At 43.9% G+C, this 245,908-nt stretch overlaps 8 protein-coding genes, 1 long non-coding RNA gene, 1 other non-coding gene and 3 pseudogenes across 31 annotated transcripts; 10 read left to right on the forward strand and 3 right to left on the reverse strand.

Moving 5' to 3' along the window:
- Nucleotides 1-3,214: 3,214 nt before the first annotated feature.
- On the reverse strand, nt 3,215-18,210 carry LOC120603455 (uncharacterized). The gene is made up of 3 exons (XR_005653021.1): nt 17,693-18,210; nt 11,320-11,418; nt 3,215-9,692 (listed from the first exon to the last, which is right to left on the reverse strand). It is a non-coding gene; the product is annotated as an uncharacterized LOC120603455 (long non-coding RNA).
- Nucleotides 18,211-18,214: 4 nt separating this feature from the next.
- Nucleotides 18,215-131,369, forward strand: DNAAF9 (dynein axonemal assembly factor 9). 2 transcript variants are annotated; one of them, XM_039863852.1, is made up of 37 exons: nt 18,215-18,405; nt 32,422-32,501; nt 37,245-37,364; nt 40,403-40,527; nt 41,278-41,374; nt 42,864-42,970; nt 48,967-49,044; nt 56,828-56,926; nt 60,859-60,914; nt 63,584-63,719; nt 69,300-69,381; nt 70,340-70,376; nt 73,460-73,547; nt 74,744-74,820; nt 76,527-76,571; nt 76,950-76,995; nt 79,243-79,354; nt 80,118-80,188; nt 81,151-81,201; nt 81,776-81,863; nt 90,340-90,443; nt 93,485-93,631; nt 94,712-94,800; nt 95,210-95,311; nt 95,584-95,701; nt 97,389-97,477; nt 98,841-98,999; nt 103,942-104,067; nt 111,071-111,108; nt 119,467-119,602; nt 121,714-121,800; nt 124,285-124,391; nt 124,704-124,778; nt 126,553-126,755; nt 127,864-127,929; nt 128,936-129,029; nt 129,611-131,369. In XM_039863852.1, the coding sequence occupies exons 1-37, from the start codon at nt 18,323-18,325 to the stop codon at nt 129,721-129,723; spliced, it is 3,531 nt and encodes a 1,176-aa protein (XP_039719786.1). In that variant the 5' UTR covers nt 18,215-18,322; the 3' UTR covers nt 129,724-131,369. The 2 variants fall into 2 exon arrangements, with proteins under 2 accessions (XP_039719786.1, XP_039719787.1); XM_039863853.1 differs by lacking the exon at nt 32,422-32,501 and having other exon boundaries at nt 18,268-18,405; nt 127,816-127,929.
- Nucleotides 101,653-101,771, reverse strand: LOC120604010 (uncharacterized; annotated as a pseudogene).
- On the forward strand, nt 117,693-117,811 carry LOC120604236 (5S ribosomal RNA). Its single transcript, XR_005653272.1, has one exon. It is a non-coding gene; the product is annotated as a 5S ribosomal RNA (ribosomal RNA).
- An 8,869-nt stretch (nt 131,370-140,238) lies between the features above and the next one.
- On the forward strand, nt 140,239-151,378 carry SLC4A11 (solute carrier family 4 member 11). 9 transcript variants are annotated; one of them, XM_039863861.1, is made up of 20 exons: nt 140,241-140,473; nt 142,275-142,316; nt 144,652-144,804; nt 144,936-144,985; nt 145,252-145,483; nt 145,558-145,639; nt 145,867-145,990; nt 147,386-147,589; nt 147,664-147,757; nt 147,868-147,993; nt 148,084-148,197; nt 148,286-148,418; nt 148,664-148,737; nt 149,187-149,451; nt 149,530-149,636; nt 149,724-149,892; nt 149,986-150,159; nt 150,353-150,548; nt 150,634-150,803; nt 150,939-151,378. In XM_039863861.1, exons 2-20 carry the CDS (start codon nt 142,286-142,288, stop codon nt 151,000-151,002), a joined length of 2,562 nt encoding a protein of 853 aa, XP_039719795.1. In that variant the 5' UTR covers nt 140,241-140,473; nt 142,275-142,285; the 3' UTR covers nt 151,003-151,378. The 9 variants fall into 9 exon arrangements, with proteins under 9 accessions (XP_039719793.1, XP_039719796.1, XP_039719795.1 ...); XM_039863855.1 differs by lacking the exon at nt 140,241-140,473 and adding an exon at nt 140,484-140,742; XM_039863859.1 differs by having other exon boundaries at nt 140,239-140,473; nt 150,353-150,803.
- A 2,148-nt stretch (nt 151,379-153,526) lies between these two features.
- ITPA (inosine triphosphatase) lies at nt 153,527-162,880 on the reverse strand. 2 transcript variants are annotated; one of them, XM_039863881.1, is made up of 8 exons: nt 162,741-162,880; nt 160,418-160,475; nt 160,262-160,326; nt 159,589-159,662; nt 158,707-158,738; nt 157,977-158,092; nt 155,213-155,289; nt 153,527-154,006 (listed from the first exon to the last, which is right to left on the reverse strand). In XM_039863881.1, exons 1-8 carry the CDS (start codon nt 162,804-162,806, stop codon nt 153,865-153,867), a joined length of 630 nt encoding a protein of 209 aa, XP_039719815.1. In that variant the 5' UTR covers nt 162,807-162,880; the 3' UTR covers nt 153,527-153,864. The 2 variants fall into 2 exon arrangements, with proteins under 2 accessions (XP_039719815.1, XP_039719816.1); XM_039863882.1 differs by lacking the exon at nt 162,741-162,880 and adding an exon at nt 162,566-162,715.
- Nucleotides 156,610-156,728, forward strand: LOC120604031 (uncharacterized; annotated as a pseudogene).
- Nucleotides 162,881-166,155: 3,275 nt separating the features above from the next.
- DDRGK1 (DDRGK domain containing 1) lies at nt 166,156-176,700 on the forward strand. The gene is made up of 9 exons (XM_039863880.1): nt 166,156-166,326; nt 167,491-167,697; nt 168,950-169,062; nt 169,299-169,400; nt 172,093-172,215; nt 172,574-172,612; nt 175,179-175,235; nt 175,782-175,830; nt 176,162-176,700. The coding sequence occupies exons 1-9, from the start codon at nt 166,236-166,238 to the stop codon at nt 176,326-176,328; spliced, it is 948 nt and encodes a 315-aa protein (XP_039719814.1). The 5' UTR covers nt 166,156-166,235; the 3' UTR covers nt 176,329-176,700.
- Nucleotides 176,701-183,556: 6,856 nt separating this feature from the next.
- Nucleotides 183,557-183,675, forward strand: LOC120604266 (uncharacterized; annotated as a pseudogene).
- A 3,985-nt stretch (nt 183,676-187,660) lies between these two features.
- Nucleotides 187,661-197,152, forward strand: LZTS3 (leucine zipper tumor suppressor family member 3). 4 transcript variants are annotated; one of them, XM_039863869.1, is made up of 5 exons: nt 187,661-187,814; nt 191,838-192,108; nt 192,584-193,060; nt 193,377-194,249; nt 194,594-197,152. In XM_039863869.1, exons 3-5 carry the CDS (start codon nt 192,602-192,604, stop codon nt 195,290-195,292), a joined length of 2,031 nt encoding a protein of 676 aa, XP_039719803.1. In that variant the 5' UTR covers nt 187,661-187,814; nt 191,838-192,108; nt 192,584-192,601; the 3' UTR covers nt 195,293-197,152. The 4 variants fall into 4 exon arrangements, with proteins under 4 accessions (XP_039719803.1, XP_039719802.1, XP_039719804.1 ...); XM_039863868.1 differs by having other exon boundaries at nt 191,838-192,064; XM_039863870.1 differs by having other exon boundaries at nt 191,838-192,023.
- A 254-nt stretch (nt 197,153-197,406) lies between these two features.
- On the forward strand, nt 197,407-229,435 carry UBOX5 (U-box domain containing 5). 7 transcript variants are annotated; one of them, XM_039863877.1, is made up of 5 exons: nt 197,407-197,568; nt 221,575-221,669; nt 222,861-224,061; nt 226,124-226,285; nt 228,701-229,066. In XM_039863877.1, exons 2-5 carry the CDS (start codon nt 221,616-221,618, stop codon nt 228,907-228,909), a joined length of 1,626 nt encoding a protein of 541 aa, XP_039719811.1. In that variant the 5' UTR covers nt 197,407-197,568; nt 221,575-221,615; the 3' UTR covers nt 228,910-229,066. The 7 variants fall into 7 exon arrangements, with proteins under 7 accessions (XP_039719811.1, XP_039719809.1, XP_039719807.1 ...); XM_039863875.1 differs by lacking the exon at nt 197,407-197,568 and adding an exon at nt 198,876-199,009; XM_039863873.1 differs by lacking the exon at nt 197,407-197,568 and adding an exon at nt 201,092-201,196.
- FASTKD5 (FAST kinase domains 5) lies at nt 198,879-208,409 on the forward strand. Of its 3 annotated transcripts, none has more exons than XM_039863864.1 (3): nt 198,971-199,009; nt 201,092-201,196; nt 205,674-208,409. In XM_039863864.1, exon 3 carries the CDS (start codon nt 205,711-205,713, stop codon nt 208,159-208,161), a length of 2,451 nt encoding a protein of 816 aa, XP_039719798.1. In that variant the 5' UTR covers nt 198,971-199,009; nt 201,092-201,196; nt 205,674-205,710; the 3' UTR covers nt 208,162-208,409. The 3 variants fall into 3 exon arrangements, with proteins under 3 accessions (XP_039719801.1, XP_039719798.1, XP_039719799.1); XM_039863865.1 differs by lacking the exon at nt 198,971-199,009 and adding an exon at nt 201,622-201,717 and having other exon boundaries at nt 201,153-201,196; XM_039863867.1 differs by lacking the exon at nt 201,092-201,196 and having other exon boundaries at nt 198,879-199,009.
- Nucleotides 229,436-242,268: 12,833 nt separating the features above from the next.
- AVP (arginine vasopressin) lies at nt 242,269-244,210 on the forward strand. Its single transcript, XM_039863670.1, has 3 exons — nt 242,269-242,392; nt 243,625-243,826; nt 243,989-244,210. Exons 1-3 carry the CDS (start codon nt 242,273-242,275, stop codon nt 244,156-244,158), a joined length of 492 nt encoding a protein of 163 aa, XP_039719604.1. The 5' UTR covers nt 242,269-242,272; the 3' UTR covers nt 244,159-244,210.
- The last annotated feature ends 1,698 nt before the right edge of the window (nt 244,211-245,908 follow it).

Here is a 245,908-nt window from a genome sequence, read left to right on the forward strand (position 1 = left end):
CTAATCTTCATTACTAATAGCTTTATAATAAAATCTGCTATTCCCTCTCCTTTTCCAGAACCAAATTTGCTATTAATGACTGTAGAGATCGTTTTTTTAAGTTCCATTAAAATAGCCTGTTACAATTTTGTTGGAAATTGCATTGAATTCATAGAGTAATTTGGGAAGAATCAACACTTTAACTTTCATTTAAATAAACATGAGATATATTACCTCTTATTCTATCTATTTTACTTCGTAGTCCTCCCTTTCCCCGTGCTCAGGAGTAATCCCTGAGGTAAGAATTGGAGTGCAAAAACCTTATTTGGGAGGTAATCCCAGGAAAAACCAGCAGGGGAGTGGAGAAGAGATTCTGGCAATGGAAAGCAGCCCAAGAAGTGCAAACAAATTATTGCTATCGGCAATTGAAGCTTAATTCTACTGAAGTATCCTGAGAAATTCTGCAGAACGGGTGCCTCAGTCATCCCACCTGAGGAGTGAGAAGCTGGGGTATTTATACAGCTCTCTTTGGCCACGGATTGAGGGCTTCTGGCAATTATTAATTCCCCAGCTCCTCTAGCCCGCTATTAATGACTGTAGGGATCTACAGTCATTAGGTGGAAGGTGGGCCAGCATGCCTGGAAATGGTAAGTACCAAGGAGCACCAACAATTTATGCTAAACTACCAAAGGATCTTTTGAAAACTCGTATGTATGTAAGCATGTCTCTCTCCTGTCTAACGTCTTCTACTATAGAGAAATCCAAAATTGTTGGCATGGCCTACAGGTTTCTCCACATCAGTTACCAGCTCCTTTCTTGCCTCACCCTGCTGCTACCTCCTTTCCCAGGCAATTTAATCTCTGGCGATGTTGAACCACTGTCCATCTGTTCCCTCAGAAGCAGCTCGATTCTGTCAAACCCTAACCTCTTTGCATTTGTTGTTTTCTCTGCCATTATTGCCCTTCCCCTAGTCTTTTCCTAGAGAACCCCTTCTAAAAAAGAGTGGTTAGAAACATGGGCATTGGCAAAAGAGCTAGAATCAAAACTCAGTTCTAATGTAGCCAGCATTTGCTTTGCTTAGTAGGAAATGCAAGATGACAGGATATAGAGGTGAGTGTAAAGTTCAATAGCCCTGAGGGTCTTTGAGAGAAAATGATGGAACATTGGGGAAAAATAAAAGAGGTTTAAAGGGGGCTGAGGGAATTTGCTATCTAAGCTGTGGTGTTTTTCTTTATTGTTTCTCCATGGAAAAAATTAAATTATTTGTCAACAGAAAAACCCTCCTCCAATACTTATTTGGGCAAGTTACTTAACCTTTCTGAAATTCAGGTTCCTTATTTATATAATGTAAATATACTTACTCTTACCTTACAGAACTACTGTGAGGATATATTAGTTATCTACTGCTGCATAGCACATTATCTCCAAATGTGGTGAGTTGTAACAACAAAAAAATATTTATTATCTTAAGCAGTTTCTGTGATTTCAGGGGCAGCATTGCTGATTGATTCTAGCACAGGGTCTCTCCATGAGGCTGCAGTCAAGATGTCAGCTGGGGCTCTAGTCATCTGAAGGTTTGACTGGGGCTGAAAGATTGGCTTCCAAGATGACAGTCACATGACTGGCAAGTTGGTGCTGGTTTTAGACAGGAGACCTCAGTCTCACATCATCTAGGTCTTTTAATAGAACTACTTGAGTGTCTCCATAGAACAGCAGCTGCCTTTCTCTAGAGCAGGTGACCCAAGGAAGATGCTGCATGTGTCTTTTGTGACCAAGCTTTGGAAGTCACACATTGTGATTCTTCCGTACTCTATTGGTCACAGGCCAAAAATGATTGGAAGGAGACTATACAAAGGTATGAATACAGGAGGTGAGGATCACTGGGGGCCAATATGGAGTTTAGCTACCACAAAGACATGAAACGTGCTCGGAACACAGTGTGTTTTCAAATAATAGCCTTTTATTATCACTCATTTTCTGGACCCTCTGCACAAACATTATCCTTGAGAAGCCTTCCAGACCACCATAGTCAGTTATGAAATAGTTTGGCAAAAAAGTAAAAATTGAATCTGTTCAAACTTTTGTTATTCTTCAAGATAATGATTTGATATATGAAGAACTCATACAGCTCAACATCAAAAAAAACAATCTGATTAAAAAATGGGCAGAAGACATAGAGATGGCCAAGACATGAAAAGATGCTCAGTATCACTAACCAGCAGTGAAATGCAAATCAAAACCACAATATTACCTCGCACCTTTGGTTATTATCAAATAATCAACAAACAACAAGCATTGGTGAGGATGTAAAGAAAAAGGAACCGTCATGCATTGCTGGTGGGACTGCAAATAGGTACAGCCACTATGGAAAACAGTACAGAGGTTTCTCAAAAAATTAAAAATAGAACTACCATATGACCCAGTAATTCCACTTCTGTATTTATTCAAAGAATTCCTAAACATTAATTTGAAAAGATATATGCACCTCTACATTCATTGCAGCATTATTTTTCAATAGCCAAGATATGGAAGCAAACTAAGTGTCCATTAATTGACAAACGGATAAAGAAGATGTGGTACATATATGCAATGGAATGTTATGCGGCCACTTAAAAAAATGACATCTTGCCATTTACAACAATATGTATGTTGTAATCTTGCCATTTACAACAATATGGGTCCCCTAGAGGGCATTATGCTAAGTGAAATAAGTCGGAGAAGGACAAGTGTCATATAATTTCACTTATATGTGAAATCTAAAAAAGATAAAACAAAAAACTCATAGATACAGAGAAAAAATATTGAGGTTCACTAGATGGGAGGGGGTTTGCGGACCGGGTGAAAAAGGTAAAAAATATTAAGAAGTACAAATTGCCGGTTATAAAAATAGTCATGGGGATGTAAAGTACAGCATAGGGAATATAATCAGTAATATTGTAATAACTATGTATAATGCCAGGCAGGTACTAGTCAGGGGAGAATCGCTTCATAAGGTATATAAACGTCTAATCACTATGTTGTACACCCGAAACTAATATAATGTTGTATGTCAACTCTAATTGAAAAATAAATTTTTTAAAAAGATCATGATATAAATCATTGAGGGGAGGGCAATTGTTATCATTAGGTTCTCTTAGCTGGTCCAGGCCTTCCTACCTTGCCTGTTCCTGCTGTGGAAAAATCCCCAAAGCTTGAAAAATCAGACCGGCGAAAAACCAAGCAGCTCACTCAGAGAGAAGGAAAAGTCAAAATTTATTACATGCAGTTCACTCAGAGAGAAGGAGAATTCAAAATTTATTACATGCGGTCCCAGACAGCTAGTGCTCTGAAGATCTGGGCAGGTTCTCAGTGGAAACATCTCTTTATATAGGAAAAGCTTTACACAAGCTGATTGGTCAGCTTGAACATAAACTGTTACATACAGCAGGATTTGCCATGCAGATTTCAAGTAATAACAGACAGAAGGGCCAGAGTTGCTATGGGCAACCAATAAACACAGATTGTTACAGGGAGGGAGAGCTGCGGGAGTACACAGTTACATTTATAAGTCCAGCATAGTGCAAGGGAGCTCTTGCATGCAATAAGCAAGCATAATTACAAAAGCAGAAAGCCAACTAGTTTTTAATGAAATTCCTCGTATTTCTTCATCATTCCCCTCTTTTGATGCCCATTTAAATTCTTTTAGAGCATCGCCTTTCTGATTTCCTTCTTGATTTCCCTGGACTAGAGACTTATAATTAATTACATAAAGGTCTTTACTGCAGTTTTTCTTTTTCCTATGGCCTTAAACATTTGTATATAAAGGATCTTCTGACTCTTGCTGTCTTATATTTTACTCCTGATAAAGACAACCTGTTCCTTAAATTTATTTAACAGGCATGTTTTTCTCAAATTCTTCTAGGCTGTGATCTCTATTTTCTCCCTTTTTATCTTCTGTATATACCTTTCTGAGGGAGTTTTCCCCACCTTATTTACATGCTTTCCTATACCTAGGTTCCCATTCAGGTGCCACTTGCTGTATCCATCAAGTGGTAAATCCTGTCATGTCCAGTGCAGCTCTGTAAAATATACCCTTACTATCTCTAAGTTAGTGCATCGCCTCCGAAAGTAAAGAACCTTTAAAGAAGTTATCGGGGTCTTATTCGTGCTATACTTGTATGGGCATATGTGTCAGTTCTATTATCTGTTCAGCAAGGTCCCTATCTGCCTGGCCCTAGTCATCTACCTATATATGATAGTTAATGAGACTGACGTTCTTATATACGCCTCCCTCTGCTGCTAACAAATACTCTAGTGCCAATCTGTTCTGGTAGGTGACATTTCTCATCTGAGTCTGTTGATGTGCAAGGAGGGTCAAGGCTTTCCTGCTTTCATCCTAAAACTGCTTGCAATTGGATGCAAATGGGGGTATGGTTCTTTAATACCTATCCTCTGCCTAAGTGGCAGGCCCACAGTATTGGATTATTCGTTCTGGGGGCCACTTATTATCTCCTATCTGGTGGTATTTAACTTGCCTCACCACTTAAATTTCTATCTTGCCTTGTGGCACTATTTCCAGAGCACAAACTTCCTGGCTTAATTTGTTACCTTTCCATCTTTTACTTCTCTGAGCCTGTAATTACATTTGGCCTTTGACGCTTTTTCAGACTACTTCAATTTATTATATTTCCCCTATTTGAATTTCTCTTGTTGCCTATTGTAAGAGTTGTGGGACCAGGTGATTAAGCTGTTCCTCTGTTTTCAGAGTTAAGAGGATAAGGAAGATTTTATCATGCCATTTACATAATTTTCCTTTTTAATTCCTGGGGAGGCAGATATAGGCTATGCTCCTACAAATCTAGTAAAACCTATGTGGGGCTGTTCAGTCCTGGACCCTGCCTAGGTTCTGCCAGACACTAATTAGCTCTGAAAATCTAGCTAATGCATTTCTTACTTTTCTCTTTTACCTTTACCTTTTACATGCATGCTTCATGTAAGTTTTCGACCAACCTTGTGAGTTCTTTCTACCTCTAGCCCAGCAGTATTGTTCTGTATAATATGTCTTAAAATCTACTGATCACCACTATGTGGGACTGTTATTTCTGGCATTGCCTAGGTAGGAACCAGTTTTGTAGTTTCCCTAGGCTACCTGCTCCTTACTAGAGCTCTCCCATATACATAGCAGGAAGAGATGTTTAGGGAGTGAGCTATTCCTTTGACTATTCTAAGAAACAAGTTTTTGTTTGGTTGCAACCCTGGGAGCCGGGGCCTGGTTATTTCTTTGAAAAAGGACTTATAAACCTAGTAAACTTGAGTTGTACCCTCTAATAGTAGACCTCTCCTGAGAATACAAATTCGAATATAGAGATCTGGTCCTGTCCCATCGATACCAAGTGTTAACTCTTCCCCAAAACTCCAACGAGGATTATAGAGGTCAGTTATTCTTTACTGAGTTGCACATATGTTTGGTGCAATTTGATAAGGCTACTCCTTTTCCTAGATACTCCCCTTTCTTATTAGTGTTGCCCTTCTCCTAAGTAGCCCATAAAATACATGACCAATAGGCACTACTTGTTCCACAAGAAGTGCATGGGGACATATATACTTCTCTTTTGTCCTGTAGCTTTATTCCCAGATGAGGGATCCACATGATCTCCCTTCCTGTCCTTGGCTCTGGCTTATAGTAGCACAAGCATCAAATCTTAGGGTTATCTAAATCTGTTTACAAAATGAGGTGCTAGTAGATTTCAATAATATTATTGAAATCTATTTTAATATACTCATTCCTTTCCTATATCCCCCTCTTACACTCTCAAAACTTTATGAATGTGCCTTACAATCTGAAGTTTGGCCAACACTTCAAAAGATTGACTGTAAATTTTCATTTCTATTTACAGACTATTCAATACTTTATTCCTGTATCTCCTTAATTGTTTCTTCCTTATATTTGCCCTTTTCCTTTCCTACTTGGCAAGGTTTGGCTTTGTGTCTAAGGATCCTTTCATGGTCTATGTCCAGCTTTAGTCTAGTAATAACTACCTTGCTGGGGTGAATGCTCACATGAACAGTTATGTTATTAGCCTTCTCCCGCTGCACTCGTTCAATGTAGATGACATATTTCTTCCTATAAACCCTGACCGCCTTGCTAATTTGCTGCCCTGAACTTCATCACCTTTTCCAATGGGCAGGGATCGAACATTGTACTTCTATCTCAGCTCTTTGGAAAAAGGAAAAGACATCATTGAGCTGCACTGTGATTTAATTAAAACTCTAGAAGTTACATATTTTATCAAGCAGATGAATCAAGAAATGCCCTTACATTTTACCCTATTCTGGGGTAATATGGTCTTGCCTGTCTATCCTCCTGTGTTCCCTCAAGGCTTCCTTTATTTCAGAACTGTTTTAGTGAAGGAGGTTCATCTGAGTTGTAACATACATAAGGCTGATTACCCGTTGAGTCTAGTTATAGGTACAGGTCCCTTTTTGAGGTCTCTGACATTTATAGTAGCTATAGAAAATTCTGACCCCCTCCCCCTTTAGTGACATGGATTTACAACTTACAGTTTTTGCTCTAATTTCTCTCCTTCCCCAGTGTCTAATTGTAAGAAGTCCTACGATGAAATTCCTCAGGCTTCGGCCGTGCGTAGACCAGCCTGCTTCCGGCTTGTGGCTGGAGCAGGGCATGTTGTCTTTACAGAGCCCTTGAAATCCGTCTGCACTGTCTACAAAGGGTGTTTTCTGCAGGAGTCAACTGGGATGAATATCTGGACAGTTCAAATGGCTGATCCTTATGCTTAACCACACTGACAAACCAGGCAAGACTGAGAGAATCTAATTGAATTAGTAATATTTTAGTTGATTTTACAGACAAATGTACTTGAACTGGATACAGCAGTATATAATTCAATGACGACTACCTTATAAAATGTCTTATTAGGCTAAACCCTTTATAAAATTCGACAATCTTATATTCTAATAACATCTTCTATGTTGGACCAATGAACACTTTGGCTAAACCAAATTATAAAACACATTTTAGCAGATATTTCACACAGTATTTTCAATCCTGACCCAAGGTTGCTTTAATTTAGGGTGATACACTGGATTAAAATTTATAGTACTCCTTCTTGGTTCCAATCTTTTACAGCATAGGATTACCTGTATAGCTTGGTTGGAACAGCTTCTCTTTCTAATCTTTAATCTATATTTTTTCTTCTGGCTGACAGGGGTGTACCTAATTCCTCAAGAGGGTAGAGGCTCTTCCTAAAGTTTCTCTAGTGATGTGGCAGGGGATTATTTCTAAGACCTGAAGATGTTGGGGCATTTTCAAGGTTTACTATTAATCTAGGATGTTCTTTCTCCTAACTTCCTTACCATTGGAGGTTTTTGTGGGCCCCTTCAAATATAGAATGACCTTGGTATCTTTACAGGTAGACCTAGAAACCCCCTTTTCGCTAATTTTCCTGCCTAATTATTTTCTATAAGCCATGAACCCCTTGTTATTACTCATATGGATGTTGAGGGACTGGAGGTCTCTTCTTCTGTATCTGCTTCCTGCTGAGAATGGCTGTAGTTCCTGCCTACTGGGGTTTCATGGAGCTCTTTTCCTTTTTCTACCCTTAATTAGGGCAGGGTCTTAGGTCTCCTGATAAAGCTAGCTATGGTGGTTCCGTGGGTCCGGTACATGCATTTAATTTTCCCTAAACTTTGCAGCCTTTTAGCCATGTGGAGCTTCTTTTCCCTTAGCCATTTATAACTCCCCCATTTGGTGAAAGGCCCTAAGTATGTGCAAGGTAACAAAGGCATACCTTGAGCTTTGTTGATGTTGGCCCATCTCCCTTCAGCCTGTTGTAATACCTGGATGAGTGCCCATAGTTCAGTCCGTTGTGGTGACCAGCTCTGTAGCAGAGCCTTAACTCTGATTACCTCACCAGCAGTTGTTATTGCGTAGCCGGCTTCCTGCTGTCCTGTATGAATGAAGCTGCTCCCATGGAATATCTACTGTAAAAGTCAATGATTGGCCCCCTACTTCTATTGTAACCATAAATTAGTTGCTGAGGGTCTAGGAACAGGGAGCCCAATCATTCCTAGACTGACTATTCTTCGGCCTGGTCGATGAGCTTTTTGGATGACTGGCTAAGGCTGGTACTTTCCTTTACAAGCTTGGTTGAATTTTTCTTGTCTCTCATGGTGAGGGCACTCATTCTTCCAATGTCCAGTCTCCTTACAGTAGGCACATTGGTCACGGCGAGGTGGAGGTCTCCTTCTGGTCTCTCTTTTTCGGAGGGGAGCAATCGTCTGTTGTTCTGGACCTGAGTTTCCTGTTGCAGCTATTAACAAGAACACATTTATCCCTTTGGCTTTCTGGTCGCTGTTCTCAAATACTTTGTTTGTGACCTTCAGTAGCTGGGTGTTGATCTCAGCAAAGCACTCTAATTATCAAAGTTTGCGGCGGATGTCGGTGGAGGATTGGGCCACAAATGCTGCGTTAACCATATACTGGTTTTCTCATGCTTCAGGGTCAAAAGGGGTATATACCCAATATGCCTTGCATAATCTCTCATAGAACTTATGGGCGACTCCTCTGGTCTCTGGTGTACCTACGCCATTCTTGACATGTCTGTTGGCTTCCCAGCTCTAGCCTTTGCCTTTAATTTGGACTTTTCATGTATTCTATGTGATGGGGATTTTATAAGCTCTCTAACAAAAGGCTTTTCTATTATCACTAGGAACTCATCCTTCTGAAAGGGCAGGTCTTCACCATCATTCCCAGGAAAATAACAGAGAGTTTGTACATATTCTGATATGCTTAGATACTTAGCTGCAGGCTCCATCAGGGTGGTGGTGTTCAGGTAGTGAGTTTTATAAAACTCTAGCAGGGCTGGCAAGCTATCGAACTCCAGGTCCCTGATCTTAAATAAGTGTTTGGATAGCGAGTTGATAAGGTAGTGGGAAACTCGTGTATTTTCAGATATGGACAGCACATAGTCCCTACAGAAGGCAGAGGAATCATGGACTAGGAACATGCTGTGGAGCTGGCCCTGGAGCCAGGCCTGGACCTCCTCGCAAGACACTTGCCCATATACCAGGCGGAGTGATTTGAGGAGTCGAACTTAAATGAGATGGAGGGCATAGTGTCAGTCTGGGGCTCTGGGACGATAAGGGGTGGCAAAGGTGATGATGGTGGAAGCCTGTCCGGCAATTGATAGTAAAGTGGCCTCGCGGGGGTTGACAGAGCTACTGAGGTGTACGACTGTTGGAAGTTAGTTTCCTCTTTGAGGTCCCCTTGTTGGATTAATTTTGCTGACACCCTGTCCTTATGCCTAACCAATCGGGCCACAAATTCCTTATTCTGTCCCTGCCTATTTGCATTAAACCGAACCCAAGGGAGCACCAGCAGCTGTCTGCAACCACGTCTCTATGTATGGAACTTGGTCTAGATATCCTGGGGTCCCTGTCACTACCCAATATACTGCTCTCACTGTGGGGAGGTCTAGGGTCCTTTCCAGGGGCTAACCTACGCCTAAAGCGGGCCATTTGAGCTCACAAAGAATACGAAGGCTTCCTGAGGCCAGCGTGACCCTGTACCCCTCTTAGAAACTTTCCTTAAAGTTTTCCAACATACAGTCTAAGACAGTTGGCTTAGAGGAATTTTTCTCCATATTTGCAAGAAACTTCCTTTGAAAATTAGGCACAGAGGCTGATGTCAGTATACCCTCTGAAGTTCCAGAAACCTGGTTAAAGCAACACAAAACACCAAAATTAATTTGTCAACATACAGAATTCTAGTTTTCTATTCAGAAAACTTTTCATAGCAGACCAATAATCTTAGCACAATTCCAATTTTACATCAGCTTACTTTCGACACTTAAATTTCCAACCTTATTTAGCTTAATTACGTAAAATTTCTCAAGATTTCTTCCAATAGCCTTCTTTTACACTTTTCCTCAGAAAATCTCTCTCAGTTTCCCTTCACAAACCTTCCACTACTTCCACGAACCTTCTTTTCCATATTTTTTACTCCTTCAGTTTGCCTCTTTTAACTCCTTCAGCAACCACCTCTGAGACAAATATTTTTCTTTTACCTTCAATCTAAGTTTCCATTCTTTATACCTTTTGTTACTAAAAACACTTTCCTTTCTGCTTACTCAAGCCTTCTTCGACATGCCTCATTCCTTCATAAAGATCTGAGGTACCTCCCGCGCCTCCCATGACAGACAACTATCATGCCACAAGAAGGATGGGAAGGATCAGGAAATTGGACGGGACGCCACTCACTTGAATTTAAGGCACCTCTTAGCATTGGTGGGTTGGTGTAAACCCATGACCCACCTGGTGTAGACTCCTCATGGAAATCCAATGGGGCCACCGTAAGCCATATGAGGATCACCACGGAACTGTAGATCAGAGCTCAGCTCTTGCTTCTTAGTAAGCTACGTCTTAGTCAGTCAACATTCACTCTCTTTCGCACACCTCCCACCATTCCTTAATGTGTGTGTTAGTGAGCAAGGAGCCGCTTCTCCTTAATTCATGGAGGGTGACTGGTTGCCCTCTGGAGGGTAATAGAACTCCTTTTACTTAGTGTTGACCCACTTATTCCACCCTGCAATGGTGACGCAAAGACAAACAAGGGTGGGGAGCCCCTCCAAAGAGGAGACCATTCAGGTACTCATCTGGCTGTGTCCCCTCTCGGGGAGCTTAGATGATGCTTAGCTATAGCTTTGTGACTCAGACACTAGTCTGATGCCGCCATAGGCCATGTGCCATTCACCATGGACCCGCAGAATGAGCCCAAATGAACCCCATGGCTTTTAGGGAACCTTAAGGGTGCCCAGCCGTGGGGCTACAAACTCGTACCTTACCAGCAGGTCGGTCAAGACACTCATTCACTCACAATTACACATCGGGCTAAAGCATTGCTCCTCCCCCACCAGAATAACGCAGGTTTTACTCTTGGCTAGTGAGTCTGTGCCTTAACCTAACGCCTCCCCCAATGGGGAGACTCCTAGACTCTGTCCCCATAGAGACTCCTGATGAACCTATTATCCCTCAGGTTTCCTGAAAATAAGAAGGTGTTCCTACTCTTCCCTCTGACAGAGGGGCTGGTTTGGGGACTGTCCCGGGACCTCAGATTGACTTAGTGCTCTGACCTTACTTTACTTTCCTTACTTTTTGGTTCCTAATTCCCAATTATCTTACTCCTTAATTTACTTTTTCTTTACCTCCAATCTGGTGCCTATAATCATGTCAAAATCAATAATAATGAGCTCGAAAACATAAAGATATTAAAACCTGGTTCTTTAAAAATAAAATAGACTATCAACTAAATATAAAATAATTAATTATATACTTTGGTTGTACCTTTTCTGATATTCTTGAAGTTGCTTCTGGTGAATTTAGTCCTTCTCTGCCATAAGTCCAGTTGGTGGCTCAGCCATGCCAGGGAGTCGGGGCACCAATCTGAAAGAGAACGTGAAATATCCAGGTGACACATCTCCTCAGTCGTCTTGGTTCTCGTTCGCTTCAGCCAGGCCGTGCCACCAGTCCGGCAGCTCAAGGGACCGGCGTGGTTGGAATCTTGCTGGGGCCTCCAAAAATGTTGTGGAAAAATCCCCAAAGCTCCAAAAATCAGACCAGCAAAAAACCAAGCAGTCACTCAGAGAGAAGGAGAATTCAAAATTTATTACATGCCATGCCAGACGACCTAGTGCTCTGAAGATCTGGGCAGGTTCTCAGTGGAAACATCTCTTTATATAGGAAAAGCTTTACGTAAGCTGATTGGTCAGGTTGAACATAAACTGCTACATACAGCAGGAGTTGCTATGCTGATTTCAAGTAGTAACAGACAGAAGGGCCGAGTTGCTATGGGCAACCAGTAAACACAGATTGTTACAGGGAGGGAGAGCTGCTGGAGTACAAACAGTTACATTTATAAGTCGAGCAAAGTGCAAAGGAGCTCTTGCAGGAGCTCTTGCATGCAATAAGCCTATCTGCAGAAAGCAAGCATATTTACAAAAGCAGAAAGCTGATTAGTTTTTAATGAAATTCCCCAAATTTCCTCATCATTCCCACATCCCTAAACACCATAGCCAGCCACATTCACCTCTTAAATAATTGGAAAAAATTAGACTTCATGAAAATTAAAGCATTCTGCTCCATAAAAGACACCCTTAACAAAATGAAAATGCACCCCCCGCCCCGACTGGGAGTAAACATTCCCAATGCATATATCCAGGAAACAACTCATACCCAAAATACGTAAAGAATTCACTTAACTCAGTAATAAAATACAAATAAACCAAGATTTTAAAGTGGGCAAAATATTTCAAAGGCACTTCACAACAGAAGATATTCAGATGGTAAATAAGAACATGAAACGTACCCAACATAATCGGTAGGGAAATGGGAATTAAAAACAATGGGAAACCACTATGTACCCAGGAGAAAGGTTAAAGACTGACACTACCAAGTGTTGATGAGGATATGGAGCAACTGCATTCTCATATACCGCAGGCAGGTGTACAAAAAGGCACAGCCACTTTGGTAAAGTGTTTGATGTTTTCTTATAATGATAAAAATACATGTACTATATAACCAGGAAATTCCACTCTAAGTATTTACCCAAGAGAAATTAAAACATATGGCCACTCAAAGACTTATACATGAATGTTTATAGGAGTTTATACATAATAGCCCCCAAATGGAAACAACTCAAATGTCCATCAACTAGTAAATGGATAAACAAATTATGTCCAAACTGTGCAAAACTACTCATCAATAAAAGGAATAACCTACTGATATGTATAGGAAGGTAAATACATCTCAAATTCATTATGCTAATTCCATTTTTATAAATTTCAAGAGCAGACAGGACTAATCTATGGCCATCAGAATCAAATCAGTGGTTGTCTGCGACCAGGGGTGGAGATTTGACTGCAAAGTGGCCTCAGGGAACTTTCTGTGGTCATAGAAATGTTCAGTATCCTGATTAGGGGGCAATGATTCTATAACGTATACACCTGTCAAAACTCATTAAACTGTACATTTTATTATCTATTTTATTGTAAGGAAATTATACTTCCAAAAAAAAAAAAAGATTGGGGAAAAGCTTTTAAAGACCCTTGTTAAGTGGATAACACATAGTATCTCAGATCACCCAAGAGTAGGGTTGCCAGAATTAGCAATAAAAAATAGGGAGCCTAGTTAAATTTGAATTACATCTAATTGTTTATGCATATATACATAGATAGGAAAGAAAAGCACTGTGTGGGATATATACTAAAAATATTTGTTATTTAGAGGAAATAAATTTTAAGGGTCTAAATTACATTCTTCTTCATTTGATTATATCTTCCTGACCATTTGGTTTTCCTTAATAGTTCCTTATTTTATGGAATTTGCTTATAAAGTTCCTTGCACATACAATCTATTTTCATTTACTTTGTATCATAGTTTCTACAGTAGTCACATCTCACTTATTTAGTTATTTGTCAACAGGATTTTCATTAATGAGAAAACATGCTCAGCGTTAGTGTTATGAGCCAGTATACTGAACATGCACTAGAATAAAGTTAACAACCCTGAAAATTGCTCTTCGAATTTAGTTAATTGAAGCAAATACCATATTTCATGGCATGACTGGCTTTTCCATTTTCCAGTATTATGCTGCATCTCTTGGTTAATAACTTTTAAAAATATTGTCCATTGACAAAAAAGAACATTGCTATCGATTTTTATTCCTTTCTTTTTCAACACTACACATAATGATTCCACCTGTCTCCATGCTGGAAGAGTAGTTAGTAATAACCATATAAAAGAATCAAAATTCTTCATGAGATGAAATAAAAAATGTAGTCATGACAAGTGCTGTAATAATCACTCACTTCATGTCAGAATTTTTTTCCTGTCCCTATTTAGAATAGCTTTAATACTTAAAGGATAAATTTTTCTTCATCAATCATTTCTTTGATGCATTCAACAGTTCCCTTAAGCAATGAAGTGTTTCAATAACAGTTTTCTCTCCTTTCAATTGGCATAATCCTATTCTAAAGAGATGATTGTAAATTGTGAACAAGAAATAAATAGGTTCCCCTTAATGGATTATTTTAAAAGTCAGTAAGAATTTGGGGGGCCTTTTCCTTAGAATTCAAGTATGATTTCAGTGCTTCAAATAAACTGAGGATTCTCTAGACTCCATTTGTTAAAAGAGAGCTAATTGGTTTTTGAATGCAAGAGAAATGAACAATACTGAATGCCAACAAAATCACAAAAATCCCTTAATTGTTCAGTTTGAACAGTATAAATGCTGGTGGCATAAGAGAACAATTTCATGACAATTACTTCTCATAGTCAATAGGAAGGACATCAGATGCTGTTTGAGCAGCATTAATCAGAATACAAGCAGGACAGCCAATTGCTTCCATACAATTATTTATGCTTTACTTCAACTTTGAATAAACAATATCTGCACCTTTATGCAAACTTCTACCAACATTTATATTTGTATTATCTACACCACAAGCAGTACAATTTTCCTCATTAACTCATAACTCATTGAGAAAGTCTCTGCAAAAAAATTTGCTCGTTTCTGAAGTCTCATCTAGAAGGGATTTTATTCAAAATAGCATTACAAGTGAGCCTTTTCACAAGAAAAGTATTACACAAGCAAAAGGAACATTTTTCTGCATTGTAATTACTTGCATCCGTGATGATTCCATAAAAAGATGAGCCATTTAGAGCTTTGATAATCACTGCAACAGTAAATGGAGTTATTACATTTTAAATTATTGCAGTAATTTTGTCCTGGCATTTGGAATTTTGCTGGCAACTTTGGAATTAGAAAATATTTCTGGTAGCAGTACATTCAAAGAGTTATTTGAGCTGAAAGACTGATGACAATGCACAGTATGGGAGGCCATTATAATTTCTGCTGTGATTTTTTTTTATTTTCTTCATTTAAATTTCTCTTAATCAAAATTTTGTTATTTTATTGCTTTCTTGATACAAGTTGAAGAAATCACACATCTTTTATGCTTAGCTGTTAGTATATCCTGGATCATATCTGACTGTCCACCATTTTCAATATTGAATGAACACTTGCATACTGCACAAAGTGCTTCAAAAGAATTTTTCCTCATTTAATAAATGTTTACTGTTCAAAAAAATTTCATGAAATTCACACTTGCATTTTGGCATTTCGGGGTTCAAATATATACAAGTCAAAAGGAGATAATACAATTTATTTTCAACAAGGGTGCCAAGGCAACTCAAAGAGAAAAGAATAGTCTGTTCAAGAAATGATGCTGAGACAACTGGATAGCCACATGCGAAAGAATGAAGTGGGACCCTTACCTCACACCAAATGCAAAAATTAACTCAAAATGAATCAAATACCTTACCTAAGAGCCAAAACTATTAAACTCTTAGAAGAAAATGTAAAATGTAGTTGTAAATTCTCATGAACTTGTATTAGGCAATAGTTTCTTAAATATAACACTTAAAGTACAAACAACTAAAGAAAAAAATAGGTAGATGGAATACCATCGAAATTAAAAAATTTGCTTCAAAGGACACAAGAATCAGGAATATGAAAAGACAATCCACAGAATGGAGGAAAATTTTTGCAAATCATATATCTGATAAGGGACTTGTATCTATAATATGTAAAGAACACAACTTAATAATAAAAAGACAAGTAACCCAATAAAAATAAGCAAAAGATCTAAATAGACATTTCTCCAAACGACATACAAATGGCTAACAAGTACATGAAAATATCAACATCATTAGCTATCAGGGAAATACAAACCAAAACCATAGTGATGTTGGCAAGAACGTGTCAAATTATGCCAGTTGTACACCTGAAATTTACATAGTGTTATAAACCAATGTTACTACAATAAACAATGAAATGTAAATAACATAAAAACATAATAACAAAATAAACATAAATAACAAAATAAACATAAATAACAAAAAATACAGTAAATAACAAAAAAAACATAAAAAATACAATGAGATACCACTCACACCCATTGGGATGGATATGATAAAAAAGATGGATAATCAGTATTGGCAAGGATGTGGAGAAACTGGAACTTGTATATGTTGCTAGGGGGAATTTAAATTGTGCAGCCATTTTAGAAAACAGTTTGGAGGTTCTTCATAGGTTAAATACAGAAGATCTAGTAATGCCACTCCTAGGTTACATACCTAAGAGAATTGAAAACATGTCCCCACAAAAATCTTATACATGAATGTTCATGGCAGTCTTATAGTAAAAAAGTGGAAAGAACCCAAATGTTCATCAACTGATAAATAAGAAAAATGTGATATATCCACATATCCAATGGAGTATTATACAACCATAAAATTTTTGGTACATGCTACAACACTGATGAGATTTGCAAACACGCTAAATAAGTCAGTTACAAAGGACCACACATTGTATGATTCTGTCTATATGAAATGTTCAGAATAGGCAAATTCATGGAGAGAGAAAGATTTGTAGTTGCCCAAGGCTGTGATGGTTGTGAAGAAATGGAGGAATGCCTGCTAAAAGGCTCAGGGTTTCTTGTAGTGATGATGAAAATGGTCTAAAACTGGTTGTGGTGGTGATAGTACCACTTTGTGAATATACCCATAGAACCGTAAAAAAAAAAAAAAAGGTAATAACAACCATCACGAGAATTAAAAAGGTTGCATTTGATAAATCTCATGGCTGCGACATTGCGTTTGTCACAAGTCCAAACTCATAACTAACGGTAAATGAGAACTGAATTTTATGAGTTGCAAACTTCGAACTTGCACGGGGTGGAGTCGGGGATGTATTGAACTCAGACTCTGGGGCGGAAAAAAAGATGAATTTCTCCTCTGTCTGTAAAGGAGAGCTGTACTTTTAAGGCACGATCTCCCTAAACAAAGCCAGAACTGATCTTAAATGTTTTGAGAAGCTTAGCGTTCAGGGATTGGCAGTTTCCGAAGCTCGAGCGTCCAGCAATTGACAGACTCCCAGCTCTGTTAGAGGTCACTGTTGTAAGGTATCTGAAGACTCGCTTACTTTAAGAAGCCTGGTCCCTGGTGTGAGGCACTTGCTGATTGGCTGTTGTCTAAAGCGAGCAACTGGAGTGAGCCTGTCGCTGATTGGCTAATTTTCAGAGCCTGTGTACTGATGTGAACTTATCTCCAAATAATGGAGGTTGTTCGCGACTTTGAATTTGAGCCAAAAGTCTTTTCCTTTCTTAAATATGAGAAATAAGTACTTTTACTTTCTAGTCCTTTCTTTTGGTCTTCCCGCAGCTAAACCTGCTGGACAAACCGTAGGGATTGTCCAGATCTTTTATTCGTGTAAGTAGGTTTTCAGATAGTGTTGCCATTTAAGGGATTTAAAAGCTAATTACCTTGCCGGAAAAAATAGCTCTAACATTTCTGTAATTAATTGCAAAAAATATTAATACAGTACATTTAAGGCATCCTGACAAAGTCAATACAAGACGCAGGAGGAAATCATTAATATATCCTGTATATACAGGACGCCTGACAATCTATCTACGAAGTAGTATCCTGGTTTACACAAGAAAAGACCGAGGCTCGGTGGGATTTAGTTTCTTGTATATGGCCCTGCAGTCGAAAATGGGTCGAGCCAAGAAAGGAACGGAAAAGGGTAGGGTTTCTCTGGGACACTATGAACCCGTAAGATCCATGCCCTACACACGGCTGGGCTCGCACTGCTAACCTGAAGTTGGCTAGAAATTGGCTGGATGTTTGAAGAGAGGGTCGCAGTTGATTACCAGCGGGTGAGGACAGTAGCGAGATACCCTCTTGGGAGACCGCGGGAAGCAAGCAGGGAACTAGGGAGGTGCTCAGGTCCCGGCGCTGAACCGGGACCGCAGCAGAAGCTTTCGCTGGAGGCCGAAGCCGGCTCGACGGGGCGGGGCCTCGAGGCAGGGCAGATGAAGGCCCCGCCCCCGGGCGCGCTCGTGTGCGTGGCTGGGGGCGTCGCAGAAAGTCCCACACGATGATGCCGGGCCTGAGGACAGGACAGAGCGGTGGCGTAGTAGCTGTCGCCCTGGGGATCAGCGCTCCCAGCGTGTGGCTCCACCGCCTCGCAGTTTAAGGAGGGCGCGGCCCTGCGGCTGTGAGCCCAACGCCCCCAGCCCAGCTAATCGCGACGCCCCCATCCAAGCTCCTCGCACGCGTCCGACTCCGCCCCCACCCCGACGTGCCCCCGCGCGCCGCGCCCCCCGCCCACCCGGCACGCCCGGCCGCCCCGCCCGGCCGCAGTGGCCCTGGAGCCGCCCCGCAGGCCTGTGCAACCCTCGCAGCGGCACCGTTCGCTGCCGCCTGCCGCCCGCTGCCCGCCGCCATGGATATGAACCCCCCGTACCGGCTGGGGCTGCCCCGCGCTCGGTTCTCCGGCGGCCCTGGCCGCGGGTCACCCTCCGTCAGGTAACGCGGGGCGGAGGCTGAAGAGGGGCGGCCGGTCGGGGGGTTGCGGGCTCTTGGGGTCCGGGGACGCCTCCCGCCGCAGGGCGTGGCCCGACATGGCTTCCTTGCGGATGATTTTTTCCTAAACGGCTCCCTAATGAATGTTTTCCCAGGAACAGGGCCAACTGTAGAGACTCCGATAGCGGCTCCCCGTGAAGACTCCCTACTGTGACATCCCCACCCCCATAGAACGTTGTCCCCCAGGAAGAATTCCCCTGTAGAAAACCTCCATAGTGGTTTCTCTGTGGAGAGCTCACTTGCCTGCCCCATAGATTATTGTTCCCAGAAACAGCTATATAGAGAGACTCCCCTCACACACAATAGCACCCCTGTATAGAACCTCCGATGGGTTTCCCTAGAAACGGCTTACCTATAATGCCCTCCCATTGTAGGTCTCCTCTAGAGCCTTTCCCCTTGACAGAGGCTTCCCTAAAGAGTACCCCGCTCCTGCACTCTACATGCGCACAAATGCTGACAGCATCTTCCCGATTGCGCATTTCCTCACGTCCCCCTTCCCCAGCCTGCATCGCGACGCTCCTGCACTCCACAATGGGGAGCTCAGGTTTGGGGGAGCTGGAGGTCATTAGGGGCGCAGGACGGAAAACTAACTGGATGGATAGGAAAAGAGGTCCAGAATCTCCGAAGGCCGCGGACACCAGACCCCTGAGCCTAGAGACGGAGTCCTCCTGTGCCTCGGGTGTGGGGAGGGTCTCCGCCCCTTTTCAGTAAAGGAAGATCCGTTTTTGATTTCTGCTCCTTATGCCTTTGGGCTGACCTTGATAGTCGGTATTATTTGTGATGGAGCTGGTATGGGGCCGCCTGCGGGGGTGGAGGTTGGAATGATGGAAGGGTTTCGGCAGAAACCGTTGAAAGAGAGGAAGCAAGAGAGAAAGAAATGGGCTTTGGTACTGCTAAACTGCCATTAAACCAGAAGAGGGGTTTTTTGGTTTGCCTTTTTCTCTCTTCTAACGACTTAGCAAAGCAAATATGGTATTGTTGCCTTGAAATGAGATTGTCAACTTAAATATTAGAAGGGCTTTTCCTATATTTTTGTTATGGTGCGTAGTCATTGTATGGTTAATGTTTTGCTCGCCAATCTGTTTTTTGTTTTTGTTTTAACTAGACCAAATTTAATAGAGAGCAGGAACTAAATCTTAGAATCCTGTCCCTCTCTTATTTACTGCCATTCCTTACCCCACCCCAGAAATTAATGCACTTACGTTGGATGAATAAAAGATGGGGGTGGTGAGGATAGATACCCATGGTTGCCTTTGGGAGTCCTAATTTGCTTCTAATTTGGCGGGTGACATTGTTTGAACTCCTCTTCTGCCCTTTGTTGTAATTTCTTGGATTTAGCTGCTTTATGGTAACCTCTCCAAGCCATCCAAACGTCCTAACATTTCTGTTAGCCAGTTTCACTGTTAGAAAGTATTTGAACTTTGTGTAGAATAGAAATTGCACAGAATAATTTAGAATTTGGAGCAGCTATCTATTAAATCTAGGCTTTATGTAGCCTAGAGGTGGAGTTCATCCCAGATCATCTTGAGCTTAGGAATCTTGAGTCTTTGAAACTCTGGGGGAAAAAAGTTTCCCAGTAAAATCCATCTCTAAAATAACTGCTGCCTTCCCTGTTTCTAATAACATGGCAATGTGCAGCTTTTTTTTTTTCTTAAGTAATGTTTTTATGTTAAAAAAGATAAATGTTGGCTAACTTTGCTAATACTCAAACTGTGAAAGTGGCTTGAGTAAAACTTGTTAATCTTCAGATGTAGGTAGTGCAGGAAACCCCAAGTGCTGGCTGTTTTATACCTTTAGTAAGAAAAATTTAGTAAAAGTTCCTCTCCTTTCCCCACCTCTGCATAACTGAACATACTTTTCTTATTCATTCAAGCCTTTCCTCGACTTTTGACATTGAATATTTCTAGTAGGTTTGGGCTAAGCACTTTCCTGTCACCCATACTTGGCTTCTTTGCTGCACTCTGACTCCTCAGTGATGAAAGAGGCAGGCCTAACTGGTGAAGTTACATTCCTAAAGACCCATAGATAGTACTTGCCAGTATGTGGTTTAGCAGTGGTGTTCATTTTCACAGATGGGAAATAGAAATCATGAGTTAAAATCTTTTTACTTACAACTAGAACATTTTTTTAAGGATATGGTAGTCATTAGTGCTGTCCATCAAATATTTTTGGTTTCTGTCTTCTGGGCATGTTGTACAATTGTACTGGAAGTTAGGTATGGCCTTGTGAGTTGCTTTAGGTCAGTGAAATGTGCGGGAATGGTGTGTAATTTACCACTCTCTCTGTTATGGTGACTGTTGGTGCTTCAGATGGTGGCTTGTCTATCAGTCTAGGATCCAGAGCAAGCTTCCAGGTGACCTGTGTTTGGTGTAGAGAGTGAGCAAGAAGTAAACTTTTGTTGTTTCAAGCTACCAAGGTTTTGGAGTTACTGTGAAGGAATTATCTTGACTTGTACTAGGGAACCAGTGGAAATTGCTGAAATATGCTTTCCTACTTCAAAGTCCTTTTTTTTTGCAGAGGGATCTGATCCTGCCCAGGACTTGTTTAACAGTTTACATTTTACTGCCTGTTTATACAAATAATCCAACATACACTGTGCTAGGTGTTGTAAACTCAAACAAATAAAGCATGTCCCTGCCCTCAAAGAGCTTTGGAAGTGGAAAGAGACAAAAAAAGTAAAAATCATAATACAGAGTGGTGAGAAATAAGTACTGAAGAAGAAATAGGCCTGAAGGAACAGTAATGTAAGAGGGCATAGTTGATTTGGGGCTTAGCTGTTGGAAGAATGGAACTGCCATTTTCTGATTTGGGAACACTGGAATAAGAGCAGGTTTGTGAAGAAAATAGAGTTCAATTTTGGTCTTGTTCATTTTGAGTTACCTAATACATATCCAGGTGGAGATATCGGATAGGCAGTTCAATATATTAGCCTGGAGTTCAGGGGAGGGATTGGGACTGGAGATACCATACGCTGATGACTCCCAAGTTTTTATTTAAAGCTGTGAGACTAGATATAGAGAAGGGGACCAACATCCAAGCCCTAGGATGTCCCATGTAGAAAAAATAAGTGTAGCAATGTCTTCCAAATTCTAAGAGAAAATGGTTTCCTACCTCTGAGATAGGAGAAGAATCAAGGATAGTCATGGAAAGCCAAATGATAAATATCGTTGATGGACTGATGAGAACTAAGAATAGACTATTAGATTTGTTAATGTGGTGGTCATTGGTGACCTTGACAAGAAGAGTTTTGGTGCAATGGGTTCAAGAGAAAAGAGGAAGAGAGGAATTGAAGACAGGGTAGATAGTGATTTTGTTTCAAGGATTGTTACAAGGGAAAGCAGAGTAATAGGGCTATGGCTGAAAGGGCATGAAGTGTTAGAGTTCTTTTCGTTTTTAGGTAGGCAGACATTGTAGCATGCTTGTAAGTTGGGAATGATGGAGTACAGGGAGGCAAACTGATTATTACAGAGAGAGAAGGGACCATTGAAAGGGTGAAGTCCTTGAGTTGATGAGAGGGAATGGCATCAAGGACATAAATGGATATGTTGGCCACAGGCTAGATTGGTGCATGGACAATTCACCTGTGGCAATTATAGGATCCAAATGCTGGTACATTGGTAACTTGGTGGTAGGAGAAAGTGAAAGGTCTCTTCTGATTACTACTGTATTCTCAGCTAAAGAAGAAGAGAATTCATAAGCTAAAAATGAAGAGTGGAGGAGGTGTTGGCGAGTTTGAGGAGAAATATGTAACGTTCATCAAGAGAGTGGGGGAAAATGAGTTGAATAAGGAAATATTTTAGTATTGCCAGGCAGCACCAAGTACCCATTTGGTGTTTGCTATAAATTTAAGATGAGACTCCGTTGGCATGGTGATATATTTTTTTTTTCAGCTGTGTTGAGCTGCTTGGAGGTAAGCAGCTCAACTGCCTGGGAGAGAGTAGCTGAGGTAAGACAGAGGACATCATTGGAAGACAGGAGTGAAGGGACTGAGAGGTAAGGATAGTGGAAGGATTATCTCAGTATGCATACTGAGATTATCTTAAGGTGAGAGTGGTGATAGTAGAAGAGACAATCATCCAGAAGCTAAAATCTTTAGACAGTGTGGAGGACTGAATGACATAGAGGTTTATAGATGTTTGTAACAAGGATAGTGGGTGGTTATTATTTGATGGCATGAAGAAATCATCCAAAATAAAATTTCTCAAAACCAAAGGATGCTAGTTTCTAGATTAAAAAGATTCTCCAAGAATCCAGCACAATTAATTTTAAAATATCCATGCCAAGGCACAGCATCATAAAAATTTTTGCACTGTAAAGACTAAAGAATATCTACAAATTACATGGATAGGATGAGGAATTATAGGATTGTAGCCAGATTGGAAACTAGAAGATAATGGAGCAAGCAGTGCCTTCTGAAAGGCAATGGATTCTCACCCAGAATTCTGTATCTAGACAAACTCTCAAGGCAAGTGTGAGGGGAAGGATCAAGACATTTCACACATGCAAGATCTCAAAATTTGACTTTCTATATAGCCTTTATAGAGAAACCAAAGAAGGATGTACTCTAGCAGAACAACCTAATTAAGGGGTTCCTGTGCTGGGGCTCCTCTATATCATGTGCAGGTAAGATTTCTTCCTTGTTAAGGGACTCTTAAGGAAAGACCTTTGTTACCCCTGGAAACTACCAAAGGGCTGGGACCATTTTTTATTGCCATTTCCCACAGTGCTTGCCCTAGTGCTTAGATCAGTGTCTGGCATATAGTCAGCACTCACTAAATATGAACTGTTATTGTTAGCCATTATGAAACACTGCTTGCAGTAATTATTTATTGAGTGAATAGGGAATAATTACAGGTGAAGCTGTGGGCAATGTTACATTTCATGGATGTTCAGAGAATGAATAATCATAGTTGTGTGATAGCTGGTGAGAAGGTGGTTCACAATAGAGATGTTCCACAGAAATCACTTAAGCTTCACAGAGGTAGGTGATGTTTATTGACCAGTTGCCAATATCTGTGGTTCTCTTTTAAGTTTACAGATATACCAAAGTAATAATTGCAGCTGTAATATGGTTGATCCAGGCCCTGCCTTAAGAAAACTCAAAATGCAAAGCAAGACTCTGACTTTGTATGTCTGAAAATGTGAAGTTTCATCTCCAGTATACTTGTTTAGATGCTGGCCAGGGACGCTTTGTGTGATGCCTGTAGAAGGAAAAAGTAATTGCTTAGTAAAGTTTTAATGGCCTTATTTCTGGCCCAAGGATCTAAGTATCTACCTTTTCCCTTGTGTCAGGGATGACCATGTACTGAGAACTCTTATTTAGTGGCATTCATTAATCGTACACAATATCTTGACAATGTTTTGTAGCTCTTGGGTGCTTCTCTGATGTTCCAGTTTTTTGAGAGGGAGAGTGAGTGAGATGTAGATGCCCTCAAGAGTTACATATCTTAAATTATTGTGTTTTTCTTTTTTCTCTGAAATTAAAAGAAAGAAAAATCAAGAGTTTGAAACTTGGGTGTTTAAAACTTGTCTGTGATTTTGAGCCCATTTGAGGACGAAGTCAGCTCATTTGGCATGTTTTGTGTTTTCAACTTCTTATTTTAAACATAATTTTAGATTTATAGATGAATTGCAAATATGGTACAGAGCTCCCATGTAGGCTTCACTGAGCTTCCTTTAATGTTAACATCTTACATATAACTGGTGCATTTATCAAAACTAAGAAATTAATGTGGTTCAGTAGTTTACTTAGTAAACTTTTGTTTACTTGGAGTTTATTACTCTAGACTGTGGATTTCTCTGTTTTTTCCATTAATATCCTTTTTCTATTCCAAGATCCAATCTAGGATTCCATGTTGAGTTTAGGTTTGGCATGCTTGTAATAGTCAAAGAAGTGATGGAAAGTGAATGCTTTCTGAATGAAGGCTTCTGAAACTGACTTTACAAAGAGCAGATTGTGTGAGGAAATGCTCAGAGAAAGCTGAAGAAAAGGAAGAAAATGGAAAATAAAATGCTAACCGTAGAATAGCTCTAAAACAGGAAATCCCTGGAAAGGACTCCAGTAGGCCTGGCTTGCTCCTGGGTAAGTCATGACTGGATACTGTGGCTAAGAAGGGGCACAGTGTATGTTAATAGAGGACATAGAAATGGAAAGCATTTTGAATGAAGTCTATTCAGGCATACTCAGAGATATTGTGGATTCAGTTCCAGACCTCTACAATAAAACAAATATTACAATAAAATGAGTCATAATCATTTTTCTGGTGGAGGGTCTTGCCTTCAATTTGTAAAAAACACATCTGTGAAGCACAATAAAACAAGGTATGTCTGTACCTCAGAAAGCCCTACTGTTCATTATCTGAGGCTGACATAATCCTGGTATTTGACTAGGAGAGCACAGAGAACTACAAATGCAAAAATCCTAAGTAAAACAATAGTGTGTTGAATCTAGAAGTATGGTAAAAACAGCTTCATGCACAAGTAGAATTTGTCCCAGAAATGCAAGAATTGTTTATCATTAGGAAATCTATTAACAGGCTAGTAGGTGCCCCCCAAAAAGTACTTTAAAATGTGACATTTCTGATTTAAATTAACCAACATAATAAGGTTTCAGCTAATAAGATAAGCAAAAGAAATAATTATTTATTGCCTATATTATTACAGTAGACTCTTAATTGGTCTGCCAGGTTCAACTCTTGTCCCCCTTTGGTCTGTTTTCAGTACAGCAGATAGAGTGATCTTATTAAAATATAACTCATCTCACACAAGTCATCCCTGTTTTCAAAGTTGAAAACTCAAATCATCAGCTACAAAATTTAACTAATCTGGTCCTTACCTTGCCCCCTTTTTTCCTTCATCTTCTACTACTCTCTCCTTCACTTAATCTATTCCAGCCACACAGGTCTCAGGGACGCTCCTGCTTTAAGGCCTTTTCATTTGCTGTGTAGCTTACTTTCTTCCTTCAGGTCTTTCTGCAAATATCCTCTCTTGGTAAAGCCTTTCCTGATCTCTCTCTTTAAAACTGAAATCCACCCTCCTCTTAGGACTCACAGCCCTCCCCCCGCCCCGCCCCCCATCACACCACAGGACAAATGTATTTTACTTATTTATTTTGTTTCTCCTTTCTCCACCTTGGCCACCATCCTCCAATTAAAACGTGGGTTCTGGGATTTTTGTCCCAAGGATTTTTGCCCTTTTGTTCATTGTTAAATCCCCAGTGCTCTCAATAGGCAGTGCCTGGAACATAGTAGGTGCTCAGCTAAAACTTGATGAATTACAAGCTGCAAATATAGGAAAAGAAGAGATAAAAGTGCTATGATTCACTAGATGGAAACCTATGACAATAGGCAGAACTATTAGGACTAGTAAGTGTAGCAAGTTTGAAAAATGTAAGAGACTCAAGATGACATTCAAAATGGGAACAAAAACTATAAAATATGTAGGAATCAACCTAATAAATAATTTATAATATTTTTAATATTTTTATAAATAAAAATATAAAACTTGACAGAAGGGTATAAAACAATGAATAGAGAGACATGTTCCTGAGTGGGTAGCTCAGTACTGTCCACATTCAATATAATCACAAGTCTCACGAGAATTTTATGGAACTTGACAAGCCTATTTTATACTTTGTCTTAAAGATAAAATGTTCAATAAAAGCCCTGGGATCTTTGGAACAATGATAGAAGGATTTGCCCTATCAGAAATTAAAAATAATCCATATACTAGAAAGCCCAAGAGATAACATTAATACCTTTAAGCTCTAATTATATTTTTAAGTGTACTGTTTCTGTGAGAATAGATAAATGGACCAATTAAAGATCCAGAAAAATAGATCCAGCTATATATAGCAATTTAGCATCTGCTAAAAGTGTCATTCCATATCAGAGGTTTAAAAGGATCAGTATATGGTCTTGGGAACAATCAATTATGTTTTTGAGGAAAAAATACAGTTATATTCCTGCTTCACAAAGATAAAAAGCATATTCCAGAGGAGCAAAGTTAAATGTTTAACACACATATACATAATTAAAAGGAAATGATTGGCATTTTATTATTATTTTTAATAACACTGAGTGGAGAAGACACAAAAGGAGGACCTAAAACCTCTAAGCTTACAAGTAAAGATAGATTTAATTATATAAAACCTTTAACCTACTGCCTGAAAAAGATGGCATAAACAAAGTCTAGAAGTTTGAAGAAAATAATTTGCAACATATGGCCAAAACAACTTTTAAAATATGGTGGAATATATAAATTATTCAGGAAAAAATCCCAAATGACCAAATAGAAAATGGGCAAAGAACACGAATATGCATTCATAGATAAAGAAATGTAGGTGATTAATAAACATTTAACAACCTCCCTAGTGATTAGGGAGAATATAAATTATAACAATGAAAATTCTAATCATTAGACTAACATTAGTTGAAGAGTGATAACACATGGTTTAGAAAGTTGTGGGGGAACAGGTACTCTGGGAAACCGTAGGTGAATGTTTTAAGAAAAGAATTTGGCAAGATCTGTCAAAATTTAAAATGCAAATACCTATTAACCTGGCAGTGCTACTTTTAGGTCTCTACCTTCCAGAAACTTCTGTATTTGTGTCAAAGATGGATGTATAAGGTTGCCCATTGAAGTATTGTTTGCTATTGGAAAACAATAAAAATCCTGAATGTCCAATCATAGTGGCTGGTTAAATAAAAACAAATGAATACAGCGGTTTTTAAAATGAGGTTGAGTTCTAGTACTAATTTCAACAGATCTTAAAGTATAATGTTAAGTGAAAAGAACATGCTGTAGAGCTCTTACCTCATATCTCGTGAATATGATTTTATGTAAAAACAATCCCCTCCCCAAAAACTCACGCTAACTGTATATTACTGAGAGATTCACACTATTGTTCACAGCACTTTTTTACGATGAGGTGAATCAGATTGTTATGAGAATTCACTTGATAAAACATTCAAAACACAGAGCATACAGAATAGAAGAAGAATATATTTGTTTTAATTATTTAATTTTGAAAATCAAAAGGTTAGCATAAATTATGGAGGAAAAACAGGCAAAAATAAAATTTTCAACTTTTTCATCATTCCCAGGGAACCAGGATAATGAAATACAAATAAGAAAATGCCCCTGGTTGTGTATACAGTAATTGTAAAAGCAGTGAGTAGTGAACTGTTACATATAAATCAGAAGGTGTAAGAACAGAGATTATTGCTTAGAATTTAAACATATCTGTGGCTTACTTTATTGTCAGGAAATCGGTGAGGTGTATCAGAGAAAAAGTTCAGAGTCAGGGTACCTGGTTGCTCAGGTTCTGGTGCTGTTAATCTTTACTCAGCCTTGTGATCTTGGGCAAATTGCTTCTGTTTAGGTCTTGTTTTCTTCTTGTCATCTGTCTGGATTCCAAGTGAATCTAAGGAAAGTTAGAAATAAAGTATAGCATACAAGCAGCATATTTAACATAAACTGCATTATTGGTTCTTCTGAGTCTACAGGTATCTTAAAGGAGGAACTTTGTAAAGTCATGGGTGACGAGAGGCCTTCTGCCCAGGATGTGCTTGCTGTGCTTGCTGTGCTCAGGTAGACTTGGAAGCTAGAAGGCAGTACTACTGCTGTGCTTGGCGTATGTGTGAAAATTTCTATTTAAAAAAAATTCTGGATGAAAACATAAACTCATAATGGTGATCTTTGGAGTAAGGTACAACAAAGACTTTAGTTTTATAAGTAATATTCTATTTTTTCATCAACAAGGATAATAAATTAATATTTCATACACATAATTGAAAAAGGCACTAACATAGATTAAAGCAAGTGTGCCAAAATGTTAATAGTGGTTAATTCTGAGTGCCAGGAATATGGGTGATTGTGGTTTTCTTTATACATACTTACCAGGTCTTTTTTTTTAAAATAGGTAAATACTTCAGTAAGTGACAAGTTTAATGGTTCAGAAATAAATAATAGGCTATGTCTGGTTAAAAATTAAATTTGGGAAGCAAGAAAATGTACAAAGGAAAAGGAGAACTGAATTTAATTTTACCCATTTAACAAGAAAATAGTAGATACTAGTTAGGATGATGTTTTACTCTGGGAAAAAGGAGGTCTTTCTACACTTTATATGCTTCCACTTTATTTGGTCAGGATACTTGTGGAAAAGAAACTCTTTTTGCTTCTGTGTTCAGTATTGTCTTGGCTTTCCACAGCAGTGTTGGGGAAGCCGGTTGTCTCCTGGTCACATGACCTACTTATGCTTCAGTCACTGGCTTCTTACAAGTTTGAAAACCGAAGAGTCCTTGGTAACCTTGGCAGTCAGCATACTGCCCAGATGGGTTGGGAAATGGGCCAAAGGACCAACTTGATGAAATATTTCTAGAGTAGAGAATGACTGCAAAGTCAGTCATATTAAACATGAAAATGTGAGAAGGGCAGGCAACCATTTCCCAGAGAAAGAAGCTTTCTTACTCTAATCTTGATTGTCTTGCAGTTTCTTTTCTGCTGCTTCTAAAGCCCTAAGTTACTCCACATGTCCTGCTTAACTCAGGCCCCAAATTTTTATTATGAAAATGTTCACACAATAAAGATGCAAAGAATAGTACAATGAATACTAGTTCTACCACTTAGATTCACCAGTTTTTAACATTTTGCCACGCATGCATTATCTTTATCCTTTTTCTCATTCTTTTTTTCTGTTAAACCTTTTTCAAATAAGTTGCAGACATTGTGATACTTCATTCCTAAGCATCATGCATCTGCTAAGAAAAAGGACATTCTGCTATATAGCCACAGTAAGATTATCTTGCCTAAAAAAGTTAACATTCATTCCTTACTATCATCAAATACCCAGGCCACATTCAAAATTTCCCAGATGCCTCATGAATGTTTACCTGGTTTTTAAAAAATCATATTACATTTTGTACATTGCACTGTATTATTATTCTGTAATCTCTTTATGCTAGAAGATTTTCCCTTTGTTCTTTTTGTTTTTACATTACATTGAATTTTTTAACTTAATTTTTAAAAATTGTGATAAAGTACACATAAAATTTAAACATCTTAACCATTTTTAAGTGTATGATTTAGTGGCATTAAGTACATTCGCAATGTTATGCTGCAATCACTACTATCCATCAATAGAGCTCTTCATCTTGTGAGACTGAAATTCTACCTATTAAACAAGAACTCCTCATTTATTCCCCCCCAGCCCCTGGCATTCTACTTTCTGTCTCCATGAATTTAACTGTTCTAGGTATCTCAAAAAAATGGAGTCATACAATATTTGTCCTTTCATGACTGGCTTATTTCACTTTCTATAATGTCCTCAAGATTCATCCATGTTTTAGCATGTGTCAGAATTTCTGTCCTTTTTAAGATTGAATGATATGCCATTGTATGTATATCCCACAATTTATGTATTCCTCTGTTGATAGACAACTTACATTGCTTCTACCTTTTGACTATTGTGAATAATGCAGCCATGAACATGAGTGTACAAGTATCTCTTTGAGTCCTTGCTTTCAATTCTTTTGGGTATATACCCAGAAGTGGAATTGCTGGATCATACAGTAATCCTATTTTTAATTTTTTGAGGAACCTCCATACTGTTTTCTATAGTGCTACACTTTTTTCATTCCCATCAACAGTGCACAAAGTTTCCAGTTTCTCCTCATTGCTAAAACTTGTTCTTTTCTTTCTTTTCCTTTCTTTCTTTTTTTTTGACAGTCATCCTAATTTGTATGGGAGTAGGATCTCTTTTGAGTTTTTGATTTGCATTTCCCTAATGATTAGTGATGTTGAGCCTGTTTTTATATGCTTATTGGCCATTCGTTTATCTTTGGAGAATGTCTATTCCTGTCCTTTGCCCATTTTTAATTGTTTTTTTGTTGTTGTTGTTATTTTTGTTGAATTTTAGGTTTTTTTAATGTATTGTGGATATTAGCTGTTTATCAGATATATGATTTGCAGATATTTTCTCCCATTCTCTGGGTTTCCTTTTCACTCTGTTAAATGTGTCCTTTGATGAGCATAAGTTTTTAATTCTGACGAAGTTTAATTTATATATTTTTCTTTTGTTACCAAATCCAATATGATAGATTGCATTGATTGATTTATCTATATGAACCGGCCTTGCATCACTGGGATACACTTCTCTTGGTCATTGTGTATACAGTAAGTCCTCACTTAATGTTTATGATAGGTTCTCGGAAATTGAGGGTTTAAGGGAAACGCGTATAATGAAACTAATTTTTCCATAGGCTAATTGATAGAAACAAGAGTTAGGTTTCTATGGCTTACTTCTGGTCACAAAAATATCACCAAACTTCTGAATAAAGACCAAAAACACTTCTAATGGTAAACATTGAAATAAATGATTACATACATACATACATTTAAGAAAGATTAATAAAAACAAATAAGATAATTATTTTCTAACCTACTTACTCCAGTTCAGGGTTGCAGGTGGCCAGAGCCTCTCCCAGCAGCTCAGGGCACAAGGTGGGGACCAATCCTGGACATGGTGCCCTTCAGTTGTAGGACACATTCACACACACACCACACCCACACTTACTCAGATTGGGACAATGTAGACATGCCAGTTCACCTCATATGCACATCTTTAGGATGTGGGAGGAAACTGGAGTACCTGGAGAAAACCCACGCAGCCATGGAGAGAATTTGTAAACTCCACACAGACGTGTCCCGGCCAATAATTAATTTATTTATTTTTCATCAATGTGATAACTCAACGATGTTATTTGAGGACCTGTTCTAATTTTTTTTGTATGTTGTTGAGTTCTATTTGGTAATATTTTTTAAGGGTTTTTACCTATATATTCATGATGGATATTTATCTGTATGGTTTTTTTTCTTTCTACTGTCTTTGTCTGGTTTTGGTATTAAGTGGAAGATGTGAACATCTTGAAGGAAGGCAGTGATAATGACCACTAAGTCATGGAGTAGATGACTTGAGGTGTGGGAACATCAGAAAGAACCCCAGGAGGAAAAAGGAATCCAGGGAAGGGAAATAGTGTGATTTGGCTGGAAATACTACTGCTTGGCCAAGTGTAGGGCAGTGTACCAGAGCAGATTCAGTGAAGGGTGGGGGTGAAGTCTGATTGTCAAGGATGGGACAGTTAGTGTAGTCAGTTTGTGGAGGATCTTAGTTAATAATAATGTGGTAGGGCTGGGAATATTTTGACTATAGGGGAAAAAATTAAATATAGGAGTATTAGAATGAATAGTGGAGGCAGATCCAGTGGAAGGATCTTTCTTGAGGAGGGAATTGAGCACCTCTCTTGGGACTACTGGGAAGGAGGAAAGGCTAGTATAGAGAGCATAGGGTCCTTAAAAGTAATATTAATATCTGGGAGTGCATCTCCTTATGCTTTGTTTGAGAGGAAGAGGATATCCCTCAGACCAAAGGAATAATACATCTGTATAGAAATGAGAGCAAGTATGTACTCCTGTACACTTGGGGTAGTTGTGATGGACAATCGGAGCTTTATTTTAGTCGTTAGACCAGGTTTTCTTTTTTTTTTTTTTCTATTTTGTTTTTGTTTTTGATAGACAGGTGAGGACCACAGTTAGGGCAAGTTAGTGTGATGGAAAATGTTCTTTGATAATCCTCAAAAATGAGAAGTCATTGGAAGTCTTTCGGCTAAGCTGCTGAGTCCCAGTACTATCCAGCATTGATCATGAGAGGGCCTTTGGCTTCTTCCTCTCTTGAGCCAGAGAGCCACTGACCCATCCTGGTTTGTAATCAGCAGTTCAGACTTAGTCTTCAGACCAATTCTGCATAATCACTTCCAGAAAATAGAAGAGAAGGGAACAATTCTTAATTCATTTTGTGGTTCTGAATCCAAAACTAGACAAGAACCATCCCTAGCAGTCATTCCTCTTCCTCGTGCCTTCATGTGCTGGCACTCAGAGACCTGATTTCTCTTTTCGTTGCAGCTGCAGCCGCCTCCGCCAGGTTCAGAGCATTCTAACCCAGAGCAGCAAATCTCGACCCGATGGGATCCTCTGCATCTTAGGTCAGTGCTTTTAACAAGATGGGACTCAGGGCTGGGGCAACTTGGCTTGTGTTCACAGAAAGATATTGATAATAGTAATATTATAAGACAAGCTGTGAGTTATCGTCCCCTCTCTTGTTCCCCTCAAATAGGTGGCTGTTTTAATGAGGTTGAGTGAAGTATCAGTAAGACAGGGAGTCCTTATCACAGAGCAGGAGCTTTATCCACATTATCTCATTTCTCCTCACAGCAGTCTTATAAGGGAGCAGTGTTGTCCCTTTTTTACGGAGGAGGAAACAGATTCTGGGAGATAAACTTGCTCAGGGCCATAGAGTGGCAGAACTAGGCATTTATTTGTTCTTCGAAATTGTTTTATTGTAAAAATATATCAAAGAATTTAAAAATTAAGACAATACATGAATAACAATGAACATAGCTTCCTAAAACCATCTCATATACACAGTCCCACTTCCCAGAAATAATATGGTCAACTGTATCTTTTTTTTTTTAACATAAATGGGAATATTTTATGTATATCATTGTTAACCTAATTTAAAATTTTTCACTTGACCATATTACCTTGGAGATTTTTACATATCAGATTGATTACTTGAATATAAAATACTAAAGAATTGAGAAGGGGTCAACTTATGACAATATCGTGAGACCAAAATATGTATTTTTTAAATGAAAACAAGCATATGTTGCAGAAATTGATGTTTTTGAGGTTGAGTGTAAAGATAGAGGTAAGAAATTAATAAACCTTGATGAGAAAGTGAAGCGAGAAATCAGCGAAGGATATATTTTTTAATAGCTTCTGAGGTTTAGTGAATACTTTCCTGGGTAATTAGAATTGTCATAGCATCTCATTGTTTGTTGGTTGATTGGCTGAATCTAGCTTTCTAACCCCTGAAATACCCTTCTAAGCAACTCTGACTCAACTCACCTCCACTTTAGCATTTATCATTTAATCGTTATGGTTTAGGAAATGTTCTGATTTTCTGTTAACCTTTTTTTTAAAACAGCTTTATGGTGCTGTAATTGACATACAGTTAACTGTGCATATTTAAAATGTACAGTAAGTTTTGACATGTTTGTGAAACTAACCACCATGATCAAGGTAGAGCACATATCCATTATCTCCATGTTTCCTTGTGCTCCTTTGTAAGGTCTCTGTTCTGCCCCTTCCCCACTCCCAAACAGCTACTGATATGCTTTCTGTCACTATATATTAGTTTGAGTCATCTAGAGTTTTATATAAATGGAATCATATAATATGCATTCTTTTTGACTTCTTTCATTTAGCATAATTATTTTAAGATTCATATTGTAGCATGTGTCAGTGGTTCATTCCTTTTTATTGGTTATTAGTATTTTATTGTATGTATATATCCATTTATTCATTCAACTATTGATGGGTATTGGGTTTCTATTATTTGCCTTTACAAATGAAGCTGCTATAAACCTTTATATGCAAAGTGGTTGTACTAGTTGTACCAGTAGTTCATGAGAGTTCCATTTCTTGTACCCCCTCACCAACATTTGGCATGGTCAGTCTTTTTTTTTTTAATTTCTTTTTTAGAACAGTTTTAGAGTTACAGAAAAATTACAAAGATAGTGCAGAGTACCCATGTACCCCTTGCCCAGTTTCCTGTTATTAGCATCTTAAGTTAGTATAGTACATTTGTCACAATTAATTAATCAATACATTATTAACTAAAGTCCGTATTTTCTTCACATTCCCTTAGTTTTTGCTTAAAGTCCTCTTTCTATTCCAGGATCCCATCCAAGATACTATATTACATTTGTCATGTCTTAAATTCCTATTGACTGTCCTTGTTTTTGATGATTTTGACAGTTTTGAGAAGTGCTACTGAAGTTTTTTGTAGCATGTCCCTCTATTGAGATTTTTCTTATATTTTTCTCATGATTAGACTGGGGTTGTGGGTTTTTGGATGGAAGCCCAGTGAAGTAACATGCCATTTTCATCACATAATACCAAGGATACATACTATCAACATGACTTTTTACTGTTTATATTGACCTTGGTCACCTGGCTAAGATAGTGTTTTCAAGTTATGCTCTGTAAAGTAGTCTCCCACCTGTCCTTCCATACTGTCCTCTGCAGCCCACACTGACAGAATGGGGAGTTACACTCTGTCACCTTGAGGAGGAGAGTATCTACATAAATTATTTGAAATTCTACATGGGAGCTTTGTCTCTTCTCTCCTATTTCTTTGTTTATTCAAACATTTGTATCAGTATGGATTCATGGATATTTATTTTATACTTTGAGTTAAAATCCAGCTCTACTTCATTCATACTTTATGTTATAATTCACTACAACTTCAAATTGTTCCTGCTTTGGCCATTTAGAGCTCTTCAGTTGGCTCCTATGTTCCTCCCTTTGATATACCCCAGCAAAGTTTTGTTGCTTGTTTGTTTAGAACTTCTGGCACAAAAAGATGCCCTAGGCTTATTGTGCATATTTTCAGTTCCAGTCCTAAAATCAACCATTTCTCTAAGGAGCCTTGTTTTCTTTATTGGAGAATGGTTCTAGAAACCAAGATATGGGCACTGAGTATGCTTATTGCTACTGCGATGTCATTGCTTGTAGGCCCTCTCAGCTGACAGAGTAAGGGAATATATGTGTGTACATTAAATGGTGTGTATACACAAATCTGTAAATGTTAAGTAACAATCTGTATGTTAAGCTAAACATGAATTCATACAAATGTCTCCAGCTCTAACCCATTACCACATGGATCATTCTAGCCTCCTCCTCTTGCTTATCTATAAACTCCCACTCCACGGGTGAGAAACTTGGCACCTACCACATACCATCCATTTACTTAATTCTAGTATACATGTGTAATAGTATCAGATTTGTTAATCCATAATACCCCATGGGAAATAATTTTATCAACCAGAGCACAATATCTACATATAGTTTCTTTGCCTTTAATTTTATATGGTCAGTTTTTTAATGTTACCAATTTATGCAACAGTTTATACAGTTGGAACCCTTAGAAAGGGACATGCTAAGACTAGGCCTGCCTAGTCCACTGGTTATTTTAACTCCATAGCCCTTTCAATTTTTGGCCTTATGTAGATCAGGCCATTCCTGCTTTTGATTCTCTTCACCCCTTTTTTTACTGACGCGTTAGTTGGGAAAGAACAGGGCTGTGCTACTTTGATCTCAGCTGAGAAAGAGTCCTTCCATAGTAGAAGTCCTTTGACACAGGCAGTCCCTAGGCCCTTCTGATCTGAATGACCATTACTTTTTACTGGTCTGACCATTGACAGTCCTGTTTCCCAGGCTCCAGCCATATTTTCATTCTTGGAGCTCCTTCTGACCTAACTCCTTCCTCTTAGCCTCACATAGACAGCAGCCTCCTGCTCTTGACATGTCCCTCTTACCCAGAGCCATAGCTCTGGGCCTTCACAGATACCCAGGAATCAGATAGTATTTATGTTTATGGCATCGAAAGGTAGTAATGAAGGTAGTATTGTTTCATTTCCTTTTTACTTGTCTCTGATCTAGCTCCACTAGACTGTAAGCTGTGTGAGGGCCATTTGTAGGCATGTTTACCACACACTCCAGCATCCAGCACAATGATAGCCTTTGGACCTGATAAATATTTGTGAAATGATGCTTGTCTTCATGATGCAGAACAGGGCAAATTTCCTGGAGTTGGGAAGGAGACCAAGCCCTGCACTGAGAGAAGAAGAGGGTCCTTTGGTGGAGAGTGTAGAAAGAATTCACACGTGCCAAAGTTAGACTCAAAAGGAAAGTTTATTAGAAAAGTGGTAACACGCCACAAAGTGTGGTCTCCTTTCAGAGGCAGAGAGTGTGAGGGACCAAGAGAGACGTGGAAAAGCAGTGAGTAGGGGGCTGAGTGTTCATGGAATTCAGTTTACCTGTCATTCTTTAGTTCTCATTTCCTTTGATATGGACATACAGTTAGGAAGGGGAAGGAGAAGAGTATGCAGCACTAATAGCCCCGGGCAGACATTTCCCAGCCTTTGATCCATAGGTACCCCATGGTTTTATCCATCGGGAATGAATGATTTTATTTGTGTAGGGCAGCCAGCTAAGGACTCTTGTCCTGCTTTTCCCTTCCACTGGAGTGGGGAAATGGGTTGTTAGTAATCCTGGCAGAAATCTTCCTTTGTTTTGTAGGTATCCTCCCGGCCTGGTTACAGGGTTGATCCGCATATTGCAATCTCTGATTGTGGCTGTGGCTTGATTAACATTTTTAATTCTCTTGCCTCCTCCCTACATTATGTGGTTCTGGTCACTTGTCCTCGTCTTTACTTCTTTGACTTCGTTTCAAATCACCTTAATTCTCCTTCATTTGATCCCACATGTTTTGATAAAGGTCTCTTTGGGAAGTGAATATTTTTCTAACATCTATTCCTATTCCTACTGAAAATATTTCAAATCTTTAACTAGCCATGGCAGGACTTGGATTATATTTTCTGTATCTTTCTATCCTCAAGGATTACTCTTTGGCAGTTAATAGTTTCAGTAATCTGTGTTGTTCAACTATCTCAACTATATAGATCTTGAATCAGCTTAAGGGTACTTGATGCTGAGGCCTGCTGCTTTCACAGAGAGTTAATTGAGTTTGATTTCTGGTACAAAACTGCTCTGTTGCCTTTTACTTAACCATCAGGATTTTGGTAGCAGGAGTAAACTATTGTGGCTCATTTGTTCCCCATAGTTCAGTATAGCTAATCAGAGCCGCCTTTGCCTTTCAGGAATCGATAGCCGGTACAATGAAGGCTGCAGAGAGCTGGCAAATTATCTTCTGTTTGGTTTGTACAATCAGAATACCAGTGATTTTGAGAAAACGGGGTTTTCTGAAGAAGTTCTCGATGGTAAGTATACATTAGTAAAGTCTATGCGTCAGAGGACTAGGTGATTTGCTTCTTTGGATCCTTATTTCACAGTTGTTTTATGGGACAATGATCAAATGTAAAATATCCTCAAGTCTCAGTAAATTTTTACTTTTTTATTAATGAAAAACAACACTTTTCTTTACTGATATATTGAGTGATATGCTCCTACAGGTCAACTGCTGGATATTAAGAGACCAGTGACCTGTGGTTTTCAGAATGTTTACTAGCTAAATCACCTTTAGAGAAAAAAGTAAACATCAGTGTTTAGCTTTATATCTTCTTGATATATCTTCTAGTTTTCCTCTGAATTGCCCACTGCCTCTATGCTGGGAGGTTCAGATTATGTGCATTGTTCTGTGAAAGCACTTTCTTAACTGTGAGTCAAGGATCAGCCTGCAGGCTACTCCTACAAAGAAGACTTCGTGGATCTTCAGCTTAGGAACAAAGGCTCTTTGTTCTGTTCTGTCTTTGAGAATTGTTTCCTGTGTGACTTTAATTCAAGGCCATGCACATGACTACAATGCAGGCTTTCTGCTTATATTCCCCTTTCCTCAGCTCTGAGACACTCACCCTGTGTTGATGCTGCTGTGGGCTGATGCCAAGAGCTATCTCTCATATCACATACTTAGCATCATGACTTGTCTGCCAGATGGATCAGGAGACACAGGAATAGACAAATCAAATTGGACAAGAGACAGACAGCTCTTGTGAAGCAGCTGGGAGACACGTGAAAGCAAACATCTGATGAAATAATCTTGCTGTGGATCTAATGCAGTGGTTTTTAACTAGTTGGTTTTATCCTCCAGGCGACGTTTGCCAATATCTGAAGACATTTTTGATTGTCACAACTAGGCAGAGTCAGTAGAGGCCAGAGATGCCATTAAACATCTTATGGAGCGCGGAACAGCACCCCACAACAAAGAATGATCTGTTTTAAACAGTAGTGCCAAGTTTGAGAAACCCTGTTCTACTGTATGTGAAACTTCTGCTGTAGTAAAATCCTTAATAATATCTATCCTTATCGATTGGTTAAAGATTTCTTTCTGATTCAGAAGTATAGAAAGAGGCTGAAATTATTCCTTCGATTATATTTTTTTCAGTTCAAATTTAGTTTCAGATTTTGAGTTAAAAAATGTTTCCTGACACTGCACAGCATCTACTGGTTTGGAAAGAATTCATCCTGGCAGCTCATTTAGAGAGTTATAAAAAGACAGATGCTTGTACCAGCCATACATTTTACTGCAACCAAGGTTGCTGAGGACATTACAGTAGTGAAATTAAAGAAATAGTTTTAAATCTTCAAAGGTGTGCTTTTTTGACTTATCTTTGTTTTTATCCTCTCACCGGGCACAATGTATGCTTATGAAATGAGCATTTTCTTCCAAATTAATAAATTCGTCTTTAAAATTGAAGTAGTCGGAAAACTAAGATCACCAGATTTATGCTTCTGCATTTCAGTCTCTAACTATATACAAAGAAAAGAGGCCAAGACAAAGGATTTATTTTAAAAAGAAAATTTTAAATAGTTTACATGTTCATCCAGTTCTCTTATGCTTGCTTCTTTTACCTGGCTGTGTACTCTGTTAAACTTTGTTCATAGTGATGACATCAATCCTATGAGATCCCGAGAATACTTAATTAGGTTTAGCAGCTATTGTAATATTTCTTTTATTGGACTCTTTGTGGTATGTTAGACACTAGTGTAGAGTATAATCTACAGAGGAAGCCCTCAGGCTTTCCAAATGTCATCAAACTCTTCACTCCTGAGATACAGTCTATATATGATTCAGGGCAGGGCTCTTTTAGAGGGCCTGTGTGAGGAAGACCATCAGGTGAGAGGGAGCCCCTTTCTCACCCCCTGCCAACTTTTGACTCCAGAGCTTACCAGAGAACCAACAGTGAAGAGGCTGCTCCATGCTATGTTTCCTAGGACACCTAGGGTCTGACTGTGGAACTCAAAGTGGCTCAAAGGCCACTACCATCATGGAGCTGTATCAAGAGGCCACTCAGCTGTGTGTTCAGCTGCAGTCAGTATTCATTGGGCTTATGTTTTTGCAGATTGTGGTCTGTCACACTGTGTTACAGTGTTGGCATTGCCCTAAACCTGCCTCAGATGCTCCCTGCCCCCATGCTTCTCTCTCACCTCTAGCCAACTTAAGCAGCTTCTCTAGCATCATCTTGTTACAGAGAGGCCTAATGGCTCTGATTTCTGAGGAGCAATGGAATGGAGCCTCTGCTTTTCTTCTGGAAGTATGACTGCTTTCTTTCTCAGTATTCAAACCGCTTTCATAGTCTTGCTCCATTCCATGGCTCTTCTGTTAGTTTATCTGGGTGTATTTGCATTATTGGGATTACTTTATTTATTTGACCCATCAACACTGATGTTTATTCCTTAAATCTGTGAGCTGTGGATCTATTTATAGAAGCCTTGTCCACCTATCTCTATTTCCTTCCTCCCAGCCTTTCCTGTGTACAGAGTTCACCACCATACACAGTAATCCTTCCCGAAGCTGACAAAAGGCGATGTCCTCAGGCCCATGAATGCCTTGAACTAGATGAGCCAACAGCCAAAAGCTTTAGATACTGATGTCTGCAGGAAAACCAATCACTGGCCATATTTGGTGCTATTTTCCTGCCTCACTGGCTTTAGGCTGTGGAGTTTCTATTTGGAATTTATCTCTGCAGTGAAGTACATAGCTGAGTTTGGTACTGCAGATTCAACTGTGTTGCACTTTGCTAAACACCCAGAAGGCTGTTCCTTTGACTTATTCTGTGCCTGCATTGCCATCACCAGAGGGCCACGGTGGTGGGAGCATCTCATGGGGTGAGGAAATTCTTGCTGTCTACATTTGAGTGTTCCATAGTCACTTTGAAGCACGTTACTTAATTAAAGAATTTTTAGTTTAGAGTTTTGTTACATTGTCTCTGAAGTAGTTTTAATGGTTTTACTATGTGGGCAGAAAACGTGTAAAGAAAATGCCTTTGAAAATCTTGTTTTAATTTTGTTTTTCTTGCAGATGTAATTATATTGATTAAATCAGACAGTGTCCATCTGTACTGTAACCCTGTAAATTATCGCTATCTCTTACCCTATGTGGCACATTGGAGAAATCTGCATTTCCACTGCATGACCGAAAACGAGGTGAGGAAGAAAAGTAAAATAGGCATTTAGAGACTCCCTAAGAATACTGTTTCAGGCAAGTGTAGATCTGAAACAGAAAGCCCCTAAACAAATCAAATTGCAGAATGTGGTTACACCAAAAAAAAATTATTTGTTTTAGTGGAACTTTTCTAATTTCATTATGAGGCCACCTTATAGATAAGTTGTATCTCTCAAGGGGACAAAAGGGACTCCAGATTGGGACCTAGTAGCAGGTTTGAGAACCTGCCTTCCTGCCCTGCTTCATCATCACCCTGTGCACATTGTCTCAGGGGACTAATGCCTGCATACCGCCCCAGGAGAATTTGATAAGCTTTATAACTTATTTGTGTTAGAATTTCTTGGTACCTGTTGCTGTTTCCCTTTGGGCCCATTTCAAGGGTTTGGCTGGAAATCACACTGGGATTTGAGATTTAGGATTTCATGGAAATTGTGGCCTGGTTAAGTGTCAAGAAGAACCTTTCTTTCTATGTGAGCATTTGGGGATTTTTGAGGATAGGTTTTATCTCTTGCGTTTAGGCCTGATCCATTCAGGGTTGATTTGTGTATGGTGTAAGGTAAGGGAATGATAGTGTTTCTGACAAGCAAACATAAAATGTTGGTTTTGGAAATGCCTCTCGGGTGCAGTCTTTTATAAATGTCATTTGAGACTACTAATAAAATGCCGAAAATATATGGAACTTTGCATGACGTTTCATCGGAGCCTGCTTTCTTTCCACTTTCCCTCTTTAGTATGAAGATGAGGAAGCTGCAGAAGAATTTAAAATTGCCAGCTTTGTGGACATGGTTAGAGACTGTAGTAGAATTGGCATTCCTTACAGCTCCCAAGGTGAGTGTGTAGCAGTGAGCCAATCTGCATTTTAACCTTACTTGGATGGTGTGTGAATCACATGGCCCTACTTTCCTTTGAGCGGAAGCATTCACTGAAGGCATTCAGCCGAGAAACACATTGATCTATCTTCACTAAAGGCAGAGGCTCAAGCAGAAAGAAATTTGGGAACTTCTCTATGTAAGCTTGAGTTCATAACAAGTTTCAGAAGAACTGATAAGCAATTTACCACAGTTGCCATCAACTCTGTACCCGTTATTGGACATAGAGTGTAGATATAGGGTCTCTTGGTAATAAGAAATAACAATTGGGTAACTGTTAAAAATATGCTGACAGGTTCAAAAATGTGTATACACCTGAAACTAATATGAAACGATAATGAATGTCAACTGTAATTGAAAAATTAGCCCATTTCTCATTTAGAAAAAAAATTGCAGCTTGCTACCAGTGTTAATTTTACGTAAAAACACACTCTTTGAGGCTGAAGCAAATCTGACTAGTTTTCAATGTGAAAATAAAATATAAAAACTGTTCTTGGAGTTATTTCTAAACAGAACTTGTCTCTAATCTCAATGTAACAGAAAGGTATACATAAATTGGATTCATCAAATAAATTTTCAGCTAGCAACTGCTCGAGAACGATGTTAACATCACGCATAGGAATGCTTTGTTTTCTAGGATTTGACGCTTTCAGCAATCGAGAATTACTATATTTTGTAAATGGAAATACCACAACTAAAAACAGAATGCTATAAACAGAATGATGTCATTCGCTTCCAAAGACTCCATATACTAGAGCAATGCAAAAATAATGATAAAAGCGAGATACCTCTTGGCAACCTTTGGAGATAAGGTTAAGACTGTAATCCACAAGTTATCTTTGGGTAAATGCTGCAGCCGCAAGCACGGCCGGCAAATATTCTCAGGGCAAATGGAAAACGGGTTTAAAAATAAACAAAAATGTTGTTTAAATGTTTTCTGTAAAAAAGTACAAGAAAAAAAAATCAACAAATGCTTATATCTTAAAAAAAAAATTGTGCATTGAAGCTATTGTTATAAGAAAGGAGAATTTTTTATTTGGTAATTTTCCCTTGAGGAAGTAGGTTAGCCATGTTTCTTACAGAAGAGAAGCCAGGTTTGGGTCTGTTAATAATTATATCCACTAAGTGATGCAATTCAGATGCAATAAACCACAATTTATTTATTTATTTATTTATTTATTTATTTATTTATTAGTTTGCTTGCTTGCTTACAAAATCAGAATGTGAAAATATAGAGAAATCGGAATTTATGTAACTTGTTTATGGTTTGAATTTTTCTTGTATTTCTAGTGTTAATATCTAACCATTTATCTGTTTTAATTTTATTTTGCTAGATGAGACTATGGTAAACTTATGAGAAATAATGCCTGTCTAACCACATTAGATCAGGTTTAGACTGTTATGTCAAAGTGGTATTTGATACATGTTGTTGTATTTGATTCCTCTAGGTCACTTGCAGATATTTGATATGTTTGTAGTGGAGAAATGGCCAATTGTACAGGCCTTTGCTCTTGAGGGCATTGGAGGGGATGGATTTTTTACCATGAAATATGAGGTATGTATGCCTGGTTTTTATAAAGGGTCCACAGTGTAGGTGTGCATCATTATAACACTCTGAAAAGCTGGCAATGACCTCCCAAAGCCATTAAGCAAGTTAAAAGACTTGAAATGATAAATGGTTGCTGTTTGTGGCTAGTCCCCAAACTGAGCTCCTGTGTTCTTTCTTCTTGGAGTTCTTCTGTTCTCCTTTCTCGTGCAAGAGCAATGAATTTTGTATAAGTACTGTGTACCAGAGGAATAAAAGGGTTAGCTTTTATGGTAAGAACAGTATATTTTATTATAGTATTATTTGTACCTAGGAGATGACCAGTAGATATTTGTTAAGTAGATTAATGAATGCATTTTGGAGAGGGGATCATCCAGAGTACATATTAGGGAGGATGGCCTGGTAGGTTAGCAGCACCACCACAGGCATCTTGGTGCCTCCCCAGGATCTCCACTGCGATCATCTGCCCCCAGCACAGGAAACCAGAGAGAGGGAGCATTGACATGCTAGAAATGGAAACATATTATTAGGGATAGAGTAAGTGGGACCTTTGAAAACAAAGCCCAGGGCTAACTCCTACCCTCCTTCGGAGAAGTAGCAGCATCCTAGGAAATGAATGGAGGTTTGCCTGGCAGACTCTATAATGTGGAGAAACATGAGCTGTGGGGCTGAAGAGAAGCACACCACTCAGCTCCACTTTTCCTGCTCCAAAACCGCAGTATTCTCACATTGACTATAAGTAGCAGACCATCAACCAGGCTGTGGAATCAGCCTCTGATAAGAAGTAATGCTCTCTAATTTAGAAGAGTGGAGACTGGAAGGGAGGCAGGCCATAGGAGATGGGGAAAGAGAAAGCTAACATTTTTAGCAGTAATGGTAATATTTATTTTTAATTAATTGTATAAACTAGGCTTTCATGGTGTGCCTCCTATACTCCAGACACTGTTCTAGGTACTTTATATGAATCGATTTTAATTCTTACAGTAACTCTCTGAAGTGTAAGTACTGTTACCATCCCTAATTAACAGGTTAAATGAAATTTCCAAAGTCACAGAGCTAATAGCCAGTTAGTGGCAGGGCTGGAGCCCAGTCCAGAGAGTCTGGCTTCAGATTCTAACTGGGCTGCCGCTAGATTAGCATTGGAAAGCAGTGCACTAGGAGGCTGCATAATTGATGCAGCCCAAAAGAGGCAGGTCCCTGGCTCCTTCCTTAAGGTGTATCACACCATGAAGTCACAACCCAAAGTAATAAAATCTCCTTTGCAGAAACCTTTACAAGGCAGTATAGATCTTTATTGTAGGGTGGTGTTTTTAGGGGGTGGGATGTGCAGTGAGGAAGAAACAGCCCATATCATATAGTAAGAGCAGGTGAAGTAGAACAGGGGAGATGGGACAGGAAGGGTACAGTAGGTGGGACAGGAGGGGCAGGAGAGGTGGAATAGGATCTCAAGATCTCCTTCTACAGATCCTGCTCTCTTCAATAGTTGCTAATTTTTATTCTCTCAAATACTTCCCTTTGTCTCCATCTCATTCCTCACCACCATCCCTCACTCTCAGTTTTCTTCCTTACCCTGTCCTTCTGGATCCTTTAAGGTATGGAGCAGTTTGGCCTACTAATTGGCTCTGCCATTATATTCTCTATTCCACGCTGATTCACATATCAAGGGTCTTACAGAAAAGTTCTTGCCTCTTTTGAAAGTTCAGAGAAGGAGAACTATAGATACTTATAACTTAATTTTTTTAAACTTCTGTTTTATTGCATGGCCATACCCAGAAGAAAGTTCTAAATTTAGAGGCTGTTTTGTCCCTGATACAGTAGGTGCCAGCATGAGAAAGGAAGCCAGATCTGCATAGCATTTACTTGGTATTTAGGCTGAGCCAAACTGAGTTACGATAGAGAACTCTTTCCTTCTGGGAAGCAGTACAGGGAAGTTCCTCTGTTAGGACTTTCCTGCCTCCAGCTTCTTTCTTCTTCTTCTCTACCTGCTGGAACCGTGACCTAGAAATGTAAATTTACATCAACTAGCTCCCCACCAGGAGGTTTCTAATAGCAAACTTCTGAATAATGAAAGTAACCATAAAGCAAGCATTCATTCACCTTTTTTTTATGGGCAAACATAAGATCTTCGTATTGAAAGCTAGAATAAGACTTATGAAAAGATTAAAAAAAAAATACGAGACCATAGCATATTTGATGCCGAAATAGATCAACTTGCTTTTAAAAAAGATTTTCCAGGAAATAAAATAACAATTGAGAAAAATACCTCTTTTGTATTTTTCAGAACAGAGTTTGTAAAAATAGAAATGAGATATGGCAGGTAGAGCAAGCAGATTAAAAAGGGAGATGGGTGACATATAAGGAAAGATTGTAATAAGCCTCATTTAAAAAGAAATCAAATTTAGTACCTCTATAAAATCTAATCAGTTGACACTTGAAAAGCTGTCCCAGAATATAGAGGAAGGGGCCAAATAGATTAGATCAATGAGGAAAGAGAAGTTAAAATAGGGGCTAAAGAATGGAAATTGGTGATATTGAAAGTGAAAGAATTTATTGAAAGTTATTATGTAATAGTTAGTGCCTCCCTCCCGTCACCATCCCCTAAGTGACAGGCAACCAGACAATTACTAATTGCCACTTCTACCCTAGGAAAAAACAAGGAACCGGGTGTGTGGGTAGGAGTTCTCCAAAGAAAAAGTATGACAAAACAAAGAGAACTCATTGGCTAGTGTAGCCTTTGTTGCCTGAGAGTGGGGCTCTCTACATTTTGACATTTAGAATATAAGTGGGTAGAGATCCTGAAATAACAGCCTCCTGCCTGTCTGTTCTCCCTAAAAATGCTTCCTGGTAGTTGACAAGCTCTGCTGAGCCCATAAAGCTTCCAATGAGCCTTTCCATTTGAAAATATAAGCAGGCCACCAAAGATCACTGGGTGCTTGATTAAATACCTATAACTTAAAAATACAAAGATTAAAAGAAAAAAAGAACTGATTGAATACGACCTAAATATAATTTAATATATAGAGGAATACTTAAAATACAGAGGTCTCCTTAGGATGCCCAGAGAAATGTAAGATTTTTGGCAACCATAGAACAAGTGTTGTGATAAATAAAGATAAGGAAAATAATAGTTATGGAAAATTATAATTTATAAAATCAGTAGAGGAGTTGGAAAGTCAAGTTAGGAAAATCTCTAAAAATGTAGAATAATAAAATTAAAGAGATAGAAATTTTGAAAAAAAGTTATGGAGAACTGAGCCAAGAAGTCTGATATCCAATAAGTAAAAGTTCCAGAAAGATAGAGCGGAAATATCAGAAGAGAGGAAACTTTTTTTAAAAAAAAGAATAAAATATATCTAGTGATAAAAAGAAGTAAAAACACTTTTTTAAATAAAATCACTTAGCAGCTGTGAATGGGAAGAAAAAAACTTAAATCTGTCTGCCTTTTTTTGAACATGGAAGATTAAAGAATATCATAAAAAGCTTCCAGGAAGAAAAATATAAGTCACCTATAAGACAACAGGAACCGGATTTCTCTCCTCCAGACAAAATATGTGAAGCAGTAGTTTCAAGACACTAGACATCAGGCAATGAGGAATACTGATTCTTTGAAAGATAGAACAAACAAGATGAGTCCTATGAATGCCCTAGCTTACTACTTAAAGAATATTTGCAGGCCATGACTGGGGGAGGGGGCGTGCGGGGGAAGGTGGAGGTACCCAGTGGATCCCAGTGCACTTTCTGAGTTGAGGGAATGCAGCTGAGAGTCTTTTGAGACCAAGGAAGCTAGAGTAATAAAAAGGAGGGAACTGCCCAGAGACAGAACTCCCAAGATCTGCCAAGATTCCCCTGCCCCGCACCCATCCCAAGTATTTAGCAGAATATTGATCAGTGCATTCATGCATGAGGTAACTACCAAAAGTGGAGGGGAAAAAAATCTGAAAGTATTCAAGAACAGTGCTTGATGCATGCTAAGAGCTGTGAGTGCCTGGTTCTCACCAGTTAGACTGGAAAAACAAATAATTCACTTTGCATTGTTTAGAGTCCTCAGGAAGGTTTTGTCTCAGTAGTGGAGAATAATCAACCTTAGACTGAGCACTGCTCTAGACCTTCTGAACAAATCATAAAAACAAGACCCGAAAGGATCAAACTGCAAGTTACTTAACTGCATCCCGGAACAAAGCACAAAAATATTTATAGGAATACAAAGATACCCAGCACCCAACAAGGCAAAGCACAATGTGTGGGATCCAAAGATTATCGGGTTTAACAAAGAAGCAAGAAAACATGACTGACAACGTAATCAGTCAATCAAAATTGACCTAGAATTGACAGAAATATTAGAAGTAGCCAACAAGAATATTAAAAACTGTTATTCCAGCTGTATTCCACATGTTCAAGAAGCTAGAGGATGGGGGAGGGGTTAAAAAAAGCTGGAGGAAAGATTGAACATGCTAGACAAAATATAAATACCCAAATTGAACTTCTAGAGATTAAAATTGCCCTGTCTAAAATGAAAAATATGCTGCATGTTATTAATAGCAGAATAGGCATTGCAGAGGAAAAGAATAGTGAATTTGAAGTGATAGCAATAGAAACGATCCAAAAAGAAGCACAGAGAGAATGAAGAATCCAAAGGAATAAAGGAGCATCAGTGACCGATAAATCAGCTATGAAGACAGAATAAAGAGATTTTAATACTCAGAAAAATTTTGCTTCCCATTAATCCTTTCTTAGAAAGTTATTGGAGGCTGTGTTTCAGTAGTCAAGGGAGTTAACTAAGAAAGAGGAGATAAGTGAGCCATGGAACCAGATCCATCATCTGAGAGCTCCAGGATGACAGCAAAGAGAACTCTCAGAGTAAAAATAGTAGTTGGTCAGCAAGCTTACATAACAGCCAGAGCAGGCAAAGTAAGAAGAAAAAGAATTGATAGATTATCTGATATGTTTAAACCAGTGTTCATAATTGGGATGATTTTGCTGACCCCACCCCCAAGACATTTAGCAGCGTTTGGAAATACTTTTGGTTTGCCTGTGTGGGAGTGGGGATGCAGCTGCTGCTTAAGCCTCCCTACAATGCATGGATAGCCCCTCACAACAAAGAAGTATCTGGCCTAAAATTATAATAGAGTTGCTGTTGAGAAACCCTAGTGTAAGCATACTAGCAAATTGGGGCATTTATAAAAAACCTTAAGGATTGATATTTTTTTTAATTACACAAGTAAAAAAAGTGAAGCTGTTGGTGGCTCTAGGAAGAAGAAAATTTAAGAAAGCAAATAGTGTATTATGTACTTGGCCTGTAATAAATAATATATATATGGCTTTAATATTATAAATAGTAATTACTGGTGTAACCGAAAACTTCGTATTATGATATTAGATGATGTTAGGATGTGTGTGTATGTAGATAAAAAGTGTGGGAATGGGGATGGGCCTAAGAGCTACATCTTTGCTGTAAGTTGATATTTAATTCTAAATTCATAAATCAAGAAATAGTTAGAAATAGATGTATATTACAATAAAATATGGAGGTAATTACCAGAAGAAAATGTTAAAAGACTTCTAAGTGGTTGCCTCTGAGGAGTGAGACTAGTGAAGGTTCATGAAAGGTTAGGGGATTAAAATATTTTTATTACAAGCCTTTAGTACTGTTTGATTTTTTAAAACCATGGGCATGTATTATTTTAATTAAAATTGTATTTTATATAAAGGCAAAAAAGTTTTTTATATATGCATGTATGTATGTGTGTGTGTATGTATGTATAGAAATATATATATTTCCATCATTGAAGATATTCAAAATGTACCAGTGTTTCTGAAAAGATAATTTCTTTGAATGGGACAGCATTTATTAATTGTATAGGTTCTAATATAATTGATGAAAAATTGATTTTTTTATTGTAATCACTGAGTTTTCACCAAAATTGTCATTTCTGAATGTCAGTAAATTAGATTGCCCTGATGATATTGATTCTCAATTATTTCAATTTTTTGCCCTTGTGTTGCAGTTGCAGGATGTGAGTTTGAGTCTATGGAATGTCTACAGCAAGATGGATCCTATGTCTCTGGAGAATTTGCTTTCAGAAGTAAGGATCCAAACTCTTTAACTTACAAATATTACAGCCAGCTCAATTATCCACTAATGGTATTTAAGTTGAAGAAATGCTACTCCTCCCCCATGACTAGCCTGGATATATTTTAGTTTGCTTTGGTCAAAGAATTGGGCAGTTTCTTTTCTGATTGTTACCTTGAACTCCTTGTCGGTGGAAGGGGACCTGGAAAAGCAATGCTACTTCTTCCACTCTGAGGAAACCTCATCTGAGGACCAAGGCCACTTGCCTTGGGCTGGACTTCAGAAAAATAATACAGAGGGTCTTTTTGCACTCTCTCTGGCATGAAAAGATAAAAAGATGAGGTATGGCTCAAGGGAATCAAGGATTAGATCAAAGGTCTGCAAACTTTTTCTGTAAAAGGCTAGATAGTACTATTTTAGGCTTTGTGCTCCCTGCTACTTAATGATGCTGTTGCAGCCTGAAAGCAGAGCTGAAGACAATGAATTAAACAAATAGGTGTGTCTGTGTTCTAAGGAAACTGTTTATAAAAATATGTGGCCTGCTCAATAGGCTGTAATTTGCCAACTTCTGGATTAGAGGGTCAGGCATTAATTTTCATTTGAACTTTGAAGGAAAAAATCAGGATGGGCAGAGTGATTTGCAATGAGAAGCAACAAACAAAACTAAGGAATAGTACTTTGGTTAAATAGCTCAATAGTGTCTCTTAGTGGTCATGGGTAGATATACATTAAAAAAGAACAGCTTGTAGCTTTTGATTGAAATTAACTATCATATTAAGACCCAACAAAAATAACTTATAAAATGAAAATTATATACCAGTCTCACAAATATTAATACCTGTATTTTAAGTAAAATATTAACAAATAGAACCCAGAACCATTTTAAAAGAATGTATTATGATGAAGTAGGGTTTATTAAGTGTTCAGTATTTGCTTTAATATCAGGAAACCTATAATATAATCACCATACTAATCTTTCTTCTTGGAGCCATTTATGATGACTCTATAGATGCCAAAAAGGCATTTAATAAAATCAAACATTCATTCTGTTTAAATGTTTCTAATAAAATGGAAGTCTAAAAGAAAGAAAAAACCTGAACTTTTTGTTTTTCAAAAAGACATTGTTGTCATTTGCCTCCTCCTCCTCTTCCTCCTCCTCCCCCATGACTAGCCTAGTTATGTGAAAATGCAAAAATTTACATTGAATATAAAAAGAATGATAAAGAAAATTTAACTTAACCACAGATAAGGAAAAGATAAGTAGTTTAGGAATTTCTGCAAGTGTCTGTGACCTGTGTCCCACTTGCTTGCAGTGCCCTGAATGTGAAGGAAGCTGCAGGTCACACTGGAAGCTAGACATAGCATTGTAGCTTTGAGAACATTGCAAGCATCTCTGGAGGCAGTGGAGAGGGACCACTCAAGAGAACATCTTTAATTGCGCCTGGAGCAACAGTGACATTATGCAACTGAAGAAGCAAGGGTGATAATCACCCTGGGCTAGAGAATGTCCTGCTTTTCTGACTACTCATGAGCTTGGTATTCTTCGATGATACCATGAAGGAAGTGGAAGGAAGCCCTTTTAATGCCTGATACTGGATTTCTCATATATCTGGAAGAGTAAAGACTCAAAGCCGAATTTATTTTTATTTAGAAATAATAAAGTAAGATGAATTTCTCGTACCAAAATGTGGTTGAACACATTTATACTCACCACACTATGGAGAGTTCTTACAGATCAATAAGAAAAATACAGTAATGAGAACTGGGAGACAGCAGGAATTGGCTGTTCACAAATAAGAAATAAAAACAGCCATGGTTTTTCACTCCCAGTTAGAAAGTTGAAAGAAATTATTGCTGTCACCCTAACAACCAAAATAATCTGAATAAGGAACAAAATAATAGTTTTAAAATAAAACTGTTAGTGAGCTAAAGACGCAAAGCTAAAAGAACTCAGTTCCCAAAAATGTAGGGCTCCTCATAGGATGTTGTTCTCATTTTTGGTGGGGCAGCAGAAGGAAGAGGAATCCATTATAGACAGGGATAAGTAGAAATCACCTGACTCATTAGAGAGCTTTTAATGGTTGTGTGTGGGTGAGTCAGTGCCTACCCATCAACTCTATCCCATAACTCTTCACAAATGTTCAGAGTAGTGTACCAAAGGCCAGGGGCCAGGCAGGAGAGCTGAGACCCATCCACCCTAAGGTACTTGACACTCAACTATCACCTGGATTGGAGCAGGAGAGCTAAGAGCAACCCTTTGGAGGCATTCCATGTGTTTACAAAGTATAAGCAGCTGCCCACTTAAATGTGGAGTAAAGCAGCAAGACAGGGATCTTCCTATGTAGAACCAGGGGACTGGAGAGCAAAGAGAACTCCTTAGCAACTCAGCTGGTAACCAGCTTATAAAGCAGGGAGAGATAGTCCAGGATTCAAAGAGCTTGTGGCTCAGCTGGAAAACAGAGATTTCCAGAATCTTGCTAGTGCTCTGAGCAGTCTCAACTAAAGATCACACTGGCTCACCCTCAAAATATTTGAAGTGAATGGTGAACTAAATCAAACTACTAATGCAGTAAGACCTAGATCCAGATCAATTACATATCAAATTAATTTAGATCCCTACTCTATTGCCCTAACAAAAGATAAGGTGTATCCTTGCCTAGAGGTAAATATTTTTTACTTCAATTTTAACTGTTCTTTTATACAAATGTATGGCTTGGTTAAAAAAAAATTATAAAACATGGAGAAGCAAGGAAATTTGACCATGGTCAAGAAAGGAAACAGTTAATAGAAGTAGACCCAGATGTTGGAATTAAGCAATGGGGAATTTAAAATAACTAATAAAACTGCTAAAGGATATAGAAGAAAAGAGGATAGCATGCATGAAGAGATGAAGAATTTCATCAGAGACCTGAAAACTATAAAAAGAACCAAATGGGAAATCTAGAAATGGAAAATACTATATCAGAAATGAAGAATTTATCAGGTTGGCTTAAAATAAGCTGGACAGCAATGAAGAAAAGTTCAGTGAACTTGAAGATAGGTCAATAGAAAATTTCTAAACTGAAGGACAAAGAGAAAAAGAGCAAGAGGTTGGAACAGAGTGTCCAATATCTGTCAAACATTGTCAAATGATCTAACATAGTGTTATAATTGGAGTCCCAGAAGGAGAGTAGAGAGAAAATGGGAAGGAAATTTGAGTTGATGATGTCCAAGAACTTTCCAAATTGGAGAAACACACCAATCCATAGATTCAAGAGGCTCGGCAAACCCCAAGTACGATAAAATAAGGATTTATAAAAGTAACTATAAATTTGTGCAAGGATCTTTTGTGGTGAGTCTAGAAATGTTAATTAAATCCAAATCCAACAACCAAAAGAAACTAAAATTCAATTCCAGTGATTACTTGTGTCTCTAGAAAATTTTTATAAAGGGATCCAAACCATACCCATATTAGTTCTTAAAATCTTTTTTTCTTTTCCTTTCTCTTGCTCTGCGCCTTGATGATACCCTCCACACGTCTCTAAAACTCCGTTTTCTCTCCACCATCCAAATACTTTTTCTGTTCTTTGCCAAGACCCATAGTGTTACAGCCAGAATTGACATCTAGGCTTTAATTCCCATTGGCCTATCACTGCTGGCAGCTCTTTGATGGCCAGAGGGACCTACAGCTCCATGCTTCATGGTAGATACCACAGAGGAAAAATGCAGACTCTTGAGATTTGATTTAGAGATGGTCAAAGTATGTTTGTGAGAAAAGTAAAAAAGCAGAGTATATTTCCATCTTTGTAAAACAATTTGTGTTTTAGTGTCTTTGAAATTTCAAGTGGTAGTCTTACTGGTCATTTTTGTTATTTTACTTTCTCATTTTTATTATATTATGTAATTCTTAAAACTTTTAAATATTGAAATTGAGCTTCTTCCCTCACACTCCCCGCCTTTGAGCCATCTGAGAACAGCCACTGTCATTACCAGCCTAGAGCCCAGAGTTCCGTCTAAAGTTTAGCATTCTTCCCTACTGGCCAAAGGCCAAAGCACGTTTGTACGGTTCTTGAGGTTTTCAGATCTTTGCTGTTTATCTGACCTTGATATCTATTTGGGTTGGTCTTATGGATTTGACCTGAAAGAGTCCGAGCAGATAGATAAACTTTCCCTTCTTTATCTCAGATCCAGCTGACCAGTCCCACGTACATACACAGTATCCATTTCTACAAATGCACTGTTTGTGCTGGGGAAAAGTTGGAGAATAGTATGTCTAGTGGAAAGCACACAGGCTCTGGGTATCTCTTACCTAGGTATAGTTCTACTTTTGTTGCTCGTTAGTATTGCTTCCTCAGTCAGGTCATTTTATTGTTCAGTGCCTCATTTTCCTCATCTAAAAGTGGGCCTAGGGAAGTAAAGGAGGAAGTTAGAAAGATCTGTGTGTGTGTATACAAATACATACACATTTTATATATAATGCTAGTTATTTTTAGTATGAAAATTCATTATATCTTCCATTTTAGTGATAGCATGGAGGTGAAAGCAGTATCTAAGAGTTCATATAATTAGTACCGATACATCCACCTCCCTCAGGGAAGTTTTCTTGGAGCAAAGTGCCTATATTCTTTTATGTATCCTCCAAGCACAGTGTTTTTTCACCTAAAAGATAACCAGAGAATGGCAACCACTCAACTGTGTAACTTTGCTGCTTGTTATAGACACTAACCAAGGTGGGTGTCACCATGTAGGCCATTAAAATGGAAACATATCTTCTGAGCTTGTTTCTAAATTCAATTAGAAAACAAAATAAAATGTGTTCTTTACTAATAACTATATTGATTCTTTTTGTTTTTCTAAGCCCAAGGGATTGGACAGAGCCAAGCAGGCAAGGCACAGACCCACATTGGGGTGGACAGCCTCAGAAATGGCTTCCATGCCAGGGATGTGCATTGCAGGTATCTGAGAGAGCAGATAAATGTCAAAAAGTCAAGGGGGAGGCTCAGATGTTCTCAGCCAACTCAGGCTGGCTGACAGTAAAGGGAGAGAAATTGAGAAAGATTGTAGATATTGTAGTGTGCAAGGCCTGGTAATAAGCACTGCATACAAGTTATTTCATTTAATTCCTCTGATATCTCTGTACAGTAGATAGTTGTCACCCCATTACACACATATGGAATTTAAGGCTCAGAGAGAGCTTAATTTCCTTGCTCAGTTACATAGCCAGTAACAGACAGAGCAGAGGTTCCAGCACAGAGCTTTCTGAATCTAAACATACTTTCAGTGCTAAGTTGTGGTGACAGCCAGCTGGAAATGGAAAGCGGATCTGGGACCAAAAGAGTTGGACAGATATTGAAGGTCTGTGGTTAGAATGTTGGAAGAGCGGAGATATACTTCTCCCCAGAGTCTAGGAGGGCATGTGGGGGTCATCCAGTGCTAAAGTGGAAAGACTGTCCTGGACCTAGGATCAAGGTCACTGATTGGACGTGATAGCAGTGGGTCAGTATCTTAAACCAGGTCTGGTTTTCTGGACCAAGGCACAGAGGTGGTATGGCAAGGCAGTCTGACCAAGGCAATGGTAGATTCCCGGTTACAAGTATATATTTGTGTTTATAAAATACATATGTAAAAATAGATGAGAGAATATTTTCCAAACTGTGAACAATGACTTTTATTCTCTATTTCCTGAGATTTCTATAATGAATATATATTACTCATTTTTGTTTTTAAAGATTTTATTAAAAGACTCAGAAAACAACATAAAACTAATGTGTAACCTAGTAATTATTATAAAGCAAAGCAATAGAACCTTGCTAGCTACCCTAAATGCAATGTGAGTGCTTTTTGCAAAATCCATCACTGTTTTCCTCCTTCCCTAAAAATAACACTGTCATGAATTCTATGGTAAATTACTTTGTGGTTTTAGCAGCCAAATGTGCTTCCATAAACATATAGTTTAGCTTTGCCTACATGTTTGTGTATATGTGTGTTTTAGGTTTCTTTTAATCCATAGGTTCCTCCTCCATCTCTTTGTCCCCCCTCACCACTATATATTTGTTGAAGAAACCAGATTATTTGTCTTATAGTTGTCCTCATTGGGATTTTGTTGATTGTATTCCCATGATGTAATTTAACATTTCTCCCTGTCTTCCATATTTCCTGATTATTAAATATTGAGGTTTAATCAGTTTCAGACCTGAACTTGGTCATTTCTCTAGTAAGTTTTGGGTTTTTTGAGTGGAAAATGGTATTTTAGCACCACAATCTAGGTGCTAGGAATGCTCATTGTTACTGGTTTGGTCACTTTCTAGATTGCTTCAGTGGACAAAACTAGAAAATTCATTCTCTTTCTCTTTCTCTCTCTCTGTCTCCCTCCCCCTCTCCACATGTGCGTGCATGCCTGCATGTGTGTGTATATACACATATACCTGATTTTTTTATTCCACATTATATATAAAACATCTAGACAACAATACAAGCACTACTGTCCCCTACATAACTATTGACAATTTTAGATTTGTGTATGTGATTTGTATGTAATATACATATGTGTGTATACATATATACACATATATTTGTATATGTCCATATATGTAGAGAGAGAGATAGCTCATCTGTACAACAAGTAGTGAAGCCATGTGAGAATGTTGTTTACACTCAGTATTCCCAATAGAGGTCCCTTGTGCTTTGTGCCTAGGGCCAGAAGTAGAGTCAGTGCCTGCCTAATACAGAATCCATAGGTCTAAGTACTTGTGTATCCTTGCCTAGAAGAGAAGAATGGAAGAGGACATAGATCGGGCCAGCCAATTTTAGTGCAACAAACACGATGCCTGCTGTGAGCAAAGCACTAGGCTGGGTTCCCAATATACATACACCTACACAGTGTGAGATGGACAGTGAAGACAACTATCTAATTTAAGTACAAATTATCAGCAACTTCAAAAGAAGGACAGTTGTTACTTGAGAATCTTGAGCAAGTTGTAGCTAGTGTTTTTTGGCTAACCGATGATGCCTTAAAAACTAGGAGCACAAAGCATTGTGTGGTGATTGGGAACAGAAATGAGTTCAAAGAGGAGGCTGAAAAGCAGCTGGGATGGGAGAGGCGGGTAGGCTGCACATGGAGAAAAGTCTCTGGAACAGTGCAGGGTCCCTCCCACCCTCACAGCAACTAGGAGGCTGTGAAGGGGAGAGGGTTCTGGGCCAGCCCTGACCCCACCGAACTTCTAGCTGAAGTCAACTAATTTGTCCTTCAACAGAGGTTCACTGATATAACCCTTTTGGCAGTAGATATCATATTGTCCTGTAGGTGCCTCATAAATAACTACCTTTCTTCAACAAAGGTTGCTAAAGTAAGGCAGTAGGGGACCATTACTGTCCTTAAAAAAAGCTTTATTAGAATATAATTTATATACTGTAATATTTACCCATTTTAAGTGTACAATTCAATCATTTTTAGTAAATGTACAGAATTGTGCAACCAGCATCACGACCAAATTTTAGAACACTTATATCAGCCCAGAAAGTTTCGTTGTGCTCATTTGCAGTCAATCTCCATTCCCACTCCCAGCCCCATGCAAACTACTATTCTACTTTCTGTCCCTATAGATTTGTCTTTTCTGTTCATTTCATATAAATGGATCATATACCAGGTGGCCTTTTATAACTGGCCTCTATTACTTTGCATATTTTTAAGGTTCATCCACTTGATAGCATGTTACCACCTTATAAAACATTTAAATGGTCTGCTATTAGATGCATTTTCCTGATCCTGGTTTTCTGAAGTACTTCCTTTAAATGATCAAATGTATTATTTTTTTCAGGATTTGGTGGCTTTTGAACATCAGTGGAGTAGCTTCTTTGCTAATTTTGACACAGAAATTCCTTTCCTGCTGGAACTTTCTGAATCTCAGGCGGGTGAGGTATGTATGGGAAGGATCAAAAGGAAAGAAGAAATTGGTTTATTTATTGTTTTTATCTTTATTAAAAAAAAGCAAAAACTTTTTTTTTTTCCAGACTATACTACCAATCCTAATCTGTTTGGGTTATATTTCCTTAAGCTTTGTCTAACGCTGTAAAGAAGTTTTTAACCTGATGCCGACCCTTCTATAAAAAGTTTTTTTTTCTGTGCCAGCTTCTCTACAAGGAAACTCGTTTTTCAGTGTGGTGGTGCCTCTGTCAGCCAGGAATTCTACTGGCACTAGTTAATAAGCCTAAAAATAATTCTCCACATGTGAGTAGCACACTTTTGTCAGTTGAACCTCTAGGTAATGCTAGTCTGTCTTTCTAGGCTAAGACCCACTTCGTGAGTAAACTAAGGTATCTAAATCAAAACCAAGCCACAAGAGTGTCCCAAAAATTAGTCAACAGGAAGGATCAGAAGAGCAATCTTGAGCTTATACTTGAGCCTACCTTGGGCTTGCACTACCAGTCCTCAGTTCTGTTCTCCACTGTGGCCCAGAACAGGCTCTACTCCTGATCTTGAGAACTGGAATTGATTTTTGTTGTGCATTTTACTTTTACATCATGTTGTGAACCCCACAATATATTACTATTATTTTTGTTTAAAAATTTATCTTTTTAAATTATATTTTTAATTATTTAAAATATTATTTAAAATATTTAAATAATTTAAAAACCTTACCTACTTGCCTATGTAGTTACTCTTTCTGGTGCTCTTCATTCCTTTGTGTAGATCCAGATTTTCATTTGATATGATTTCCTTCTTGCTGAAGGATGTCCTTTAATATTTTTTGTGGCACAATCTGATAATTAATTCTTTTAGCTTTTCTATGTCTGAAAAAAATCTTTATCTCACCTTCATTTTTGAAAGATATTTTTGCCATGTATAGAAATTCTAGGTTGACAGTTTTTTCCTTTTAGTACCTGAAAGATGTTCACTGCCTTCCTAGCATTTTCTCTGATGAGCAATTGTTCCTATATGTTTTTTTTTGTATTTAACTGGCCTTTTTTTCCCTCTGGTAGCTTTAAAGATTTTCTCTTATTACTAGTTTTGAGTAATTTGATTATAATGTATCTCTGTAATATTACTCATGTCTTGTGCTTGGGTTTTGTTGAGCTTCTTGGATCTAAATTTACAGTTTTCATCAAGTTTGGAAAGTTTTCAGCCATTATCCAATTTCTTTTTCTGTCCTCTTTTCCTTCAGAGACTTCGGTTACCTTTATATTAGGCCACTTGAAGTTGTTTCATCTCTCACTGATGCCTCTTTCAATTTTTTGGATTCTTGTTTCTTTTCTCATTATGTGTCTAAGAGTGATAGATACTCAAAAGGTCTACTCAGTGGCCTGTTACTTCTTGCTTCTTACTACCCCATTCTCATTCATCCCTTTTTCCTCCCCTTTCCCCTCTACTCCACTACCAATCTGTAACAAATCTCCTTCACTTTCTGGTGTATCTCTTCTTTCTCATCTGCACAAATGATCAGATACATGCATATTTTCTTATATTCTCTGTCTTTCATTGAAGGGGGTAGCATACTCTGTGTAGTCATTGCCACTTTGCTTTTTTCACTTAACAACAGATCTTGGAACTCTCTCCAGGTCATTTCATTAAGGTCCTCCTCATTCTTTGTTACAATTCATAGTACTCCATTGTGTGGACTTATTTATTCAAGAACTTTCTTATATATGCATATTTAGGTGGTTTTTAGTATTTTGCTGTTGCAAACAGTACCATAGTAAATAACTCTTTGCTTATATATTTTCATATTATTGGAAGTTTGTATACCTAGTAATGGGATTACTGGGCCAACAGGTAAGTGTATATGTCATGTTAGATATTGTCAGATTTCCCTTCAGAAGGGTTATACTGATTTGCATGCTCACCAGCAATATATGAGAGTGCCTGTTCCACTGCAGCATTGCCAATAGAATGTGTTGTCATACTTTTTAATTTTTGACAATCTCATAGATGAGAAATGGTATCTTGATATTATTTTAATTTGTATTTTTTGAAGGTGATTTTATAGCTTATTTTCATGTCTTTTTCCCATTTTAATATTGGTACAGTATTGTTAATTGAATTATAAAGAATAGGTTTTAGGTCTCGTCTTTTGTTCCTTAGTTTTAAAGAATTCTTTGTATTTTTAGGCTATTAACTTTTTGTCTGTGGTATATATTCCAGATATTTCCTCGGTTGCTTTATTTATTTTTTTGTCATGCAAACTTTTTTATCTTTATATAAATTTATCAGTATTTTATTGCCTCTGGAATTTTAGTCATTGTTTAGGGAAAGGCTTCAAGGTTAAAGAGGAATTCACTCTTTTGGTATTTGTATGGTTTAATTTTAAAAATTAGATCCCTAATTCATTTGGGGTTTGTGTGTGTGTGTGTGTGTGTGTGTGTGATGTGAGATATGGATCTAATTTTATCTTCTTTTCCCAAATGACTACCCAATTAGAATCCCCGCTGTGCAGCTCAGTAGCTCTGTGACCTGGAACAAAGTTAATTAATTTTTGTGTCTTAGCCAGTGTATCTCTAGAGAGGAGATAAGGATAGAATGAACTGAATAGGTTGTTTTAGGATTACTTGAGATAATACATTTAAGTGCCTATCATAGTTCACATGGTAAATCTTCATTAAATTTTAGCCATTATTATTTTAATATATAGTTTTTATAAATTAGTAAGACAAACACCAAATCTCCAACTGATAAACATCCAGAGGATATAAATACACAGTTAATTACCAAAGGGAAATCCAACTATCCATTGAACATATCCGAAATATTCTACTACTTCATTAAAAAATCAAAGGAATGTAAAATAAAACAACAGTGAGGTACCATTTTTCATTTATCTACTTGGCAAATATATGTTTAAATGGATATTTAATAGGCAGTGTTTATGGTGATACCCTGAGATAGACACATTCATGTATTGTAAGTGGACCTGTACACACTTCTTTGAAAAATAATTTGAAAAATAATCTGCCTTTTTACCCTATAATTTTATATATTTCCAGATCTGCATTAAAGAAATAATCAGAGCTTCAGATAAAATTTATGTTCATTATAGTATTATTCATTATAAAAGAGTTAATAGCAATATAAATTTCCAAGAATAGAAGACTATTTAATAAACATTGGTATAATTGTATATATTTTATGGATGTACCATAGAAAAAGGATTTGAAGAAAATATACTAGAATGTTAACAGTTCTTAGAGATTGTCTGTGGTTTTTATTGTATTCTAAAATAAGCATATGTTAGTTATCTAATCAGGGAAGAAAACCACAGTTGATATTATTTAAGGAGATTAAAATTTTGAACTCTTTTGACACAGACCCTGCACATCAGTTTTTGGTTAGTGTTTAGCCTAGCACTATGCCCACCAAAGCTGAGAAGTGCTGCGTTTCCTGGGAAGTGTCTGTCAGTGTGCTTCTGAGTTCCTTGGATTCTTCCTTATTGCTAATTTTAAATTAGTTCATTAGAATTAATATATATTCCTCTATTAAACATGTAAGGAAAAAAATTTAGTAAAAGAAAAAATTCCCAGATGGTTAGTAACTTGAACCATAGATGGTAGTTGTTCCGGTTTCCTTTCAGTAGTTAAAAACTGTACAGTTTGACAAGAATTTCTTGTTTTCCTTTTACTTTCTTTTTCTTTTGCAGCCTTTTGTCTTTTTTTTCCTTTGCTTGTTTTTTGTTTTTTTGCTACCTGTCCCCAAATTTGTATTGCTATCCACATGTGTCCATCCATGTTCTTATAATAATCTACATGCATCTCTCTTTTTCTCACACTATATATATTTATACATACATACATGAGATGTTTTTGTGATCGTTTTATAAAATTGTGATCTTAATATATATAATGTTGGATTCTTTTTTAGCCGTTTAGAAGTTATTTTAGTCATGGAATGATCTCCAGTCATATAACTGAAAACAGGTAAGGTTCTTGAGGAGAAAGGTGAATGGTAATAGAGAAAATGGGATTGATGTGGGGGAGTGGGGAAAGCATCTAAGTTCAGAAGCTAGAGTCTGGAAAATACAGGTTAACTTTAGTCATCACAGGGTAAGAAATTCTGTAAAATTGTCTGTTTCAATGCTTTTCTATTTTTTTATTTTTTAGTATAGTTTTATAGTTAGGTAACTTTTAAAACATTGTAGCTTGCTGAAATTTAAAGAAAGAAAACTTTTTATTCTATCTCCAGTCTTGGAAAGCTAGAGGAATCAGCCACTGGGAAAGGATTAACAGTGTAGTTTGTGGGGAATAAAAGAGATTGGGCATAAAGGTTCAGCACTAAGGAAGTCTGAGAGCAGTGAGGGTTGCTGCATTTGTTTTCTTGTTGTGTTTCCTTCAGCACCTCTCTTGTCATGATAATCAGGAGGACCCAGCAGGGAATAATTAAGTAGATAATTCCTCTCTTTTCTCTCCCAATTCCAATTCAGTCTGATAGTGAGACAGACTACCCTGGCTGGGACTCAGAGTCATCTTTTTCTGCTCAAAGTGTCCTTTATGATGAATCAAGCTTCAGAAGAGAAATCAGTCATGTTTATTTTAAGAGCCCCTGTTTGACACTTAAGGAGGTATTTTTAAGAGTGATGAAAGGAAATACAAAGAATTTTCCACATAATATACACTAAGGGCAATTTAAGGAAAGGGTAGGCGATAAAGGAAACTGTCTTAGTCCATTTTGGCTGTTATAACAAAAATACCATAAGAAGGGTAGCTTATAAACAAAAAAACATTTATTTCTCACAGTTCTAGAGGCCAGGAAGTCCAAGATCATGGTGCTGGCAGATTCAGTGTCTGGCGAAGGCCCACTTCCACATTGACAGCTGTCATTTCACTATAACCTCACATCACAGAAAGTGCTAGAGATCTCTCTGGAGCTTCTTTTATAATCCCATTGATGAATGATCCACCGTTATGACCTAATCACCTCCCAAAGGCCCTCTCTCCTAATATATCACTTTAGGGGGTAGGATTTTAACATATGAGGTTTATAGGGACACAACCATTTGGTCCATAGCAGAAACTGTGTGTTTAAAATATCTTTTAGTCATTGAATATTTATTGAGAACGATATTTTTTGAGAACATACTAAGCAAGAGATACATGGTTAAAAAATAAACCAGATGTGATCTCTGCCATGGAGAGTATAGTGTAGTGGGGAAATAAAATGTTGATCAAGCAACCTCACAAAGAAATATACAATTACAAACTCTGATTGGTGCCATGAAGAAGAAAAGAACATGGTACTGTGAAGACGGTAACTGGAGAGCGCAACCTCCTCTCAGGGAAGATCTGAATGATGAATAAAGATAATTGAGAGAAGGGAGAAAAGCAGTGGTCTTGAGATGAGAACATAAGGAACATAAAAGATAAGTTTGGCTAGAGTATGGGAATTGGGAGAGAGTGGCCTTACGTGGACCTAAAGAAGTCAGCCAGGCCAAACCATGCTTTGTTGGTCATGTGAAAGACTTCTGCCCTTCTACTGAAAATAACATGAAGGCATTACAGACTTTACATGTTTAAAAGATCGTTCTTTCTGCAATGTGGAGACTAGATTATAGGGGGGCAAGAGTGGAAGCAGGAAAACTGCATGGAAGCTTTGCACTTATCCAGGAAAGAAACAATGGCAGCATGGACTAAGCTTGTGGCCCTGTAATTGGAGGGAAATGGACAAATGGAAATGAAATCTGGTTGGTTGTTTGTATTTAGAGGTAAGGGAGCAAGATAAGTCAAGGAGACTTCTCAGGTCTGGCTTAGTTCTTGATGCCAGTTTATTTACTGCAAGAAGTGGAAAGGGGTGGATCAGACGAGAGGAGAGGAGAGGAGAGAGCAATCAAGTGAAGGTAAACCTTAGGAATATTCAGAGGCCATTTAAAGGAGGAGGATGACTGATGAGGGAGACCGAGAAACAACAGCTTTTGTAGGGGGAGGGTGTGTACTTTCTGAGAGACCAAGGGAAGGGCAAGCTGAAGGCTCTCCATTGAGTTTGCTGTATGTTATATGAAAGGCATTTGGTGACTTTTGCCAGAGGAATTTGAGTGAATTGACTGTGAGAGGGTTGAGTGAAGTGGGCTGCGAAATGAGCGGGGGAAAAAAAAAAGACAAATCTAGCCAAGAGAGGAGAGAAAAAGGAAATGGGTAAATGGGTACAGGGGCAAGTACCTTTGGTGGCAAAACATTTATAACCCTACTCTCCTCCTCCCTGAAATTTACTGCAGGAATTGCTAATGGCTGTATTATCTGTCTATAGTCTGAATATCACAACTGCTATCATTCAATTAAAATGCTATTTTATAAAACTGGGATTTTGCCCATCACTGCAAACTTATGGAACTTTCTCATCAAGAAATAGAACAAGCTGAAAATAAAATCCTGGCTTAGGTTTAGTTACGTCCCTAAATGACTGATCTGTATGGTCCTATAGGAGTCAGAGACATCTGGCATCCCTTTCCAACCAGCAAGTAGCATTAGTTAGACTGTACTGACCACTTTGCTTAGACTACAGGTTGCCACTCAGAAAAGTCTGAGAACTCACTCACTGGGAAGTTGCCCTGGCCAGGAATCTCTTTTCTAATCATGTTTTTAATTTGCCACTCTAGCCCTAATAGGCAGCCATTCGTTCTCTTTGGTAATCACTCCACACGAGAAAACCTGAATGCTGGCAGCTTTAACTTCCCCTCTGAAGGGCATCTGGTACGCAACACTGGTCCCAGTGGGAGCTTTGCCAAACACATGGTGAGTGGTTTGACTACCTCGTGCTTAATTGGTTTTATTATCAACTAGGGAGTTGGGGAGCTGGAAAAAGGAATCTTTTCCAGTTAGTGTGTTGATTTAACCTTGAACGTAAAGTTGTTTTGCAGTGAAAAAAACTTATTGGAAATTGACCGTATTTTTATGATATGATTTGAAAGCATCATATTTTATTTTCAGATGTTTGAAGGAAAAAGGTTAAAAAGTACTTCACTTACAACTTAAACTCCTTTAAGTTCTAAGAGTAACATTGGTAGTAGAATAATAATTTTAAATTTTTTTGAAAATAGATAGTAATTTCAAGCCTAAGTTTGTTGTCTTGACTTACATTTCAGGACATAAACCTTGAGGATCATTGTCCTTTTATTAAGGGTGCCAGGGAACAGATTTTCGCATTTGATTGTATATTGTCTGCTACATTCTTCTAAGGGAAACATTAGACTGAAATATGAGACTCTAATGCTTATAAAAGTCTCTGCTATCATAATGGAAGTTTAAGCATTTTCAAAATGTTTTTGACAATCAGGAAAGCATTATTATTTTTTAATTTGTATTGGGAGAACATGAGACCCAGTTCTTTCTGGACTGAGGCTCCTGATATGTCTCCAAGCCAGCAGGGCTGCTTGGATGGATATGCCATCAGGATCTTGCTGCTCCATAAAGGGAGGGCTCAGGCTCCATTTTGACACCCCCAGAGCACTCCTGAAATACACAGAACATACCAAATGGCTTCTCTGTGTAAGCTTGTTGACTGTATACATTAAATCAAAACTAAAGGAGACAATTGATATCTGCTTTGGGAAAGATGGAGTAGACATACTTTTCCCTATTTCTGTAAGTACAACAAAAAGTCCTGGACATTATGTATTAAACAAACACAAGAAGACTGTAAAAGGTAGAGAGAGGAAGGTAGACTGGCTCAGGACCAAAGGAGCAAAATGACAATGTGTTTTCTGGAGTTTCTGTATATCCTAGACTGGATACTGGAGAAGCTGGCAACCTGGAAATGCCATTAGGCACAGACATAAAAAGTCCTAAGAGAAGTCTGTTCTCTTCAGCCAGAGGACCAGGAAAGGGGCAACCTAGCAAGAAAGAAAACTTTTAGACAACAGCTGCTTTACTCCAGCCAGACCCCTCAGGAAAAAACTATATCTCCATCCCCACACCTGCCAGCAAGGGCTCAGTGCAGAGCCTAGAAGGTTCACCCTTGCCAGGCTACATACAATGGGGTGCCATCTTCTCACTCCCACTTCTGTCAGGGTACCGTCAAAGACAGCTGAGTGGGGAGCCAGGACTTTCATCCCCACCAGGCAGGAATGAACCCTCCCCACCACACACACCTCAGAGTATCAGTGAAGACCTCAGGGGAACCTGGACTTTTACTGCCACCCAGCAGTACCAGGGTGTGCCCCTCCTTGGGGTAGTACCATTGGAAGCCAATAGAGGGTCAGCAGTAACAAAGCCACCTCCTTACCCATGGTGTCTGTCACCCTCCCAAGCCAGGATGCTATCAACAGAGGCATACAGGGGAACCCATACCTGACCAACAAAACGAGCACCACACACACACACACGCACACACACATGTGCACACACACTCTCAAACCAGGTGTCAATAGAGGCTGAATGGAGAACCTAGACTTCATGCCTGCCAAAACACAAGACTTAAATAAGATCCAGAGGAGAATTCTAGTTTCAGCTATAATGTGGAAAGAACTTGTAAATCATTCTTGCCCTCTTTCCAAGAAAAAAGCTGAACAAACTGAAAATCAGCAACTTTTCTGAGACTCATTAGAGAATTGATAATAAAAACAGTTAAGCACCAGGCAGTCAAGCCACTTGAAATCTGGAGAAACAAGCGAATTCAAAGAGTCACAGCCAATACATGCTTGCCTGGAGCAGAAGCCACACTTAAATGATAATTTTGATGAATTCCTAGAGGCCAAATGTGGACTAATGTGAGAGTGAGAGACTCCTGTGGGACAGTCAGTCATAAAGGGACCCCCTCACATCTGTGAGTTTAACTTCAAGGAATCCTATCAGATTCTCTTTAGAGTCAGACTTCACTACACATAAAGTGAAGAGCCAAGAAAAATCTCCTCATGATTCTGTCTGGGGAAGGACAACAGTAATCATTTTGAAATGTAACAGCGACCATAACAAAGTCCTCCATAACAAAGGCCTACTCTCCAGGATAAAAGGCTTTAGCAGAATCTCATCCCATCTCAGGGAAGGACATTTACCTGACTCTAGCACACTCTAGCTTTCCTATCTTACCTAATGGAGGAGAAAAAAGTTAAACACTTGTAAAGGTCATAGCCCAGGCACACTAAAAGACTTAAGATTTAATCATAAGATTATAGAATGCTTCCCCTTCCCCATTACCTTACCAGCACACTAACAGGTCTCCAATGTAGTAATTGGGGATTGCTGCTGAAGAGTTTAAACATACAGACTAAGGAGTTCTGTGGAAACCCGAAGACAGTAGGGGAAACAAATACAATAACACTAGAGGAATTTGAAGCACCTGCAGCTACAGAAAACATTAAGCACAAGCCAACTCCCTCTCAGATTAACATAAAACCTCACATACTAAAGCCTATTTACTTCAGTTCCTATTACCTGATACATCATGTCTGGCTTTCAATAAAAAATTACAAGGCATGTTAAAAGGCAAGAAAAAGCAGTCTGAAGAGATAACATAACCGTCAGAACCAGACTCAGATATGACTCATATTTTGAAATTTCCAGATGGATTTTAAAATAATTATGATTAATATGTTAAGGGCTCTAATGGAAAAAGTAGACAGCATATAAGAATAGATATATATTGTAAATAGAGAGATGGAAACTCTAAGAAAGGATCAAAAGGAAATGCTAGAAATCAAATACACTATAACAGAAATGGAGAATGCTTTTGGACATAGCCAAGGAAAGAATTGGTGAGCTTGAAGATAGATCAATAGAAACTTCCCAAACTGGAATGTAAATAGGAAAAACAATGAGGAAAAAAATGAAAAGAATACCTAAAAACTGTGAGACAATTGCAAAGAAAGTAATATACATGTAATGGGAATATCAGAAGGAAAAGAAAAAGAAAGGAACACAAGAAGTATCTGGACTAACAAGTAATGATGGCTGAGAATATTTCAAAATTAATGACATACAAAACCACAGATCCAGGAAGCTCAGAGACTACTAAGCAGAATAAATTCTAAAATATTTACACATACCCCTATCATATTCAAATTTAAGATCAAAGATAAAGAGAAAATCTTGAAAGAAGCCAGAAGAAAAAAAAAACCTTATCTATAGAGAAGCAAGGACAAAAATTACAGTGAACTTTTTATCAAAAACCATGCAAACAAGAAGAGAACAATAAAGTGTTAGGGGGAAAACCCACCAACCTGAATTCTATATCTGGCAAAATTGTCATTCAAAAGAAAAGGTGTGTGTAGAGTAAAGAAGAAATAAAGACTTGCTTAGACAAATGAAAAACAGAGAATTCATCACCAGCAGACCTGCTCTGCAAGAAATGTTAAAAGGAGTTAGGTGTTAAAAATTGTATAGATCAGACATGGGTCTACATAAAGAAAGGAAGAGTGTCAAAGAAGGAGTAAATCGAGGTAAGTAAAATCTTTTATTTTTCTTATTCTTAATCTAAAAGATAACTAATAATTATAACAATGTATTAGGTGAATATAGCATATAGATTAGTGAAATGAATGACAGCAATTTCATTAAGGATAGGAGGCAGAAAATAATACTACTCTGATACCATCTGTACCATAGTACAGATACTTTGGTACCTGTACTACATATAAAGTGATATTGTATAATTTGAAGGTGGACTCGATATTGTATAATTATCTTGTATAATTTGAAGGTGGACTTAGATTAGTTATAAACATATGTTATAAACTCTATGGAAACTACTAATGTCCAGGTTTCAATTGAAAAATCACTAGAGATCTCAAACTGAATGAGAAGAGACAAATATCGGATCCCAACACTAAGATAACACAAATGTGAGAGTTAACAGACAGGATTTAGAACAGCCATCATAAAATGCTTCAATAAGCAATTACAAATGCTTTCAAAATAAATTTTGAAATAGCAAGTTTCAGCAAAGAAGTGGAAGATATGAAGAAACACCAAATGAAAATTTTAGAACCAAAAAATAAAATCAAAATTTAAAACTCAATGAATGGACTTAACAGCAGAATGGAAAAGAGAGTAAAGAATTATTAACTTAGAGAGAGAACCATAGGAATTACCCAATTTGAATAGCAGATAGGAAATGGACTGAAAAAGTTGAAACTTGGAGATCTGTGGGAATATCACAAAAATTCTTAACATTCATGCCTTTGGAGTATCAGAAGGAGAGGAGAAAGAGGATGGGGCTGAAAATTTTTCAAAAACATATGGCTGAAAAGTCCCCAAATTTAGCAAACCAACAAACAAAAAACCACTGTGTAACCTGCAAATATAAGCTTAGTGAACTCAAAACAGGATTAAATCCTGAGATATCCACACCAGTACACATCAGGGTCAAACTTATGAAAAGTACAGGCCAAAAAAAAAAAATCTTGAATGCTTCCAGAGAGAAATGATACCCTACCTACAGGGGAAAATTCAAATGGAAATGAATTTCTCATCAGAAATCATAGAAGCCAGAGGGAAGTGGCACATTTTTCAAGTGCTCAAAGAGAACTGTCAACCTAGAAAACTATATCAGTGATCTCAGATGAAGGAAAAATAAGGATTTGTTGCCAGCAGACCTACTTAAAAGAATGACTAAAGGAAGTTTGGTCGAAATAGAGAGGAAGTGATAAAAGAAGGAATCTTGGAACATTAGGAGGGACAGAAGAACACAATGATAAAACTAGTGCACTACTGAATTGTATACTTCAAAATAGTGAGTTTAGTTCTTGTGGCATGTTTGAGTTTTGCACATGTGTCCTAGGAACCCTGATGAGATGTTGGATTTTCAAAAGAGAAAAGGACACCATTCCACCTCTGTATAAATGGACACTTAAACAAGAAAGAAGAAGAAGAAGAAGAATTTTCTAATCTAGAAAACTTACATTTTCTCTTCTGCAAGGCCTATATATGGAGATGAAATACAAAGGAAAGTGTGGACCCAGGTAGCACCCTCTTTTCCTGAATTTGTAGCTGCCCCACACATCTGCCTATCATGTCAGCCAAAGTTCCCATAGTGAAAGTTTTGGACAGAGTATTAATGGCAGTCAAAATCTAAGCACGTTTTCCCTTCTTTTTCTGCTAAATTCTGAATTCATTCTCATTCTGGGTTGACTAAGTGCCCAATAGCAACTTCATAATGTAACCATGGTTAAGAACACACATGCACTCACACAAGCATATAAGTTACCTTTGGAATAATAACGTTAAAGGTACTTATTTCCCCTATATCTTTAAAAAATAATAAATCAGGTGTTGGTAAGATAAAATTGATCTCCATTAACTAATACACTTTTTATTTCTTTAGCAGTACACACCTAACTCCCCACTCCTTTTTTGTTTTTATTTTTTTCTGACATCCAGGTAGTACAGTGCGTCTCACCAAAAGGACCCCTTGGTTGTTCAAGAACATACTTTTTTGGAGCTACTCACATTCCTTACTTGGGTAAGTTCCTGTAAGTTGTCATTAACTTAATGAATAATTTATCTCATGAACTAGAAGTGGACTCATGATTTACTACTTTGCTCAGAAGCTCCTGATGCTAAATTTATAGGCCTCCAGCTTCCTCTGATTGCATGTGGAAGGTTGACGTGCTTAATACATTTCTCACTGGATGTATTTCAGGAGGAAAAACTATTGGCTCAACATATATCAGGTCTAACCATGTGTTAGACCGTGTGCTCAGCATCAGAGGGAAGGCAAAGATGAATTAGTCCTAGTTGGAGATAACAGGAGGTGTGGGCTATAGTGGGAGTTCGGATGACTCAGCCAGGTGCCTGCACAATCCTTTTTGTGAGAAAAGTGAAGAAAGGCCATGGCAGGAAGTTACTTATGAACTGGGAACATTTACAGGAGTAAGGGGTACATGCTGCAGGGCCATCCAGAAAGGCCGATGGGGGCTGCCCATGGGGTAATCAGAAGCTGCAGAGATTCAAAGAAACATGAAGAAGACCTCTAGAAAGAATGAATATCTCAGCACTGCTCCACAGTATATTAGAAACCAGGTTTTCTCCTGGATATTGTGATGTGAGCCTGAAAGAAACATGACTTGGGTCAGATAACTAAGGAAATGAAGAAAGAGGCAGAACTGAGCCTGCTTATTTATACTCTTATTTTAAAAAAATTTAAACTAAAGCAAAAACATTCCAGATTCTGTATGTGTCTCTGGGATTTAGTGGTGTTTCCAAGTGGGTTGTCAAATTCAATGTCAGGGAAGGTCCAAGAGGATACTGAGAGAAGCTAGGTTTCATTGTCATTTGTGCTTATACAATATTTAACTTGAAAGAAAGAAAATGTAGTTCTTGACATCTCCTTTGAATTAAATTAAGAAATTATAGCTTCCTTATGAAGTATTTGCATCTCCTGTGATCTTGTCATATTCTTATTAGGTCTTCTTTCACAGGTGATGATAACAAGCTGCCCAAGAAAACTGAACAGATGTAAGTCTTCATTTCTGTTTTATTTCGTTTTCAAAGTTAAATTACTCAGAAGTTGTGGCTGTTCTGTGTACCTCCTGACATCAACAGTGGGTAGGATATCTAGTTTAGGTGAGCAGAACTCTAGTTTCCCAGGAAGTTCCCAGCCCCTGTCTATAAGCTGGGAGTCCAGGCTGGAGACCCTGCCAGCTCTACCATCTGCTGCTCTCTCCAGATCTCGAGACTTCCTGCCTGCACATCCATGCATTTAAATGGCATAACTCTTCTTAATATGTTTTCTGCGTAGTGCATTTTTTATTGGGGGCTTTCCAAAAAAAAAGCATCCTGAAACCCATTGGGAGAATCTTTGTGCAACCCCTTCTGATCTGAAGGGTATTTCCTCTGGATTTGACACTCAGGCTTATGGAACAGAACTAGGATCTGAACTCAGGCTGTGTACCCATAGGAAGGTCCTAGTGTTGACATCTCCTACACAGAGGAAACCAAAGACAGGAAATAAATTCACGAGTGCTTGTGTTGGTCAACTTCGGCTGCCACAACAAAATATCACAGATTGGGTGGCTTAAACAGCAGAACTTCCTTTTCTCACAATTTCGGAGGCTGGAAGTCCAAGATCAAGGTGCTAGCAGGGTTGGTTTCTTGTGAGACCTCTGTCCTTGAGGTGCAGATCACTTCACTGTGTCCTCAGGCAAGAGAGAGATCTCTGGTGTCTCTTCCTCTTATAAAGTAATATAATCACACTACAGAAAACTTGGAAAAGAGAGAAAAGAAAATAAGATCATCCATAATTCCTCCTCTTCGGCACTATGCAATAGTATCTGAATGCGTATCTTCCTGTTTTGTTTTTTAATAATACATTTACGTTCTGTGTAGTTGTAATTATAGTGTATATGCCGTTTTTTCTGTGGGTTTTCCTCACTTTATCAACAAGTCAACCACATTCTCAAATGTTGGTGTGTGTATATATATAGTCTTGTCTTGTACCTGCTTGTGCTTCTATGCCAGCTGTGCTTAGCCACTGTTCTGGGTCCTCATTCTGGACCCTTAAACATTTCACCTAAATGAAATCCACCGGTGCCCAGGCTTTAGGGACTGGTATTAAGGGGTGCTGGGACCCACATCAGGAGATTTTCTGAATCACAGAGCTGGTGGAACTTGGGCATTATGGTGTGTCCCAGTGAAGGCAACACAGTGCCATCCAGGCGCAGAATAGGCCCTTCCCTTGTCATGGATCTCAGACCTTCTGTCCAGGCCATGTTATGAGTCAGTAGCCAGGTGGCTTTGTATTGAGCTCTTGTCTGAAGGCCTGTAGAGGAGAAGGCTAAGCAGAGGTGAGGCCTGACCAGTGTTGCTACTGAGTGATGTTCGAATCAAGCTGGGTGGTAGAGGGAGGAAGGGCATCTTTATATCTTCGAGTTTGGCCTCTATAAAGCTTCATTCTTAGTGTCAGGATGTGGAGGATTCTGGTTTTACCTGGAATTGGCCAAGTTCATTGGCAGTGTCCCTGCCTGGCCCCTTCCTACCAGGGTGTACCCCTCTGCCATCGCCTGGCCAACAATCTTCAGGGTTTGTTGATCCTTGGAGCTATCATTTGGTTGTGTGTACTTTTTCTGTCCCTTTTTCTTCTGTGCAACTCAAAAATATCTTAACCTACATTGTGGAGGTATGGTGAGGGAGCCAAGGAGGAAGTTGAAGGCGTTAATGTGATGTGGCCCAGTAGAAAAGCACCAGGCTGAGAGCAACCCTGAGTTTTAGTCTGACTAATTTTCTGTGGCCTTGGACAACTTATTCTAAGGCTGGAAGTCCTACTTGCTTCTTCTGTAAGAGAGAAGTTTAGACCAGATAATTTCTGTGTTCCATCCTGCTTTCAAACTCCTGTCACCTTCTTTTACCTGTTATAAAACTCTCAGGCTTAAAAATACACATATTCTTAGATGAGGCTTTATTAGGTTCTTGCCAGGCACCTCCCTTGCCTTTCAGGGCCTTGTGGATGAGCCCCCTCTCCCTATAATTATTCTAAAGCAGTAGTTCTCAACCAAGGGCAATTTTACTGCACCATTCCTACCAGTTGTTCCCTCCTCGACCCCCAGGGATGTTTGGCAATGTGTGGAGACATTGGCTGTGACAACTGGGGTACTACTGGCATTCAATGGATAGAAGGCAGGGATGCTGCTAAACATTGTATGAACACATGGCACAGATCCCACAACAAAGAATTATCTGACCCAAAATGCTGAGATTGAGAAACCCTTCCCTAAAGGGAACCAGACTTGGATTTTCCAGGGACTTTGGTGGCAGTCCTATTCTGGTAAAGAAAAAAGAACATTCTCCCAGGTGGAAGCCCTGAAAAGGGTTCTGCGGTCAAACACTTCTTTCTTGTCTCTTGTTTTGGAGAGTCACCATGCATTAAAGTATGAGAAATCCTTCAATAAAGAACCTTTTAGAACTTAGTTAAGAAAAGAAAAAAGAAAACGAAAAAAAAAGAACATTCTTATATAGCATAACTTTGGGAAGCAAGAAGTCAGAAAGAGCAAGATTGGAGCGAGGGGCCCCTGCTTTAGGAGGGAAACCTCAGAGGCATTCTCTATTCTCTAAATCAGATAAGCTGCTTAGAAAGTGGAGCCTGTCTTATCCCCAGAGTAATCTCTTTTACCCCCTGAGGTATCCCACCCTGAGGATCTAGTATTAGCCAACCTTTAACAGACATGGGGAGGTTGGTCCTTGGAGAAGCAGGAAGTCTGTATCAAGACACTGAAGGGATTCTGGGTCCTCGAATAGCTGCTCCAGCACATGGAGGGGTCAGGGAGCCCACATAGTTTTCTTATGTTGGATCACAAATAGGAAGGATTGGTCTTTTGAGCAGAATTAAGAAGAGCTGACTTTTCTTATCATGGTTTAACAGAGAAAAGTATAAAGCAGATGGGGCACGTGGCTTTTAAAAGGTTTAGAAATCAATGAGTTCCATTTTTTGCACTTTTCTCATTCTGTTTAAAAAATCAGTTTCATAAGGAATGTCATTTTTGTGCATGCAGCTTTTGATGAAACCTTGTGATGTTGTAGTTAACCCTTATTTTCTGTTTTTAAAGTAGGCTCTTATCTCAGATATATGCTGCTGTTATTGAGGCTGTTTTGGCCGGTATTGCATGTTATGCTAAAACTTCTAATCTAACAAAGGTAATTTAATACCATGTTCCTTTTTTCTTAGAATGTGTTTTAATGTAAAACTTTCTATCTGTCTGGGTGGGGATTTTTTTTGGTTTTGTTTTTTTGGGGGTGGGCATACCTTGTAGCACTCAGTTTTGTGAGGCCGGGCATCAGTGGAGCTGGCACCAGACAAAGATACCTTTCGAGTGCTGAGCTTTTGCTGCCTGTGTTGCCTGGGACCGAGCTCCTCTTGTCTTATGAGTGACAACTAATCAACACTTCTTTGTAGATATCTGGTGGTGTTATAGAAAAATCATTCTGTAGCATACTATTTTACTTAATAGTTTAATTTTTAAAGGCTTTTAAAGGTTAAAAAAATAAAAATACAGATTATTCTACTGTGAATTTTAATAAAATTAGGTAAGGTTGTTTTGAGCTACATAGTTTGATTTCCGATAATTCAGTGTTTAGAAGGAGAAAAAAAACACAACTAAAGATTAGAAAATCTGACTTGCCTTTCCTAGACAAGCATGTGTGTTCTCGTCCTCTGACCTTTATCTTCCTTGCTGTTTTGCGGTTAACCTGCCCTGCTGAGTTGGATTCCTATATCTGACCCAGTAAGGAGATGAGAAGAGTCGGCTTGATGCCTCCCAATGCCAATAGGACCTTTCCTGAAGGAAGCCATTTGACATTGGAAAGGTTGTGTATGATGTAGATATCAGAGAGACTGTAGCCTAGTCACCAGCTCCTTGCCATCTCCCCTCCTCACTGAACTTGAATTCCTGGTACTGACTTGGGTTCGGTTCCGACCTCAGTTCTCACATCTTTGTTTTTTAACTGATCTTTTGTAACTCTAGGTAGTCAAATATTCTTAGCATTGGGCAGAAACTGAGGGCAATAATCCCCTCCCCCAGGGCCAGGGAAGAGGGGAGGAGAAAACACATTTCCAAACTTCACAGTGGTACCATCCCTGCTGCCTGCAGATCATGGGCAGATCACCTGCCTGAAGGAAGTGTTTCCTGTGAACCCAGCCTGAAGAAAACAGGCGCCTTTTCCCCTTAACACAATGTTTTCACTTTAATCTATTGATGTATACAAAGTAGTCATGTAGAGGGGAGGGGCACAGTGTTCTCCCGGCAGAATGTTAGACGGGCTCTTCCTATAGGTGATGTGCACACTTTCACATGTGAAAGCTAATTGTTGCTGGTTTGTTATTGGTTTTACAGGCCAAGGAGGTAGCTGAGCAGACCCTGGGCTCTGGGTTAGATTCCTTTGAGTTACTGCAGTTTAAGGCAGCCCTACGGTAAGCAATGGCTCATATTTTCTATCAGGTATTTTTTTAACGTTTGTTTTTTAAAGACCTTTTTTTCCCTTGTATATGATATTCCATGTTCCAGTGAAATAATGGGATGTATAAGAGAATCATTCATGATCAGGGCTTTGATAGGACAAGGAGCCAAAGATGGAGGAGCCGGATGAGAGTCAGACACATGTCCTGATACTGGAATGGGAGGCAGATCAATACGGGAACTGTTGGAGACTTGACAGACCCAGTGCAGAGGTTAGAAAGGTGAAGCTGAGAATATGAGTGGTGAGATTAATTAGGGTTAGGGGTCCTGGGCATGTGAAGACAGTCACTGCTTAGAAGAGACTTGCCCTGGGTTTTATCTGCCTCTCAGATGATAGAAACCCTGAGCCTAGCTGTGTCTCATGGTCTAGTCACTCTAGATATTTGGCTTCCTGGCAGTCTTTCCATCACACAACTCCTGGTACATCACAGTGATTCTCTATGTGGTCTTTTTTCACAGCTAAACCTTCATGAACCTCATTCATGTAACCCCCTGTCGCATATGGGGACCACTGTTAGCAAAGGAGACAAAAGACATCAGTATTGGGGAGTTTCTTTAAGAACACTTCTGGGATATGCTCTCTAGTGCCTCAACTCCATGCCTCACATTTTCTTATATCTACAGCCCTTGGTAATGAGAGGGAGTATTTAGAAAGATAAGTCAATCAATTGATCTAACAAGAATTCTATTTCTGCAGCCCTAGGTGTGGAGGAAAGAGCCAGATGTCTTTGGTGCAAGGTTTCAGGCTTACTTCAGGTCTCCTTTCCTCTGGGTCTTCTGGATCTTGTCTCCCTGGCCATGAGAGGGGAGGGTGGTTTTGCAGTGACTTGGGTTGTCTTTCTCTGGTGACCTAAGTTTGGGGAAGCTCCTTTACTTTCCAGCTGTGTGACCTTGGACAAGATAGGGAGCTCTCTGTGCATCTGTTTCCTCATCTTTCCACCTCATAGAGTGATTGGGCATGTAAATATTAGCCTCTATTTCATTGGGGTCTTCTCTGTTACCATCAAGCATGGCTTATGGCATAGTCATGCTGTTCCTCCTTTCCTCGGGGCCTTCCTTGCCTAGGTCACTCAGCCTTTCCAGGGCAGGCTACCAATCCTAGGTCTCCTAAGCCTGGGAGTACCACCCTAGCTGGAGGAAGGAACCAAGAGAGAACACCAAGCAATGGGAGAGAATCTCCTAGGGCCAGTCTTCCACCTAGAGTGCAACTCCCTTCTCTCCACAAGATCACTTCACTGAGTACCCATAAACTGTGTCAGGTTAACAAATCATTTCCCGAGAAGAACACAGGACCTGGCCTCCGCTTGGACCTCAAGGAGGGATGGCAACTTGACCGAAAGGTGATGCAAGAGGAGGAAGATCAGGACAGAATGTCAGGGCTCTGGGGTAGGAGGCCCCAGGCCAGTAGAGGGTCATTCCTAGTCAGTAGTGGGCAACACTCTTGTCACACTGTTCTCTCCTGCTCTGTCCAAGAATCAAGACAGCCCTGAGAATCTATACAGAGGCAGGGACATGACTGGAGTCAGACTGTGACCTCACACTCGGCAAGTGTTCTGTGAGGGCTCAGCACAGGTGCAGTGCAGCAGCAAGTGTCTGGGGAGGGCGCCAGCCCAGTGGTCAGCAAGAGCAAACTGACTTTAGTTTTGTTTTGTGTTTGCAGCTCCAAGATGACTTTTCATATACATGCTGTGAATAATCAGGGAAGGTAAGTATATGTTTGTGGTGCATCCTCATTTGGGCAAGTTTTAGAAGCAAAAAGAGAAGAAAGGCTACCTTGTAACTGCTAAGGCGGTGGTCTCACAGTTCCACACCTGGCAGTGGCATCACTCCAGGGCTGGGCATGGGGCTGGCTCTGCTCAGCTGAGATCCTGTTCCCTGAGTGCTTCCCAGTGAAAGACTGAGGGGTGGGGGCAGGGCATAGACCCAGTTCTCTCTAAGTAGCCTATGTGCTAATTCTGCATAACATACAACCCAATATTTTGAAAACCCCTGAGAGAAATTTGGGTCTGTGGGTTGCTGCCAAGTTGAAAAAAAGAACATTGTAAATGCAATGAATGTCTGTCTCATCTCTTTCCTTTTCTAGAATCGTGCCTTTGGACAGTGAAGATAGCTTATACTTTGTGAAGACGGTAAGCACAGCTCTTACAGGTCAGCTGGCAGGAGATGGCTTATCAAGGGACATCTGTAAGGGGTGAGGTGGGAGTGAGGTGGGAGCTTTGGGCAGCCCATTCCTTACCTGAGGAAACTGGTCTATTCTCAGAACTGTTCCACCAGCAGCAGTGGTGGGGCCCGTGCTTTCCAGAGGTGCCCAGGCAGCTGTGCCAGGCCCAATACACCCACACTCCCATGTCTAGGCCCTCGTGAGTCCAGAGTCTTACTAGGGGCTAGGGAGAGACCCCTCTTCCTAAAGTTAGGAAGGCTTCTTCCAAGTGGCTGAGATTTCTCTGACCTCTGGAAATGAGAGCTGAGGACAAGCCTTCTTTAACATAGACCAACCAACAAGTTTTAGTGGTTTCTAAGGGTTCTAAGGCCTGTGTTGATGCCCTTAACAGGAGCCTGTGAAAATAAACAAAAACAAAATACCAGGTGCCTGAGTCTCTAGGGAAGTGGGGTAGTCAGAGCAAAACTTTCTCAACCATGCACTGGGGACACGTTGATGGGCCAGAGGAATCATTTAGAGATACGTTGGTCCCTGGGTGGATTGGCATGGCTTGGGGGAGCTAGATTTTCTATACCAGTTGCTCCAGTACATCCTGACATGAAGAAGATTGGCAAGCAGGGCATGAGAGGATGTTGGACATCTAGCCACTGGTTGCAGTATGTATAGGTACAAGTTATATCTTGTACCTGTAGTCTGTTCTGTGGATACTGCCCGAGCTTTAATTCCATTGAGCTTTTGGTCACTGGGAACTAGGTGGGCAGCTGTGGATGACTCCATGCAAATGTACTCATATGTCATATAATGACTTTTGTATACGAAGGCCCTTTCTCTCCAACTATACGTTATAAGGTTTCCTAAAGATAGGGATCATAATTTATATATTTTCTCTCCCCATGCCACATGTTGGGAAATACATAGCAAGTGTCTAATAAATGCTACATGTATTCTTTTTAATGTTCTCTCTATCCTTCCTTATACCAAATGCCAAATATTAAACCCACAGGATTTGTCTTCCTGATTGACCTGGGAATCAAAGAAGTGGGATTTCCACTGTCACTTAAGAGGGACTATGTAGCCCAGGAAGGTTATGTGTCTTTAGATGTTCAAAATTCTTTAGAACAGATTTAGATAAACCTTCTAGCTATCAAGCCTAATTAGAAAATTAATTAAAATATAAAATCCCACCTGTCACTTTTGTATCTTTTATCATGACAACATGGAATATTAGGATTTTAGCTTTTACTGTGATTTCTTCTTTTCAATTACTCTGCTTTTTTTTTTTTTTTTTTTTTGAGAATTTAGCCATTCTTCCAGGAGCCCTAGGTCTTTTGTCTCTGTCTTGAGGGTAGAACTGGGGTCCCTGGGTAGCACAACAGTATGTGAAAATGGACTCTAGTTTCAGGAGCTCTGCACTGACCATTCAGCCATGTCAGGCCGGCAGGGGACAGGACTTGAGAGCACTCATCGTGCTCCCTATACCCAGATCATCATAGTCATCCCAGACCCTGGTTCTGGCTCATACCATTTTCTGCATTTCTGCTAGACGACTCCTGGAATTATTCCATTTTCACAAGTTTTGAATGATAAATGAGGGCTTTTTTTTTTACCAGCCATTCAGGAGCTCTGAGTTTCTCCAACTTTTTTTCTAGCCTACTGAAGCCTCTAGTTTTTGTCTTGCCCTTAAAGCTTAAATAGCTTTCTTTTAAATTTCTTAGTCCTGAATGTAGCACTTGAAAGTGTTGACATGTACCCCAAAATATCCATGAATACACGCATACCAAACAAATGACCACTTTTCCCAACTTGTTCAGAACTTGAGCCCACACCAAAGAGTAGGTCAGAGTATGGACATGCTGGGATGCAAAGAGTATATGAGTGTACAGAAACCTAGAAGAAAAACTTTGAACTCTAAGAGGCTTGAGACTAGTCATGGTTAAGAAGGAAGGCTGTTATGTTGCCTCTTAGGAATGATAAGCAGTTAGAGGGAATCACGTGTCTCTAATCAAGAACTAATTGCTGGGAAGCTTGTGTGATCCTGAAGTCATCTCTTAGCTCTGAGGTGTATTTCAGGATAACCTGAATTTTTCTTACAAACTCTCCAGTATTCTTTTGAAATGCACCTTAAAGCAGTATTTTGTAGTCTGTTTCTTATGGATCTCTCTCCGAAGATTTAAGACTGCCAACTAGTCTAATTCTGTTTTCTAATTTGATACAGGCGCGTATGACCGTCTATGACATTCCTGACTTGCTGGGAGGCAGGGGGTGCTTAGGATCCGTGGTCTTCTCAGAATCATTTTTAACATCTCAGATCTTGGTTAGAGAAAAGGGTAAGTATATATGTTCTTTAGAAAGCAAAGCTTGATTTTTTTTTTTTTTTTGGCAAAATAAACCGTAAACTAAGTCAAAAGATCAGCAGTGAACTTGTGAAAATATTAGAACACTTATGATACATAAAGGGTATATATTCTAATTTATGAAGAGCTCTTACAAATAGTAGGATAAAGACAAACTACCCAAAGGTAAATGGGTAAAAAATATAAATATAAACAGGTAGTTCACAGAAATGGAAAACAAAACAGCTTTATATATATATATATATTTATATATATATATATATATATATATATATATATATATCATATAATCTTCACATATACATATATACGAATATGTACAGCCATACTAGTAATCAAGAAGAAGCAATTTGAAACAATAATTAGATCCATTTTTTTACACAGCATGTTGGCAAAAAATTCTAGAAAATAATATCCAGTGCTGGTAGGAACAGCCTTATAATCTTTTGTTTGATTTTTAATGGTCACCTATACTACCTTGATAAAAATTAAAAGTACAGAATAAAAGGACTCATTCCCAGGACTCTTCATTTAAATGTGTGTTTCTGTTAGTGGTAAAAAAATAATAGATTCCCTGTCTCTAGATGAGGAAGTTTTCATTTTCTGAGGGCATCAAACTCTGTGGTAATAAGAGGAGCCTTGTCTTCTGAGAAGGGGAAGGGCTTTAGCCATCTGGTGCCTGCCAGGTGGGCTCAGGTGGTAGGCAGTAACCTCCATGTCTGTGGTCTTCCTACAGATGGCACTGTTACCACAGAAACCAGCTCCATAGTCCTGACAGCCGCCATACCCAGATTCTGCTCCTGGCTGGTTAGTGTCATTCATCACATGAAGTGAATGTAAACATGGGGAGATTGGGGAGGGCATTTGAGGAAGAACCTTTTCATTGGGTCCCTGGTGGGATGTCAGAACCTGAACTAGCTGCAGTTCAGGAATGGAAGTTTTTATCTCAGCTCTTTCTTTTTATACAAATGAATCTAGTTTCTTTAACTCTCTCATAATCTTGGAAAAGTTCTAAAAGAAAGGAACTGAGTTATTTGGGTCTCTGTTAAATTGTGAAAGGAAGAAATTAAGACCCTCATTTTACAGATGAGGAGACTGAGGCTTAGAAATCAGCCAACCTGTCCAAGGTCACACAGATAGAGAAAAATGGATCACGTGGCTCCCTTCCCTGGTCAAAATGGTTGCTACTGAGTTTGTATAGCAGTGTCTGTCTGTGTGTAGAAAGGTCCCTCTTCACTGGTGGGACTTGGTCGGAAACTCCGATGCCTTGGGACACAGAAATTATGACAGCAGTGAGTTGGGTAATGATCTAAGTACCCATTTTAGAAGTTGTTTATATTCTGTTTCTACAGTTCTGACATGGGTAGGGAAGAGCAAGAGTTATCCTCTAACATGAACATGTTTAAATGAGAACACACTCAAAATATTTTAATATGTTTTCTCTCCTTTGTCCCTAAAAATAGTTGTTTTCTCTGAAGTGAAATGTAAGTGGAGACTAACATATTCTCTCCACATATCACAGGCTCATTTAGTTGGACTTCAGGTCCCAATGAGAGAGCCCATCATAGCCTTGGACTCTGAGCCTTTATGACCAGCAGCTAACTCTGGTCATAAAGGAAAAGCTGTCAGGACCTGAGAGACTGGATTTGGCAGAGAGATTGCCCAGTCTCCTGGAAATATTTGAACGCAGAGGTGGTGGCAGGAGCGACACCTAGCCGAGTTTTGCCTTTAAAATAGTAACTGAAAATCTGTACTCCTTTTGGACACAGGTAGAAGATAGTGAAGTAAAATTGTCTGAGAAAACACAGCAAACAGTGAAGGTAAGCAACCTTCTTATTCTTAATGTTAATGTCATGTCAAAATGAAACAATTTATAAAGATAATTTAACATCTCATCTTATGGCTAATCTAAAGGATCTGTACCTCTTTGTCTCAATTCCTGTTTGCATTCTTCCCCTTCTCAGCAGAGCTCTAGAAATAACCATTTATGGGGTATACAATGAGAAGGATTCTTTCTGCCATTTAGACCTTTTGGGTGTGTGTGAGTGCACGCATGCATGCATGCGTGCATGATCTCCCAGTACTAGTAAAAGCAGGTCTCAGACTGGCGTAGACAGAGCTGAGAGGTCAAAGCTTTAGGCCATGGAGAGCTGCCTCCAGTGAATAACAGTCCACTGGAACATGAACAAACATTGCAGGCTTTGGTTATCAGGGAGAACCTTACATTCTTTTTCTCAGCACAAGTCAAGTGCCAAAGGCAGTAGAAGAAGTAGGGTATATCTGAGGCTGACTCAGCAGCTTTTGTACATACACAAACAGGGGCAGACTTTAGATTCTGTGAATATTTATGCTGTAAATCATCTGCTCTGTTTTTGTTTGTTTTTTTTTTTCAAGGAGGATGAGTGTTTCCTGGGCACTTTTCTAACAGGAGGAGAAGGTGCATATCTTTATTCCAGCAATCTACAGTCCTGGCCTGAGGAAGGTGAGCTATGTCTGGGTCCCTCTTTTGCTTGAGTGTTGTGATTAAAATAATACATCTGATATTTGAAAAGACTTGGTGTAGAATTGTTTTCTTATAATTTTTCTCCTTTGATCCACTCATTTTTCAGGCGAGGAAACCCGTGCAAGGAAGGGCTGGCCCCAGAACTGTACCTGGTCCTCTTGTTGCTGCCTGAGAATTGCTCTCAGAAAGGGCTAGAGTCCAGGCAGGACTTGATTGGATTCATCTTTAAATGTAGATCTCATAAGGCCAAAGTCAAGGCATCAGCCAGACCAGGCTCATCCAGATTATTGGCAGACTCCAGTTTTTTCAGGTTATAGGAGTGAGGTTCCTGCTTTGTTACTGGCTGTGATCCAGGAGCACTCTTAGCGCTGCCTCCCAGTGATCTGTGCCCTTTGACTCCCTCCATCTCAGCAACAGACAATCTCCCTTGCGTTGTTGAATCTCTTGCATACTTCTAATTTCTCCAGATTCCTCTTCTGCTACCAGCCAGAGAAAACTCTACTTACAAAAGCCTTCTGTGATTAGAGAAGGCCCACTCAGATAATTTTTCTCTTGCCCTATAAGGTTACACGAACACAGGAGTAACATCAGGGATGAAGATTATTGGGGCCATCTCAAATTTCTGCCAACCACAGTCTACCTACTGGCTCCCACAATTCATGTCTCTCCCATGTGCAAAATACTAGTCACCCCCTCTCAAGGGCCTCTTCCCATAAGGGTAACTGTTCAAAGTCCTAAATCTCATCAGATCAAAAATCAAAAATCTCATCATCAAGATCATCTCAATAAGGTGTTGATGAAGCTCTGGACTGTAATCTGCTGTACTGCTCCTGAACAAAATTCCTCTCCATGTGTGGACTTGTGAAACTAAAGAGACAAGTTACCTGCCCCAGCCCTCCCAACACACAAGATGAGACTAGCATAGGATAACAGTGACAGACATGCAGGTTCAAAAAGGGGGGGCATAGAAGATAAAAAGGAGTCATCGTTCCAAGGTCTCGCATGAATTCCATGGAGATTTGTGCTCCTTTTTGGTTTCCTCAAAATAATATTTTCTTATGAGTCCTATTGAATATAGAACTTTTATTTCCCTGTTGAATGTAGTCATTTTGTGAAGGAAGAATTGTGACTTAATGCACAAATTCCTCAACCTCCACTAAGCAAAGTGCACAGCCAGGAATTTCTGAAGCCTTCTTAGTCACACTCTTGAGAGCTTAGATTTTTCAGACTTTCTTAGTTCCTGAGAGAAATGTAGTTTGAATTAGGAGATGGTTTTATGAGGCAGGAAAATTCAGTAGGAGCAGAGAATTTAAACAGAAATCTCCTTTGGCTGTGTATTAAACAGTTTACCACTTTGAGACTCAGATAAATTTTATGGGACTTGAAGTTTATGCCACTTGGGGAAAAATAACACAAAATGATTAAGGAAAAATAACACAAAATGATTAAGGCTTTAGGGCCTTCAAAGAGGGCTTAGGCAGGTGGAGGTCCTGAAGCTTAAGTGTCATTAGTGTCTTGGTGAATCTGCCTCTTCTTGAGACTGATGAGTTTGAAATTTATCTGTTCCCATTCTCTGAAGGCATTTAAAAATGAGCTCTTCAACATGCATTATTTTGATCAGTCTTTATATCCTAGCCCCATAAAAGGTAAAAACTTGCCTGAGATCTATAGTGCAAGTTAATGGTAGCATCTGGAGGGTAGTCCAGGTCTTCTGATTTTCAGTTCAAGGATGGCCCAACAAACTACTTGTAGGTAAGGCAACTAGTAATTCCCTTCTCTCGAAATGCTTCCAGCTGTGGAACCTTTTTCCTTCCCAGTTAGTGACTTCTATCAATAAGACTTGTTGTATAGTTCCTGTTCATTCATGTCCTTCATGTGCCCTTCTCGTCCCTACCCTGCTGACCTTGGTCAGGAAGGCTGCCCAGTACCTAATCCTCAGGAGCCCACTTTAGAGTTTTACCATATACGCCTGCCTCCCTAAACAGTGTCTTGTTTTTTAGTGTAATCCAAATAGAGTCATACTCTGTGTTCTTCTGGGACTTGCTTTTTTCCCTCCTAAGATTTATCCAGATTGTTGTATGTAGCCCTATAGTTCATTCACTTTCATGGCTCCATAGGATTCCTTTATATGAAAATGTGCCGATTTATCCTTTTGACTCTTAATAGACATTTGGGTTGTTTACAGTTTTTTGCTCTTGGAGACAGCACTGTCATGAACATTCTTGTACATGTCTCCTGGTGTATGTAGCACCAGGAAGATGCCTTACAATGTATCTTTCTTGCTGTATTAAGTAACAAAATTCAACTGAGTAAATTTGAAGATCTAATTGACTTTATTAAGTGATTCATGAATTGGGCAGCATCCCATCTAGCAACTATGATGAGTTGTACAAAATGGAAGGTTGTTATAGGCAGAAAGAAGATGAGACTAAAAAGTTAAAAGAATGGATTATTTCAGGCAAAGACACCTTCCCTTAGCAGAAGGCAGATTACCTCACTAGTGTTGATCAGAAATTCCAGACTGGTTTAAAATTCTACTCCTGAAAGAGGCTGAAACTGCAATTAGATTATTAAGTTTTGGTATGGTGATGTGGTTTAGCAAAAGTGACTCCATTTTGGGTTTGTTGTTTCTTTTTCACAGCATGTAAAAAACACAATTGCCGTCTTTTATCTCGGTCAGATGATTTTCCTGTTACATTTCTGGCTAGTTGCACCAGTCAGCTTTGAAATCTCTGGCTAGTTGGTATGTTGGCCTTCCCTGAATGTTTGCCACTTTGATTGCTATCGTTTTTGACATCCCTAGGTATAGGATTTTCTGTGCTTTGCCCAAATAAAGTCAGCCCCTCCAGCAGGCCTGCCCTTCTCCCTCATAAGACCACAGAGCTCTGGGGGGTTATAGATCATGAGAATAGCCCCATGCTAAAACACCACAGATGTCCACTTTTCCTATCAAACGTTAGTAGAATTTCTCAAATTGCTTCTCAGTTTTGTTGTATAACCTTTGTCCATTTCCTAGCTTTTGAATAGTTATCTTTAACAATTAGTCCAGTTTTGTTGCTGTTTCCCTGGGAGATGATTTGCCAAAGTCCTCACAGCCATTTCAGAGGTCCCAACCCTCAGGACTTTGAAAGGTATTTTCACTTGGTAAGGAATTTTAGGTTGACAGCTTCTTTCTTTTGGTGCTTTAAAGATGTTGCTCCACTCTGCTGTATTCTAGCTTACATTGTTTCTAAGCAGAAATCTACTGCCATCTTTATCTTTGTTCCTTTCTGCACATAGTTTTTTTCTCCACTCCAGATTTTCTTTCTTTCTAGCACAGATTTTAAGCAATTTGATTTTTATGTGATGTGGTTTAAATGCTGTGGTTTTCTTCATGTTGCTTGTGCTTGGGATTCGGTTAGCTTTTCGATCAATGGATTTATAGTTTTCAAATTCGGAAAATTTTTGGCCATTATTTCCTTAGTCTGGACTCCAGGTCCTTCTATTTGGCTGCCTGAAATTGTCCCACAGCTTCCTGATGTTCTGTACAATTATTTTCAGTCGTTTTTCTCTTTGTGTTTTATTTTGCATAGTTTTTATTTTTATGTATTCTAATTTGCTAACTATCATTGTTGTTAAATTAACATTTGTTAAGTGGAACACAGGGTGCCAAGTTCAACAGAAGACCACGGAAAGAAATTGAAATAGAGAAATTTAATACTCACAGGTCCCGGAGGAAGTACACAGCATGCCTTGAGGGGCCACACAGGGAGGGCAAGGTAGGGTGCAGGCAGAGAGAGTGACAGGACCTGGGACACATGCCTATATTAAGGGTCCGTGAGTGGAGTGCTTTGGGATTCTTAGCCTAAGGTCAGAATGGTCAATTCAAAACAAAAGGAGTGGGATTTTGATGAGTTCCACAGGGATCTTCTCTAAGAGATTCACAGGGTACAGCACTAGGAGTCTGTGGAGACTTTTGATCACAAGGCTATTGGGGAAGTCATATCAGGAACTAAATTTGCTTATGTCTCTGTGGGCTATTATCTAGGACATGTGCTTGCCTAAAGGGGGCTACTGTCAGTTTAGGCCCCTGTAGGCCCTTGGCCAAACCGAATGGATGCTGAGGCAGCAGCACTATGGAGTAGCTTAGCTAAGCTCTCAACAGTTATCTAGTGTCATTTACCTCATCCAGTGTATTTTTATTTTTAGACATTACATTTTTTATCTCTAGAAGTTTGATTTAGATCTTTTTTACATCTTTCATGTCCCAAGTTAACATGGTTCTTCTAGCTTCTTGAAGATATGAATACAGTTATAATAATTGTTTTAATATGTTTTTCTTCTAATCCTATCATCTTGGCCTTGCTTTTAAGCTTTGTTAGGTAGAAAGCAGAGCAACATTTAATTTAGGGATAATTTTACCCGACTGCTGAGGCACATCCTTCTGAATACTCTACCTGACATCCCTGTGAAGTAGGAGGTTTTCCACTGTGGCTGGTGGGAATGGGTAGAAAGTCCAGTGCAAGATATGGGTTGATGTTCTTTGTTTTACATAGGATTATCTAGTTTTTCCAGCACCATTTGTTGAAAAGACTCCTTTCTTCTCTGAATTGCCTTTGCACCTTTGTTGACTATAAATTGACCATATATTTACTAGTTCCTACAGGCCTCAGGGGATGGTTTGCACTCAGGCAGCTTCTTCATTCTTCGTGTAGTGCTTCATAGATTCCAGAGTGTTTTCTTTCACTAGTCAGAGATTATTTAGCAGTAAGCAACAGGAGTGCTGGTCCCATTGACAACACAGGGCAGTCGATACATCCTGAGGACTCTGGTGGCCAAGCTGAGTTTCAGCTTCCTGTGATAGGAAAGCCCAGGCAGTGGTCACCTGCTATCTGCTGCCTTCATTCTGCACCCTGTCATGTGTTCCCTTGTGCCCACATGAAGCTGTTGAGGGACACTGTAAAAGGAAAGTTCTCTGCAGCACTGAACATAAATGAATAATAGAGCTGTGTATTACTGTACCTATAGGCTGGATGACAGGAACAGGATGTCGAGAAAAGTAAACAAATAACAGAAGGACAGGTGTCGAGGTTTGTTTTTTTTTTCTTTAAACCACTGTATATATTTCACATACTCTCTCATACACAGAATGAAAATTATCTAGCCATTACATCATAATTTTCCCGAGCAGTGATAAATGTTCCCTCTTCAAACAGATTGGAACATTAGCGGATTTTTATTTGTACAGCCTTGCTTCTGAAGGAGGAAAAGCCAAATTCTTCATTGATACTTGGTGTCTTTTTTGCCCTGAGGGCTTGTCCTCCTCCTGTTGGACTCCTGGGGATGTAGAGGTCATTCAAAGACAGACCCATGTTGCAGTTTCCTGCTGCTGCTTGGGTAGTGAAGGGGAATGTCTTCTCACCTTGGGTTTTTAGACTCACAGAATGGAGAGGGAATGACAGAGCTCATCCACTAAGAGCACCAAGGATGAGACAAGGAGCAAGGGAGATCTCATCAGAAGTTGGCTACCCAAGTCAGTAAGAAACCCCTGCAAAGACATGTCCCTTCAGACCATACTCGGACAGTCATGAATCCAGAGCAGATACCAGAAGTGTTATTACTAAAAGTGGATCAGGATCTAAGTGACTAATCAAGGCATTGACACTGGACCACCCAGTGAGGCACTTCACTTATCTCATGTGTGCTCTGAGAATAATGACAGAGTTATTGCTCCCAGAGCCAGACTGAGGGGTAGCTGCACCAGTACTAAACCAGTTCTTATTTACCGAGTCCCTCCCTGGGCCAGGCCCCACAGTGAGTGTTTTTCTAGCACTGCCTAGTGAATTTCTGTCTTCCTCTTTTCCATTTTGTTTTGAGGCTTCAGAGTCTAGAGGGAGAGAAAGTACTGGAGATGACCTTCCTGATCTACTTTTTTCCCTGTCTTCCCAGTGAGTACTTGGAATGTGCCAACTCTCAGATCAGTGCTCTTCCCTGGAAGCTTTGGGAGGATTTGAGGTTTGTCCAGGAGGCCTTTGAATGGTACTTGACTTGTTTCTGAGAAACTTCTTATTTAGAGGTACACAGGTGGAAGGTGAGCCCAGGACCTGGAAGGGTGCAAATATGTAGCAGTAGGTAGGGGAGCAGTTTCTGCCTCCTGACACCTATTGACTCTCTTTTCTCTGTAAACAGTAGATAAGAGTCATCTCGTGGCCAGAATTGATGTTTGTGGTGTTGGGAGAATGTTGAAGATCTTGGCTGGGCCCTGGTGGAGTAGGTGGAAAGGGTTGGGAGACAGCAGTGGCAGCACTGTGGGCAGCACTGTGGGCTTGTTAAGACTGAGGAAGCAGAGATGGCTCATTGTCAGATTAGCCACACCTGGGTTTTGGGGCGAGCAAAAGTGAAGGGAAGAGGGGTAAGAGAACCAGAGGGTCCCAGCGTGGTACAGTGCCTTGGCAAACCTGTGTTCTTTACCTGGCTCCACCATCAAGTAGTTCTGTGCCTTTAGGGGAAGTCTCTCTAAACTTGAGTTTTCCCATCAGCTCTATAAGAAGAAGAATATTTCCTCTTATAATTGTTGTGAAGATGGAAAACTATAATGTATATGACGTGCTTGGTGCTTAGTAAATACTGAGTAAAATCTGCTTCCATTTCTTCTCCTGACAAAACAGATTAAAAATAGATCCTGTCCCAGGGGTTCTGCCCTGGATGTACATGAGAGGAAAGTCAGAAATTTCTGAGCAATAGTGGGAAATGAGGCCTTGAAGGCTCAGTGACATCAGAGGATGTAGTTTTGGGAATGAGGTAGCTAAAAGGATGATGAGGTGCTGTAGTCAGAGAATAGATTCTGAAACTAAAGATTCCAGAAGTTAAGATGTTCTGGGTGCTGCTTTACTGCTGTGCATTTGGGATTGAGGAGCAGCAAGGCCAGAATGTGGCATGGACTTTGCCCTGATCCCTCAGAAGGAATGAGAATGTTGGCTTTGGAAGAGAAGACCGTGGGGACATTCAGAAGCTGTTTGGAATGTTGGGGTATGATTAGGAGGGCAGCAGACATGAGCAGTGAAGGAAAGGGGGGTGGGGGGCTGTGTCTCTTAAGGGAATTAAAGTATTGTGCCAGCAATGGAACAGGAGGGAGGAACCTTGGCATTGGTACAGGAGGAGGCTGGGGCATAAGTAGCCACTACTGAAGGCCAAATTTTACTTGTTAGAGTTGAGAGGCTCACAGGGCTTGAACCTGGATTCTTTGAGCTGTGCTGACTGGTCTCTGCCTGCTGCTGCCGCAGATGGTAAAGTTGGCATTATTTCTCTCTGGCTAATCATCTGTATCTTCATTTATAGGCTCCAAACCTTCCTCTTTTACCTAAAAGCTGCATCCATCTCCTCCACTTCTCCTCACCCCCATTAACACACATATACAAGCATACATACCAGGCCTCTCTCTGCCCCCTGAAACTCCACCTCCTCAAGATGCCTTCAGAACTTGCTCTTGTCATTATAACCTCCAGAGCTTTGAGGCTACCTTCCTAAAGTTACAGCTCAAGGAATCAGTCCCTCTTGTCAAAAATAAGATAAAAATGACAGTGTTCCCAAGCCTGTGCCTTGAGTCCAAGAAGTAATTTCGGTCTTCTCTATATATAAAAACAGGAAAAGGCTGTTACAGGAGCAGAAATGATCCAGCTTGGACCAACTCCAGAAAGCAGCTTCACCCAGGGGTATTATGGGTGTTCTGGGTGCTTCATCTGGGTCTTCAAAGCAAGCCTATATCCAGCCTTAACCCTTGTCATTTTAGCTGTCCATCTCTCTGTGGTCTGCCCCCAGGGCCCATACTGAGCTAATTTATATAGCAACTCTCCTTAGACCTGAATCTTTGTCCTGAGGAACCCATATCCAATGTCCATATCCACCCATCTTGCTTTTGTGAACTATAGAACCACAGGCCTCCAAGTGTCTATAGAACCCAGTTATTGCCCAACTCAAATGTTCCTTTGCTGGACAGAGAAACCCTTAAGCTTCCTTCACTGGCCCTTCAGCTGAGACCCTAATGCTCCTTCTTGGACTTTTAAGTGAGGAATATGATCTCTTTAGAGCTGAGCCAGCTTCTGTCAAAATAGAAGAAAGGGGCACCTATAAACTCAGTAATGGAGCAGACATACCCAGTCTTTTTTAGTGTGTTTTCCTGGAAGACACCCATATGTGAATGTGAATTTTGCCTCTCCCCATCAGCTGATAACTTACTCACTTGTTTTTTCTAATTCTTATGCAAAGACTGTATTTGATGCTCTTTTTCTCTCTGAGGCTCCAGGAGCATACATTGGTTTCCCCAGAGCACAGGGCTCAGCATAAACATCATGTAACTTAAGAGCTACTGGTCTCTAAGTCACCACACTGGCCTGCCCTGGTATATACAAGAAGGACATTGGAATCTGGCCTCCAGGATCTAGCCCTCTGTCTCTGACCAACTCTCTTTTCCTTCCAGGGAAAGTATATTTCTTCTGTAGAGGCCTCCTGTTTTCTCACCATCATCTCGGAAGTATCGTCATTTCCAAGGATCACATGAATTCCATTTTGTTCTATGATGGGGTAGGTATTTTACCAGTCCATGGCTTTAGTGTTCAGAAAAGTACTCATACTTCTGGGAAACCAAATAACTCCCTGTCCCCGCTCCACCACCATGGGGCAGGATGTAAGGAGTCAGTTCTGCCCTTTGGGGCAGGTAAGCAGGGAGGTCATGGAGAGAACTATCCACTCTCAGGGCTCTGAGCCTTGTCAACCTCACTGCTCTGTAAAGGGCTTAGCTAGAAAGGACTTCTGGGTTAGGATAGTTACCCTTGAACAATTAATTTATCCCAACGAGGATCAAAAAGTAGGCTGAAGAAGGCCTACAATGGCCCCTAACAGATGGTCTCCTGCCCAGGGACGCAAAGCTCACCCACTTAAGATCTGGAAAGAAGCTGCTTCCTATGATATTGATGGGGCTCCACTCATTAGCATGGAAAAGAATTATAAGTGAGCCAGAGAGGGAAAGAAATGGCTAACTTTCTCCATGAGGGCTTAACCCTTCCTTGTCATGCAGACTTAACCTCCAGCTGTATGAAAGTTTCATCCCCAGAACCATCCTTTAACTTCACCAGTCCGCAACAACACTTTTCTTTTGGGGGTAAGAGGGTAGTTATGAGTTTCCTCTAGCCTGTACCCTCTGGCCAGAGCACAGCTCATCTCTCAGTATGATGCTCAATCACAGCTTTAAAACCAGCTTGTTTGGGAGCTAGGACACAGACTCAGTAAGGTGGTTTCATTAGATGATCAGAACATGAATTCTGTGAATAATTCTTGAAAGAATTCTTTCTCTCACATAGAACTTACTGCCTTAAAGGTTGTTCAGAAATGTGGGCAGATCAGTAAAACAAAATGGATGTCCGTATAGATGAAAGTTTTAATATTAGATTAGAGTCTTCTGTCATCAGGGGAGAAAGGATGAATCATTTAAGTATTGGGACTATAAGTTAGCTAATTTGGGGGAGAAATGGAGTAGTCATATCAAAAATCACAACAGACTTCTGATAGATTAAAATTAAATATTTTTAAATTTCACACATAGAATGAAGAATATAAAGATGAATCTTTACTAAACCTCCAGAGTCAGGAAGACTTTCTAGCGTAGCTTAAAGGAAAAGTCTGTCAAATTTGACCACTTAAAGGATTTTTAAATTTTTTGCTGATAATTTATTGAAATATACTTTAAATATAATTAAGTCTATCCATTTAAAGTTTTAACAAATGTACACACTCATGAAACCACCATCACAGTCAAAATACAGAAGACTTTTATCACCTCAAAAAAACTTCCTAATGCCCTTTTGCTGCTCATCTTTCCCTCTTCTTCTGGCTTCAGGCAACCACTGTAGATAGTTTACATTTTCTAAAATGTTACATAAGTGGACATTATATATTCTGTACCCTTTTGAGTCTGGCATTTGTTTACAGATAGTGTGCAACAACATGGCAGATGCTAGCAGGAAATTTTAGAAGCAAGATATGGAACTGTAAAAATAAATGTGATTTTCCAGTGCCTAAAATAGACAAGTCAATGAATGAATAGGCAAAAAAGACCGGAAGAAAAAGTACTAAAATGTTTGCTGTAGTTAGGTTTAGATGGTGAGACTTTGGATAATTTTTTTAAACCTTCTCTATTCTATTTTTGTTTCTTTTCAAATTTTTAATTAATGAGCTTATTACCTTTATAATGAAAAATTGTTTTAAAAAATCTTTCCTTCTAAGATCAGGAACAAGACAAGGACGCTCGCTTTTGCCACTTCTATTCAACGTAGCATTGGACATTCTAGCCAGAGCAATTAGTCAAGAAAAAGAAATAAAAGGCATCTAAATTGAAAAGGAGGAAGTGAAATTATCTCTGTTCACAGATTATATGATCTTATATGTATAAAACCCTAAAGATTCCACAAAAAATAACTATTAGAATTAATAAAAGAATTCACAAATGTAATAACCAAAAAAAAATCAGTTGCATTTCAATACCCTAGCAATGAACAACTCAAAAAAGATATTGAGAAAACAATTTCATTTACATTAACATCAAAAAGAATAAAATACTTAGGAATAAATTTAACCAAAGAGGTGAAAGACTTATACACTGAAAACTACAAAACACTGCTGAAAGAAATTGAAGACCTAAGTAAATGGTAACATCCCATGTTCATGGATTAGAAGACTTACTATTGTTAAGATGACAATACCACCCAGAGCGATCTACAGATTCAATGGAATTCCTGTGATAATCCCAATAGCATTTTTTGCAGAAATAGAAAAAGCCATTCTGTTATTCATATGGAATGTCAGGGGTCCTCTGACTAAGCAAAATAATCTTGAAAAGAACAAAATTTCAGGACTTACACTTCCAGATTTCAAAACTTACTACAAAGCTACAGTAATCAAACAGCAGTGTGGTACTGGCATATGATCTGACATATTGACCAATGTAGCAGAATAGAGAGCACAGAAATAGAAAAAAAATGTATGGTTAAATGATTTTGTTAAGGGCACCAAGACCAGTGAGGAAAGTCTTTTAAACAGGTGGTGCTGGAACAACTGGATATCCACATACAAAAGAAGGAAGTTTAGACCCTTATGCCATATACTAAAAATTAACTCAAAAATGGAGCATAGGCCTAAATGTAAGAACCAAAAAAAACGCTTAGAAGAAAATATAGGAATAAATCTTTATAACTTTGGATTAGGCAATGATTTCTTGGATATGAGAACAAAAGAAAAAATATACAAATTGGACGTCATCAAAATTAAAAACTGTATCCAAGGGACACTATCAAGAAAGTGAAAACAGCCCACAGAATAGAAGAAAATATAAGTCATATATCTGATGATACCCTAGAAAGAATTTTGAGATGGTATTTTTAATTTAGAAGAAAAGACCCTGTGCTTCCTGTATCTTGCATAACAGGGTATTAGCAAGCACATTTATAATTGAACCCCAGTAAACCACATAATGTGAAAATAATTGCACTGAAATTCATCATGTGTCTGACAGATGGCTGGTATCATGCAAATGGCTTTTCTCACCAATGCTCCCTCTTTTCTTTCTTTAGGATTCCATCAGTATCGTTGCTGCCCTTCTGATAGACTTCAAAAGCTCATTACTTCCTCATCTCCCAGTTCATTTCCATGGATCAAGCAATTTTCTGATGATTGCCCTTTTCCCCAAATCAAAGATATACCAAGCATTTTACTCAGAGGTATCATCAGTCATTAGTCAGCAAAACTACTAGTTTTTTAAAAGCAGTTTAGATGGTAAGGCAGTGTCTCAGCATTAACAATGAGGTAATGAGAGGGAGTTGGGAGAGCTGGTGGAGAGTGGCTACTTCTAATCCCTTTAGGTCCTGCAATGGTGCTATTGTCATTGAGAGTTGAAAACCTAAAGGCACTGAACAGAAGCCTTTTCATCTTCTAAGAAAAATGTTCTTTGTCCCTTTAAATCCTAATTAAACTCATCTTCCTTTTAGCTACTTTGTTGAATTGTTGGGCCCTACCTACTGGATCATAGTTCTCTACCCCACCCCAAGATCTCCCTATGTTTCACAGGCCCTGCTCTTGTGAATGGTTCCACCTGGCAGGCTGCATATTATAGGCAACTTGGCACAGACTGCATGAGTGAAGGAGCTTACTGAGAATTATACAACCCAGTTAGAGACCACACAGTAGCCAAAGTCAAACAGATGGCTAGACTCGTGAAGAGTGGAAAAGCATGCTTGGAAAGGTGTGATTGCAGCAGCTTGTGAGGTGACAGTGTCCCTCCCTCAGGACAGCTTCTCAGAACATGGAGGAGACAAGAGCTGGCCTTGGCTGCGAATGGTGTCTCAGGCCAGTCTGTCTCCCTCTTACTGCCTGCTGGTCCTTCCTACCTCTTTGTGTTTGTCCTTTCAATCCAAGAACATGGAAGCAGCTTTTTAGTTTCTCTTCAGCCATCTCTCTGCTTTCAGACAAGAGTTGCTTGAACCACTCCCTATGTTTGGCCCTATGACCAGAGAAGAACGTGCACCTTCTGCCTGAACGTTGTTACCTGACACCTTCTTCTGTGCTTCCTGACCTCTGAAGGGGCAGAATCCCTGGGAGAGGAACCCAGAAAGAAATTCTAGTTTTGAAAAATACAGAACAAAATTGCTTTAGGCCTCTATTTTTGAAACAAACTTGTTTGTTATGATGGTTTGTCTCTGTACTGACAGTCCAGATTTTCAACAAGCATCAAATCCCCATGTGGGTTCCATATCCTGTTGTTGAGTTTAAAGTATTCTTTGCTCAAATTCTGTTTTGTTTAGGTCTTCTCCCTCTGGCAACAGCAGGCTAACTCAGGACTGTCTTTTAAAGTGATCCAGGAAGGTGGATTATCTGTGGAACAAAAGAGATTGTAAGTAGCTGCCTTCACTGTTTATGCTTGCTTCCCTAAGCTATGCATGTCTGCCCTCTCTGCAGGATGACTTGTTATGTAATACAGGGGTCTTGGCATCTAAAAGGACCAACACAGTCATTTCAGTGCTGCCAACTTGTAGGTAGCAAGTGCCTGTAGGGAAATAGAAGTCAAGAAAGATGAAATCCACCAAGATACAGAAACCCATAGTATTACCAATGGTTTCGGGCCAGTTTTCATATGTGGGCACGCCAGTCATCATGCGCTAATGCAGCATTTTGTTTAAGTTAGTGAGATGCTTATTTTTGGAAGTGTTGACTCTGTCATGGGACTCTAGCTTGAAAGCATCAAAACAAGTTATGTAAAGTATATGCGCTATGTTCTAATCTGTGAGCTTTTAATATTCCAGACACTCCAGTGCACAGAAGCTCTTCAATGTCTTGAGCCATTCTGCCGGGGAGAAACGGAGTTCTCTAAAGCTCCTCTCAGCCAGACTCCCAGAGCTAGACTGGTGAGCTCTGGTTTTCTGTTTATAGATGTTTAATGTTCCTGCTTATGAAATGTGAGAAACCTCAGTGTTAGTCCTTTCTAAGCTCCTTTTTCTTTATAGCTTCTTAGGGATCATTGTAAAAGGTAGCAGTGACATACCATATACAATTTTATTCTCTAGGGAGAATCTCTCTAAGGTTTCTTTTTCAGCAATTAAATAAGGAGTTTCTCATGTTAAAGGGCACATTCAGACAAGGCCGGTGATGGTAACATGATAGCAATGTCTTTGTCTAGGTTCCTCCAGCATTTTACCATCAGCAGCATTAGTCGGGAGCCTGTTATGAGGACTCATCTCCCTGTCCTGCTGCAGCAAGCTGAAGTCAGCCCCACTCACCAAGTGGAAAATGACAAGGTACAAGTAGCTCAACAAATCTGCTGGGAGTTCATGGGAAGCTAATCTTGCTAGCCTGTCCATGTGTCTCCCTGTCCAAGAGCTCCAGCAGAGTCCCTTTTATAAGACTCTCCACCTCCTTGAATACTGATATGATACCCATGAAACCCACTCTACATAGTGACTGTGGACAAGCCTCTAAATTAACCCCAGCCAAGCCCCAGGGCAGTGATGAAAAAACTCTGACACCTTGCTGTGCCCTCCCTTGCTTCTCTAGGCCTTTCAAACTCTTGTTTGGTGCTTTCATGCCATCAACTCTTTCTGGTCGTGACAAGGACTTACCTGGCAGTAGGTGACACATTGAGCTTAATTAGGGGATGGGCCTTGTTAGTTGGGCCTTGCTGGCATCATCAGGGTAAGATGATACTTTATAAACATCATCTTCCCGAGAGTGTATTTTAATCTGCTCCTGCCTCACACTCCCCTCCTCTGAACCCTTCACACCATTTCTTTGGACCCATATGTCTTTATATACTCAAAGAGGGCATTTATTTCTGTGCAAACGAAGAAGACACTCAGCTGCAAAAGAAAATAGAAGCATTGAGGAATCAGAAGCCTCAATTTTTCCTTAGACAAGAGTTTAAAAATGAAAATGTCTTCTTGTTATGTTTTGTTTAAATGGTACTATAGGACTGGCCTGAAAGTAAAATGTATGCTCTGATTTGAGAGGCTGAGGCCTGGGCACTAAGGAATAGGCACCAAGATAGGGAAATACGGATGAGAGGAGGATAAATAAAATGTCATTTACATGGAGTGCTGCTCACAGGGGCAGAAAGGGATACAGAGTAGAGGCCTAGTCAAAGGGGAGGAAGGAGAGTTTCTGATTCCCATTAAAGAAGAGGGATCCACTGTCACCTCTCTGCTTTTGTGACCACCTCAGGTGATGAGTGCCTCCAAGCTGAGCTTTAAGTTATCTGCAACCAGGCCTGTCCAGTGAGTCTTGGTTATTGTGATAAAACACATACTTAAAGAGGCTCTTGCCGTGCTGTATTATTTATATCTGTATCCTTCAGCAGTTGCAAAGTTCCTTTCCTCCCCTGCCTGACCCCTTTGTCAGTGAATTTTTTCAAGTTGCTTTGCAATATCTGCCTGCAGGGGGCCCTGTTTTCATATGGTTGTGGTACTAAGACAGTCCAGCCTGGCTCCTTTTCTCCCCATCAAGACTCAGTAGTACTTCCTACACCAGTTTGTTTCCTTAGTTCAGGATATGTGACTTGAAGGGCACAGCAGCCAGACAGAAACATCCCCAGTACCACACATCTCCTTCGCTGAGATTAATTACCACGCCAGTTGAACCTTTGGCATTTTTGTCCCAGACCTCCTTTCTGCCCAGTATTTTCCATTGTATTTTAATTGATTTAGTCACAACCCACTCCATGGAAATTATAAGAGTAATACAAAATTTAAAATGTGTTTGCTCTGTGCCAGATAATGTTCTAAGTACTCAACATATATTAACTCAGTTAATCATCATCACACCTACCTCGCAAGGTAGGTTCTGTTGTTAGCCCAAGGTCACATAACTAGTGAGTGCTGGTACTGAGGTTCATTCCTACAGAACTGGCTCTAGAAGTCTGATCTCTTAACCTCACATACAACTCTGCCTCCCAATTGAATTACAAACCCACATGGCTTTTCTTTCATGTAGGTCATTATCAGCATTGTAACGGGCCTCCCGGGCTGTCATGCTAGCGAGCTCTGTGCTTTTCTGGTCACTCTGCATAAGGAATATGGCAGGTTAGTATGGCTGCTGATGCCTTTGCTTTGGGGAAAGGGAGTCTGTGCCTGGACCTGCTGAGGCCCCGGGAAAACTTTGACATGTACTGACTGAGCTTTGGTATAATTGGTATCAACACAGTGGTCATCATCTATCCATTCATTTGACGCATTTGTACTGAATGTTTTGTGTATGCCAGGCACTGTTCAAAGTGTGGAGGACAAATAAACAAAACAGACTAGAAAATCTCTGCCCCCATGGAGCTAACATTCTAGTGTGGGGAGACAGACAATTAACCAGATAAGGAAAATAGTATATTAACTAGTAAAAAGTGCTATAGAGAAAATAAAGTGGAGATGGCTTATAGGGAGTGCAGGGCGGGTTGGGGGGGGCAGAATTCCAGCTATAAATTGGGTGCTCAGGGAAGACAAGACCTCACTGAGAAGGTGACATTCGAACAGAGGCCTAAGGAAATGAGGGAGTGAGCCCTTGGGTATCTGGGAAGAGCACTGTAGCAGCAGGACCAGCACAGGCAAAGGCCTGGAGGTGCGCCTGGTCAGCAGGGTGATTCGGGACCAGGGTAGTTAGCACTTGGAAGCTGGTAGATAACGATGATGTGATCCTTCCCTGACCACAAGTGGACTGTGTGAGTCCAGGTGCAGCTAGGACAAACTGGCTCAGATGAAATTAGGGAAATCATTCTTCCATCACTTCCACCTGGCTGGGAGGTTACTAAACAACCCTTGGTGACTGAGCTGGGCTTTTAATATCTAGTCAGTCTACCTCAAAGTAAGGCATCCTGCAGGAGGCCGTAGAAGAATTGAGAAGACTGCAATCGCCTGGAGGGTTAGGAGTTTCAGGTGGGAGGGAGGTCATGGGGGATGGAAAGGTGAATTTTGGAGAGATGCTAGGGGTATATTGGACCTTCTTTAAAAGCACTACATAGTTACATGGTTTCTCCCTCATTGCCATTGCTTTTTGTTCTATACACAGTTGAATTTTTCACCCTGTCCATTTCTTATTCTCAGCAAGAGTTTTACTGAGCACCAGACTGAAGCCATTGTATCAGATGGTCTTTCAGTACGTAACTGCCTAGTCGGGAGTCTTTCTCAACTCTGAAGTCTGTTGGTCAAGTCTGTTGATCTTTTTCCCTGTGGCAAGGCGTTTCCTGTCAAGAACTCCGAGGATTGTGGTTTCAAGATATGGGGTTTCTCACCCAGCCATTGCCCTTTGCCTGCTTTGGTGGTGCCAAGGTTGCTTTCTTCTGTATAGGTTCACTGGACAGAACGTGGGAGTACTGGTCACATTTGAATCCACTGTCTGAGCCTGTGGGGACAGGCCATCAGGTGGCCCCCATGCTGAAATTACACTTGCTGTTTCCAGGTGGATGGTGTACCGCCAAATCATGGACAGCTCCGAATGTTTTCATGCTGCCCATTTCCAGAGGTACCTTTCCAGCGCCCTGGAGGCCCACCGGAACCGCTCTGCTCGCCAGTCTGCATACATCCGCAAGAAGGCCAGGCTGCTGGTGGTATTACAAGGGTGAGCGCTGGAAGTCTTCTGGAAGACAGAGGGGTAGGGTGGTGACCTTGTCATACTGTTAATTCATATGTGGCCAGCCTGAGGCACAGAACAAACCACACACGCATGAGCAGTGTGCACTACTCAGAGAGGCCTTAGAGTGGCCAGTGTAGCTTGCACACAAATTTTAAGTTTGGCTTCAGTATCATAATCTCCCTAAAAGGTGGGGAATTAGGGAGGAAGTTTTCTAGGATTCTCTGATAATTCTCCCCAAGCCACTTCCTTCACCGTCTAGGCAAGGGAGCATCATCTGTTTTAGTCTTCGCTCCTGTGGAATTGCAGAGACAGTGCTCACACTCTCCAGCCTCGAGCCCCACCATCCCTGGGATGGCTGGTCCAGGAGGGTTTTCCTGGGACCCTCAGGAGCTTGAATAGTCCAGTTGAGCAAGGAGCTCCCTGGGAGGACAGGTGTGACAGTATGTACCACTGTTCCATGGACACTGGTTGCAAGGAGCTTCCCTTCGACCTGTTCTGATGCCTTCCAGGGAGGAGCTCCATGCAGGCCCATCACCCCCAGCCCAGAGGAGAACATGCCGGGTCAGGAAAACACAGGCTATACTCTTCACTGGTGTCATTATGGTTGGTGATAAAGACTCTTTTGACAGTTCTCACAAAGTGCTTTTGTACTATGCTGTGTTTTGTGGGTGTGTGTGCTTGTAATAAAAGTATTTACAATTGGCTAGTCGTTTCCAGTAAAGAATAGGCCCAGATCCAAAGCCCTGTTTGGTCTCCTGGATGTGATGGTGGGAATTGGAACAGAGCTGGGCCAGTGATGCTAAGGCAGGAGTGTGCTCTCCACCAGGCCGTTATTCCTCTTCTTCAGGCCTTATTCTCACTCCTGCCCTGGGCTTCCCTTCTGTCAGCCCGTTCATTCTACTTGTGGGCTGAGGTTGTAGAAGCCACAGAGCAAGAGTCCAAGTGTGAAATCACTCATTTTCTTCTGTTTTTCCATTGCTTCTACTGGTCAGATGCATTGGCCTCTATCAGATTTGAGAGTCATTGCGGGGGTGGGCCTGGAGTCAAATTTGGCAGCTTAATATTGTGCAGCTGTGATCATTTTCATCTTCCATCACTTCAGAGAGCATCATCGACTCCTCGTCTCTGACTGTCCAAGTCTGCAAAAGTGTCAGCTGTCCTGGCCTCTGTGGACTTCAGTGACAGCGTATGGCCACTCACTCACTCTCATACTCTCAGACATAGCTTTTGCCCAGTCACAGCATGCTAGGGACCTCAGATTTCCTGAGGGAACGATATCAAACCATGTTATCACCTAAATGCTATGACTCTCACTACGATACTGTCCTTACAGGCTGGGCCCATTCTTGTGAGGCTCAGCAGGGAACATATGGCCTCCTTTTTGCATGTTTGTCTGCTTGAGATTACTGATGAAGGGAGACCCAAGAGGCTTCTCAGTTGAGAATTTATACTTTCATCTTTATTTATAGGATTCTTTGGGGGACACCTGTGGTTAGGGCAGAGTTTTCTTTCGCCCCAGAATGGCCTGGTGCCGTTCGACTTATTGCAGCAGTGAGGCGAGGTAGGTCATTGAGGGGCAGTGGTGTTGAGTTTTAACATCAAGTGTCATTTTAAAATTAATGTATTTTGAAATGATAAAAATTTTTAAATGGAGGACAGAATAGTGGTTGCCAGGAGTTAAGGATGGGAGTGGAGGACAGGAGGAAGGTGCAGGTGGTTGTAAAAGGGCCACGCAGGGATTCTTACAGTGGTGGGCTATTCAGATCTTGACTGTGGTGATAAATACAGGAACGTGCACAGGCAACAAAATCATATAACTTAATACATAAAACACAGACATAAGTAAAACTGGTAAAGTCTGAATTTTAAAAATTTAATTTTAAGGAATTTGAGAGGTTGTATTTGTTTGCACTTTGGAATGTTGTAAAATCATTCTTCACATTATCTACATTTAAAACAAAGTATCTCTCTCAAAACAAAAATTGAATTAATGTAAAACATGTGCCCAAATTGTAGGCTTAAATTGCAAATATAAAACAGAGCCCAAAGGACACTTGAATGGAATATCTGTTATTTCAGAGGAAAGAAAGTTCAAGTCCTGCTGGGCTTTTGTCTTGTTTTTTTTTGTTGTTGTTGTTTTATTTTTAATAAAGAGAGTACTGACAAGAAAGAGGCAAACATGAAGAGCCAGTTTTTTGCCTTCATCATGCATTCGGGCAATTTAGCCAAAGTGGCCAGGTATGAACTCTGGCAGCTGGTGTGGCCTGCTTCTGTGGTAAGGGCTGCCTCCTTCTGTTTGGAGGCCACACCCAGGATAATAACTATAGGGCAGAGGCCGGGGAGGGGCATCTAATAGAACCCGCTTAATAAGTAGAGTGAATGACACTAGGTGCCTCCTCTCTTGCCACAGTGGCTCCGGGCTGCAGTGCCCTGATGCATCATATAGATGCATTGGCCTCACCAAGGACTCTGGGGCCTGTTTCATTCTAAACTAACTAACTAACTAACTTCCTTCCTTCCTCTCTCCTCCCTCCCTCCCTCCTCCCCCTCCCTCCCTCCTTCTGCGAGGCAACCCTTGGTTGACTTCACAGATTGCAAGGACCTTGTTAGCTTACAATCCCCTATTTTTTATTTTTTACGCCTACAGCACCTGGTCTTCCTAGGTGGTCTCCCATCCAAATACTAACCAGGCCCAACCCTGCTTAGCTTCCGAGATCAGACGGGATCAGGCTTGTTCAAGGTAGCATGGTTGTAAACTTAACTTTTTTCATTAAAATAAATGAAGATTAAAGGAATACTCTAAAAATCTGGGAATTCCTCAGCTGGGAATAAATAGATTTATCCCTAAGGATAAACCTATTATATTAAAATGATTAAAATCTTCAGGATTGGCTTGTAAGTCTTTCACTTCTTTTCTTCCCTAAGAAATGAGAATCTCTCCAGGCTCATACCAAACATAAAAAATAAAAAGCCCTTACTTTTTTTAGGATCAGGGAAATATGATGCTGAGGAACAAGGCTGGGGTACTTAACCATGTGAGTGAAGTGTGTTAAACATGACCACAGAGATTTGGGGCAGGGTGCAAGCATCAACCCTGCTTACCACACATGCATATGGGCTCTACAGGCCCACATAGACGCTGAGAACCAATGGAAAGAACCCCACGTGGTCATACACACAAATACCCAGACAGGGAGAGAAGCCTTCGAGAAAAGCCAATGAGCAGAGGGCTTGCTCTTAAGGCTCTCTGGCTGCCAGGTGCTTATGGGGGAGCTCTAGAACCTTACGCACCCTGTTCTTTACTGAAACACTTCTGGTTGTTGTTACTGCTGCACACTTAGGGGGTGGGGTGCTAAAATTGTGATCAAGAATAAAGCCAAATGCCCTTTTACAGATGAGCTGTATATAGCAACTCAGGAAATGGCTCAGGCGAGCTATACCTATCCTCCTAGCTACCACCATTGGCCTTCCAAGGGCCCAGGCTAGAACTTAGGCCCATACAATCCACAAAACTACCCATCAGCTTTGCCATCCCTCCATTGAAACTGATCTTTTGGTGATAGGCTGGGTCAGCTGGGAAAATGTTTTCCACAAGGTGAAAGGGAAGGGTCCCCTCTTGGAATAGCCATGGGTCTACTTGGGGTTGAATGCCCAGTTTATTCATCTACCCTGCTTTAGGCACTGTAGATTACACCACTCAGCAACTACCTTATGTTTTAGTTACAGACATAGACTATAAACAAATGAGAAAATACAGAGTATGTAGCTGATGTTTAGTGCTTTGGAGAAAAATTGGGGTGGGAGCAGGCTGTGCCAGAGGGAGTACCACATAGGCTGTATGAAATCGAGGACACCTCCCTTATAAGGGAGTCAGGAAGCAACTCTTGCAGACATCTGAGGGAAAAAGCATTGCAGGAGAGGGGACAGTGCATGGCAGAAGGTGCCTGGAATGTTCAGAGAAGAGCCAGGAGGCCAAAGAGCCAGGAGGCTGGAGTCAGGTGAGGAAAAGAATAGGAGATGAAATTTTCCTGCAGTGTGGGGATCAAATCATAGAGGGTTGTGGGGCCACTGTAAGGGTTTTGGCTTTCATGCTGAGTTGGATGGAAGTCACTCAGTGGCTTAGCACAATGGGATTTACATTATTCCTCTGGCTTCTATACTGAAAATAGGTTGGAGGGAGGCAAGGACGGAAGCAGGGAGGCCAGTGAGGAGGCTATGGGAGTGACATAGGCAAGAGATGGTAGCAGTTTGGACTCCCAGTAGTAGTTGAGTGTGTGAAGAGTGATCTCATTCCAGTTATATTTTGAGGATTGAGGGAAAAAATTGAGTCAGTGATTACTCCAAACAAATATTTTGGCCTAGCTGCTGAAGGAGTGGATTCTCCTCTGCTGAGGACAAGGCCTTGGGAGGAGCAGGCATGGGGGAGTTGCATCATGAACATATTAAGTTCTGAGTGAAAATATCAAATTGGCTCTGGACAGACAGGAGATACAAATGCCAGTGGTATTTGACATGTGTCTGCTGACCTGGAGAGGTACCTCATGATCCTCCTTTCTCTCTTGTCCACATGTTCTGTGAGGTGGAAGAAGAGGAAAGAACTATTTTTAAAAAGTAGACCAATGTCGGAGCTTTCAACTTGACTAGAAAATGGGCCTAAGGACACCGAGTCTCAGCCTCAGAGGCCCAGAGTCACCTGTACAGGTTCCTCTTTACCCCCAGATTGGGAGAATTCTTCCACTCACTCTTGCAGTTATGAGGACTAATGGAACTTGGGAATGCAGAAGTACTGTGGACTTTAGGGGCTCTAGAGTGTGAAATCGTGTGACCCAGGAACCCAGTTTCAGGCTCCTCCTTTTGATCTTTTTTCCACCCCACCCCTGCTCTGCACCCCCAATCAGTGAACTAATCATTCCTTTTCCTTCCCCAGGTACACAGATGTTATTGATGTGGTCCAGGCCCTACAGACCCATCCAGACTCAAACGTCAAGTCTTCCTTCACCATTGGTGCCATCACGGTGTGCGTGGAGCCACTGAGCTGTTACATGGAGCACAGGTACATTCTTAGGACCACCTCCAGCCCAAGGACATGGTGTGCTGAATGTAAAGAAAGCGATTTTCTCTTACCCACTAGAAGGAGACACATCTTCATGTGTATTTGTCTTTTGGAACACATTGGTCTATCTTATATGTAATAAATGCTGTTATTTATAGTGCCAGGTTCTCAGAAGACTGGCAGCCTCTTACCATTTTTGTTTGTGTACTGAAAAGTTGTTCATCTAGGGCAGTAGAACTTGAAACAGCTTCTCCCAGAAAGAAAAAAAAAAAAAAGCCCGTGACAGCCTTTTCTTTTCATCTTTGCTACAGGGGAGGGGCCTTTTTCCTTTCTGGTCTTTTTATATGTATGCTTTTTTACGTTTGTGGTGTACATATAATTTTATATCCTTATTCTTGGTTTAACATATAAACATATTATGTAGGTTAACATACATATGTTCCTGGATCACAGTGGTAATTACATTTTGATTAATTATGTATGTGGATGGACATAACTGTCTTAACCATTTCTCTACTGTTAGTCTCATATGATGTCTCCAACTTTTCACTATTATAATGCTGTAGAAACATCTTTATCCATATAAATTTCTCAAATTTCAAATAATTTTCTTAGAATTCCTCAAAGATATGTTATTAATTAAGTGTATGACCCGTTTTTATTACTCTTTATTCACATTTCCAAATTGCTTTTTTGAGTGAGTTTTACAGTCTGTACTGCCCCAGTGGTGTCTGGAAGTACCTATTTCAACACGAAAACATTCCTTAGTGGGGAGAGTTTCAAGCATTACAGTGTCCCGTCATAGAGCTATTTAATTTCCTCTCCCTTTAGCCTAGTGGAATACATCCCACATCTGTAATCATATGATCTTTCCAGCTAGTCCACATTATTGTTATCTTCTGGTAACTGGTTGATCTATCCTAAGACCTTCATCTGAAAAGGCTCCCTTCCTATTTGAGTCCAAATTTGACATCTTTATGTTTCTCATAAAAATACTTTAAAGATTACATCCCTCATCACCTTGACTGACCTCAAGTGATGTCTTCACCATTCTCTCTTTAGCTTTGACCTAAGTTCTGCTCACCCATAGAAAAGCCAAGGTGGTCTGTTTTCCTTCTTTCTTAATTTAGGTTACTGTAGTAAATGCAGGGCATCACCGTTGTACTTTGAACTGCCATATTGACTATTCCGTGCCACTCTTTCTACCATTCTTATCTTTTCTTTTTCCAAAGTTTTTATTTAAAGATGAATTAAAGGAGGAGGTCTAACATAGAACTAGTTACTACCATAGATATTACCATAAAAAAGAAAAATGTACAAAAAGATAGTAATAAGCAAACAGCAGATGGAGGCTGCTCTTCAGAAGAATTAGCACAGACAAGTACTCTTCTGCACTGTCAAGAAAAAATTAAAAGGAGGTGCTAACAGGGTGTGGAGAGAACTCAAGGAAAAGATCTAAAAGACTGGGGAAATGGAGCAGGAGGAATCTTCTTGGGATGATGAAAATGTTCTAAAATTGAATTGTGCTGGTGGTAGCACAACTCAAAATTTGCTTTAAAAAATCATTGACTTGTATGCTTAAATGAGTGAATTTTATGATACACAAGTTACACCTCAATAAAACTTAAATAGGAAAGATCCAGGGAGAAAAGAAATTCAGCTAACAAAAGCAGATGGAAGATGAACTGTTAGAGGTCTAGAAAGAAAATAAAGATAATAATAAAATCACTATGGAAATGAAAATCTCATTCAAAGGCAAAACAATTCTCAAACCTTGTTGGGCTGTGAGTTCCTTCACCAAAAAACAGGGTCTGCTTACCATACATTCCCTCATTCACTTTGCTCACTGCCCCTCGGAGTCTTACAGTACATCTTGTTGGTAGAACTTAGGGCACAGTCCTGTACCTGACTACAAGAAAGGCTGGAAAAGCCATTTTCTGCCATTTACAAGAGGGATGGGTTTCCTGAGTCCAAGTCTAGGAAAGGTGTTTAGAAGGTTCTGGGAAGTCTGATATATGACAGATATGCTCTGCTATGTTTATAACAACACTGTTTGTAATATCAAAGAACTGGAAATAATCCAAATACTAATTAGAGATAGGTTAAATTTGGGGATATCCATATAATGGAATGTTGCACAGGCATTTAAAAAAAACAAGTAGATTTTTATGTACTAACATGGAAAATGCCCATAACATTTTGTGAAGTGATAAAAAAAAATGCATTTTTTTAATGTTTATTTATATGTTTATAGGAAATATCTAGAAGGACATATACCAAACTGTTAATAGTAGTTTCTTCTGGGAAATGGCTACTTCCTTGGGAGCAAGTGTTGGATAATGGGGAATCATTTGATATTTTATAGTATGTATGTATATTGCTTTTTAAAAATATAATAGCTTTATTGAAATATAATTACTTACCATAAAGTTCTTTTAAAGTCACTCTCTATTCCTTCCTCTTTCCAGCCCTTGTCAACTACTTGTCTACTTTATGTTTCTGTGGATTTGCTTATTCTGGACATTTCATATAATGTTTTCAAGGTTCATCTATGTTTCAATACTTCATTCCTTTTTATAGCCAAACAATATTTCATTGTATGGCTTTACCACATCTTATTTATTCATTCATCAGTAGATGGACATTTGTGTTTTTTAAACCATTATAAATGATACTGCTATGAACATTTGTGTACAAGTTTTCATGTGGTCATATGTTTCCCATTCTCTTGAGTATATACCTGGGGGTAGAATTACTGGATTATATAACAACTACATTTAACTTTTTGAGGAGCTGCAAGCTATCATGTATAGCCACTGCATCATTTACATTCCCACCAGCAATGTGTGAGTGTTCCAGTTTCTCCACATCTTCACCAGTATTTATTGTCTGTATTTTTTATTTTAGCCATGCTAGTGTGGGGTGGTATCTCCTTGTGGTTTTGGTTTGCATTTTCTTAATACTAATGATACGGAGAATTTTTTCATTTGCAGATTGGCCATTTGTGTATCTCCTTTGGAGAAATGCCTGTTTAAAGCCTTTGCCCATTTTTAAATTAGATTATTTGCCTTTTTTTATTGAGTTGAAAAAAGTTCTTGATATGTTCTGAATCCAAGTTCTTTATCCATTATTTGATTTGCAAAAATTTTCTCCCATCAGTTTTTTTATTTTCTTGATGGTCCTTTGAATCACAAAAGTTTTTCATTTTAATGAAGTCCAATTTAGTTTTCTTTTGTTGCTTGTAATTGTGATATCATATCTTTGAAGCCACTGCCTAATCCAAGGTCACAAAGATTTTACTCCTGCGTTTTCTTCTAAGTGTTTTATAGTTTTAGCTTTTGCATTTAGGCCTGCGTTCCGTTTCGAGTTCATTTTGTAGAAGGTGTGAGGGTAAGGGTCTAACTTCATTCTATATGGGACTATCCAGTTGTCCCAGCACTATTTGTTGAAAAGACTTGTTCTTTTCCCATTGAATTGTCTTGTCACCCTTGTCAAAAACCAGTTCACTATTAATGTAAAGGTTTATTTCTAGATTCTCAGTTCTGTTCCATTGATCTATATGTCTGTCCTTATGCTAGTATCACTGTTTTGATTACTGACTATCTTTTCAGTAAGTTGTGAAGTTGAAAAGTGAGAGTCTTTCAACTTCAATCTCGTTTTTCAAGATTGTTTAGGCTAGTCTGAGTTTCTTGTATTTCCATGTAAATTTTAGCATCAGCTTTTCCATTTCTGCAAAAAAGATAGTTCACATTTTGATAGGAATTGCATTGACTTATAGATCCATTTGGAGATTACTGTCATGTTCAAAATATTGTCTTTCAGTCCATGAACATGGATATGTCTTTTCATTTATTTGGGCCTTTAATTTCTTTCAGCAATGTTTTACAGTTTTCACTGTACAAGTCTTATGCTTCCTTTATTTAATTTATTCCTAAATATTATATTCTTTTTGATGTTAATATAAATGTTTTCTTAATTTCATTTTGCAGTTGTTCATTGCTAGTATATAGACGTCCAGTTAGTTTTTGTATGTTGGTCTTACATCCTGCGACCTTGCTGAACTCATTTCTTAGTTTGTTAGTTTTGGAGGTTTGGGGTGGACTCCTTAGGATTTTCTGTATACAAAAGCATGTGAGGGTTTTCTGTACACAAAAGAGCATCCTTTCCAATCTGGATACCTTCATTTCTTTTTCTTGCCTAGTTGCTCTGACTAGAACCTCCAGTATAATGTTAAGTACAAGTGACAAGAGCATCCATCGTGTCTTGTTCTTGATCTGCGGGGAAAAGCATCTAGTCTTTAACCATTAAGAATGATGTTAGCTATGAATTCTGTATTATTTTTATAATAAGATTTTTTAAGAATTAAGTTTTTAATACTCTCATTTCAATGCTTTTTTTTAAGTGGGTACCTTAACAGAAAAAAATTGTATCATTGCTTCTAGATCATATTTAAAAACAAACAAAAAACACAGGTGGGCATAGTGCTTGTTTTTCCTTTCTGTGAAGTGGGCATTAGTGTAGCTTCTTTAATTTAGGAGATGGGCTTAGTTTAGATTTAGGATGGGTCTTTGTGAGATTTGTCTAATGTCTTTATTCTAGAGGGTTTTATTCAGTGAGTTTCTTCTGAGTGTCTGCTGTGTGCCAGGACCATTCTACTCATTGAGGGGGCAGAAAAGAACAAGAGCCCAGGTCTCTGCTCTTTTGGTGTCTACATTTTTGTGAATGTGCATGTAGGAATTGTGGGTCCCATGTTTTGAGGCAGAGTAAATCAGTATCATTTATTGATTGATTAAAATTTTATATAAATCAGGTACTTGGTTGGCACACTGCAAAATGCACAATACCATACCTGTGGAAGGCTTAGCAGTATGTTATAATCATAGCTATTTCTGTTATTCAGAGGAAGAGCTGGCCAATAACCAATATAGTATACCCAATATTTCAGTGTTTGTCAGTACAGAGCATATCTGCTATGTTTTAAGACTCCTATGCCAAGCACTATTTAATCATATTACAGTTTAGTAGGGTGGAAGAGATGTAGAGAAGGAAAGAAGTGAGCTAACATTTACTTTGCACTATTTGTCTGGCACTGTGATGCTTTAACCCTCTTAATCCTCAGAATTTCCCTTTAAGACGCAAGCATCATTATCATGTTTTACCATGAGGTAGCTGCTCAGAAAAGTTAATTTTCCAAATGCCACACGAGTGACTTATATACAATTAATCATGATTCAGAGTAGGAAGTACCATAATAAAAAAAAAATGCAATTTTATATGAATTATAAAGAAGCAATGATAATCCTAGTTGGATTAGGAAGGAAAACATATGAATTTGAAGGACCAAGATGCCAAAGATGCCAAGATTTGAGAAATTGCATTCATTTTAGGGAATCACATATATGTGCAAGTCTATGTTTTCTGAATATTTTCCTTGCATCTGCTTAAAGGGAGCAGCTTCATGACCTCATTCCCTGTCAGAGGTTAAAAGCATGAGCTTTTAGGATGCCTTGAAGGGCAGCTTTGCTCAACCTTATCTAAGATTCCTCTGGTGGGAATTGCTGTGGACTACTGTGAAAAACAAGCAGTGTGCTAAGAAGGGCCTTTACGGGCATGCACTCTAAAGTCACAGGCACTTGATGGGGACAGACACTTTCCAAGAATGTATTTGCTGTTTGACGGCCTCTTTAGTGCACGACGAGTGCAGTGAAGTCAGTGAGTTCTGTTCTTGGGAGACTCCAGTGTGCATATTCCAGGGCTCTTGACCTTGGCTCAGAACATATTGGGGCTCTTCCTTGGAATTCTTCAGAAACCATGAGGGAGTCAGTCAAGAGACTAGATGCATAGACCAAAAAGTGGTATTCATCCAACTCACTTATCCACCAAAATTGGTTCCAGTGGTGTGTGTCTGGCTGTTTTCAGAAATCAAGTAGGAGGATGAAGACTTGCCACCACCAAGGAAATTGTAGGAGAGAAATTTCTTCTGTGTTTTCAACGGCATTAACACCTGCCATTTAGATCAGCAACAATTCAGAAATATGGTTTCAGTAAGCATATCAGTTGCAGGGAAAGAAAACACAGGAGCTCTGTGGTGCCAAGCAGACCTGGGTCCCTGCATAAGTCTTCCCACTTTCCTAGCTTCATGTGAGGTCTTGGGCAAAGTGCTTAAGACTGCCTATTCATCCTAAACCCACTCTTCTCAGCTTTTACATACTCAAGGCACAGGGTGGTTGTGAGGACAGACCAAGATTGTAGATGTAAACCACTTGCATGGTGCCCTACCCCATAGTAAGAACTTGACAAAAGACAGCTATTCTCATTAGTTTTGTCTTTCTTCCCTGAGATTACTATGATCTTTTAGTTTTAAAGCATTGAGAATATGAGTTTTTCTGTGGAACTTCCTACAGAGCTACAGTTATTAACTATTTCACAGTTTAGATCAGTCACCCTCACCCACTTCAGTTGCGATCCAATCAGTCAGTTTCTTGCTTCTCATTTACTGTTAAAACCCAGAATGTTGTTAAAGGGAAACTGGCATTCTAGTGTACACATAAGGGGAAGCATGGCAACTTTGGCACTGAAGGCCCCTGGCAGAGTTAGGTGAATGTAATTCCCTTACTTTTCCCTTGAAATTTCCCCTTTACTATAATAAGGTCAGTACATATCTCTTTATAAATACATATTTAAACAAAACAAAACAAAACTCTCTTTCTCTGTTTTCTATAGTCTAGAGACTGGCCTTGCTCCAATATCCCCTCTTCAACATTCCACCAAGAGTTAGCCACTTAGGGACTTCTATGGGGTTCCTGGCTTAAGGAGCTTTGGTCCAAAGCTGTGAAAACCTCTAACGTAACTTTGGCTATCCTTAATACTCGTTACTGCCTGCCGCTTGCCCCACTGAGTAAGTCATCTTGGATATCAGTGATATTCACATTTGTTGTGGGAAATAATCAATGACAACTCTGACATTAATGATGTTAAAATAGTTCTCTTTTTTCCTCCCTAGGTTTCTCTTTCCTAAATGTCTTGACCAGTGTTCACAAGGTAAGCAATGTGTTTTACTTCCCATTTGCACGCCTTTCAAATTCATGCTCCCACCTACATTCTAAAAGTTAAAACATCCAAAATTGGTCCAGGGAAAACTTTGATCTCTTTTACTTTTATCATATTTGATAGGCATATTTCTTCCAGAATTTGTCTGAATGATGACGAATCGCCATGGCAACACCTCTCCTGAGCTGGTATTAAATCTGCCCTGGATCATCAAGATCTTGATGCTCCAGTGCTACAAGTGCAAACTGTGGCACAGTAGGACCTTCTCCCTTAATCCCTCGCTACATACACTGGGATTTTCCATACCTCCTTGGTAACATTTAGAAAAATTTACCCATTCTGTAGGTTATACTCAACCTTACATTGTCCTACCATCTGGCAACCCTGAAAGCAGCACTTTTTAGTCATATTAGATATGGTGTCTGGGGACCCAGAATAAATTCTAAATTTCCTGCAGTGGTGATAAAATGTTTATTGTTGTCAGAAGACCTGGGATCTGGGCTTCCTGAGCCAGCCCAGCAAGTAGAATTGAGACAGAAGAAAATAACTCGGTGTCCTCAGCACAGTTTTCCCTGCTGAACCCACTGCCAGTCCACAGGGAGCAGAGACAACAGAGCATGCCAGAGCCGCTGTCTTAGGAAACAGCTGAGCTGGGTGCTGCACAGAGCAAGAGGCCGGGTCACTGGAGGAAGGAATGTGTATGTTGGACCGCTGCACCAGGATTCTCGAGTCCAGCTTTTAAAGGCCCCTGTTGTTTTCCAGGCACTGCACCCCAGAAGCAGAGTTGGATGGGTCCTCCCACAGTACACACTTTAGGTAGATTAAGGAGATTTTCTGAAGTTTGGGTCTGCAGGATCTGATGACAGACTAGATGTGGGTCAGGAGTTGGAGGTATCTGGGATGACTCCTAGGTTTCTAGCTTAAGAGATTAGGAAGGTTGGCGGTACCTGTCCTTGAAATAGAATGCATAGGGAAAAACATAGGAGATAACCAAGGAAAGCTATCTGGTCCTCAGATACATGTTTGGAAATCATGGTCAAAGCCAAGGGTGGTGTGGGTTATAGTCAACTCCTGTCCATCACATTATCGCCCTCAAACTGTACCTTGTCTCCTTGGCACTTTCTCCCTCGGTGCCCCTCTGCTTCTTTTGCACATATAGCACAGGTGGTCAGGCTGCCCTGGCAAAGAGTCTTGGAGATGTGATTTGTTTTCACTGTCCATGAATCTGGGCTGATATTAAAAAACCAACTGCATTCTCTCTGCCACTTTGTAGACATATTTCATTAATACTGTCTCCCGACTCAGTGTTCAAAGGCAACTTGTGTCAAATTCTGTGCTTTTATAAAGCTAGGACAGATACCTTGGAGGCTATATGTGCTGTTTTCTAAACTCTGAGGGGCTTGTGGAGTGACAGTGCCTTGACAAATATCTTTCCCTTGCATCTGGGCTCAGGGGACCCTTTGGACTGGTCTAACATGGCTCACCAGGGGTATGGGCTGTCTGAGGAGGAAGCAGATAAAAAGCAAGTACAGCCGATCCTTGAATAATACGGGTTTGAACTGAGCAGGTCCATTTATATGTGGATTTTTTTTTTTCAATAAATACTATAAACATATTTTTCTCTTGGTTTTCTTAACCTTTTCTCTACTTCATTATAAGAATACAGTATTTAGTACATATAACATACAAAATAGGTGTTAATTGACTATTTATGTTACCAGTAAGGCTTTTGGTCAACTGTAGGCTGTTAGGTGTTTGGGGAATCAGAAGTTACATGTAGGTTTTTGGCTGTAACACCCCTAACTTCCATATTGTTCAAGGGTCAAAGATTTGGCGGCTCACTTGGAGGTGGGATCTGCCACCAGTAGACAAACAACTCCACGTCCTGAGAGAGCATATTGCCTTTCTTTAATTCTGTAGATGAGTCAGGCTTCCTGATTTATTGCTTTTACAACAAAGGATTATTTTACAATGAGAAAAGGACTATATTGCAGCCTCAAGATAATGTGTATTACAGAAATCTAAGGATTAGGAAATAATCTCGGTGTTTAAACAACTAGAAAGGCTCATTACAGTGCTAGCTTGAAAGCAGAGCAGAGATATTTTACAATCATGCCCTGCTTTTAGAAGTAGCTATAGATAGATTAAAGAAGTGATCTTTGTTTTTTCTTGGGCTGCTGGAAGCCTTTAGCCCAGACTGGGATGGTTAGACAGACCTCAGAGATGTTCCTCCACTGTTGAGAGTAGGTCAGGCCATGCCACCTACTTACTCACAGCACAGACTGGTGAAACCTTGGCCAAATCTGGTTATCCACTCAGATACAAAGCAGAAGGAAGCTGGGCCAAGCAAGATGAAACCGCCCACCGTGGCCTCCAGATAACTGCTGTACCTGCCTCACAGATGGCATTTCCTCTTGGCTGGTGGCAGTTTGCATAGCTGGCCTAAGGAATGCTTGGGATAATCCTTTTGCTTGTTTCCTTATAAAGAAAAGCCCCTTTTCTATGTCCAGTTCTTGACCTAGAATCCCAGGCTCACAGGATTTGTCTACACAGTATTTGTGAGGCAGACAGTACATTGGGCAAGATGTCAGCAACCAAGACCCCAACCTTCTTCTGGGCAGGCCAGGCCTGTGTTTGTGACCCTGCTGTTCTCTCTTTAGGTTGGCATGTTTGCACTACTTTGACTCCAGTTTCTTTTGCCCAAGAGTATACTAAACAGAGCCCTAAGGCCTATAGGTCTTCACTCAACTTTTCCTGGCTCCTCATTGCAAGATACATCACAGCTATTCTTGTCTTCCACCCCTGGGAATCTCACCATCCTCTTGCAGGATCCGACTCACGTATCTGCCATCTCTGGAATGTGCTGAGCCTTAGACAACCCTGTCTGCTTCCCCACTGTGCCACATTCTGGGCCTGGCCTCCTCACCTTGCCTCAGTCAGTTTCCAGAAGCCCCAATCACTTCCTGTGGCTGCACCAGGGCAAGGGGTTCTGGCATTAGGCTCACCAGGCTGTCTTTCCTGTCCCCTCCACCTCCCCCAGCCTCCAGAGTGACCTTCCTAAATGGGAACGGGAGTATGGACACCATCAGTGTCACCTTCATTAGGAGGCATCCCTAACATTCTGGCTGAGGATGGTTCATCCTAATGTTACAGCTTCCGAACAGAAAGGGCATGTGAGGAACCTTTTAAAATAGAATAAACAAAATGCTAACATAATCTCCATTTGAATTTCTAAGTCATGTGCTATTACCAGAACTAGATCCTACATGGAAACCTTGAGGACAGGGGTTTTGAATGTGATGGAATCTTTTAAGAAATGTGATTCTGTGTATTCCTATATACTTGTATATGCATAGACTATCTGAGGAAGCATACCCAAATCTGGTTATCAGTGGTTGCCTCTGGGGAAGAGAACTGGGGCTCAGAGGAGGAGAGAGGAAGAAACTTTGTACTAAATACTTTTTTGTACCAAAACATATATACACCAGTAAGCCTTAGAAACCTTTTCAGATGCCTGTCTGATGAATGGGATTTGCTCAGACTTTTATGTGGGAGAAATTTTGGCATGTAGGTGCCCCACAGCATAGCAGCTGCCTCGGAGGTCAAATGGCATGCATCTTTTATTGCACTTGATTCATTTGTTCATTTATTCAGCACATCTTTATCCAATGCCTGCTCTAACCCAGCCCTGGGGCATTAGCAAAGTCTTCTGGTAGTGATTCTATTCAAACTGTCTATGCCCTGAAAAAGAAGTTGAGCCAATAAAAAGTGGAAAGATGGTTTCTGGCAGAAGGAACAGCAAGAATGAAAGGCCTGACGGTGACCAGAGAATGCCCAGGGCATTGAGGAAGTGTGACATGACACATAGGTCAGGCAGGCCAAGAAGATAAGATACTAGCCAAAGTGTAATAGGAATGCATTGAAACATTTCAAGTTGAGAAGTGATATAATAAGATTTTCTTTTTTGAAAAATTACTCTGACTACAGTAGGGAGAATGAAATTGTAGTAAAGGAAGCCTGGAAGTGGAGAGAATGAGCAGTGATCTAATAAAAAAGAGTGGTGGTCTGAACTAGGTGAATGGTAGCAGGGATTGAAAGTGGTTGATGACTCCAAGAGCTGTTTAGCACTCACAAGGCCAAGAGGAGGACTCAGGTACCTCCACAGCCCAGATTTGCAGAACTGGGCAGTCAGTGTGGATTTTCACCAAGGGGACCGGAGGAGATGGAGCTTGGAAGTCAGGGGAAGCCATTGAGGAAACTTACCTTTGAATCTTTAGCAATCTCTCAGGAAACTGTTCAGAGGCAAATGGGCTGTACCTGCCTAAGGTAGTTAATAGCTAAGCACTAACCAATAACCTGAGCCGAGTAGGACCTGTGTCTGAGAACCAAGGAATCAATAGATCTCCAAACGGTCTATAAGCAGGAAGCATCCACTTGGGAGGCAGGCTCTGAGCTTAGCAGGCAGGCTCTAAACTCTTGATGTCTACAGTCCCAGGGTCCCTACATAGCCTGTGTGTGTGCCTTTTCCCCATTGTAATACACAACCATTGGTGTGGAGCTTCTGATTCCTCTTCCCTGGTCATGATTGGGGTGCATCCAGATTATTTATGAAGTTATATGTCTTTAGCATTTTGGAACATTTTTCTCATAAGTATTAGTGGTGAGGGGAAGGAAGTATCACTAACTTCTGCCTCAAACTAAAAGCAGGGGCCAAGGATCCTGGAAGTTGCCTTAAACTATTGATGGCTGCTCATCCAAACCATGGACTCAGCAGCCTGGACTGGTGGAAATAACATGACTTGGCTTCCTGCTGGTTGCTGTGGCTGAGGCCCACATGCTACAGCCATCTCTGTGTGCCTGAGGAATGGATCAGTTCAGGCCCTTCCATGAACATGTACAAGTCTCATCTCAGGCTGATCCTCAGCTGACAGTGTGATAGTAGTGGTAGTGGCGGTGGGGATAGGTTTCATTTAATGAGTTCTCAGTATCTGTAGGCCCTGTGATAAGCATTTTACTGATAACCTGGACATAGGTGTTATTCTTCCCATCTATCTAACAGGAGGACATTTGGACTCAGAGAAAAAATTGAACAATTTGCCTGATGTCACTCATTATTAATTAGTGGAGTCCCAAATTCAAATCCAGATTTGCCTGGCTCTAAAACCCATGCTTTAATCTTTACATCCTGTTGTCTTTTCACATATATGAAGATAAAGAAGGATATATCCTATGTTTTAAACACCACCTATGTTATTCCAGGGAGCTTTTGTAGTTTGGAGGAGCGAGAGCAGTATGGTATGAGAAGCGGACTGAGATGCTAGGCGTCAGGGAAGGTTTTAAGGAAGAAGTAAGCTTTACCAAAATCAAAAGATAAAGAGCACACCAAAAAAAAAAAAAAAAAAAAAAAAAGTATGAGATGCCACTACACAGAACAGCGTAGTATGCCACTGTTTATGGGAGAAAAATTACACACACACACATTTACTTGTAAATCTATACTCAGCACATCTATAGAAGAAGACATGAGATTCTGATACGTAGTTGCCTCCAGGAGAGGGAACTAGGTGGCTAGGGAAGAAGGGAATTTCTTTTCTCTATGAACCCTTCTCTGTGCATTGAGTTTTGACCTCGAAAACTAAATAGAGCTTTTTTTTTTTTTTAAACTAAACACTTGACTGAAGTAAATATTATTAGTACAGAGTCGTCTGTACAATTCATGTATTCAGGGTCCTACAATTATAAGGTTACTTAGGAAAGCTGAATGAAGTCTCCATAATTCAGAGATATTCACTTATAGAACTAATCATTTATAAAGTTAGTCTCTACTAGTAAAAAGATTGATCATGAGCATTGAATTTTAGGTATAGAATTGATAACACCTGTGAGAATCCTATTACAAAATAGAATATAAATGTTGAAAATCTAAAAACATAAATGAAATTATATTTAACAAAAAATTAGGAGGCAATAAGAGAAATACTCTGTCTACATCTTCCAAAACGGGAGATCAATAAAGTTTAAAGCTGTTAAATCAAGTTGTAAAGATGAGTTATAGTTTTTAAAGATATAAAGTATTCACTAGAAGAACTGAAATAATTAATGTGATAACCAAATAAACATTCACAACCAGAATGTGATAGTGAAGTGGGAAGAACTTAAAGGTGTACCAGTTTCCCCATCTGTCATATCGAAAAGTCAGTAGGCGTCGTCTAAAGGTGACATTATAAGAAACAGTGATTTAGATCTATTATTAAAAAAAAGATAGGATGGCTACCATAAGAACTTAAAAACAGACTGTAAGCCCACCACTTATCAGAAGAAAATAGAAGACAATGCAAAGATCATACCACTAAAGCTAAAAAAAAAAAAATGAAAAATTAAATCAGGATCCAATATAAACAAGGTGACAGAACCAAAGTATTATAAATGGCATAAACATGTAAAAAACAAAAAACATTAAACCAAAAAACAAAACCTATTTATACAATGCTCTATACAAGAGCATTAAACCAAAAAACAAAACCTATTTATACAATGCTCTATACAAGAGAAGCATCTAAAACTAAATAAGGATGGTCTACGGCCATGCTACCCTGAAAAAGCCCGATCCCGTCTGATCTCGGAAGCTAAGCAGGGTCAGGCCTGGTTAGTACTTGGATGGAAGACCACTTAGGAAGACCAGATGCTGTAGGCGTAAAATTTTTTTAAAAAATAAGAGATTAAGGGATTGTAGGCTGACAAGGTCCTTGCAATCTGTGAAGTCAACCAAGGGTTACCTCGCCTAAAAAAATTAAAAAATAAAAATAAGGATGATAATGAAAAAATAGACAAAGATATAACAGAGAAATTCAGATAAAAAGAAAGGCAATAATATTAACAGCAAGGTTAAATTCAAGGCAAAAAAATTGAGTCTAAAAAAGACAATTTTTAATGATAAAAGACACCATCTACAACCTGTCTTGAATATTTCTATACCAAATAATTCAAAAGAAAGCACACACCCTTAAGTTACTACATTACTAAACAAGAAATAACTTTCTAAAATGATGAATTAAGCATTCAGCTTAAGTTAGAAAAAGAATTTTTTAAAAGTAATTTACAATGAAAAATTAAATCTATAAAAGATCTTTAAAAAGTTCTAGCTAGTGTGTTAAGCAACACTGTGGGGATGCAATCAGCAAAATTCAAACTGGGAGTAAATTACAGAATATAATTTTTCAACAAATACATGGGAATAAGGAGACACTATCGATGGAAAGAAAATTATGAGAGGCATCAGTGAGGTTCTCATTCAAAAAAATTAAAATATTCATGAGACAAATTTGAACACAGACTATACTTTTCATATTAAAGAATTTATTGTTAATCATTAATTTTTAAGAGTCCTGTGGAGCTAGCTACTGAAATATTTTTGAATGAAATAATAGAATGTCTGGGATTGGCTTCAAAATCACCCAGTGTGGAGGAAGGGAAAGGGGGAATGGCTAGGGCATGGTATGGAAGAAATACGGTTAGCCATGTGTTGATAATTCTTGAGTCCTGTGATGGACACATAAGAGTTCATTATACTTCTTTTTCTATTTTTGTGTATGTTTGAAATTTTCACAATATTAAAAAATAAAAATAAATAACAAAAATGCAAATGTTCTTATAGCAGAAATGGTATCTATGCTCTGATCATAACTGTGTAAAAATAGGAATGAATATGAAAAAAGTATTAAAATTGTGTTGGTACAGTGGAATGTGGTAACTTCCCTGATTTCCAAATTCTTTTGTTGTGTTACGTATTTTACTTTTATATTTTCACAGAAAGGTTGGGAGTGGTTGTGGCCCACTCCACAGCCTTTCGTTACATGGGCCACTCTTCCTTATGGTATCACTATGTGAATATCTATGTTGGCACTTACCTTGCAATTTTGGATTTACGTGTGTGACTCTTTCTCACCTGTAAACTCTGAGAATCTACTGGTTAGCACCTGACATGGTTAGTGCCTTGTAAATGTCTATGGTCTGAACTGGTGAAGGTCTTTTGCGCTAGTTCTTGATAAGGTTAACTACAGGGGATGTGGGAAGAGCCCTTTGATGAAAATATTCGAGATGTCAGCTGGAAAGCAGAATTAAGGAGATAAGAGGAGATTAGGAAGTGAGGCAGCTACAGAATTGAGGCTGTTCACTCCAAGAGGAGGCAGTAGCAGAATAGGGAACAGAATGATGTTCTGTCAGGGGTGTCTGTACAAGGGGACTGCTGGAAGGGACGATCAGGGGAGGGAGCAAGGGCCCACTTTTGTGTGAGCCCTCAGCCCCAATCAGGACTTGGAAGGCTAAACCATTTTTGTTTTTATTCCCCAGGCCTGGTGAGTAATGTGGTATTCACCAGTCACACCACAGAGCAGAGACACCCTCTCCTTATTCAGCTTCAGAGCCTCATCAGGGCTGCCAATCCTACTGCAGCCTTCATTCTTGCAGAAAATGGGATTGTCACCAGGTAACGTTATCAAGTTCATTTTACCCCTTAGGACCAGGCACTTTCTCAGATATAGCAGATACCCTCTGGCTATGCTCCATAGGGTCTTTCCACTGTGTATCTAAGACCTGAGCATTTATAGAAGTGCTTTTGATGCTGTGTAAAAATCACTGAGAGGATCCCATGTGTTGGTATCCTGTACTGTTTGAGCTATTTTGTTTTGATAGGTTCACATAGTCATCCGTTAAGGATGGAAGTCACAACTTTCTCAATGTTCTTGTGTTAAGATGTAAGAAAAATGACATAGAGAACATAGAGAAATTATCTTTTTACTTCATGGACGTAGGTCCAAATTACAAACTAAAAATTGAGAATTGGTGGCTTTGTATGTATCTGTATGTATAAAGGAAAAATGTCTGGTCATATAGTAATTCTGTTTGTTCAGTAGGACACTGAAAAGGTGTATACATTTTATATAGTTTTGACTTGAGCAATGAAAATATTTTACATATTTAAAAATTAAATCAACAAGGAGGGAAAAAAACTAAATACAAACAAAAAATGAATCTATCTGTATATCGGAGTAATAACAGCCACACACAGACAAAATAATTAATTCAAGAACTTTCGAACATAATCCTCTGTTGGAATCCTGATTCTAACCACAACACTGGTTAGAGAAGGGAGATTAAAAATATGAAATGGGAAGAGTGAGAGAAAACCCTATAAATGTTAGATCTGAATTCGGGGATTCTATGTAAATTCATTATTTAAAAAAAAAAAAAAAAAGTATATTTCCGAGCTCTTTCCACTGAAAGGGAACAAAAATACTAATACCACAATAGCAATAAACACCCCTACCTCTAGATCTTGGTTTCTAAGTACCAATTCACTATAAGGTATCAGGACTCCTTAGAAAATTGGCTGATTGCAGGTCTGGTGTAGGGAAAGTAAAAGATGAGTATGGTACATTTTATGCCAAAAAAGCAAAGATTAATGGAGATATGTCAGAATACAGGATACAGGAGCTAGCTTAAGGAGCTCTCATTAGCCAAATTTGGAACAACTTGAGCATAGGAGAGAACAATAATACTAATGGATTGTAGCACATAGAATAAAATGAGTCCATGGTGATACTAAAAACGTAAGGAGGGGCAGGAAAGTAAATCTCTTTTAACTGAAGAATGCAAACAAATAAGGATTTTTAGAACTAGAAAGTCACCATTTTGTAATCTTTAGTGTAACTTAGGCAAGAATCATCAGTGGATGCTAAAAGCAGTGGGTGTCAGATTGTTGGGGAAAAAGAGATTCACTCAGAATATCATTCCACAGACTGCTTCCTACTTAACTAAAAAAGGAAAGTACCTTCACAATGTGGAGGTCTTACAGACATGACATTGACCAAATAATTATATTTATCGAGACCACTAATGGGACAAACACATCATGTAACTCAGTCAAGTAATGCTGTGGGAAGGACACAACATCCACAACATCACCTGGGGATTAATCTTGCCAAAAATGTTCAACTGAATCTAATCATGAGGAAACCAGACATATTCAGGTTGTAGGACGCAAGACAGCCGGCATGTACTCTTCTTCAAATATGTCAGCACCATGAGAAACAAAAATTAAGTTGGAGGAATTGTTCCAGATTAAAGGATTCCAAATAAAGATTGTAAATTCAGTGAGTGATCCTTGATTGGATTCTTGCCCCACCCCCACACACACACAAAAAGGGAGAATATTTGAAAATATGTGTATACAAGATCAATACTTTTTCAACTTTAATGTACATATGAATCTCTTGGGGATTTTATTAAAATGAGGGTTCTGATTCATTGGATCTGGAACGGAGCCTGAGATTCTGCATTTCTGATGAGCTCCCAGGTGGTACCAGTGCTGCTGGTCCACAGTTAAATTCCTCGGTGTGATAATCCTGTTGTGGTTCTGTAAGAGAATGTCCTTGTTCTTAGGAGATGCATTCTGAAGTATTTAGGGGTAAAATAATTAATACAGTGTATGCATATGTGCTTATATGTATGTATGGGGACAGTGGAGAGAGGAAGCAAAATGTTCCCATTAAGAGCGATAGCCCTAATTAACTTGGCTTTTTCCATATGTTTTCAAAGGAATGAAGACATTGAGCTGATTCTCTCAGAAAATAGTTTTTCAAGTCCTCAGATGCTACGATCTCGATATCTAATATACCCTGGCTGGCAAGTATCATCATTGAAAGGAGCTAAGATTTCTTTGTAAACTCAGTGATTTATTTATAGAAAGAAAAAAAAAAGTGAAAATACCAGGTGTACTCTATGAGGCTGACTGGCAGCTGGAGCAGCCTGCCATGTCCAACTGCTGGCCCTGCCAAGAGCCCAATGCTCCACATCTTGGGCTCCAGATTGGGAGTCTTGCTGGATATTGACCCTTAGGGAGACATTCTGTGGGCACCAGGCAGAACGGTAGGTAGCCTGTGTTTCCTCTGGCCTCTAATGAGGGCGAGGTGGCTGACATGGAACCAAGGAGTTATAACCTTCTCAGGTGAGAGAGTCACTCCTGCTGATACAGTCAATCCTCTAGGGTTCCCACCTGACAGGTAGGTTCCCTGCTGATGTGGCCCAGGGGATGTTTATTCTCTGCTGGCAGCTTCCCAGCCTGTGAACCTCTCCTCCAGAGAGGAGAGGAAAAGGAAAGAGTACACAGCGCTTTGTAATCATACTAATACCAACAGCACACGAGCAGTTACACACATGGTTCTAAGACTGTGCTCTCCAGTACGGTGACCACTAGCCACATGTGGCTCTTTAATAAAATGTAAATGGATAAATTAAATAAAATGTAAAATTCAGCCTTTTAGTCACATCATACTTTGAGTGACATCGTACTTGCTTAAAAAGTAGGTAAGTAGATCATTCCTTTTGCCTGAACAAGACAATTATATCTTAGCTAAAAAGAAACATTAAGCTTCTGGGGTGACACCCTCCTCTCCAGTGGCTGCAGCTATTGACGCTTTTGCTGCCCACACCTTTGGGCCTGGGCCTGAGACTCCTGTCATCTGCGCCTGGTGCCTAGAGAAGCACCCATTCTCCAGTCCATACTGACTCTGGGCCTGGTGCACATGAACTAAGCTGAGGGTAAAGACTTTCCTGGAAGCAGCTGATCCAGGAGAGAGCTAGGTATGAGGAGTTCATTAGAAGGCTCTGTGAGTCTAGACTCTAAATCCCTCCCTTTATCAGGAAGATCAGTCCTTGTAGAGAATCAAATGGAATGGCCTTCAGGCCCTCCTTTCTGAGTCCCTACCTGGGAATCAGATAATTTAATCTTTTAACTAGATGGTAGCCATCAGACTCATCTCTGTCCATTGCTCTCGTCTCTCCTTGGGTTAGGGCCACCACCTCAGAGTGAACAGGCTTGCCATTCCCCTCCCACAGCCCTCCCTGTTCCCTTTGGCCCCACCCACCTCCCCTGGTAGAAGGGCTAGTTTCTAGTCTGGGAAGAAGCCTCTCGCTCTTCCCTCAGCCCCTCCAACTTCCCCTAAGGATTTGGTCTCCAAATGTTTGGATAGGGGGGAGGGCAAAAAGAACATGATAATTATTTCACCCCCTGACTAAGAAACCACAAGAGTAAGATACTCTCAACAATATAAAATTCAAAACTGCATGCTATTTTAAAACAAAAGACGCTAATGAGAAAGACTGGAGGAAAATCTTTGCATCAGATATGGCAAAGGGTTAGTATATTTTTTGAGAGGCTTGTTTAGATATTTAAGAAAAATAACTCAGTCCATATAAATGTGAACAATTCACTTGAAGACTAAGTATAGATGAGAACTGTGGTAACAGAATTCCATGTCAGTAATATTCAGAAATGTAGAATGGTGCTTCACTGTTATTTTGATTGATACTGTTACATCAAGCAAAAATACCTCGAGTAACCATTGCCGGAGGAATTGTTGTGCAACTGGATTATTCACCTACTGCTGGGGTGTCGTAAATTATTACCCATGAGATGGTTATACTCTTTCCTGGACTTATTTCAGTCATGGGGATTCATCTGAAGGAAATAATTCAAAAGAAGAAATGATGATTCCATCACTTTGGAAGCTGGATGATGGGGGTTTATTATACTACCCTTCTGTCTCTGCATATGTTTGAAGTTTTCCATAACAAAAACTTAAGTTTTTAAAGTACTCTAAATATGGCCATATTCTAAATGAGTCTGTGGCAGGCATTATATATACTGAACTCAAAGCTGAGAAAATAGAGCAGAGATGCCCCAACTCCTTAGTTCCTCTTGGAGAGAGTATACACATCCAAATATACAGTCTGTTAAGCTGCCCTCAGCAATGGTGGGGCATAGTCAGAGCCCTTAAAGGGGTGGGAGGGGATCCTGAAGAGGAGTCCCAAGAGTACCAAGAAGGACCTCCAGTGTCGGGAAAACTGGCAAGCTTCAAAGGTAGATGGAGGTCTTTGACTTCAGGGAAGTGCTGGTCTACAGTAGGTAAAACCTTCCTGCTTTAATGGGGCAACCATGCTTCCCAAGCTCAAGATGAAAGAGATATGCACATTTAAACAAGTGTTTTATACACAAAAGTACATACAAGTAAGAGAACTTAAATATTATATATGATATGTCCCGAAGTAGTATATAATAACATTCAAAGCCCCAAATACTTGTACTTAAAATTTTTTAAACCTTTTAAGGTATGAAGGTAAATTTGATGCTGGATCAGTCTTCCCACTAATGGTTCAGATCTGCGTATGGTTTGGTCGTCCCTTGGAGAAGACTCGCTTTGTGGCCAAGTGTAAGGGTAAGCCTCAGTTGGGACATGGTCTGGGACCATCTGATAAAAGAGTGCGCAGAGTCGTCCCTGCTTCATGGCACCATTTTAGTATTCTGAGTGCTGTGTCTTCTCACCATTTGGGTCTGAAAACACGCAGAACCTAGGAGTCCCCACCCCTGGGAATAGTGAGCCACTGGGGAGGAACTGGTGGGGAAAGAACCTATGGGCCCTGGACCCTGGTGTAGGGTCCCTTTCCAGTCCCTAACCCTCCAGCCGTGCCACCCAGAACTTGGCCTGTGCCCCTAGGTGTATGACAACTCTGTCCTCTTCCTCCACCAGCAATTCAGTCCTCCATCAAGCCAAGTCCCTTCTCTGGAAACATCTACCACATCTTGGGCAAAGTGAAGTTTTCAGGTAACTGGGGGTTGGATTTGGGGGCCCTGTGCTACGGAGTTCATGGCTTCCACTGGTGCGCTGCAGACCACTGATGCCTCTCAGACTCAAAAACCCTGCCCTCGGCCATACAGCATCAGGCTCTTCTAGTCATCCCTCTCTGCCAGGGGCCCACCTTTCTCCAGGTGCTTCTGCTCTGCAGTGGAGGATCTGTCCCCCTTCCCCTAGATGGTCTCACAGCCCTTTGACTTCCTTTTTCCGGAGACTTACACTCTTGAACCATCCGTGGCCGCCTCCTAGACCTATCTCCAGGAGCCACCCCAACACTGAGCTCCAGCTCCTGATCTGTTTTTGTCAAGGTCTTCTAGCCTTCCAATTTCCTTCTCCTCCCTTCTGCCCAGTAGGCTTGTTTATCAGCCTTACGCCTCTGGAGCCCTCAAGACCTGAAGTCTATCTACCCTGGGCTGGGGGTCAGGAAAGGCCTCAAATCAAGAAGGAGTTGGTCAGCTCAACCTTGAGGAAGGAGAGGAAATTCCAGGGAAAAGGCACATTTCAGAAACCAAAAAGGATTTACTGTGGCTGGGACCTAGGAGGAAGGAGGGAGTATATCTGTTACGGTGTCTTTGGTTGTTATAACAGAAAACCCCAACTCAACTAGCAGCTGTTAGCTATATAACAAGAAATCAAGAGGTCAGGCTACGTAGCAAGGCTGCTGCGGACCCAGGTAACGTGTCTCTGTGTTTTTCCATTCTTAGTGTATCAGCTTGTCCGCAAGTACCCACCCCTCATGGTTGACAGGTAGTGCTGTAAGTCTAGGTACGAAATCCCACAGTGGGAGAGACTGGCTCTTCCTGTGGGTGTCTTTAACAGTGCAGACATCTTTCATGAAACGCCTGGTCCCAGTTCTTCAGCAGACTTCTCTCACTGGCCAGGATTGAGTTGCCATGGCTTCCGGGACCCATGACCCATGGGGAATTGGTATTGGAGGAAGAGAGGGATGCTGGGCAGACAACCATCAGTGTCCGCTGTAAGGAGCTAGTGAAAGTTGTAAGCATGGAACCATCTGGGTTCAGATGGGAGAATTAGATGACATAACCAGTAAAATAAAAAATCTCTCAAGTTCCTTAATGCATATCTTTGGCCTAATTTATATTATTGAATCTGAAACTTTTGCCTTTCTCCTCAAGCACCTTACTCCAGCTCACTTCCCTCAGGCTCCAACAGACAACTCCACCTGCTTTAGAGTTCTTAATGCCTTTATCTTCCCTCTCTCCCATCATCACCTCCTTTTCTTGTTTATTTAGACTTATCTTTGACCCATTGTTCAAAGTGAACTTCTCTTTGTTCTGGATCCCTTTCTCATCTCGCCTTTTAGGGGGGCCTTAACGCTTTTCTCATGTCTCCAGTCTTAGTCCCCAGCTCCGCAACCTGTAAACCCAGTCACATCTTTCCTTTTCCTATCCAGGTGACCCTCCTGCACTGTTGACATGCCCTCCTCCCCCGGCTTCTCAGGCCTTTGCTGAGATCCACCCCCTACATCTCTACCAAGGGGGCTTTCCCTTTGTGGTCCCCTTCCAGGTTAATGGTGTCCACCTGATCACCAAATCAGCCAAATCAGGAACTTACGTTGCTCCTCCCTTTCTTATTTCATTCTAACTTGCCACCAGTCATACTCATTCAGCCTCCTGCACGTGTCTAATGAATCTGTCCCTGACCATCAGCCCTGTGTCAGTCTTAGTATAGCCTTATCCTTTTGGGGCAGAGTCTCAGGGACTGACATGTGTCCTCCTTGCAGACTCTGAGAGGACCATGGAGGTCTGCCACAACACCCTGACCAATTCCTTGAGCATCATGCCAGTTTTGGAGGGACCTACACCACCATCCACCCGAGGCGCACCTCAAGACAACAGTGGGCAACAGGAGTGCTACCTCGTGTTCATCGGCTGCTCCCTGAAGGAAGAAAGCGTCAAGGACTGGCTGCGGCAGTCAGCTAAGCAGGTGGTTTTTGAAGCCGAGGCAGACCTGGCGCAGATGTGGCTAGCACTCTTAGGGCTGCTGCTGGCCTCGAGGCAGAAGCCCCTCCACTGCCTCCCTGATGCCTCCCTACCAGCCTGCCCCTCACAGGCTCAGCCAGCACTTTCAGGGACACTTAGAGAGTGGGAGGCAGCCACTCAGGGCAAACTCAGGGCAGACTTCCTCTCACAGCCATTTCCAATTCTACTTCCAAAGGCTGACTGGAGTTATGGGGTGGTTTAACTAGGACCTGGGTGAAATCTGGTGGTTCCATGTGGACCCTGGTTCAGACTGCTGTTACAAACTCAAAATGTCTTGTCTTAGCTGAACCAAATTCAAAACTCTCCTGCATTCTTCAGTCAAGCATCTTTTATTCTTCGGCTCTCTCTCTGGAAACAACAAAGATATACTTAGAGCCTTTTGCAAACCAAGACTCCAAGCTTAGATAGCAGCGAGCCCAAGGCCCTGGGGACAGGTGCAGGGGAAGAAGAGGCTTGCCTGTAGAGGCACACAAACATCTTTATCTTAGTACTAAAAAGAATAAAAAGAACACACTAGAGTTAAAATTCTCCAATATACTGCAAGCTTTGGGTACTGAGTCTCTTAGCACAACCTCAGGGGTTTAGCTCATCCTAGAACTCTGGAGATGGAGTTGGCTGGAGCCTCAGTCCTTTGTAGATTCTCAGATGGGATCTGTCTTTTTTAGTGAGGAGTGGCTGCCTATAGGTTGTGTCTTTCTCAGACTCACCTGGATAAACTAGATGGTGCTTGACTATGAGACCTCGTCCCTTTGCATGTCTGTCACTGGTGGAGTTTAGGGTTGAGAATCTGCAGAGTTAGTACATACCTATCTGCAAAAGCACTGGTCTTTGTCATTTGTTGCCTCTGGTACACAGGGCTCTATAGTGGGAAAGTGGTCTTCTCAAGGGCATACAGGCAGGATGTTGTGTCAAGGCCATGACAGCGCTTGTGCTTTCCCCTCCGTTGGAATCTTAGTCATGTAACTGGCCCCCTGAGCCCTCACCTACACATGTACTCCCATCAGCCATCAGCTCTGTTGGGACCTGACCCCTACCCCTCCATCTCTGCACAGAAGCCTCAGAGGAAAGCCCTGAAGACCAGGGGGATGCTGACCCAGCAGGAGATCAGGAACATCCATGTGAGTGTGCCCTGCCCTAGGGGCTTAAGCCCCCTCAGTGTCCCAAGGCTGTTAAAGGCTTGTGTAGCTCCATCCTTTAGGATGTTCTGGTGTTACCTGGGAATGGGACGGAAGATAACCAATGCCTGTGGGAGGAACATGGAGCCCTACCTCGCCACCCTGTTCAAGCAGCTAAAGAAGTCCTTTTCTCCTCCCATTCTTTTGTCCCAGATAAATCACAGATAAACCAAGGAGGGCCTGGGGGAAAAAATCTAGATCCAGAAGCTGCAGGTGGGCATACTAGAACCCCGAGGCCAAGACATGAGGCCCCTTAATGAGCCCTCTCAACCTCCAGGCTGACTCCCAGCTTCTGTCCCAGCCCCCATCCCCATAGGGGCCTTTTCCTGTTGCGTTTGAGGCAAAGGCTAAAAGACATAGAGTGCAGGCCCTAGCATGGGCTGTGTCACTAGTCCTAGAAATGAGCAGGTGGAGCAGGAGAATGCTCTGGGACTCCAGGACCCCCTGCTTTGGCCTTGAGGAGGCCTCCTTTATATTTAAGCCCTACAGGACTTAGGTAACCCTGGGTGCTCCTGGGGAGGACACCTCAGAAGGCAGTCCTTGTAGCATGTGTTGCCCCAGAAGCAGACCTTGAGCAAGGATTTGAGTGCAGGTAGTTTATTTTGGAAATGATTCTGTGAGACACCTACTAGGGAAACAGAAAAGTAGGAGAAAGAAGGAAGTGAGGAGAGCCAACAAAGGGTGTATTACTGAACCAGTACTGCTGTGGACAACTGGAGTTTCATCCCATTAGGAATTCCCACAGTTTCTCTCTGAGAGGTGGAGGTCCCTCCAGTCACTGCTTGAGGGTGGGGCGGGGCAGGGGAGAGTGTTGATTCCCTGGCACATAGCCTTCCATGGTGGAGTGGACTCACTTGCTAGGATTATAGGTTTGTTTATTTTTGTTTTTAATGAATGAGTGAATGATAGAAACTGGTCAGATAATTCTAACAGGACTCTTTTCCTATAGGTGAAACGTCACCTGGACCCCCTGCCTGCAGGCTACTTTTATAATGGCACCCAGTTTGTCAACTTTTTTGGTGACAAGACTGATTTTCACCCACGTATCCTTGGAACCTAGGAAGCAAGGCTTGGGGGTATGTTGAAGCCTTTCTGTAAAGAGAGTGTCGGCTTAAGCTGTCAAAGCCCAGCTCTGGGAGCAGGCTAGGTACTGGGAACATGCAGCAGATCAGAGGCGGACTTCATCTTGGCCTCTTAAAAGTCCTTAAAATTCAGTTTCTCCTTCATTTAGTGATTGCTGATGTTACTCTGTGGGTTGTAGTTTAAATGCAGCTGTGGTGACATCCTGAGTTCTGTGGCCATCAGTTTCATAATTTACATGTGGGAAGACTAGGCCTGATTACAATAGTTAATCTATGAAAAGGTGAATGGGGTGCTGCTGCGTGCTAATGAAAGCTGAAGGGCTCAGTTCTAAGACCTCATGAAGGACCCTGTGCCAACCCGTACATTCTTTTTAGCTATAGTGCTGCCAGTATGTAAACAAGCCCATCAAGTATCCTCTGCGTGGGGTGGGCACTTATTACCTCAAGAGTCCCCCACCTCACCTGCCCACAGATCCCTCTGGGCCAGACTCAGGCTCCCTTGGCCTCCAGGTTCAGAGCTGTGTTCCTTAATGAGATACCAGTCATGGACCAGTTCATGAATGACTATGTGGAAGAAGCCAACCGGGAAATTGAGAAGTATAACCGTGAGCTGGAGCAGCAAGAGTATCATGATCTCTTTGAGCAGAAGCCTTAGAGGAAGGCTGCAGAGTGTCTACTCTGGAGATGGACAAAACGGGGTCTCTTAACCTTTGTTGTCCTTGGCCTTTGTGTGCTGGCTTGAGTGCATGTCGTCTTTATTCTTTCTGCAGCACTGAAGAGTATCACCTGCTCCACTGATTTGGGGAGGGTCTTCATGGAGGATGAGCAGACTGGGACTGCCCTGTATATGCAGCTGGCAGTCCAAGACTCTGGGTCTCTGATAACAGTATCTTCTTTGCGAGGCTGGGGAGGAGCATTTGGATTATACAGAGGAGCTGCTGGGATGCAGAATGGACCCTGGCTGCCCAAATTGGCCGTCCCTGGGGTGCCAAGCCACCACAGGTCCCAGACCTCAAGACTGCCCCAGAAGAGCGCTATCCCCAGTGCCTGCCTCCCTGGTCAGGTCCCTTCTATTGAAGGAGCTGGCCCTGGGCCCAGTCCTGGGGAGAGCAGCACAGGCCCTGCCTAAGCCCATCTCACAGAGCCAGCAGCTTGGGCTGAGATCAACAGCTTGTTCTAAAATGAGGGGACTTCCCTTACAGACTAAACTGAGGGGAAAGGCATGCTGCTTTCCAGAAGCGTGTGGCTTTTGAATTGACATGAGCAGTTCCCCCTGGGATTGGTCTTGAGCCCCCCTCTGTGGTATCACTCCAGTTTCCCTAATTCAGGGACCAGAGCAAACCTGCTGCTCAAGCCTCCCTGGGATGCTTCGCCTCACTGTTGAGGGGAGCATCTTGCAACTTCTTAGTCTTAGTCCCTGATCACTGTGGGGTGTCTCCAGCAGTCAGCCTTCCTCAGGGAAGACCTGGTTTTCAGCCGCGAACTTCAGGAAACTCATGCTCCCAAGCATTGTTGCTGGCCCTGGACTTATTTGGCTCCTGAGGACCAGGAATTTAAAGAATTCCAATATTCAAATTTGAATTCCTTCCAGTGGCTTTGTTTTCAGCTGGACCATAAAGCAGAGAGGAATTACAAACGTGTCCCATGCATGACTTCTAGGATTAGTGTGGGAAGAGAAGGTCACAGTTACTGATGTTTAGGTGATGTCTGTTAGGACTTCAGTGCTTCAGCTGCCTAGATTGTAAATGCTTTCTGAATTTCACACTTTTTTTTTTTTTTTTTTTTTTGAAATACCTTAGGAACAAGCACATAGGCAAAACCAGCAAAGTTTCCAGTAATGTAGTGGGATTTTTGAGAAAGGATGGAGCACATGTGGTCTGTGTACCTGGTCACACAGAGGCCTGCATGCAACTAGTAAAGCAGTTGTTACTGGCTTATTGGTAACCTGTACTTGTATTAGAAGAAAACAATTTGTATTTGAAGCCAAATGAACAAAACTCCAAATGCCACTGAATAAGAAATCTTGCATGAGGAAAGGCTTCTGAAAAGGCCTGTGTGCTCCAGTCTCAGCTCCCAAAGCTGCTGGTGACAAGGGCCCAGGTGTGGAGCCCAAGTCTGGGAGCCCCTGACTTCTGGCTGGCCAGAGGTTGGGGTCCACAATGGGCCTGCCTCTGCTCCAGAATCAGTAACATAGGTCTTAAGTGCAATTGATTAAATAAGCAATGAGTTACTGTAGCTTCCTTTAGCTCTACCGAGCTCTTTTTAAAAACTCAAACTTCAGCAGCCTTAGAAAAGGGGGAGGTGGGGTGGGTGGGTGGGGTGGGTGAAACCATAGGTAATTTCCTCCAGGTGGGTTGCTGTGAAGTTTTAACTGAAAGCTCCAAATCTAGGAGCTTGAGCCATTTCCTGGCTGCTGCACAAAAGAGTTTTTAAAGAGGGGTCGGAACCCGCCCATAACAGCGGGTCTTCCCACTGCGTGGGGCTGTACTTACGTGGTGGTCTCAGTTTCTGACCATTGTCCATAGAAATGCTCTCTCACCAATTTGCCCCACTGTCCCAATTCCTCTCCTCTTGGAGAGAAAACTGTGATTACCTCAACTTGAATATGAAACTGTGATTGAAAAAAGTCAAAACATTAAGAAGTTTAAAAGCCAAAAAGGCAAAACTGGCGGAGGCCTCCTTAGATGCTCCTCATCCTGCTGGGGAGTGTGAAGGGGCACATAGGTGAAAGGGCATTCCTTGGGGCGCACTTTTTGTGACCCTGATGAGGCACACTAGGGGTGCACAGTGTGAGCTCTTTGAGGACTGAGGCCAGGAAGGTGCCTACTCCCTGCACTGCCTCTTCCGGAACCTGTGGGACCTCTGGTTTCTGACCGTGAAGTTTAATATCCACTTGACTCCTACCCCCGGGCGCTCCAGGTGGAGGAGTGGGGGCTTAGCTGTCTCCTGAGGAAGGGCCATGACACTGTGTTTTAGATTTTGACCTTAGAAGTGGATACCAAGGACTCAGGTGTGGGTTCCTAGGAACAGGCAGAAGTCCTCCAGGGGCTTACATGCTTTTCGCCAACTTTCCTGTTAGCAGCTTCAGTTTTATATCACCCAGAGTGAATGTGATAATGTTGAAGTCGCTGAAGTTATGGGTCATTTTATGTTTCGATTTGGGATTTTTCTTTCTCTTTCTTTTTTTAAATTGGAAGAAGGAGGCAAAAATTGGACAAAAGGGATCATCCTAGGAAGGGGCTGCTGGCAAGGAGTCAAGTGGGCTCCGCTGAGCTCCAGGGGCAATCTGACCCAAGTCCTGGACACTGGGCTCTGCGATTGCAAGAAAAAGTTCACTCCTAAATTCTGTTAGGATTTTGGAGAATTTTTGCACAGTAATAAGCTCTGAGTTGCTCTCCAGGCTTCTCAAAAGGGAAAAATAACTCAAAGATTGTAAACTATTAAGTATTCCAGCCATGTTGCTGACCTAGATGGATAGTTGTACCTCAAAAAGTAGGTGAGAAGTGGCTTCCTCGTTGTCCCAGGTTGTCAAATACTAATGACAGAAGAAGAGCTCACTTATGTGCCAAAATTCACTTTTATACTAGTTTTTCAGTGCTTTAATATTTGTAACTTAAATTTTAAAACTCATATTTACAAACACTACTGTAACTTCAGTGAAACTGAATTGTGTGATTGAAGCTTTTTGCTTATTATAGTATTTATTACACTACTTAATTCAGTAAATATATAAAAGTAGCCTTCAATTTATTTTTATATTATTTTACATGTTTTTACCTGCAGTTGTGTATGTGAATTTACCTTGATAACTGAGATGTAATGCTAAGGACCAATAAACTATCACTGAACAAACAAGACCTCCTGTAGTTGCCTGTCCCTGTAGACGCAGTCCCCTGGGATGGGGTCGAAGAGATTGCCCATCTCCCGGGACTGGGGACCTTCCCTCAGCTTTCCCGGAATGCCTCTTTGCTGGGGCTCCCACTCCCTTCCCCAGACCCCAGAGTGACCCGGGAATAAAATTCCAATGTGGAGACTACCGCAGCTGGGGGGCGGGGTGGGGCAGGCATTCTGGGGGAGTCCCAGAACCCAGAGAGGAGGTTTGAGGAAGCTGTCTGGGAGCACATGGATCTCCAGAGGCCCCAGAGAAAAGCCCTCCCACCATCACGGGTCCCTAGGGGAAGCCACAGCCCCTGGTGCCTACACCCTCATCTTGGACAGTGGAGCAGCTGTGGGTTCTGTGGGTTCCAGACTGCAACAGGAATCGTCACTTCACAGGCTCATTTAATCCCAATCAGAGCTTTGCGAGGTGGCCACTTGGCCCCCCTTTATAAGTGGGGGATGGTGAGGCAGGAAGGGTGCAGTAACAGGCCCAGATGGCAGAGCCATTGCCCTTGCCCCGCATTGGATCCGAAATGCGCTCTTGGCACTCCACATGGCTTGAACCTTGGAACCCACGTTCTAAGGCAGAGGACGCTGAATGAAGCCCAGCTGCTCTAGAATGAGTCTCCAAACCCTAGGCTGCAGACTGGTATTAACAGACTGTGGCCTGTTAGAAACCGGGCCACACAGCAGGAGGTGAGCGGTGGGTTAGAGAGTGAATCTTCATCTGTCATTAGATTCTCATAGGCGCACCAGTCCCTGGTGCCAAAAAGGTTGGGGACCACTGCTCTAAAGGAACGAAACTAAAATGCCCAACTTTCCCTGTGCACGGGCTGACCTCACCTACCTGGCCGTCCAAGCGGCTCGGGCATGGGTGAGCACTTCCCACTGCAGGTGCCCTAGCTGGAGTTCCCATCAGGGCGCTGCTCACATCCTCCTCTGGGCAGGAAGGTGAGGCCTCTGCCGATTCGGAAAAGGGCCAACCTGGGAAAGACGCCGCTGCATCCACAGAGACCCTGCTTCCTGTCCCGCCCTGCACACAGGAGCCTCCAGACAAGGGAAGTGCCCTACTGGGAAGGTTTAGATGCTGGCCTTTCCAAGGGGAGGGTGCAGCCTCTCTGTACGTGGAGATAGGTGAGGGGGGTGCAACTTGGGTTTGGAGATTCTATGTGATCAATTAGTCAAGTACAATCAAATGCAAAACTGCCTGCGAGGTGGGTGGAGAGAATTGGAAAAAGGAGTAGGCAGCAGTGTTACCCACCTCACAACTCCTTTTCCCAGAGCCTCTGGCCTCCCCATCCTGCAGGGCCAGGTTTGAACCTTGACTGAACTCCTGTGCTTGCACTTCCCGGAAAAGGTTTGATGATTACCCCCGAAGAATTGCCAGGGAAGTGGGGGAGACAGAAGGGCTTCTAGGCTGAATGGTCTTTGAAGGCCAGAAGGACTTAGAGACCAGGAAGCCTGGGGACCAGAAAGGGGGCCCATCCCCCACCTGGAGCCCAAAGGGGACTACTGGGCATACTTGACAGTGAGAGCCCCAGAATCAGGGAATACTGATGGCATAAACAAGTAGAAAGTATAATTTAGAGCAGAAGGTCTCAGATAGAGCTGCTGAAAATCACAGGGTTCGGAGGAGCATGGAAAAATACCAATGTATTAATTTCTATCATACAATCTAGGGAACAGATATGCCCAAAGAAAACATGACCATATGCTCCCGGCCTATGACGGAAAGGGAATAGTTTGTTTCCTATAAAAGAATCCCAGGGTGGTACCACCTTTAAGTTCAACTGGGCCCAGGCACTCAGATACCATCAGAGCCCTCTCTCCATCCTTGGTGGTGACACTCTTCCCTGGTGGTAATGCCACCAGCAACCCATCACCCAAAGGCAAGATCCAGCCTCCCTCTCCAGAGGCCCCAAAGTTTGGGGTCCCATTCCCATCCTTGAACCCGTTACGGCAGTTAGGAGTATTCAGCTTGGCCTGACCAAGGGTCACTGTGCACTTCCCAGGACCCCCTGCCCAAGACCAGACCCACTGGGGAACTGAGTAGTCCTAAAAAAGGGCTTGTTCCCCAAACCGGTATTGCTCATCCCCCTGGAGGCCATCTCTGAGCTTCTCTGTTAAAATCAGAAATCTACTTGATTTTTAAAATTTCCCTTTCTGCTAGGCTTTTCTAGCATGAGTGATAGCAAGCACAAAGTTGTTCCACTGTGGTGGTAGTGGTAGTGTTTTTTAACCAAAGAAAAAAATTTAATTGAAAACAACCTATCCACTAAGATCATTCCCCCTACAGACCTAGAAAAGGCCACCATTATTTGGCTCTAGAGTGCTTTGGTGCAGCAGCATGTCCATAGGAACCTATTTGAGAATCTTTTTTTTCTTAAATGAAAGGAAAATCATGTAGACTGTAAGGGGCGGAGGGACTGCTGCCCCACATTGGTGGGGTGAGAAGTGGACCAACTAGAGAGTGATTTTAAAGGAACAATTGACAAGACAAAATGACTAATTAGACAAGAGTGAAGGGGGTGACCTCAAGGTAGAAGTGGAAAAAGCCAAAGTGGAAAAATACCCAATATTTTGAAATAATTCCAAAAAATTTGTTTCGTTCTCTAAAACTTTGAAAAAAAATAAATTTGTTTATCCACAAATTATTGCTGTTTTTCCCAGACCTCTGCAATTGCTAAATTGGCCAGCCAAAATAATTTGGTTAAAAAAAAATTGCATCAGGGTCTATAAATTTTATGTCAAATGATTATAAATCTGTAAAAAAAAAATGCTACTCAAATAAAGTGTAATATATTCCCATTTTATCCTACAGTTACTACTGCTTTTCCCATACCAATAAAGAAGTTTAATATTTTTCTTCTCTTGGCTTCAAATTTTTAAGAAACTTTATTCAAATTTCATGCCTGGATGAATGTACAAATAATAGCAAAATGAGGACAACAGGAAGAGGAAAGATGGTTAGATAACCAGAAACTCATGGAATTTTCTAGATAAAAAGACTCCATTTTAACCTCTTTGTTTTATAGATAAAAGTTATCAGAACAAAAAAGGCCTGAGGGTGTTGTCCAGCTCCTTCCTGCTAACTTTCCCTACCCTGTGCATCCAGCTTCTTTCAAGGAGCTGGATGGAGCTTTTGAGAAGGGTGGTCTGAAGTGGGGCCAAAGGCAGCCGCGGCCCTGAACGGTAGGCTTGAGGCAGGACTTTGGGCAGCCCCTTTACACAGGGGACAATTGAAAATGAGGACCACAGATGGGGAGGATGTGGGGTACACAGAATGGCCAAAGAGGGCAAGGATGGCTGGGAGAGTGATAGATTGCCCAAACTCTTAGGAGGCCGCAGGTGGCAGGTGATGGAATTCAAAAAGGGGTAGGGTCTGGGGGTAGATGAGGGTAGGGAAGTTTGGGACCAGCCCTGTGGCTTTTGTCTCAAAGCTCTCTGCACTCTTCAACATGCCCTGAAGAGCTTGTTGGAATGCAGAATCTTGGTCTCCTCAGGGCACTTATCAATGAGAACACCATGTCCAGCCTGGGGATCTGCATTTCAGCAAGATGGGCAAGATTCTGACGTGGTGCATGTCTGTCTTGAAGGATCCTGCTAGGGGAAGTAATTGGGCATTGCCGCACACGCAGTGGGGTGGTATATATCTCTTGCGGCCCTGGAGCACAGCAGGTGAAAGTAGGTTGGTGTTTGGTGGTGTCTGTTCTCCAGGGGGTTCTTGGCTGAGAAACTGAGCTGTGGAACTGGAACCCAGGTCAGAGAGCAGGAGGGCCTGACATGAGGGCTGTGGAGAAACCCTGGAACCTCCTGCCCACAGTCTGCTGTCCAGATAGAATCACTGAGCAGTCATTAGACCTCTGCCCAGTGCTAGGTTCTGACTGTCAATAAGGGTGGGGGTAGGATGTGGAGCACAGAGAGATTTGTCCTGTGTTAGCCGGGCACCAAAAGGTCTTCCTCCGACCCACCTGTAAGGCCTGGAGATGTCCCCTAGGAGAGAGAGGAGGCCAGCGGAGGCCACTGTCCCTCCCTGAGCCCTCACTAGCATCACCTGAGAGACAGTGTGAGAACAGCATCTCTCCTCCCAGGAACACCAGGTCAGGACTGCCTGCTCTGGGCAGCGGGAGCCCCAAGAATCTTGTAAAACTAGAGTGACTCCAGGGAAAGCTGATGGGTGTAAGTTGCTGGAAGCCACACTTGCCAAGTGTCCAAGGAAGGCAAGGGCAGAGGGAAGGAGCAGACTGGAAATAGAAATAAAAGGACTCGATAATGGCAGTGGAGTCCAGGGTGAGAGGAAGGAAGCAGAGAGAATCAGGAGTATCTGGCTGGAAAACCCTAGTCAGGGTGGGAGATAGAGGATGAGAGGTCATCTGGAGGTCTTTATTGGTTTGAAAGCCTCTGGAGACATCAATCATATGTTCAACATGCCACAGGTTTTATTGAGCACCTACTATCTACGAGCTGCACTGGTGAAAGACAAATACATAGCCCTGCTCTCAAGGAGCTCCAGTCTAGCCAAGGTGACAGGGCCCAGGCAATACAGTAAGAATAAAGAAGGCCATGCTATAGTTAGGGGCCATGAAAGTCTGTGATGGAAGGAGGCAGGCACTTACTTTAGACGGTGTGACCGGGGAAGTCTGAGAGCCAAAGGATGAAATGAGCCCTAATAAGAGCTGTGGACAAGTCTTCTAGGCACCAGACTATCAAGGCCTCAAGGCAGGTGGGGCTGGCCAGAGCTTCACTCCCCTGGGAGCAGGAGATATAGGATGAGGTGGGAAATAGGCAGGGACCAGTTTGTACAGCACCCCTTACCCTACCCCATATTCCCTAGGCCACAGTAGGGAGTTTGGATTTTTTTTCTAAGTGCCTTTAGATGCCATTGGGGGTGGAAAATGGATTAGGGGGAGGGGGCAAGTCAAGAGGCCCAGATGATGGACCAGGCTGGAGATGCAAGTGGGCGGAACCATGCTTTATTTTGAAGTTAAGCCCAATAAAATTTGCTCACAGATCAGATGTGGATGAGTCAGGGTGACACTCAGGTCCAGAGCAGCTAAGTAGTTGGTGGACTCAGGAGCTCTATTTTACCTGAATTTCATTTGAACTACCTATTAGCCATCCAAGTTGAGGGGAGTGGGGTAAGTAGGAAGTCAGGAGCTCAGTGACCTGTCAGCTGTGGCTAATTGAGAGACGTGGATTAAGGGAAAGAATCAGAGCAGCCCAACATTGAAGGCTAGGTCAGTGGAGGTGGGAAGGTGAGAAGTGTTGCAAGCAAAAGGAAATACTGACCGTGCTGGGTGCTGCTGGGGTGGGGGAGGGGCTGGCAAGAAAGTTGACAGAGGGTGACCTTGACAAAAGAAATTTCAGTGGAGTGGTGAGGATAAAAGATGGGTATGAGTGGGTGTAAGAGAAGCAGGGAGAGGGTGTGGAGACAGGAACAGAGAGAACTCAAGAAATTTGGTCTGAAGTGCAGCTGAGGAATTGGATGGTACTTGGATCAAGGAGTTCAAGGGAGTCTTTTGGGTTTTGTTTTTTAACAAGATACTGTAAAGCCATAAGTGCTTCGTGGAACCCAGTGCTCATGGTTGTCCACAGCCCAGTGAAATGAGAACCCCCCAAGGGAGGGACTGAGAGGAATAGTGTACTTACATCTGGATCCCTAAAACATCTGCCTGTGTAAGGACCCAGTTGGGCACAGGTGGGGAGACCAGGGGCATATGCATTTGCCCTTGACCTCTGATCCACAGAGGATAGGTGGTGAGTAAGACTAAAGCAAATAGCTTCTCACATTGCTGCAAGCGCAGAGTACAGGAGGCTGTGGTGAGGAATGTCAGTTCCTCTAAGGATCAGGTTTGTAGACCACGGGGAGAGGCCTTGGCTGTGACCTTCTGTTTCCTCAGATGAGGGAGGTGGGAGTAAGGAGAATGAGAGGCAGCCCCTCCGATCCAGGGCGGCTTCCTGGAACAGTTGAATTGGAAGGTCCAGGTGTTTGGGCGCTGTCAGCGGCACAGGGAGACAGATGCAGAACTTAGGCATTCCCAGATGGGATGGGCTGGGGACAAAACGGGTGGTTTTTCAAGGGTTCAGCCCCTGTACCCCACCTCCCAATCTGGTCATGCTCTCTGGGCAATCAGTCTGTCTGTTCTCCAGCTTCTTCCTCAACCTCCATCCTCCACCCCCATGACTCCAGGAGTCTGTGCCACGGGTTGGGGGTCTAGGAAGAGAGCGAAGTGAAGGGAGTTACCCAGGATAACCCTGTTTCTCTCCTCCCAAGCCCTGCTCGCCCCAAGGAAAGAAGCATGTAGCCAGCATGAGTCAGTCTACCCAGTCAGGCAGGAAAAAAGGTATCTCCCCCAGCATCTCCTGCAGTAGTAGGGAGCAGGGTGCTCAGGGCTATCCTAACCCTCAGTCATTCATCTGCCAAGAGGGGCACCCCATGGTTTAGCTCCTAATTCACTTTTATCTTTCTGGTAGGAGAAACTCTGTCAGTCTTACTCATCAGGTCTGTGTTTGGGGCTCCCCCAATGCTCCGGGAGCTGCAGGAGGTGCTGCAGGACAGTCACTTCACAAGGTGGGCCCACCCTCTGCTTGCCCTGCCAGCACTCTCCCATGCCTGGGGGACAGTGGCTGAGGATTCCATCCCAGTAGAAGGTGAGGAAAGGATCACTGCTAGTCCTGGGGCTCGTGGCCCGTGTGGAGGGATGCGGAATTAACACTTGCAGGCAGGATAGGGGAGGTCTTGGGTCAATCCAAGGCCCATTCTACGGTTGTGGAATCATTTGCTGAGAAGCCACCGAAGGGTTCATCGCATGGGCTGGGTTGGCCGCACAACCTCCCTACACAGACATACTAGCTAGCGCTCTCTCTTCCTTTCTCTCCTCCCTCCCCTCCCCGCCCCTCCTCCTCTCACTCCTACTACCACAATACTAGGCGTCTGAGAAGGCGCGTCCCGGGCTCTCGCCTGTCGGAGTAGGAAAATCCAGCAATCTTGGGAAGGAAAAAAAGCGCGAGCCGAGACCTTGACCCAGAAGACTCAGGGCGCAACAAGGCCAGGGGAGAATCCACGGGGCGCTAGCAAATTCGACGCCGCCAAACCTGGAGGGAGGCGAGCTCAGCAGGCCAGGGCGTAGCCCCAGGGAAGGCACGCCGGCCCGTCTCGTTAGTCCGGGCGCGCTTCCTGGAGGAGGAGTAGGAAGGTTTATCGCCTGAGCAACCGAGTTGAAAGGAGGGGGCGGTGCAGGTGTTGGGCTGGGCGGTGCAGGCGCCCCCTGCCGAGAAGAGGGGGCGGGGGCCCGCGGAGCACTTAAGTCCGAAGACGAAGAAGCACTCCCTAGACCTGCTGCAGTGACCTGACTCTGTGGGTCCCTGGGCCCAACGAGCTTCCTCTCAGAAACTTCACAGCCCCGCCCAGCCCCTAACCCGGAGACGCCTGGGCGGGAGCGCTGGCCAGGAGCCGGGTCTACACGTCCTGCCTAAGTCGGCACGGGCTCCCAGGAACCGAACGCCTGGGGTTGTCAGGACCGCGGGTAAGGACGCGGGGCGGACAGGCGGCACCCAGTCCTGGAACGCATGGCTTCCCGCGCCCGGGCGGGGCGTCTGAGCGGCATTAGGACCCAGGCGCGGCGCGGGTGTGTGTCACCAGCTTCCTCCACTGGCTGGGCCGAGACTCCAAGTTTGGGGTCCGAAGCACCGGGTAAGGATCCCGGGTGTGCGCGCGTATGTGCAGCCGCCCCGCAGCCTATCGCCAGGGCCATGGCCACAGCCACCAGGCGCGTGTTCCATCTACAGCTATGCGGTGGGTGCCTGAGCCGGCCGGCACGGCAGACAGGCCGTCGGATGTCCGCAGCGAAGGCGTGCTTGGCGGGACGCCGAGCCGTCGGGGCACTGGGAGGACTGCGGATGCCGCCGCCTGCACTGGCTCCGGGGCATCGTGGGCGAGAGGGTCGTGGGGGAGGGTCTGGGGATGAGTTCAGTCGAGACGGAGTGGGAGTCTGGGTGGGTACGCGGGTGGTGCAGGGAGGTCCAGGGGTACTGCACGCTTGATTAATTCTCTGCATCGCTGTCTTGAAATTCTTAAGTTTTTGAACCAGTGAGGTAGCCGGTGGAGGGCTGGGGGGCTTGGAAGTGGGCGGGACGGAGCTGCGGGGTCCCTAGCACCTGGAGTGCCGAGCTCTTCAGAGCCAGGTACGCTGCCGCCTCCAAAAGCTTCATTTTACATTTTGCCCGCTGTGCGGAAGCCTGCGCACTTTTAGTGGTCCCTGCGCCTCCGACTGTCCCCGGCACAACTGTAGCATTCTCTACCTCGCGGCCCGCCACCTGAGGGCCAGCCCCGGGTTTGTACGACATTTACCTGCTGATAGGGCCCCGGGATGGGAGTAGGGTGTGCACTTGATCCCCACCCTTCCACATCCTGGTCACCCTGGTCTTCTGCCCATCTCCGTGGCCTCGGGTGCTAGCTTTACTGCCCCCGCCCCTCCCTTCTGGATGCAGCCGGGACTCCCGCCCCGTGCATAGGTCCGCATCCTGCCCTGCGACCCCCTGGGTCCTCGAGTCTAGAGACTCTTTCCTCTCGTGCACGCGGCCCCACCTGAGGCTTCCTTCCTCGTACAGCGCGGCACAAACAGCCGGGACCATCCGGGGCCCGGCAAGGGGAGCGCGCACAGCTTCCCCCTCCCATTCTCCTTGTGGACCAACGGCTCCGCCTCCCAGGAGGCCCGGGACGTGGGTGGCGCGGAGGGGAGGAAGCCGTTGCCGGGTCCGTCCGGGTGTAGCCCTCGCGTATTGGGGGCGGCTGCACGTGTGATGGGTGTTGATGGCCACCAGCACCGACGTGCGAGTGAGAGGAGCAATGTGCAGGGAGGAGGAGGGCCCCAGCCCAGGTACTGGGCTTGGCAGCGAAAGGGCGACGAGAGAGAGAAGCTGGCTCAGAGGAGGTTGGAGGCGGCCTCCTACCTCCAGCCTTGGCAGGAGGGTTCTGCAAACAGCACAAGCTGCTTTACTTTACAGGGTACTGTTAATTACTCTCCCTTCTGCCTTCCCACCTGGGCAGCACTTAGTAGATGAGCTGAAGAATAACAGGCTTGGCTCTCTCTGGCTCCTCAAGAGGGCCCTCCCTAGTACTGTTATCTCCCCTGCCATCCCCCCTGCCCCGCCTCCCCGCTCCACCCCACCCCACTTCTTTTTCGCTGAGGTTGGTCAGGGTTGGGTGTCTGGGAAGGGTAAGAAAAAAATCACAGGGTTGGTGTGGGGTGGAGAGCAGATGAAGCACGGGAGACTGTCCAGGGCTGGTCCATGGAGCTGGTAACAGTTCTTTGGTTTCCCTTGCAGGTAACTCTAGTATGTCGCAGTGTGGGTACTTTGAGGATGCAGGTGAGTACCTTTCAGGTTTGGGTGTGTATACAGAGCCAGCTCCTTGATCAAAAGCCTCTTGGGGACCTAATCCATCTACCTGGGTGCACATGGCATTGACCACTTGTCTCTGGACCTTTGCTGGTTCTGGGATGCCTTTGGATCCTACCCTCCAGGTTGTGGTGTGGTCAGAGAGACAGCTGACACTGCCCTGGACACTGGCAGGTCTCTGGTGGTCCAGTGGCCCTGCCTGGGAGGGCAGGCTGCTCCCTCTCCTGGGCTGTATATGGACCAGCTGGTGATTTCCCATGGTTCATTTTACAATGCCCTGGTTATCTGACCAGGCTTAGGCCAAGTGTTATGGATGCCCACATCCCTCAGTCCCCGCCCAGCCCTGTGAGGGTGGGGCTGCCATTGTCCCTCTAAAGAAACATAACTCTGCTTCTGCATTCCCTGTTTGTTCCAGTCTAACTCTCCCTTCCTCCTGTCTCTGGGCTGGCTTTGTGCTGCCTCTCCTGTGCTGGAGCTGGCCTGACCATGAGAGGGGTATTTAGTGGAACAGTGGATAGAGTGGGGGTGTGCTCTTATCCAGGGTCTCCAGGGCATGATGGCTGCATGTGTCAGGCTGCTGGTAGGTTAGGTATGTGTCTGGGTTATAAGATGGAAGAGGGGACATGGCATCCCAGGAGCCTTGCAGGGACCTGATAGTGTCGACTGGGCAGGTCCTAGGGAGAGCCCAGGATAGGGGAGAAGAGGAAGTGTGAGGGGCAGTGTGGGGAAATAGTGGGTGTTAGTGGGGTAACGGGGGGGCTGGGACAGTTTTGGGCTGGAGAACCAGGATGTCTAAGCAAAGCAGGCCTGGAATTGGGAAGGAAGGAGTTTTTTGTGGATATGAGCTCCATGACACATGTGGGAAGGACATCTTTTGACCTAATAGCTCTGCTCTGGGCTCTGAGTGCAGTGCAGACCTGGGGATAGTGGAAGCCTAGCAACGCCTGCCCAGAAAGGACTCAGGCTGAGCACAGGAGGACATGGTGGGAACAGGGCCTAGGATGTGCAGAGGAAACTGGCAGGCAGGAATGGAAGTGAGTCAGGGTGAGTCATTGCCTGGCAGGTGTAGGCGTGCTGCTGACCTGTCCCTGTCCCTGCACAGGTGTTAGGCATTAATGGGGTCCGGGGTACAAAGTCCCCTTTCCCGGGATCACTCACAAGTGAACCATAGGGGACCCACAGGAAGAGGTGCCAACTGGGCCAAGAGTGAGGCAGGGCCCTAGGAAGACTTGCCAGAAGAGGGAGGGTTCTGTGAGCCTTGAAGAAGGCTCTCTGGGCCCTCCACGAAGAGGACAGGAACTGGCATGTTAGGGGTGCTGGCTGACTAGCCTAAGGAAAAGAAGATCAAGGAGGGGAGTGGAACTGGGTCTGAGGGGCCAGGAGTCAGGACAGAGGTAGAAGGGCTGGCTCAGACTGTGATCCCAGAGGATCACAGGGGAGCCTCAGCAGGGCTTGGGGAGGATTGGAACATTTGCATCTCACAAGGAAGCCTTCCTACAGGAGGGAGCCCGTGCTGTGGGGCAGTTGTAGGAACCGAGAGGAAGACCAAGGGCAGCAGACCCTGGATCCTGGGAATCTCAAAGTGCTATGACATGCCCCTTTCCCAACATGGGGGGCGGGCATAATGGGGAATGGGCTAAGATGTAGCCTCCTGCCTGTCCCACAGCCTGTCAGTCCTGGCTCTATGTTGCTCTCCTGCTTCCTGGGCCTTGTTTGATGTCTGGATCAGGTCTCTCAGCCTTGATGCTTTGCCCACAGGCCCTCCTCAGGAGGAGGTGCTCTAAGACCCTGTGCCAACGAGGTGGGGTAGGGAGTGGTTCTAGATACTGCAGTGCCTCTGGCTTCCCTCGGATCCCATCTGGGTAGCCAGGCAGGTCTGGGTCCTGTAATCTGGAGGTTCTGGGAAGGCAGGGGTCAGGCAGGCCTAACCACATCATTGTACCACGTTCCTGGCCTAAAGTTGGTGGAATGAACAAATTTTTCTCTAGCCAAAGGATATGCATAGGTCACAACAGTGCAAGGCCCTGGTTCCTGCAGCTGAAGAATGTTGGAGAAAGTTGTTGGGTGGGGGCAACTGGCCAGATGCCATACTCTGAGGGGGGCGGGGCCAGGACTATTTACTCCACCTACCTGGGCCCGAGGCTGCTTTCCTGGCCTACTTGAACCCTCCCTGACCACTCACTGAGTGCACCAAGTGGGACAGCACAGGATCCCTGCTCCTTGGGCTTGAAATCCCTCCTGGGCTGTAGTGCTGATGGCCAGGCCCTCTTGGGGGGTTCTCTCTTGGTGGTGGTTGGGTCTCCAGGCTATTTCAAGTGTGACATGGATGATGCCTCTGAAACCCATGATGAGAGCCTGGGGGAAGAGGCCTTCGACACGGTCAACTCCTCCATTGTGTCTGGCGAGAGCATCCGTTTTTTTGTCAACGTCAACCTCAAGGTGCAGCCCACCCAGGCTGGTATGGGGGTTGTAGCAGGGATAGGCTAGGGGGAGGGCAGGGGACTGGGCACTGGGCAGGTGTGGCCCCACTCCACCAAGAGAGACCTGAAGAGGCAGGCTGGCACCCTGAGCCCTCTCCCTTTTCTCTAGCTGAGAGTGAATTGCCTGATGGCTGTGGGCTCCTCCACACCTCCCGAAAGGTGAGTAGCCCATCAGCAGGATGGGAGACATTCGGTCCTGGGCCACTAGTTGGGGGTAGAGGTGGCTGCTCTCCTGAGATAGCTCTCACTGCTCCCCTCTTGAACTACGCAGGGATCTCACACTAGCCCAGGGCTAATCTTCTGGGGCTATGCCTCCTGGAAGGGGATGTGGTCCTGTTAGGCAGGGGCAACCAGGGCCACCACAGAGGAGACGCCCAGGCAGTGACAGCAGGTCTCACTCATGGGTTTTTGTGGGGTCCCCTCAGTACCTGAAGATAAAGGACTTCAGGGAAGAGATCCGAGCGCACCGGGACCTAGATGGCTTCCTGGCACGGGCCAGCATCATTCTGAATGAGACAGCCACCTCGCTGGATGATGTGCTGCGGGCCATGATACTCCGCTTAATCCATGACCCTGACAACACTGAGCCTGACTGCAACGTGGACTCGCTCATGGCCATGCTCTTCACTGATGCCGGTACCCCCATGGAGGGTAAAGGTAAGGCAGACCTCCTCTCCTGGGTAGAGAGGTCAGGGAGGGGGCCTGGCTAACAGCTTCCACCCTGTCCTTAGCCCACCTGCTGTCGGATACCATCCAAGGAATTACTGCCACAATCACAGGGGTGCAGTACCAGCAATCATGGCTCTGCATCATGTGAGTTGCCAGGCCACCACATTTGGACTGCCTATATGTCACCTTGAAGCTAGGTATCCCATGTCCCTGCAGAGGCCGACCCACCCAGTTTGGAGGGAGACGGTGTGAGCACTCCATCCCATTTGGTCTTTTTTTCTCCCTAAGTCACTGGGAGTCGAAGTTGGGTACTCTAGGTGGGCTCCCCCCACCAAGGGTGGCAACTTTGTGCCCTCCCCTCTCCCTGTCAGCTGTACCTCCAAGTCCTTACTGAAGCGGCACGTGTGCATCAGCCGCCTGGATCGCCCGCAGAACTGGGGGGAGAATTCCTGTGAGGTGCGATTTGTCATCCTGGTGCTGGCCCCACCCAAGATGGTGAGGAGGGGTCTTGGTGGCTCCATTTCCAGGTCGGGGGGGTTCCAGGTTATCTTGCTATCTTCTTGGGGTCATCTCTTCCATGTGTTGGAAGACCCCACAGTCCTGGCCTCTGAAGGTCTCATTCTCACCCTGTCCCTTCATCTCTGCCTTCCTCGGTTTCTCTGAAGCATCCTTGCCAGGTCCTCATCAAGCCCTAATTTCCCCAGAGGTTGTCCAAAAGATTATCATTTCCTTCCTGACTGAAAAGAGATATTTTTTTAAATTATTATTCAAATATTTGGCCTGCCCCGACCTAATCCTTTTTCTAGTTGGCCGACTATAATTTGCTGGCCAAGGATTCCCTATTCCTTCCTGGGCTATTCATCCTCTGGTCAGGGACATCTCGCTTTCGTAGGGGCTTAAGCTGACACAATTTAGGAACTCTTAAGGAAAAGGATTTAAAAATCATGAATAAAAAATGGGTAGGGCACCCAAGAGTGTTTAAGCTTCCAGTAGCTTCTTGCTGATTCTGCCCCTGCTTCTGGTGCAGAGCTTGGCATAGCCCCCTTACCCAGGCTTTCTCTATGCAAAAGGGGTACTGAAGGGAATGTATCTCACTGGGATGTCATAAACATGGTGAGCCTCCTCAAATGTTAGTGTGCTGGCGAGAGAGGAAGGGCATTTAGGGCAGTGGGCAACTCCCGGATCAGAGGGAGTGACCGCAGGCAAAGTGGCCATAACAGTGAAAGAAGCAGTACCCTGAGGGTGGAGTAGCTTAGACTGGTGCCTTGGGACAGCTCAACCAGCCTACACCTGGCTTGTTGGGAGAACAAGCCCGTTCTAAAGATAACAGAAAAGCATAGTGTGAAGTGTAGTGCTATCGCTTTGAGCAGCATGAAGGGGTGGACACTGCCCCCAGTGGACCTAATTTAGGGAGGTGAGAGGTTGCTGTGGTGGAGGCTGGACACTGAGTTCATGGACAGGGTTGACCTTGGCTGACAGGAGTAAGAAGGCTCAATGGGCCTGGAACCCCTCTGAAAATGAGATAAACCAGCAGACAGTGAAAATGCCACTGGTGAAATGTAGCTGGGTGAACATTTTTCTCTGTCACTGTGATTTCATTTCATTATCTACGATTTGTGTCACTTAGGACAAGGCTAATACCTGAGTTTATAAGAACTCATGAGTTTATAAGAAAAATACTAGATTGATGGTAGTTCTAGTGATGTGCCAACTTGGTGGAAATTGTGGCAGGGTCCACTTATGCTTGAATTTTGGGGTACAAAACTTGCTGTCAGTTCAGAGAGAGTGCCTACCACGTGCTCGAGAACATCCATGCACGCCAAGGGCAGGGCAGGGTGCCCTCTGCTCTGCAGGAGCTGCAGATGTGATTCCCCCACCTCCCACCCCTAGAAAAGTACCAAGACTGCAACAGAGGTGGGGCGCACATTTGCCACCATGTTCTTGGACATCACATTCCGCCAGAAGCTCCTAAAGACCCGCACAGTGGAAGAATTTAAAGAGGCCCTGGTACATCAGAGACAACTGCTCACTATGGTGAACCACGGTCCAACCTCCAACAGAAAGAGCTCCGTCAGCATCCAAAGACATCACCAGGTATGGGGTCAAGGTGGGCCTGGGAGATCAGTACTGGGCATGGGTTGCAGAGCTAACAGGCACCCCTGTCTCAGCCCCTGCAGCTCAAGGACTTTCTCCCTGTGGGGAAGGGCATCTGGGAGGACATTGCTCGCAGGTTCCCTGTATACCCACTGGACTTTACCGATGGTACGTGGCCCCCCAGTCCTTCTGGAGATCTGCCTGTGGCTCAGCCCAGGATAACACATGTGCCTGTCCAGCAGCCCCAAGACACTCTCCATCCTGTCTCCCATTCCTAGGCATTATTGGGAAAAACAAGGCTGTGGGCAAGTACATCACCACCACCCTGTTCCTCTACTTTGCCTGTCTCCTGCCCACAATCGCTTTTGGGTCCCTCAACGATGAGAACACGGATGGGGCCATTGGTGAGGGGCTGGGAGCTGGAGGTCAGGAGGGTGTGCTGGTTGGGGCCTAGGGCTGTGGTGCCTGCCTACCTGACCACCCTACTTCCTCAGATGTGCAGAAGACCATGGCTGGGCAGAGCATCGGAGGCCTCTTATATGCGCTGTTCTCCGGGCAGCCGCTGGTGGTGCTGCTGACAACTGCACCCCTGGCTCTCTATACCCATGGTACAGTGGGGGTTATGGCGGGGAGATGGTGCCTAAAGTCTCTGGCCCCAGCCTGGCCCTGACCGTCTACTTGTCCCGCTTCCTGCAGTGATCCGTGGCATCTGTGATGACTACGATCTGGACTTCAGCACCTTCTATGCATGGACAGGCCTGTGGAACAGTTTCTTCCTTGCACTTTATGCCTTCTTCAACCTCAGCCTGATCATGAGTCTCTTCAAGAGGTGACAGGGCTTTCCCTGAACTGCTGGGACCCTCGAGCAGGAGGGACACCAAAGCTGGGGATTTGGGTCAGCCTGTATGCTAGCCTCTCAGGCCCTGTAACCCTAGAGGGATTGGGTGCCCCCAGGGAAAAGCCTGGGACTGGTCCTTTTCATGGCAGGAAGGGCAGGGCCATGCCAAGGCTCAGGGAAGCCTCCCCTCTTCAACAGCTCACTCTTATCTTACAAGGTATATTATCTCCTGACAGGTCAACGGAAGAGATCATCGCCTTGTTCATTTCCATCACATTCGTGCTTGATGCTGTTAAGGGCATGGTCAAAAGTGAGTGTCTAGCCAGTGGCCACTTGCTGCAGATGGAACTGAGTTAAGGTGGAGGACTGTAGGCTGTGGTGGGGACAGCCAAGCAGCATGCAAGCTAGTTGCTCCCATGGTCCAAGGTGCTCTAGGGAGCTATGACTGGCAGAGAGCACTGGCCCAAATGCTAGAGCGACATAGCTGCCCCAGGCAGGATCAGAGGCACTGGACCAGAGGGTGATACGCTGTCAGAGACCAGAGGGACAACAGCAGGGGGTGATGGTGGGTGGATAAACAGGTCAGTAGGGTCCTGGCTAATAGTATAGTCCTCCCTCAGTGGGGGGAAGGTCAGCCCCCTCCCACTTCTCCTCCCAGATGCCTTCTCCCCTCAAGGCCCCTCCGCCCCACATCCAGGAGTAAGCTGGGCCTCAGTCTCCCAGAACCCAGATGGCTGAGGCCTGTTGGCTTGTATCCAGTCTTCCAGAAGTACTACTATGGTAACAGCCTTTGGAGCTACAGCGCAGATCACACTTCCCTGAAGAGCCTGCTGGGCCTTGGTGCCAGCCTCAACACCAGCTTCCACAGTGCCCTCAATGCCAGCCTCTTGGCTAGCCCACAGGGGCTGGCCTCAGTGAGCGGCCATCCCAGCGATCACACAAGCCGGGAAACGGCTGTGCTCAGCCTCCTTATTATGCTGGGTACACTGTGGTTGAGCTATACCCTCTACCAGTTCAAGAAGAGGTAAGGGGGTAGCTAAGGGGTGAGAGGAAGAGGGTATAAGCTCCCAGGCCACACTGATAATCCCCCCTGCATCCCTAGCCCCTACCTGCACCCTTACATGCGGGAGATCCTGTCAGATTGTGCCCTCCCCATCTCCGTGCTCACCTTCTCCCTCATCTGCTCCTATGGATTCCGGGAAATTAAGAGTGAGTTGGGAGTGGACCGGGCTGAGGTTGGAGTGGGGTATTCTCATGGGGCTGCAGGCTAGAGCAGGGGTCTGTACCCTGCTGCAGTGAGCAAGTTCCGCTACAACCCCAGGGATAGCCTGTTTAAGATAGCTGAGATGCACTCGCTGTCCCTGAACGCCATCAGCAGTGCCATGGGCTTGGGCTTCCTGCTCTCCATGCTCTTCTTCATTGAGCAGAACCTGGTGGCTGCCTTGGCTAATTCACCAGAGAACAGGTTCGTAGGTCTGGGAAGGGAGGGCTGAGCAGGGTACCCAACCCTCCAAGGGACCAGTGGGTTTCTACATGTGCCCCTGTCTGTCTGCTGCAGACTGGTGAAGGGCACAGCCTACCACTGGGACCTCCTGCTCATTGCCATCATCAACATGGGGCTGTCTCTGTTTGGGATGCCCTGGATCCATGCCGCCTACCCCCACTCCCCACTGCACGTTCGGGCACTGGCTCATGTGGAGGAGCGTGTGGAGAACGGGCACATATATGAGACGTGAGTGTGAGAGCCTGCCTTGAAATATGAGACGAGTCATGTGGACTCTGAGGTGGGGTAGCCCTGGGCCATATGTGACCTAGGGTGAGACGTGGCCCTGAAATGCCCTAGCCTGGGAACAATGCATGACCCAAGGTGGGGGTGGCCCTGTGGACCAGGGCTGGAGGTGATCCTGTGCTCTGGGACCACGCAGGATCGTGAAAGTGAAGGAGACGCGGCTGACCACCTTGGGCGCCAGCATCCTGGTGGGCTTCTCTCTCCTGCTGCTGCCTGTCCCACTGCAGTGGATCCCCAAGCCTGTGCTCTATGGCCTCTTCCTCTACATCGCCCTCACCTCCATCGACGCCAACCAGCTCTTTGAACGCCTGGCCCTGCTGCTCAAGGACCAGGTGAGGGTCTGGCCCCGAGTGAGGGGTGTGGGTGATAGATATGGCAGCACCAGACCTGCCCATACGTGGTCCCTACTACCCATAGGCCTCGTACCCACCTACTCATTACATCCGGAGAGTACCCCAGAGGAAGATCCACTACTTCACAGGCCTGCAGATACTGCAGCTGCTGCTACTCTGTGCCTTTGGCATGAGCCCCCTGCCCTACATGAAGATGATCTTTCCCCTCATCATGATTGCCATGATCCCCATCCGGTATGAGAGGGTGGACTGCGAGCAAGTGGGGCCAGCTGGGTGGGAGAGTAGAGGGGCTGGGGTGGGTACCTCCTGTCTTCTCCTCCCTGATTAATGCTCATCTTCATCTTCCTGCCTATTTCACCTCCCCTCCAGCTACAAGCTGCTGCCCCGAATCATTGAAGCCAAATACTTGGACGCCATGGATGCTGAGCACTGAGCCTGACTGGCAGGCTCTGGCTACACCACATTCACCTGTCTCCTGGGAGTTCCTAGGCTGGCTCTTTGTGTGGGGAGGTGTGGGTGTCTTTCGGGGTGTTGCTCTATGCTGTGCCCCCTCACAGCTGTCCCAATAAGCCTAGGGCATTTGGGCATTTTGGGGGTTCGGTGGTGTATGCCTACATTTCTCCATTAGCCTTTTGCTTTGGGTCAAGAACACTGCTCAGGGCAGCTTCTACCCAGGGTGAGACTAAGCAGAACGGATTTTCTTTTGATAAAAGAGTCAGTCAGATGCCTGAAAGAAACTATTTCCTTGATTGTGTAAGGAACTTGCTGTGTGCATATTAGAAAATAAAGCTCCTGTTTCTGTGCTTCCATTTGCCCACCTCCATTCCTGTGGCTTTGCCCCATCCCAGCCTCCAAAAGCCACTTCTTAGGGCCCTGGGGAGGGGCAATGAAAGGGACCGATGTTTGTTGAGTACCATCTGTGGGGTGTCACCTCCAAGTCCACACAGTGGGTGTTGGCACAACTGGGAAATGTGGAAGATCCAGGAGGCTGCCAGGAACCTGTAGAGGAAGTGTTCTGAAAATAGCATGTACGAGGGCCCTGAGCAGAGGGCTTGGGTCCAGTGAAGAGTGTGGCTGGTATGGAGAGAGCAGCAGGGCTGACGGCAAAGGGCCGATTCCCAGAGGTAGCTGCAGAGCAGCCTGACTGCAAAACGAAAACAGGTGTGTGGGTCAGAGCGGCAGTTTTGAACTATCAGTCTGTTGGGTGGATTCTAGAATTTATATGTAGGGGGTCTGGAGTGGGGCAAGGGCTGCACCTTGTACCATGGCAGCACTAGTGGGGATGGAGGGAAGTGGAAGAAACCAGATCACAGGATGTGGGGATTGATTTGATGGAGAGGAGACGGTACCATGTTTCTGGCTTGGTCATTTGGTGATTGGCCAGGGTCCATGACAGTCGGCAGCAGGTACTACAGATCTGAGACTCAGGGGAGTGCCCCCTACCCATCCCCCACTCCCATATGTACCTGGGAGCAGCAGCAGTGGTAAGCAGAGCACCTGACTCAGACACCCCATCACATCATCTTATAGGACTTTGTCTTGAAAAAATACACCATAGATCAAAGAAGCAGAAGAGAAGACATCTGCTACATCTGAAACCAAAAAAAGACTAACAGAGATAGAAAGAGATGCTCAATCCAACAGTGGAGATGGCACCTTCTTCTTGATAGACTGGCAAAAATCAGAAGGCTGAATGGATGGTAGAGTGGGAGACAGGGGAGCCCTCCTGTCTTCCACTGATAGGGCTCAGAGTGGAGACTGGAGTGCAATCCAGACACCTCACCCTCCAACCTAGCAGTGCTGTTTGTGGGGATGAGTAGCTAAAGTTAAAAAGGGGAACAAAGTGTATTGTGTGTCCAGGACAGAACCCTGGGGAAGGAGCTGAGTAGCAAACAGAGGGCTGCCCTGCCTCAAACTGCATGTACCTATCCCAACCCACCCATGGGGCATGTAAATCTTCTTTGGGGCCCCCTGCCCAGTAAGTAACCTGGGTATTCCCTGCGGGTGGGGTCATGTCCAGAATCACCAGGAGAGGAGCAGGCAGGCCCCTAGCACTCCATGTTAGCCCCAGGCTAATATCACCCATCACCAAGGAGACAACTCAGGATAGGCTTGGCTGCCAGTGCTTCCTAGGGAAATAACCCAGCTGGGGAGCCAAGGGATGACGTTCTGTCCTCACCACATGCACTGGCACTGATGCAGTTTAGGGGAGGAAACAAGGGTTAAACCCGAGCCTAGGCCATGCTGCCAGGACTGAGGAAGAGGGCCTAGAGGAGACCTTCTTAGCTACCTATGCATGCAAAACCCTGGGAGTGACCCACCAGCACTGAGGACACCAACCCTTGCTGGACGCAACAAGCTTTCCTAACATCTTCACGGTTGGTATTCTTTGGTGAGGACACCTCCTCCTCACTGAAGAAACACCTGCAAGAAAAGCAAGGGAGCCCCCCAGGGCAAAATCCCTCGCAGAGAATGGCTTTATCGGGGTGCAGTGAGGGTCTGGGGCAGCTGAGCTGGACCTCCTAAGGGGCTTGGAGGGCCCAGGATGAACATAGCATGTCAACCCAACTGGGGTCAAGGACTCCATTCCTGTCCCTGCCATATAAATGAACTTGGCATTATAATCATAAGCCAGTGTTTGAACTGCTCTAATGTATAACTGCGCAAGCAGAAGCATGACCCACCCTCAATTCAGGAAACGCCATGGAGACCAGCTGGGCAGTGGCATCACTCACAGGTGGGTAGGCAGTATGGACCTGGCATGGGAAAGGTCAGCCCACAATCTGAGACTTGAATGAAAGGAAAGATGTAACACTCCAGCTAGCAAGAGCATGGGAACACCCTGGACACTGTGCTGCCCCTGTCCCATCACTGCTCTCCCACCCCTCCTCCCCACCTGAGAGGCTCCCTGCTCCTGCCAAAGGAGACTCAGGAGACAGACACCTGCCCAGGGCAGGTTTCAAAGCAAATACATCTAGTTTATTTTGGAGTAGCTTCCAGAATTTTTATTGGCCATATTTTAAAATACTAAGATGGTTTGTGTGGTTCTTTCCCAAATCCTCAGTCCTGCCAAGGCTAGTTTAATACCCAAGGTCCTTTCAAGATCCCAGGCCTGGAGGCTACAGGAGAGACCACGGAATCCGCAAGGGCAAGAGAATGGTGTCCTTTACCCAAAATTTCTCCTCCAAACCTGTGAGGCTCGACTGGTGAGGCTGTCTTCTCAACTCTCCCAGGAGGTCGTAACCCTGAACTGACATCCTTGGAGGACTGCCTGCCTGAAGGGGGAGGTTTCAGGCTAGCCCTCCCCAGATCCCTGGCCAGCGCACTCATCAGCAGCCCCAGGGGGAGTCAGGCTGCCAAAGAATTCCTGCAGCTCATGCAGGGCCCGGAAGCGATGAGAGATGGCATTCTTCTCAGCTTTGGGCATTTCTGCATACCTAAAAGGCAACAGCAGCTCAAAGAGGGAGCCCACATCAGGGATGTTGTGCACCCCACTCCATCCCAGAGCCCAAAGCTCAAGAAGTCCCCAGGAAAGGGTAGCAGGGCTACCAGCTCCTGGCAGCCAGAATTAATTTCTTAAAAATCAGATAGTTTTAAATGTCCCTACAGGTAGAAACCCATATTGAAGGATATTAAACTTGCTCCAGTATATCCAAAAGTAACTAAGGGAAGCCAGGAATAGGAGGATAAGCTACGTGTTTGATCAGCTTTGTCATCTGTTGACAGGAAGCAGTAGGGCCTGACAGAGCAAATGCAGCAGACTCCCCTAACACACTGTGGAGAAATGATATGGGACAGACAGTGGCCTGTCTCCCATGCCAGGACTCTAGTGAAGTGAGACTCCTACACCCCAGTGGTAGGCTTCAGATCCAGTATGTGGCCACTAACCACATGTGGCCATTTAAATTTAAATCAATTATAACTTAATAAAAAGTAAGTTCCTCAGTTGCCCTAACCGCATTTTAAATGCTCCACAGCCACATGCAGCTTATTGCTACCAGATTGGGCAGCACAGATGTAGAACATTTCTGTCATCATAGAGCATTCTTGGACAGTGCTCTTTCATGTTGTCCTCAGTTCTGTCTGGCTATTGTGAGGCCTCAGGCCACACCCCCTAAGGGCCTCTCTGGCCTGGAAAACCTGACTCCAGTAATGGTCAACATGTCCGGTGTAAATGTGTGTGTGTGTGTGTGTGTGTGTAGGGGGGAGGGATCAGTGTGAAATACTGAGAACACCCGGCACTGTGGGGGTTTAATGTGGTGCCCACTAAAGGCTACAAAACGTGTTACCATTTTCCCAAATTAGATGGGGGAGTGGGAAGATCATCCCACAAAACTGTCAGGTATATATATACATGACAAGCCAAGGTCAGAGAGGGGAAGCCACTGAAGTCATACAGCTGCTCTGCAGTGAGCTGGAACCCGAGCCCAAGACTCCCAGCTACACCTGGCTGCCTCCCCTACTGTGGACTGAGCCACCAAGATTCCTTGCGTCCACCCCCACAGAGCTGCATCCAGCTGCAACAGCACCCTCAGAGCCTGCCTCCACCCGTATCCGCATGCTTGGACTTGGGCAAGGCGCTGACCCAACGCAGACCACAGCTAGCCCAACCCCACACTCCAGGAAGAAATTGGGCTCCTTACGTCTGCTCATATCCATCAGGTTGAAAGCAAGGGTCCCAGCCAAAGTCTCGGCAGCCTCGGGGTACCACAATCTGGCCCTGCCAGAAGAAAGGGGAACACGTGTGTCACTTGGCTTGGAATACAGTGGACAGTTTAAGTTTAGTTTATGAATCTGGTTAAACCCTATTTACTCAAAATATGGTTTCAAGGGGTCCACAGTGCCTGCAAATGTTTGGTAAACACAAATAAAATGCACAGCGGGATGGCTTTCCCCTCACATACGAAGGAACCACGTACTAGATATCCCTGGGGTCATTCTCCATCTCTACCGTTTTGATGAAGTGTGACCTATTGAAGAGAGTCAACTGAGAAACTGACAGAAAACATTTTCTCCTAATAGGAAGTTGAGGGCCCTGAACTTTAGAGACAAAGCCACATGTCTGCTACTATTACTGCATTTCTCAAAATGCAAGGGAGATTCTAACAATTACACGAAATACCGTAATATAAATTACTTAGCACAATGTTCAACATACAAACGAGTACAAAAAATACTGGCTGTGACAGGCAAATTCCAATAGGAAAATGTTACAAAGAGAACCAACTGTAGTCCACTGTCATGAAATGCTGTGTTGCCAGGAAAGCAAAAAAGGGAGAAAAAAAAAAAGAGAAGAAAAAGAAAGAAGCTAATTTAAAAAATATAAGAGAGGTAGCAGAGGGTGGGGATTAGCCACACAAATGCCAAGTCATTCAGACCAAAGGCAAATTCTGCTCTGCTAGTGGGGAGCTGTGCGACTGAGACCAGTTACTGAACTACTCTGAGTCACATCCACGTAATACATTTTTTGAACATCCACAGTGAGGCAGGTAGTGTTCTCAGCACTGGGGTCACAGCAGGTCTCACCTTGCCCTCAGAATAAATCTCTTAACCAACACAGGCATCAAACCAGTAAAGAAATTAATGATTACCAAACACAAAGTATCTTAAAAGGAATAAACAGGGGCTGGCCTCAAAAACAGGACAGGATGGGGAGCTCAGAGAAGGCCTCAGGGAGGGGACACTGACTGCAAAAAGGGCTGGGGCGAGAACATTCCAGGTGCAGGACACAGCTGGTGCCAAGGCTCTGAGATGGGGAAGGGCGTGGCACATGTGTTGCTAAAAGAACAATGTGGTTGGGTTCAGAGAGCTCAGGTAAGAACAGAACGTGAAGAAATAGAGCCGCCTTGGGTAAAGTGAGGGCTAGGAAACAACAAAGTGCGTGAAGTGTCTAAAGCTGAGGAGACAATGGGGAAACATGGGGACTGTGGTGACCAGGCCCTATCAATAGGGCCTGTGGTTGTTCAAACTTCCGATTTTTGAGAGAAGATTTCTGTGAAAGTAGCAGACAGCTGCAACTCATTTTAAAAAGTTTAACCCGGTCTACAGCCATGCCACTCCAAACACGCCCGATCCCGTCTGATCTTGGAAGCTAAGCAGGGTCAGGCCTGGTTAGTACTTGGATGGGAGACCACCTAGGAAGACCAGGTGCTATAGGCATTAAAAAAAAGAAAAAGTTTAACCAGGCAATTATGAGCCAGCAAATCCACTTCCGGGTATATATCCAAAAGAACTGAAAACAGGATTTCAAGGAAATATTTGTACATCCATGCTCATAGCAGCATTACTTACAAAGCCAAAATGTAGAAGCAATCTAAATGCCTATCAGTGGACATATAGATAATGTAGCACATACATACAATGGAATATTACTCAGCCTTAAAGACTGATGAAATTCTATCATATGCTAAACATGGATGATCCTTGAGGCCATTACAGTAGGTGAAATATATAATGTGTCTAAGTTGTCAAATTCTTAGAAACAGAAAGTAGAATGGTGGTCGCCAGGGGCTGGGAAGAAGGGGGAAGGGGAGTTGTCCTATGGGTATAGTTTCAATTTTGTAAGATGAAAAGTTCTAGAGATCTGTTACGCAACAGTGTGTATATAGTTAACACTACTGTGCTGCACACTTAAAAATGACGAAGATGATAATTTTTATGTTGGTTTTTTTTTTTTTACCACACACACACATGAAATCTAACCAGGCAGGGAAACACATCTGTGGTCAACCACTGGTGGAGCCTCTGGGGTGGGGCTTTGTAGGCTACAGTGAACTCTGGATTATATCCTGAGCAAAAAGGGAAAAAGCAGGAGTGAGTGATGTGCCAAAAGGTGTACTCCTGCCACAGGGAGGGAATGGATGGGCTGGGGAAGGAGGGTAGACCAGCCCAGAGGATGGTGTGGACCCTGTGAGAAGCAGCTGAACTTAAGAGAATGAAAGGTAGGCGTGAGGTAATGAAGGGCAGCTGGGGAACAAATGAGCTGGGGGAAGAAGTAACATTCTATATGAGCACGAAAAGTTGGAAAGACAGTAAGATATTCAAGGGAAGCCATAGCCTTAGCAGTTGGATAAGGAGATTCAATTTTGGAGAAGTCTGGGCTGTAGGTATAGCTTTGGGAGTTGTCCCCTTCAGTTTCTACATCTGCTTCACAAGAGGGTATACTATTCAGAGCTCTGGGTGTCCCAGGCCTCAACAGGTGGGAGGCATTGTGAGTCTCCCTGAAACACCAGCCTCAGGTGTCAAACAGATTTCAGGATTTACAGCACTTCTAGTTGTGCCCAGGGGCAAATCTGGCCAAAGCCCTGGGAACTAACTCTCGCCCTCCCCACTACCTAGATTCTGGGTCACTAGCTCAGGTCGCTGCGCCCTCTGGTGGCAAGCAGGGGAACCAGTGTGGGTACGCACCGAGGTCCGGCCCCTGAACAGGCGCACAGGCTCACTCGCATCTCCACTACTGAGTGCGAATGTGCAGAGCGCATAGGCTGACTTGTCTTCGAACCCTGCCAGGAGCTGATGGAGACCTGTGGGAAGGTGCAGGGAGAACTCAGCACAGTCTGTGCTGGCCAGCCCCCAGCCCTCACTCCCCACTCCAAGGCCCTGGGTTAAAGGGGATGAGTGCCAAATTGGGGGGCTTATACATATCAGTTGATAGGCTTTGTGCTGATAACCCTGGAAGTTGGCTGATGGGGACATGGGGTTCATTATTCTATTGTACTATTGTACGTGTTTGAAATGCTCATTAATATAAAATGTTTTTAAGAACACCTAAAGAGGGAGCATTTTGGCCTGTGACTATGGGTGACAAGGCATGCACTCTTGGGTCCCAGGAGGGACAGCCCCCCTTTCAGTCAAAATCAACTACATTTTTCCCACATCTCAGTGCTCCCTGGGGCCAAGTGTGTAGGAAAGTGTAAGCTGCAGGTTATAGATGGGGAAAGTGAGGTGAACAGAAGCTTCATGGTAGGCGATGGAACCTGAGATTCCTGATTTCTAGTTGGGGCCTCTCCCTTAGACAGTGACTCCATGGTGGGGACTGGAACCTGAGGCTTCTGATTACTAGTTAGGGCCTTCTCCTAGACCACCTCCAATTCTCAATTCCCAACAGATCTAAAGGAAGAAATAAAGGGGATAATACCTTCGGGTTTTAACTTCTCCAGAAACCACTTTCTGCAAGGCAAATAAAGACAAGTCAGACAACAGAAGTTATTGGATCTTCTGACCACCTTATTCTTTGGGCTGCATCCCCCAGGGATTAAAGCCCTGGATCAGCCAAAGGGATTTGATAAAGAATGTCTCAACTCAAAATGAAGAGAAATCATCCAATAGGAAAAAGGAAATGGAGGCAAACAGGCAATGCACAGAAGAATCAATAATTCAATGAAGGCCTCAACCTAACTGGTAATTAGGGAAATACAAATTAACACTGTATGTGATAACATTTCACACTCTCCAAATTGCAAAATATTAAAAAGTCGTAATACTCAGTGCCGGTGAGGATATGGAGCAATGCATACTGAAAGTGTAAGTGTATATGAGTGCTACCGTCTTGGCAAACAAATTGGCAATCCAAAAGTTAAAGATATACATATCTAAGACCCAGCAATTGCACTGCTGTGCATTTGCCCTCCACCCCAGGAAGGGGTATTCAAATTGGGATATTTGTATCCTAGAGATACACAAAGACCTTCTGAGGGAGTCTAGGGCACTAGACAGTTTTAAGGAAATCCATTTTCAGATCTTAATTTCTCTATTTCCTCTTTCCTGAAACTGATCTGCCTATGAATGTACCTCTCCAATGGCTGGGTTCTCCTCGCCCATCTCCACTTACACAATTACATTCTCACACTTTATAAAAGAAAGGCATACCTCTCCCAAATCCCTAATCCTTCCTCAGGAAATCTGAAATATCGGTGTTGATGCCAAGGCAATGAATGACTCTCACTATCACGTAACCAATCACTTCCAAGTTCAAGTGGTTTTGTGGGCAAGGCCCTGCAAGGGGGTGGGGAGCACTCACATGTAGGGGCCAGGGAGGCCCCCGAGGGCATTGAAGCACAGACAGGTGTCCTCCACCAGTACAGGTCCCTGCACCTGAAACATAAGGAAATACAGCCCTGAGACCTGCCACCAACAGGCCCTGCCGCAGCCCTGAATTCCCCACCTACCAAGGCTTGGGCCAGGCCCACAGCTAATTGGGATCTGCAGCAGCAACTGCAGGTAGAGATGCATCTGCTAAGAAGAACAGCCCTTGTCTAATCACTTATCTTCATTTTAAAGATAGGGATACCAAAGCCTTGGCAGATTGTAAAGCCTACTCCAGGCATAGCAACAGGAGAGCTGGGATTCATACTCAAGCAGCCTGATCCTTCAGAAAGTGCTCTTTTTCAGGTCCATAGATATGAGTGCAGGAGTGGGTATGTGTGGGGAGATGTAGGGGAGGAAATGTATGTATCTGAGTATTGGGGAGAATTACGTGTGTGATGGGTCTAGGGCGATACTGTGCAGTCAAGGCTGAGAAAGAAAGGCAGTATTCTAGGGCCAACTGGCCCCAGACTAGCTAGGCCTGGGCAGGTCCTTAAAGTCACAACCAGCTGTGCTCACTCTATGGTTCTCCATGCATCCCCAGCAGGCACAAATCCCAAGCCATCGGGACAAGTGAAGTGAATAGAGGACGCGTGCAGAGCAAGCACCTGGCGAGCTGCCTCCCGACACTTCTGTATGGAAATTTCATCAGGCTCTCCCTGGTACTCCGGCACTTATTGGGAAACAGACATACAGAGAGTCAGATCACAAGCGGACAGAGAAATCAAACCATCTTTTAAAAATAAAACAAAAGAGAGACATACGGTCAATTTTCTGTGCCACCAAAGTACATGGAAACTTATCTCCTAGAATCTGAATGACCTGTTCCAAAATGAAAAAACATTTATCACCATTTGTTAATGATTCCCCATTACTGCACAGCTGTCATCCACCATTCTCAACAGGTAACTCTCCTGCCGGTCCACTAAGGCTTACCAAGTCAGGCCCATGAGCCTCACTCCAGCCTTCATGGTCCACCCCAGCAGGTCTCTGTTCATGCTCCCTCATCTCTCTCTTACTTCAGGTCTCTGTTCATGCTAATTGCCCATCCAGAACACCCTTTTCCCTTCTCAATGCTCCCAGAAACCCTACCTATCATCCTAGGTCAGGAATTTTCTATCAGGCATTAACCAGAATCCAGGAGACCTGTGAACTTGGATGAAAAAATACCCCTAGCTGAAATTTAGCATCCCTTTCAACTGTGAATACAGAAAACCAAACTAGCATTAGCAATTCTCGTGCCCTTTAAACCTATTAAAATCAGATGTTGTCATATCCCCTTACAATTATAGCAGATATCTCAAAATACCATTTACAATCCTCATAATATTAAAATTATGATAATTATACATACCGCTAGATTGAATCCTTTAATATATTAAAGTAGATGTAACTGATGATAAATACCTGTAATTTTTTAAAACAGTCATCTATCTGCAATATTTCGAGAATTGTACTTCAATAGATTTCCTTTGTAATTCCATTATTTTATTTTGTATATTTAAAACTATTTTCCTGAGAAAGGGTCCATAGGCTTCATCAGTCTGCCAATGAGGTACCATGAGATGATGAAGAGTTAAGACTCCCTGTTCTAGCCCAGCTTCAAGTCCATCTCCTCTAGTGAGCCTCCTCTACCCACTCCAGTCCCTTCTTTTAAATGTGAGAGCGTCATATTCTCAGCTAGAGGCTGACACAGCTTTGGAGTCACCACCATCCTGCATGGGGCTCTGTTCAGGATGGAGCTGCCTGTCTGTTTGACTGGTCTGGCCTCAGGATCTCAAGCCTTTTATCAGCATAGAGCTCTGACTCCTGAAAAGACCACCGTGTCCTGGCACAGAGATACCATCAGGCCCTTTGCTGTGGACCAATGAAGGGCCTCCAAATGACTGCACCCCATTAGTCTGCCTCAGACCTACCTAGTGGGCATCATCCTGATTCCCCACACAGGACCCTGCTTGGCCACAGCTGATGGAGCAGGGAAAACCCTTGAGCCAAGCAAGACCAATCAGGGATAGTGTCTGGCAGAAGCCTCATTGCCTCCTTCACTAAGAGAAAAGGAAGCAAAGACCCAAATAGGAAAAGGGATGATCATCCAGAGAAAACTACAAGACAGGACTGCCCCTCAAGAGACTTTTCAGTTCCGGTGGGGGACCAGTACATTGTCCTTCCACATGAGTCACCTGGTGGTTTATGTGAGCTCCCTGACGTCACTATTATTTGCAGCCAAAGATGTTCCATCAACCCCCAGAATCCTCTCACAAGTAGTCACAAAGTCCCTGTAGGCAGCAACAGGATCCACTACAGCAGAGGACCCCAAACCCACGCCCGCCCACCCCCCCACACCAGTACGGGTTATAGCCTGTTAGGAACCAGGCTGCACAACAGGAGGTGGGCAGCTGGCGAGCTAGTGAAGCTTGATCTGTATTTGCAGCCACTCTCCAGTTCTAGCATCACAGCCTTAGCTCCATCTCAGATGATCAGGCATTAGATTCTCATAAGAGCACTGGTTCCTGGTGCCAAAAAGGTTGGGAAACACTGCACTATAGGATCCACTGCCTGCCTCCTTCACTCCCCCGCTCATTGTCCCCATTTTGCAAAAGTGGAAAGAGGGTGGGAGAGGCTGAGGACATTTTGGACCATGGTGGAAAGTGGATAGCTCAGGTTAGGTGTCTGTCCCACGCCCTGTCCGGCCCCTGCCACCCTCGGCCAGCAGCACGATCTGGATCAGCTCTAGTAGGATGTCGGAAGTCCTGGTTTGGGGTCTAGTTCAATAAGTAACCTTTGGGACAGGTACTAAGGACTCCGCCACTCTCGCTCCCACAGCCCCTGAGATCACAAGCCCTGTGCCCGGGGCAGCCCCACTCTGCACACGCGGCTGTCCCACCCCGGGCGGTTCAACCCCTTCCACACACCTGGGTACTATGCATCCCTGGGGAACCGACTCTCCGTTCCCTCTCCACGCCTCCTCCCGCGTGCTTCCTTACTCCTGGAAGCTCCTTCTCAGCCCTATTTCAGCCAGCCTGGCCACGCGCCATCCCCTCCCGCCTCCAGCCACCTCCTGATCGGCCTCCCACACCCTCCCAGCACCTCCTCCAGCTTTTTGGCGTTCCCCGTGACAAACACAATCTTCTTCCCGGCCAAGGAAGTAGCCATGGCGATCCAGGTTTACTGCGCAGGCCCACCGGAAGTCCCTCTACCTCGAGGTGTAGGCATTTCCGGATGGCGGCGGAAGGGGCGGGTTGGCTTCCGCCCTGTGATCGTGCGAAGGTATGTTTGAGATTCCTTTTTGAAACAGCTACATCTTAACGGCCTTAGGGGCGAAACGGCCGCGCTGGGCACCTGGAATCCTTCCTCAGAACCCCGGGGACCGGAGTGCCCTTTTTCCAGATGAGCATCTTAGGGCGCCGGACGCTAGAAGAGATGAAAATGGCGCGGACCCTCTGCGCCTGAATACGGCGGTTTTCCTGAGAGTGGAGGTTGAGTGCTCCGAAACCAGTCTCTCCCACCAAGGGACGACGTCTTCAAGACCAGAAGAGACTATTCCAACTATCTGCCCCACCGCCGCTTTCGCCCCTCCCTGGGACAGGGCACCGTGGGAGGCAAAGACACCCCCGTCCCCTACCCCGAGGCCAGTGATGAGCGGACACCAGCAAGGCCGTCTCTCATAACTTTCCTTCAGGGCAAGGGCTCCCAGACCCAGATACTATCCTGACCTCACCTTCAGCCCCGCTCCTTTAGCTCCTTTTTTGTCCGCCAGCTCAGAACTACTTGACTGAACTTAAATTTGGCATAGCTTAAAGCAAGACCGGTTTTTCACCCATTTCTCAGGCTTGAGACTTAGGTATTTTGATTCCCTCATCCTTCCAGCCTTTCAAATTCATCATCTCTTCTCCGTACCCACCGCCTCAGCCAGATCTTTGCATCCTGAACACAGCAAAGAATAGAATGTGCTCCCAGCAGACCCACCTGGGTGACAGGCCTTAACTCAACAGCTGACTCCCCCATTGGTTAAGTAACCTGGCTCCCTCCTCTAGGGATTCTGTAGCCAAGGGTTAACAGCAAGGGCAGATTAAGGGCCAGCTCTACTGGTGAGACGTCTGTCAAAGGAGTATCAGTACTCTGGAGGTCTGTCAGTGCTTAAATGAGTTATTTTGGTTAATGTTAATGACCTCTGATAATCTCGAATATTTTTTAGACTCCAGATTTTGCCCTTAGGAAATTAAAAAAATTTCGTGCTCTCTAAAAACTTTGCTCAATGACCACAGCGGGAGTTTTGCACAGGCCAAAAGGCTTTACTGTGTCCTTGGGCAGGTCCTGAAGTTTGTGAGTCAGCTCCCTTTCCACAATGTGATTTGTGAGGCTTTTGGGAATTGATTTGGGAAGGAGTGGGTTATATTCAGGGAGTGGTAGCCTTCCCTCTATATCATCTGTCTTCCTTCATGAAGTTCTAGGGAATCCCCAAGGATGTGGAAGGGCATAGGAGGTTTCTTTCATCAAAGCTGATCTCGCTGTTGAAAGCTTCACCTATATCCTTAGTCTAGGAGGAGCTTGCCAGGGACTGGATACAGGCACCTGGTGTACCACAGACAAGTACCATGTGCTGTGGTTAGTGCAATGACGGTAGGAACCCTGGGTGCTGAGAGAAACCTAGGTTGAAGAAGCTAGTTAGTCAAAGAGCAAGCTGTGGGACCTCACAAAGGGTTATTAAGCAGGTAGTATTGTGAATAGATATTCACTTTAGGTCGACCTCACTCTTAAATCTTAAGGCCTTGGAGCCCAAGAGCTTGTGGGGAGGGAGGAGATATGTGAATACCCGCAGTTACATGCAGAAGTTTGTGTATGTGTGATCTTTAGTCAGAACCTTTAGTTGCAAGTGACAATAATCCTCTTAGGCAAAAACAAAAACATGTATTGATTGGTTTGCTTAACTGATAAGCCAACCTATAAAGAGAGAGTCAAGTTCTCAGTTGCTCTGAACAGAAAGGAAGGGGATTGCATCATTCATTCATTAAATAGACTATGCTAGAATTAAAATTGTGAATTTTGGGCCCCTTGAGCAAGGGATATGACTGGAATCTCTTTGAAATTGCACTCTCAACTGTGGGGGAACCCAGTTAAGCAAAGAAGGATGATTCTTGTCCTCAAAGGAGCTTGTCAGGTCCTATCATTTCTACCTGAGAAATAGTTCTTGAAATTCTACCTCTGAAACCAGTCCCCTCCTTTCCATTCACACTGCTACTGTCACGAATGCAGCCCTATTCTGTTCTTACCTGGACCAGGGCAGCACTGTTGCTCTTCTTGCCATCTTCTATCTGCTTCAGCCTGCCCATAAACCTTAAGAGACATGTTTAGGGTTCAGGACTCAGTACCTGAAAACTGCAAATGAAAACTATGAAAATGATATAATCTGTTTGAGGCAACATGGAAGAGTTATCTTTAGCGACAAACTTGTCAAAAATGTCAAACTTACAAGAGTAGTAGAATGAGCACCTATATACCCATCACCTAACTTTAACAATGATCAGCATTTGCTATTTTTAATATCATCTATCCTGCCCTTTTACTTGTTTATAAATTTAAAAATGTAAATTATGAAATATTCCAAACTTACAGAAAATAATAAAATAGATGTTCAAGTTCCCACGATTCCAATAATGTGGTATTTAGTGCTTTTAAAACATACATAAATGTTGTCGCGCTGTACATAAACATAACCATTTGCAATAATTTCCATTTAACACATTAAGATGTTAACATCATTTTTTTAAATCTTCTCCTCCCACACACAAACCATTGGTCCTGGATCTTCATGTTATCCAATGCACACAAAGCTTCATACTATTGTAATAGTAAGTTCCCAGTAGTTACTTGCTTCTTTAAACATCTCGAGTTTACATCCTGTCCTCAGTTTTTTTAAACAACTTTATCGAGGTATAATTTGTCCTCAGTTTTTAAAATAGATTCCTAAGAATTAAAGAGGAGTTTAAATTCCCTGTGCGTATTTAATTTCCAAGAGCTCACTATAGAAACTGGATCACTAACTTTGCATAACCTAATAAAGCTAATTTTATTTCAAAATAGATATAAAATTGCAGGTGTGAGTACAAAACTGTATCACAACTTAAATAGAAGAGTTAGTCTCTCCCCCTCACCCTTTCAACGAAATCAAATGTCACAGATACGGGCAAAGCTCTGCTCTTAATCTCACCCACATCCTTTTCCCTCGCTAAAGGTAACGGCTATCCTGAAGTTGGTGTTTATCATTCCCAAGCATCTTTTTGTACTTTTTCAACATAGTATATTTCTATGTGATATTGTTTAGTAATTTTAAAACATACATAAATGTTGCCACACTGCACATAACCTTTCACAATAATTTCCGCTTAATATTATGTTTTTCTGCCCCAAATTCATTTTAAAATTAAAAAATATACGTGGGGTTTGCAGCCTGCCTGGGCGGGGCCCCGAGTGGGGGGCGGAGTCTAGAATGGGAAATGGGAGGGGTCTCATGGGCGTTGGGCGGGACTTGAGAGATTACGGGCCTCCGCGTTGACGCGCCGGTCCCGCTTGGAAGCCGTAGTCATGGTGGCCCCCGTGGTGTATCTGGTGGCGGCGGCTCTGCTTATCGGCCTTATCTTCTTCCTGACTCTCAGACGAGGCCGGGCGGCAGCAGGTAGGAGATGCCGCCGCGCCAGGGCCCTTGGGGCCGCGTTCTCTGGCCTCCTGAGCTTTAGTAGGCTGTCGCACCGCGGCTCTTGCGCATGCGCCGGCACGCCTAGCTGGGCTGACGCGGATCTAGTCTTCCAACAGCGCTCGCCGCGCGTGGGGCTGCGTACGCATGCGCGACATTGTACCGCCGGGGAGCCGCAGTGAGAGAACCTGTGGACTGGATGGCAGTGTCCCTACACCCTTCTCCCTTTCTCCCCAACAAGACAGCCTTGGTTCATCCCTGTGCTCGCACCCTAGCATTCCAGAGCGCCAGACCCAGACGATCTAGGCCCTGGCGGACACACACTGCCATCCCTCATTGAGGCAATTCCTTTTTGCGCCCATTGGAGAGGCTGCGGGCGTTTCCCATCTCTCTCAGGTTGGCTTCAGTGTTTTCTGCCTACCCACGAGCTGGAGAGAGCATGAGACAGCTCCAGGGAATTTCCTGAAGCTCTCTCCTTTCCACTCAAGGAGAGCACCCTTGCACCCTCCTCTCTATTCTGCACCCCCACCAAAAGGCCATGTCATCGGCCAGGGCACAGAACAGATATTACCTGTCATCCTCCCACACTCCCTCATTTCCTGTCAGCATATGGGTTTGTGTATGTCTTTCCCCTCTCTGGGCCCACAAGCTGCTTCAGAGCACCTGCATACTCCAAGGACGGGAGAGAGACGCTGAGGTAAGTCAGAAAGCCAACAGATCTTCCTGGGAGGAGAGAGTCAGCCCCTCAGGTGTGCTCTCTGGTTGGGACGCCAAGATAAAACCATGGCAGGTGGTGGTAGGCAAGAAATAAATTCAGTCCTGCAGTGGGCATTCAGGTGAGATCTGGAGAGGTCAGAGTGAGCTTCCTGGAGGAGGTAGAGCTTCATCTCTATCTTGCAGAGTGATAATCTCCTGATTGGCCAGCTGGAAAAGTGGGGCCTTGAGGGTGATCTTGTTGCATAGGACTAAGGTGTGGGTCTGGGTTGTAAAGGCCTCGATGGTCTGAGAAGTTGAGGCTTTGTACTGTGGGCAGCAGAAGCCTGGATGTAGTTGAGCAGAGGAGAATGAGGCTTCCAATATGCTGCTACCCTGCTATCAGGTGAGTTGGGCTGCTGGACGGCATCGTGGTTTCTGTCTTTCCTACAGCTGGCCAAGAGCCACCGCACAATGAAGAAGGGCCAGTATTAGCAGGCCGAGTGGCCCAGCCTCGATTCCTGGAGTCTGAGGACCCAAGAGCTGGGGGTAGGCCTCGGCGCCGCAGAGACCTGGGCAGCCGCCTGCAGGCCCAGCGTCGAGCCCAGCAAGTGGCCCGGTCGGAGACAGATGGGAATGAGGCAGAGGCAGTCATCCAAGGTGAGAGGAGCCCCAGCCTGGAGGGAAAAGGAACTGGGTTAGGTGGTGAGAGGAAGGCCAAAGATGGGTGGAAGAATGGGGTGTGAAGCCATAGTGCAGGAGGGATGTCTGAGAACCAAAAGATGGGGTGTGGGGAGACTTGAGACCCAGACTTCGATCCTAGGGGCCAGAAGTTCTGTATCCTGACCCCTCTTCCATTGGGCCAACCCCTCTCTTCCTTCATCTTGGCTCTCAGTTTCCAAGTAGGAGGGCAAGGGTCTTTAGATTGACCCAGGGAGTTCCTCAGACCACTCCTTTTATCCCACCCCCTTTCCTGGTATGGGCACACTTACTCCTTGAGGGGCTCACCCTAGGGCCAGAGTGCCTGGCCAAGAGCTTCTACAGTTCCTACAGTGGGGTCACCTGTATCCCAAGAAGAAGGGTTCGAAAATAGGGATGTTCTTTTGACAGTGGCCTCCATATTCTTGGTATTCGGAGACCAACAGAGCTCTTAGAATCGTGGGAAAGAATGTCTCCTCTCCAGTGCTCCACAGCTGGCTTGAGCTGGAGGAGGAGGCATTTGGGACTTTTGCCTTTGTACCCTTGGAAATTAGTCCTTTTGGCTCAAAAATAAGGCCCTCTGTTTCATCTTCCCTCATGTTTCAGATGTGGGATCAGACATCCCTGCTGCTTAGGAATCAGTGGGTCTTTAACTTTCAGGGTCTTTGGCCCTGAGGAGTTGTGAGATTTGTGCTATATTTTTACACTGGGTCTGGTGGCTCATAGGGATAACCCAAGCCAAGGGTTGAGCCCAGAACCTTCAGCAGTTCCTGACCATAGTGAGAATGATTTGAGATTTGAGGTGGGCATAAATTTTCCTATGGGGCCATCCTTCCCTGGAGCTTTGGCTCAGAGACAGAAAGCAAAGAACTCTGCAAGCCCAAACAGTCCTGCCTGTGACTTGCAGACACTCAGATATTAGAATCTGGTACCTCCTTTTATGGCTGTGCAGCCTCTAAAGTTATCATCTGGTCCCTTGCCCCATGGCTCCCTCACCCCACCCCTGAATACACCACACCACACACACACACCCTTGGACTGTGAATTTCTGCATTCATGGCAGATGCCTCTAGAGGGCAGAGCTGGGTAGTGACATTTGCAGATGGGCACAAGGGGATCCCCACCATGAGGACAGAGACGGGGGGTGTGGTGGATCCATCGTATCGGTCCTCTCTGGCCAGGACCTGAAGTGTCTTTGTCTGACCATATGTAGCCCAAGAGGAAGAAGACATCGAGAAGCCAGTAGAAAGTCACCTATCAGGGAAAATTGGAGCCAAGAAACTACGGAAGCTGGAGGAGAAACAAGCACGAAAAGCCCAGCGTGAGGCAAGCAGGAGGGGTGGGGTGCAGCTCTGGAAAGTGAGAAAGGGCCCTGCCATCCCCGTCCCCTATGGCAGACCTTCCCCTGGAGGCTCTTTGCATGCTGGGCTGGTGCTTGCTGCTTGCCTGGCTTTGTCTCCTACAGCCTAGGTCTGTGTCCTGGCCCAGATGTTGCCTGCCCTGGCCTATTTGGGAGGTGGGCAAGCTCTAGCTGGGGTTGGGGATGTGCCTTTCTTTTCCAGGCAGAGGAAGCTGAGCGTGAGGAGCGGAAACGCCTTGAGTCTCAACGTGAGGCAGAATGGAAAAAGGAGGAGGAGCGGCTTCGCCTAGAGGAAAAACAGAAGGTGAGACAGACCACCGATCCTAACTTCTGATACCTGACCAGGCAGCCTTGACTCGTGCAGCTCCTCAATTCCTCCAACCCAGAAGATGGGCCATGGACCAGGCGCAGGGGCAAGTCCTGGTTTATTTGGTCCCTGGTCTCTAAACAGTCTGTGTAAAGCTGGTACCGAAAAGCGGAGCCTGAGATGGGAATTTTTCTGCTTATCATGTGTCGAACATACCTGGAATATCTGAAGAGCATTGAGATGGTCAGAGTAGCTAGAGCAGGGTAAGCAAGGAAAGGGGTCAAAGAGGTAAGCGGGCAGGGTCTGGATCCTGAGGGCCTTGAGGCTGTTAAAGGTCATTGTAACAGATGGTGGACCCTGCCTGAGCCAGGTCCTGTTAAGGGCCTGGCATAGAGGAGATGCTTGGAATAGGGGCCACTGCAGTAAAGGCGGTTATTGAGCATTTGTTTGCCTGATGCTTCCTTCTGAGAACCCGGTGCCCAAGAAAGGGAATATCACAAAGATAAGATGTGATGTAGGGCAAGAGCCAGGGCTGCCCCAACTGGAAAGACCCCATAGCTTGGTGCCTTTGGGCTCCGACTGACTCCATTATCCAGAGGCACTGGATAGAATTAAAGCCTGGCTATGAGTGCTGTAGCAAACAAGCCAGAACACAGCAGAGGGGAGGCATTGCAGGGAGGATTTTTCACCTTTATGAATATTAATTCTGTCTAATGCACCTTCAGTGTCCTGGGGCTCCTCCCCTGCACTCAGTTTCCTCTGTTATTGATATCTAACCTTATTGTGGCGTATTTCTCATGACCGATATTGATGCATTATTATTAACTAAACCCTACATATTATTCAGATTTAATTAGTTTTCCCCCAATATCCTTTTTTTCCACCCAGGATCCCATCTAGGATATCACATTACACTTAGTTGTTATGTCTCCTTAGGCTTTTCTGGGTTGTGACAGTTTCTCAGACATTTTTTTGTCTTTAATGATTTTGATAGTTTTGGTAGTACTGGCACGTATTTTGTAGAACGTCTTCAGTTTGTGTTTGGCTGATGCTTTTCTCACAGTTAGACTGGGGTTTTAGATTTCTGCGGGGAAGATCACAGGTGAAGTGCCATCTTCAACAACACATCAGTGGTCATGTTGTCAATTTGACATCACTGGCGACATTAGCCTAGATCACCTGGTTAAGGTGTTTGCCAAATTTCTCCACTGTAATGTTACCCGCCCCTTCCCATACTTGTTCAGAAACAAGTCACTGTGCATGGCCCACACTTAAGGAGTGAGGACTTATACTCCACCTTCTTGAGAGGAGAGCATCTGCATAAAGTATTTGGAATTCTTTTGTACAGGAAATTTATCTTCTCTATATATATGTTCAGTTGTTTATTTTTAACCACATGGGCTTATGGCTATTTATATTGTACTTGTTTTATAATCCAATACTATCTTACTTATTTTGTCACTACAAAATAAGTAAGATTTTTCCAACTCAGATTGTTCCAACTTTGGCCGTTGGGAGCTCTTTCAGTTAGCTCCTGGATACTTTTGACATACCCTCATTGTTTTGTATTTTTAGTACCTTTTTTTTTTTTTGGCAGGCTGCCAGGGAGGTTCCAAGCTCATCCTGTATATTCTCTGTCTCAGCTTGAGCTTCACGTTTTACATGTTTTAAAAAGATGTACCTGAGAGCTCTGGGAAATGGGTTGGGTTGGGGAGAGGCAGTTGCACTAGGTGATAGTGGTGATGGAGCCACTTAGATGTACTGAGAAGCTTTCTAGAAGTTGAAGAAGTGGTAGATTGGACCTCATTTCTGACCAAGGCACCTGGCCAGATGGCTTTGTGACTCACTGAGCTAGGGACCTAGTAGGAGCACCAGACGTGTGGGGATTAGGTCACAAGGTCCTTCTGGGTCGTATTCAATTTGAGGTGCCTGTGAGATGGCTCAGTGGGTATGTCACATGGACAGTCATGTGTTTCGGGAGATAGATTTGGGCAGGGATACAACTGTGGCAGTCACTGACAAGAAGATCTTTGTTGATGCTGTGGGCATGGCGATGTAGCCAGAGATAGGGTGGAGGACAGGCTGAGTGATGGAGGAGGCAGAAATAATGAGCCAAGGAGCAAGAGGGAGTCTAGGAGAAAGTGGGGTCTTTAAGCCAAAGGAGGGAAGAGGAGGCGGTTGGCTCTGCCTAGTACCACTGAGAGGGCAGGGATGTGGAGCCTGATGGTTGTCCCTTGGATTGGTGGGACGGAGGGCATGGGTGAGACCAAAGCAGCAGTTGTTTTGGAGGAGCTGGATATGCAGAAGGGAGATTGGAGTGGGCCAGAGGGGTGGCTGGATGGTGAGGAAATGGAGCTTGGATGTTTGTTCACAAAGTTTGGACATGCCAAGAGAAGGAGAAGGAGAAGGTGACTGGAAGATATTGTGGGATGGAGTCATGACAAGGTGTCAAGGAGAAGAGAGTTGAGCAGCATTTATCTGGGAAGTGTTGGAACTGATGAGAAGAGGGGCATCTGCCTGCTGGTCAGTATGAGGGCCAGAGGGATCAGGGTTTTGAAGGAGCTCTGTTCCCAAGAAAGGGCTGGGCTATGTGCTCTGGTGCCCTGCTGAGGCAGCAGGGACCAGAAACAGGGATGTGGTGGGTACATTGCCCCCAAATACCTGACTCTTGTCTCCTCTGTGTCCACAGGAGGAAGAGGAGAGGAAGGCCCGGGAGGAGCAGGCCCAGCGGGAGCATGAGGAGTACCTAAAACTGAAAGAGGCCTTTGTGGTGGAGGAGGAGGGTGTGGGCGAGAACATGACCGAGGAACAGGTGGGCCTACCACCCCGGGCAACCCTTCCTGCACCCACCAAGGCAGGGCCACCGATCCCAGACAAACTGCTGTTCCTCACCTGTCTCCCCAGTCAGGCAGTAAGAGGTGGGTGAGCATGAGAGCCAGCAGGCTCTAGCGGCCAGAGGCCTTGACCTCAGGAGAGGTGGTGCCTCCAAAACCCTCACCATGGGAATCTGTGCTGCTCACACAGACAGGTGGGTAGCATATGCAGGTGGTTGGGCGGGCACACGAGGACAGGCACATAGGCAGGTGGCATTCAACTGGGGAGGTGGATAGATACAGACCCCTGCAGCCCCCTCAGGGGAGACACTCACCCTGGTTTCTCTGCTCTTCCAGTCCCACAGCTTCCTGACAGAGTTTATCAACTACATTAAGGTAAGAAGTCACAGAGCAGAGCCTTGTGTCAGCTCCCTGCCTCACGTGTGCATGTCATGTGAATCTCCGCAAGGCCTAGAGGAAGCAGACCTGAGCAGGGGCTGTTGGCGTTTCACCCAGACTCATGCAAGAGTGGGCAGGGGGATTGAGAGGGGCTGAGCTGCTAGGGTCCTGGCGAGGAGAGTTCCTTCTCCTCTACCCCAAAGGTGGAAAAGGACCTGGGTCTTTGTAGGAGGTGGGAGACTTCGATCGCTTCCTCATGCTCAGGGTTTGACAGTTTCTCTGTTCTTCAGACCCCACGCTCAATGAGTCACTGTGTTTTTAAGTTTCTTCACATGTGTTTTCTGTCAGTTCTGTCACACTGAGCCTTCACTGACTTGAAATAAGCATCCTCTGCCATGTGTTTCTGACCTGGAACTTGGGTCTTCTGTAGGGAACAGGATGCTGTTTCCTATGGAATCTGGGGCGGGGTGGCAGGTGTGTCCCCTTCTGTCTGCAGGCCGCCTGGATGCTGCTCTGAGTTGCATAAGCGCAAGCCTGTCCTGCTCTGCTTTGCTGCTAAGCAACTTGTCCTCTCCCACGAAGGATGCGAGAGGTTTTCAAGTGCAGCTCAGAGGTGCAGAGGCGGCTGAGGGAAGGAGTGCAGAGGGAGCGGGGGTGGGGGTGGGGGTGGTACGAAGGGGTGCCAAGGAGCCAGGGCTTGCATAATTCCCCCCACCCCCCGAAAGAAAGCAGGGTTTTGATGCCTCTCAGCAGTGAGGAGCTGGGCTCAGCCTAGGGGCTCCAGAGAGGAAGAAAGGTCCCTCAGGCTGTGCCCGTTCCCCTCCAGTGGAGCCCATTCTCTACCCTGACACATGTGAGTGAGGACTGCAGCCCGGGCAGGAAATCTAATGCTTCTTTGCTGCTATTTGGAACTTTCTGTCCCCAGCTACCAGGTGGCCAGCAGCATGGTCTTGTGCCCTTCCTCCAGGAAGCCGTCTGCCATCAGCTTTGGCTCCCCCTCTCCTCTGCAGAGACCTGAGAAAAGGCCCCCAGGGCTATTCCAGCCCTCTTTCAGTGGCTCTGAAGGGGCCATTCTATAGGGGTTCTTCATACTCTTCTGGATCTTACAGGTCTTTTCAGCCTGTGTGGCTGATTATCTCAGAGCTGCTGTCTACAGGGGAAAGAAAGACTTCTGAAATTCATCTTACCTGCCTTCCTGGCTCCAAGGGGGTAGGCCCTTTCATCTTAGGATTTCAGAAACAGTGGCACATTTCCGTGCCCAGCATAGTTTATGTGAGGTGTAGGTCTGGATTGCTCTTGTTGGTCCACTATCCTTTCCGACCAGGCCTGGGTTGGTTGGCTTGTTTTTCCAAGCACACTTTTGACCCCAACCTCTCAGACCAAGTCTTCACAGACCACCTCAGATGACTTTAAGTTCCTACTCTGAGCTATCGCTGAGAGCCCAGTGCCCGCCCCCTGATTTGTAGGTACAGCTGGCCAGGTCACCTTACCCATCCCCTGACTCAGCTGCTGCTCATTTGCCTTGCTGCTCGCACATTCGATTTGACATTTTAAATCTTCACACGCCATCTCCAGCTGGGGAGATGTCACTATGCCACTCCACCCCAAGCTCATTCGCTGTGAAAGAATCAATGGAAACATAAAAGACTGCCTTCTCTTAAGTCATATGCTGTCTATTTTTGAGGGGAGGCAAATGCATTTGCCAGCAGTGGACCCTTAGCTGTAGCTCCCTAAAGTTTCTACTGAGGGTGTGAGGGGAACACACAGATAATAGCTGTGCATGGAAAACATTGAAGGTATTAGTGATAGTTATTTTAAGGGTGGGTCCAGTGTGTCAGATGATATAAAGAGAATTGTGAAAAGAATTGTGGGGTTTCAGGGCTGTGGGGATCTCCAGGCCAGGGAGCAGTGGACAAAGGCGAGGTGGGACTGAACTGCACTGCCTCTACCAAGACCCCAGCTTATTGGGGCCTTTTATCTGTTCTCTCCTTGTCCACATGCTCACCTGTCTCCTTGGCCAGGTTGTGAGCTCCAGGGCAGAAGCTATGTCTTGTTCACTAGTGCCTCCCCCACAACGTCTCAGTGCCTTGTCCTAGCAGGTCCTTAGCAAACACAAGTCCTGGTGACAGTTTTTTAAAATAGCTTTTGGTGACTGTCACCCTCTCCCTTCATCTCTATAGTGCTTCCCCTTCCAACCTGTTCATGATGTTAAAAATATACAGCTGGATGCAGAGGAGAAGGTGGCAGCTGTGCTTGGCTCTCCATGTGTGTGTCTGTCTCAGGGTGGTCCCCAGTCCAGGACAGGACCAGGTGGTAGTTTTAGGCAGATACCTCCTGACAAGCAAAAGAATGAGAGAATTTATGAGTGTGTGTGTCTCTGTACGTGGGTGGTTGGGGAATTTGTGAGTGTGTGAGGGAATCAAGGCTTTCCCACAGTGGAATCTGCACAGTGTTTATCTAGCCACCCAGAGCAGATCAGATCACAATACAAACTTTAGAGGGCTCCAGTGCTGAGAGGGATTTGCCCACTCAGCCTCTCTTCCATTCCTCCCTCTCTCTATAGCAGTCCAAGGTTGTGCTCTTGGAAGACCTGGCTTCCCAGGTGGGCCTACGGACTCAGGTAAGCCCTGGAAGGTAGCCCACTGTGTGGAGTATGGCCACAGAATCTGTGTGGCTGTCAGAGGAGGCCTGCCCTAAAGATAGAGACTCTAGATGCCTCCTCTGCCCTGCTCCCAAGCAGTTCAAGAGGTGTGAACCTCTTGGCATTCCAGGAATCCTGCCTTTCTGCTAGGTGGAAGAACAGCCAGGAAGGAAAAGGAGAAAGTCCAAACCCTATCAATCTAGCAGCCTCTGTAACCAAAGCAGCCCAAATTCAGTTACCTTGACAACTCTTGCAAACAGGCTGCACCAGCCTTCATGGCCAGATGTCACCACCACTCCTCTCCTGGTTGGAAAAGTGCCTGTCTTGGGGGTCTTGCAAGGCCCACGACCAGAGCCCCTTCTCTCCTTGGCCCCTCCAGAGTAGAAACACAGAGCCACATTGGTCAGGGAGGGGCAGCCATGAGACGGGGAGAAAGAGATTTGGCTGTGGTGGGAGGGAGGTTGCAGTTGCCTTTTCTGGGGATGGCAGTGCCCATCTCTGTTCTGAGAATTGTTCTCTTCATAGGACACTATAAACCGCATCCAGGACCTGCTGGCTGAGGGGACTCTGACAGGTGAGAGAATGAGAATCAATCAGTACAGGCCTTGGCCTTGGCAAGTGTCTAGTTGCAGGGGGTTGCAGGGGGTTGCAGGGACTTGTTACAGAGGCAGAATGATAACCAAGAGTGGGGAAGTGGTATGCAATGAGGGGCACTGAACAGGGGGACGCAGTTACAAGGAAGACATGGCTCACCTAGCCAAGATTAGATGCAGCCAGGAAAGGCCGGACAGGCGGGCAGGCCTTAGGGCTTGGAGCCAGTTGTCAAGGGATGGGTGGGAGGGCATTTTCAGGCCAGATGGGGAGAACCCAGAAGGCTAAGCCCCACAACCTGCATGTCCCCACAGGTGTGATTGACGACCGGGGCAAGTTCATCTACATAACCCCGGAGGAACTAGCTGCTGTGGCTAACTTCATCCGACAGCGAGGCCGGGTGTCCATTGCCGAGCTTGCCCAGGCCAGCAACTCCCTCATCACCTGGGGCCAGGAGCCCCCTGCCCAGGCCCCAGCCTGACCTAGCCCTTCCCTCTTGGACTCAGAGCTGGCACAGCCTACCTGATCATACATCTTTATCCCTTCCCACCATCCTGGGACAGTGATGGAATGTGGCCAGGCAGTTGTAGATTAAAGGCCTGTGAGCACTGCTGAGCTTGGTGTGGCTTGGTATGGCAGAAGGCCTGACTTGGGATCCCAGATGAGCAGGTGAAGACTAAACCTTAGAATATATCCGAAGAGTCGGGGTGGAATGTCCTATGGAGGCAGATGGAAGTTCAATTCTTAACAAGTATTCATTCATTCAAGACAAAATATCAAGCATTTATACTATGTTCCTTTGTGCCCTGCAAGCCCAGCCCCCAAGACTTGGATGAAGTCTTTCCCTCCCAAGCTTCCTGGAGCAAAAGTGGGAAATCTCTTGGGTCACATACATCTCCCCTCACTGGGGAGGGCGGTCTCACTATTTTTTATATTACTTCAGGAGCCCTAAGGAGGGCTGAGAGCCCTTAGGGCAAGAGTTAATCTGGGGTCGCTCCATAGTGTAGTGGTTAGCACGTCTGCTTTACACACAGAAGGTCCCGGGTTCGTGCCCCAGGTGGCACCACAGACCATACCCCGGGTGCACCAGTCCCCCTGGGGGTGCCGGGCCCTGGGTGCATTCTGCGAGCATGTGGGAGGCGACTCGCTGCCTTCAGAGATCCAGTTCTTAAGGGGAAATGGCAACATCCATAGGTCAGGAGTTGAAGTGGGTTGGGGGGGCGGAATGAAAGAGGGTAAAAAAGTTAATGAGCTGTGCCAAGGGGAACATCACCCTTTGGGAGAGGAGGGAGGCCAGGGAGGGTAAAAGGCTGGGCCAGCTGCTTGTGAAGCAGGTGGAAGAAAGGGAGGACCTGCTTGAGCTGGATAGAATTGCGTTATGAAAGGACAATGCTTCATACAGCACATCATATGAATTCAGCTCTACATCCTTGACAAAAAATCTAAATGGTGTGGATGATTCCACCCACTGGTGGATGTGAGGACCATATGCTCGAGAGTGGGTGTGAGATGGGAGATGTGTGTCTTCCGTAGGGTCAGTCACTCTAGTTCCTGTGGGCTGTTCATGGCATGAACATCCTGCTGTGCTGAGGGTGAGGCATGTGTTTAAATGTGTATTTCTTATGCAAGGTGGTGCCTAAACATAAACCACCTACTTCTGATGACTGGTGGTGAAGGAAGCAGCTTTCTGTTCCAGCCTAGGAGAAAACCGTGGATGGTGAGGGGGAGACAGGACATCAGGCTCCAGAGTAGAGCCTTCCTATGGGCTTGTCAAGGGTAATTTTGACTCATTTGGTGTCATAAGTATTAACTATAGAACCTAAATTCCAAGTAAGGTAACTCTGCTATTTCTGTCAACAATGGGCACTTGGAGTACCCGGAGTTAGGAAGTGCCACATGCATTGTTTGGAAGGCCATCTGGGAGCCCACAGTCTATGTAGTAAGAGAGAGAAGGAGCAGATGTAGGTACCCACAGTCTGAGATAGAAACATAAACTTCCAAAGGGAAAAGAAGAGATAGCTTACAGTTAAAGCAGTGGTTTTCAGCCCTGGTTGCTCATTAGTGTCAGGGAGTTTTCAACAGTTTCTTGCCAGGCTGCACCTTGGACTAATTCAATCAGAATCTTAGAGGGGTTCCTCAGTAGGAGATTTAATGTGCAGCCACCAGTGAGAACCAGTGAAGGAGGTGAGGGAGGGGTGCAGAGTCAGGCCATAAGGTTTCAAGTAAATAAAATCCCCACTGGAAGGGGCTTCTGACATAGCAAGATAGCAGCTCCAGGTTTCCTTCATTCTTTCCCTCAACTGTCCTCAGCCACTGCCACCCAGGTAGCAAGATGGCTGTGGTGGCCCCAGCCACCCCTCCATTCTACCATCAGGACACTGCCCACTGGCTAGGAATGAGGAAAAGGCACATCACTTCCTCACAGCCTCTGAGATTCTTTATGTCCCAAGGGCTTACCGTAGAGGAAAGAACTTATAACCCTTTGTGTGTTACCTGGTGATCCATCTGCTAATCTATCAATTGAACTATTAAAATAGTAAGCAGCTTTTCTAAATATGAACAAACTGCTTTCACAACTAATAAATGAAAACTTTCAAGTTTAACCACTTACAATTTTTTAAGCATTTAAACATTATTATTTAAATACCTCTAAGCAATTAAAGGTCCCAAATTTAATATATGAAATTATTTTAAATTGCTTTTATGCCTTAAAAAATAGGTCAGACCACATAGTATTAAAGTTAGTACATTACTGATCTGTACATACAATACTAAAACTGATTATAAACATTTCAATACTGTGGACTTATATTTGCTTATTCATTAGCTCTATTTTTATTTTTATTTCTTCCTGAGGGTACAGTTTTCACCTGGAGCACTAGGGTGATTATCTCAGGTGGCCAAGGATGTAGATATGACTGAAGGATGGTGATTCAGAACCAGGAGTCCAGGACCTCACTGTGATCCTGTCTGAGTTCTTTATCCCTTGTATGACTCCTCTTTCATAGTTAGATTTTCCCCCTCCATCAGGAACTCAAGACTGTTGGCTTCAACCAATCAGATAAATTTTGATTTTTATAACTCCCAAGTTACAAAACGCTTGTTATGCTTGTTCTGGATACCTTATCTTCGCAGCCCAGCCCAACAGGTCTGTTTTAATATCACTTGCTTCCAGTAGAGTCCATTCGAGTTCAGTTTGGTTCTATCAGAATGTCTCTTTTTTATGTACCTTCAAGGCCTATTATTGACAAACTTGTGATTAGAGAGCCATATAATGCAGCTTGTCTTTTCAAACATCGTTATTTATAAGATTGGCCATGAGTTGAAAAATTTAAAAAGCTGAGTACTGGATACATGGAGGTTATATATGTTTAAAATTTCCCGTAAAAAGCTTAACGTTAAAAACAGTCCTAGATGGCTTCATGTATCCTTGAGTCAAACTGAGCCCCAGAAAAGGGGCCAAAAAAGCTGGGCCATGTGAGGCCACCAATAGTCACTCCATTCAACCAACAATTAAGTGACTGCCCTGGCTGCCACAGTGGCACCAGTGCAGGATGCATGTTGAACCTTTTAAGATGAATATTATTCAAACAAATCCAAAAATATGTTAAAAGAAAACACAAAAACACTGGGATAATCTATGGATAGCCTGAGTAATGAGGAGCAGGACCCCATGCCAGTGAGCAAAACATGGCCCATCCACAAGTGGGTGGTGGCAGGAGTAGTGAGTTTTTTGGTTTTTTGTTTTTTTTTTTAACGCCTACAGCACCCAGTCTGTGGTATTAGTCTAACAGGGAGACCAGAAATCACCCAGCCAGCAAGTACACAGCCAAATGTCAGTGTTCCAGGCCAAGTAGGGGACAGGTGCAGAGAATGTAAAGGCTGGTGGTTCACTGAGGGGCACGGAGTGTTGGATAGAGATAAGGAGGGATGGGATGGAGTAGGAGGTTGGGACTATGAGCCCAGGGATTTGGGCTATATTTGGGGGAAGGATATTTAATTATTACTTTGAGTCAATACTCATTTCTTAAACCTTTGCAATCATTGTCATTACTTCATTCGTTCCTCCCTCCACACCCCTGTGTACTGTTTGAGGGTACCACCATTAGCCTTCATGGGTGCATGCCCCAGACACCTCTAGTCCCAAGTGCTGGCCCCAAGATTGGAGACAACTATTGCAACAGGCTGTGTTTTTCAAAATTTTTTTTATGGTCTCTCTCAATAAGGAATCTTTTACATTAAGGACATATGTGTGTGCATATATACAGATAACTGAAGCAAAGTTTCACAGTGGTCCTTCACTTACCATGGCTTAATGCATGTTGATATTTGCTTCTCGATTCTGTCTCCTTGCTGATGGTGGTTAAATTGACTTAATAACCCACTAACAGATCTCAGCCTACAATTTGAAAAACAGGATTCTAAGGAGCCTGTTCCTTTTATATTGAGGACAGGCCTGAGGATCAGTATCTCGATAAGAGTTGTGTATCATATATAACTTGCCAAAAGAGTTGTACCAAAAGCAATTTATATTACAGTAGTGACATTGAAAAATAGTTTTACTTGGTTTATTCTGATAACATACATAATTTTTGGCTGGTTAATATATTATTTGGTTACTCATTCTAGCAAAATGTGTAAGGGAACCTTATGAGAGAATCTCCCAAATACCAATACTGTAACGAACTTATTTAAATATAACCTTTTGCATGGAACCTGCTAGATTGACACTGACTGGTTTTAGTTATTTTAACTTTCTTATATGATTTTACAATTTGACTTAATTTCTAACATGATACAAAAGACACATTCATAATAGTGATACCAAAACTAAAACTAGTAATGTTCCAACTGTAGCATAACTGAGTAACTGAAATTTAATACCTCTGTTGTTTTATTTCCCTTTAACTATTTCTCATCAACAAGGTAGATCACGTCACTTTGTTGCTGAGCTAAACCCCACAGTTCACATAACTCAAATAACAGTGTAGTTGTATAGACACATGCTTGATGTCTAGTTCGGCAGTTGTCTTGGTGCCTTTTTAGTTTGTATATATTGCCTCACCTCAAAATAAGACCATAGTAACAAATATGAATAGATGAGAAATTATTTAACCTGTAATCATCGGGAAATTCTTGTTTTCCCACGTCTTAGCTACTATCCCTGCTGGGTGATAGCAACTCAGGAGAGGAAAAGTGGGCAAATGGTGAGTGAAGGACACATGGAAAGTTTGGGCCCCAAAGGCAGGTAATAAAAGTTTTATTTAACTACCACTATGTCTGTCTGCAGTGATAATGTAAAAGGAGGCTTTCTGCTGGGCAAATTTATCCTAGCTTTTACAAAAACAAAATCTGGTAACATTTTTGGAGCTTGCATGTTTCCATAAAATTGATTAAAGATTTGGACATGACCACAATTTCCATGATGCAATAATCATTTTATTATTATTCTGCTTGGTGCTTTAAGAAGGACCAACATGCTTCACAATAGGTGTAAGTACATAAAACTCACTTGGGATGGTGGGCGGAGTGGTGGTTTGTATTCCTTTTGACTTTGTTTCTTAATATCTTGCAATAAGGTTTATATCGTATAGGTACAGATAAGTTTCTGTTAGTATTACATAAACAAAGCATCGATTATGTAAAAACAAAAAAAATGTTACAGAGGGACTCAGGAATGTAGAATTATAAACCATCTTCTAAAGTAAAATATGCAATTTGTAAAGAATAGTGGTTAAAAAAAGGAGAATGAAGTCTAATAATTTTTTGTATTTTTCCTTTTTTATTTTTTACAGGCTGTGTGTGTGTGTGTAAATATCAGCTAATCAGCTTATAAAACAGCTTGTAAAAGACTCCAACATACTTGGATCATAACTATTTCAGTTAGTTTTTTATTGGTTTAGATAACCTCCAAGACTTTTACTGGTTACTCTCAGGAATTTTTGGCCCAATTCCAGAGGTTATTTCCTCATAAAGCAAATGCAGCTGTAAAAAGATTTAATACAAACATCCAAACTTTTGCATGGATTAAATTGCCTTGTCTGCCCCTGAAATTTGGTGTTTGGAGGTAACTGGGATTCCCACATCATCCCAAAGAAGGTACAAGTCTCCTGGATTACTTGGTGGGTTGGATCCCAAAGGATCACAATAGTCTGCTAATTTGATTTTGATTTGCATCTCTTGAATATCAGCAGGGCTGATGATATTTTCAACTGTTTATTGGCCATTTGTGTTTTGTGAATGATCTATTTCTATCTTTTACCCATTTATGTATAGATCCAGGGTTTTTGCAATTTTATTCATCATTTAGCAAATGAATGCTGAGTGTTTATTTTATGCTTGCATTGGTTTTCTAGTGCTGCTATTACAAATTCCCACAAACTTAGTGGTGTAAAACAACACAAATTTATTATAGTTCTGTAGGTTAGAATTCCAACACGGGTCTTACTGAGCTAAAAATCAGGGTTGGGCTGTGTTCTTTTTGGAAGCTATTTTTTTGTCTTCGAGAGGTCACCACATTTCTTAGCTCATGAACCCCCTTCCTCCATCTGTAAAACTGGCTATGTTGCAGCTTTCTAACCATTCTTCTGTAATCACATCTCCCCCGGCTCTCTCTGCCTTCCTCTTCCACTTTTAAGGATGCTGTGATTACTTTGGGCCTACCTAGATAATCCAGGATAATCTCCCTATTTTAGGGTTATCTGATTAGAAACCTTATTCTATTTACAATCTTTATTCTTTTTTGCCATGTAACCTAATGTAGTCATAGGTTCTGGGGATTAGGACTTGGACATCTTTGGGGCCATCATTCTGCTTAGAATATTAAGACGGAGATATGGAACTTTTAGAAAAGGATCCTGTCTGCATAGATGTTACAAACGAGAGGAGAAGACAGATAATTAATCAAGCACAGTTTTCTTCTTTTATATCATTTGTCAAATTTTGGCATTAAGATTATTCTACTTTTATAAAGTGAATGTGGGACCTTTTCATCTTTTCCTATGATTTGGAGTGAGCTCTATAAAGCTGTATAGATGAGTAGAACTCAGCTGTAATACAATCTAGGGCTAGTGCCATTTAAAAGATGGTTCTTCAATTCCTTTTGTAGTTATTAATCTTATTAAAATCATAATTAAAATAATGTTTAAGTAGCTTTTTCTATTTAGAAGCTTTAGTGCAACAAAATAAAATCTTGAAAAGATTATTTTATTATAGATAAATCGATTGCATCCTAAAAACCTCCAGATATACAGTTGGCTTACTCCCTCCTCTCCAAGTCTGTAACTTGAATGTCACCTTTTCAGTGAGGCCTTCCACTTTATCCCCAGCAATGTCAACTTCTTAGTACTTAACCACTTTCTAATCCACTATATATTTTACTTACCGTCTCCTTCCACTAGAATGCAAATTACATTGGGTCAGGGATTTTTGAGTAAATATTTAATATCTCAATAGTCTGCTCTTTCTAAATTTTCAGAGCTTATTCACCTGTTTATTCTTTTAAGCAGACTTCTTTGTTTTTACAAAAGTAATACATGCTTATCATAAAAAATGCAAGCATTACAGAAGTTCCTAGAGCCCTCTCTTCCACTTTATCGTACCCTGCAATCTCACCATCTCAAGGTAGCTGCTGTTAATAGTTTGATGTGTATCTTTCCAGACTTTTCTATGCATGTTCATGTACATTCTTTTAAAAATAATAGAAAAATGTCAATGGCCATGCTACCTTGAACGAGCCCGATCCCATCTGATCTCGGAAGCTAAGCAGGGTCGGGCCTAGTTAGTACTTGGGTGGGAGACCACCTAGGAAGACCAGGTGCTGTAGGCATAAAAAGAATAATAATAATAGAAAAGTTATATTATGAATACATGATTCTGCTACTTACTTTTTTCACTTAATATAGTCAACTTTCTATCTCAATACATAGACATTCATGTCATTCTTTTAAATAGCTTTCTATTGTTACATTGCATGGGATGCATTGTGATTCATATAATCAATCTATTAATAGATTGATGTATTTAGGTTAAAAAAAATTTTTTTTGCTATTACAGTAAGTACATCAGTGACTATCTTCATGCATCTCTCATATTACTTGTGATGGCATTTCTTCCCAGAAATGGAATTGCTGGGTCAGAGGACATACACATTTCACATTTTTATATATTACCCAGTTGTCCTCCAAAAAGTTATAGCAATTTATACTCTCAAAAACACTGAGTTCCTGTTTCCCTACAGCCTCACTCACATGGGGTATCATCAGTCTTCTTAATTTTTGTCAGTTTGATAGACTGGCTTCTTATTTTTTATTTTCTCAGCTTTCTTAAGATGACAGATTCTTGTTTTAATCGCCTCCCCTTTACTCTATTGATAAGGGAGCGATTTCCACCATAAGGTTATGGGGATGGCCAGACAATACCTGACACTGGACAGATAAGTTTGACAGTAATTTATTATTTACATATCCTCACAGGTCAGGGGATGAGGACACTAGGGCCACACAGGTGTTGTATTGGGGACTATAGTAAACAACCAGAGGCTGTGAGGGGCAGGCTTTATAGCAGTAAGAGGGTGAGGTGCCCCCTGGTTCCTGCAGGGATGCAATTCTGCTGGCTAACAGGGAACTGAAACCTGCTACTCAGAGATAAGCAGGAGCTGCACCTGGTCCATTTGATAAGGATTGTTTGGCTAGGGCAACTTTTGTTTAGGCCATTCGAGGCCCTCCTGCTTTCACCAGATGTCAGGGTGGCACAAACTACTAAATCTAATTTCAACTGTTCCTGGTTAATTACAAAGGTTCTTTTACTGATTTTTTGAATGATTTTTAGCCATCTACTATGACGATTGTTTTTTCTCATTTAACAATCTCATGGGTTATTAATTTCATATACAATGATATTTTATTTCCTTGAGTTATGTTTAGGAATTTTTTCCCTCTGAATTATACTGTCTTTTTTTGGGAATTGGTGTAAGGAAAATTGTAGCTTCATAAAACGAAATAGCATACTAACTTTTCTGGGCTCTTATTGATTTATAGAGTGAGGATTATCTATTCATGGAAAGTTTGAGAGAATTCTTCCATTAAACCATCTGAGCCCAGAACCTTTTTTGGACATATTTCTCGGATAATGTTTTCGACCTCTTATTTTTAAATTTTACTTTCTGGAAAATGGTCCACTTTGTCAAGATTTTCATATACATTGGAATAGAGTCAGATGTGGTATTCTCTTATTTTCCTGTTGTTCTTAAGATGCAAAGCCACATTTTCTATGAAATAAGAACAGAGAACTAAAAAGAGAGATCGAGATCAAGACAGGTGAGGTAGAAATTGGCTAAAATGAAAGGAAAAAAGCAGAATTAAATATCTTATTGGAGAAAGCAAAGAGTACCCTTGACTTTGAAGAAAATTAAATCTGCGATGGTGGAGAAAAACTTGAGATACTCTCCCCGAATGCAGATAAAAAGAACAGAGGTTTAACTGACAATGTGATAATTTTAGGGGAGAAAAAAACAAAATGCTCTGTTCACAGAATGGACAGGAACATATTAGAAGAAAACTTTTCTAAGCTGAAAAGATCTTTAATTTCTGGAAAATTAATAGAAAAAGGCTTATATGGGTAAGATGTTTGACTTTTGAGGATAAAAAGTCCCAAAAAACATCAGGCAAATTGCTCACCTAAAACAGACCAGCCCAGATTTTCTACAATTTTTTTTTAAAGATATAATTGACATATTACAATTGACCCTTGAACAATGGTGAGATTAGCGGTGCCAATTACCCACACACTGGAAAATGTGTATATAACTTTGACTCCCCCAAAACTTAACTACTGATAGCCTACTATTGACCAGAAGCCTCACGAATAACAAACAGTTCATTAGCACATATTTTGTGTGTCATACATTTTTCTGGACTTCAAATGGCACCATGTATGGTTCGTATGTGTTCGTAAGTGTTGACAAATTTTAACTTTTTATAATAGATTTATATATATTTTATAGTAGTAATTGATAAAATAGATTGCTTGTATTTTATGTATTCGTGCATAAAAAAGTCATACTTGACTTTTTTCATGATATTTCTAGGTTCATCTGCAAGTTTTTTCAAATTGTCACAAATCTCAAAAAAATTTTCCAATGTTTATTGAAAAAAATCCACTTATAAGTGCACCTGCGCAGTTCAAACCCGTGTTGTTCAAGGGTCGACTATATTAGTTTCATGTGTACTTGCTACCATTTTAAAAGCCAAAAGAAAACGGGATAAGGACTAGAGAGTCTTGAAGGGAAAAGCTTGAGACTTAAGAATTCTACAGTTAAGCCATCACATATGTGTCCTGTAGAATGAATTCTAACCCTGGACAAAGGCTTAAAAAAACATAACATTGAGGAATCCTCCTGGAAATCACCAGTGAAGTGAGAGAAAGGTCTAAATGAGGAATAAAAAAATTAGAGCGTAAAACTGGCAGTGAGATTGATACCGATTACACAAAATGTTGACAAAAGCCAAAAACAATGATTCAAATGATTTAGTGGCTTAAAAAAAGTGTAAACAAAAGCCGGGTCTATCATCCTGGATTAAGTGGACACATACAAGTAGGTATGAGGGTAGCAGGCCAAGAGATGGGAAGGCACATTAAATTTCTCATTACATGAGGAATATAAAAATGAATGATTTGTTATTGACTAATAATTTGTGAAATATAAACTTTTTATTTGATATTTACAGGCCACCACCAGAAGAATTAAAAACAGGCTTTCTGCCTTGCAAAACACTATAGAAGATAAATGCAAATATAGAAAAATTCAGAAAACAGGAAATAGCAAGAAATAAAAACTATAAAATAGGATGACAGAAAACCAAACAAATCAGCTATAACAGCAGAGATACAATGGGTTAAATCTCAGCCAGAGTGAAGGCGCTGTGGTTTTTAGGGCAGGCCCTTTGTACCCCCAGGCTTTTGCTAGTACTGAACCTTAGGCTTGGCTTTCGTCAAGGCTAAGGTCCCAGTTCCAGGTAGACCTCTTCAGTACTCCTGGGCTACCAGGGGCGGAATGAGCACTCTCCACAGAACACGGCACGCGCGTGGGAAGCTGAAGCTCCGGGGCAGGGAGGAAGTCGCCACCTCTCTCACCACCCGATGCAGCGTGCGGGACGGGGTCGGGCCTCGTGTCAGGTGCAGGGCACAAGGTGAAAGCACTCAAACCCTGCTGAACTGTAATGTATGTCATTTTCCTCATCGCCCGCCTTTTCCCCCGGACGGTGAACCTTCGCGAGCAGCAAGTTTCAAATAGGCTGTTTGCTGACGGACGCAGTCACGACCCCTCGAAGCCTCCCACATGCCCGCTTGCGGTCTCGGCGCGGGGCCGGATCTTCCCTCCACTGTGTCTGATCCAGCGGTGACGCTTTGCCCCGCCCCCACCTTGCAGACTTGCAAGATCTCACGGTGTCAGGTGGGAGGCCGCGTCGGAAGCTGGAGAAGAATAGGGCTCAGGGCTCGGCGTCGGGAGCTCCTTCCCCAAGCCAGAGGTGCTCCTCACTGTCGCCAAAGATGTGGGGTTCAAGGAGGGCGTGGTACCACTGGATTTGTTGGAGAGACTGGGGGCTGAGCCCAAGGGTCTTGGCGGGTAACCGGCGACGAGGAAAGGAGCTTGAGGCAGACTCGCGGCGCCCTGGAGTAGGTTTAAACAGAGGGGTCTCAAGCGCAGGCTAGGACGCAGCGACCAAGGGGTTAAGGCGCTCCGCTCCGCCCCAGCCCCGGGATTGGTGGCCTCGGGAGGCGTGGCTGGAGGGCGGGTCCACGTTTGCCGCAGCCGCGGGTGGGCGGGGCCCGGGCGGGGAGCGGGAGGGGCGCGGAGCGGAGCCGGGCCCGCGCCGCGCGCCCCGCCGGGCGGGCTTCGGGCTGCGCCAGCGAGCCGGGCGGGTGGCGTCGGAGCCGAAGACCCCGCACCGGACCCTGAGGCAGCGAGTAAGTGAGACAGGCCCACCACGGCGTCCCTCTCGGCTCCGACCTGTCGCGGTGCCCACTGCACCGCGAGGCTCGTCGGACCGGACCCGGAGCTGGGGAGGGGGCGCGTCCCGCTGCTAGGGTCCCGGGGGGGGAGGGGAGTGGAGATGAGACCGATGATGTCATGGATGCTTCGCCGGGCCCGGGGGGAGGTGGCGGCCGGAGGGGGTGCGGCCCGGATTATGTCACCTCTTCCCTCTGCGCCCCGCCCCCCGGGGCCACACGCGTTGATGGGGAGCACCGCGAGGTGCGGGTGGGATTTCCCCCACCGCAAAGACCCCCGGGCACCTTCTCAGGATGGCCTGAGGCCGGGGTCTCCATCTGTGGCGCTGCGGGCCGTGGGCTGCTGGTGAATGGCGAACACCCCCCACCCCCGTGCGGAGGCTCATGTGTGCCCGCGTGTGTGTGCTGGGGGGGCGGGCGCTGTCAGCCCCCTCAGTCCTGAAACATGGGCTTCATCACAGCCAGGATCTAGGGTATGGGCCCCTTCCCCGTTGTCGCCAAGGGAAGACGGATCTCCCCTCACACATCCCAACCAAGAAGTTCTGGAGACCTCTGCACCCCCAAAAGACCTACAGTGTCCCCGATCTCTCTTCTCCCTTAGTTCTTCCTCTCAGAAGCCCTTTCTGATTTTCCTGTCCAAATTCACTGCCTCTTTGCATTGCATATACTTAGCAGTCCCACACGCATCCTCTCTGCATCTCCTCAGTGCCAGGGCACAGAGACCCCCAAGACTTTGCCATCTGTGCACCCTGGGGCACACACAGGCCAGCCCCAGGGAAGCCTTAGACTGAAATCTCTCTGGATTAGCCTGAGCCAAGTGCTCCAAGGCCCCTCCCCACCATGGGCAATCAGGGATACTGTCCTGGGAGGCAGCATTTGGATTGGGCCTTGAAGGATGCAGGATGGGCACAGAGATCTGGGAAGAGATTGTGGAATGGAGAGGGGCTCAGGTCAGAGAAAATAAGATGAGCAGCAGAAGAGGCCTTGGGGGCCTGACTGCAAGCTCTGCTTTGGTTCTTGGGACAAAGAGGAATGCCAGGCATTTTACCCATAATACACTTACTTCTTAAGATTCCTGTAAGGTAGGTGTGAGAACTAGAGATGAAATAACCTGCACACAATTCCATCAGTGAGCTGGGATTTACACTTGGAGCTGATGCCTCCAGAACTGTCTAGTCTACTGTGCTTGGCACTGCTCATGGAAGAATTTGGGTAGAGCAGGGACAAGATTGGCTTTGCCCTTTAGAAAAAGTCCCCTGGCAGCTGCACGGGGGAGGGAGTGCAGGGGAAGAAAGGCCAGTGAGGAGCCCCCAGCAAGTGTGCTGGCAGGAGGGGCTACTGACATCTTTAGGGGGTGAAGACCTCTGAGACCCCAAGAAAAGGGTGGAGTGTTCCTAGCTTTGAGAGCTACAAAAGTAGGGAGCTGGGTGGTCACTGTGGGTTGGAGGGACCTGCCCATGTAACTGCAGGTAAAGTCCATTTGGCTCCTTCGTGACTGCTAATACTGTGTGTAATGTCCCAGGCACTGCGAGTTGGTGGGACAGAGATAGAGGCAGAGTCAGGCAAGTTGTTATCCCAGGTTGTTGAGCTAATGCCATGAGGCCACCTTTGCAGACCACACTAAGTTACCTAGGTCAATTTCTGCCTACCAGGAAAACATATGTCCCTCCTTGTCCTGCCAGCTCCCTGGTGGGGTTTTGAGGAAACAAGCTTGGAAGAGACAAAAGACAGGGAACACTTGCATGGAGTTGACTATGACAAATTAGAATTATGACAAGAAATTCTTTGGGGAGCGAGTCTTGAGGGAGAGCTGCTGTGGGTTGGCAGTCAAGAATTCCCCAGGTAGTGCCTGGGTATAAGAGGCTCAGGAAACAGTCCTGGGACCTCATTTCCATCCAGGACTCTGGGTATCTGAACCTGCCTGGGGACCACATACACTCCAGGGAAACAATAGGGCAGAGTGGCATATGAATAGCCTTAACCTATGGTCAGATTCTTCTTTCCTGGATCTCAGAGAAGGTAGTACTACATGTTTGTACTGCACCTTACAGTTTACAAACCACCTTCCCGAGCATTATTATCCCATCAGTCTCATGATCAGTAGGATCACTTTTGAGGTTTGCTCTTGCACAGACCCAAACCTCTGATGCAGCCCTCTTGCCTAGATTTCTGATCTTACTGTTGGTGGCTTCCTCCAGCATATCAACACACTCAGATTTCTACCATGTTTAATTTTAAAATTAGAAAAAAGCCCTTGAATCTCAAATCACTTAAATGACGACTTTCTTTGGCTTTCTTTTAGTGGGGAATCTTCCATCTTTCCCTCCAGACCCCTCTACTCCTGTAGTCTGGCTTTGCCTTGTACCACTTTTCTGAAACCATTCTCTCATAGACCCCAGTGATGTTTCCACCTGCCAAATCCAGGGCACACTCTCCAATGTCAATTTACCTGGCCCCTATTTAACACCAGAGCTGCCACCACATTCTTGAAGCACCCCCATCTCCTGGCCTTCTTCCTGCTCCTGCACTGCCTCCCAAGCCTCTGGGGCTCTGCCCACACTACCTTTTCTCCCATCCCCTGAACCCCATCTGTATGAAGTTTTGTCAGTTCCTCTTCCCACTGGTTTCAAGCCCAGGCCACACTCAGCCTCCATCCTCCCAGTCTTCTGCTGCTCCCTACACTGCACCAGGGGTGGTGAGAGAAGGGGGCCATGATTAGGGTAGGAGGGTGATTTCTGAATTGAGGGGTAGTGGGTTGGAGTATGCTGGGAGTGAAGGCAGAGCAGGGACTAGGGTGACGCATGAGAGTCCCTTATAGCACCAAAGTAAGGAGGCCCTTACTCCGTCTCAGGGTCTACACTTGCTGATCCTACACTTAAATTGTGCCCTAGGATACAGATTAGCCAAAGGAAGGAAGGTGGTAAAGTGCTGCTTTCCACACCTAGCGGCAGACTCTGAGAGAATGGAATTTCACAAAGACAGTGTGGATTGGCTTGGTGGTGAACTTTCCAACTACCTAAGGCTATAATTCCAGGTCTGGTGGCCAGAAGACTTCTGAAGGGCAAAAGCTTTGTCAGGCTTCCCTCGTCTGGGGCCTAATAGGACAGACACATTAGAAGTGGGCATCTGAGTAGAAGATAGTCTGAAGAGTGCTCAAGGGGTGGTGGTGTGCCACCTGGACCCCTTCACCTTGGTAGAGGAGGGCTCCCTGCCTGACTTCTGATGGAAGCAGGAGGTAAGGGCCTAAAGGGGGTCTGAAGGGAGCCCTTGCCATCTCTGGCACATGTATTTGAGCGACCACACCTGTAGCAGGAACTGCCTGCTGTCCTTGCTGGGCTGGATTATGCGGATCACTGGGGCAGGTGTTCCCAGGCGCGGACTTAAGACAAAGGAACCAGGAAGCGGGGCCTCCTGAGCACAGGTAACCCGAGGCCCTTTTGGCCCTGTACCTGTGGATTGGCCTTGAAGAGTGGGGGCGCATGCACACAGAGGGGCGCAGAGGACTTCACGGTGCCCTGAGCAGGGTCAAGGTCCACAGGGAGCGGGGTAGGGGAGTAATCCAGGAAGTCTTCCCGGAGGCGGTGAATTTTTAGCGCGGTTCCGCGGAATCCTCCAGGGCGCCGCTGGGTGCGACGGCCCCGCCCCTCCCCGCCCACTTGTTTGAAAGATAGGCCCTGAGAGAAGCAAGACGAGCCCCGGCAGCCGGTGGCATTGTGTCCTCCGCCCCAGCCTTGACCGGCTTTGGGGCCTCTGCCGAGATACTGGACACGGGGAGGGGTTCCTCCGTGCCAGGCCCCCATGCAGCAGACTTCAGACGACCTTCGGGAGGGCTCTCCGGCCATGCACTGCAGCTGCGGGGGGTGGGGCGTTGCTCCTGCCTCCGCCCCCCAAGACTCCAGTCTCCTCGCGCGCCAGCCGCCTGGGGGCGCCCGGCACGTGGCATCCCCACGAGGTATGTCCTTCATTCCTCCCATTTCACAGAGGAGAAAACTGCAGTTCGGGATGGCTCAGTCGGCCCGTCCAAAATCGCACAGCTGGTTCGGGCCGAGCCCCGACTTCAAGAGTGAGGCACATGGCCCCTGCAGACCGGGCCTCGGAGGATCCCAGGCTTGAGGACCCGTCGGCTCCCCAGCCCCCTTGGAAAGGCAAGGAGAGGAGCCTGCGCTGGTAGTGAGCCTCCACTTCTGCCCTTGACTGCAACACTCTAGGTTAGGGTGCCGGGAAGGACCCCAACCACAAGTTTTGGATAGGGGTGGGTTTCTCTCCTTTAACTTATGAGGTTTCCTTTCGGATTCAGGTACTGCTGTCCCTTCCAGCCCCATCTCCCTGCCCATGGGTTAGGATGTAAGGGCCCAGGTCCGGGGGGAAAAGAACTCTTAAGTTCTATGGGTTGCAGTAAATAATTGAGGGGGCCACTGAGTCTGGGAAGCTTGTAGGAGGAGGTGGGGTTGAGGAGTGGAATACCAAGCTGAGCAGTTGGGAAGGTATGTGTATGGTGTCCTGGGCTGGGTTGGGCTTTGTCAGGTGGGCAACAGGCAGCCCCATTACAAAGCAATCATTCTTACCCCAGCCCCATTCTTCCACCTGAGGTGTCTGAAACTCTTACACCCATTGTAGGGAAGAAGACACTGAGGGGTGGCGTGAGGGTGGTGCTGGGGCTGACTTGGCTTGGGTAGTGGGTGTGGGGGTGGGGCTGACCTATCTTGCCTTCCCACCTATGCCCACAGTGCACTTCTGGCTTAGTCATGGCGAAGCTGGAGACGTTGCCTGTGCGCGCTGACTCAGGGCGGGATCCCCTCCTGGCCTTTGCCCCGCGGCCCTCTGAGCTTGGACCCCCAGACCCTCGCCTGGCCATGGGTAGTGTGGGCAGTGGGGTGGCCCATGCCCAAGAGTTCGCCATGAAGAGTGTGGGTACCCGTACAGGGGGTGGGGGCGGCCAGGGCAGTTTCCCTGGTCCCCGTGGCAGCGGGGCCAGCAGGGAGAGGCCAGGCCGCTACCCGTCAGAGGACAAGGCTCTCGCCAACTCCCTCTACCTCAATGGCGAGCTGCGGGGCAGTGACCACACAGATGTCTGCGGAAATGTGGTGGGCAGCAGTGGTGGCAGCAGCAGCAGCAGTGGCGGCAGCAGTGACAAGGCCCCACCACAGTATCGTGAGCCCAGCCACCCACCTAAGCTCCTGGCCACCTCGGGCAAGCTAGACCAGGTCAGTCCCCAGGGCCTTTTTCTGGGAATGGGAGGCATCCCTAGAACTCTTTCTTGGAGTTTGGGTGATAGGTACCAGGAGGGAGGCTAGGCTGGGGAGCCGTGGAGTGGGGCCTTGGAGGCCAAATCCAGCTTGTGGGACCAGGTCAAAGCCTTGGCTTGGGGGTGCCATAAGGTAGAGACCCAGCCCTGAGCAACTCTTGGGATGGAGATCAATGGGAATGGGAGGTGAGACTGAACAGGTCTTGGCCAGAGGAAAGAGGCTGGGGTTAAGGCCCCATCCTGATGCCCGCTCCCCTTTCCTTGCTTTTATGCAGTGCTCAGAGCCACTAGTTCGGCCTTCTGCCTTCAAGCCCGTTGTACCCAAGAACTTCCACTCCATGCAGAACTTGTGTCCCCCACAGACCAATGAGACCCCTGAGGGACGACAGGGCCCTGGTGGCCTCAAGGGCGGACTGGACAAGTCTCGGACCATGACCCCAGCGGGCGGGGGTGGGGGCGGCCTCTCAGATTCAGGCCGGAACTCACTCACAAGCCTGCCCACGTACAGCTCCAGCTATAGCCAACACCTGGCACCCCTCAGTGCCTCCACGAGCCACATCAACCGCATTGGCACTGCCAGCTATGGTAGTAGTAGTGGCAGCGGCGGCAGCACTGGTGGTGGTGGGTTGGGCTACCAGGACCTGGCGACCTCCGACAGTGGGCGGGCCTCCTCCAAGAGCGGGTCATCCTCATCCATGGGGAGGCCTGGCCACCTTGGATCAGGAGAGGGCGGAGGTGGAGGCCTGCCATTTGCGGCCTGCTCACCACCCTCGCCTAGTGCTCTGATCCAGGAACTAGAGGAGCGCCTATGGGAGAAAGAGCAGGAGGTGGCAGCTCTGCGGCGGAGCCTGGAGCAGAGTGAGGCAGCGGTAGCCCAGGTGCTGGAGGAGCGGCAGAAGGCGTGGGAGCGTGAGCTGGCAGAGCTGCGGCAGGGCTGCAGCGGGAAGCTGCAGCAGGTGGCCCGCCGCGCCCAGCGTGCACAGCAGGGCCTACAGCTACAGGTGCTGCGGCTGCAGCAGGACAAGAAGCAGCTGCAGGAGGAGGCAGCCCGGCTGATGCGGCAGCGTGAAGAGCTTGAGGACAAAGTGGCCGCCTGCCAGAAGGAGCAGGCCGACTTCCTACCCCGGATGGAGGAAACTAAGTGGGAGGTGCGGGTTGGGGCTTTGGGCCTTCTCCCTCTACATCCTCTTCCTTCTGTCCACTGGAGAAACCCAGAATAGTAGCCCATCACAAGGGATGAGAAAGGAATGGGGGCGGGGGGCAAAATCAATTAGGAGTGTCTGTGAGGGCAAGAGGTGTCCCTGGGCTGGATGAGATTGGCATGTCTGTCCTGAGTCTGAATGGGCCCTGTGTGTCACTTCTGCCCAGTCTGATGCTTTGGGGAGCCCTGGGGAAGCTTGGTACCTCTGGGGCTGGATAGGAGAATGGGGTGGGGTGAGCAGAGCTCTATCTTCACTCTGGCTTCTCCCACCCGACCCTGCCCACTGCCCAGGTGTGCCAGAAGGCCGGGGAGATTTCCCTTCTGAAGCAGCAGCTGAAGGACTCACAGGCCGATGTGTCCCAGAAGCTGAGTGAGATTGTAGGGCTGCGCTCCCAGCTGCGGGAGGGCCGGGCCTCACTGCGGGAGAAGGAGGAACAGCTGCTCAGCCTGAGGGACTCCTTCAGCAGCAAGCAGGCCAGCCTGGAGCTGGCTGAGGGAGAGCTGCCTACCACCTGCCTCAAGCCAGCGCTGACTCCCGTGGACCCAGCCGAGCCGCAGGATGCACTGGCCACTTGCGAGAGTGATGAGGCCAAGATGCGCAGGCAGGCCGGCGTGGCCGCCGCTGCCTCCTTGGTCTCCTTGGAAGGGGAGGTGGATGCTGGTGGGGAGAATGGGACACGGGCCCTGCGGAGGGAGGTGGGGCGACTGCAGGCCGAGCTGGCAGCTGAGCGGAGAGCCCGGGAGCGCCAGGGAGCCAGCTTTGCTGAGGAGCGCCGCGTGTGGCTGGAGGAGAAGGAGAAGGTCATCGAGTATCAGAAGCAGCTTCAGCTGAGCTATGTAGAGATGTACCAGCGCAATCAGCAGCTGGAGCGCCGGCTGCGGGAGCGCGGGGCCGCGGGAGGTGCCAGCACGCCCACCCCCCAACATGGCGAGGAGAAGAAAGCCTGGACCCCCTCCCGCCTGGAGCGCATTGAGTCCACAGAAATCTGATCCCTGACCTGGGATTGTGGTCTTTTGATAAATGCCCTGTCAAAGGCCAGAGTCTCCAGTATCCCCTCCCACCATCTCTCTTCCCCATGCCAGTTTCCTCATATCCCCAGACCAAAGAGGTTCTCAAAGCAGCTGTGGCCAGATCAGATCCTTCACCTCCCTGTACTGAGTGCCCTCCCAGCTCCACCATTGCCCCCTGGGCAGCCCACTTGGATCCTCCTCCTGAGGAGGTAATGGGGAGGGCAGAGCGAGTGGGGATGAAGGGTCCAGGCTCCCTTTGTTGACACACCCTTGTTGGAGATAGAGGCGGCAGGCCTTCAGCACCATGAGGTGCCCTAGCCCCTTGATGGGTCTGAGCTGCTACTGTTGGCTACCCTGTGTCCAGTGATGCTCTCTGTGCTCACCTTCTAGGCCATGTAGCTTGAGGGGGCTTGCATGGGGTCTGCCGAAACTGACAGACCTTGGGCTCCTGGCCTCTCTCCTTCCTGCACTATTCTCCCTCCCTCTGGGCAGATTGGCAGGACAAGTAGAAGCAGATGGCCTGCCTGTGGTTGAGAGGGCTACCTGCCCAGCCCCTCCCCCCCAAGGTCTCTTTGGCTCAGGCCTCAGAGCTTGGCTTGGTCTTAAACGTGTGTCCATATGTGTGTGTTGGGGGATGGACGGGCTGAGGCTGGAGGCTCAGTGCCAGGGAAGATCTGCCTTCCTGTTCCTGGGAAGGGTCACCTGGAGGCTTCCTAGCTCTACCCAACCCCCCTTTTGGCCAGGATCTAAGGGCAACAGCCCCATCTGCTTGGCTAACCCCACACCCAAGGCCACTGTCTGGCTCTAACTACAGCTATTATGTGCTACCTGCCTCTCAGGCACTCCCCTCACCCAGTTCCTGAGGTCATGAGTGTCTGTAATGTCTTCCTGTGTCTTCCCCATTCTATTCCCTAGCTTCATGCTTTCATGGTCAGAACATCATTGTCCCAGGCCACCTCTTCCCCCAAACCTCACCTTTTCTTCCAGTAGAAAATTCTGCTTGATTTTTGGTGCACTGCCCACTTCCGAGCTCCACTGGGCCCAAGCCTAAGCCTGAGGCTCTTGTTTTGGGGGCAGGTGTGGTGGTGATTGTGATTGCCCTTGAGGAACAGGCTGACCTGAAAAGAACATTGACCCTTGGGTTCCCAGGGCCCCGAGGTAGCCCAGTGTTTGTCCGGGGTAGGCCTGGCATGGCCATCAATGGGAGTTGGGACAGCAATGTGACTTCCTCCTTTCTGGGCCCTCTCAGAGTCCATCTTCCCAAGATAGGAAGGGAAAGGCAAATTTCTAATTCACCAGCAATAAAAATTAGAGGAGGCTTGGGCCCTTAGTCCTGATATTTCTGTTTTTACTCTCTTCCTTCTACCCCCAAGACTGAGTTTGGGGGAAGGGCGGAGAGAGCTGGCAACTACTGTGAGCAAGTCCCCAACCCCTGACCAGCCTCCTCCCATGACTGGTGACTGTTTAACAAGCTGTGCATCCTCCACAAAAACAGGAGTGCCCCTCTGTGTGGCCTCTATCCCTTTGCACAGCCCCTTCCCGTGGCCCTCACCAGATTGCTGAACTGGTTTGGGGGCCATCCTGGCAATCACTGCCCATTCCACTGACCCCTCACTCCACCTGCCCTCGCACCTGGGCCTGGGCCAGAGGGGCAGGGGGAAGAGAAGGCATTAGTAGGGAAAAAAAAAGAAAAAGAAAAATATGAACAGACTCAGCTTTGGGACTTCCAACCACAAAATAAATTATATATAAATATATATAAATATATATCTCTACCATATGTGATAGAAAAACTTCATTTTCTTTTCCCAAAGAAATAAAATGGAGAATGGCTCCTGAGTGGCATTCTTTGGCCTGTTCGTGTCTTTGCAGATGTGGGAGGCCTGGGTGTGGAGGGCAAAGCCGGACTAAACAGATTTCCCAGAGGTGCCTTGAGACAAGGTGCTCACTGGGCCGTGCCAGGAGTTTGGCTCAAAGCCCAAGCTTCTCCATGTTAAGAGGAGTTGTGGTTCCACATTTCTGCCCAATGAGCCTTTTTTTCAGTTAAGACTGTTGCCAAAAGGGTTTCAAGCTGGTTCCAGCTCAGAATCTGGACACCAGGCTACTGTCCAGAAGGCAGGTGATGCAGGACAGCTAGAAGAAGCCTGCAGGGGCCTGAGCCACCTTGCAGTGATGGGCTGATGTATGAGGACAGAATACATAGACATGAAGACGGAACTGGTTTGTGCTGCCAGCAGGGAGCCATCCTTTTGTAGGTAAGTGCTGTCCGTTATGATAATTTCTTCTGTCCTCACAAAGCCTGCCAATCAAGAACACATTTCACTACAAAGTAACAACCTGATTTACAGGACCTTAAAAAGTAGTTTATTTTTTCTCATCTGACAAATCTGGTCATAGGCATCCTAAGTGTCATAGGTGTTGGTTCATCAAGGACCTAGGCTGTTCATCCTCCTACTTTCCCATTCTTAGCATGTTGTTCCCTCCATGCCACAAGGTGGCTGCCACAGCTCCATGAAGTCACTGAGGCAACTCCATTTTATCATGAAAGTAAAAGCTTTTCCCCAGAACCCTCTCAGCACGTTTCTCTTTAAATTTTGTTGACCATAACTGAGCCACGTGCTCTTCCCACTTCAAAGAAGGCTGGGACGTTGAGTATTTGGCAAAGAAGAACAGGATTGTCATGGTTGCCTAGGACCAATGTGTTTCATTCCCTGGGGATGGGCTCTCTGCTCTCTGGGTTCTGCTGGCAAAGACAGAGTCATAATCAGCAACTAACAGTGTTTGCCCTGGTCTGGCCTGAGTGAGAGGACCCCTCCTGAGCAGTAGTTGTCAGTGGCCTAGGGCCCCAAAGGTTCACACCCAGGCAAACAGTGCCCTCCACAGAGGTCAGGAGTTGGGATACCAGGCTTGCTCCTCTTTGCAGTGATGTATCCTCCCTATATTGATTTTGTCTCCCTGACAAGATGGTGCCCCGGAGGGAGTACCAATTCTCAGGTCTCCTTCACAGCCCTTAGGATGAATGGGCCAGCAACCAAAGCACTGACAAGTTATGATGACCCTGACCAGCAGCTCTCCAGTGCCCCCAGGAATGGCAGTTTGAGGCTAGACCCTCCTAGAAGAAGTCGGTGGAGCCTCTTCCTTGCCCATACTGACTCAGGAGCGAACCTCCCTACTTAGAGATGTGAAGGATCACTGGGGCTCATCCGCCATAGCACTGGCCTCTTCAAGCTTCGGCTCACATCCATTTCTCCTACCGGGTTTTCCTATGCATCATTAACTCTTCTCCTTCCCTTTTTAAATGCATGATTACTCTCATTGTACAGATGAGAAACTAAGAGAGTTTATGCGACTTCCTCAAGGCCATAAAACCCTGAATGGTGGTCTGGGATTCGAACTTGTGACTACGCTATTCAATTCCTTCCAGAGCGGTGTATCTACGGTGGTGTTTCTCATCCGCAGGTCCTAGATTCCCCCTGATTCTTTATTGTCTTCCGGTGGAAGTCGTCCTTGAAAAACGCTGAGAGTCTTTTGAGCCTCGGCTGCACCCGTCACCCGCACAGCTGCCGGAAGTACCGGGCAGTTGGCCGGAAGTGGGGTTGCGAGGCCCGGGTATAACAGGCGTAGTCGCCGTGGTGCGGCAGCCTGCGGCATCCTGGGTCTGGTGTTGTGCTTCGTTCTCGCGCTGGCCAGGCTCAGGTGAGTGGTGGCAACCGGGGAGGACGTCGACCTGAGCTGTGGCCCTCATCTCCTGCCCTTTTCGCCGGCCCAGAGCTGGCGCGCTCCGAGGCCCAGCTCTGCGCTTCCCGGTCCATAGAGGCACCTCTCGCAGGCCCGGCTCTAGTGAGAACCTCGGTGACCCCCGGCACTCCGGAATTCTGTGACCTTGGACAAGCGGCTTATCTGAACCTTGATTTTTTTCGCTGTAAGACTGAGATAACAATACTTGCCTCACAAGTATTGTAGTGATGTAGTCTGCTTCCCTCCACTTATCACACTTCAGTGTGCATATGAATCACTTGGGGTTCTGGAGGTTCTGATTCTGTAGGTCTGGGGTGGGGCCAGAGATTCTGCATTTCTAACCAGCTTCCAGGTGAGGCTGTTGCTACTGTTCTGCAGTCCACACTTTGAACAGCAAAGCCCTACAGTATTTTGCATAGTACCTGGGATGGAGTGAGTCTTCAGTAAATATCAATACGATATGTACCTTTTTCTCATTTTAACAGTTTCTGGTTGCACAAGCCTAACAAGAGTAGTATTTATGTTCCCTTCCCTTTTTTCTCTCCAGGAATAAGAAAAATAATTGCTTTTTCTCTATATATACAAATCGTGACACAGCGCTTCTGTCCTGATTCAGGAAGCTTTGAACCCTCTTTATACCAGTTAGGTTAATCCGCCTCCTGAGGTGTTGCTTCACTGCTCACTCACTGTAGACCCTTGGACAGTGCTTCATCCTGTGGAGTTGGCAGCCAAGTGCTTTACCAATATGGCTGATGTTTTGTGCTTCAGTTGTTTGTTGCTGCTGTAATCTGAATTCATGTTTTCTGCACTTTGGGCACATTTTGAGTAGTTAGAACAGCTGCCTTTCCACAACTAGATTCTGCAACTCACTGCTCCCAATAGCTTCAGGCAAGCTTTGGGATGAATTTACTACTGCCCGGTAGACCAAAATAAAACCTGTTGTATAATACAATTGAGAAAGTCAGGCTTTGGGCAATTATGCAAGTCTAATTTATTTGTCAGTATGGCTTTCCCATTTACTGGTTTATTTTTCTGGTCCTCAGTAAGGCCTTGTCATTCATCAAGTAAGTCAGCTTTGATATCAAAGAATTTTGAAGTTCCTCCTTCACTTGTCTGAAATACTATATTGTGCGGCCTTGCAAATCTAGGAAAACAGGTGAAACCAAGTGTTTGATCGAGTTAACAGTGATAGGTTAACTTGGACCATTTATTTGGGAATTTTTCACATGACTCAGGGTGCAGATACTTCTCTTTACCTGCCTGGATTTTGTCAGTCCTCTAGTAGTCCCATTTAGATGGGCTGAGAGGACGTGAGTTTCTGCTTTCTGTTGTTATACTCAGAAATTTTCTAAAGACATTATCAGTAGTGGCTCTAACAGAATTATCTCTGGGGCCTTGTCGGACTATATCTACTGGCCCTTCTTGCCATTCTGATAGAGAAATAGCAGAGTCTTAGAAAAGGAGAGGGTTATGTAAGCTAAAATTTAACAGATGATTGTGATGTGCTGTTTTCTTTCTCATAAGCCTGGAAACTAGAATGAAATGGAGGGGACGGGCTGAGCTGTTAGACTTAATTAAGGTTTGTCTTAGCTCTGTGGGTGTTACTTATTTGACTTTAACACTTTTACATTAGTTCTTTACCTTCATACTAGTAGTAGACCTTGCCCCTCCTTTGTAGGCTGTGCTCTTGTGTGGAAGTAAGCACAGAAGATTCTAGTCCAGTTAGTATCTGCATTGACAGCTAAGAGTCCATACTGTCAGTCTCTAAGCCTTCACTATTGGCTTTAAAGCTTTGTAGCCTCTTATCAGGAGACTCTAGCACCTAGAGAGAAAAATTTTTTTTTTTTTAAATTCTTAGGGTTGCACAACAAATTATTTGCTAAGAATGGGGTTTGAAGTATCTATTTATTTGTGTCAATTTTATCAGGACATAAGAGAATTAAACTTTTCTAGCCGAAAGATCAGAAATCAGAATTAAGGATTGAGATCTGGTAACTGATAAATTGAATATGCTGAGGGTGTCATGTACTTAATCTACAGTTAGCATGGCTGCCTTCCTCCACCTGGCTTTCTTCTAACTTCTGGACTATAGTTTAAAACGAAGCTATTCGACCTTGCTCAGACCTGTACCCGGAAGGTAGAAAGGTAAGATTCCTTGCTTCTCTGAAATCACATCATTCAGGGTGGTTTGGGCAGTACCATTCAGAACAGCTGTGGTCCAGGGGTCTCTGAGTTTCCTTTCTGGTTCATTAGGACCCCTAAAGAGGAAGTGGGGAGGAGGGTATACTTGGGGCACTTAAACTAAGAAAGGGGCTTTGTGGAATGATGTCACATATATTTGAGCCTTTAGAGAAGGCATCAAGAGTTATTGATTGGGCATCTCATGGTGTTCTTTTCTCAGCTTTCTTATGGATTTTCTGGGAGTCCTTAAGTGAGGAGGAATTAACTCTCAGCTGTGTTTTTTGAATCTGGGTAACACAACCTGACCTCTCTTTTGCAGTGCCTTTTCTCCCTACTGTTCTGCTTTATTGGTTCTGTATCTTGTATTTCTTTCATTTCCTTTTCCACAGTATTCAAGACCCAACTTCTGAAGTGGTTGTATTTCACGCCTGTATATGTAGATATGGTGTCTGTATACTTAACACTAAAAGTTGCATAGTGAAAAAGTAAGTAGCTACTGTTTGCTGTTTGCAGTTTGGCTCTGCATGCTTCTAGTTATTTTGTCATCATTTCTGCCCATTCTGTGGGCATCCATAAAAAAAATTCTATAGACAGGATGTGCTTGTACTGGATAAAGCTTTTCATCATTTTCTTTGAATATTAAAGTTACTTTCTCTATTCACTGTCTTCTTGAAGAATACGTTAATTTCCTGATGGCAAATGCATTTTGTAAATTTAATTTTTGTCAAAGTTATACACATAAATGGTTTACACAAATAGTTTGACCAAGCTCGTAACACAAAATATTAATATCCTCTCTTTTCCTCCTTCATTTTTGTTCCTGTGAGGCATTTTTAACTATGTTTCTTTTGGCATTTATCAATATATTTCTAAACATATTTGTGTTGCTATTTCTTGATTTCGATAGGAAAAATCTATAGCGATATCTATAACATTTTTTTGACTTCTTTATTGTGGACTTTGAGACTCTGGGTCTCTTGTATCACTACCCAATATCCCCCTACCCGTCTTCACTTCCCTTCATTCTCCCAATTTAGTTTGCTTATAATTTTTGGTTAGACTGATATTCAAGGTTCATAATAATAAGATTATGTAAATATTATTCACAGCTGAGCAGGGAGTATAATGTCACATATTTTGTCTTACACAATTTTTTTTGTTTTCCTGGAGTTAACTTTTGTTATTGTTATTATTGGCTTGGTTTTCAGTCTACCTATTAATTGTTCATCCCCAGATTATCCATTAGAAGTATAAATCTCTCCCAGGTAATATCCATCTCCTCCAGCATGAACAGGTTGCTCTTTATGTCTGCTCACAGCTCTAGTCCTGGGGTCTTCTTTCATCATTATCCCAGAGTTCCCTTTTATTTCTCTCTTACATTGAACCCTAAATTCTGGATCCCATGTCTCTCCTGCCAACTTTCAGGTCTTCAGTAGTAGTAGACCTCTTTACCTTGATACTGGAGTGTCTTGTAAACCCATTCCTTCATGTAGATTTCCTTCTTTGAGGTATTTTTCTGTTCTTTTTGTAAGTAGTATAAACTAACCATAGTGACAGCTAGGATCCTAGACTATAAGAGGTGGGTGGGCTTTTGAGCTCATCCGGTTCTAACCCTCCAGCTTCCTGGAACCTGGAAACCCTATAGATTGTTCAGTGTCTTCTCCACCCGCCTCTCTGGAACACGACTCCCCTTTTTGTCTCTCCAGTATACCAGCGTTAGTTTTGGAATCAGTCAGTCCTTGATGTCAGACCCCACTGTATAACCTTCGGCAGGTTTCTTGTGAAGTCTCTTCTTCCTCTTTAACAACATAGAGAGAATAAAACCTACCTTACAGAAAGGGTGTAAAGATTGGAACTAATGCAGGTAAAACAGCTCATACAAGGCTTGGCACAGAGGAGGCCCTAAGACAGTTGTGGCTCTTGGTATTTCCATCTAGGGACTTAGCCTATATTTTTACAAATCAAAAAGAGCCACATTAATTCAAAACACGGCATCTATACCAGCCAAGCATTGATATTCCAGGAAATGATTTTTTTGTTCATTTTAGGACCATGCATAGTGATTTTATTAAGTACTGTTAGGTAGTATGAATTGAAATAATTTAAGTTATTTAATGTGCTTTTAAAATTACATAATTTATAAAGGTATTTGTTAAATTAATTCATATACTATTCTGTATTAACAGTTTTAACCCCAGTAAAAAGGGGGAAAAAGTTAATTTATCAAAGATTTAACAGAAATCCTTCACCACAAAGAAGCCGTATAATTACTTTTATATATGTATTTTAGGTGATGGTATTTATTTGTATTCTATTTGTTCCACTGATACTTGTATTTACTTTTCCATGTATTGACGTCTGCCACACACTTATCCTGTAAACCAGCCTCGTCTGGTTGGACAGTTGGTGTTTTTGTTTGTTTGTTTGTTGTTGTTCTTTGCTAGCTAATAGATAGCACACTATTTTGTTAAAAAAATAGTTTCGTCTTTTTAAAAAGTTATTTCTTCAGATCTAGTTCCCACGATGAGATGAAGGACTACAGATTTGAATAGTTTATGGCTTTAGTTGCACATTGAGTTGGATTAAATTTACATTCCAGATTCCAAAGCAGGTCTTCTTAAAAACCCTATTCTGTCAACTGAAGAGTTCCATTACTTGCTTTCTCTTTTCTTTTTACCATGCTTGTGCTGCAGTGTTAATTGAGATTCCTAGTGAGTATTTTGAGGCATAAATCTTTAATTATCATCTAAACATTAAAGACAAAATTATTTCAGTATTATTTTCCTCATGTTTTGGAATTTTTAAAAAGTTAGCCATCTGCATTCATAGGAATAAACTAATGGTCTATAGCAAACTTTCTGTAAAGGGTAAGGTAGTAAATATTTTTTGCTTTGCAGGCCTTATATTTTTGGCCACAGTTACTCAGTTTTGCTCTTGTAGTGAGAGAGCAGCCATAAAGAATGTGTAATGAATAGCCTGGCTATGTTCAGATAATACCTTACTTACAAAAACAGGTGGAGGGCTAGATTTGGGCCATAGTTTGCTGATACCTGGTCTTTAGCATCTGGACCCATAGGTTGAAACTTGGTGGGCAGACTGGTCCACAAGCTACGGTAAGAACCAAGTGTATAATGATTTCATGTGGAAGAATTCTACTCTGGTTCACAAAGAAATTGGAGTATTCCTGTTGTCCAGAGAAGCCTTTGTAGCTGGGTTACCCGAACAAGGGCACTAGCCTGCCCTGTGGTCTCCTGATTCTTATGCTATGGACTCTGGAAGGAAGGGGCTGACAGGGGACTTGGGCAAGAGTTTCAGAAAGTTATTCTGGTACCCTCAGGACCCTCAATGGTTTTTCTGCAGCACCATTCCTATCTGGTCCATGTCTTGGCATCTCAGGGCTCCCTGGGTTCCGCTTGTCAGGCTTTGGCATTTCTCAAGTGGAAGACAATAAGCATTTAGAGAAAGCAAGAGTACAGCAGAGTCCATTTCTTAACTTCTCATGATTTTCTACCATGGGAGAAAAATGGGACTTGTGCTGCTCACAGGCAGGATAATCAACACCTGACTCACTGGAAGCACTGCGAATCTGCCACCTCCAGAGGAGAGCTGTGCCGCTCCCTTTGCATGTCAGCACGGCAGTTATGTGCATTGGTGTTCCCTGAACCCTAAGCTCTGCTTTGAGTTCCTTTTTGCTTCCCACCCATGAATTGACAGTGAGCTGGGAGGGCTTCGGCCTTCTGCCCCCGCCCCCCAAAATGAGTGAGTTTTTGTGTATACTTGCCAATTGCATGACTTCTCTGCAGTAGTGATTTAAACTCTGTTATAAATCTCCTGGAGAAGAAAATAGGCATCTTCTAAAAGGTTTAGGAGCAGCAGTAGAACAACAGAATTCTGTAATCAAGTTTTGTACTTTGGGAACAGGGAAGGTTATTGTGGGTATACTTCATTAATCTTTACTCCAACTCCCACTTTTTTTTTGGTGTTAGCATGGCAGCTTTTACCAACTTTTTTATTCTGCAAGTGGGCCCTTTATGTGTTGATAGCAAAGAAATGGAATAGGCTGCTCACTTTTGTTCACAGCTTTCTTTTTGGAAATCTGCTTTCTTCCTTCCTGTTCGAAGTCAGCAGACCAACCATCTCTTCTCTAACCATCGCTGCTCTCCTTCTGCTGTAAAGAAATTCTATCCAAAGGACAGAGGAAATCCAGAACGAAGTCTGGACTGACCAGCAGTCTGGAGAACTGCCCAATAGTACCCTGGTTTTGAGGTTTTCTTGTGTCTTTATGCAAGGCACACAGTTTATCCTTTCTGTCTTGTGGTTTGGACATTCACTAATGTTGAACTTAAGTGGACAGCACAGTTTTAATCCAGTTCTTATAATGTGTAAATTTCAGTATTGTGATAGGTGGAAGCCACTTATTCTTCATCTACCCTTTTTTCAGTATCTGGCACCAATTCTGGCCCAGTCATTTGTGATCCATGGCTCTTGTGATATGCCGAAGACTTCCAGGCAGTTTCTGTGGAACGCCTCCCCGTCCAGCTCTAATCAAGCACCACATAAACAAGAAATTGCCTGGTCAAACCTGTGAGGACTGTGTTCTGACTGCCAAAACGATCAGTACTGACACCAGAATGGCAGCCACTCTGAGACTGTTAAAATCTTTAGGATATCGAGCGTTTTGCAACCCTTTTGCCTGCAGTACAACCCAAAGTGTGGCATACTGGAATGTGGGAAGCTACACGTGGCACAGGGGACAGGACACTTCAGAACACAATAGCCTCTGTCATCCTGCCGAAAAAGCTGAGAATATTTGTAGCACCTCCTGTTCTCGGAGAATCCTGACAACCAACAGTGCCCTCCCGGGTGTGGAATTCAGCAGGGCTTTTGCCTCTAAGGCCAGCATGTTGAATCCAGGCTCACCCAGGGCCATGAAAGTTGATGAAGAGAATATAGAAGTTTTTGATTCCTTTGAAGATCCCCGAATTTTCCTGCAGCTCAGACCAGAGTACCAGCTTCACAGCTATAACAGATCTGAGCCTTGTCACCCCCTGTCTGTTTCAGAAGGTGATCTAATTTTGCACAAAGTCACAGTTTATCGAGATAATCTCCAGCCTCAAATTATTGTTGATTATTTCTGTAAGCTGAGCTCTATGCCTTCAGAGCAGCATCCTGTTTTGCTGTCCAGTGCCAGCTTTGCTATGCTCTGCCAGCTGAGTGTGAAAAACATACAGCTCTTTGATGTTCCAGATCTGATCAATATTTTGAAAGCTTTTGTCAGTTTAGGAATCCCTCATTCCCATTCAATGCTAGATGTGTATGAAACCAGATTTTGCCATAAGGTGTGGGAAATGAGTCTGGATCAACTTCTCTTGGTGGCTGACCTCTGGAGGTACTTGGGCCACAGAGTACCTCGGTTTTTTAAAATATTTTTTAGTTATCTTAATTTGCACTGGAAAGATCTGTCCTTGTCCCAGTTGATTCACTTGATTTATATTATAGGTGAAAATCGTCAGGTACCCCAGGACCTAATGCAAAAACTGGAATCATTGATCCTCAAGTATATAGATTTTATCAATTTAGAGGAGGCTGGTGCAATCTGTTTGGGGTTCTTTAAATCAAGTAGTGGTCTCTCTGAATTTATCATGAGGAAAATTGGAGACTTGGCATGTGCTGACATGCAGCATCTAAGTAGTTATGCCTTAGTGAATATTCTTAAAATGTTCCGTTTCACTCATGTGGATCATGTAAGTTTCATGAAGCGATTTGGGCAGATTGCTCCTCAGCGAATTCCTTCCCTGGGAGTTCAGGGTGTCATGCACCTGACACTTGCCTGCTCAGCCTTACACATCCTGGATGAAGGGGTAATGAATGCCGTGGCTGCTTCTTTGCCTCCTAGGGTAGCATACTGTCGAAGTAAAGATGTTGCCAAGATTCTGTGGTCATTTGGAACTCTGAATTATAAGCCACCCAATGCAGAAGAGTTTTATTCTAGCCTTATAAATGAGATTCATAGGAAGATGCCTGAGTTCCACCGGTACCCAGAACACCTGCTCACTTGCCTGCTGGGCCTGGCATTTTCTGAGTACTTTCCCATAGAGCTCATCAATTTCGCTTTGAGTCCAGGATTCGTCAGGTTAGCTCAGGAGAGAAGTAAGTTTGAACTCACTAAGGAGCTGTATACTCTTGATGGTACAGTTGGCATTGAGTGTCCAGATTACAGAGGCAATCGTCTTAGTTCTCACCTTCAGCAAGAGGGGTTTGAAAAACTGTGGAATTTAGCTAGGAAGGATATGAGCTCAAAGCCTGAATTTCTAGAAGCTCTCTTTTTACTTGAGACCATGTTGGGTGGGCCCCAGTACATCAAACACCATATGATTTTGCCTCATACCCGATCTTCTGATTTAGAGGTCCAGCTTGATGTTAACATGAAGCCATTACCATTTAACAGAGAAGCAACGTCCACTGAAGATGCAGCCAAATTAAAGCTCAAGCATGTGGGAGTCAGTCTTACAGATGATTTGATGAATCAGCTACTGAAGGGGAAATCAGGAGGGCCTTTCCAGGGGGAAATTGAGTCAGAGACTGGGCAGCAGCCCATGGAATTCGAGAAGAAGACAGCCATACCCTCGGAGGGCTCCCTTTACAATGTGACAGACAGATTGGAGGCTGTGGAGATGGTTGGCCTGTGCCCCCCAGACTGCGTGCAGGCCCCACAAGTGAAGCTGGCTATTCAGCTGACAAACAAGAACCAGTATTGCTATGGTTCCAGGGATCTGCTTGGACTGCACAATATGAAAAGGCGGCAGCTCAATCGAATTGGCTACCGTGTGGTTGAGTTATCCCACTGGGAATGGCTGCCACTTCTGAAACGAACTCGCTTCGAAAAGCTGGCATTCCTCCATGAGAAAGTGTTTACCTCTGCTCTCTGAAGGGCCTTTGGGGCATTTCTACTCATAAATGCTATAGATGTGCACTGTACCAGGTGTCGTGAAACAGTTATAAAAGCCAGAATATAGGTTTGTAATAAAATCATCCTGAGGAGAATTAGTTGTACTCTTGTCTATGGCAGATTGAATCTAGTGTATGTTATTTTTAATTAATTGTAACCTGGTCTGGTTGTACAAGTTGCTGCTAATTTACACAGGTAAATAAACATCTTAAAATGTCTGATTTTCAATTCCTATCTTCCGGCTTTAGAAGGCCATTTCAGAATTAGTGAATTTAATATCTTCCTCTTAAGCCCCCTCGTCTGCACTTCTACTTCTTTTGCATACCACACCCCGCCCCCGCCCAGGATATTTTCTCCCTAAAATTGAACCTAGAATAGAATTATATGAGGGCCTGTTGGGCCAGTGGTTCTCAAATATGACCAGGCAGAATGTTTTTCATGGCAAGTAGCTCAGATGTGAAGGAAACATTACTGCTCATAACAAGAGGTCCAGCTGGGCTTAGGTTTGGTTGTATTAGAGCCATGAGGAGATTGTACATAGGTAAGTAATTCAATACAAGTAACATTTGTAAACACTTGGGGTCTACGAGAATTTCTTTTAAAAAGAATTCCCACCATTATTTAGGTCTCTTCTCTAAAGAGAATAACTTCAGAGAGGACTTTCCCGCCCCTGCTAAACAGTACCCCATTGGTTGGCCTTTGGTCATGCTCTGTCACCTTCTCCAGCTTCATTTTCCTCACTGCACTCAGCAGTAACAGAAATTATTTTTGTTTACTTATTGGTTTTCTGTTGGAAAACTTACCTCTTGGAAGGCAGCCTTTGAGTTAACTTTGCCTAGTTAATTTACTTGCAGTGCCTAGAGTGGGTCCTAGCACAGAGACAATCATGTTTAGTCAGTGTGGGTGGGCATTGTTGGAGAGTTGGGGGTAGAAGGAAGGCAGAGAGTGGGTCTAGAGAGGTAGAGAGTATTTGAGTCACAAAGGCCTATGGTTTTGCTAAACAGCTTAAAACTGCAGGGGCTGGGCTGTTTCTGAAGGGATCCAAGTCAAGGACTAATTGGGCAGATTCATGTTTTAGGAATGTTAGGTAAAAAGCAGTATAGAACTAGATGGAGGTGGGGTTGCATGAGATGAGAGTATTTCATAGATATGTGCAAGAGCTCTGATGCGAGATGAAGGCCAGAACTATCAGAATGGGAACTCTGAATTTTAGAGATGTTTGGAAGGGGAAAAAAAACAAGACCTGGTAACTGATTGGATTGGAGAATGAGATTCTGTTTCCCAAATTGGTAGGAAGTCAGCAAGTAAAATTAGGATCAAAGCAGAAAGGAATTTGGGTAGGGAATTAATGACAGTACCATGGTCATGCTGAGATGGCCCTTCAGGGATAAAGGTTCAGGCTGGGGTCTCCAATGGGGATGAGGACAGGCAGCAGTCAGAACCACAAGTGAATTAAAATTTCCTGGGCCAGGTGGGTAGGAGGTTATTGCAGGTAGTGAGGGGAGATGACCAAGAATGGAACACAAGTATAGGAGATCGAGTGATGTACACAGAAAAAGAACAGATAGTCAAATTTAGGAAAAAATGGTGGCATAGAAGTGTCAGAGGTCCCAGAGACCACCCTCCCCTGTCCTTTTCCGGTGGAGTCATGCAGACAGCTATTAATGTATTGCAACAATGATGTTTGATAACGTGTACAGATTTTGCAAATCAAGGAAGCTCACCTCAGTCTTGGTATGCAGGGTTATTTATTGGAGGTTAGTTACACAGGCATGGACTGCCCTCAAGGCTGAACCTTAGTAACTCAGTCTCAGCCCCTCCAGAGGTCCAGCTCATGCAGCATGGCCCAAGGCTCCCACCATAAATCACGTTGTTAGTGTAAATGATCTGTCATGGCCCAAGGCCCTGGGTATCTATAGACAATTTATCAAGCAGGATATTCCAAAGGTTTAGAGATTATCTCCTAGTAGCTGGTGAAGGGCCAGGTTTTTTTTGGAATGTGAAGGATTTCTGTACCCCAAACCTGCTGAGTTAACTTTTACTGCATAGAAACCAAACAGAAAGGTTATTTTAAAAAAGAGATTGTATGTCAGTTGCTGCGGAGAGAGCAGTTAAAGCAAGAACTGGAAAGTCAGTAAGTTTGGCAACTTGGATATCACCGATGATATCAGTTTGAATTGAATTGTCAGGGCCAAAGCTAGATTATACACCTGTTAAATGAGAGTTAAGGAATGGGTTGCAGATGTTGAGGTAATTCCTTGAGAACTTCTGAAGAGAAGAGGATTTAGGGTAGGACTAGGATTGCCAGATAAAATACATGATATGCAGTAAAATTTGAATTTCAGATAAGCAATGAAAAATGTTTTGTGGTAAATTACACATAAAATTAAACAGTGTACAGTATTAATCAGTGTTACCCCAATAAACTTTATAAAAATAAAGACTGTACAATTCAGTGATATTTAGTACATTAATATTGTTGTGTAACCAATCACCACTATCTAGTTCCAGAACATTTTCTTCATCCCAAAAGATAACTCCATACCCATTAAACAGTCACTCCACATTTCCTTCTCTCCCCAGACCCTGGCAACTACTAATCTGTTTTCTGTCTCTATAGATTTGCCTATTCTGGATAATTTAAAAAATGGAATTATACAATATGTAGCCTTTTTTTGGTCTGACTTCTTTTCCTTAGGATAATATTTTTAAGGTTCCTTCATGTTATAGTATGTTATTAGTACTTCATACCTTTTTATAGCAGAATAATATTCCATTGTGTGGATATACTATATCTTGTTCATCCATTTATCAGTGATGGACACTGGATTGTTTTGGCTATTGTGAATAGTGCTATTATGAACTTTCGTGTACAAGTTTTGTTTGAACACCTGTTTTCAGTACTTTTGGGTATATAGAAGTGAAATTACTGGGTCGTATTTTAATTCTGTACTTGTTGAGTAACTGCCAGACTTTTCCACGGTGGCTGTACCATTTTAAATTCCTAACAGCAATGCACTAGTGTTCCATTTTTGCTAACACTTGTTATTTTCTGTACGTTTTTTTTTAACAGTCATCCTAGTGGATGTGAAATGGTTTTGATTTGCATTTCCCTAGTGACTAATGGTGTTTAGCATCTTTCAGATCTTAATGTTAAGTCTTCATGAACATAGGATATCTTTTCATTCATTTAGGTCTTTAATTTATTTCACAAACATTTTGTAGTTTTCAATGTAGTTTCTTATACCTCCTTAGTTAAATTTATTCCTAAATATTTTAGTCTTTTTGATGGTATTGTAAATGGAATTATCTTAATTTCCTTTATGAATTGCTCCTTGCTAATATATAGAAATACAACTGATTTACCCAGGATTTTTGCATAATTCTTTTGTTAGCACTAATAGGTGTGTGTGTGTGTGTGTGTGTGTGTGTGTGTATTTAAGGATTTTCTATATATAGGATTATATCATTTGTGAATAGAGATAGCTTTACTTTCTTTCCACTCTGGATATGCTTTTATTTATTTTTCTTGTCTAGTTGCTCAGGCTAGAACTTATAGTACAGAATCAAAGTGGTGAAAGTGGGCATCCTTGTCTTGTTCCTGATCTTAGGGGGAATGCTTTCAGTCTTTCACCATTATTAGCTGTGGGTTTCTCTTAAATGCCTTTTATTGTGTTGAAGTTCCTTTCTATCCCTAGTTTGCTGAATGTGCAGTAAATAATTTTTCAATGTATGTCCCAAATAGTACATGGGACATTCTTACACTGAACAAAAAAATTTCTATCCAATTTTCAGATATAAGTGGGCGTTTAAATTTTTTATTTACCAAATTAGCAACCCTAAAAAAGATATAGCACCAAGGCTGGGTTTTTTGAGAGGGCCGTTGAGGGCAGAAGAGACTTGAATATTGTTTACATGTTGAGGAAAGGATCCCGTAGTTAGAAATAAGTTGAAGTTTCAGGGGAGAGGCAAGAACAGATTGAATAAGACCTGAGAGAGGGATGGAGTTAAGGTCAGGTGTGTACATGGAGAGCCTGACTGTCTCACTCGGGTTCCCATAGAATTTTGCTGACACTACTGTTCAGGCACTGATTAAATGGTATTAGAACTCTCCATGTCCGTGTTTTGAGACTGTGAGTCTTTTAAAAGTAAAAACTATACCCATCTCTGCCTTATTTTGAGCCTTTGAATTTTTAAAAAGTGTCTACTTGTGCCTAGCAGAGTGCCTTGCACATACTAAGCCATTGAAGGGTGAATTGGCTCCAAGTGAATAAGATTGCAGTCTTCTTCTGGGTCCACATCTGTGTTCTGGTCTCCCTGTGTACTTCTTACTAGTGGGTAACTCTGTGGGTTAGGCTGGGACAGCAGTCTTTCATTTTAACCAGCTCTAAGAAAAATGCACACAAGTCACTTTTTTTCATAGATGGACAAGTAACTCAGTTTAGAAATTATAAGAAGTATTGTACTTCTTTAAAAGCTGAAGTGCCCAATTTATAAAGCTGCTCAGTGCATTGGTATTCCACCCACCACCCACTCTTTGAGGTTAAATGCTTTTCTCTTATTTGACAGGTAATCTTTTTTCCCTCTATAACCTGTGTGAGCCTAGTCTTTAAAATATGTGTAACTGCCAGAATTACTTTCCATTACATTTTTGTGAGACTCAAAAATCAGGTTGTATAGGGGGAAAAAAAATCAGGTTGTATAACTCAGCTGTGGCAATTTCTTTGTAGGCTAAAGGTGGGTAGATGCTCAGGTGTTCAGAAAGTGTCATGGTCACCTTATTCTCTTCTAACTTGTCCCTGCACACTCCCCCACCCCCAAGTTCTGAGTCCTCAACTTGGCTGCTTCAAGCTCCAAAGAAGCACAGAAATCTTCCAGATAGGATGACCAACTTGTCCCAGTTTGCCCAGGACTCTCCTGGTTTTAGCACTGAGAGTGCCACATTCTGGAAAATACCTCAGACATGGTTGGTCACCATACCTTTGGATCTATTCTCAGCCCTTCTCTTTCACTTTTCCTTACTCAGCCTGAATATAGGGAGCCAGAGGAGGAAGGTCTGTCTCTATCTGGACCTCCAGTCCTAAGGGGCTGTCAGCTGTAAGAAATACTGTGAGCTTACATCTAGAACCTCATTCCTCTCTGATATCATCCTGTGACCTCAGGATCCCATCCAACTGTTTAACTACTTATATCAACTATAAACATATGAAAGGAAAAAAAACCAACTTATCCCACTATAATACAGTGCGTATTTTAAATTTCTGCATGTCCACCATTGCCTCCCAAACTCTTCATGTGTACATATTCGTAGATACAGATTTTTAACAAATGTGTGATCATAATACTTCTATTTTGTATTCTTTTTCTTTATATATACTTTTGGCATTTTTCTACATAGTCATATTTATCATTTAAATGACAGGTACACCAAAAATAAATGTGTCATTCAAGTTTGTTTCTTTACAGTGTGGGTAGTGGAATTAACTAGAGTCTTCTGTTGAGGGACTTAGAACTTCAAGACTTCTGTGGTAATAGAATATTTGGACTTATAAAATAAAAGGCTTCTTAAAGGGTAGTACACGGGGTTCTTGTGACAGAACTATTCTGTATCTCGACTCGTAGTGATTATACAAATCTACGTATAGAATAAAACTGCATAGAACTGAATACACAGGCACACACAGACAAGTGCCTGTAAAACTTACAAAATCTGAATAAGATCTGCAGATTGCATCGTTGTCAGTATCCTGGTTGTGATGTTGTACTATAGCTGTCCTCAATGTTACCATTGAGATAAACTGGTTAAGGGTATATGAGATCTTTCTGTATTGTTTTTTTATGACTGCATATAAATCTCAATCATCTTAAAAAGTTATTTAAAATAAAAAAAGATTTCTTAAATAAGGTAGCTTTGAAATTTTTGTGAGATACTCAGTAGTAACTTGTTATCCATAGTTCATTTCCTTCATTCTTACTCTTAAAGAATACTCCTCCCTCAAAAAAAAAAAAAAAGGAAGAAAACATCAAGGCGAAAACTGAGACTACTAGTTTATTTCTAAGTAGTTTGTAGTTTGATACTCATTTTTGATGTCTTCAGGAAGCCATTTGCAAAGATACTCCCTCTTCTAGTAACTAAGATGGCAGGAACACATCAGCTAGAGGAAAGAGAAATCCCTTGAAGGGTGAATTGCCTCTAAGTGGTTCAAAATTGCTGTTGTTATCTAGCAGGCTAATTACACAGAATTAAAAATTACACAGACTTTTATTTGTGTAATTTTTTTTCCTGGTTATAAGGCTTCTATGACCATCCCTCTGACCAATAGCTTTCAACCTTTTTTTTTTTTTTTTGCTACAGCCCTTAGTAAAAATACCTTTATGTCAAAACTCAGAATAAAAATAGATGGATAGATGGATAAATAGATTCATATATTTGTGTCTGAAGCAAAATATTCACAAAACACTGCTGCTTGCCCTCATGTGTCGAGGCACTGTGACATTTTCTTTCTATTCTTTATAATTTTAAAAAATGATTTTGACTCAGTAATTTGAGTTCTTGATTCCTGATCTTTGGTTTGAAAAAACACTCCCCTGGTCCACCAGGTAAAGTAGTCTGAAGCCCCATGGCATAACATTCAAGGCCCTCCCCTTCTGGCTCTATCTGCCTTTCTAGAGCACTGCCTCCTCCTTCCCCCTCTAGCTAAGTGGCATGTTCAGCATTTCCTGACCCTGCCTCACACTGTCGCATCTCTACGCCTTGACTCTATGATCCCTCTCCCTAGTGCCCTTCCCTTTTTGTTCCTGTTCTTGCCTCTTGTTTCCTATAGTCAAGCATATATGGTCCATTGTACCATTAGTATGTAGTATCTGTCACTTTTCAGAATTGCCGTGAGGTCAGGCATGTGTCCTAGTTGTCCCCAGTTTAAATGTTACTCCTGACTTCTGGGTATACTTTTGGCCAGTGTTTTTCAGTTTTTTTCATCAAGAGCCATAGTAAGAAATAACATTTTATATTAGATCTAGTATGTACATTTGTCGTATCTATTTGTTTAAAATGAAAACAAAAGTTTCATGACACTCGATATTTTGCATTCTCTTTTAGTTATTTCTTCCTTCAACCCATAACTTGGTTTCACAGTCACAAATTAAAAACATTGATTTAAACCATCCTTTCCTACTCTGAATGTCATCTGCAAAAAGCTCTCTTACAAACTTTTATATTCCATAATCACTGTTAGAAGGAAGTCTGTAATACCTCAAGATGTGTGGACAGGACCATGAAGTTAAAATGAATCAACTGGATATATATATTTCAATATAAAAAAACCTTCAAATAATAATAGAAAAGCAAGTTATACAATGACATTCATGGTATATTATCATTAAAGTATATTAAAAATATATAAAACTACTGTATGTTTATGGATACACACATAACTATACTGATTTGAATGAGCAACACCAACTTCAGATACTTGCTTCTTGGTAAAAAGGGAGAAGAAATAGGACTGGTGGCATTTTTGTTTATATCTTTTAAATTTAGCTCAACACTGAAATGAGAAGCAAACATGGCAAAATGTTAACCATTTACTAAATCTAGGTGGTGGGTATAAGAGCATCTACTATGTTATAATCTTTACCTTTTATTTTGTAATAAAAAGAAAATCTATAAAGAAAATTGACATGTTATCTGCTTATAAACCTCTGTTATCTTGCTATCTTATAATGCCATTATTATCTGCCTCCAAGTTGCTTCTTTGCACTGTGGGATACTTTAGCTATGATGTGTGGTCCCCGATTTAACTCAGACTCAGTCTTTCTTGTACTTACATGCCAAATTCGGAGAAGGCGGCTATAATTTATAAATATTTACTGGACAGTGTTTACAATGAGTTCAGGTAACACTTGGCCATTTCCTAGGCAGGGGTAGGGAGGAAGTCTTCCTGGGCGAGGCTGTTTGCATTTTCATATGGTGAGCTATTTTTTTCTGGATTAAGCATTAGGCAGGAGGCCCTTGACCTTAAAAGATACAGGGGTGTTGAAACCAGAGAGATGATAAGATCATACAAAGATTTCAGTGGCAACCAGAGTCCTGTAGACTCTGTTTGGGCATCACTGTTTTTGAAAAACACTAGATACCATCATTTGTAAGATATTTTTAAAAAGGTCTGTCACTCTTGTCCTGCAATGGCACAGTCACTTACTTCAATTTGATCTCTAGTACTATTTTGTTTTCAGTCACTTTTTTCCCCACTCATTCTTTGTTGTTGTTATTACTATTATTATTATACTTTATTTTTTTAAAGTGGTTTTAGGTTTACAGAAAAATTGAGCAGATAATACAGAGACTTCTCATTTACCTTCTCTCCCTTGCCCACAATTTCTGCTATTATTAACATCTTGTGTTAGAATGGTACATTTGTTACAATTTATGACCCAATATTAATATATTATTATTAACTGAAGTTCATAGTTTACATTGAGGTTCATTCTTTTTGTTGCACAATTCTGTAGGTTTTGACAAGTGTATTATGTTGTGTATCTTCCATTACAGTATCATATAGAATAGTTTTACCACCTGACCATTTCATTTTTATCTCTGTATTCCATGCCTAGCATAGGACTTGTAAATGTTATATGAATGTGCAATAACATCTCATCTAAAATTAAATATGAGCTATCAAATTCAGTACATTTTGAAGAACTTTTAAAGAAAAATCTACCACAACCAGATCTTATCCTAGGAATAAAAGGATGGTTTAAAATTAGAAAAATGTGTTATATCTCATTAGTCCGTCAGATAAGAAAAATAATAAAACAGTATATAGAGAAAATCAAAATTCAAAGCATATTCATGATTTTCAAAAAACTAAAAATTAGAATGATTTATTAACAAAAAGTGTTTCAATCTAATAATCAGTATTATGTTCAAAGATGAAACATTATAGGCATCTTCTAATGGGAACAAAACAAGCATAGCAACTCTATTATTATTTTATATAATTCTAGAAGTTTTAGCTAACGTAGTAAGATGAGAGAAATAAGAGTTTACCATTTTGAGAAAGAGGCTCCTATTATTATTGAGATTGTAGAAACCTCCAAAAAAACTGAAAATCTATTAAAATTAATGAGTTCAACAGGACAACTGAATACATAATAAAGATACAAAAGTGAACAGCTTTCTTATATATTGGAGAAACTGGTTAGAAAAATTAATGGGATAAAAGGATACTATTCATAAATAACAGGCTTAACAAGAAACATGTAGGACCGTTAAGAAAAAAGTCAAAATTGTAGTATGACAAAAATCTACTTAAGATTTTTATCTTAATGTTTTAATAGTGAAAGTTTGCAAACAACCTAAATGTTCACCAAAAAGAGAATGGTTTATTATTTATACCTTATCCTGTTCCAAAATAACTTCAAGGTAGCTTTCACAATAGACTTTATGACAAAAATTAGTGAAGAATTCAGGCAGAGAGAAATTTGAGGGCTGGACCACTGAGTTTTTTAGCAGCCAAAGTAAAGAAATGATCATGAGCAATTATATGATTCATATTTATACCATAAAATATTGAGTTGATTGCAATTAACAGCTGTTCCTAGTACTGAAACCAAAGAGAATTTTCTCATGGGTCTCAAAGAGAAGATTCTGTGCTGAATAGAGAATGATCATCTTGACAACCTAATGAAACAACACCCAACTTTATAAAACTGTTTCTTATGAAATTCCTTGTAATGGGCCACACAAAACTAGTGAAGAGTTTGGTAAAGTATTTGCAGTGGGGCAAGGAGTGTGTGATGGTTATGGCTGGGATGAACATAAGGATAGTCCAATGCACTGCTCTGAGGGGTTGCTCACTGGAGTAATACATTTTAGAGACTAAAATTATGGTTCTCAGCTGATGTTGTATCACCCTGGTATCCTGTGAATCTTCACAGATTGGCCACTGAGTTTTTATCAGTGTGTTACATATATTTTTGCTACAGCTAAGGATCCACACTGCTAAGAAGTCTGTCAGATGGTGGGGTGGGATGCAAGTGCAGCAGCCACCAAGGATGCCAGGCAAGGAGGCGAGAGATGCCACTTAGGCAGACACTGAAAAGAATTTAACTTGGATGGACTGAACAGTCTCCATAAATATTCTCTCAAATTTGGTAAGTGCTGTGGAGAGCAAGTAGGCTGTGTCTGTCAGATATGGTCTATATGCTTAAATAGTTGACTAATGGAATTAACCCCGATGAAGGTTGAGAATGTTCATGAGGTGAAATGCTTGAATAGAAAGCTAGCTCACCTAAAGGTTTTCTTCAAAAACACAATTCGAGGCTTGATTCAACACATGTTGGAGAGGGCAGTCAAGGTTCCATATTTCTCCATAGTAGAGCTTAGCCATATTAATTTTAAGTTTAGAAGAATTGAGTTTTTTTTTTAATGAATGATACCAAATCTTGACCTAAGTAACAGAAAAAAAAAAAGTTATAAGGTATCCATATAACTTCCTGGTAAATTCTTCAAGGTAAATGGTGACCAAGTAAACAGTGACCAGAATGATTTGGGAAGGTTTGGAATCTGAGTCCCAGCTTAACCTCTCTTTGAGTCTCAGTTTCTTCATCTGCAAAATAAGGATATTAGTCCCCACTTTAGGGCTAACCGGTTGTTAAGATTTAAATAGAATAAAATCCCTGGTGGACGACTCTAAGCCATGTTGTGTTTGTGCCTCCCTGGCCAGTGGTGTGTTTTTGCTAATAGAGGGTTTTTGTTTGCTGAGATACAGTGCAGATAAGACCTTGTAAATTATCACATTGATTGGTAGGGCAGTCAGATTTTTTCCTTTCAGGTGTCTGAGGTGGACTTTTTAAAAGTTATAACCAAAGTTCGAAAGCCTTTTGTTCAACCTCGCCCTACTCATTCTGGTCATCTCTCAAGTCCAATCACAGGAGCAGGTGTCTGGTGATAGCTGAGCCAGGGGTTAAAGACAAAGAGCAATTGTCCTGAGAGTGGTCACATCTGGGCAACTGTATCTCATGCTATATTTACTACTGAGTTGGGTACACAGATAAATTTTGAAGACTTTTCCATTTGACTTTATACTCACAGGAAAGCTCTTTGTCATGTCTCCAAGAAGACCTTGCCCAACTTGCTCTGGTCCTGGCATTTAGGTTTTCAAAGAAAATTAATTTCATGATATGTAGAATAAAGTTAAAAGACCACAGTGTGAAGCGTCCAAGAAAATAACGAGGAGATAGGAAGAATGTGAATGTTGGTGAAATTAGTGCCTCCCACTAGGCAATCAAATCAGTACTTCAAGGAGTTAGCATTGTTACCTCTGCCAGAGTTTGTTTTCCTTGAAAGAAAGGAACAAGGCCTGAGATGGGGACTGTGGAGATAGAGATGATGGCTGACTAGAGATGATTGTAGACTAGTGGTACCTTTATCTTACTAATACTAACTACCTTTCAGTATTTTGATATAATGAACTTTCTATCTCTCTCTCTTTTTTTTTTTTTTAAATTTTTTAGACAAGGCAACCCTTGGTTGACCTCACAGATTACAAGGACCTTGTCAGTTTACAATCCTTTATTTTTTATGCCCGGTCTTGCTAGGCGGTCTCCCATCCAAGTACTAACCAGGCCCAACCCTACTTAGCTTCTGAGATCAGACGGGATCGGGCTTGTTCAGGGTGCCATGGCCATAGACTCTATTTCTTTTCTTAAATCCTTTCCCATCAAAGCAAAGAAGGAAAGAGAGAACTCCCAGCAGCAGTGTGTACACACACACACACACACACACACACACACACACACACACACACACGTATATACATAAGCATACATGCATACATTGTGTGTGTATACACAAATGCCATAACTACTATAAAGGATAAATTTTTAAATGTGATAATAAAATTTATTTTCATGTTTAAATGTTTGAGTATGACCATACTAGAAGGCATAAAGAAGTAATCAGAAGCTTTTACCAACATATAGAATCACCTAGAATGTAGACTGCTAAAATGTAGACTGTAAGGTATATTAGCATTACTCTCAGTGATGTGGTTTCAGCAGTGGTGAACACCTCATGGTAAAGATCTGAACAAAACAAAGTACTATCTTCCCATGATACATGGAAGTTCCCTTCCTAGAAAATTTAGCATATATTAAAACCATGTTAAAAAATACTATGTGTTTGTAGGTAAAACCATGTTAGGGACTAGGCTGAGATAATAAATATTTAAAGATTCCATGGCAGATCTTCACTGTGCAGAAACTTCCCACTAAAATGTTGCAGGACACTCAGTGTGCTTGGCCTCTGCAAGTGGCACCTACTGATCATGACGAAGACCTCAGAGGGTGACCTGGTCCCTCTTGGGCTAACCGTTTTTCATGGCCCTGTCAGCCAGATAGAAAAGCATAGCATGGCTGGTTGGCCTCACCCAAGGAATTCAGATCCATTGGACAGGCTCGCCACTTACTGAGAGGGATGTTTCTAGTGGCTTCCCTACTTCTCTACAGCGAATACCAAAGGCTATTGGACATTGGTTATTTTTTTTTCCTCTAGTTTTGTTGAACTGTCATTGACATATGACATTGTAAAAGCTTAAGGTGTACAACGTAATGGTTTGATATACATATGTATTGCCCAGTGATTACTGTAATAAGTTAGTTAATATCCATCACCTCATATAGTTCTTTTTTTGGTAATGAGAACTTTTAAGATCTACTCTCTTAGTAGTTTTCAAATATACAGTACAGTATTGTTATCTATAGTCACCCATATTGTACATAACATCCCTAGAACTTACTGTTACCTTTTGACCACCTTCACCTGTTTTCCCCACCCTGGACACTGGTCATTGAAATGACTGTTTAGATTAGATGTCCTTTTAAGGTGATTCCAGTGATAAGATTTTCTATTTCTTAATAATAATGTTTTTGACTTATTGTTTTTTGTTTTAATAAAATGTTATTTGCATTAACAAGTGTTAAGTAACAAAGATGCTTAGCACACTATGATTCTTTTCTGTGACCCTTTCCGTTCTACACTCTCTGGCTAAATAAGCCTGTTCTTTGTCTGAGCTCAGCCACTTTTGACCCTCCCTTTCTTAGGCTGAGGCCCTTGCTGAGCTGACAGGCCCTTGTCTCCAGTGCATCTAAGAACAACTGCCAGCCAGAGATATGGCAGTCTTTGCCAACCTGCTCAGTCTGCAGTAGAAGTCTCCATGATTATTCAGTGACTCATTTTCCCCCAGCATTACATGTAGGATACAAAGAGAGTGAATGTATACGAAAGTTTTTGTTGTTACCCTGCTTGATTCTTTTCTCTTAGGAATCAACTCCTAAAAGTTTAAAATTGAATTTTCACTTGTCTAATACCAAGTTTTATTTTTTATTTAAGGCTGTTTCTGATGCTTGGAAGCTATCCTTTCAGCCACAAAGATGGTAATAAATCTTTGCCTCCCACAGTTCAGACCAAGAATTTACTGCAACAAGGTAAACAAAATAAACATATAAATACATACATACATACATACATATGTACATACATACACGATATCTATTTGTCATGTTTTTCCCCATTTCCTGCCTTGGATAGTGAACTTAATTCATGCTTAATGTGCTTTCACCCTCCTTATTTTAGATTCCATCAGATGATATTTAGGTAAGCGAGGGTCAGGCTGTACCTCTAGAGTCAGACAGCTCCGTTACAAGGTGAGCTGTGACTCGTTTTGTGGAAGGTCGTATTCATTGTGCTTTTCCTTTCCCTCTGGTGATAAATTTTAATTTTGCTCAATGTCAGAGTGAAGGTAGGAATACTCTTTCCCCCAGTTCTTGTAACTTCAGATGCTAGAAATAATGGCTTGTATTTGTTATTTGGATTTTTTATGTGAATTAAGCTGCCTCCCCTTTTGTGTAAGAAGGGTATCTTTCACAGCTCAGAGCCTGGAATAAGGAGGCTCTAAGGGAAGAATTGGACCCCTCCCCTAATTTGGGGTTTCTGCACTCAGCGTACTATTTTAGGTTCCCAGATTGTTAAGTTGACTTCTTCAGACAAAGATATGTTAAAATTTCCATTGGTTATAACAAGTATTAGAAGTATTAAAAGGAGAAAAAGCTATTCATAATCTTATCTTATAGCACATTCACTTTTAAATTTCCCAATTTTTTTTTATGGTCCTTTTCCCTGTGCACACACGTGTGTCTTTTTGGTTTTTTTTTTTTTTTTGGCTCACCATTCATAGATTTATAAGAAGCTTATTTGTTATACCTTCCTAGGGAAACTTGTTATAATGGGTAGCCCAAATGCAAAATTGAGAACTTTAATGACTGTCTTTGTTTTTTATAAATCTGCATGATTTCATCTTCTGAAATAAAAAGGAAAAAAAACCCGCTAGTATATATGCCCCCTTTTCACAGAGCTGTTATTTTGAAGGGATTTCGATTGGGTTGGGCAGAGTTTTGAGGATGAGCAGTACTTGGGTACACAGTTGCCCTCAGCCTTTAACCTGATCTTGGGTACCTGCAGAAAAACCCAGGCGAATTTGATGTAATAGAGGAAGTTTTAAATGAGGAACTTCAGACTTTCTTTAAAGAGTTTTCTTAGAAATGGCAAGTTCTTGAAAACTAGCTGTCTTCATTTGGATCTCATCAAATCAATGTGTCTCGTACTGTCATTAAATCTAGATATCAGCTGATGGCTATGAAGTAGAAAATCTCATCTCTGAAGACCTCACAAAGAGAAGTCATGGTTTTAGGACAGAGTATTTCATTAAGCCACCAGTTTATGTGACAGTTTCTTTTCCCTTCAATGTGGAAATCTGTAGAATTAACATAGACCTCACAGCTGGGGTAGGCCAGAATGTCACTGGCCTGGAAATGTACACATCCGCCTTATCCAGCAGAGGTTCTTGGAATACCCCTGAATGCCGGACCCCGGGCCCAGCTGAGCCATCCATCCCGGACAAGGAAGCGTTCACCTTGGTAGGCAAAGTCTTCTTGAAAAACCAGAGCCAAGTGGTGTTTAGCCACAGGGGTTTCAAGGCCAGGCCACCTTTTGTCCCGATGGAAGTCACACTCCCTTCTCCTGCTATTGTGGCCCAGGAGCTCTGGAATAAGGGGGCTCTTTCCCTTAACCATGTGGCCCATCTCAAGATCTGTATCACTCATGTGACAGGCAGTGGTATCCCTTGCATCAAGCGGTTGGAAGTGTGGGGTCAGCCAGCCAAAACCTGCTCACAGGAGGTGATAGACAGTGTCCTGCTGGTTGCTTCAGAGAGCCTCCCTCAGGACTTGGCTCTCCAGGCCCCGGCCTTGCCCATGGAGAGTGACTGTGACTCTGGGAGCCAATCTGAGGGCGAGCATGCCCCCTCCAACGTGCAGGAACTGGCTGAGGTAATTCAGGATGTGCCTGAGGAGTTCCTGGATCCCATCACCCTGGAGATCATGCCTTGCCCCATGCTGCTGCCCTCAGGCAAGGTCATCGACCAGAGCACACTGGAGAAGTGTAACCGCAGTGAAGCCACATGGGGCCGAGTGCCCAGTGACCCTTTCACAGGGGTAGCCTTTACTCCACACTCCCAGCCCCTGCCTCACCCCTCCCTGAAGGCCCGTATCGACCATTTCCTGCTCCAGCACTCCATTCCTGGCTGCCACCTGCTTGGAAGAGCACAGACTGCCTTGGCAGTGACCCCTTCTTCCATTGCTCTGCCATCTCGGAAAAGGAAGATGGAGCAGGCTGAACATGCCCTAGACGGTAGCCTTGGTGTAAATGCTTCTTGTTTTTCTACCACAAGCCTTCTGGTCTCACCCACTACCTCAGAGCACACTGCTAAGAAAATGAAAGCTGCCAGTGAGCTTGGTCTGACACACATGGACTGCTCAGCAGGTAATATACCATCTTATGTCCGTGCCCGTTGTCATTGCTGTCCCTCCCTGGTGATAACTTGGCATTACTGCCCTTGGTTTTATGCTTTGCCAGCTTAAATTATCCCAAAATATACTGGCTTAAAGCACCACATTCATTATCTCATAGCTTCTCTAGTCAGGAATCAAGGTGTCACTTGGCTGGATGATCTGCTTCAAGGTCTTCCAAGGCTGCTATCAAAGTGTCGGTGGGGCTGCAGTCATATCAAGGCTTGACTGGGGAAGGATTCACTTCCAAGCTCATCCACGTGGTTGTTGCAGGATTCAGTTCCCTGCTGAATTATTGCACTGGGGCTTCTCTTCTTTGTTGGCTTGTGGCCAGAGTGCACTCAATTCCTTGCCTCTCAAGGTCAGCATGGGAGCTGTGTCCACCAGAGTGTGCAAACAAATTGGAACTCAGTCTTGAATAATCTAATCTTGAAAGTGTCATTCCATCACTTTTGCTGTATTCTCTTAGAAGCAAGTCACGTAAATCCAGCCTACACTCAGGGGTACCCCAGGGCAGGAGTGTCCAGGGGTGGGGTTCCTTGGGAGCCATTTCAGACACTCTCACTGTTTTAATCTAGGATTGGTGGTTGAATTTTGTGTAATACCTTTTCAGTATCAATGGAGGTGAAATTATGATTTTTTTATCCTGAGATCTTTTAACGTGAGAAAGTACATTTATAGACTTTCAGTATTAAACCATTATTAAATTCCTAGAGTAAATTTCGTTTGGTCATGCTCTTTTTAATGGGCTGCTTGGTTCTGTTTGCTAGTGTTTTATTTAGGATTTTTACATTTATTAGTGAGATGGGACTGTTCTGTGTGTGTGTGCGCGGGCATGCGTACATATGAGTGTACAAACCATATTTGATCGGGTTTTGGCATGAACGATTTATTTGCTTCATAAGACAAATTAGGAAATTTTCCTATTCTATACTCTGAAACAATTGAATCGTATTAGCATCATAGCATCATTTACTCTTTACACATTTGGTATTATTCCCTGCGATTGTCAGTGTTTGATGCTTTTGGAGCTAGCTCTTTGACACCTTTTTCTTTATGAGAATTTGTGTGTTTAGATTTTATTCTTTAATTTCCTCTCTTACTCTAAAAGGCCTGTGCAGGTAGTAGTTAAAGTTTACATTTGTGTCTTCTTTGAATTTGAGTGTAAATTGTAGTTACCATGACCCCCAGAAACTCTTGGAAGTATCTGAGGTGCAGTGGCCAAGACAAGGAGAAAAGTCCTTAGACCCAGATATCTGTGGAGGTCCCCAGTGGTATTAGCCTTGACAGATTTGTTGGTGACACAGGATCATGCTGACCAGTGCTCCTTCAAGGGCCCAAGCTGATATCTGTGTCCTACGAACTATAGACAAAACATTTTATTTCCCACTTTGGGCAGTTTAGAAACCAGGCAGGTCTCTGGTTCCTTTCTCGGGCAGCTGTCACCCTCCTCCATTGCTTTCACCGTCAGCCCATTGCTTGGCTTTCTGTAGACCACACAGACAAGGCCCCTTGATTGTGGAGTGGGCAGAGTGAGGTCTTAATTGTTCTACTTGATAGTAACTGCTTTGCTTTACCTAAAGCAAATTTACAAATGCCTCGAGTGCAGGCCAGTGGCCCCGCAGAGCGGTGGGATCCCTGGAGGGGAGGAGATGGGGAAAGATCAGACTAAGGCTGCTGGGGAGAGAACAGGGCAGGGAGCTGGACATTTGCTTGCCTCAGTCATTTCTTTGGCTGGCAGGGAGTTCTTCAGAAAGTAGAGTGTGGTTCTGCTGGTGAGCCACAAGGTGGCCTCTGCCTGCCCCCAGTTTATCCAGGAGGAGGAAAGCTAACACAGAGCCCGGAACCCGGAAAACGGGTGGGATAGTAGCAACTGCCAGGGTCCCCAGGCTTTAACTCCAGTATTGTCATCACAATCCACTAGTAGATATTAGGGAAGACTTTATATTTGTGTCTATTTGAAGCTGGAAGTGCCATTTTTGTAGTCCTCAGCCAAACTTCTCTCTGGATATTGCGGTCTGTGCATCTCTTGTTAGATCCAGTGTCCCACGAGCAGAAGCTGTCACAAAGCTTGGAAATTGCCTTGACGTCGACTCTTGGCTCCATGCCCTCCTTCACAGCACGGCTGACCAGGGGACAGCTCCAGCACCTTGGCACAAGAGGAAGCAGCACTTCCTGGAGGCCAGGCACCAGTTCGGGTAACATGGGGCCTGTCCACCTCCTTGGAGCCCTTGAGTGGTGCACTGGGCCATGCCTCTGGGGCTCTGTGGATTTCCATGCCCAGCTCCTTAGCCCCAACACCCAGGCCTGCAGAACCTGTTTTCTTTCCTTTTCCAGGGAGAGCTGAGGGGCAGCCTGTGAAGTTTAACTCTTCACAGGAAAGGCTTTCTTTAGTCAGCTCTTAGTAATTCTGTGGGCTTAGGGTTTCGCTACCCCTGCTGTGTTTTATGGTAAGATCTAATGCTAGTTGTCTGTCCTTAGGACTTTTGTTTACTTCTCCTCTTTAGTTTATTTTTCTTATCTAGTCTGTCTCCCATCTGATGTCTGGGGTACTTTATGTAAATGTGTAGTTCGGGGTTGAGTATGTCATCTTCATCCCTTAATAACATTTTCTTAGTCTTAGAAAAGAACAGTGATAGCTTACTGAGCCAATTGCCTGAAATGAACCTGGGACCACACTGGATGATGGAATCAGTTAGACTACAAAGTGAGAGGACTCGACTGGAATGCTGGGGCATCTTCTCCAACATGCAGCCTGGTGGGACTGATGATAAGGCGTACTTGCTTCCTCCTGCCTAGCCAGAGCCAGGCCCTCCTGTGGTTTGGATCGCAGGCCATCTTGCCTCTTCTGCCTCTCGTCCCCACCTGCTTGTCTCTCTAATTATGTTTGCCATCCTAACCATTCTCAAGAACCTGTCATGTTCAAATAACCAGCAATTTCCATGACCCTAAATACGACAGTCACTTATCCTCTCAGCACTGTCTGATGTGGCTAACCAGCCTTTTTTTCTTGAAACACCTTCTCTCTTGGCCTTCCAGATATTCTGCTCTTTTTCTTCCTGTTTTCAGTGGTCCCTCTTTCCATTGCCGACTTTTCCTTCTCTTCCAGGCTCTGGTCCTGAACCTTATTCTTTCAGTCCTCTCTGTCACCCAAGTGAGAGCCCATTTGGCCAGTGACTGGCCAGGCTTATCTGTAGCTTCCACCTCTCCTTGGAACTCAGACCCCGACCTCCGAGACAGCTGCTTGGCCCCTCCACTTGGGAAAGTTGTGAATCTCTTGAGTGAACATTCTAACTCGAAACTTCTCCAAAGGTTCTCCCCCGCCACGTCCATCATCCCGTCCAGGGTAAGGAGCAGCATCCTCTGCCCTTCTGTCAGGCCTATAACTTGGAGGTCATCCCTGGTTTTCCCTGAGTGTCTTCACACTGGCTTTCTGTTCTTCATCAAGTCTTGTTCACATTCCTCTAAAGTAGATCTCAGAGCGGTCCTCTGCTCCACTGCCCTTGCTTCACCCTGGCCCCAGCTTCTGCCATGCTTCCCCGGACTTCTGCAGCAGCTCCTACTGTTCCCACACAACCATGCTTTCTTTACCATAGCCCATCATCCTCACAGGAGCCAGAGAGACCTTATAGTGTAAACCAGATCATGGCCCTCCACTTCTTAGAATTCCTCCATCGCATTTCATTGAACTTGGAATAAAATTGAAAGTCCTGCTGCCCGTGAGGTCCTACATGCTCCGGCCTCCATCTGACCTTCTCTGCCATCTCACCTGGAGCCACACGGTCACATATCACACCTCTGTGTCTTCTCTCTTTCTTTAATGGACCAGCCATTCTTCGTACTTCCTGTCCCTTTCACTCTTTGCATGGCTGGTCCCTTTTCATTCTTATGGCTCTTCCCCAAGAGGCCATCCTTGCCCTCTCCAGAGAGGTGTTGATTGGGAGAGAAAGAACAGCCCACTTATTCAAGGGCCACAAGAAAAGGAAGAGGGTATAGGTAGGGGAGGAGAGGGTAACAGGATCTACTACTGTGGCCCTCATTCAGGAGGCCCTGTGGGAAGTGTGGAGGGAGAGAGCACCACAGCACAGGAAGGGAGCTGCTGGGCTGCAGAGCTGCAGAGAAGCAAGCAGGCCTGCCGCAGACAGACCTCAGCCCTGCCCCTTGAGCGACCTCCCTCCCCTTCCTTGACCTGCCTAGCCCAGCCTATTTTCTGCTTTTTCATTTTCTTGCAGTTTATCTAGATTGTCAGGGCAAGCTTGTGCTTTGCTCTGGCCTTGGGAGTCTGTCCCAGGGGAAAGTACAACTTGTTGGGAGATCGGGAGGAAGGGCCTAGTGCTTCCTGACTGCCCTCAGGAGCCAGCTTTTTTTGATCATTCATGGAAGCACCGAGATTTAATGATCAGGAGGAAGGCTTCCGGGTTCCCAGGCTGTCCGGTACCTCTCTGCTCCCAGATCAGCCAGAGGTGGCCGAGGAGGGAAGAAGCCAGGCTGCTGCAGGGGTAGAGGATGGGGAAACTTCTTGTCCCACTCCAGGCATGTGCCCTGCCTCCCAGATGGGGCCTGGTGGGGCAGCTTTCCCTAACCCTGACCTATTTTCCTCCCTGATTTACCAGAGCAGCCTGGGAGCATCCTGGACCCCGAGTGTGCCTCCTGCAAAAGAGTGTTTTCTCCCTACTTCAAAAAGGAGCCCGTGTACCAGCTTCCCTGTGGCCACCTCCTGTGCCGGCCCTGCCTGGGTGAGAAGCAGCGCTCCCTGTCCATGACCTGCTCAGCCTGCCAGCGGCCAGTCGCCAGCCAGGACGTGCTGCGGGTCCACTTCTGAGTGACTGGTCTCAACCTGAGAAGACCCATTGCTGGGCGGAACAGGAGTGTGGGGGGCGGTCATAGCTCCCCTGAGGTCTGGCTGGGGTCACAGGTCCCCAGAGAGGCCTCTCCTTTCCCAAGGGCTTTCCTGTTATCGCCTCCCACAGTGCAGCACAGGCCTGGAGTGCGGGCTCGGGGAGGGTCACTCCACTGCTACGCCAGTGGCAACAGGATAACAAAGCCATAGTTTGGGCTGGGAAGGATGGGGTAGATGCCCCTGCCCTCCTGTATCTCCCCGACACCCTCCTACCAGAGCCCCGCACCTGCTAGAGCCAGCCCCACCCTGGTTATCTGCATTCACCACCCCCTCCCCGCCCCGCAGGGTGGATGTGCGTGGAGCACAATAGACTGTGGCTCAGGGTCTCAGAGCCTCCACCTTCAGTGTCATCCAAAAGTGGACCACGGCAGGGGTCTGTGAAGTGAATGACTCAGCCCCCTACTGGCCGACTACGCTGAGCCTTAATAAAGTGATGGTTGACGTCTGCTGTGGGCTTCCTCCTGGTAGATTACTGGTCTGTGTCGTCATACTCCTGTTCCCCACCTGCACTCACACAAAGTGGGACTGTCACAGGCAGCTGTGAGCAGTCACCTAATCAGGCTATATAATTCAGGTCAATGGCCTAAAGGGACAAGAGGTTGTATTTTCAGATGTGTGGTGAGGGTTTGCAGGTGGGCGTGCACAGGTGGAGAGGGTTGAATGCCCTCCCTGGGGCTGGCTGCCAGTGCGAACTCAGCTGCCTGGTAGCAGAGCTGGCTGCTGCCCTCGGGAGGAAGGCAACTTTCCTGCCTGAGACCTATTTCCAGAAAACGCTTTGTATATAAGCTGCATTTCTTGTTCCATTCAAAATTTGGTTTAATGGGGTCTCAGAGAAACTGTATATTCCTACAACTGTTATGGAATAGCTTCTAGTCACTAGAAGAACGTCAGTGAGAAGCTACACTGTACTTTTCCCTCTTACCTTCTGAGGATGTCTGCGAAGGCGCAGCCCAGAGAGGTTCATATTTTATCCTTGAGATTCTGTCGTAGGCCCTGTGAACAGGCCGTGGGAGCCCTCTAGCCACCCAGGGCTCTGGGCTGCCTGCTCTCCCTCCCTCCCTGCCCATGGGCCTCCTGCCTTGCTCCTGATGGGGAACTTTGGGCATGGAGGCCGGCGTTCACACTGTTTTCCGTGCTTTACACATGGGGCAGAGAGAACTACAGTCCGTATACTGACTGAGGAAGGGAGTAGCTAATTAAAAATTCAGATTCTTGAACTCCAGTCCAAACCCAAGAATTTAGAGATCTGGGTTGAGGTTTGGGAATCTACATTTCTGAGAGTTCCTCTGGGATTCCTATGCCCTAAAGGTGGCAGCATCCTTCCCTCTGCCTCCTGGTGGTACTTCCCTTGATGCAGCCTGTCATGAGACCAGGGTCTGCAATGGAAGGCTTTCCTCTTGGCTGGCAAGGCTCCCGTGTGCCCTTTGGCTTTAAATGTCTGGGCCATTTTAGATTCTTGCCTTACCCTCCTCGAGTGCTCGTGTTCTAAGAAGAGTCCCAGCATTTGTAGCAAAAGCACTGCTGGTGGGGGCAGGGGGACGATTCCTACCCTCAGCCTGTCACAGTCTCAGGGCAACAGTCTAGTTCCCACAAGCAGGTTGGCAGCCTCAGGGAGCCCCTCTCTCTGGGAGTTGTCCTGTCTGCCCCACCCCTGGGAGCCAGAGGAAGCCACCAGCATGGAGTCAGCATGAAGCATGCCCAGATGAGGGCAAGCTACCTCCTCTCTTGCTGGGGGCTCGGTGGGAAATTGGGCATGAGAGCCACTGGGGTGGGACAGTTCCTGTCCTCCGACCAGATGGAGCCACACCCACATCCTTGGAGATACATCCATTTTCTCTCATTTTAAAGAGCCCCCACCCCCCAACCCGGCCCCAAAGGAAGTGGTTGTTTTAAACACTCTTGCTAGAAACACACTAAGCATTTCTGGGCTCAGTTTCTCTCCCGTAAAAAATAGGAATAACATTTTTCTTGCTGCCAAGTAGGCTCAGAAACATTTTATTTCTAACCAGTAAATACATGGGCTCCATCGACTGAGAGACTTGGGACGCAAAGCCTTGACATGACCCACTGACCGCTTGCCCCACCACAGGTTCTTTGGGCCACACGTCTTTTCCCTTTTCTCTCTCATTTACTCATCACGAAGCCTGTTCAGGGCGTGCAGCTCCAGGCCATCGAGAGCAGGAGGCTGGGCTGTGGCACCTGAGATTTTGCGACACAGGACCCCAGTGCTCATCTCCAAGGTGCAGAGTGAGACCTTGCCCGTGTCCTGACCATCGTCTCTGTGGGGCGAAGGTCCCAGCCCTTGACCCCTCTCTGCCCTCATTCGCAGGGGCTGGGCCGTGCTCTCTGTCATGCTCTCTGCTGTCGCCCTCCAGCCCTGGAGCAGGCGGAAGGGAAGGCCGCTCAGGAGTAGTCCTAAAGGTAGAAGAAGTAGAAGAACCAAATCGCTAGGAAGAAGACGAGAAGCTGCTCAGTGCTCACAGAGTATTGCACTGCCCGGCAGCGGGGCCGCAGGACCCTGCAGCACCTGGGCCCTGGGGTAGAGTAGTAGGTTGCTGCATCTCCATGCCTGCCCTGCTTTCTCCTGTAGGTCTCCAGCTTGAGGCTGCTCAGCGGCTGGGTGCTTTTCCATACCCCAGGAACCGGTCCTCTGCCGCCTGGGTTTTGTAAGTAGGTCTGCAGACAAAGAGACCTGCCCCTGGAAAAAACCACCTGCCAGGCTACTGCTCACCTCCCGCCTGCAGTATTGTGATGCTGGGCTGGCTGCCATTGTGATGGCCACTGGGTGGGGCAGGGCTGCCTCAAGCTGGCCCCTCTGCACGCTGTCAGCTTCCTGTCCAGCCCTCTCCACAGCCCACTGTAGCCTACTGACCTCTCAACCTGCTCGGACAGGTAGGATCTTTCCTTCCAGTTTTAGGAAGGAGAGTGGATGGGTTGGGAATTACCAAGGATGCACTGTCAGGTACAGTAACCAGTAGCCACATGTGGCTATTTAAATTAGTTAAAAGTAAAAAAAATGAAAAACTCAGTATCTCAGTCACACCAGCCACATTTCAAGTCCTTACTATTCATTATGTGCTAGTGGCTATTCTATTGGATAGCACAGATATAGAACATTTCTGCCATCAAAGCAAGTTCTGTTGGACAGTGCTGGACCAAAGTAGGAACTTGTGCGACTGGCCCTCGGTGAGGCCCTTTGCTCTTATGAACCTTCCCATGAAGGGGCCAACTGCGTCCAGAGAACGGGCCCAGGAACAAATCATTTACATGTACATAACTTTGCATGTATTATCAAGGAGATTACAGAGACTTCGAAGGCCATATGTATTAAAAAAAAAAAAAAAAACCTTTGCATTCAAAAGTTAAAAAAAAGTTTCTATGTATTGAGTGCACTGTTCTGGGCATCGTGCTCTGTGCTTTATATGTATTATCTCATTTAATACTCACAACTCTTGGAGAAAAGAGGAAGCCAAGGCTCAGTTCCATGAAGAGCTCATCTGACTGGCTCCAGGGCCACCAACTCCTAACTCCTGAGATGCTCTCTAGGTAGCAGAGGGTGGCAAGGAGCTACCTCGATTCCCTCCTACAGGGATGGCCTGGATATTGTCACCGCAGGGCCTCTGTGGATCCCTCCATGCAACTGGGACTTTGTGCAGGGCACAGGGGCACTGCTAGCACTGACCCAGAGTCCAAGCTCACCTGGTACTCCCAGAACCAGAGGCACAAAAAAGGCAATAGAATAACTCATGACCAAGTTTTAGAAAATTCTACATTATTACACCTCTAGGCACAAAAATAAAAGATGTTTCCTTAAGAAAGGCTCAGCGGAGTTAACTTCATGTAAATGGATAAATCTGCCGGTTGAAATGTCAATGGAAAAGTATCTGTGTGCTCTTGGGCAGACTTTGGCCAAAAGCAGTGAGTGCTAGGATCCTATCAGAAGTGGCTGCCGTTAATGCAGATAGTGATCCCAGCTGTGTGATGAGTATGGCTGAAGGAGATCCAGTTTGAAAAGGAAACTGGGTGTTGAGAAACAATAACCAAATGTGCCCTGTGTGGTCCTGGGGGGCGGGGGCCGCGGAGAGGACAGCATGAGGGATGGACAGAATGGAGAGGGGTCCCAGGAAGATGTCAAGAAACAGGCAAGAGCAGGGAGGAAGGGGGTGCTGCTGGCACGCTCTAAACCCATAAGGAAAGCTAGGTTTAAACAAGTAGAGAATCAGTGGAGGAGACAGACACAGGCAGGTCTCCCCCTCCCACAATTGCTGATACCTTCCCCTTGGGCCCAGGGCCTAGACATCAACTGTGACTCAGCTGATTTGAAATGCACCCCCATGGCTCATTAATTAGGAAGCCTGTAATTAGCCTGTCTCAGAAACCAGGATCCTCCAGAGAGAGCCCCTCTCACCTGCCTTCCTCTCTCTCTCACCCAAAGGATGAGATCAGGCTGGGGGGGATCCGGCCGCTGGGAATGAGGAGGGGCCGGGAGCACGAACACAAGGGGAAATGAGATGCTGGGGCACGCGCTCATGCATGAGGTGGCCTTGGTAAATTGACCTTCTATAATGAGATGACGGAAATGATGGTAAGCGCCTCCAACCCTGAAAGTTTCCTCATTTAAGAACCCCAGGGGCAGGAGGGGGCACAGCCTGCCTGTGCCTGCTTGAGTTTGGTCTGTATAATGCCATGTGGTTCAGTCTTGGAGTGATCTGGAGCAAAAGAAACACAGATTCAGCAACATGCCATTTCACACTGAGATGTTACTCAGCAACACTTCGTAAAATTCTTCTTTGGTCCCCCCATCCACTTCCCACACGACTTTTCTGCAGCTCTCCCATACCTCTTTGTAACACCTCTTAGAAAAATCTATTCAAACTTTAGTCTTCATCCTTTCCTCACTGACCACTGTGACTATTTTAAGGGATTGTGCCAATCATTCGACACTCCTTCCATCCAAAGTGTCACTCTGTTCCTTCTCTTGTCACTCTTCGACACATCCAGGGTGACAACAGTAACCACATATGATTTCTAAGACTACCATAAAGTCCTACATCACTTCTGACTCATTTGTTGACTCTCTCTTGAAGCCCTGAACCACCACGCAGGAAGTCCAACTATCTCTAGGCCACCGAGCTGTGAAAAGCCACACAGGCCACAGTAGGCAGGAGCTCCAGGCAGCAGTCCCAGCTGAGCCCAGCCTTTGGGTCATCCCAGACCAGGCGCCCAGGAAGGTGAATGAGAAGTCTCCAGATGATTCCAGTTCCCAACCATTCACTATTTCCAGTGGAGGCCCCAGACATTGTGGGGCAGAGAAAAGGTGTCCTTGCTGTGCCCTATTTGGACTCCTGACCTTCAGAATCCATGAACAGGATAAAATGTTTTGAGCACTGCATTTTGGAGTGGTTTGTTACACCACAGTAATAACTGGAACAATCACAAAATCCTAGACAATTGCTGATGGGGGAGTTAGGTGGAGGATCCGGGAGGGCAAAGTCAGAATCCTTAGAGAGAGGCGGGGCAAGTCAGAAAATGCTCTTTTGCTAATAATACTTTGTATCCTGACAAATGTCTAACTACAGGCAGTCAGCACAGATGGAGAAACGGGCTCATTGGGAGTGGCCAGCACACTACCTTCGTCATTTATTAAAGAGCAAATGTGGGGCCCATTACAGGTCCTGGGGACACATTGATTAAAAGAACTCTCTCTAGTAGGCCAGAGAGACAGGCAATAAAGCATTTCTAGGGTACCACACAAACCTTCAGGAGATCGGTTCTCAGGTTAGGGGTAGGGGCAGGAAAGATGAGACTCTGGTTCTGATTTCAGAAAAATATCACAGTGGATTTTTGGGGGGAGGGATTAGTTCTACAGCATCCATTGCCCCTTCCCTATAATATTACCCTGATTTTCTTTCTCCACTGGCTCCATTCTGAGGGAGCTTTAGTCAAATGCCTGAGCTAAGCCACATAGCCACCCTTCCTTGGAGTGGGAGTCTGAGAGGGACAGGCTAATGGCACTTGAAGCCATCCCTAGAATGGATGCTGTTGATGCTGTGTCCCTCTTGCCCCAGATGCTGTGGGTGTTATTGCTAATGGCTATGGCTAGCCTGTCTCCGGAGACTTGCCCTCAGCCTATGGGAGCCACCTCCCCGAGAAGATGCCAGAGGTTTCCTCTCCCCGACCTTCTTGACCAATAACAGTAATACACAAATATTTTTAAAATCCACACTCTTTGCCTTATAGTAGGGCAACATAGTGGTGCCCCTCGCACTCTTGAGCTCTGTAGGGTCAGGCTGAGGCTAGACTCCAGCTGAACCCCCATCTTTGCCTGGCTTCTTCCCCGGCTCATCCAGCGTCCGTCCCTCCCTCCTGACAGTCTCCTTCACAAAGCATGGCTACAGGACTCCCCATCTCAGGTGCTGCTTCTGGGGGATCTGACACATCCATTTCATGAGACTTCCTGGGTTCCTGTGTCATGGCCTCTAGAACCACAGTCTCCAAGCCTGGTTCTCTAGCCTTCCCCTAAGTTGTGAGCTTTCAATTGCCTTCTAGTAAATTCCTTCTGCTCCAAATTTCCAAAACTTGATATAGAACACAGAACCAGGAACAGAGGGAGAGCTGGCAACAAACTCTCAAGAACATGAGCAGCGTGTAGGATTGCCCAGGAAGAGCCAGAGGCAGTGGAACTATGTTCATAACCTGGTTTGGACCCCATGTCCTATGGCAGGTGAGAATGAAGCCGCTGAGTCGTTGGAGCCATGTGCCTGTCAAGTACACGGTTCTGGCAGACTCAAGGACCTGTAATGCCTAATACCCAGACAAGAGAGGCCCTGACCCCAGGCCTTAGCAGTGGTCCCCAGCCTTTTTGGCACTAGGACCAGTGCTCCTATAAGCATCTAATGCCTGACGATCTGAGGTGGAGCTGAGGCAGTGATACTGGGGAACGGCTGCAAATACAGAAGAAGCTTCGCTCACCAACCCGCCGGTCACCTCCTGCTGTGCGGCCCTGGTCCTAACAGTCCATGGACCGGTACCGGTGGAAAGGGGAGGCAGTGCGTGAAGTGCACAGGCAGAGCCTAAACCTGCAGCCCGGATGTCCACATATGTGCATGTCCGTTGGGATGGGGGACAGAACAAAGCCGTAGGGAGAAGCCAGCTCCTCCAAGCTGCCAACTCCTGCTACAGAACTCCAAAGAGCATGAGAATTCCAAACTTGAACCTGAGCTTCAGGTCATCATAAACATTTATTTGACAAAGTAAGAGGAGAGAACATGTTTTAACATTTTGTTAGCTTGACTTACACCTTCTAAACATTTCGTCGTATTTCATCCCAGGTCTCACACAGGTGAGGCTGATACTCTTAACTTCCTCGTTAACAGAACAGAACCCCATTTTGGCAGGGTCCTGTGAGCACAGCCAGCCCTGGGGGTGAACCTCGGCCAGCCTAACCCATGAGGCACACAGCTAGGTTCTGGCTCAACCTAGAACGGCTTGGGAGTGGGGTCCCTGGGCAAGTTTCTCCCCCTCTGAGAAGGGAGAGGCTCAGAGGAGGGGACTCATTTTGTGGCTGCAGCTTTGCCATGAGGAGAGATACCCAGACTTGTAGAAGGTGCCAGAAGGGGATAAGGAAGCTCCAGGATTGACATCCATGAATATGGAACCAGGCTCAGGATCACCAGTCTCTACACTTGAAGCCTAGTTAGTATATATATGTCCTGCAGTTTAGTCACTGTTAGTTGATTTTGATTAGAGTGGTGAAGAGCCCTCACTCCAGCCTCTTAAAATCTCAGGTCTGCTGTTTATTACCTGTGTGACCTTGAGCAAGTTATTCCACCTCTTTGTCCCTGAGTTTCTCATCTGCAAATGAGGATTAAGAAATACTTCCTTTCTCTTAAGGTTTCATGAGGATTTCAAGGAGGAAGTGTATGCAAATGTCTTTGCACAGTGCTGGCACTTCTCAGTGCAATGGAAATTTTTGCTGTTGCTTATGGTTTCACATGCTCTATAGCCTGTGCGTCCTGCGTTAGGTCCCCCACACCTGCCGCGGGCGTGACACACGCACCCGCACTGCCACCACCACACACACACACGCACACACCGCTGGGATCGTGCTCTTTCACGCAACTTCGTACGCACAAGCTATTTAATCTGTCCGGACGACGCTCTCCCCGCCTTCGCCCGCGCCGCCCCCCCGCCACTTCCCTTCTTCGAAACTTCCCACTCAGCCTTCGGTCCCCAAACTGCAGCCACCGATCAAACATACGGCAGAACCTTCCCTGCGCGGTGGCCCCGGCGCTCCGGGTGAGGCGGTGGCCCTCGGGCCGAGGTAGAGTTCACGGGCGCAGCAGCGGGAGCTCACAGGGCCCTGAGTCCGCCCGGCACCCGGGACCCCGGCCCCCAGCAGCGCGGCCGCCGTGTGCCGGTTTCTCTGACTGGAGCGCGGCCTCCCGCTGATGGCGAGGCTGACAGCGTCAAGTGGTGAGGGCGCCGCGCTCCGGCCCCTTAGCAGTCAGGGCACAGCTCCTGGCCACCTGCCCAGTGTCAGCACCGCAGGCGAGGAACATGCGCCCAGGACTCAATCTTCGGGGTCCCCACGAAGCTTCCAATCTCTCCTGACTTTTGCTTCTCCTCCCCAAGACCACTGGCATTTCTGGTCCCTTTGTCAGACTGCTTCGCGAGGGAAAAGGATGTGGCCATTCCTTGGCTCCTCCCCAGCTCAGCAAAGGGGGCAGTATCTGTCACCTCCTGGGAAGCCCCTCTTGTCCCCAGGGGTACACCAGGCCGACCTCCCCAGACGTGGAGCTACAGCTCAGAGTCCCCAGCCTGAACCCATCTATACTGATGCTGTACAAGCTTTTAATATAGAAAAATGTCTATCAAAAATATATTTTTAAAGTTTATTTTGCTTTTTATTTGTATTTTTGCAAGTAGAATTTTTGTAAGGTCTTTTCGTTTCTGATTTCTTTTAAGTTTGATGGTTGTAACCCCCCTAGAAGTCTGATATTCACATTTAACTCCCCCTTTTATTAAGGAGTGCTTTTTTTTTTTGCTTTCTTTCTTTTTTTTTGCTTACTTCTGGTGTCGATCCATTTCAGTTTCATACCTGTCTCCCTAAGGCCCAGCATAATTCTCACGTTCGTTATCCCTGCTCAATGCACCCTCGTTGATTCAATTCTGTAAGCGATGCTGCAGAGGGCTCTTACAACTTTTGCTCACTTTTGTTCACCTCTTCATAGCTGATAGGGCGTTTGTGTGTCCACATTGCTGAGGGTCTTCGAGTCAGACCAATGAAAAACAGGTGAGACGAGAAGCTATACTTGCGGCTTACAGTAGGGTCCATTTGAAAATGAGAACCAGCCCCCCTTCCGACAGGTAGCAGGATGTCACATGGTACAGACACTGGTTTGCATCTGAGAAAAGGCGAATTAAGAAACAGGTGTGAGGGGACCTGGGCAGTTAACTGTTACCTGTTCTCAGAAGAGAGGGTCTGAGGGTAAGAAAGTATTTTAAAGAACATTCCGAGATTTGGGGTTTAATCTGGAGGCTTGCAACTCTTGTTATGTAAAGATTTCTGAAAATCTTAACCCTTTATAGCACCTTCATCTGATTCCCTTATGACCTCAGTGAGATAGGAAGTGGGGTTAAGTGCATCAAGCAAGTAACCTTAGGAAAAGAGGTGACTCACTCAAGGTCACACAGTAACTTCCTAGAGAGCTAAAGCTGGTACCCAGGGCTTCCCTCCCTCCCTCCCTCCTTTCTTTCCAAAATTATTGAAAATCCACTGTGTGGCAAGCACTGTACCAGGGGTGGGGCCACAGTACTGCACAGAAAAATGGAGTCCTTTCTGCCCTAGGGCCTTCATTCTCAAGGGAGTACAGTCATGTACACACATAAAAAAGATAAACAGACAAATAAACGGACTGTAAGTGGTAGTAGGTGCTATTAAACCCCTCAATATAGACCCAAGTTTGAAAATAATTGAGGTGGAGGTGAGGGATGCTCCAGGTGGGTGGTCAGGAAAGGCTCCTCTTAGGAGATGACATTTAAGCAGCCAGGTGAATCTCTGGAAGGGGTTAAGGTAGGCGAGCCTTCTAGGAAAAGGAAACAGCAGATTCTGAGATTCCAGAGCAGGGGTGGAAAGCAGCAGATAGATTTGAGATATATTTTATAGGTGGGACTAACAAAAAGTGAGGGAAGGACTGGGGTGAGTCTCAAGTTCTGGGAGGAGCAACTGGCTGGATGGTGACATGACTGCAAAGTTAGGGAGCCCAGGAAATGAGCAGGGGAGCAGCTAAGAATAAGGAGTTGAGTTTAACAATGTTAGGTTGGAGAGGCCTATATTTGAATATCCAAGGGAGGTGTCATTGGGCAGTTATAACTACAAGTTTAACACTTGGAGGAGAGGTCCAGGATGGAGCTACACATTTGGAAATTATGAGTTCGTAGAAAGTATATAAAATCATGGGGTTAGAAAGGATTACTTAGGAAGAGGAGATGAGAAGGGACAGAGGACTGAGTCCTGGGATGCTCTAACATTTAGAAGTAAAGGTCAAAGAGGAAGAGGCAGAAAAAAAGGCTGAGAAAGAACATCCAGTGGGTGGAAGAAAAACCGGGAGAGTGTGGTATCGATGGAGCCAAATAAAACATATTTTTAAAAAGGACAAGTGCTCAACCATGTTGAACGCTGCTAGGGGATTATGTGAAATGAGAACATCAACATGACCACTGAAGTTGGCAATATGGAGGTAATTTATGACCTTGATAACAGCACTTCAGTGGACTGGTTTGGGCAGAAGCTTGAATGGAAAGAGTTGAAAAGTAAATGTTACTTCTGGTTAAAAATGGCAGATGGACCACAATGAAAAACCAAGGCGATCAGTAACTCCAGGGAACACAACAAGTTGTTTAGTGATGGGAAGATCATCATAATAAACCACACGGCTTAGTTCAGAGGGCTTATTTGCAATCTAATTCATAATGCTGATCTAACCACTGTGACATCGTTATATCGAGAAAATGGTAGGTGGGCGGTACGTGTGAGGGAGAGACTGGAAAGAACCAAATCCTTTTCAAGTGATGTGTGAATCAAGATACTGAGCTGAGGTGTAGGATACGTAAGAATGGAGAAGGTGTGAAAAAGTAATTTTGGAAATGGAACATGTAAGGGAAGTATAGAAGGAGTGTGAGCTATTGGAGGGTTCGAGTGACATGTGAGGTGATATATTTACAGTGCAGCCAGTCAGCACAATAATGAAACATTTTTCAGTCTGTGCAGGTTCCAAGAAGGTTGTATTGGGAATAGCAGGCCCTCTGGCGGCTGTGTGGAGGTGGGGTTTGGGGTCTTCAAGGTGTGGGAGGCAAGTCTTAGAATGATGATCCTGGAAGACATGGCTGGTCATGACACAGGTGTCCTGGTCTGTCCTGAGGCCTAAGTCCTTTTGTGAGTGTAGTCTATCTGTTTAGACGGTAACTTGAACCTGAAGAGCAGGGAAGTCAGGTGCTGGGCCAAGGCTGCACAGCTGGCCTAAGCCAGACCTCTGTCCTCCCCTCTCAGCCTGTCTTCCCACCCACAAAGTGTCAGGAGGGCAACAACTCAGACCAAGCTTCTTTCTAGGTCATGAATGGAATGAGATATTCATCCTCATTAACCCAGGAAGATGCTCTCTGGAAAATTCTCTTCAGCTCTTAGTAAGAATAATGGCATTAATAATACAATACTACTTGTAATTAACTTTACATTTGTACAGGCACTTTTCTCAAGCTCTTATATGTCACATGATTTCAGTCTTCACAATAGTCCTCTGATGTGGGTGCTGGTATCTACCCTAATTCACACTGAAGGGAAGTGAGGCACGGAGAGGACAAGCGATCTGCCCAAGTCACGATGTTTCCAGCAACAGCAGCCAGATTCCAGCAGGCCATTGGGCGCCAGCGTTCTCACAGTTCTGAGTGTTGGAGGCCCCCTCCCTAGGACGCTGGACCCCTCACGGCACTTGGTGGGGAGGAGGCAGCCCTGTCTCCTGGAGCTTTCTTACAGGACCTTGGAGGAAGCCAAGAGCTTGGGAGCTGAGAGAGCTGGGAACTAAGAGGTGGAGTGGCTAGCCTAGGTCTGATGACCAGAAGGGTGCTCCAGTGGCCTGAGGGGAGGAAGGCTCCTTCAACCCCGCAGGCTGGGGTCATGAATCAAAGGCTGCTTTCTCAAGTTGGGCCCATTTGGCTGTGAATCTTCCCCTCCCCCAGACCCAGAGCCCCTGTGACCCTACCCCCATTCCAAGCCTGAAATAATACCTGCCCCAGTCCCCACAAACTAGGATATTGGTGGGGGTAGGATTGAGCAGGCTGGCTGTCAGGTTTGATGGGGCTCTTCCCACCCACAACTTTGAACCTCACTGGGTCTGGATTTCTCATTTTCCCTATAGAAGCTTCCCTACCTTCATGTTTCTGCCTTGGAGAGAAATAATGGGGATATACGGAGAAGCTGTCCCCAAGGCCCCCAGTCTCTGAGTCCCTGGACACTGATCTGGGTGTGTGTATGGGATGGGAGCATCCTCAGCTTTCCCCAGGAGCCTGCCCCACCCACCTTGTGAGAATGGCCGTCTGATTCCGTGTTGGTCCCTTGCCCCACTGGCTGTGGCTGCCTGATCCATGCGTCTGCAGGCAGCAATTCCTTTTCATGGTGACGCCAGTACAAAACCCCCGCTCCACACCCACTTGAGTGTGTGCTGCTCTCGGTCACTTGTCTTCTCACAGGGCCAACCCTCCTGATGGGGTCCCACGCTCCTGACAGCCCCCTCTCGACAACTCCTGGGCTGGTCTGGACTCTGCCTCTTACACACCAGCCTCTCAGGTCCCCCAGACCCCTTCTCAGGGAGCTGTGTTGAAGGATGGGGCCCGTAGACCCCCAGCCTTTTCTGGGCAGCCAGAAAGCTTGGAGATGGTCTCCACGTGACCCCTGCCTGTGGGTCCTGAGAGCCACAATCTCATCACAGTCCCAGCAGGTCCTGTCACACTGTGGCCACGCTGCTACCAATGACAGCAGTGAGGCTGGCACTCCTCCCCCATCATCCCCTGCACAGACAGGCCCACGTGCGTGTGTCCCCAGGCGCCTGAATCACTGCTGACGGCTTGGGACCTGGTGGCCCGGGGTGCTCCTGAGGAGTCACTGGGGAGAGGGGGCGGTGGCCACAGTGCCTCAGAGGGAACACCTGCAGACATAAATAGGCAGCCACCAAGGCAGCACAGCACAGCTCACAGAGCAGCACCTCACGCTGTGCCCACCTTCGCCAGGATGCCTAACGCCATGCTGCCCGCCTGCTTCCTCAGCCTGCTGGCCTTCACTGCTGCTTGCTACTTCCAGAACTGCCCAAGGGGCGGCAAGAGGGCCATGTCTGACCTGGAGCTGAGACAGGTATGACCATGGCCCATTTCAGGGCTGCCGGGAAGAGGCAGAGCCCCAGGCCTGGCACCACAGTGCAGAGGCTGGGAAAGGGGAAAGTTGCGGGACAGGCAGGCTTTAGGGCGCGCGCAGAAGAAGACGGGAGGCTTGGTGTGGCCAGGCAGAAGAGACCAGGCTAGGATGGGCTGCAGGGCTTCCTGGACACTGTCCCCGTCCAGACAAAGGATGTAGGAAAGAGAAGTTTCCCAGTAACAGGGCTTGGGGCTGGGTCAGGAAGAACTAGGCAGCAAGGCCTCCTCTGTGCCCATGGGGGACTCTCAGCCAGCACTGGCAGGAGCAGCAGAGGCTCTGTCCTACTCAACACTCGAGGCCTCCCCCATCCAGCCCCCAACCTCTCCTAGCCACAGGTCCCCACCCTGGCCCCCACACAGACGGTGGTCATTGCTCTGAGCTTGCCTGAGTGGGAGGTTCCACCCTAGCACCCTGTAAGGAAGTTCTCCTGGGCACCTCGCCCGATTCTCTCAGGTTGCATATCCAGTCGATTCCCTTTTAATCCATTCAACAGAGCTGAAAGAAACCCAGTCACCATGTTCAATCCCAATGCTGCCCAGGCCACAGTGGTTCAATTTTGAGCTGTTGAACAAACAAGTGTGGGTCGGTGGGCAGATTTCTGACTACCCTTCCCACTGCTTGGAGGCATGAGTCACCTAGGTGCCTTATGCCCTCCTTAGGCCTCTGGCTCCATCCACCCACTTGGGTAGCCCATAGGCAGGTGAGCAAAGGCCCTCCAGCTTACGGGGTTGGGTGAGGCAGGGCAAGGCCAGAGAGAGGACAGGATATGGCAGGATTGGACTGGATGTGTTTGGGGAAACAGGGCAGAGGCCTTCTCTACATGGGTGGTGGTGGTGGAGGTCAGGCTTGATTAATGGGGCTAGTGAGCGGCTGAGAGAGGGGTACACAACCCTGAGGCTCCAGAGGTGACGAGGAAGGTCCCTCCCGGGCTTGTAGCCCAAGGGAGACCCCTCCCTCAACGAGCTGTCTCTGAGAGCCAGTCTCCATCACCTGAAAACCAAGGGAGGTTAGTAGATGTTGGCTTCCCTTCTTTGACCCCTCTGAGGCCAAAGCAGCACCGGAGCGATCCCAAACCTCCCGACCTCTCCTGCCCGCCCTCCCGCCCAGAGCGGCCCTGAACTCCCACCCCTGGCTCAGCCGCCCGCCTCACTCACTCCCTGCCACCCCGCCAGTGTCTCCCCTGCGGCCCCGGGGGCAAAGGGCGCTGCTTCGGGCCCAGCATCTGCTGCGGGGACGAGCTGGGCTGCTTCGTGGGCACCGCCGAGGCGCTGCGCTGCCAGGAGGAGAACTACCTGCCGTCGCCCTGCCAGTCCGGCCAGAAGCCGTGCGGGAGCGGGGGCCGCTGCGCCGCCGCCGGCATCTGCTGCAACGATGGTGCGTGGCCCCGGGCCGGGGCCGGGGCCGGGGCCGGGGCCGGGGCCGGGGCCGGGGCCGGGGCCGGGGGCGGGTGGTGCTGGCGTCGGGGACGGGCGGCGGTGGTCCTGGGGGCCTGTGAGGATCTGGTCCGCCCGCGCGCTCAGCCCCTGCTCTCTGCAGAGAGCTGCGTGACGGAGCCCGAGTGCCGGGAGGGCGCCGGCTTCCACCGCCGCACCCGCGCCAGCGACCCGAGCAACGCGACCCAGCTGGACGGCCAGACCGAGGCTTTGCTGCTGCGGCTGGTGCAGCTGGCAGGGGCGCCCGAGCCCGCCGCGCCCGGCGTCTACTGAGCCCCGCCCCGCCCCGCGCTCGCAGCGCGAAAAATAAACCTTTTAAAATGCATGGGTTGGTGTCTGTCTCCGTCTCTGGGGGTGGGGAGAGAGAAGACGGGAGGGTGAGCCTCGGACCCCACTCCCTACCCCACTCCCTGCAACACAAACACGCCTGCCTAACCAGTTCTCGGACCTGAAGTCGTGGACAGATCCACCGAAGGGAAGGGACAAAAACCCGTAAGGAAAGCGATCTTGGGTCAGCAGAGTTGTAGATAGAACCAGGAACGGGCGACCTGGGGGCGGGGGGAGCCGAAGGGCCAGGGCCAAGAGTGACCCCGCAGGGCCTGGGTTAGAGGTCTTCCAGCAAAGGAGGTGGGGAGACATCGGTGGACAAAGATAACGAGAGACAGACATTAAGAGCGACAGAAGACAGAGAGAAAGGCAGGAAGGACAAGCCGAGGAGGGACCAGGAGTTCCTGTCACCATTTACATCTCAAGAGACTGAGGGACAAACAGCTTCAGGGACCTACTCAGGTCCCCAGATTCCCAGTCCAATGTCTATTTCATCCAAGGCTGTGCCTTGGGGGTAAGGAAGGGGGCAGTATCACCCCGGACCCAGCAGAGAGAGCCTCGTGCTATCTGTCCAGCCAGCCCAGCCAGCCTGAGAAAGGAAGCTCACTGAGACCCTGGCTACATCCCCACCCCCAATACATCCCGCAAAACACATGCATACTTAGATATAGACAAGAAAATAATTGTTAGGGACATGCCGGGTGATCCTTGACCACAGTCACAGATATAGATCCTGAGATACACATTCAGAACCACAGATACGCCCAGAGAAACAGACACAACAGGCTGAGCAATAGACAGGCACATGTACAGACACACACACACACACACACACACACTCCCAACACAAGGACCTTCCACCCTTTGACACTTGTAACTTTAGGGCAAAGATGTTTGCTAGCATTTGGCTAATGCTCTTCTCTGTCCCTCTGTCCTTCTTTGTCCCCTCTATGCCATACGCCCCTTTATCCCCTTTACTGTCCCTCCGCACTGCCCCCTAGCTCCTTGGCCCTCTTTGGCTTCTCTCCTTGTTCCCTTACACCCCTCCCTTGTCTCTTCTGCCCCTCGGTTACCTCCCATTCTTCTCTCTGCCCCATCTGTTCTCTGCATCATCTCCTGGGATGTCTTGCTCCAGGTCTTGGGCCACAAGAAGCTGCATCTCCTCCTGAATCCTCCCCTGACTTGGAGGCCAGGACGAAGCTAAGATGGAAAGAAGTCAGTCTGAGCCCTGACACCAATATCCTGCCTTGGGCCAGAGCCTCAGCCAACCCTGGCTGGGGTCCAGGCTTCAAGTCAAGGTCAGGCTCTCTTAGAGCTCGCTTTGCTCTCACCCACGACCTAGCTCAGTAGTGGGTGAGGGGATCAGGAGGGCTTCTGACCCTAATTAGCATAGGCTGAGGGAGTCTCTCTCATTATTGGTGTCCTTTATCTTTTGTGGTCTTTTCTATGGCCCTGGGCTCTCAAAATCCCTGTCCTTCATGGTCTCCAGAGCTAATATAATGTGACATAAAAATAAATCGCAACAATAAATATTCAGGGATGTAGTTGATGTTTCTAATCTTCAGACTGGAATGCTCTGTGTAAAGCTTCACACGGCCGTGCAGAGCTCACCTCTGATGCTGCCACAGTCCTTTGGGGTGCGTGCACAGGCATTTTCATATTACAAATTAGTGTTGTTTCATAATCCATATGTACT

The sequence above is a fragment of the Pteropus medius genome, unplaced genomic scaffold (genome assembly GCF_902729225.1).
Source record: "Pteropus medius unplaced genomic scaffold, Ma_sr-lr_union100, whole genome shotgun sequence".
NCBI lineage: Eukaryota > Metazoa > Chordata > Mammalia > Chiroptera > Pteropodidae > Pteropus > Pteropus medius.

Excerpts from the sequence above, each read along its gene's own strand:
- DNAAF9 (XM_039863852.1), top strand. The coding sequence starts at position 18,323 with ATGGATATGAACCCCCCGTACCGGCTGGGGCTGCCCCGCGCTCGGTTC. Across the intron at positions 81,202-81,775 it reads AAACACAGCAAACAGTGAAG|GAGGATGAGTGTTTCCTGGG; the intron begins GTAAGCAACCTT and ends TTTTTTTTCAAG. Across the intron at positions 124,779-126,552 it reads GGGCAAAGTGAAGTTTTCAG|ACTCTGAGAGGACCATGGAG; the intron begins GTAACTGGGGGT and ends TCCTCCTTGCAG.
- DDRGK1 (XM_039863880.1), top strand. The coding sequence starts at position 166,236 with ATGGTGGCCCCCGTGGTGTATCTGGTGGCGGCGGCTCTGCTTATCGGC. Across the intron at positions 169,063-169,298 it reads CACGAAAAGCCCAGCGTGAG|GCAGAGGAAGCTGAGCGTGA; the intron begins GCAAGCAGGAGG and ends TTTCTTTTCCAG. Across the intron at positions 172,216-172,573 it reads AGAACATGACCGAGGAACAG|TCCCACAGCTTCCTGACAGA; the intron begins GTGGGCCTACCA and ends CTGCTCTTCCAG.
- ITPA (XM_039863881.1), bottom strand. The coding sequence starts at position 162,806 with ATGGCTACTTCCTTGGCCGGGAAGAAGATTGTGTTTGTCACGGGGAAC. Across the intron at positions 159,663-160,261 it reads GTCGGGAGGCAGCTCGCCAG|GTGCAGGGACCTGTACTGGT; the intron begins GTGCTTGCTCTG and ends CTTATGTTTCAG. Across the intron at positions 155,290-157,976 it reads TGTTCAGGGGCCGGACCTCG|GGCCAGATTGTGGTACCCCG; the intron begins GTGCGTACCCAC and ends TTCTTCTGGCAG.
- AVP (XM_039863670.1), top strand. The coding sequence starts at position 242,273 with ATGCCTAACGCCATGCTGCCCGCCTGCTTCCTCAGCCTGCTGGCCTTC. Across the intron at positions 242,393-243,624 it reads CTGACCTGGAGCTGAGACAG|TGTCTCCCCTGCGGCCCCGG; the intron begins GTATGACCATGG and ends CCACCCCGCCAG. Across the intron at positions 243,827-243,988 it reads CGGCATCTGCTGCAACGATG|AGAGCTGCGTGACGGAGCCC; the intron begins GTGCGTGGCCCC and ends TGCTCTCTGCAG.
- LZTS3 (XM_039863869.1), top strand. The coding sequence starts at position 192,602 with ATGGCGAAGCTGGAGACGTTGCCTGTGCGCGCTGACTCAGGGCGGGAT. Across the intron at positions 193,061-193,376 it reads CCTCGGGCAAGCTAGACCAG|TGCTCAGAGCCACTAGTTCG; the intron begins GTCAGTCCCCAG and ends GCTTTTATGCAG. Across the intron at positions 194,250-194,593 it reads TGGAGGAAACTAAGTGGGAG|GTGTGCCAGAAGGCCGGGGA; the intron begins GTGCGGGTTGGG and ends CCCACTGCCCAG.
- UBOX5 (XM_039863877.1), top strand. The coding sequence starts at position 221,616 with ATGGTAATAAATCTTTGCCTCCCACAGTTCAGACCAAGAATTTACTGC. Across the intron at positions 221,670-222,860 it reads CAAGAATTTACTGCAACAAG|ATATCAGCTGATGGCTATGA; the intron begins GTAAACAAAATA and ends CATTAAATCTAG. Across the intron at positions 226,286-228,700 it reads GAGGCCAGGCACCAGTTCGG|AGCAGCCTGGGAGCATCCTG; the intron begins GTAACATGGGGC and ends CTGATTTACCAG.
- SLC4A11 (XM_039863854.1), top strand. The coding sequence starts at position 140,517 with ATGGCTTCCCGCGCCCGGGCGGGGCGTCTGAGCGGCATTAGGACCCAG. Across the intron at positions 144,986-145,251 it reads TCCTCCACACCTCCCGAAAG|TACCTGAAGATAAAGGACTT; the intron begins GTGAGTAGCCCA and ends GGGTCCCCTCAG. Across the intron at positions 147,590-147,663 it reads GCATCCAAAGACATCACCAG|CCCCTGCAGCTCAAGGACTT; the intron begins GTATGGGGTCAA and ends CCCCTGTCTCAG.
- FASTKD5 (XM_039863867.1), top strand. The coding sequence starts at position 205,711 with ATGGCTCTTGTGATATGCCGAAGACTTCCAGGCAGTTTCTGTGGAACG.